Here is a 225,605-nt window from a genome sequence, read left to right as displayed (position 1 = left end):
GGAAAAGACCATTTAGAAGAGGAATGCATAAGTTAAATAAAGTGATTTACATCAAGATTACAATATGGACATAAAAGATAAGTCAAAATGTGATCAAGAAGACTGTTAAAGTCCTATCTTACTACAAGCTGTCATGCATTACAAACACCACTACAATTTTGAATACCTGGTCGGGGGAATACCCACACATAATTAATACTGCCAAAGAAAATTTCCGTTAAGTGTTAAATCATATTAATTCAGTCATCAGCAGTGCTAGACCTTCAGACACTTGAGCGAGCTATCTGAAAACGAGAAATGGGCTGGCAGTTACCAACATTCACATCGAGTATACTAAGATGTATTCAAACTCCATTCTATAATGGCCAATGCCCAGGAAAGGAAATCAGCGGATTCAAAACTACACTGGTACTAATAGGCTTAAACGACAAGGGGAGGGAGGACAAGCAAGCCTTTGCGTAAGGACTGAGGAGTCCTTGAAGTGAATACTTGGATTAAGAACCCGAAATTCGCGAAGGAAGGCCGTAGGGAAACTCTGCACTGTCATCTAGGGCGATTCGATTCAGGTTCATATTAAACCCACACGATGACAAGTTGTAAACAGAGAACCACTTCAGGCCAAAACACCCAGAGAGGAAGCAAACCTAGCTATCACAGGTGTCACACCACACCCACCCCACCTGGAAGCTCGGCACACCCAGGGGCCGGGTGCTGGGCTAGATACTGGAGTGGGTGGAGAAGCAGGGCGCGCACCCGCCCCGGCCCGCAGCCCCGCTCGGCTGGGCTCTGCACCGCGGCAACCGGGGAAAGGGCAGAGGGCTGGGGCCGCCTCGGCTCGGCGACTGAGCCGAGGACCCTCCGCGGGGATGGGGGTGGGAGGGAGCCTAGGTATTGGTGGGTGAGAGCGGGATAGAGCGTCTTCCAGAACAGCCAAAGCTCCAGGCCATTAGGGATTTCACCCCCAAAAAGACACGCGTTACACAACCTGTCAGGTGAGGGGCGGAGGGTCCAGGGCGCAGACCGCGGCGGTCCCCGGGTCGCTCTTCCCCGGCTTCTCCCGCCCCAGGACGCCGCGGCCCGGGGAGAGCAGAAGGGCACCGGGCGGGAAAGCCGCGGCCGACTGTCGGCCGGCCGGCCGGACGCGCGGACGGCGGCGGGGCGCTCACCGGCTTCGGAGAGGGAGCGAGCAGGGAGTGGGCAGAGCCGCACCCCGGGCTGGGCGCAGGCAGTGGCGGCGGCTGCGCTCTGGACGCACGGCGGATCCCTCGCCGCCCGCCGCCGGTGTTTTCATACAAACCCGGGTGGCTGGCGAGGCAGAGGCGGCGGCGGCGGCGGAGGAACCTTCCCGCATCCCGGGCAACGTCAGCGCGGCGCCCCGCCCACCGCACGCTCCAGCCAGCTCGCTCGCGCGCGGAGCGGGAGGGAGGACGACATAGCGCGCGTGAGCGCGGGCGAGGAAAGCACACACCGGGGAGAGGGCGGGGCGCGCGCGTGGGTGGGGGTAGGAAGCGCGCGTGGGCAAGGAGGGAGCGCGCGCGCCGGCGTTGGAGGGGTGGAGCGGGGAAGGCTGGGCCCGAAGGCTGTGGGGGGCGTTGCGCGCGTCTTGGGCCCTGGTCCCCTGCAGCTGCTGCCCATCTGAACCAGATGGGTTGCTCGACCACTTTCCGCAAGTCACCTTCCTGTACGCTCCCAGTTAGAGCCGCTGCCTTTTCCCGGAAATAAGCAGGCGCCCACCCCTACTACCATCAATCTCCAACTCTCTTAGGAGGCTTTCACTGGCATCCGACAAGCGGTTCTTAACTCTCCCCATGTGGTTGGTACCGGGTCACATCCGTCCCTGGGGGCCATGGTAACGCTTAGCCCTTTCCTGACCTCAAGGAGAATCCATAAGAAGCTAAAAGACTAGCTTCCCGAGCTGGGCTTCCGGAGCACAGGGAAATTGCACCTTGTGGTCGAACCTCAATAAATTACATGCCTATTGCAGCAGCGAACAAAATAGCACGCTGACTTATTTTTTGCTATTTTGTATTGTGCCTACATATAGTCAGGAAAATGGCAATGGTAAATTGGCTACTGAAAGCAAAGACGGAATGTTTTGTCTGAGCCAAAGTAATGTTCCAGGCAGATTAAATACTGATACAACCCCTTTTGTTTGACTGTAATGCATTTTTAGTAAATACACTTCCCTTTTTTTTCTCAAGAGCATGTTTGCTGCTGTTTTAGTCTCTGGTAAGGAATGTGACATGATTATGTACAACCAGTTAGGGCAGCGATTTTCAACTGGTGTGCTGCAAGGATTTTTAAAGCAAGCAATACCTGACTAGTTAGGAGAACGAACCTCTTTTCCCTTCGATTGTCAAATTAAAAAAAAAAAAAAAAAAAAGACAACAGCCAACACAATAATAGCCTTCCAGTGTGAATGAATCAAAATTATACCTACTTTTTTTTGTTAGATCGGCAAAAAATGTAACATTTTTTTGGTGTGCCGCAGAATTTCAGTAATTAGTTTATGTGTGCCATAAGATGAAAAAGGCTGAAAATCACTGCGATGGGGAAATAAATTGAGAGCGGTGAGGTTTTGTTTTGTTTTCTTATCATGTTTAAATGAGAGCAGGTGTAAAGGAGGTTCAAAAGTAAACCAAGGTGCACCATGAGAGCTCCTTGCAGCTTGCCCTTGGCAGTCTTTACTGGGATAAACAAGAGCCTACCATTTTATAAATGCCATAGTTTTTCCCATTGTGAGCACCAGAAAGTAGGTTATGGTATTTTAAATCATTTTAAAACAAACTACTCCAGACCACCCAGTCTGAAAGCATTATCTAAGAACACCTAATTAAGAATATTTAACATTTTATAGAAATTAAATATATGTAATATATATGAAACTTTATTCAAACAGCATCTTGCCCTTGCTGGTTTGCTCAGTGGTTAGAGCATAGGCCCTGCAGACCAAAGGGTCACAGGTTCAATTCCCAGTCAAGGGCACGTACCTGGGTTGCAGGTTCGATCTCTGGTCGGGGTCATGCGGGAGGCAGCCAATCAATGTGTCTCTCTCACATAGATGGTTCTCTCTCTCTCTCTCTTTCCCTCCTTCCCTTCCAATCTATCTAAAAAAAAGTCAGTGGAAAAATATCCTTGGGTGAGGATTAACAAAAAAAATTTTTTAATTAAAAATTTTTTAAATAGTGTCTTCCTAAATGCATCAACCAGCAATATAGAAAGATATAGATATAAATCTGAATGCCTATGTTTGTAAATTTTCAATTCCATTTTAGCAAAGCATTGTTAGTGTAGTTTGATGGCCAGAACACAGGCCCCATGGATTAACACACACGACTAGGTAAAAAGCAGAGCCAATCTCTCTTGGTCAGTCTTTTCCACTATTTTAACCAGCTTCCTCAACATACCTTATTATGCTATATATAAAACTAAACATAAATAATTGTGTAATGTAGGTCAGAGTCTATTCTTATAATAATATTCATTTAACTAGGATTCCTCAAAGAAATCTATTCAGTGCCTTGTAGGTATTCAATAACCACTTTATTATTTTTTCTTTTGCTGATTTCCTTATCTCCATACCTTTAATAGAATAACATACAAAATCCAAGAAACTTTATAACAAAATTCTATAGCCATCAGGTTTAGAACAGATAGACCTCTCAAAAGTCTAGAGCCATTTTCATCTAGAACAGTGGTTCTCAACATTCCTAATGCCACAACCCTTTAATACAGTTCCTCATGTTGTATGTGGGTGTATCTGCATGTGGGCGGATCGGTCTGGAGACGGATAGAGGAGCGGTGTCACCGTTCCTAAGACCATCAGAAATATTGTTTTCTGATGGTCTTAGGCGACCCCTGTGAAAGGGTCATTCGATCCCCAAAGGGGTCATGACCCTCAGGTTGAGAACCGCTGATCTAGAACCATAAATGTTAGGAGCACAAGTTTGATCATGAACTTTCTGAAACATAGCCAGTCCTCTGGAGGTGTAGGACTTTTAACTATTCAATGTCACTAAACAATCACCAATTTATTGAGCACCTCTTAATGTGCTAGACACAATACTCCTGAAATCTTCCAAGGAGTTAAGCAAATGATAACACTTAAGCAAACCACCTAACAGCTGTTCTGTGTCAAACTAAAAGGCTTATCACAAATAGACCATGGACTAGAAATATAGTAAGAACAATGTGAGCTGAATGTAAATGAATGCGACAAGGTTGGAAAGTGAAAGGCAGCAACTTCAGCATTTCACACAATGGAGTGAAAGCTTTTACAGTGGGGGCAGAAGCTTTTACAGTGACAGATGGTTTCCAGTCGTCATGTAGTAGTCTGGGAATGATATATGACTCAGGGTCAAAAAAGTGGAGTTTAGTGAACCTTATCTGTAAACTACTACACCCTCACTTTCTTTATTTGTGAAATGGAACTTAAATATTCTCACCAGATTTAAAAATTTTAAATTTGGAATACGCTTTGATCCACTTAAGGGATTTATCCTAAAGAAATAACCAGGGAAGTATGCAGAGATTTAGCTATAAGGATGTTTATCCTGGGTGGTATTATAAACTATCTTTAATGCTCAACCGAAGGCAGCTGGTTAAACACATTATTGTACATCCATAATATAGATCTCTAGGAAGGCATTATAAATGGCGTGACAGAGCAGGAGTCTTACCAGGGTTCCAGTGGTTTAATTCATGAACAGATGTGAATTTACCTTGAGGCTAATGAAGTGAGGAGCCAAGCAGGCTCTCTCAGCGCCTTATTTATGCAGGCCCTTGTGAGTACTATATTGCTAAAAGTTAAAGAATTTCCCAGATGCTAAGAGAAAGCCAGGTTGCAATCAGGAAGCATTTCTACATAAGTATTTTTGGTACATTTCCTGAATAGATCTCATTTTTAAAAAAGACCTAAATCTCCAAGTCCCTAGCAAGATATTGTGATTTCTCATTTTTAAATAAAATAATTTATATATATTTACATGTGATATTATTTTTTTTCCTTTATAGGGCCTGCCCACAGTGTGAGAAATAGGCAATTTCCCATTATTTTCAAGTCGGTTTCTCAATCCTGCAGTCTAAACAAGTGTTTTGTTTTGTTTTGTTTAAAGAAATAATTTTTTTCATACCAGCTAGCCATTAAGTTAGATTGAAATGTAGAAATGGAGAATCAAAATTAAATTCACTTTCTCACTTTTAAAAAGTACTGTTCAATGTCTAATATAGAATTATTAAGTAAGAACAAATTTTTGAATTGTATGGGTTGTATGGTCCCATTTGTATTTTTTAATCAATACTATAGAAAATATTATTCATTTAGAGTTTCATAAACAGAGTTCTGTAAGAGAAATATCATTCTGTTTATTAGAATTAGTTGGGGCCAGATCGGAGTAAGTGTTGCCACTCCCTATATTTTGCCTCGCTTAAATGTTTTAAAAGCTGAGAAAAAATTAAAGAGAGTCTCCAAAATTATATAAGCTTCAAATTGCACAAATCCTAAATCCTCCTCTGTTCAGCTTCACTGATAAATTTCAACTGTGTATTTGTAGCGTCTTCTCCTGGGGCTTAGGAAATGTAGCTTTATATATATTTTTTGTTTGTTTGTTTGTTTGTTTGTTTTGGTATGTGTCCCTAGCAGGAACCCAACCTGGGACTCTCTGGTCCACAGGCTGACGCTCCAACCACTGAGCCAAACCGACCAGGGCTATATGTATTTTTTTAAATATATTTTTACTGATTATTTAGATAGAACAGAGAGGAGGAAAGATATAAAAACATCAATGAGAGAAACATTGATTGGCTGCTTCCTGCATGCCCCGTAATGGGGATCGAGCCGGCAACCTGAGCATGTGCCCTGACCAGGAATCTAACCAGTGATCTCTCAGTGCATAGGATGACCCTCAATTCACTGAGCCACACCAGCGGGGCATTTTCATTCTATTTTAAAGAGGTCCTGATTCAAAAGGATTAAGATCATGGTTTAAAGGGAATACATAATGACATAAAAACATAACATGACATATATATAAATTAGCAGATTATATGCCCTGACCGGTTTGGCTCAGCTGTTAGAGCATCGGCCCATGGACCAGAGAGTCCTGGGTTCGGTTCCCGCTGAGGGCACATACCTCAGTTGTAGTTTGTCCCTGGCCCCAGTTGGGGTCATGTGGGTGGCAGGCGCTCGATGTGTCTCTCTCACATCGATGTTTCTCTCTCTCTCTTTCTCCCTCTCTCCCTCCCGCTCTATCTGAAAATAAATGCAAAAATGTCCTTGGTAAGAATAAAAATAAATAAATAAAATAAATAAATTAGCAGATTATATGCAACATGATTCAATTTTTACAAAAACATGTATTTATATGTTTTAAAACTAGAGTGAAAGAATGTACATTAAAGTTTTAACAATAATCATTTCATAGTGGGATTATAGAATACTTATAAATTATTATTCTTATTCCTCAATGTGTTAAAGTTTCTACAATAAAAGTATAATACTTTAACAAGAAAAAAGTTATATTACTTAAATTATCATAACTGGCCCTGGCCGGTTTGGCTCAGCGGTTAGAGCGTCGGCCTGCGGTACAGAGAGACCCGGGTTCGGTTCCCGCTAAGGGCACATACCTCGGTTGCGGTTTGTGCCCGGCCCTGGTTGGTCGTGCGGGTGGCAACCACTCGATGTGTCCCTTCACATCGATGTTTCTCTCTCTCTCTTTTCCTCTCTCTCCCTCCCGCTCTTTCTGAACAAGAAATGCAAAAATGTCCTCGGGTGAGGATGATAAAAAAAAAAAAAAAAAAATTATCATAACTGACTTTGAGGGTTGTAAAGTTATAATATATGTAAAAGCAGATTGTAAATCATAAGACACCTACAAAGGTTAATTATTATTTTTCAGGTTTTAAACCAGCCACATAACATGGGTACAAAAAGACTACACTATCCTGAAACCAAAAGTGAGCATTGGAAAGTCTCATTCATACATTAATCTCTTCTGTAACAATCAACCTCTTGAAACAAAACTTTGTGCAAATGCGAAGGATTTGGATTTCTTTTCATTACAAAAAAAAAAAAATGTCAAGCAGAATTATCTTAGTGTGTTCAGCTTCAGGTTTAAAAATAGGAAAGTAATGTGTATGAATTCTTGAAGAAATATTACTTCCTTTTTAGCTATGTAAAATTTGGAAATACATTCATCCTCTTAGGACTAGACCACATTGATTCTTCTTTTCACAATGAGGACAATAATCAATTAAATTAATGAAAGAGTTTATATATTTTCTATCTGTCATCAGTCCCCAGGTTCAAGATCCAGATCTTGGAAAAAGCACTGCAGTGACTCACTGGATGACAGAGAGGTCTCTGTAGTGTTGTGCTGACAAAACTTGCTGGAAATCTGGCTTCTGGAATTTACTGGAAATCCATCATCTAGGATGCTGGGGAAAGCTATTCAGGTGGAGGTATCTCATCAGAGACACTCCGCTGTGAAACTGCTTGAAGGGTGCCACCTACAGACCACTGGGTGCTGGTGGTCTGTGTGCTACAGAAGTCATATGCTGGAGTACCTGCCCAAGTGGACTTAATGTTGGTCTTTGCTGTTGGCAGATTAGGCACTCAGTAAAAGCGTTAGCTAAGTCAGCCTCAGTAAGCGTAAATCCACAGTACTGAGCCCAAGCATAACCTCCATCCCAGCCACTATAGCCACTTTATTCAGGGGGTCCATTGAACAAATACTGGGAATGCTGGAGAAAATAACTGACATGTCAGAGAGCATCATTTTGTCCACCTGATAAATAAGAGCCTTCTTTGCAGTAGATGCCTTTGGATAGGCTTTCATGTGTAGCATAAACACCTGCACAGTTTGTGTCCATTCAGAGAGGTCCATCCACATACCTCTTCCCCAAACTTCCCTGGCACCAATCTTGCAATCTTATTTTTTCCAAGTCCCTAACCCACCAAGCCAGCAATTAATAACTGCCCATAAAGCAGCACAGAGCCACACTTCTGGAGATCTCTCATTCTAGACAGAACAACCAAATCTATGGCTCAAAGTTCTGCCTAATGGAAGGATCTTTCTTCACCGTTGTCCTTCAAGATCACCCCGAAGTAGGGCTGTAATGCTGCCACTGTCCACTTTAGAAGGGCTGCTTCTTTCCTTTGGGAATTCATTTCTCTTGACCCCTGTGGTAGGCAAAGTAATACTTCCCCAAAGATGTCCCCATTCTAATCCCCAGAACCTATAAACATGTTACCTTGCATGGCAAAGAGACTCTGAAGATTTGACTAAATTAAGCACCTTGCAATAAGAAGATACTCTGGATTATTTACATTATTCTGAATTATCTGGGGCCAATGTAATCACGTGCAACCCTAAAAACAGAGAGCCTTTCCTGGCTGTGGTCCCAGAAAGAGGTAACTCCAAAAGATGGATCAGAGAGATGCAACATTGCTGGCTCTGAAGAAGGAGAAGGAGGTCATGAGCCAAGAAATGTGAGTGGCCTCCAGAAACTAAAAAGGAAAGGAAAGGGATTCTCCCCTATAACCTTCAGAAAGGAATGCAGCCCTATCAAAATCTTAATTTTAGCCCAATAAGACCTGTTGTCAGACTTCCAATCTACAGAACTACACTATAATAAATTTGTGTTATTTTAAGCCACTAAGGTTGTGGTAATGTGTTACAGCAGCAATAGAAAACCAATCCCATCTCCATGTTGGCTATACATAAATAAGAGAACTAGCATATCTACACCAACTTCCTAAACATGTTACCTACTCATCTCTAAATGCAATTGTGCTGGAATTTGTTTTTTCTTTTTAACTTCCTAGACAGAAAATCTAGATAGGTTCTTTACTTCTGAACTGGAGAAAGTATCATAATTATACAATTATCATCTTACCAATGCCCACTCTCCAAATCAAGATAATTCATTCTCTAAGTGAAAGTTCTCTTACAGAAATCTGCATACACTAGGGGCTTAGTTCATGTTTGCTGATGATGATGACAATATTAATGACCATAGATGAGATGTTTGTCTAGCCATAAAGAAGAATAAAGCAAGACAACAACAAAACAATTTTTGAAAAGATTCTAATGGATTAAAAATGTTTGAGCTCTACAACCATATATAAACCAGAAATCTTTCTTTTCTTTAATTGTTGAAAGTATTACAGATGTCCTTTTTTCTTCATTGATACCCCTCCTTCCTGCTCCCACCCCCCTCCTGCCTTCCCCAACCTAATGTCCCTGTTGATTGGTTGTACATATATGCATATAAGTTCTTTGGTTTATCTCTTCCCACCCCTCCACCTATCCCTATCCCTCAGATATCACCTCGCACCTGCCAGAATGGCGACCATCAACAAATCCTCAAACAAGAAGTTTTGGCGAGCATGTGGAGAAAAGGGGACTCTAGCACACTGCTGGTGGGAATGCGAACTGGTGCAAAAGTCTTTTCTTTAAGTTAGCTGTTACACTTTAGACATATGCTTGTATATGCTCAGAATATCTCTGAAAAATAAGCAAGAAACTGATAACAATGGTTGCATCTGGAAAGAACTGGTAAGCTGTATGAGGGAGACTTAGGTTTATTGAATATCATATTGTGCTTTTAAATTGTACTGTATGCATATAGTGCCTACTAAAATAACTACTTGACTTTTTTTTAATTTGAAACTTTTACATTAGCTTTTATTTAGAATTTTATCTAGAGAAGAGGCCTTTCTTGTATAGATCCACTCACACCCATGTATCACAGATGGGACTATGATGAGAACCAGTCAAGTGGCATTACATTGCAAACTCAAGCTTTAAAACTCCTCTTTAAGACAAAGTTAAGTGTATGTGGGTGAATCTATGTGTTTGTATAAAGAACTAAAACATACCCCATAAGTAAGAGAAGTGATGTTCATTTTCTTCTTCTTGCTTTTATTAGAGACATCAGGGTCACTTTCATAATTAGAAGAGTAGCCATTTTATTTTTATTATAATTAAAAAGATACGTTTTTATTAATTTTAGAGAGAGAGATGGGGAGAGAAAGAGAGAAATATCAGTTGGTTGCCTCACATACATGCCCTGACCAGGGATCGAACCCACACCCACAATCTAGGTATGTGCTCTGACCAGAAATCCAACCCACAACCTTTGGTGTAAGGACAATGCTCCAACCAACCAAGCCACCCGACCAGGACAAAGGAGCCATTTTAAAAGACAGAAACTCCCCATGACCTGAGCCCAGCTCACATGATTGACTCATTCTCCAGTTTCCAGGAGCAAAGAGAACGTTACCCAGTTGCTTCATGTAAGGAAAGCTATCAGAAAGGAGGCCTGCTTACCACCCTGATCAAAATCTCAGAGAGGCACCTCCTCACCAACGGGTCTGGACTTCAACATGGCTACTCAAGAAATTCGAATTTTCAGTCAGTACATCCCAGCTTTATCAGTGGATAGGAAACTAACAGAGGTGAACAAACTCACCAGTAACTGAATTATATCTGGAATAATAATTTGTTGACAGTAAGGGATATGCTTTTCTGGCAAACAAAGAGCTCTGGCCTACTATTTTCAAAAGTTATTTTAGTAGTGGTATGCTTTCTCCAAGCAACTGTTCTGTTTGGTATTTCTGTGGACGACCAATACGTAAAACAGAAAATGAAGCGCCTCTGGCTGCAGGCAGACAAACGACCTACTCAGGCTCATGTGATCCTCTCCTGCCTTCCCCAGATGTCCCTTGAGAAGACTCTTTAGAATCCCTAGGACTTCAAGAAATATCATTTACACAAATTCATCTGCTGGTACCAAACAAATAAGCAACAGGTTGTTTACTGAGCATAGACCTGAAGCAAGGGGAATTGGAGGAATACTAAATCCAGGTTCTGGGAAATGTTTGATGAACTTTTCCAGATCCACAACAACACATACCTCTCCAAGGGATGGGAATGTATATCTTCCTGACAGATAGAATCTCTTTGCCTTCCATAGCACTAGTCAGTAGTGGATTGGTAAACCTCAAAACAAAACAAAACAAAAAGCTGTGGTCTATAGCAATTGCCAATTTCCATGGTATAAAGACTCCCACTGTTTGCCCAGCTGGTGTGGCTCAGTGGTTGAGCGCCGACCCATGCACCAAGAGGTCACTGGTTTGATTCCCAGCCAGGGCACATGCCCAGGTTGTGGGCCTGATCCGCAGTGGGGGGCATGCAGGAGGTGGCCAATCAATGTTCTTTTTCATTGATGTTTCTATCTCTCTCTCCCTCTCCCTTCTTCTCTCTCTAAAATCAATAAAGACAAAAGAATCAAAGACTCCCACTGTGACTGATTTCAAACTATCAACAGAATTTCACAACAGCTTGCAAAATTCCTGATTATTTAGCAGTTAGTTCTAAACCTGTACTGCTGACTCCAACTAAACACTGGGGGGTGTGTGTGTGTGTGTGTGTGTGTGTGTGTGTGTGTGTTGCATGCAGAACACGACCGGCTGTTTCTTTATTTGCTCACATGTTTAGGTTACAATATAATTTATTAAGTTATAGCCTTCTCTGCTAAAGTTCCTATCTTGATATATCTAGATAACTTTTATAAAATTTAAAGGTTTCTTGAATCTCTAACAATCACATAACAACAAACCATCTCTGGGTGGTTTCTATAAAGGAAAAACTACTTGTCATTTGTTAACCATTACTGGTTTTGTTCAGAAGGCAACCAAATTCCCACTCTCTATTGATGTCAGTGATTCTGACAAATTGGAGTCTTCTCTTTGGCCTGGTGATGATTTCATACCTTACAGGCCCTTTCTGCCATTATGAATCACGCTATTGTTCATTCCTAGAAATGAGATGGACAATTTTTAATAAATGCAGTGTTAAGATGGCTATAGAATAGTAGAACCTGAACAAATAATTGCATTAGTCCCTTTCTACTGTTTATTATCCATATGTTCTAGTTTCATATTCAGGACTTGGATGACCAGTTCTGCCTTCCATGATAAAGAAGTTCCTTGGTTCAGCTTTTCACACAATCATGTAAGAGAACCGTCTTGTGCAGAATCACAAACATCGTAAAGTATTTCTATTCATTTCCTTGGCAATGTTAGCTAGCATTCGTGATTGATGTGAAGCAAGAAAACTTAAAATAACTTTCTATCAAAGTATCTATCAAAATATCCATATATCAAAATATCCAACAACAGGTACATCAAGTTACCTGAAATTCTCAGCCTAGGAGTCACTCATTTGAGAAAATTATAATTCTCCAGAGGAACTTGTAGCTATGAAATATTTAACCTATGTGGGAGATAGCAGTGAGAAACACAATTTTTAGATATTTATGAACTTCATGAAAAGGAAATGGGCCACAAGAGAGAGATTATCACGAAGGGGTGGGAGGAAGGTCCAGAGCTTGAAGAACGCTGGGCGTGGGCTCCGGGCAGAGAGGCACAGGGAGCTTTGAAAGTGACTAGAAACCCACAGTAATAGCAGGCAAGGGAGAGGAAGACAGACTTTAATTCTATGGCTTTTATTTTTTCCTATTGCTGGCTTTGGTTCTAGCACATACATGATTCTGGAAATCAAAACACAGTGTTCGCTTTCCTAACTAAAGAGCTTTAAATTCCATTGGCACTGCAGCTGACACTGAAAAGTGTATAAGAACCCTCTGAAGACACGGCGGCCCAGTACACAGCCCTTTCCTCTATGAATTAGCAGCAATCGTAAGTCTTAGTCAACAGATTACTCCTGGAAGGGCGCCACTGTGTAACGGGATCGGGTATCACTAACAATTACGGGAAGGTGAAAGGAGACAGCAGCTAAAAGGAGACTTTGAGCTGGGCATACATCCTGGAGCAACTGGAAAGCCAAATCATAATGTGTGCAAAATCAATCCTTCCAGTCACTCTCTGGAAGACTCCCTTACTGCCAAGAAGGGTTTAATTCAATTAGCAAAGATCTGTGGAGGAAAAAAGCCTTGTGCAACCTTGAGCCTGGATGGATATTCTTAGCTCTAAAGCAAAGTTATTTTGGGAGAATCATCATAATTCACTTGCTTCAGCACCTAAGCGCATCCTGGATAAGCTTCGTGAAACTAAAAAAACAAAAACAAAAAAAACCTCTGTCTCACATCCTGTGTTTCTGCACGTAACATTCCATGAATTTTCCGGCTGCTCCCTCTACCCACCCCTCCCTTTACCCCCCCGCTCCCTGGTTTCACTGCCTCTCTGCTAGATATCCTTTTTCCATAGGCACGATCTAGTCTGTCTTCTATGTCTTCCCATAAGCATCCCTCTTCCTGAAATGCCTGACCATATGTCTCTCCCAAAAAGTCTGAAATTATATCCTCCATTATTTCATCAGCCCCTGGGAGAGCATCCCCCACCAACACCCTACATGAGTGCTTGAGACCCCTCACAGTGTGTCAGCATTGCGGGTAAGCTCCTGGAAATTTTTAATTTTATTTATGAAGAAACTGAAACTCAGAGAGGGTAAGTAACTTACTCATGGTCACACAGCTAAAAAGAACGCAGCCATCATAGCTATTATCTATTAAATATTTATCATATGCTGAAATTGGACTGAGCAATTTACATACATTCTCTTAGATGGCTAGGGCTCAGCTCTGGCTTTGGTGCTCTTTGCATTATATAAAAACTATATTTATAATTAACATGAAAAGTTCTATAGTACAAGTCAAAGTAAAATGCTGTGGAGGTGCATAGCAGCTCTATTCCTAATAGCCAGAAAACTGGAAACACCCAAATGTCCATTGACAGGTGAATGGTTAAATTGTGGTTTATCCACAAATTTGGATGTTACTCAGTCACAAAAGGAAAAAACTACTGATGCAGACAACACAGGCAAATCTCAAGAATACCACCCTGAGCAAAAGAAGCCATAGACAAGAGAGTACATATTATTTTATTCCACTTATATGAAATTCTGGAAAACACTAATCTATAGTGACAGAATTGATCAGTGATTGCTTAGGGCTGGGTTGGGAGTCTGGGGAACAATTTTCTAACAAGAGTATGTTGGAACTTGTGGGGTGATAGAAATGTTCTATATATTGGAGTGGCAGTGGATACATAGGTATATACATTTGTTTTTTAAAAAGCATTGAGCTTCCCTGGCCGGTTCGGCTCAGCAGTTAGAGTGTTGGCCTGCGGACCAATGAGTTGTGGGTTCGATTCCGGCCAAGGGCATGTACTTCGGTTGCGATTCATCCCTGGCCCTGGTTGGGGTCATGCAGGAGGCAGCCACTCAATGTGTCCCTTTTAGGTTGATGTTTCTCTCTCTCTTTCTCTTTCTCTCTCTCCCTCCTACTCTATCTGAACAAAACAAATTGGAAAAATGTCCTTGGGTGAGGATTAAAAAAAAAGGCATTGAGCTGTACACTAAAAATGGGTGCATTTCATTGTACATAAATCTGATTAAAGCTGGCTTTAAAAATAAAAAATGAAGCAATAGTAAAAGAAGAGGAAATGAATAAAAGAAGAGGAAGTGACTAGTTGCCCAGGGTGGCTAAGGAAAGTTAGACAAAGGAGGTAAAGAATGAATAGAGATCAGGTAAAGGGCTTTGAAAGGATGATTAGAAACCACCAAGAGTGGAGGAAGAAATGGAAGTGGAAAGTGGGATGATGGTCTTTGCAGACATAAACAAAAGACGAGGAAGTTGGGGACCCTGGACTGAGAGCACTGTGAAAGGACCTCACAGTGATGAAGAGGAGCCATCTCTAAATGTCAGCGGGAGAAACTCCAATTCAGTATGTGCCCTTGGGTAAGTCATGATACCTCTCTGGACCTCAGTTCTCTCTTTTCTAAAACTGAAGGGCTGGAAAATAAACAAATGGAAGGGTTGGGCTAAACCATCTCTAAGGTAATAAACGCCAAGCACGGGTGTTAAGTAACATTAAAGAGACAGGAACAGCCTAAGGGCAAGCTGATAGTCATCTGGTTGTCCCTGTGTGGCCCCTCCAGCATGTAGAGGTATCAGATCCCTCAACCCTTAGGGCAGCTAGAGCCCCTGGGTTGGCCACTTGCACCTACAAACCTCCTATTTTTCTTGGTATACAGTATATATACCAATTTTTAGCATATTGAGTTAATTCCCTAAAATCCTCCAAAGAAGATCAGTGGTATTTTGTTGTTGTTGTTAATGTCATTATGAACTCATGGATTTTTAAACTTACTGGAAGTATTTTAATACCTTATAATTATTATCTATATTATTGCTCAGATTTCTTCATCTTCAGCCAGTGGAAATCTACTCAAGTTCTTTTGACACAACACAAGTCATTTTTGACAGCTTTCTTCTTGTCTGATATTATAAGATGTTCCAGCTTCATCTTTTAGTTTTTCTGTCCCAAAACTGGAAGCAGCTATTTCTCCAAGGAGTCTTAGCACTCTATCCTACTCAGTTGAAATATCTGGAAACAATGACCAATTGAATAGCAGTGGGGACCTGTTGTTGCCTGATGATGGTCTCAAAGTAGCATTTTTTCAGTAGATCATTGTTTCCAGGTCTTTTAAATAGTGCTAGGAAAGTGTGGTAAATTGCAAAAATGTGCATAAACCCCTCCTCTTCTGTATGCAACATATCTCTTTGCAATGTGACTTTGACACTCTTCCCATCAAAAGACGAAATCTATTTCTCTAACCCTAGAATCTGGGCTTGGCCAGGCAACTTGCCTTGGTTAATGAACAACAGCAAAGGTAACAAAAGCAGAGACTTACAAAGCACATGTGCAGTAGGGGCTGGCTCATTGCACTGCTGGGAACAAGCCTGGGTTAGCTTCCTCAAGGATGAAAGACCACATAAAGAGAGGCCCGTCATCCTGGCTGTCCCAGCTCATGCCCCAGACGTGTGAATTATGCTATCCTACACAATCCATCCCTGAACTAGCCAGCCCAAACCGGAAAAACCATCCAGCTGAACCACAGAATCATGAGAAATAGAAATGATTATTGTGCCCTGGCCGGTTTGGCTCAGCGGTTAGAGCATCCACCTGCGGTCCGGAGAGACCCAGGTTCGGTTCCTGCTGGGGGCATGTACCTCGGTCGCGGTTTGTCCCCAGCCCTGGTTGGTCGTGCGGGTGGCAGCCACTCGATGTGTCCCTTTCACATCGATGTTTCCCTCTCTCTCTCCCGCTCTCTCCCTCCCACTCTATCTGTGCAAAAAATGGAAAAATGTCCTCAGGTGAGGATTAAAAAAAAAAAAAATGATTATTGTAAGCCACTAAAATTTGAGGTGTTTTGATAAGCAGCAAAAGCTGATTGATACAAAAAAATATATTTTAAAGATAAAATGTATCACGTGTTTGCACTAATTAAATTAAATCCAAATTTATTTAAGGGTTTTTACTTAAGCCTTGATCTTCCACTGAAACTTCTTTCACCTCCTTCAAAAATTCTGATTTTAAACATGAAAATAATTATTCATTTGTTTTATCTCAAAGTATACATAGTAAGGTCTCAGAATAATAGTACTAATACTACCTCTGTCATAGGATACGGAGTTTAGGGGGAGGAAGCAGAACTTGGCAGAAGCCAGATCGATGTAATACAGTGTGTTAAGGTCCTTCAAAACTTCGGCCCACCCAGCAGGGAACACCAGAATGAATAGTGTGTGTCACTGATGCTACATGTTGGGCCGAAATGGCCAAACCTTTACATTCCTGTCCTATTTGGTCCCCAGATGTGGGCTGCACCAGGAAAGGCATGCATCCAGCAGGGTGGCTGTGAACTTGAGGTCAACCCTGAAGGAGCTGATAGACCCAGGCTGTCCACTGACCACTCTTCCCTCTCTGAGAGGGAATCTGATAGCACTCCTCCATGTCTACCACAGCCTCCACCAATATGATTACTGAAAACAGTTTAGGATTATTTTCATAGTTCTTTTTGTCCTTAGGGTCTATACCTTTAGATGTAATCAAATTACTGCATTTTAAAGACATTTGAAATAATGTTTCTCTGTCTGAAGATATGCCATAAATTGGATCTGTTTTTAAGTTTATTTGTTTATATTTTAATTTTACATTCAATGTTATATAATAATTATTGAAAACATTTACATGATTTCAAAATCAAATATATGAACAAAATATATTTGAAGAAATCTAACTTCTGTCTCCATTCTACAGGTCACCTATTATTTTTCAATTTAATGCTTTGTCCTTCCATATTATTGTTCATTTTAAATCATCTAATTAATTTTAAATAAAATAAATCATTATGCTTGATAATTAGAGAAATGTTAAGTTTACCTTTGCTTAGATCTTCATAGTTTAGAGAAGTCTTCTCTGGTTCATGACTGCATTGTGTCAGGGGCTTCCAGAGGGAAATGTATCATTAAATCTCTTTATGAACCTATTCTCCAGTGGGATGTGATTCTCTCCCTTGAAAATTACAAAGACGAGTAACTTGTCATTTTCACATCCAAGCCATCACATAGAGGTGTGCATACCAGTATACTGGAGTGAGCCTTTTGGGAGATGAAGGAAGTGCCATAGGTTATCTAAGCTTTTTTCTAACTGTTATGTGGCTCAGGCCCCTCTACTTTTTCTTGGTTCCACTCCAATCGCTAAAGTAAATGAATACGAATTTGTTATTCACTTCCACAATGCAGCACATATGATTTGGAACATGATAGCTAGGTGCTGGGGGGATACAACAAAAGACAAGATCCAATGCATAACTACAGAAGGTAGGAATCAAGTGGATTTTTAAAACGTGATTTCAACAAATTCCAAGCATTTTTGTTCATTGAAAACAGTCCTACTTTGCATAGAATTTATATTTTTGGGGAAGCTTCATCAAATGTAAGGCTTTCACAGAGTTTGCAAACAAATTAAAATGCTTCTGCTTCTTTGTCTTCAGATTAATTGCTGAAAAACAGCCTTCTGACTTTAGGATCATCTCGATGGTTCTGTAAAACTGTACCCATGCTTCCTCTTCATTGCTGTGCAGGATGATAGCAAGAAGGTAATATACAACGGCTCTCTCCAACACAGACTGTTCCCACTGTGAACAGAGCTTAGGGGAAAACAAGGTAAACATGCTGTCAGAAAGATTTACGTAATATTTCCACATAGCAACAGCTGTTTTCTCTCTAAGGTTTTAAACTAAAATCTCCAGAGAATCTTCTCTAACTAAAACAAAGCTGGTTGAAAGAGTTTCATGAGGATCTATTAAAAAAAAAAAAACAACACCGCACAAAATAATTTTTTATTTCATATCTTATTTCTAAAACCTCATAATTAGGAAAGAAACTAAAGAAGCAAATTTTTTTTCTCAATATTGTCAACCCTTTAGAATGTTAAGGATGCAAAGATCTGTCATTGTAAAATTTGGGATCTGTGGATACAAAGGCATTCTTTTGGTTTTTTTTAAATTATTTTTTCTTTACTGTTTTTGGAGAGAGAGGAAGGGAGAGGGAGAGAGAAACATTGATGAGAAGGAACATTGATTGGCCGCCTCCTGTATGCCCCCTACTGGGGATCAGGCCCACAACCTGGGCATGTGCCCTGACCAGGAATCAAACTGGCAACCTCTTGGTGCATGGGTCAATGCTCAACCATTGAGCCACGCCGGCTGGGTTCCTTTGGTGTTTTTAAGGCAAGTATACAATTGAAATTATAAATCCAAATTACATATCTTATAAACATTAACTTTGTAGCTGCTACAAATATAAGGAAATAGATGGTAATATTAATACTATACAATACTACTAAATACCTTTTGAATATAGTGAATACCTTGTACTAGATCAGGGGGCAGTAAACTATGCCCTGTAGGCTAAATCCAGGCACTGTCTACATTTAGGACCTTAAAAATGCCATCCTCATTACTATTCCAATTTCTTCATAATCTGCTCATTTATTTTTCTTTTTTGACAATTTAAAGAACTCAATGTTCTGGCTAGCTAACTTCAATGTATGAAAGTATATGTCCATGGGATCTAGAGTAAGCTTCAGATTCTGCCTAAGAATGGTTAGAATCCACACAGATGGCTAAGAAAGGTGGGATCTGTGGAGCACATATACTGCTCACTACAGTGGACTGATTAGGAAGTTAAGCTCTTTAAATTAAACACACACAACAACAACAAACTGTGAAGAGAGTGAAATTCATCAGGTCCTCAAATAACATAATTTGGTTCCACATTGTTCCATTATAACATTAAGACACCATAGGAATTTAACTCTTGTTTATATCAATTAGCCTATGGTAAAATTGGTTTTGTTCATTATATGTCATCTTGCATTTAAGTCACAAATACCTATCTTTGATGTTAAATGAGGACTTACTATAGTAATGAAGATATTATTTTACCAACAGATATTATTTTTTGGACAGTTTCAGATTACATAAAAATTGACCCTAGAGTACAGAGATAGTACCAATACATTAACCAGCCCCCCATTTCTGCTCACAGTTGCCCTATTAGTGCCATTTTATGTTAGTTGGTACATTTATTATGGTTAATGAGCCATTATCAATGCATTATTATTATCTAAAGTCAATGCTTCATTCAGATTTCCTCAGTATTGCCCTAATGTCCATTTTCTGTCCCAGAATCTCATCCAGGATATCACTTTACATTTAGTTGTCATGCCTCCTTAGGCTCCTCTTAGCTGTGACAGTTTCTCAGACTTCCCTTGTTTTTTACTTTGACAATTTTGAGGAGTACTGGCAAAGTGTTTTGTAGAATGTCCCTCAATGTGAATTTTCCTGATGTTTAATTGTTGATAAATAGGAGACTTGGGGGAGGGCAACTTCAAAGTAGTATCATTTTCATCACATGATTTGTAATGTTGATGACCATCCCTGGCTGAGTAGTACTTGTTGTTTCTCCACTGTACAATTATATTCTTTCTCCCCTTTTCTATACTGTACTATTTGGAAGGAAGTCACACACAGCCCACATTTGAAGAGTGAGGAGTCACGTCTTCCTCCTTTAGGATGGAGTAGCTACATAAATTATTTGAAATTTTCATCATAGGATAAAAATTGTTAATTTATTCAATCATGTATTTATATCAGTATGGACTCATGGCTATGTATTTTATACTTTGGGTCATAATCCAATACTATGTTATTTTCTTGCTCACATTTTTTCAGCTTTGGCTATTGAGAGATCTTTTAGATGACTCCTATGTCCTGATGAAATACTCTCATGATTGCTTTTGGTTTTTTTGTGGTTGTTGTTGCTGTTAACGTTCTTAATTTGTGTTGCTACAAATGTGCAAGGCTCATCTTGTATATTATCCTGCCCCAGTCCTAGAATCAGCCATTGCTCCGAAAGCCCTGTTTCCTTTTACTGGATAATGGTATTAGAAACCAAGGCCTGCGCCCTGGCCAGTTTGGCTCAGCAGTTAGAGCGTCGGCCTGCGGTCCGGAGAGACCCGGGTTCGGTTCCCGCTAAGGGCACGTACTTCGGTTGCAGTTTGTCCCTGGCCCTGGTTGGTCGTGTGCAGGTGGCGGCCACTCGATGTGTCCCTTCACATCGATGTTTCTCTCTCTCTCCCTTCCTCTCTCTCCCTCCCACTCTATCTGTACAAAAAATGGAAAAATATCCTCGGGTGAGGATAAAAAAAAAAAAAAAGAAACCAAGGCCTGGGCAATGCTATACGTGTTGCTAACAGGGTGTTGTTTCTCTTAGGCCTTCTTAACTGACAGAGGAAAAAAATACGTGTGTGTACACTGATCTGTGTGTATAGGCCAAAAACACCCCCCCCCCCAAGTAGCCCCCAGGGATCTACCTCAAATTCCTGGAACCCATGAATGTATATTATTTGGGGAAATAGTTAAGGATCTTGAGATGAGGAGGTAATCTTGGATTATCTGGATGGGCCCTAAACACCATCACATGTATCCTCATTAAAGAGACACAAAGAGTCCAGCCGGTGTGGTTCAGTGGTTGAGCATCGACCCATGCACCAAGAGGTCACCAGTTCTATTCCCGGTCAGGGCACATGCCCAGGTTGTGGGCCAAATCCCCAGTGCAGGGGGTGGGGAGCATGCAGGAGGCAGCCAATCGATGTTCTCTCTTATTGATGTTTTTATCTCTCTCTCTCCCTTCCTCTCTCTTAAAATTAATAAAGAAAAAAAAATTTTTTAAAGAGACACAAAGAGGAGAGACATACAAAGAGAAGGTGAGGTGACCATGGAGGCAGAGATTGGAGTGATGCGACCACAAGCCAAGGAATGCCTGAAACCACCAGAAGCTGGAAGAGGCCAACAAACAAACAAAAAACCCAGACTCTCCCCTAGAGCCTCCAGACAGAGTGCCACCCAACCAAAATACTGATTTTAGACTTCTGGCCCCCAAAACTGATTTTAGACTTAGGGCTCCAGAATTTCATTTGTGTTAAGCAACCCAGTTGTGGCCATTTGTTATGCAGCCACAGCAAACTAAGACACCTATGTATATACATACATGTGTAAATATTTTTATAAGTAATCATCTGTGTTCACATTAAGTTAAATGTGAGGTCTGACCAGTCTCCAACATGGTCATTCTAGCCTCTTATCCTTGCTGATCCTTAAAATTCCCACTTCAACAGTGAAAACCTGGCTCCCACATGTCATCAATTTACTTTGCTGTTCAAGTCCAGTACACATACATGGCAGTATCAAAATTCCCATTCCTCCAAAAGCAACAATTTTATCATCTAGAATATAGTACTTTGTGCATTTTTTTTTTGCCTTTTGTCTTACAGACTGCATTCATTTCCAAAGTTATTTAGGTCAACGACTGCCCTCCCACCCTACTCCCTTCAATAAGGTTGTTTCACACATTTGTAATAGTTAGATTCTCGTCAGTGCCTGCATATTTTCCCTGGTATCCACTGACCTTCTAAATTGGTTTTTAAATTTGCATACATTACAATTCACTCTTCATGTTGTAGGTTCTCTAGGTTTGAACAAATGCACGATGTTTTGTATTTGCCATCGCAGTATCATAAGAATAGCTTCGCTGTTCTAAAAATCCCGTGTTCCACCTAATCTTACCCCCTCCCCAAACCTCTGGAAACAACCAACCTGTCTCTATAGTTTTGTCTTTTCCAGAATGTCATACGGTTGGAATCACACAATTTGTAGCCTTTTCAGACTGGATTTTTCACTTACTAATCTGCATTTCTTATTGTACTTCGGCAGTTTATTTCTTTTTTATTGCTGAATTATATTTTATTGTATACCTAGCATAGATGTTTTTGTGCGACTTAAATGGGTAAACACCTAGTGTGATTGTTGGATCATATAGTAAGACTGTTTAGTTTGAGGATATCATTTTTATGAATATTCTTTTTCTAGAAAACAAAAATATGTTCTGATAGCCTTACTCTTTTAGGTAAGAGAATCTAGTTACTACGTTTTAGCATCTGATTGTCTTCTCTGTGTTTTTATTTTTCTCCATGTCATTTTATTGCATTAGCAGTAAAACCTTATCCATTGGGAAGATCAATTTGAAATAAGAAAAATTCTGAATTAGATCACTTAAAAAATAATTTTATATCTTTTATATATGTAGTTAGGAAATTAATGGCCAAGTTTGCACTGACTAATAAAGTTCTCATTGACTTACAAAGGAATTACTTTTATCTAACAGATAAGAATGATCAAATGTAGGACAACATATGTAACTGAATTTGAACACTGTATGAAGGCAATTTGTTTACTAATATATGCCTAACATTCTTTGTAGTTTTATTAGGATTACAAGCTTGCCTTTTCTTTCCCCCACCACTGACGGGGGAACCTATATGCCTACAAACTGCTCCCATTATGTATCTGTTATGCATAACTAATGTTATATATCTCCTCCTAATCTCCTTGGAGGTAGGGACTATAATCTTTTCAATTCTACTGCTTAGCCCAATGTCTGACATATATTGGCCACTCAATAACTAATAAGTTAATTAGGAGGATGGATGGATAATCTTGAAGTTAGAAAGAACTCTAGGTTGATGTTAGGGCATCTTGCAGGTAAATAACCATCATCCCAGACTTTGTCTGGACTATCACATATTCTAAATCAGTAGAGTCTGAATTGATTTAAAAAAATAAAAAAAACTGTTGAAGAATTTGGGACTCCACACTGGGTTCTTTCAGATTTGACTTCCATCTAGTATTTATTGTCTATTATAAACTCAGCAATGTACAAACATAGCCTGTACAATGTATCCCCCAACCACAAGAAGGCCAGCTCTACACCTTTGGTAATTGACTAATTGAATGTCAGATGCCTGGGCTAATGGGATTCCTCAAAGACCAAGCAAGCCAGAAAATTTCTGGGAAAATGGACGAATTATTAAAAAGCCAGAGAAACATGAGATTAGTGAAGAGAGAGATATGGGAAATCCTGAAAGGCCTTGCAGCCAGGACAAGGAAAACCACAGTAGAGCAGAGAAGATAAGGCTAGAGATCCGATGGAGGCAAGCTTTCATCTCCGCTGAGGTGAACCACATTGGTGGGCTCCACTATCTAGGAGGCAGACTGGTTGTCAACATGCAGCAGATTCAGGAGTTGACCTTGACAGTGCATGCAAAAGGGAGGGAGACACAAATATTGTATTTCAGGATTTCTCAAATTTTAATGTGCGGACAAATCACCGGGGAATCTTGTTAAACTGCTGATTCTCATTCAGGGAATATGGATGAGATCTTCATTCTGAATCAGTACATCTGGCGTAGGGCAAAGAGTCTGCATTTCTAAAAAACAATCAGATGATCTATGTTGCTGGTCCACTGACTAGCAAGGCTGAGTTGGACTGACTTTCAACTGAAATTCTTAAGAAATCTCTACACTCAGCTGAGTTTATCTGGAAGGGTTTAGATTAAATTTTCTGATATCAGGCAGAAACAGGGACTTGAAATAGAAATTAAGTTCATTTGTAGGAAAATAAAAATGTTACATTTTTATACACCTCATTTTATTGTTTGAGAATTCAAGCTTACCATTACTATTGTCCTTCAGTGTCCAGATCAAATTCACCCTCCTCCAACAAGTCTTTCCAGATATTTCCCTGGTAGAAAGGAACTATGTTTGAGAATCCATCTCTCATGTGTCCCCCATTAAATCTGTATGTTAAAATCTAATCACCAAAGTGATGGTACTGGAGGTGGGGGCCTCTGGGAAATAATTAGGTTAAGAGGTGGAGCCCTCAGGAACAGAATTAGAGACCTTATAGAAGAGGCCAGAGAGTTAGCTTGCCTCTTTCTCAGCCGTGTGAGGATACGATAAGAAGTCAGCCATCTGCAGCCCAGAACACAGCCCTCACTGGCATCTGTCCATGCCTTCACCTACATCTGGGACTTCACACCACCAGAAGTAGGAGAAATAAATGTCAGTGGTTGATAAACCACACAGTTTATGGTATTTTGTTATAGCAGCCTGAGCTGACTGAGACATTGTGTTACTTTTTAGTATATAGTCCATGTGTTTTATGCATTACAGTTCTTTACTATAAATGCAGAGATGTGGTTTTCTCTCTTTTTCTCTAAGCACAGCAACTCAGAAAAAGACTTGGTGATTGCTCCTTGAATTGAAAATACTGGTTTAAAATCGATTAGTGATAGAATGAGAATAATATCTCAAAAGTTGAATGCATTATAAAATCGAGTAGTTAATTCAAAAGCATTTGAAAAAAAAACAAAAATGAAAACAGTGACTCTTGGCTAGAAGAGCAGAAGAAGATATTCTCACACTTTGGGGGATAAAGATGATTCAGCCGAAAAAAGTCCAGAGCTCTTTAGATAATTAAGTGTTTAACTTTTAAGATAGCTAAAAGACTTTATTTTCTGTAAATCTAAAATTATGTTGTAAAGACAATAAAGCTAATAATATCTATAACATGCAAAATTAAAAATATTATCAAAGTTTATTTTTACCTCTCAGAAAGCTGCCAACCATCAGTATTCTTTTGGTAATGGTACTTTAAAAAATAGGGACAGTATAATTGTTTCATTCGTGGAAGCTAGGTTCTAATATAAAATCACATAATTGAGTTTAGTTAAAAGTCTTCTTTAAGACCCTTTAGGACCTTAATTAAATATTTTATATATATAGTACTCCTTCCTTATCCCTTGTCAGTGGGGGATATGTTTCAAGATCCCCAGTGGATGCCTGAAACCACAGATAGTACAGAACCCTGCATATACTATGTTTTTTCCTGTACATAAACACCTATGATAAAGTCTAACTTATAAATTAGGCACAGTAAGAGATTAACAATAATAACTAATAATAAAAAGAACAATTATTATATTGTAATAAAAGTTATGTGGATGTGGCATTATCAAATAAAATAAGGATTACTCGAACACAAGCATTGTGATACCATGAGAGTCAATCTGATAACCGGGACTGCTAAACCAAAAGGTTTTCATTAACAGAGAGGAATGTTAATTGTGCATTACCTGATTACAAGCAATCTATGATGGAAAAAACAAAAAACCAAGCAAATCCCCATGGACACATATTTGAAAAGAGAGACTGCTCCTCAAGAAGAGCCTGAGGCAGGTCCTTCAGGAGTGTTTCAGAAGACATTGTGTTATGGAGATGACAGCTCCGTTTTATTGGCCCTGAAGACCTTCTACTGGGACAAGATGTGGAGGTGGAAGATATTGATATTGATATGATATTGATGATCTTGACCTTTGTAGGCTTAGGCTATGATATGTGTTTGTGCCTTAGTTTTAAACACACAAGTTTAAAAAGTTAACAACAACAACAACAAAAAACAGAAACAAAGGAAAAAATGAACACACAGAACTACATCAAACTTAAAAGTTTCTGCACAGAAAAAGAAACAATCATCAAAATGGAAAAGGAACCCACTGTATGGGAGAGCATAATTGCCAATGATATATCAGATAAGGGGTTAATTTCCAAAATATATAGAGTACTCATACAACTCAACAAAAGGAAGACAAAGAACCCAATTTAAAAAATGGGCGGAGGAACTAAATAGACACCTCTTCAAACAGGACATACAAATGGCCAAGAGACATATGAAGAAATGCTCAACATCACTAATCATCAGAGAGATGCAAATTAAAACAACAATGAGGTATCACCTCACACCAGCCAGAATGGCCACCATCAACAAATCATCAAACAACAAGTGCTGGTGAGGGTGTGGAGAAAAGGGGATTCTAGTACACCACTGGTGGGAATACAGACTGGTACAGTCACTATGGAAAACAATATGGTGTTACCTCAAAATTAAGAATTGAACTGCCATTTGACCCAGTGATCCACTTCTAGGAATATACCCTAAGAAGCCTGAAACACCAATCAGAAAGAACATATGTACCCCTACGTTCATAGCAGCACTATTTACAATCTCTAAGATCTGGAAACAGCCCAAGTGTCCATCAGTAGATGAGTGGATAAAAAAGCTGTGGTACATATACACAATGGAGTACTCTGCAGCTGTAAGAAAGAAAGATCTGTTACCCTTTGTGATGACATAGAGGGACCTAGAAAGTATTATCCTAAGTAAAACAAGCCAATCAGAGAAAGACAAATATCACATGATCTCACTTATTTGTGGAATATAATGAACAAAACAAGCTGATGAATAAAATAGACCCAGAGACATAGAAGTAGGGTACAGACTGACAAACCTCAGAAGAGGGTTGGGGGGAGGGAAGAGATAAACCACAGAACTTATATGCATGTATGTGTAACCATAGACATAGACAACAATGCTGGGGCGGGGGATCGGGAGGAGGGTGTCAGTGGGGGGAAAAGGAGAAACATCTGTAACAAAAATAAATTAATGAAAAAAATTGTTTATGTTAGTTCATGGCCTAGGATATAGTCTATCTTGATATATGTTCTATGGACACTTGAAAATAACATGTATTCTGTTTGATGAAGTATTCTATAAATGTATTTAGATCCTGATGTGTTGGTATAGATTTTGTTAGGTTTATTCTGTTTGAGATTCACTCAGATTCTTGAATCAGTTGGCTTATATGCCTTGTCAGATTTGGGGTGTTTCCAGTCATTATTTCTTTGAATACTTTTTCAGGCCCACCCTTCCTCCCCTTCCAAGACTCCAGTGACACAAAAGTTAGATCTTTAGTTATAGTCTCACAAGTTCTTGACTAACAGAGTGGTAATACAGTTCTTTTTTATTTGTAATCCTCACCCGAGAATTTTTTTTTTTTTTTAATCCTCACCCGAGGACATTTTGCCATTTTTTTTGTTCAGGTAGAGTGGGAGGGAGAGAGAGGAACAGAGAGAGAGAGAGAAATATCGATGTGAAGGGACACATCGAGTGGTTGCCACCCACACAACCGACCAGGGCCGGGGACAAACTGCAACCGAGGTACATGCCCTTAGCGGGAACCGAACCTGGGTCTCTCAGGACCGCAGGCCGACGCTCTAACCGCTGAGCCAAACCGGCCAGGGCGTCACCCGAGAATTTTTACATTAATCTTCAGATAGAGCTGGAGGGAGAGAGGGAGGAAGAGAGAGAAACATCACACGAGAGAGACTCATCGACTGGTTGCTACCCGCACAACCCCAACCAGGGCCAGGAATGAACTGTAACCAAGATATGAGCCCCTGATTGGAATCGAACCTGGGACTCTGGTCTGCAGGCAACGCTCTTACCTCGAGCCATACCAGCCAGGGATGGTAATATAGTTCTTGAATTCTAAAAAGAGGGCTGAGGTGAATAGGATACACTTGTTCCGTAGACGTGATGCGAGGGGAAAAGATTATCTTTTCTTTTGGATGCCTGTGGTGGAAAATCTACCAGAGGTGAAGGACACCCAGGTACTTTCTAAGTAGGAATCAAACCTAATTTTAACAAATGGTAAAACATAAGCCAGTGACTCTATATGTTGTTGATCATTAACTAATGGATTTAGTAAAGAGAAGCTGAAACTAATGAATAAACTAAGGAATGGTGCATTGATTTCATTAATGTGCACTATCCCTATTTTTGGTCATGATCATACAAGAGCTAGTTATATAATATGGACAACAATATTTGAGGTGTTTTAAAGACAAAGAAATGCCCAGCTGGTATGGCTCAGTGGTTGAGCGTCAACCCTAGCTCCAAGATACTGCCGGTTTGATTCCTGATCAGGGCACATGCCCAGGTTGTGAGCTAAATCCCCAGTTGGGGGCTTGCAGGAGGTGGCCAATCGATGTTCTCTCTCATCAATGTTTCTATCTCTCTCCCTCTCCCTTCCTCTCTCTCCAAAATCAATAAAGAAAAATAAATAAATAAATAAATAAATAAATAAATAAATAAATAAATAAATAAAAATACTTTTGACCACCTAATCTATCATATATACTAAAATTTACAATGCATGCTAAAAAGAGAAACTGTTAGATGAATTACTGAAAATAAAACACTGATTTTACCGTGGCATGGTTTCAATGTTCTTAGACATACACATTTGTCTCAGTCTTGTGGATTGCTCTTTCAAAGATAGGAAGATTCAAGAGAGGAGAATTTCATTTAGAGTAAGATGAGTATATAACTTCTGTTGACTAAGAATGAAAATTGCCTCGCATTAAGGCAACTCTCATTCAAGTCACATATTTTCTGTCTAGTCTCCCTATCTTTGGATAGCATATAAATTTCTAAGACAGAGACAGGGAGCATGCTGGATTTGCATGCAAATAATAATATTTTTTCCAAATTTAGCTATCCATTGCAAGGAAGCTATTTCAGGAGCGGACAAAACATATTTGAATAATGAAATTTGGGGTTATAAAGACCATATATCTGATGCTTGCATTGCAATCTATAAATAATTGCAAGTTAATTATTTTTGAAAATTAATATTTTAATACAAATATTTCAATGAAACACTGAGACTCATTTAGCGTATGTATTAATTTAGCCGACTATCCCTTTGACACTTCATAATTAATCAATTTGTTGAACAGATTCAATATGTGACTGGCAGGCACTGCTTTAGGCATTGGGGATATAGTAGTGAACAATATGGTACAGTCCTTCTCCTTGGGGAGATTCCATTCTTGGAAAGAGGCAACAAGTAACTAAGCAAATGAATGAACAAAATAATTTCAAATAGTGATAAGGCAATGGGACAGGATACTATAACAGAGACTAATGTAAGAGTGCAATATGAGCTGGTTAGACAAGGCCTTGGAGGAGGTTTTTGATCTGAGACAGACATGATGCAAGGGAAGCAGTCATGTGCATAATAATCTTCATTCACTGCAATATGAATAATGTAAATAAAGTAATACTGCAGCACTAGCATAATGCCTTATTCCTTATAGGTGGCTGGTGCTTGAAATCATGCTTTTCTGAAAAACTGTCACGTTTACAATAAAATACTTGTAATTATAGATGTTATTTTGTCATGCAAATTATAGACACGTTTAGCTTCTGCTTTAAGGTGCTAGATAGTCTGATGTCTGGATCCTGAATCAGGAATCCCTGAGAACTAAAGGAAGAAGTAAGGCTCTGGCCGGTTTGGCTCAGTGGTTACAGTGTCAGCCTGCAGATCAGAGAAACCCATGTTCGGTTCCCACTAGGGGCACATACCTCAGTTGCAGTTTGTCCCGGCCCTGGCTGGGATTGTGTGGGTGGCAACCAGTTGATGTGTCTCTCTCATGTCGATGTTTCTCTCTCTTTCTCCTCTCTCCCTCTCTGTCTTCCTTCCTGCTCTATCTGAAGATGAATGCAAAAATGTCCTCGGGTGAGGATGAAATTAATTAATTAATTAGTAATAAATAGGAAGAAGTAGGAATTGCTAATGATTCATGATAATTCTTCCTCTATCACCTCTTCCTCAACCCCAGAAGGGATTAGAGGAGCAAGTGTGCTGACACTGACATTCACTACACTGTATTATATCCTAATACATCTCAGTGCAACTCCTGATCCTGTCTCCCAGTGTGTTCCCCTGGTGTTGTGGCAGGATAGTAAGAAGCTAGGAAAATTCCCAGCAAGTGAAATAGGGAAACCGAGACAAGAAAATTAAACAAGGCCAAACAATTTGAACAACTTATAGCCAAGACTTTATCTTCCCTGACCGAGGACACTTGAGAGCAAACAGTTTATACCTCTCCTCCCTAACCAGAGAATATATAGCTTAAACCACCCTGGTCGAAGAGATAGAGAACAGAGTCCCAATTAATGCCATTTGTGCCAGCCAAACCCAAGGACAGACTAAGTCAGGGGAACAAACAAAAACCCAACCAAAGCGAGCAGATCCAAGATAAAAGTAAAACAGTAAAACAGACCCAAGAATAATCCCAAACTCCCCTATACGCTAATTTTGATGTATCACCATATAAAAATGCACCTGGAAAGCTGATGAATATTCTTCTGAAACCCTCCCTTAAGATTCTCACCCACAGAAAAAAAAAAAGATAAAAAACCCTCAAGAAGGTGATCCATTGTGAGCTCCCTCTAGAGCACGCCCATACCCCTTCAGGGGCAAGAACTTTTTACTTTCTCCTAAACTCTACTGGAGCAGTGGGCAAGGACAGCTCGACCTGGGCTTACCCCTGCTCCTGTCTCGGAGGCCCCCTTTTCTGAGCTAACAGCAGCCCTGCCTTGGCTCACTTCTTTCCTATGTGTTTGCAGGGAGCCAAAGCCGAGCATCGCCTAGGCTCTCCTGTTGCTTCTTCTCCACTAAGCCCTTCCTTTGTTTCACTGTCCCAGCTTCAATAAACATACTCTCAACACTACCTGGACCTTTTCTACATGGAATGAAGATCCCGCACACTGCAGGATGGCCTAAAGCACACCCGCTCCAGGCCTGTCCCCATTACCTGTCAGGGCAGATGTCTCTTGAGTTAGACCTGCAGTGACCAGTTCAGTCTCCCCAACACACTTTTAAAATATTAACTTCTGATGTCATTTCAATGGTTCTAAACCATCTGTACCTGTAATGAAATCTTTCCTGTTATTTTTACTGTAAAATAGCCAAGGTAATTTTTTCCTCATTGAAATCTTCAAACTTCAATTCAATTTGTGAATTTATTTGTGGGAGGATGGGGGTGAGAGTAGTATATTTATTTTCTTGGTAATTTTAATGTTTATATACCCTTTAAATTGAAGAGATATTCTAACAATATTGCAAAGAACACATGCAATCCTTTAACCAAATTCACCAAGTGCTTACATTTGCTTTACAGTTTTCTATATATATATTACACATACACACACATTTTTTTCTCTGAATCATTGAAGAATGAATTGCAGATATCATGCTTCATTATTCCTAAATAGTTCAGTATTTATGTCTTATGAACAAGTATATTCTCTTAAATAATTACAATAAAATATTCAAAATCAGCCCAGCTGGTGTGGCTCAGTGAATTGAGCATCATCCCATGGACTGAGAAGTCCCGGTTTAATTCCTGGTCAGGGCACATGCCTGGGTTTCAGGCTCGATCCCCAGTAAGGGGTGTGCAGAAGGCAGCCAATAGATGTTTCTCACAACGATCTTTCTATCTCTTTCTCCCTTCCTTTCTAAAAATATCAATAAAAACATATTTTAAAAATACATATATATATTCAAAATTAGCAAAATTTTCATTGCTGCAATAATATTATTTAATCCAAGTCCATATTCAACTTGACAGTTGTCCTAATCATGTCCTTTGTAGCAATCATACTGCCCACCCCCTCCCCCAGATTCAATCAAAGATGACACTTAGTATCTATGTCTTCTTTAGTCTGGAACAATTCCTCAGTCTTACTTTGTTTTTCATTATTTTGATATCTTTGAAGAGTATAGACCAGTTATTTTTGGTAAATGTACCTCAGTTTGGGCTTATCTAATGTTTTCTTGTTATTAAATTTAAGTTATGCATTTCTGGCAAGAATATCAGAGCAATGATATTATATTTTTTTTGGTGCATATCAGAAAGCACATAATATTGGCTTGTTCTGTATCAGTGTGGTTAATTTTGATCTATTAGTTAAAGTCATCCTGTATCTTGAATTTAGAGGACAAAAATCTTTGGCTTTGAAGGAAAAGCTTCAAAAATGTCACTATTTATTGGAAATTATTTTAAACTTGCTTTAACTGACATAAGTTGCATACTTATGAAATCCAAAATGATTGGTATGATTACCATCATGAATTTTCTCTTGATATTCTAAGCAAGCCTTTTAATTGTGCTCAATTATATTAGATAAACATTTAAATTCTAAGTCATTAAACAGAGGACTCCTGCATTTCTACAGCCCAACATTTTATCCTCTACCATCTTCCAATCTCTAGGAGAACTCTCTGCATTGGCCATTTTCAATGCTTCAAACATGTCCCTGTCGTAACTTTTTATGCAGCTGTTACACATAGACCTCAGAATTACTACAAACTCTTGTCCATCTGTCTGTTCACTTCATATATCCTCATTCACTCGCAACCCACTAATTCCATCTTATCTGGCATGTTTCTTGATTCCATCTTTTGTGTCGTGGGATTTGTACTGCCAGAATCCAGACCTTCATTGCAAGCTTGTTTGCTGAGGGGAGCGTGGGAGGCAGAGGGCTAGGGAATGAAACAACAGTCATTTCTTCATTCAACAAGTAACTTGCCCAAGGATACTTGGCTAATAAGTGCCAGACTCAAAACCAGTCCCCTTAACACTATCTACCTTGAGGTCCAGCCTTGAGACACAGGCAAGAACAGAGTGCTCCATAGTTTCTTCCCTATACCCACCAGCTGCATGAAAGCTCAAGCTGGGTGAGCATCATACCATTTTTAGTTAGAAACAGAGTCAATTCTCTCCAGCTTCAAAACATGGCCAACCTGAACATCTGCTCCCCCTATTTGGTCCCAAAAGTTTGTTCCCATCCAACATTTCAAAAGATAGTAGAAGAATAAGGCTGGGGACCCAGGGAGGATGATAATTTATTAGTTTGTTTTTCTCTCCTTTCCTAGTTTCTTGCAGCTAAGAGATCTTTCTGGAGGCTCTAGGAAGTAGTCAAGGAGAAAATGGATCTTTGCTTATACAAAAAGTAGTATTACATCTCTGAATAAAATTTTTTCACACAAGGCATATTCCAAAATGAAATGCTGGGATCCCATGTTAGCCCCACTCTAACATAATTTTCACTAAACCGGTTCACCTCCCATCAAGTTTGATTCTGAGAGGTCTCTCTCTATGTGCTTCCTTCTGGGTTTTCCTCTCTAGGCACAGAGGTAAGAAGAGTAGGCTCCGGCAGATTCATCAGCCCAGGAGGGATTTTTATCATGGAGGTAGCTGCTTTTGTAGATTTCTTGTACAAAAGATATACAGGTCACTCATTAACCAAACAGGGTCTGTTTGGGACCCCGAAATCCATTAGGAATCCCTCTCTCCATGGAATAATAATTTTAAAATATTTCTATTATCCAGGCCCATAAGTTGATGTCTTCTGGATTTACTGAAGGAAAAATGGTGGCAGAGATAAGGCTTAGCCAGTCATGCCATTGTCACTCAACATGACATTTAATGTCTGAGCTTTTGTGATTATATAATTATAACATGTTTCTTCCGAACTTCATTCATCTCCCCAGTGAATGGAAATGGTATGTCTCAGTATTTTTATTCCTTCTGTCAAAGTGCATACAGATTTTTTAGACATCAGATCTTGATTTGAGTCTTCTAAACTGTATATTTTATAGGAGGAAGCCGGGTATGTATAATAACAACTGCATGAGATGTCAGAATGCCTGGTTTAAAATTCCTCCTCTCACTTTGGGGCCTGTTACTTAATCTCTATAAAATGGAGATAATAACACCTGATTTATAAACCTGTAAATCTTAAATATATGTAAAGTGCCTGGCCTTCAACGAACTTTAGTTTATTGAAACGTTTCCACTCCTAAACTCAAATGTACACTTGCTTTGATGAAGCAATTGCCAAAACTGCACCCACAAAACTTCTAAATGATGAGAAGTATTTCCTTAGGAGTCATCTTCAGGTGAACGATGAATCACTGAGGAAATCTCCTGGCCAAGCCATTCACATTGACTCCATAGTCGTCTCAATCAACCACCCTATTTCGTTGTTCACTATATAGCACAATTCCTCTAAGAACTGTCTTTATTCATTGCCTCCTACTTTTCCTTGGGGTCTTTCATCAGTTTTGGAACATTCTTGGCCATGATCTAGTTAAATGTTCCTCCATCTGGACCGCATGTAAGTGCTTCTGGTCTGTCTTTCACCTGCCCTGTGCTTCTTCATGCCTTCCTTCTTTTCCCTTGTGTGCTCTTCAGAAATCCAGGTAGGAATCAACTGATGTTTTGGTCATTGGCATGAGACACTGAGAGAGCCCACAGATGGGAATCTGAAACTATTTTCTCCGCCTAATGAGCTGGAAGAGAGGGGAGATTAGCTTATGTGGATTTGTATCAGTAAAGCTCCCAGGAAGCAGAGTAAGCTTTACCAGCATAAAGCTTCACAAAGATAGGCATCAGCCTCGCCTGGAAGGCTTGTGAAACCAGGGATTGCTGAGCTCCACCCCCACAGTTTTTAATTGAGTACGTCTGAGGTGGGGCTTGAGAACTTGTGTTTCCAACAAGTTATCAGGTGAGGCTAAAGCTGCCGGTAAAGGGAACACGTTTTGGGAACCACTGACTATACAATGTCATAGATAATAAATAGAGCCTTGGGTTGGGGAGCTGGAGGGAACTTACTGATATTTAGCGCAATGGATTTTCTTCTGGGTTTGTGCAAAATAAGTTTTGCCCTTTTCTCCTGACAGCTTTCCCCCAGCCCAATAAACCTATTTCTGGTTCCTACTTCAAAAGGTTATCAGACTTCAGCTGACTCTGCCTTACTCTGAAAAGAATTAAGCTGCTAAAAGAGTACCTTTCAGCCCTGGCCGGTTTGGTTCAGCGGTTAGAGCATCGGCTCGTGGACCAGAGAGTGCTAGGTTCGGTTCCCGCACGTACCTCAGTTGCAGTTTGTCCCCAGCTCTGGTTGGGGTCATGTGGGTGGTAACCACTCGATGTGTCTCTCTCACTTTGATGTTTCTCTCTCTCTTCTTCCCTCTCTCCCTCCTGCTCTATCTGAAGATAAATGCAAAAATGTACTCGGGTGAGGAAAATAATAAATAAATAAATAAATAAATAAATAAATAAATAAATAAATAAATAAATAAATAAATAAATAAATAAATAAATAAATAAATAAGTGAGTGGGTTTCATTTCCACATAGTAGGAGTTTGAGAAAAGTGAGAGTTCAGAAAGAAGCTTCTTTATATTTAAAAATTAGATTTTAGCAATTAGAGTCAAAGAGGTAAATTCCAATATAAAAGAAGTGGATTATGTAGGGAGGGAGAAAACTAATACAAAACTTTAAGAAACAATGGGGCTTGGAAGTTGTGAAGATTCTTAAATAGCCCTAATGTTTTCAGTAAAATCGAATATTTAAAACTATGGGAAACTAGCATAACCAATGGACATGGACAACAAAACCAGGGACGGGGTGGGGAGGGATGGGGAGGAGGGTGCCAATGGGGTAAAAAAAAAAGAAACAAAAATAAAATAAAATAATAATAATAAATATATAAATAAATAAAACTATGGGAAACTCAGTAATATTGAAATTAAGTAACTTTCTCTAGGCCAGAGAGAGAGAGAACTCCATTCATGTCCTGCCTGTAATTTTTTTTCTCCTTTCAAATGATTTAAGTGCTTGGGAAGAAAACAGATAATTGGTTGTAACAGCTCTTGAATCCATTACTATTAAATGATTTAGAAACATATAGTTATGGGAGTCAATAACATGGCAATTTGTGAATTTCTCATTCCTTCTCCTCAGTTGCCAAGGAACTATGCTATAGACAACCAGACCACTGTCCCAGAGTCTCCTAATGACTATTCCTGGGTTCTCTTTTGTGCTTTCTGAAGAAGCAGCAGATGGGGTTTCTTATGATCAAACACCGTGATTGTTAATTATGTGTCAACTTGGCCACAGGGTACCCAGGCATTTGGTCAAACATTATTTTGGGTGTGTCTGTGAGTGTTTCTGGATGAGATTAACACTGAATTGGTAGACTCAGTAAAGCAGATTGCCTCCTGAATTGGGGGGCTTATCCAATTACTTGAAGGTCTGAATAGAATGAAAAGGCTTATCCCCATTCCCACCCACCATGGGTAAAGGGAGAAACCCTCCTGCCTTCGAATGTGGAACATCAGTAGTTTTCCAGCCTTTAGACTCCAACTCAAACATTGGCTCTTCCTGAGTCTCGAGCCCGCCGTAACTACAGCATTGCCTCTCCTAGTTTTCCAGCTTGCCAGCTGCAGATTTGGGGACTTAGCTCCCATGATCACATGAGCCACAAATTCTTTAAAATAAACACACACACATTCTATATCCAATTGGCTCTATTTCTCTGGAGAATCTTGTTTAATAAAACCATAGATGATCCCAACCACAGCACAGCTTGGCTACAGAAGTCTTCTCAGCAGGCACTTGATAAGGAGACTAATAAGAGGAAGATTCTTTGAGCCCATTGATTCCTCAGGGTGGACTGAGCTTGGAACAAAACCTGAGCCTTGTCTTCAGTATATTAATATTTCTTCAGCATAATCCTTACTTTAGGCTAAACCTAGGCTAGATCAGCTAAACTCATAGTAGGGAATCAATGGTTTGGTCTCCCCAGTTTATACTTTTGTCAATTTTTTTTCTAGAGCAGTGGTTCTCAAATTTGTTTACACATTAGAATCACCTGGAGTGTTTCTAGAAAAATTTTATTACCCTAACCATACCAAAGACCAAGTAAAACAGAATCTCTGGAGGGGAGGCGTGGCCATCAATATTTAAAGCCCCCTGGGTGATTCCAATGTGCAGCCAAGGTTGAACCTCTGAATCTAGAACATCCCAAATTTGCTAGAAAACAAATATCCGAATTACAGTTGTGAATCCCAATAATACTTTGGTTGTAGTGTATAAATCTACTTGACAAACTGGGTTCAGAAGAGCAGTAAGTATTTAATAACCGATTCTTCCTCATGATTCAAGGCTATGTCATTTTGTAGATTAAAGTTTATAAACATCTTGATGATACCTCATTTAATTCTTAATCCAAACCTAAAATATGGGTGGTGTTATGACTACTTCCAAAAAAGGAAAATTGAATCTTGAGGAAGTTGTGACTTGCAAAGTTCATACAGCTAGTAAATGGTGAAGCCAGAATTAGATCTCAGGTGTTAGTAGATCCAAATTCATAGTCCTCTCTACTCTACCTATAAACATAGTAAAATATTCCTCTGTGACCTGAGAAATCACTTTGCACTAAACACTGGATGCCTACTGGGAGGCATGTAATAATAGATTTTGTAAAATATGACATTTCTCAGAACAAATGGGTTATTGGCAAGTTAGTAAACTAAACCTCAATGTAAAGTAACTTAAATAAAATTTCTTCATGAAATAGACATATTCAAAATACTCAGTGAACTACTACAGTCATAAAACAATTAATTACTCAATTGCTGCTGGGTTTGTTTGTTTTTTCAGACATTTTCTCTTTGAGAATTTGTCATGGAAATGTCACATCTTATTTAAGCAGAGATTGCCTTCCCTATTTGGATAACCTATATTTTCAATGTGCTTGGTTCCTGATTATCAGCAAATACAAAACTCATCCTCACATAAGTGTTTGGCATCATTTGTATCATCAGATCTTTCTGTCCTTTCCCTCCTGTTCTGTAGCCTTTCCTGGGAGTGGTAAAGAGTATCTCACTTATTCCTGTAGCTTCAGAAGGATAGAAAAGATTATCTCATTTCATATTAAACCTAAAAGACAGATGATGAACTTGAGGTTTTGCCAGGAAAAGTCGCTTTAATACTTAGATATTTAGATAGTAAATGGCAGAGCAAGAACTGAAGCCCAGGTTCATGTAGTCCTAATGGCTGCAATGTCTACCACTTACGCTTGGACCTCCCCAACTTATACTTTCATGATTTTCCCCTGGAGATCTATTACCTTAAGAACTTTCCCCTAGCACAACCAGATTGATAACCTAATGGGCTGTCCTAGAATGTAACCCTTTGAGTTAATTTCTCCATCAATGGTTTTTTGTTTTCTATTGCCAACCACAGTACCAATTTTAGAGAAAGTAGCATGAAGTGGACCACATTAGTGTGGTTCCCAGTGGGTGGTAGTTCTTAGCCTTGCTTGTAGGTGCTACTTGGAGGGTTTGGTGAGACCCTTCTGGATATAGTTGTTGTGAATACCACATTGGATGGCTAAGCTATAATGACCAGTGTTGCAAATTTGACCAGAAACTAGATACTTGTTTTTACCTTATAAGAATCCTGTGTGCCTGACTGGGAGAAACCAGATAATTAGATGAGGCTCTCCCACCACTGTCCAAGGCCCAACATGCCTATCTCTGGGTCATGGTCTAGTTCTTCCGGATTGGTGGCTAGTTATATAAATAGGTTCTGGCCTGCACGAGGAGAAATGGGGAGGGAGTAGAGGCAGTGACGAGGTACAACTCTACTTCTCTGTCTTAAAACTATGAACTTTGATTTCTGGAGCTGTGTAGATGAACACCTTCCTCAACTTATTTGACCTGCAGAATTCTCTGGTGCGGGGGGGGGGGGGGGGGGGGGCGGGGGGGGGGGGGGTATTAGGCCATTTCACCCACCAGGAACCAATCCAGTGACCTTACACAACTACTGTCCCAAGAACAACTCCAGTGTAAGAAGTCACCACAATGATTATGCTCTGCTGGGAAGCCCAATATACATAGAGTTCTGTGCTCCAGAGGCTGAGGTGGGTCTATAAAGAAATGCTCAGCTTCACAAGTCACCCATTCTTTGCTAACTAACCAACTGAAAATCAACATATGCCTAGTTAACTGGAATTTGTGAAATATTATTGACTACAGCAATGCCTCTGGGCCTTGTGGGTGACCACAAATCTCTCCAGTGATCCCAGGCTGGCCACAAAATAATTAGCTCACAGGGAGCATTCAGGGAGCATGACTTCTGGTTCAGGGAGCATGACTGGTCCAGGAATTTGAGTTCTGACAAAGAATATTTTTTGTCTATCTGAGCTGGTATCCCAAGTCCCCTGACACTTTACTTTTGACAATGTTATATTAATGTATAATTTATATACCACAAATTTCACTCGTTTTAAGGGGGTATACTTCAATTGTTTTTAGTAAACTTAGTTATAAAACCATCACCATAATCCAATTTTAGGACATTTTCATCATCCTCATGACCATTTGCAGTCACTCTCCATTCCCACTCCAACTATCCCAGATGCTTTTTTAAAAAACCAGCTTTGGCGTCGGCCTGCGGTCCGGAGAGACCCGGGTTCGGTTCCCGCTAAGGGCACGTACTTCGGTTGCAGTTTGTCCCCGGCCCTGGTTGGTCGTGAGGGTGGCAGCCACTCGGTGTGTCCCTTCACGTCGATGTTTCTCTCTCTCTCTCCCTTCCTCTCTCTCCCTCCCACTCTATCTGTACAAAAAATGGAAAAATATCCTCGGGTGAGGATAAAAAAAAAAAAACCAGCTTTGGCCCTGGCCAGTTTGGCTCAGCGGTTAGAGCGTCGGCCTGCGGTCCGGAGAGACCCGGGTTCGGTTCCCGCTAAGGGCACGTACTTCGGTTGCAGTTTGTCCCCGGCCCTGGTTGGTCGTGAGGGTGGCAGCCACTCGATGTGTCCCTTCACGTCGATGTTTCTCTCTCTCTCTCCCTTCCTCTCTCTCCCTCCCACTCTATTTGTACAAAAAATGGAAAAATGTCCTCGGGTGAGGATAAAAATAAAATAAAATAAAAAACCAGCTTTGTTGAACTATAACTCATATACCATACAATTCACTCATTTAAAGTATACAATTCAATGGCATTTTACTATATTCAGAGTGATCATCACCACAATAAATTTTAGAACATTTTCATTACCTACAAAAAATAAAAATGAAAACTGTACCTCTTAGCAATCACCCCTCCAACTCTTTCTCTCCCCTAGTCCTATCCAACTACTAACCTACTTTCTGTCTTTATAAATCTGCCTATTCTGGATATTTCATCTATACTGAATCATATAATATGTCATCTTTTGTGACTGACTTATCACACTTAAGCTGATGTTTTCTTCTTTAAAATTTTTTATTGAACTTATTGGGGTTACATTGGTTAATAAAATCATATGGGTTTCAAGTATATAATTCTATAATACATTATCTGTATATTACATTGTGTGTTCACCATACTGTTGTCTGTGTCTATGAGTTGTTACTGTTTTTGCTTAATCCCTTGACCTATTTCACCAAGCCCCTCTCACCCCCTTTGACAGCTGTCAGTCTGTTCTCTGTATCTGTGAGTCTGTTTCTATTTTGTTTGTCAGTTTATTTTGTTCATTATATTCCACATATAAGTGAAATCATATGGTATTTGTCTTTATGTGACAGGCTTAATTCACTTAGCATAATACTCTCCAGGTCCAACCATGCTGTTGCAAAAGGTAAGATTTCTTTCTTTTTTATGGCTGAGTAGTATTCCACTGTGTAGATGTACCACAGCTTTTTTATCCGCTCATCTACTGATGGGCATTTGGGCTGCTTCCAGATCTTGGCTCTTTTAAATAATGCTGCAATGAACATGGGGGTACATATATTCTTTCAAATTAGTGTTTCAGGTTTCTTCAGATATATTTACAGAAATGGAATCGCTGGATCATACATAAGGCAGTTCCATTTTTAATTTTTTGAGGATACTATTTTCCACAATCTGCATTCCCATCAACAGTAAACGAGAGTTTCCTTTTCTCCACATCCTTGTCAACAATTGTTTGTTGATTTGTTGATGATAGCCATTCTGAAAGGTGTAAGTTAATATGTCATTGTGGTTTTAATATGCATTTCTCTGATGATTAATGTCATTGAGAATCTTTTCATATATCTATTGGCCATCTGTATGTATGTCCTCTTGGAGAAGTATCTATTCAGATCCTTTGCCTATTTTTAATTGGATTTGGGGGCGGGGCTTGGTGTTGAGTTGTATAAGTTCTTTATAAATTTTGGATATTAACCACTTATCAGATATATGATTTGCAAATATGTTCTCCGACTCATTGGGTTATCTTTTCATTTCGTTGATGGTTTCCTTTGCTGTGCAAAACCTTTTTAGTTTGATGTTGTCCCATTTGTTTCTTTTATTTCACCCTGCCCAAAAAGATATATCAGAAAAAATATTGCTATGAGAAATGTCCAAGATTTTATTGCCTATGTTTTCTTCAAGGAGTTTTATGGTTTTCAGTCTAACATTTAAATCTCTAATCCATTTTGAGTTTTTGTGTGTGTGTGTGATGTAAGAAGGTAGTCTAGTTTCATTTCTTGCATAAATCAGTTCAATTTTCCCAACAGCATTTATCGAATAGACTGTCTTTAGCCTACTGTATGGTCTTGCCTCCTTTGTCAAATATTAATTGACCATTGAGGTGTGGGTTTATTTCTGGGCTCTCTATTCTGTTCCATTGATCTATATGTCTGTTTTTATTTCAGTACTGTGCTATTTTGCTTACTATGGCCTTGTAGTATAGTTTGATATCAGGTTGTGTGACTTCTTCAACTTTGTTCTTCTTCCTCAAGATTGCTGTGACTATTCAGGGTCTTTTGTGGTTCCATATAAATTTTTGGAATATTTGTTCTAGTTCTGTGAAATATGCCATTGGTATCTTGACAGGAATTGTGTTGAATCTATAGATTGCTTTGGGTAGTATGGACATTTTAATGATGTTAATTCTTCCTATCTATGAACAGGGTATATGCTATCTTTTATTTGTATCTTCTTCAGTTTCTTTCTTCAGTGTCTTATAATTTTCCAAATACAGCTCTTTTACATCCTTGGTTAAATTTATTCCTAGGTATTTTACTTTTTTGATGCAATTATAAATGGGATTGTTTTCTTAGTTTCCCTTTCTGATAGTTTGTTATTGGTGTATAAAAATGTAACTGATTTCTGAAGATTAACTATGTAATCACTACTTACTGAATTCATTTATCAGTTCTAGTAGTTTTTTGGTGGAATATTTAGGGTTCTCAATTATACAGTATCATGTCATTTGCAAATAATTACAGTTTTACTTCTTCCTTTTCAATTTGGATCATAAGGCAGTTCCTTTTATTCCTTCTTCTTGTCTGATTGCTGTGGCTAGGACTTCCAGTACTATGTTGAATAAGAGTGGTGAAAGCAGACATCACATGTCTTGTTCTTGATCTTAAGTGAAACGCTTTTAGTTTTGCCAGTATTGTTTGATATTGACTGTGAGTTTGTCACATATGGCCTTAATTATGTTGAGGTATGATTCCTCTATTGCCACTTTGCTGAGAGTTTTTATCATAAATGGCTCCTAGATTTTATAAAATGCTTTTTCTGCATTTATTGATATGATTATGTGGTTTTTATCCTTCATTTTGTTTATGTGGTATGTCACATAATTTGTGGATATTGTACCAACCTTGGATCCCTGAAATAATTCTCACTTGATCATAGTGTATGATCTTTTTAATGTATTTCTGAATCTGGTTTGCTAATATTTTGTTGAGGATTTTAGTATCTATGTTCATCATGAATATTGTCCTATAATTTTCTTTCTTTGTAGTGTCTTTATCTGGTTTTGGAATTAAAATAATGCTGGCCTCATAAAATGAGCTTGGGGGGGGGGTCTTCCCTCCTCTTGCATTTTTTGAAATAATTTGGAAAGGACAGGTGTTAGTTCTTCTTTGAATGTTTGACAAAATTCATCTGTAAAGCCATACTGTCCAAGGCTTTTGTTTGTTGGGAGTTGTTTTTGTTTGTTTGTTTGTTTACTGCTTCAATTTTACTTGTAAAATTGACAGTTAGTTGTAATCTTATTGTCCAGATTCTCGGACTCTTTCTGATTCAGTTTGGGAAGATTGCATGTTTCTAGGAATTGATTGATTTTGTCCAGATTGTCCAATTTGTTGGCATATAGTTGTTTGTAATGTTTTCTTACCATCTTTTGAATTTCTATGCTGTCAGTTATTATTTCACCTTTTTCATTTCTAATTTTATTTATTTGGGCCGTCTTTTTTTGTTTGCTTTTTTCTTGATAAGTCTGGTTAAAGGTTTGTTGATCCGATTTTTCTTTTCAAAGAAACAGCTCTTGGTTTCATTGATCTTTTTGTATTGTTTTTTTAGACTCCATTTTATTTCTGCTCTGATCTTTATTATGTTCTTCTACTCACTTTGGGCTATGTTGTTCTTTTTCTAGTTCTTTTTAGTGTAAAATTAGATAGTTTTATATCTTTTCTTGTTTCTTGAGGTACGCCTGTAATGTTATGAATTTCCCTCTTAGGACTGCTTGCACTGTGTCCTATAAAGTTTGTGTTGTTGTGCTTCATTTGTTTAAAGGTATCTTTTGATTTCTTTCTTGATCTCATTGTTAACCCATTCATTGTTTAATAACATGTTATTTAGCTTCCATGTCTTCGTATGTTTATTGGTTTTTTCTTATGATTGATTTCTAGTTTCATACCGTTATGGTCAGAGATCTTGATATGATTTCAATCCTCCTATATTTATTGAGACTTGTTTTGCATCCTAACATGTAGTCTATTTTAGAAAATGTTCAGATAGTTGTTTGTTTGTTTTATTTTATTTTATTTTTTATTTATTTTTTATCCTCACCTGAGGACACTTTTCCATTTTTTGTTCAGGTAGAGTGGGAGGGGGAGAGAGGAAGAGAGAGAGAAACATCGATGTGAAAGGGACACATCGAGTGGCTGCCACCCGCACGACCAACCAGGGCTGGTGACAAACTGCAACCGAGGTACATGCCCTTAGCGGGAACCGAACCCCGGTCTCTCGAGACCGCAGGCCGACGCTCTAACCGCTGAGCCAAACCGGCCAGGGCTGTTTGTTTGTTTTATTAAAAATTAATTCAGGACTGATCTGACCTACCAGATTTCAGAATATGTATTAAAATCATATATATGTCACTGACAACTTAGGTCATGTATCATATTTTTTTCTTTAAGTCTTTTAAAGAAATGTTACCTAAACATCTGGCTTGCTCAGTGTTTAATTGCAAATTTTCATTCTTAGATTTTGGAAACGGGATTAAATGTTAGTATTTATGGGAATCTAAGTACAATTCCATTTTTACAACTCTGCTATACCTAACCTTCGGATTTAGAAGTGAAAATAAAGTACCTCTGACTTTCTGTTACAGACTTGATTGTCTCTGTCACTGAAAAGTTTTAGTATTAATTAATCTTTTTCTAATAAAGATATTGACTCTGAAAAAAAATTAACACTTCTATTCAGTCTGTTTTCAGTTGGTTATTCAGGTCAGCAAGCCTGAAATTATAGGAGGATTTAGGGGTATAAGGAGCATTTCTTCTAAACCCTAGTAGAGATTAGTTATTCGTAAGTATGGGATATGTGAACTTGTGTCTGGAATCTCATCCAAATATCAATTTCAAGAAACAGTGAACCTTTGAATGTTATAAACTATCAAAATGATGGTCATGAAGATTATGCAGTTGCATGGGCACATATTTATAAGTGGAAAACGGGACCTGATATGTTAAGTAGTTCCCCCGAAACACACACATACCCCATAGAGAGAAACAACAACAAAAATTCTAGCAGAGGGGAAAAAATAACTGGAAACAAGGAGATCAAAATGCTAACAATAATTATGTCTGAGCGGAATTACTTTTTCCTGCTTTTCTTTCTTCTGAATCACCTCCAATTTGCTTAGATTAATTTTTATAACAAAACACCACAATAACTCAACTTCTGAAATTTTGATTTCTGTGACAACAGGAATTGTGTTTGTGTTGTATACTAAGATATTGCCACTGCACAGAAGAGTACCTGGTTTAAAAAAATGTGCTTAATAAATATTGTTGAGTTATATAAGTAATGAATTAAGAAGTTTGAGAGCTGAAAAATAAGTAGGGTTTAGAATGCAGTGATGGACTTGACAATAAACGAGACAATTTTTTCTTCTTTAAAGTTTTCTCAAATGGAGTGAAAAGAGGACAACACCATGTGAAGATTCAAGGAATACTATAGTTTTCAGGTCTATGTTGCAGAGAAAGATTTCACACGATGAATGCAGCCTATTGTTAGCGGAACAAAAAAGGATGTAGAGAAATGTAAGTTTGTTACAAAAAATTTTAATAAATAGGCCTTTCATACTTGTCCTAGTCTAATTTCCAGAAAGGGTGAACAATAATGAAAGAAGACCAGTGCTGCAAATACACTACTGACATCTTTTCAGTTGTCTGTTTCATTGTGATTTGTGTGTGTAAAAGGATGTGTCTCATAGCTTAGATTCTTGTAGAACCTAGAAGTGATGATGCTTCTTCAAATTGTTTAGTATAGCTCCAAATATTCCAACACTCATATGCTGACATTATGTTATATATTAGTATATCTGCAGCAATCCTAGTTCTTGAATGTTCCTAAGGAGAAAAAGGACAGAGAAGTACTGGAAATGTTACTAAGAATAGTTTGTAACACGTGGTGTTTTTTCCCCCTGTGCACTTGCCAGTATATTTTATCTGGATTAATTTCAAATTATTTTAGTAATTATTTTGTGAGAAAGATTTTTTGAGTAGGTTTCATTTCAGATTCTTTTTTAGCTATCACATTCCAGTTTTGAATAAACCATATTCTTAGTCTTAACTTCATGCTATGTTTCCATTTAATAATACCCATAAACATAAATCTTGCTTTGTTTGTACTCAGGCATATTTTAAGAATAACTGGCACTGAATCATGAAAATAAGCCATTCTATAAATAAAAACATTCTTTTAGTGATTTTTTACAATTGCTTGAGTTTTCCAGACTTTTCTTTCTTAATCTTGACAGAGTTCTCCAAGAACATAAGATAGTCAGAGACTATGCAAGTTAAACAGCATTTCATATTTTTTAATAAAAGGTAAACATGATCATTTATAGCTTTTTATAAAAGTCATGTCTAAAGGATAAAAAGAGAAATCTGTATTTTTTATTCAATTTAGCTTAGAATAAGAGTGGTTTTACGTTTTGTCTTAGGACTGACAATCATAGAGACTTAATATAAATCTTCAAGCATCTAAAAGGCCTCTTTTTAGGCAACTGAAATGATTTTTTTTTCATCTCCATTGAATCCTTGTACAGAAGCTGAAGCATAAGTACCTTTATATTTTTATAAGCTCAAGTCACTGAAATAGATTTTTGAAGACATGGGAATATAAAATAAAGACCCTTTTCCTCAATGATATTTTAAAAATGGGATTAACAAGCCATGAATCAGAGTGTGACAAAGTGAAGAACTGGAACTTCACTTTCGGTGCTAGATAAACAGACTTCCAGACAATGTAGTCAAGTGGTACTGAATAACCAAGACATCAAAAAATTGGTAAAAAGAGCTACATTATATAATTTTACAATTCACCAAACTCTCTGATTTTCATAACCCTGTAAGTGATAAGTCATTACTTTATAAATGAGGACACTGGGATTTAGCATATTTGGGAGACTTGCTCGAGATCCCTTCACTAGACTGTTAAATATGGAGGCCTGAACAAAGATATAACGTCCACAAAATGAGAGTGTAAAGGCACACACTCACAATGACAAAAGGAATGGATGAAGAACAAACAAATAATATATCTGAAGACATGAAGCAGATGTATGGGGACACTGACTTGGCAGAGCCAAGAAGTTGGATCAAAAGTCAGTTGTCGGCAAAGCCAAAAGGCCACCCATTTTGTGCCACAGAAACACCCAGAAGACCCAGGAACTAATGAAACCAGATGCCTCCAGAGGTGGAGGCTAGTGTGAAGCTAAGAACAAGGGAGTGTATTTAAAAAGCACCAGGACATGACATCGCCCCAATTCCATGTGGCTGTAACTGCCTTTCTTCAATGCCTGTAGAAGACTGGAAAGAGTGAAAGAGAGAATCTCTGGCAAGGAGGGGCTAGCGTGGGGTAGGGAAGGGAGACTAGAACAGAGGAGAGAGGGGAGTACTTTACGAAAAACAGACATAATGAAAACGCTATAAAGAATGTTGTGCTTCTCCCTCCTCTACCTCCCAGCCTTCTTCTTCCCTCCAAATGGCTAACAGATTTTTGGATCAGAGTTGCTAAACTGCACAGCTCTGGGGAACCTTTCATTCACATTGTTCATGTGAATGACACCAATGAAGCTGTACAATGCCCAGCTTTCACAGCCCGAAGGCTCTAGATCAGAAGCACTTTCTCTGAAAAATCAAACCAGCCTAAGACCCAAGACTCAAACTTAATGATGTCAGAGACTCACCAACTGAATGGTCCAGCTAAGTCTTCTAATAGTAAAGGCAATATTTGACAAGTCCCTACTAGTAACACAGAGCCTTAGATCTACTCTTTGAAACCCCAGGCTTCAGGATGAACTTCTAGCCAAGAATCACCAGACTGAGAAAATTCTAACATGAAAAACAGAGACGGAAAAATTAGGGGAAAAAAAACTTAGAGGTAATAAAGTTTGCAGAGAGAAGAGAAAATATCATTAATGTTATCAGGGATAGGAGAAGATAAGGCATATGTGGAAAATAAACCATATTTTATTATGGTAAGGAACATCCATAGAATAAAAAAGACCTCTCGGAAATTAAAAAAATGTAATAACAAAAATGAAAACTTGATAGAAAATTTAGGAGATAAAGCTGAAAAATTCTCCCAGTCAACAAAGCAAAAACAATTTTTAAAAATAATATTTTTTAAAATAAAGAATATATTTTAATTAAGGGACCAATTCAAGACATCTGACACCTGAGTAGTAATATTATTAGAACTTGATGACAAAAGAAAAAGGGGGAGGATACAATAAAATACAATTTAAGGAAATTCCTGAGAACTGAAAGATATGTATTTTCACATTTATATTTTTAAATACTTTTTTTCTTTATTGATTTTAGAGAGAGAGGAAGGGAGAGGGAGAGAGAGATAGAAACATCAATGAGAGAGAACATCAATTGGCCACCTCCTGCATGCCCCCCACTGAGGATTTGGCCCACAACCTGGGCATGTGCCCTGACTGGGAATCGAACCCACAACCTCCTGGTGCATGGGTCAATGCTCAACCACTGAGCCACACTGGCCAGGCTGTATTTTCACATTTAAAGGCTCTACTTAATGCCCAGAAAAATGATGGAAATAAAGAAAATAGATTTATACTTTAGTACATCATCACAAAACTTCAGTATGTTAGTATCCTATTTTATTACTAATCAATAAAGATAAAAATACATAAATAGGTGACTCTTCAAAATGTTAAACAAAAAAATAAGATCAAGGAGGAATTTTAAAAAGATGAAATCATGGAATCAATGGAAATAGGAAATGTTATAAACAAAACCTATAAAAGAAAACTTTATCATCTCAAATGTCCTCATTATTAAATACAAACAATGAAAATTAAAAGAATTAACTACTCATGAAATCAGGAAAGGTCTACTAAAAGAGTCTCAGAAGGCAGTAATAAGAATACAATTTTTATAATAATTAATTGGAAAACATACAAAAAGAACAAAAAAATAAAAAGCTAGTTTTGAGGAAAAAATACAAATGAAAATAACTGTATGAGCCAGATAAACCTTTCACAAGCCCAATAAGGTAAAAAGTTGACAAGATTAGAAAGCACAAAGGAGAAATAACTCTAAATGTGAGATTTTTAAAAGTTCTGAGTGAAAAAATACTTGTGTGCCTGAGTGTTTTACAATTTTTTACCAATGAGAAATATATTCATAATCCATTTTGAAGTGAAAAATAGAATATAAGCCCTGGCCAGTTTGGCTCAGCGGTTAGAGCATTGGCCTATGGTCCGGAGAGACCTGGGTTCGGTTCCCGCTAAGGGCATGTGCCTCGGTTGCAGTTTGTCCCCGGCCCTGGTTGGTCGTGCGGGTGGCAGCCACTCGATGTGTCCCTTTCACATCGATGTTTCTCTCTCTCTCTCTTCCTCTCTCTCCCTCCCACTCTATCTATACAAAAAATAGAAAAATGTCCTCGGGTGAGGATAAAAATATATATATATATATATATATATATATATATATATATATTATAAAATAAGTACAATGAGAACCCACTTTTAATAAGACAAAATAAAAGCATATGTGTACATTCATGAAAAAATGAATAAAAGTCTTGAACACACTTGAATAAAAGTCTTCTTTCAGCCTAGAATTATGGGTGATTTTTATATTTAGGCTAACAAGCATGGGTAATTTTTCATATTTGTTTTGTAACAAATATACCTGAAGGTTATTGTAGTAAAAATTTAATAAACATTAAAAATGAATTTAGGTCACAACAATAACTATTTAGTATAACATTTAAGGGAAGACAATTTTAAATTTCCCAATTTACTTTGCAGTTTCCACACTAAAATGTTTTATTTTGTAGCAACATACTTCTTGCAATGTTTCACATTACTCATCTTGCTGGGACTATGGTAATATAGCATAGTGAAGACCATTTTCTCTTTCAATGAGATAAAGCCATTAGGGACAGACATTTGGCTATTAATTTCGTTCTTAAAGAAAACTTTTATTATGGAAAAATTAAACACATACAAAAATAGAATAGTATAATGAACTCTTATATCCATCACCATCTTTCACAATTATCAACAAATCTTATCCCCTCTATACATTTACCTCCAATTCCACTGGATGATTTTGAAGCAAATACTAGGCATCATATCTTTTCCCTTATAAATATTTCCGCATGGATCTCATAAACAAATAAAGAGTTTTTTAAAAAGATTACTACAATACTTTTATATTACCAAAAAAATTTAATATTTTACTAGCAAATATCCAGTCAGTGTTTAAATTTACTAAATAGTTTCAAATTGTTTACAGTGTATTTCAATTAGGATCTAAACTTTATCTCATTTATAAGGTTGCTTTTCAGTATTTCTTTATTCTTTCCATTTCTTTTCTAATTCATTAATTTCATATTTTATCTGCAATTGGTTGCTATGTCTGCTATGCTCACTTCCTTTTTGATAGAAGTTTAAGAGCTTCAATATCTATGCATTAGACAATTCATCAATGAAATATTAAAAATCTACATACATAGTTATTCTTTTCTTAGTTAAAAAAGTTCACTTGACACGTACCAGGAAACTGCTTGAAAATCACTCATAAAAAAGAATTTTGAAAAGATTAAAAAATGTTATAAGTTACATTATGTTGTGTGTTGTTATTAAAAGGATAATTGGGAGTTAGAGTCAGTGAACCACTCACCTGTATTTTTCTCCTCATTCAGTCCTTTTTCACTGGGTCCTCTTCGTCCACCTGATCTTTAAATGTTGGGGTTCCTCAAGCCTCAAGTTTGAGTCCATTTCCCTCTTGACACCATCTTCTCATGAGATCTCAATATCCATAGTTCCAAATGACAAAATCAAAGTAAAAAAATAAACACAAATAATACACCAGCTAATAAAAATGCAAATGAAATCACAAAGAATTAATATATAGATTCTTAAAAGTGAAAAAGAACCCTGGCCAGTTTGGCTCAGCAGTTAGAGCATTGGCCTGCAGACCAGAGAGTCCCATGTTCGGTTCCTGCTAAGGGTATGTACCTCAGTTGCAGTTTGTCCCCAGCTCTGGTTGGGTCGTGTGGGTGGCAACTACTCGATGTGTCTCTCTCACCTGGATGTTTCTCTCTTTCTCTTCCTTCCTCTCTCCCTTCCACTCTATCTGAAGATAAATGCAAAAATGTCCTCAGGTGAGGGTAAAAAAAAATTTTTTTTAAAAGAAAATAACCGTTTTGGCTGGTTTGGCTCAACGGTTAGATCGTCAGCCTGTGGTCGAGAGAGACTCGGGTTCGGTGTCCGCAAAGGGTGCATTGGTTGTGGTTTGTCCCTGGCCCAGTTGGGGTCGCGTGGGTGGCAACCACTCGATGTGTCTCTCTCGCATCAATATTTCTCTCTCTCTCTTCCTCCCTCTCTCCCTCTCTCCCTCTCGCTCTATCTGAAGATGAAAGCAAAAAGTGTCCTTAGGTGAGGATAAAAAAAAAAAATAACCAATAATCCTATAAAAATGGGCTAGAGATAAGAGCAGACATGCCACAGAAAAAGATGCAAATGATCCTTTAAGAAACAGATTTTCTACCTCACTCATGATAAGAGAATGCAAATTAAAACTACACTGAGATATCATTTAACAGTTGGGCAAAATTCCAAAACTTCAACCACATTATTGATGAGGCTATGAGAAAATGAGCATTCTCATGTCTCTGGTGGAAATATGAAAAAGGAACAAACCTGATACAGGGGAATTTGGCAATAGCAAGATTATATATGCATGTATACTTAGACAAAGTTACATATATATGTGTACCCAAATTCTGCTTAGAGGAATTTAACGCAAAGATCACAGACAAAACTATTAAAAGGTGTATGCACACAGGTATTTATGGTAGCACTATTTATAATAGTAAAACCCTAAAAACAACGTAAATGTCCCTCAACAGAGAATAGGTCAATAAATTATGGTATATTCACTCAGTGAAGTATGGTGACTAACTTTTTAGTCAATCCAGAACACAGCCATACAAGGAAAAAAAGATATATAATAAATATACACATATGTGTTATTACTTTAACATAAAATTATAAAAAATAGATTTTTTGAAATTATGTATTCTGTATTTAATTTTCTGTTACTTAAATGTACTTATTTAAACAAAACAATAGAACTAGTTAACAGTGGCAATTAGTAGTAATTGATAGTAAAACAACTAATTAAAAATATGTGTGAGAAAAATATAACTATATTTATAATGTTGTCACATTATAAACATGATACAGAACGTAATTATACATTGTCCCCTAGTACAGAATTTTAACTTTTTAATAACTTTATGGGATTACTGTGTATTCTTAAAATAGATGAATGTAAATTTTTTTAAGTTTGTTTATTTATTTATTTATTTTTTAATCCTCACCCGAGGACATTTTTGCATTTATCTTCAGATACAACAGGAGGGAGAGAGGAGGGAAGAGAGAGGAAGAAACATCAATGCAAGAAAGACACATCGATTTGTTGCCACCCACATGATCCCAACTGGGGCCGAGGATGAACTGCAACCGAGGTATATGCCCTTAGCGGGAACTGAACCGTCTCTGGTCCATGGGCCGACGCTCTAACCACTGAGAAACCGGCCAGGGCAGATTTTTTTAAAAAGAGCAGGTAAACACAATAGAACTAACTAAACTGATATTACCTACACTTAATAAAAAAAAAAAAATGTTTCTTTCTGTCACATGATACAGTAGGATATTTTAATTCTTTCTCTTTCCTTTTCTGAAAGCATTTCTCCAAACTGACTGCAGCCTTTAGGATACCTTTACTTTTTTTATATAGTGGTAAAACTGAATACAGTCAAATGTAAAATTTGTAAAAGCAGCTCTGCTTTTATCTAACCCATGTTACACTGATTCCTGGTATCAGTCAACATGATGACATCAAGCTAAATCGACTCTCAACACAAGTGTTTAAGCATGGAATACTTAGGATTTTACAAGTTAAGATTTAGACTCATAAGAATTCATTTCCAGCTCTCCAAAAATGCCCATCAACTCTGTATCTATAGGCTTATTTATGTAGACCAATTGTTTGTTAATCAGTTCCTTTTCATTTATTTATTCATCATGTAGTCTATCTAATGTCTAAAATGCCCATCATTTTTCAACACTATAAAGTATGTAGAATGATGGTAAGTTAAATGATGATAAATTAGCCCAGTCGGTGTGGCTCAGTGGTTGAGCATTGACCCATGCACCAAGAGGTTGCTGGTTCAATTCCCAGTCAGGGCACGTGCCCAGCTTGTGGGCCCCCAGTGCATTTAGTGAATGCCTACTATATGCCAACCACTGCCCTAAATGCTGATACAGGTTTAATCAAAATAGTTAAAGCTCCAGCCCTTAGGAAACATATTATCCTGTAAGAGACATAAAGATGTGTTCTTGCCCCGGCTGGTTTGTCTCAGAGGTTAGAGCATCAGCCCACAGACCGGAGGGTCTTGGGTTCAATTTCCGGGCAAGGGCATGTGCCTGGATTGCAGGTTGCCTGGTCAGGGTCCTGCAGGAGTCAGTCAACATGTGTCTCTCTCAAATAGATATTTTGTTTTTTTTTCTCTCTCTCCCTCCCTCCCACTCTATCTTAAAAAAAAAAAAAAATTAATGGAAAAATATTCTCAGGTGAGGATTAATAGAACATCCAGATCACCTAGCCCTATTCCATTTAATCATTTCTTGACACTCCTCTGGCCACAATAGTCATTGTTCTGTTTTCTATCACTGTAGTTTAGATTTGTCTTTTTATAGTTTCATATAAATGGAATCATATTCTTTTGCTCACACTGTGATTTTCTTTGCTCAACATAATTTATTTTGAGATTCATGTTTTTCCATGTCAAATAGTTCACTCCTGTTTGTTAATAATTACTATTAATTACGTAGCATGGCTATACCCCAAGTTCTTTGTGCATTCACCAGTTGATGAACATTTGTGTTTTTTTTTTCCAGTTTTTGATCATTAAAAATAAACCTATGAAAATTAATGTACAAACACATATTTTTATTCCTAAGTAAACACCTAGGAGTGGAATTGTTGGATCATATAAGTGCATGATTAACTTTATAGTAAAAGACAAACTTTACCAAAATAATTGTAACCATTTTGCATTCCCATCAGCAAATGAGGGGTCCAGTTGCTCCACGTCCTAGTCAACATTTGGTATTCTCTTTTACGGTTTAATGGGTATGTAGTGGTAAAGCACCAGGCTACTTCCTTAACCCCACTTCAAAACTGATTTTATGAAATTTTTTTGCAAGAGTTTGAAAGAAACTGGCTGGCTTGACCCTGCAGATATTTTGTTTCTCTTTTCCTTCACAAAGCCCAAAGGCGCTCTGGAGAAATCATGAAACTGGTGTCGGGCAGCACTAACTCGCGAGAGCTCTGGGGGCCGGGCTCTTCATTCAAGACCGCAACCGTAGGGTCTACTTGCCCTTCCACGGTTTCCTTGAGCCTTCACGTCACCTTTCTAAGAATTTCCCAGGGAGCCGCGCGGGGCGGGGCGGGCGCGGCGGCCCCAGGCTCCGCCCCTCACCGGGACCTGCCCCCTACCCAGGGACTCCGTCCGAGGCTGAAGAAGGAAGGTGTCCTCCGGTCTCGCGATTGGCTCTACTTCCGCGAGAGGAAAAGACGGCCGCCTTCGGCCGAACGGTGGCAGTGGCGAGGGAAGGGGTGTGGCCCGGGAGCGTGAGTCCTCAAGAGTGAGGGAGAGGGGGCGGGGTCGCGCGCACTGGGCGTACGCATGCGCGCACGCAGCCGGTCGAGCCGAGCTGAGAGGAGAGGAGAGGGGAGGGGGGCCGGCGGCGGCAGAAGAGTCGTCGTTATTTCCGCGGTCTGAGCCGTGTGCCGGCGCGGGTGGCCGCTGGAGTAGTAGATAGGGATCGCTCGTGCGGAGCCATTGAGACTTCCTTCCTCCCGTGTCTGAGTGCTTCAGACCTCGCTCGTGTGGCAGACCCTGGGGACGCCAGGTCACCCTGCGGCCCCAGCCCTCCCGCCGCGCTTCAGGTAGGAGCTGCGGGTTCCCGGGTGCCCGCCGCCCGCCAAGGCCCCGGCCTGGACGGTGTTACCGGGGGAAGACCCGGTACGAGGCGTGCCCACAGTCCCGCGCGACAATAGCCCTGTCCTTGCTTTCGCGCCCTGGGTGGCCGGGGCCAGGACCGAGGCGGGAGGACCCGGATAGGGGTGGTGCGTGTCCCCGCCTGCGGTGGTCCTCGCCCTGGGCCTGGCGGGTGGGTCCCCACGGAGCGCTCCGCACGCGGTGCCCCGCGGCGGCACTGTCCGGCTCCTGCCGGCCCGGGAGAGGTTGGCTCGGCCAGCTCCTGGCAGGTGAGGGACCGCCTTGACTTGAAGAGTTGCGAGAGGGGACCCGAAGAATGTCTTGGTCATTTGCGGCCTGTGTTGAATGTTGGAAGCTCTGGAGCTGCTTCTGTTTGGGCCAGCGGTGGGATGGCGTGTTCTTTTTCTGCTTAAATAGTGAGAAGGCAAACTCTTTATGAGCTCTGGTAGGTGGTTGGCTAAGTAAATGAGCAGCAGTAGTGTTAATTGTCGTGAGATTTAATTGTATGAAGATATGTTTTTCCACTACCAGCCTTAAACTCAGAAGAGCTCTGCTTAAACAGTTTAGTAAGATTTTCATCCCATACTTTAACACCCATGACTTGCAAATACGCTGGCCCTCAAAGCTACATCCTCTCATTCACACCAATATTAATTTTGTAGGCATAATGGTTATGAAAGCTTCCGTAGAAGATGATGATTCAGGATGGGAGCTCAGTATACCAGAAAAGATGGAAAAAAGCAATACAAACTGGGTGGACATAACGCAACATTTTGAAGAAGCTTGTCGAGGTGAGTTTGAATTTTTGGGTTTAAAGTTCAAAACCCGGGTAAGGGTAAAATAGAACCTTGATCATGATTTCTGCATTGTCTCAATAAATCAAATCAGTAGGTAAGTGTGGCTTAAGTTTGTTAACCACACTTATTCTCTGTCCTCTAGTTTTAACTTCATGTAAAGCCAGTATGTATAATATAGCATTAAATACAGATGTTGAGGCAGTTTTTTCTATTAAAATTTTATAACTTTTTAAGTAAAGGTTAGAGAGTATATAGCAATAATTTTGAGCTGTTGACCTAAAGACAGTAGTATTATTACATATTTGAGGTTTGAAAAATGATCAGATTATGTCATTCCCTGCTTAAGATCACTCCAGTGGCTTATTGTTGCATATAGAATAAATTTCAATTTCTTCCCTATGGCCTCTATGATCTGGTGCCTGCCTACTACACAGATTTCTTTTCCTTTATTGATTTTACAGAGAGAGGAAGAGAGAGAGAGAGAAACATCAATGAGAGAGATCATCAATTGGCCACCTCCTGCATGCCCCCCACTGGGTATCAGGCCCACAACCTGGGCATGTGCCCTGACTGGGATCAAACCAGTTACCTCTTGGTGCATGGGTCAGTGCTCAACCACTGAGCCACACTGGCTGGGCTTCTTCTTCTTTTTTTTTATCCTCACCCGAGGATATTTTTCCATTTTTTGTACAGATAGAGTGGGAGGGAGAGAGAGGAAGGAGAGAGAGAGAGAAACATCGACGTGAAGGGACACATCGAGTGGCTGCCACCCGCACGACCAACCAGGGCCGGGACAAACTGCAACCGAAGTACATGCCCTTAGCGGGAACCAAACCCGAGTCTCTCCGGACCGCAGGCCGACGCTCTAACCGCTGAGCCAAACTGGCCAGGGCTTCTTTTTTTTTTTTAATCCCCACCTGAGGATATGTTTTTTATTGATTTTAGAGAGAGAAAGAGAAACATTGAACGGTTGCCTCCCATACTCACCCCAACTCGAGATTGCACCTGCAACCCAGGTATGTGCTCTAACTGAGAATTGAACCCACCACCTTTCACTGTACCGTGCACCAACCAGCTGAGCCACACTGGCAGGGCCAGATTTCACTTTTGTACCACTGCCCCACTAGGCTCATTATGTTAGCTGCAAGTCCTTCTTATATAATTAAACACTCTTGGGTGGTTCTCTCTTCCTTTGCATATTTTGTTTTCTATATCTTAAATTACTTTGCCTCTAGGTCTTCACATAGCTGGCTACTTCCTGACCACTTAAATGTTACCTCTCCAGTGAGGATTTGTCAAAATAACCAAACTAAGCAACTTTACCCCCTTCCTCATTCTCTTTTGTCCAGCTCAGTTGAATCACCCTGTTTTATTCTCTTCATAGCATTTATCTACTCTCAGAAATCATTTTTAGTTATTGTTTATTGTCAGTCTCACGCAGTGGATTGTAAGCTCTGTGAGTGCAGAGATCTTGTCAGTAACCCTAGCACACATAACATTCCCTAGCATATAGTAACTTCAATAAATGTTTAGGTATAAATGATTGGAGAAATGAACATGTTTGTTATTTGAGGGGAAAGAGCATTACTGAAGTGACAGATTGAAGATAAGAGAAAGGAACAAAGATAGAGTGAGAGCTTGAATTTTAAGAGGGGATTGGATCAAAAAGCATGGTAGAAAAATTAACTCGGGATGGGGGAAGAATAGGGACATACTGAGACAGGAGGAATTGAGGTTAGGATGGTGAAGATATAGGTATATTTCTAAGTGGATGGAAAGGAATGGTGGAGGGATTCACACCTTTATGGCTTCTATATTCTTAGTGAACAAGAAGGTTAGGTCTTTGGTGATGGTGAGGTGAGGTGTTTTTAGAACATTGCTCTTAAGGAAAGGAGTGAAGACTGGAGCAGCTGCAGGTGGAAAGGGAGCCAGTTGAGTATAAGCAGAATGATAATCATATGCCTACCCTTGGACTCTTAAAATACATGTCCAATTAAAATATGCCTAAGAGAGATAGTTGAAAGAACACTAGACTGGGAGTTGGGTGACTGCCCATCTATGTCTATCTAAGGGAGAGAGAAAGAAGTATAAGTTACAGTGTAGTTTTTGTGCTCAAATATCTTAGACTATTAAGTGGATTATACCTCTCATCTTGCACTGATTTTAAGTGATCTGTATTAGAGGGCTGTCATTATGAACCTAAATGGAAAAAGTTTTATGAAGTCCTTATGGCTTAAGTTGGGCCTTAAAGGAGTGGTTGAGTTTCTCTAAGTGAATGTAAGGGGATTATTCTAGATTAAGATGAACCATTAGAGCCATATATAGTTTTTATGTTTGAGGAACAGTGAATAATTCTGCTTCTTCATGGAAGGAACCTAGAGTAAGAGATACGGTTTAACCCCTGCTTCAGTGTGGATTGAGAAAGGGTGGTATGCCATTTTGTTGCCAACATCAAGCCATCCTTTTAACTCTTCTGTAATTGGCCCTGGGGTTGTTTAAAGTGGCACAAATGTGAGGTGTACTTCTTTTTTTTCCCCCTCACCCAAGGATATTCCTGCACCAGTTTTTTCAGATAGAGTGAGAAGGAGGGAGAGAGAGAGAAACATCGATATGAGAGAGACACATTAGCTGGTGGCCTCCTGCACAACCCCGAGCAAGGCTAGGGATTGAACCTGCACCCACAGTTTATGCCCTTGACCGGGAATCGAACCTGCGACTCTTCCATCTTTGGGCCAACACTAACCACTGAGCAAACAAGCTAGGGCTGAGGTGTACTTCTTAAAACTAAAATGTTGATATACAATTAATCTTCCTTTACATGTAGATTTAGGACTAAAGGCTGTTGGCTGGTCTTGAAGTTGTGTTATTAATAATTTGTTGTCCCTTCTTGACATAAACAAATTCATTGATTGAATTATAGTTTAGGCTTCTAGCAACTTTCTGAAAACTAAATTTAAAAGACATCACGCCCAGCTGGTGTAGCTCAGTGGTTGAGCATCAACTCATGCACCAAGAGGTCGCTGGTTCGATTCCCGGTAACAGCACATACCCAGGTTGTGGGCCCAGTCCCCAGTGGGGGGCACACAGGAGGCGGCCACTCGATGTTCTCACTCATGGTTGTTTCCATCTCTCCCTATCCCTTCCTCTCTCTCTAATATCAATAAAGGGTAAAAATTTAAAAATAATAATAATAAATAAAATAAAAAATAAATAAAACAGATATCACTACATCCTTTTCTTTAAGTATTGCAGTGGTTTCTGCTGTTTGGTGACAGTATGATGGTATTTGGCTAGACTTTGATGGATTTATTTTATTTGGTACAGTAAAATCTGCTTATGGATGATGATATTTTTCATGTACATTTCTACTTATCCTTTTAGTGTCTCTTCAGAGTTCTCTGGATCAAATTCTAACTTTTTAAAAAATACTGTTTTTGATATTTTAGAGGGAAGAAGGGAGAGGGAGAGACAGAAACATTGATGTGGAAGAGAAACATCGATTGGCTGCCTCCTGCACGCCCCCTACTGGGGATCAAACACCCAACCTGGACATGTGCCCTGAATTGAACTGGACCTCTAAATCGATGGGATGAACACTCAATCCACTGAGCCACACTCGCTGGGCTCAAATTCTAACTTTCATCAATTTTTTTTTTTTTTTTTTAATCCTCACCCGAGGACATTTTTCCATTTTTTGTTCAGATAGAGCGGGAGGGAGAGAGAGGAAGTGAAAGAGGGAGAAACATCGATGTGAAGGGACACACTGAGTGGCTGCCACCCGCACGACCAACCAGGGCCGGGGACAAACTGCAACCGAGGTACGTGCCCTTAGCGGGAACTGAACCTGGGTCTCTGTACCGCAGGCCGACGCTCTAACCGCTGAGCCAAACCGGCCAGGGCAACTTTCATCAATTCTTTTGTTATTAGGTAGATGGCACACATTCCCTCCACATTTCCTATAACCAACATTGAGACTTTGTCTTTTTCTTTCCAAATCATTTTGAATGTATGGTGCCATCACTGTAATTTTGCCTGATATGTATAAATTATTAATCTGAAGAGCACCTCTGTGCTTTGTTTCTCTAGGAAACCTTGCCTAATTAAAACCATTTCATTTTGTTACCGGTAAAGTAGTCTCTGTTCTATATTTAGATGCTTTCTGAATTACAAACCCACAGCTTACAAATTTCACTTAAACATAAATAATCATAAAGTATACACTTCTCCTTCTTCTGCCTACCAAGATTCCCTTCTTTCACATGCTCTCTGGATAGCCAATAACTTCTCCTAGGATAGTGTCTCAAAGCCATGGTGAGCTGTCACTAACTTCCATTCTTTTTAAGCTGTAGTCAAGGAGGATATGGACCCATCTCTATTCCCATTTTCTTCTCTCTTTGATAACTTAGTTTGTTCTTCCTTAGCCAGTCTTTATTACAGGTATCATTGTGTAAGATACTTTTTCATCGAGTGTCTTCAGTTCTGGCCCAGTACTTTTGGACAATTCCTTTTATTGTTTTCTCTTCCCTCTTTTACAATCTAGGTTGCTTAAGCTTCCTTTCTGTTTTGTCTTCTCTTACCCAGAACTTTTATAGGTGCTCACTATGTATTTGTTTTAAGAATAGATGAATATTCTAAGGTCATGTTTCTTCAAACTAGAAAAATATCTGGATCTTGGGCTTTAGACATTTGAGAATCACTGCATTACATTAAATGCTATCATTTTGGGTGACTGCTTAGAACCAGCATAATTATGAAACAAGCTCAGGCACTGAAATTGTAGCATATGGATGTTATCTGTAATTTTATTTTTTATTTATTTATTTATTTTTTATCCTCACCCGAGGACATTTTTCCATTTTTTGTTCAGGTAGAGTGGGAGGGAGAGAGGGGAACAGAGAGAGAGAAACATTGATGTGAAAGGAACACATTGAGTGGCTGCCACCCGCACGACCAACCAGGGCCGGGGACAAACTGCAACCGAAGTACATGCCCTTAGCGGGAACCGAACCCGGGTCTCTCCAGACCGCAGGCCGACGCTCTAACCGCTGAGCCAAACTGGCCAGGGCTGTTTCTGTAATTTTAAAAGATTGTCATTGAACTGATTACATAGCATTTAACAATTATAGAAGAAGTATAGATTATTGATAAAACTTTCATGGACTTTTGTTCCCCCATTCCCATCCATGAATCCAAGTTTGAGAATCGTTGTTCTAAGAATTTACTATTTGTTAGAACTTTATTGTAAGAGGAAAAAGATGGACAGAAATTTTCCTGGTAAAAGATCTAGGCAGCCTGTGAAGTATTTTTTAAGGGATTGATGTTTTAGAAATGAAAATTATGTTTTCCTCTTTCCGTTACTATAAGAATATTTTCAGTGGTGGGGCATAGGTTGAGTGGGCAGCTGGTAATTGTGGATCACTGGTGGTAATTGTGGATACACTGTTAATTGTGGATCACTTTAGATCATCGTTTCTCCACCAGGGTGATCTTACCCCTCAACGGACATTTGCCATTGTCTTGAGACAAGTTTGGTTGTCACAGTGGGGGTGGGGCAAGTTGCTATTGGTATCTAGTTGTTACACACCCTAAGGATGCTGTTAACTATTTGATGCACAGGATGGCCCCTCACTTTTAGAAGTAAGTAGTAAATCAAGTTGGTTTTTGGCTTTCTCTACTGCTTGGTTTATTTTGGGGGGTTTGCTAGGAAACGGCTTGTCTTTCTGTTTCCAAGTTTCCCAAGTGGTGTTGTATTATTTCTGCATTTATTTTACCTCTTCTTTTGAGTTAGTTTATACCCTTCTTTAAAAACAATTAATTCTAGTGGTTTTAATAAGATTTCAGGAGGGAATTAAAAGTAGTTTCATGTGTTCAGTTGGCCACCTTTACCCAAGGGTAAACTGAATGATCTGTTTAAATATCACTATTACAGTGGTATTGGATTTTGGCTATGTCGTGGATTCAATAGGGCCTTAATGGGGACCCTAGCTGGGAACTAACCATCATTTATAATGTTATGTGTAGAAATCTATCCAAAGATCTATAATACCACTTTACAAAAACCTCATTAATAACATGGCAAAATGATGTTTCTTCAGGGAAATGATGATATGCTTCAGGTGCTCAGCACTGCTGCATGCACAAACTCCAGCCACAAGTTATGATTCATTATTTATTTCCAAGGCAAAGGAAGTATGTTCTCAGCAAGATGTCATGAAATTCTGTAATTGAAAAATTAAGTCAAATTTTCTCTCACAACATTTCTATTCATGCCCTTTATGAGAGAGAGGATAAAATAGAAATGTGGTTTATTATCAAGATTGTGTAAAATTTTTTGAGTCATCAACTTTCCTTGTATCTATTATTTCCCTTTGCTCTGAGTTATATTGTACCTACTTAAGGCTTTAACTTAAAAGTAGAAGCAAATTTTTAAAAATAAATAACTGTGTTAACTTAATTCAGTGGTTTTGTGTTGTCCTTGATTTCTGGGATCCCTAAGACTGTTTCATGGGGTATGCTAGATCAAAACTATTTTCATGGTTGTAATAAGACATTAACTTACCTTTCGGACTCTCATTATCTTATTAGTGTCCAGTGGAATTTTCGAGACTGCATGATGTGTGATGAGGTCATTGCTGTGTCTGCTAATGATAAATGTAAAACATTATTCTTCTCACTAAGTTTTTGGAGAACTGCTGCCCAGTTGGATGAGACCCAGGTTACTTATGTCTATAGTGCTATACAAGATCATAAATTTATGTCCAGTTATTGGTCATGCAGTGAAAATACTGCTACTCCGCTTAGTGAGTACATTTTGAAGTTAACTGCCTTTGGTTTACTAGTGAGTGAGCTGATTACTGGAGTTCTGAGGGACCTTACAAGAGTCATCTGGTTCAGCCCCTTATTTTACAGATAAGGAAACCAAGTCCTAGAGTTATTGACTTGCTTCTAAGTCTGTGGAGTGTTTTTATTTTAAAGTTTGGTGAAACTATTTGGTACCCAAATATACTCTAAGTATATGATAGATTATTACAGCAGTTTTAGTTTGTTTTATTTATTTTTTGCCTCAGGACCCCATTATATTCTTAAAAATGACTCTCTTACACTCTTACTTATTGTTTATGTGTGTCCTATATAGATGCTTACTGCATTAGAATTTAAAACTGAAAAATTTTTTTAAAACTTATTTATTTGAAAATGATAGTAAACTCATTGCATATTAACGTAACATTTTTCTAATGAAAAAAAAAAAAAAATCAATGTATTTTCCAAAACAAAAAACAAGTTAGAAGAGGGGAGTTGTTTTATATTTTTGAAATTCTCTTAAATGTTGGCATAGTAGGGGGCACCTGAATTCCATATCTGCTCTGTATTCAGTTGGTTACTACAGGTTATTTTGGTTGAACTATATGAAGTAAATCTGACCTTACCAAATATGTAGTTGAAAGGTGGAATAAACTTTTTAGGTAATTGTGAATATTCTTTATAGGTGATAGTTTCTTAAAGATTAATTGTGCAGAATCTGAAGCCAGTGATTTTTCATGCTCTGGTACATTAAAATACATTGATTTGTCTTGAACTTTGAGTGGATCTTTTATATGCCTAATTTTGTAACATTCATTGCCATTTGCAAAATTTGGGTTGTGAGTGAAGCAGATCCTCTAAATGTTGGCACACTTCATTATACAATATTTTTTAAAAAGCACATTTGTTAATATCACCATCAATATAATCAGAAAAGTGTTTATAAGTATGGTAAAATATGGTCAAGTCAAGCCCTCAGTGTCAGCTTAAACGCTTTCCAAATGAAGTAAAAACGGTGTTCTGTGATAATTCCTTGAGACAGCCTCTTACACTGGTATGCACTGGAAGTGTTAATATACTTCCTCTTTATTCTGTCAAACAGAATAAAGATTGGATGTGTACTTAATGATTGAGTTGTAATACAATAAATCATAAATCAGGGCCAGCACTAGGGTGAACCAGGTAAGGCATCTGGCTGGAGTGCAAAGTTAAGAAGGCACTATGGAAAGCAAGTGCCTCGTTACATTTTGTACCATGGGTGCCTCACTTGTTGCATCCTGGTCCTGCCTCTGAGATTACTAATTTTTACTGTTTCATCAAAGACTTCTTGAGCAAATTAAAAAAAAATTTTTTTTTGTTTTTTAACTTCAAGTACATGGAGTTGAAAGATCCACTGTTTAGCTTGGGGGTCACTGTCTTGATTTGTGCTGAAGCTACAGCAATTTTTCCCAACATTGCTTTTTTTTTTTTTAATATCCTCACCCGAAGACATTTTTTGTTCAGATAGAGTGGGAGAGAGAGTGGGGGAGAGAGAGAGAGAGAGAGAGAGAGAGAGAGAGAGAGAGAGAGAGAAACATCGACGTGAAAGGGACACATCAAGTGGCTGCCACCTATACGACCCAACCAGGGCCTGGGACAAACTGCAACTGAGGTACATGCCCTTAGTGGAAACTGAACCTGGGTCTCTCTGGACCGCAGGCCGAAGCTCTAACTGCATAGCCAAACCGGCCAGGGCCCAACATTGCTTTTTTTATCCCCTCTTCACATTATTACTTTTGCACTATCTGCAAATGTCAACATAATGAAAAAGAGAATGTTTTAGTATTATTATGAAAATAATATTAACATCACTGACTTCTGGGTTTCTAGACCAATTTTGAGAACTGTTATATATTCTATTATATGCTTTGTTATAGTATTTTGATATATGCCTCTCCTTGATGTATCTGTTTTGGTACATGGAACTGTTAAAAATGATTGTTATTTAGCTTATGTTATCTAAGAGGATTGCTGTTATTTCAGTTTTGATTAGCTAGGAAGTTCTGAAAACTGCTTCTTTATACCTTCCACAGGATTTGACCATCAATATTTAAGCTACTTAAAATGTCACAGTAATGGTTCCCACCTTACCTGCTCATTGAAATCACCTGGAATACTTTAAAACCACTGCATAAGCCCCACCCCTAGTTGGTTTGGGGTGCTGCTTGGATTTTGACATTTTTCAGAAGCTCCCCAGTTGATATTAATATGCAGCCATGGTTGAGAACTGTTTTATAGGGGATGAACAGTGTTTTGATTAGCTATTTATGCAAGTGTTTTCTATATTTAAATAAAATGTAATTAAAAAAATAATTTTAACACTGTTCCTAGGACGAAAGGAGATTAGATTGCTACCAACTGGTTTAAAAACAACTTGAGAAATACCAGTCAGTTCTATGAAAGGGTTTTATTTAGGGGAAATTTTTTTAATGAGGTTGGAAACTAATCGGATTATTTGCCCTTTGATGGGTCGTTTGTTAATTCTTAAAAGTTTAGTTTGTGGTTCTAAATGTTCACTGTGTAGAAGGCATTGTGTTAGTGATTGAGTAGAAATAATACAGGCATATCTCAGAAAATGAGGTTTAAAGTACTACAAGCAGCCCAGCTGGTGTGGCTCAGTGGTTGAGCATCAACCCATGCACCAAGAGGTCACCGGTTCAATTCCTGATCAGGGCACATGCCCAGGTTGTGGGCCCAATCTCCAGTGAGGGGCATGCAGGAGGTGGCCAGTCGATGTTCTCTCTCATCGATGTTTCTATCTTTTTCTCTCCCTTTCTCTCTTTCTCTGATCAATAAAGAAAAAAAATTAAAAAAGAAAAAAGTAATGTTAGCACATTTTTTAGGTGCCAATATTTTGTCTAATTTTTTTTCTGAACACTTAAAGTTAAATATAAATATGGTGTTATACAAAGGATTTTTCTCTTTATTTCTTTTAGAATTAAAGTTGGGAGAACTGCTTCATGATAAACTGTAAGTCTTTGTGTCCTTTGTAATACTGTGGTGTGATATTTCCATTTGTTTTTTCTCATGTGCAGAAAAAGTACATTTCCCAAGTACTTGAATTCTGAGTAATTTTACATTCAAAGCTATAAAATAATAAAACTAATTATAAATATATTTTTAACCTTGGTGTGCTATTTTGGGGCAGCTGACCCTAGTGATATGAAATGTTTGTATAAGTGAAACTGTGACTTATGGTCCTTTCCTTGAGGATAAATGTACAGGATGTGGCATTTCTTAAAGAAAAGGTGTTGGTTGTATGTCATATGTGATGACCACAAATAAGTGACTAAATACCTGGGTGAAAGTAGACTTGGAATCCCTGGTGAGGTAAAGTGAAGGAAACTGCTGAATTATATTTATACTCTCATAGATAGCCTTAGTTCCCATACTGCTATATTCAGGCTCAATTTGTAAGATTAGGAATATGACATTTTAAATGAATAGGTGGGCAATACTGGGCATTTGGGGAGAGGGAGTAGAACCTGAAATTTAGTTCTTCTCAAACTTTAATGTGCATCACAGTCATCTGAAGGGCTTTTTAAAAAGCAGATTGATGGCCTCTACCCCCAGAGTTTCTTATTTAGTAGGTCTAATGTAGGATCCGAGAAGTTGCGATTTTAACACATTTCCTGGTGAGATTGATGCTGCTGATCCTGGGATAACACTTTGAGAATCACCGTAGGTCATTATTTTGATGTTGCAGGCACTTAGGGAAGGATATGATGAAACGAAATCGTAAGCTGATGTGGGAAAGCTATAGAACAAGATTTGAGAGAGCACAGCTAGAGGGACCTAGCCCTCTTTATTTTCCCAAGGCTTTAGGCTCAGCCCAGGAAATAGCAGCCTACCTTGACCATCTATTCAAGTTGTATCCTTCCAATTCATATCTTCTTTAGCTGTCTTTTCTTCCTAGCATGTACAGTCTTATAACATACTATGTAATTTACTTATCTTTATTGCTTATTGTCTGTTTCCTTACATTAGACTGTAAACTCCATGAGGCAGGCAAATTTGTTTTGCTCGCTGATGTCCCAAGTTCCTAGCACATAGAAGGGACTCAGTATTTGTTGAATGAATGAAATAACTAGAGTCAAATTTTCTTTTTGGCTTTTCTTCTTTCCTTGCCACTTCTTGAGGCCTGTCTCAGTTAATGAAATACTTATCAATCCATAGTGCATCAAAACTATCTGCTTTTATGGTTTATAAGCCACAAATACTAGATCGTCTGGATTTCTGGATTGCTTTTCATTTTATACTTGCTAAAACTTGTAGAGTTTAATGTCCAAATTATTGGACTTTCAAGATATAAAGAAAATGTAAAAACCTAAAAGTTATATTTGTTCATGATTATTCCAAGCATGACTTTCTAAATATTAAGTAGAGAAAATTATATAAAGAAGGCAAACTGACTTGAGTTGGTGAACTCACAGTACAATATACAGATGATGTATTACAGAATTATACAGCTGAAAACTTTATAATTTTATGAATTGATGTCACCCCAATAAATTAAATTAAAAATAAATAAACCTTTATACTCAGTGACAGGGACTGGGTCACCCAATTATTTTAAAATGTAATAAATTGCAAGAAAAATGATAATTCATTAGAGCAATAAAAATACTAAAATGGCTAATATAATCCTTAAATTAAACAACAAAGACTAAATGTTTAATACATGTATTGACCATCAAATAGAAATGTGGATGGGGTCCAGGTGGCCAGCGGTGGTGATGTCAATGAACTTGCATGGAAACTGATGGACTTTGGAAGTGGAGCTTCCTATGGTCAGGAAAGGATTGAGGAAGGATTAAGCCTTAAACCTGACCTTGAATGAAATGTATTTAACCAGTCTAGAAAAGGAAGCTCTAGCTCCAAAAATATCTGATACTCCTAGTTCTGGTAAGTACTACCCCCAGGGTCTGATAAGAATCAGATGACATACATGCCAACCACATTAAACCCTTTAAAACCAGAAATTTATCAGTTTAATGAGATAATTCAGTTTGCCTTGATGATACTTAAGAATATTTGAGAACCAAACCCCAAAGAATGTGTGTTTCCTATTGCCCTAATTTATGGTCAAATGCATCCTCTTAGGAACACTAATGATCTTTCTCCAAATCCTCTAGACATTCAGACAAATATATTCATCTACAGATGAGAATCATATATGGATTTAAAATACCTATCTAGATTATGAAGATAATGTCATAGAGGTGTCAAATGACTTTCAAAATGACAGTCAGAGTCAGAATCCAGATCTTTAGGATAAGGATGTTAAAGGTGTTAAGGGAGAAGGAGTGGGGTGTTCCAAAAGTAATTGATTTGAAAGTGCTGGATTAAACTAAGTAAAAAGAATTACCTTCCTTCAGGACTCCAAGATCTAATATGCTAATACACCTAGTGCCTCTCCAAGAAGAGGACATGGTATACAGTTTTCAAAATGCTACTGACCATGGAAACTTTATTTCATGGAATCCCCACAGGACTGATGTTATACAAAAAATACTTTGGCATGTTATCTCGATTACAAAGTCCCATATATTTGTTCAGTTTACATTCATATACCAAAAACAGCACAGGCTCTCTAGAGGCCATAGCTACTAGGGAAGATAAGTACTAAGTATTCTCAAGGACTCTCAATTGAGCACGTAAAATTGGTAAGGGTCTCCAGATTGCTATCCATAGGATTAAAGCTAAAACAGTTTCAGAAATAGACCAGTCTCACTAATTTATATATACAAAAGAGAATTTAAAAAATCCCAAAACCCTGCATCATACAGCTATTGTGCTGAAGTACAGTTCAGTAGAATAGAAGCAGAGAGATTTGAACTATACCTCCGTTCTTTGGAGTAAAAAGCAAGTTGACATCATGCTCCCTTCTTTTTCATGGGAGGTCTCCAACAAGGAGAAAGCTGGCAGAACAAGGACCTCCTGAGGGTGACTGTGTGCTCCTTTTTCCCCTGGCAAGTTCTAGCTTCTGCACCTTTGTACACTCTTTTCCCTTCACCTGTACTTTCCCTTGCCTCTGCTTAGCTAAATCTTTGTCCTACTTGCTTATTTGATGATTTCATATATGTATGTTTTTCTTTCCAAAAAAATGATTTTAAGGCCCTGATGACAATCATATACTTCTTCCTGACTTCCATAGTGCCTAGCTTAGGGCCAAGCCTTTATGAAATATTTGCTATAATTGTTATATCTAAATGACATGGCTGTAAGAGATTTTGCTTATCACTTATATTTGAACAAAATTCCAATTAGATATCTTGAGAAATTAGACTCTAATCTGAGGCTCCTGGTTCTGTCTTTTTTTATTTGTTTTCTTTTAAATATCAGCACAGGTTCTGACTCTTTAAGAGCTGCTTTCTTAAAACTTAAAAAAGCAGCAAGAAGAAGAAAAATTGGAGACCTAACAGAGACCTTAGGTGAAGTGCTGATGTTACTAGAAGCTAAGTTCTAGAGCTGTGTTATCCAGTAGCCACACACGGCTATCAGCTGACCCAAATTGAAATGTGGCGTAATATATGCTTTGATGTTCAAAAACTTAATATGGAAAAAGGAATGCAAAATATCTCACAAATAATTTTCTATACCGAGTACCTGTTAAAATAAAAATTTGGGGTATATTGGATTAAATAAGATATGTTATTAAAATCAATTGTATCTGTTTCTTTTTATGTTTTTGTGTAGCTACTAGAAAAGTTAGAATTATCTTTGTGGCTCATGTTATATTTCTGTTGGTCTGTGCTGCTCTAGTGTTTTAAGCACTGAAGACTAAAAAGTGGTCCAAATATTAAATGTGGCTACTAACTTATAAACCTAGTTTTGTTTTTTTCAAATTCATGATGCTAAAAACACGCACAAACAATAAAGTTGGGAGAAGAAAAAAAAGGCAAACTGGAATCTGTTATAGAGCAGTTGATGCTTTTTCCCCCCAAAATATTTCTAATGCGCAACCTGTTGAAAGAAGTGCAAAAACTATATTTTGTTTTCTCCTCCACAGTGCATGTAAAGGAATTTCAGTAACAAGTAAATGGAAGAATTTTTGTGTTAAAGGAAGGTTATTTAATTGAAGTAGAAGTGATAGCAAGTTGGAAAGACTTGTATATTAAGTACATAGAATACTGTAGTTATTTAAAGTACTATTATAATTTTACACCATTGTGGGAATCTGGGTAAGATCACTAGTTCAGAAACAATTTGTGGGGTCAATTTTTTTATTTGCAGATTTGGTCTATTTGAAGCCATGTCTGCCATTGAAATGATGGATCCCAAGATGGATGCTGGCATGATTGGAAACCAAGTTAATCGAAAAGTTCTCAATTTTGAACAAGCTATCAAGGTGGTCACCATTGTACTTTTTGTGTTTGCTTTTATTGTTATTTATATTTTAAAACATTTTGATTAATAATGGAAATGAAACAGTATATTAACTTAAAGTATAATTTTCTAAAAGTAGCTCAGATATATAAACAAGAATTAGTTATAACCTTTAGTTATCTATCTCTTTCTATTGAAATCTGAAATTTAAATTTTTTTTTAATCCTCACCTGAGGATATTTTTCCATTTATCTTCAGATAGAGTGGGAGAGTGAGGGAAACATCGATGTGAGAGGGACACATCAACTTGTTGCCTCCCGCATGACCCCGACCAGGGCCAGAGATGAACCACAACCAAGGCACATGCCCTTAACCAGAATCGAACCTGCGACTCATTGGTCCACAGGCCGATGCTCCTACCACTGAGCCAAACTGGCCAGGGTTGAAAATTAAATATTTAAGGTCTTCATTAAAAGTTTGCTCTGCATTTGTGTGTGTGCATTCTTATTTTTGTTTTTATTTTTTTATCCTCACCCGAGGACATTTTTTCATTTTTTGTTCAGATAGAGTGGGAGGGAGAGAGAGAGAAACGTCGACGTGAAAGGGACACATCGAGTGGTTGCCACTCGCACAACCCAACCAAGGCCAGGGACAAACTGCATCCGAAGCACATGCCCTTAGAGGGAACCGAACCCGGGTCTCTCTGGACCGCAGGCCAGTGCTCTAACCACTGAGCCAAAACAGCCAGGACTGTGTGTGCATTTTTTAAATTGATTTTTAAAAGCATGTGAGTATATATTTTAAACCATGGTAACTGGCTTAGGGATTACATTTTTTTTATATATATATATATATATATTTTTTTTTATCCTCACCTGAGGACATTTGTCCATTTTTTGTTCAGATAGAGTGGGAGGGAGAGAGAGAGAGAAACATCGATGTAAAAGGGACACATTGAGTGGTTGCCACCCGCACGACCAACCAGGGCCGGGGACAAACTGCAACCGAGGTACGTGCCCTTAGCGGGAACCAAACCTGGGTCTCTCTGGACCGCAGGCTCATGCTCTAACCACTGAGCAAAACTGTCCAGGGCAATATATATTTTTTTTTATTATAAATTTTTTAATCCTCATCCAAGGATATGTTTTCATTGATTTTTTTTTTTTAGAGGGAGGAAGGGAGAGAAAGAAATATCAGTGTGAGAGAGAAACATCGATTGGTTTCCTCCCTTATTCACTCCCACTGGGGATCAAAACCCATAACCTATCTATTAATATATTAAGTAAAGTGTGGTAGTGAATTTTAAATTTATTCATTGGGAATTGATTTAGAAATTCATTCATAGTTACCACAGTTTAATTTTACATATTTTATGAAAAAAGATTTGCTAAGTGAAGGGATATTGTAAACAAAATTTACAAGTAATATATAGTTAACCAACTTAAGAGAAATATTTTTATTAGTATTATTTTTTTAATCCTCACCAGAGGATATTTTTCCATTTATCTTCAGATAGAGTGGGAGAGGGGGAGAGAGAGAGAAACATCAGTGTGAAAGAGACACATTGATTGGTTGCCTCCTGTACAACCTCAACCAGGATCGGGGACCAAACCAAAACCAAGGTACAGGCCCTTGACCAGAATCAAGAACGAGACTGTTCCATGAGCCAGTGTTCTAACTGCTGAGCCAAACCTGCCAGCGCAGGGAAGTGTTTTTTAAAAATGTTTATATTCTTTGTAAGTTTTGATTATTATAATGATTCATATTAATGCTTGAAACTAATTTGAACTGCTTTGAAAATACTTGTTGGTTTGGCTTTTCATTTCTTTATAAAGGCCTTTATTCTGTTTCAAATGAAAGAGGCTTTGATTTTTCTTACCGAAGACTTGTTTTAGGCATATTATTTTTAAGACTACAGAGTTAATTTGGCATCAGTTTTATCAGATGATGAGATAGAGTTTTCTTAAAATTGCTATTTTTTGCTATTGCTAAATACTTAATTTTTGAAAGCCAAAATGCTGGATTTGATATAGCATTTGCAAAATGCTACTGTACATAAATTTTAAAAACTTGTGTTTATGTGTCACATTCCCTCTTTTTTAGGATGGCACCATTAAAATCAAAGACCTCACCTTGCCTGAATTGATAGGGATAATGGATACATGTTTTTGCTGTTTGGTAAGAGTTAAAATAACACTATTTGTTAATTTAAAAACTATGCCTTACCTGAATCTTTATCTTTAAAAGTATACACACCAATGTTGAGTATGAAATACATGTATTGCTTAGCCTAGTAAGGTATATATATATAAGATTAGCAGGCCAAGGTATGCTATAGGAAACAGTATTTTATCTTTTCATCCAGTGATTTTAGTTTCTCATTTTCTGTGCTAGGGGATATTTTCTTTCTAGTGAAAATGATAATGTAGCCATTACCCAAAGTACCCTTTTGTTCTCAAGGTACCCAGGGAACCAAATCTGTAATTGGAAAGTTTCATAAATAAGCATAGAATTGAAACGAAGACCTTTGGATTCACTTTGGAGAGGTATTTTCCTAATCTAGAGTGAGTTGTAGTGAACTGGCCATGTTTTTTGAAAACAACGAAAATGTTTTAGAGCTTTCTATATGCTGGATAAGTTGTCTTCCCTAAACAATGTTGGTTAATTGTGGTAAAATTCTTATTTGTACCTCTGTTTTCTTTTTTGCCTACTTTCTAACAATCCTTTTCTTTTTAAACTTTTAAATCATTTACCTTAGAAATATGTAAATTTTATTCATTTGGTCATTTACTAAGTATTGATTGCCAGTATGTGAAGAACTTCTACTAGGTGTCTTACATGGATATTTTTCTCTTAGGTCTTATTCAATATATGGTATCATCTTATTTGCCTAGGAGTACATTGCTAGGAAGGGGCATAACCAGAGTCCTGATTCTGATCCTTCTTCCCCAAAAGCTGCCTCTTTCCCTCAAAAATATCTTTCTTACCCTTTCGCACTTTACATCTCAGTGGAATAGGACAAATGGAGGCAAGAGAGAGGGGTTTTGCCAAAGTTGAGCAACCATTATTTGTATGAGACGCTTGGGACTGTATCTAAGAATTTGGCCTTTAATAGGCAGATGGATTTTAGTCTGGAAGGTTCTGTACACTGGTAATACAAAATACATACCTTAATTATAGTAATTTTCATGTGCCTTTCTCATTTTGTAATTGAGCACTATGTGTCTTTCTCTATTACAGAATTGTTGGACTTAGTGTAAAATATAATATATAAACTTGAGCAAAATCATTTACACTCTCACTGCGTTTTTTTATATGTAAAAGGAGAAAAATACGACCCTCCTCAAAGTGTTAGAAAAAATGAGATAAAATATATGAAAGTGCATAGTCAGCACTTGGGACATAATAGTTACTCAGTAGGTATTCCCAGCTTTGAGCACCTGCTACCTGGCCCATTGTAACTACTCAATAAAATATTGTTGAGTGATTATTTTTTGTGTTTTAAAAAGATTTCTCTGGTTGGGGATATTGAATTAGAGATGGAAGGCAGTAAGACCATTGTGTAGTTTCTTGCAGTAATCTAGGTGAGATGTGATGCTCTTGACTGGGAGAAGTATTAAACATGCAAAAGAAAAGTTGAATGAGTGACTAGGGTCCTCGTTAGTTCTAAAATTGTAAATTCCCTAGTTTGTGGATTTTTATTGACTACATGTGGAGTTGATTGCTTTTGGATGCTGTATTTGGAAGCACTCTAGTTTCATTGGTCTCCAAATATATCGCAAACTGAATTATACATAAGAATGCTTTCCGTATTTATATCTTTCAGCTAATCATATTTATGGTATGTGACTCTTGAAAGACTTTAGTCAAGGGAAATTCTAACTTTTGTCTTTCTTGACCTTCCCTTTAATCACCTTTTAAATCTTGTGATTAATATATTTGTTTGGGTCTGTGGCACTTTGGCCTTTGACTGTTGAATTAATTTAGACTTTGCAGACTCTGTGTCACCTTAAACATATACATTCTTTTATTTATTTTATAGATAACATGGTTAGAAGGCCACTCCTTGGCACAGACAGTATTTACGTGCCTTTACATTCATAATCCAGACTTTATAGAAGATCCTGCCATGAAAGCTTTTGCTCTGGGAATCTTGAAAATCTGTGACATTGCAAGGGAAAAAGTAAATAAAGCTGCTGTTTTTGAAGAGGTAAGATTTTGTAATAGAAGAATTCCTGAAGCTCATTGACGACCTTATTCACTGTGATGTATTTAAGTGATTATATGATACATATTTTTGTAACATGTGTAGTTAAAAACAATACATGGCATACATAAACTACTAAAATTCTGCAGCACACCAAAAAATATATAATTGTGTCTATATAATAAAATTTGTGTAATTTTGATTTATTCACACCAGACAGCTGTTGTGCTGGTGTTGTCATTTTTTTTTTTTTTTTTTTTTTTTAATTTAACAATCTAAAGTTAGAGGTCAGAGCCCCTGATTAAATAATCAGGTATTGCATGTTATAAAAATTCTTGCTGCACACTGGTTGAAAATCACTGTCTTAGGCTATAAATATTTCCCTCCAGTTAGTACTAAGCACCTCACCCTGAGGAAGTGTTCTGAGTTATAGACATAGATTTTTTTTCTCCTTATAGAAAATAAGGTTTTAGATGCTGATAATTTTAAGGGAAAATGTGATAGCATTTGTTGAAACTGGTAAGTTTCTTTTTAATGTTGTTGATCCAAAATAACTATCAGGCTCCTACAGTGGTCCAGTGTATATATAGTATGTAAAGCTTTTCAAAATTAATGTTATGCATGTGAGAATAATTAAATATATACCTAACATGATTGTCCACATGTAAATGTATGGTTTGTGAGTTGTTTACGAAATACTGTCTTACTTTTTATACACTCATTGGTTATTTAGCTATGTATTTGAATTGACATGGGTATCATTATGGAAAATTGAATCCACTGGGTGGAATTTTTTAAAGATTAGTTTAAGTTAATAAGTGAGAAGAGAAATACAAATTATTTTAAATAGTTACATTCTCAGAGTATATCCAAAGGACATCAGAAATCAGTGGGGCAGAGAAATGATTCATTTAACAAATTGTACTGGAAAAATTGATTATCACCCTTGAAAATTAACTTATCATTTTACATCTGCCTTAGTCCCCGTGGGCTACTATAACAGAATACCATAGACTAGTTGGCTTATAAACGAGAGAAATTTATTTCCCACTCTTCTGGAAGGTAAGTCATCTAGGATCAGTCTCTGGTGAGGGCCTGCTTTCTGTTTCATAGATAGCCAGCTTTACACTGTGCCCATGTGTGGTGGAAGGGGAGAGGGAACTGTCTGGGGTCCCTCTTACAATGACAGTAATCCCATTCATGAGGTCTCTGCCCTTGTTACCTAGACACCTCCCAAAGGCCCCTCATCCAAATATCATCATTCTGGGGTTTCAGACTTAATATATGAATTTGGGTAGAACTAGGGGAGGGTGGTTAACAACATCAAAATAAATTGCAAATAGATGAAATATTTTTAAGTGTTAAAAAGTTTTTTAAAAATCAGAAGATAGTTCTCAAAATAAAATGGCCTTTAAACATAAAATGTGTAACCTTAAGAGAAATGTAAATTAAAAGTGTGAGATACCATGTTTTTACCCATTATTGGCAAAGATGAAAAGTTTTTTTATAATACACCATGTTGATGAGGATGGGAAAACAGGCACTCACATGCTGTGTGTGTATGATATGATGGTCATTGTTTCCCTCTAAACTTTTCCGATTTTCCAGATAAAATAGAAAGTTTTATAATTAGAAAAAATTATAACTATCTAAGTTATATAATTAGAAAAACAATTGATTACTTAGTAAAAGCCCTTAAGAGATATGGTAATGAATAAATGAGAATGACTTATAATCATTTCTTTGTTTAAAATGGATGTTTCTGAAATTCCTAAGTGCTGGTGTATTTTGTTCTCAGATTATGTCTCTGCTTTGTTTTAGCTCCTGGACTGGATACATTTTCAGCTGCCTAAAAATGTTTCTTAATATCTTGTTCACACATGCAAAAAGGGAAACATAATTCTTCCCCCTTTTTCTTCCTGCATTCTGTACCTTGCAAAATGGTATCTAGAGTATCTTTGATTAATTTTTTTTAACCTTCTACATCCTGATTCTTTTATTTTTACCTTGCAAATATCTTGGACACTGTTTTTTCTTGTCTCTCATGGTACCTGTTTCAGTTCATGCCTTTGTCAGCTTTAGATTTAGGTAGAACTCTGTTTTTCTTTCCCAGTCTTTCCCTCTAGTTTATTCTCCACATGATCTCCTTAAAAACAGGTAATCTGGTCATGTTTAGTTTTGCTATTTAAAAATATTCCTTGGGGTGTTTTAATAAAAGTAATAATACTTGCACATAGTCAAATAGCCCGTAAGTCTTACAGTGAAAAATTGTGATTCTCTGCTCTTTCTTATCCATTCTGTAATAATAATAATAGATTCTTTTAACTTTTTTCTACTATTTATTTCCATATTTCTGGATAATAGTCTTATATTCTAATTTCTGGATTTAAAGACTTAACAGTTTTTGGCTATGGTGTATCAGCACATATTTAGCAGGTATTTAGTATTCATACATTACCCCCTACTGTACCCCAAATAGTAATTCAATTTTTGGTTAAATCATTACTTATTGCTGACATTGTTATGATTATATAAATATTAGTGACAGATAAGACAAACTGGTGTATGCCTACATTTTCTTTCTCATACAAAATTTTGTTTTTCTACCCCTGGTATATTATTGTTCAGCTGATCCTGATTATATTATTCTCTTCCATTATTTCATGTGTGCACAGGATGTTCCTTCTGTCTCTCATGCCTTTTTTCTCTCTCTTTTAGGTTTTAAAACTTTTTATTTCTATATTTTATAAATTGTGCATTGCCCTGGCCATTGTGGCTCAGTTGGTTGAATGTCATCTCATGCATCAAAAGGTTGCCAGTCAGGGCATATGCCTGGGTTTCAGGTTCAATCCTCAGTAGGGGGTGTGCAGGAGATAGCTGATTGATATTTCTCTCTCACACATCTCACATCGATGCGTGTCTCTCTCTTTCCCTCCCTCTCTCTCTGAAATAAAAACATTTTTAAAAATTGTGCATTCCAATAATTGAAATCAATTTAACAACAAAAAAATGGCACTCTGATTAAACTATGTTTTACAACCTGCAGGGCACCTTGGACCAGCTTGGTTTTTAAATAATTTTTCTTTATAGAATTTAGAGAGAGAAGAGAGATAAAGACATTGATGAGAGAGAACATCGATTGGCCACCTCCTGCATGCCCCCCACTGGGGATTGGGCCCACAGCCAGGGCTTGTGCCCTGCCCAGGAATTAAACTGGCAACCTCTTGGGTCATGGGTCGACGCTCAACCACTGAGCCACACTGGCCGTGCCCAGCTTGGTTTTTTACTCTACATTTAACTGTCATACCACCCAGCTTCTTCCTTCACCAATATGCAAGTTCTTTTCCTTACCTGCCAGCCAGACAGGCATATGGAAGAGTCAGTTGTGGCCTTCGTTGTCAGTAGTTCTCTGATGTGAAAAGGGGCAGCAGTCATTTAAACTGATACAACCTCTTTGCATCTTACAAAGTTAAACAGCTGAAAGAAGTAAAATTAAGAATGCTTATAAAATGTACAGTGCATATTGATGGTGTGTGCCTCATTACAGTTGCCTGCTTGCTTATCCTGTTCAGTCGTTCCTTTTGAAGGCAATCGATTTTTCTCTTGCATTTCTGTCTTTGATTTCAACCGATTGAGTTTCTCAATCTCAGCCATATTGGGTTTGTCAGAAGAGTTCTGGAAGTCAGAAGTCCCACACAGGTCTCACAGGGCCAAAATCAAGGTACTAGAGGGCTACGTTCCCTTCTGGAGGCTCTAGGGAATGGTCTGCTTTCTTGCCTTTTGCTACTTCTAGAAGTCTCCTGCATTCCTTGTCTTATGACTCCATCTTTAAAGCCAGCACCTCTGCAAATCTTTGAACCTTCCCGATAGTTACATTTCTCTCTGGTTCTCCTTATGCCTTTTCGCTTTTATTTACCTTTTTAGGGCAAAGTCCTACTTATCTTTAAACTTTGATCCCACTCTCCTCACTTGCCCAGACAGACTCTAGTTTTTTCTCTGCCCTTTCTTAGCACATTCTTCTGTTATAACTGGATCTGTACATAGTGGTTAGCACGAAACAGTCTACTTGACACCTTTTGTCCATGTGTGATCGTGAATAACATCCTCTTCTACTCTCAGTAGTAAACCAGTTTGAATAATAATGGTGTGGTTTACCCTTACTGATCTACTCACCTCCAAAAATCTTGATTCAAGAATACTACTCTTTGATTGCTACCACTTACTTTGTTGCTTATTTACTCAAATTCCCCTACTCTCACTATCCTTTTGTTTTTATTTTTGTTTTTGTTTTATCCTCACCCGAGGACATTTTTCCATTTTTTGTTCAGATAGAATAGGAGGGAGGGAGGAAGAGGGGGGGAGAGAGAGAGAGAGAGAGAGAGAGAGACATGGACATGAAAGGGACACATCGAGTGGCTGCCACCCACATGATCAACCAGGGCCGGGGACAAACTGCAACCGAGGTACGTGCCCTTAGCGAGAACCGAACCCGGGTCTCTCTGGACCGCAGACCGATGCTCTAACCGCTGAGCCAAACCGGCCAGGGCTATCCTTCACTTCTATAGAGACCTTCAATTTATGGATGCTCTTGCTTTATTTTTCTGTTATTCTCCTCGTGTCCTCATTTCCCCATTATAGTGCTGAAATCACTCTTAGCTCCCTTGCCCTTCCTATTTCATCATAATATGTCACTTATCTGGCTAAACCCCAACCATCTGCCCACTCACTGCTTGTACCAAAACAGCAGAAGGCTACTAGAGAATTCATATCTTGTGTCTGTTCTCACTTTAATTTTAGGTCTGCAAATCTCAGATGGGCACTCAACATTAGTGACAGTCCTACCCTATAACATTTCTATAGTGAACTTGCTTTTCCACTCTCCTAGGTGACTTTTCCACATCTTTTCTTCTCAAATCTCTAATGCCAACCCTTCTATCAGCTTGCTTTGCACCATAATGACATACTAGATGGAATTAGAAGTACCCCATCTTCTCACTATCACAAGTGGTAACCTATGTTGATATCCATATACTCTGCCATCTATCTTGTTAAAATTGAAAGTAGCTCTGTGACAGTCTAAGCTCAGCTCCTCCACTTGTGTTCTAGATTCTATCCCTCTTGCCTACTGCAGTTATTGAACCTTCTTTGTATTGCATTACTAGTGTTTCCTTCACTACTAGATTATTCCTATTGGCATATAACATGCTTTACCATTCACTCAATTTAAAACACAACACCAGCCCTGGCCAGGTGGCTCAGTTGGTTGGAACACTGTCCCATCACCAAAATGTTATAGGTTCAATTCCTGGTCAGGGCAAATACCTAGATTGTGGGTTCAATCCCCCGGTCAGGGCACGTTTAAGGGGCAACCAATCAATGTTTCTCACATCACTGTTTTTCTCTCTCCCATTCCTTTCTCTCTAAAATCAATAAAAACATGTCCTTGGGTGAGGATTTGAAAATAAATAAACAAATAAATAACGAAACACCAGTTCTTTTAATCCCATACCTCCTTATTTTACAATCTCATTTCTCTGCTACCCTATACAAAAAAATCCATGAATGAGCTGTTAATATTTACTTATTTTGCTTTCTCTTCCAGTCTCTTCTCACCTACTTGGACATTCTCCTACAGGACATTCTTTTCTACCACTACACAGAAATGGGTGTTAACAAGGTCCTTAATGATACCCATTTTGCTAAATCCATTTTTCTCACCCCTCCTCCTTCATGCTGCCAGCATCATTTGACCCAGTTGACCACTCTTTGACATACTTTCTTCTCATTTTCCTGATACAGCAGTATCTTGGATTTCTTTTGCCTTACTGGTTAGTTCATTTCCTGTGCTTGTTCCTCTATGCTGGAGTGTTCCTGCCTCTTCTCAATACCTTCTCCTTCAGCTGATTTCCTCCAGGTCTATGGCCTTTAATAACACTATGTGTTGATGAATCCCAATTGTATATCTCTAGTCCTGATTCCTTCCCTGACTTCCAGACTCAAGCCAAGTAGCTTCCTGAAATCTTCACTTGGTTGACCAAAGAAATTACAAACTTAATCCATATAACTGAAATTATACCCCATTTCTGTCTTTAATACTGCTGCTCCCCATCTCAGTAAATGGTACCATCATTTACCAGTTGCTTAGACCAGAAACGATTTTTGATTGTGCAGTTTTCCTCATAACTCATATTCATTTCCTTGGCACATCATGTTGGCTTTACCTTTTAGATATATATTGATTTCAGCCACTTCTCACACTTAGTTATAATCTCAATTCAAATCACCATAAGCTCCTGCTTGGGTTGCTCCGGCTTGGACTGTCGAATTGTGTCCAGTATCTGGTTTCATTTTGATCTCTGTCCTCCTTAAATCCACAAAGTTTTCAGAGTGATCTTCTTTTTGTTGTTGTTGTTCTTAATCCTCACCTGAGGATATTATTTTTCCATTGATTTCTTTAGATAGAATGGAAGGGGTGGGTGGGTGGGGTGAGAAACATCGATGTGAGAGATGTATGTCGATTGGTTGCCTCCCACACTACCCCAGCTGGGGCTGGGAATTGAACCTGCAACCCAGGTTCATGCCCTTGACCCGGAATTGAACCTTTGACCCTTGTTTGGTCCACGGGCAGATTCCCTAACTGCCGAGTCATACTGGCCAGGGCTCAGAGTGATCTTTTAATGGCAGCATCTGTTTACCCAACTCATCTTTAGCCCTCAATGACTTAGGTTAAGTTCTTGTTATTGAGCCTTCTTTTTATTATACAGGCCTGTGATAATTATCCCAGACAAATACTTTTCCTTAGACTCCTCTTGGCAAACTCACAGTTCACAGATAGGGCTTACAGGTTTTTTTGTTTTGTTTTGTGTTCACAATGTTAGCCTACTTAGCTTTTTAAAAATTGGTAAACATTTAAAAATTAGAAGATTTTACATTAAATTAGGTTTTTCTGAAAAATTAGGAGACCTTACCAGACTAGCTTTGCATTAATTCATGGCCACAGTAGGGTAATTAATGGCTGACTTCCTTTAGAAGTATATGTTCTCGCCTTTGCTGCTGTCCCTACCATTCCCCAGAGAATCTTGTAACCAGCTTGATGTGCTCAGGACAATTACCAGCTGTTTACATTTATGGCCCCTGCCCTACAGTAAGTCATCATTCATTCAATGAATATATTTTGAATAGTACTCTGAGCCAAGTCCTATTCTTAAGTCCTAGAATAAAGTAGCGAATAAAGCAAAGCCTGATCTCATGACTTATGCACTCTTTTGGGTAGTCATTGTGTATGTAAACAAATACAACATAATGTTATGTGATGATTAATTATATGAAAAGTAAAGCAGGACGAGGGGATAGAAAGTGGTAGATGGTGCTGTTTTAGAGAGAATGCACAGGGGAAACCTCTTTATGAGGAATTGGCATTGGAACAGAGGCTGGAACACGGAGTGGAACTTTGTAAATCTTTTGAAGACAGTCGTTTTGTGGAGAAGGTCAGTAAGTACAAAGGGTCCTGAGACAAGAATGTGTCTGATGTGTCTGAAAGACCCAAGAAGGCCTGTATGTGCAGTACAGTGAATGTGGAGAAGAGTGGTGGACAGGAAATGAGACACGAGAGGGAGACCAGAGCCACACACCAGAGGGCTTTAGAGGTCATGGTGGGCCTTTGGATTTTCTTGTAAGGAAAGAGACTAGGTTTTGAGTAGACATTGCTGTGAAATGGCTTATTTTAAAACAATCCTTTTGACTTCAGGTAGCAAAGAAGTTATAGCAGGGACAAGTGTGGGAAGGTGGAGGACCTGTCTGGAGACAGTTATAGGAGTGAGAGATGGTGCTGACTTGAACTAGAGACAGCTGTGAAAGGAACAAGACATGGTTAGATTAGAAATTGAAGGTAGTGCCCTGGCCAGTTTGGCTCAGCAGTTAGAGCGTTGGCCTGTGGTCCAGAGAGACCCGAGTTCGGTTCCTGCTAAGGGCACGTACCTCAGTTGCAGTTTGTCCCTGGCCCTGATTGGTTGTGTGGGTGGCAGCCACTCGATGTGTCCCTTTCATGTCGATGTTTCTCTCTCTCCCTCCCACTCTATCTGAACAAAAAAGGGAAAAATGTCCTCAAGTGAGGATAAAAAAAATTGTAAAAAAGGAAATTGAAGGTAGAACCTACAGGGTTTTCTGATGGATCTGAAATGGGCTGTGGGAAAATGAGAGGACTTGAAGTGCAGGTTTTTAGCCTGAGTAACTAGGTAGGTGGAGGCTCAGTGTGGTAAACACTAGGAGAGTTAACTTTTTTCAGATACGTAAAATTTAAGAATCCTATATAATATTCTAGTAGAAATTTTTAAAAGACCCAATCCTGTGAGTGAAGTAATAACACTAAGTTCTTTGAGACCAGGGATATAATGTATGTTAGTTTTTTTCTTTTTCTTTCTGTTTGTAAGATAGTAATACCTGACATGAATTGCATGGTCACTGATGTTTTTGTTAAGAATTCAGAAATTTTGCTATTGTTCTGGCCACTGCTATAAATACCTGTTAGTGCATTATATTAGGCTTTTATATACATTTTAATAAGAATTATAATGTGACAGATACATTCCTTAAATAGAGCTTCTGACTTTTTAAATAATCCAAATGATATTAAATTCATAGTCTTTAGTGTGAGTCAGTAAGCCACTTAATTTTTAATGTCTCAGTAGTGTTTTAAATGATTTTGTGGGTAGAAATCCATGTGTGAATAATTTTTCTTTAGAATGGGGCTAAAGTGGGAATGTGGTTTTGCTATCACTTGGAGTAATTCTGTTTGACAAGGTTTAACCTTTGTATCCTAACAGTGAAATAGGCATTTAATAATTTTTGAAATAAGAGTTTTGTTTAAATCTTGCAATCTTATAATCAAACAGTAATTACTATATATTTACTGTTCACCTGTGATTGTGAGACTACTTTGTAAATGGGAATTACTTTGATATTATCATAAATATTAGCCTTAATTTGCAAATGAACATATTAAATGCAAATATTTTTAAATTGCCTAAAGATAAGCAATTGAAATTAAGGATGTAGAGAACATTAGAGTATATTTTTTAAGGATACAACAATAAGGAAAGTGTGGATGTTTGATAGCAATATTTAGACAGGCAGGCTGACATTTCATTAGTGTTTTCTTATTAACAAAAAGTGATTTTGTAAGAGAAATATAATAAAAGGTTTTGCTACTACTCAAGGACCTAATTATTCCTTTTCTTTATAGGAAGATTTTCAGTCAATGACTTACGGATTTAAAATGGCTAACAGTGTGACAGATCTTCGAGTTACAGGTAATACCATTTATAAAGATAATTTACAAGTTTAACGTTTGGGTATGTTTCCTTTTTAACTTCATTGTCTTTCTTCTAGGCATGCTAAAAGATGTGGAGGATGACATGCAAAGAAGAGTAAAGGTATATATACATATATGTGGGTTTTTTTTCCCCCTCTTTGGTATAGGATTTTTTTTCTTCTTGTAATGTCAGATTACCTTTAAGTATAAATAACTAATGTAGGTAGGACCATCGGCATCCTTTATATATGCTATGCCTTTTGGTAATGAGTTTGAAGGCTGTTACAGGAACTTCTGATAAGTTAATGTCACTTTCATGTATTAAAAAATTAACCCTCTCAGTGTTTCAATTTGTTTTAGAATTTTTATATGCTCTTTTAAGAGTAGCATAGTACTGTAGAATTTTAAGTTCCTCCAACATAAGGACTATCTTCACCTATGTATCTTTAATAGCTAAGAGAGTGTCTACAACACAGTGGAAGAGTCAGTAAATGATGGTATCCCAAATCTGGTAAATGCCTCCTATGAATGACATCTTTCAGCCAGATGACCCTGATGATTTGGGTCTCATGGAGATAAAAAGGAAAAAAGTTAATATTTCTACTGTTTTTTTAACATTTGTATAACACAGCAAGCAATTTTACATTCTTTTTTTTTAAATCTTCACTCAAGGATATTTTTCTTTTTATCTTCAGATAGAATAGGAGGGAGGGAGAGAGAAAGAGAGAGGGAAACATTGATGTGAGAGAGACACATCAACTGGTTGCCTCCCACATGACCCCGACCAAGGCCTGGGATGAACCGAAACTGAGGTACATCCCCTTGAATGGAATAGAACCCAAGGCTCCTTCGTCTGCCAGCCAGTGCTGTAACCACTGAGCAAAACAGGCCACGGCATATTTGATATTTACAATTATTTGTTGAATTAGACAATAAAATGCACACCGTGCCCCACATTTAGATGAAGAAAATACAGCTCAGAGGAGTTAGTAACCTGTCTGAGTCTTATTCAAGGGCATGCCACTGAGTCAGTGGCAGCTCCAGTGCTAGAAACCTTAACTCTTCTGGGTCTTCCCAGAATTGTGTCAACCTACTCAACCATGTATTACTCATGTATGAACAAGATGTCTTGCACTTTAGTGCAGAACAGATCAGTATTTACTATAGGACTTCATGATGTGATTTTATAAAGGTTACTCTTTCTAGCAGGGTTAGTTTTGAAATCAGAAGTTTCAATGAATAGATCGTTTTAAAAGAAAGAAGTACCATGTGCTTTTATGCTATTTTACTGTTTTGCTTTTGCTGCTTTTAATACCTTATTTTGTGTATTCTTTGTAATTTATATCAAAATTAACTTCCGGTATGTAGTATTAATAGGAAAATAATAACTAAATATAGCTTCTTTTTCCTCTCAAATATTATTCTTAGAAATAGATTGTTACAGTAAATTAATTTAGTGCTTTACCTTGTATATTTGTAATTTAATGCTTCTACAGTTTTGTGTTTGTTTTAATTCACCTTTTTTAAAATTTTAGAGTACCCGAAGTCGACAAGGAGAAGAAAGAGATCCAGAAGTTGAACTAGAAGTAATTGAACTTATTTTCTGGTAGATAATATCAGAGAAGTCTACCTCTTAATGTTGTAGTTTTATGAACTGCATTATAATTTATGGAAACCCTTTCTAAGGTATTTCTTTAAAAAGTGGACATTGCAAGGGATTTTATGTCCCTTACATTTATTTTGATAGCATGATAATGCAGCTCTTTCAAATACATGATTTCAAAGCTGAATCTTCAGTATTCCTGTGAGGTAGGAAGAAAAAACTGACTGTTTACACATGACACATCAAAGCTTAGCAAAACTTGAGAACTTGCACAGCATCAACAGTTGCCAAGCCTTTGTTGAGATCCTAAATTTTCTGACTCTGCTTAAAGTGCTTTTTAAACAATCCTTGATTAATTCTGATTAAATCTGTTTTGAGATGATAGTATAACTTTTGTCTTAGGGAAAAAATCAGTCCTGCTGATATAGAAGCTTTATATTTTGTTTCAATAGAGTAGGCTTTGTTATGTTTTCTGCAGCTTCTAATTTTAGGCATGTAAAGACTGACTGAAGGTGTTTGTAATGTCGTAAGTTATTAGCACTGAGATTTAGGACTTAAAATACCAGGTTTTAAAGTGAAATTCTTTTGACAGACTTTACATCTTTTGACTTCCCGTTCTTTCTTATTTTTTTTTTTAGCACCAACAGTGTTTAGCAGTATTCAGCAGAGTGAAATTTACTCGAGTGTTACTGACAGTGCTTATAGCCTTTACTAAGAAAGAGGTAAGGGCGTTTACTGGACTCTGCCTATTTTAGTGGTGGTGTTTTGTTTTGTTCTCATAGAATGCTTTACTGAAGTAGTTTTGAGACTTTCCCTTTGAAATGCCCCTGGTTGCACATGTACAGCACTCAGCATTTGGTGTATTTACATCAGAGTAGCTCTGATTTTCTCACGTGAATTTTACAGCCTGCGCCATAACATATACATGTCTATTGATATAAAAATAGGGTAGTCATATTTTGTGAATTGAAAGGAGAAAGTAAAAGTGAGAATTTTAGGATGTCTTCTTTCATTCAGGAAATAATTAACTGTTAGATTTTTGTAGACCCCAAAGTAAGTCCTATATGGTGAATATTGTGAGCATGCGTGTGTGTGTGTGTGTGTGTGTGCGCGCGTGCGTGTATCTCGATTACAGACAAATTTGTGACTAGTTAGTAAGTGGTGAGTAAAGGGCCAACGTTTACCATTGTTCCAACTTTTTTTTTTTTTTTTTTTTATCCTCACCCAAGGACATTTTTCCATTTTTTGTTCAGATAGAGCGGGAGGGAGAGAGAGGAAGAGAGAGAGAGAGAAACATCGATGTGAAGGGACACATCGAGTGGCTGCCACCTGCACGACCAACCAGGGCCGGGGACAAACTGCAACCGAGGTACGTGCCCTTAGCGGGAACCGAACCCGGGTCTCTCTGTACCGCAGGCCGACGCTCCAACCGCTGAGCCAAACCGGCCAGGGCTGTTCCAACTTTTATAATACTATTTTTTTTTTAATTTCACCTTGATGAGTAACAAAGTAGAAATGTTGAAATTTTCCAATTGACTGAATCTTTCTTTTTTTAAACAAAAGATTAATAGAATAAACCAGAGATGTTTTCTATTGTTTTTTCATGGCTCCTACAAAATATAGATATGGGTAAAAAGAATAATATCTATCTTAACAGGATCTGAACATCCTGTATTAAGTGAATAGTTTGTGAAAACCGATGTCATTACAACAAGCATTTAATTTCATTATTGTTTATAGGATTTTCCTATTTAATGTATATCTTTCAGTGAAAGAATATGTAAGAATGTTTTTGGTGATTTATTTGCTAGACCAGTGCTGTTGCAGAAGCTCAAAAATTGATGGTTCAAGCAGCAGATCTTCTTTCTGCCATTCATAATTCATTGCATCATGGCATCCAGGCCCAGAATGATACTACAAAAGGAGGTAATTGTCTATTTTGCTCCTATTCTTTTTTCATTCTTTCTCATCCAGAGTGTATAGTGTTTGGTTTGTTGTAAAATTTTATTTAATTCAGACTATCTGGATCTTGGAATGTTTTGCTTCATAGAGTTATAAAGTATTTATACTCCCTTCTTTAAAAATATTTTCTAGAACAAAAAGTACTATATCTTAATGCTTGTGCTCCTCTGAGTATTTACCCTTTCTGGTGATCATGCTCTGGTGTCAGCAGTATACTCTTTTTCAGTCACCTCTCCCTTTTACTTCTTTAAGAGATCATTACCTTCATTGCAAAGTCTTCCCTAACTCTATCAGGCAGGCCTAAGTGTTCCCTCCTTGTACTCATACATGCTTCTGTTACATTTTTTGTGTATATCATATTGTGATTGTTTACCTATTTGTCTTTCCATGAGGTTTTGATACTTTAGGCCAGGGACTGTCTTATTTATATATCTCTGTTATGCTTGGCACATTGTTGACTCTCAGATTTTATTTATGAAATATGCCTTAAAATGAAAGAAATAGTGTACTCTTGTAAAAGTTGCAAGTAAGTTAACATTTTAGATAATGTGTGGCAATTTTGATTACCTTTAAAACTAATTAAAATGAGATGATATTTACGTTCTTTAAATTGGTTTTTCCCAATTGTTGGTCTTGTGACCAGGAAGGCCAATTTTTACTAACTCACACTGCTTTCCTTTTATACCCTCCTTTAAGGACAGCAGTTGTGGTGTTTCCCTTCCCACTAATTTTTTTCTTACTCAAATGTTAGGTAGTAGAGCAATACAAAGGTAATTTGGTTTAGAACATCAGTATTATTGTAATCTTTATCTAATAATGAATTTATTAATTCATTAACATTTTTTTTGTTTGTTTTATCCAGGAGGGAAATATGTATATGAGATGCCTAACTAGGTGGCATTCTGTAACCATGGGGACACACACACAAAAACAGCAGTTATGCGTAGCAAGCTATGTAGTACGTTTACAGAAAGTTTAACATATCTACAATTCTTCAATACTTTGAATACTAGTGCAAGAATACTTTAGTGAAAACCACTGATCATACTTTACTTCAAAGAAGTGTGTTTTTTGGGTAATATATCAAGAAGGTATTAATAATGCAAAATGAAAGTCTTCCTTATGAATGGATTCTGATACTCCTTTTTGCCATATCCTGGCTACTGTGGGCTGTTCTAGTCTATAACTCTGAGGATAATAATCGCCACAGGATCATTAGTTGTCTGTGTGGTTTGTGACATCCCTATATTTCAGACCAGTCAGTACTAAAACAAATATTGCTTGTGTGTATATTCTCCATCGTTTGCCTGGTTTGATAATCTATTCACATATAAGCTTCGGGAAGATGGTTTGCATAAAGTTGACTTGAATAAACTTTTTAAAACATGTAATCTTACGACTAAGCTAGTGAAGTTTTAAATTTAGGGAGTACTAACTCACTCTGCTTCATTTTCTGTTTAATACCTTTGGCTGGCTTAATTTAACTTTGTAATTGTCCCTTAAGCATAAAGCTAAACAATAAAATAAAAATGTGAATGCCTTCCTGGTGTCTGTTCTAAGAAGAATGATGATAAAACAGTAATGTAGATTAGTTTTCATCTCAGATTACTCATTTGCCTTCTTATTACTGTAACTCCAGCTGGTAACAAAATGGCTATGTAAAGCTTGAAATCACTGAGCATTTATTTTAGGTTCTCAATGAAAGGTATATAATCAGTAGGACTTGGAAACAGTGGTGTAAAGGGGGAAAGTGGGAAGAATCAAAGTTGGTCCAAGGATCACTTTACTGGTGGATTTACTCATGGTATAATGTTGTATAGATATAATGTTTTAAAGATTAAGATGCAGAAGGCAGAAGCAATTTGGGAACAGGCAGTGGATAAGGAGGGCAGCTCAGATAAAAGGAATGGGATTTTTTGATGTGCTCACATGGAGCTGTCCACTAGTACAGTAACTATTTGGCTCTGGAAAATGTATGGAAAGGCAAGTTTTGGAGTCATTTTCATATTAAGTGATAATTGAAGCAAATGTTGTTCTTTTTCTTTGTTTATACTGCCTTATTGTTCTTGAATTCTACGTTTATTTTTATATGTTTCTGGAATTCTAACCCATACCTTAAGGAAATGAGAAAAAGCAGTGCACATGTATAATAAAATATAGGACGTTATACAAAAAGAAAAAATATATATAATCTTTGAGATTCAAATGTAAGAGCAGAAACGATAGTTAATACGTGGTGAGTAAAGGGCCAACATTTATTTACCATTGTTCTAACTTTTGTAATGCTATTTTTAATAGAAATAAAAAACAATAGTAAGTAAATAAAAATAAATAGAAAACAGAACACAAAATTGAGGAAATCTTACAGAAAGTATAGTTTAAAAATGTAAAGATACAAAATAAGGGCCCACAACCATATCAAAGTTACAACTAAACTACAGAACAACCATCTTTCAAAACTGCCTGAAATCAAGCTGAATGGAAGTCCTATAACTACGAAATTAAAGAAGCAGTTACATTGAGACTGGTAGGAGGGTTGGAGGCATGACGGGCTGGTTCCTCACCCACGTGTAGCAGATAAAAATTAGGAGGATACCTCGGCTGGGAAGGTCCTCCCTGAGGACTGAAGGGTCCCCATCCCACACCAGGCTCCCAGCTCAGGGTTCCAGTGCCAGGAAGAGAAGTCCCCATAAATTCTGGCTGGAAAAACCAGCGGAAACTGAGGCTGAGGCCGCTGGAGCCCCAGGCAGCTCCTCTTAAAGAACCTGTGTGGACTTACTCGGACTAACACCCTCCAGGCTCCAGCATGGGGGAGGCAGCTTGAAAGGCACCAGAGACATATGGGGAAGAACTGAGTTGTTTGGCATTGGAGCGAGGGCTGGAGAGGCGGCTTTCTCCTGGACAGACAGCTTTCTCCTGGACAGACGTGCTATCAGAGGCCTTTGTTCCTTTGGTGAGCCCTTCCCTGGGACAGCAGACAGCCGCCATATCTGGGACTCCAGCAACTTGGCTCACACTGTTTGCCCCGCCCTGGTGACTCCCTGAGGCGCTGCCCCACCCAACTTTCAGGCCCACCCAAGCTGTTGCCAGTTGCTCTACCATAGGATTGGCTTGTCTTGGATCCTGCTTCAGGTTTTCCTAAGTTCTTTCAAACAAGCAGCATCTGGTCTCAGCTAGCCTCATACCTCTTGTTAAGTAATACATAGAAACAAACACAGGGAGGCAGCCAAAATGAGGAGACAAAGAATCAGGTTCCAAATGAAAGAACAGAACAAAACTCCAGGAAAAGAACTAAGCGAAGTGGACATAAGCAACCTAACAGATGCAGAGTTCAAAACACTGTTTATAAGGATGCTCAATGAACTTAGTGAGAACCTCAGCCAACTTGGTAAGGGCCTCAAGAGCATAAAAAAGGAGCAGTCAGAAATGAAGGAGGCACTAACTGAAATAAAGAATAATTTACACAGATTCAGTAGTAGAGTAGATAAAGCCAAGAAGCAAACCATTGATTTGGAATATAAGGAAGCAAAAACACCCAATCAGAACAGCGAAAAGAAAAAAGAATCCAAAAAAATGAGGAGAGTGTAAGGAGCCTCTGGGACAACTTAAAGCATACCAACATTCGCATGTTGGGGGTACCAGAAGGGGAAGAGAGAACAAGAAATCAAAAACCTATTTGAAACAGTAAAGGCAAAAAACTTCCCTAACTTGGTGAAGGAAACAGATATACAAGTCCAGGAAGCACAGAGTCCCAAACAAGATGAACCCCAAGAGGCCTACACCAAGACACATCATCATCAAAATGCAAAAGGTTCAAGACAAAGAGAGAATCTTTAAAAGCAGCAAGAGAAAAGCAGTTGGTTACCTACAAGGGAGTTCCCATAAGATTGTCGGCTGATTTCTCAAAAGAAACTTTGCAGGCCAGAAGGGAGTGGCAAGAAATATTCAGAGTGATCAAAAGCAAGAACCTACAACCACAGTTACTCTATCCTGCAAAGCTATCATTTAGAGTCGATGGCCATGTAAAGAGTTTCCCAGACAAGAAAAAGCTAAAGGAGTTCATCACCACCAAACCGTTATTATATGAAATGTTGAAGGGTCTTGAAGAAAAAGATAAAAAATATGAACTAACAAAATGGCAATGAATACATATCTATTGACAGTGGATCTACAAACAAAATGAACAGGCAGAACAGAAGCATTCTCATAGATACAGAGAACATTTTGTTGGTTGCCAGATGGGAGGGGGTTTGGGGGAATGGATGAAGGGATTAAGAAGTACAAATTGGTTGTTAGACTGACAGACATCAAAGGAAAGGGGGCTGGGGGGTGGGAAGAGATAAACCAAAGAACTTAAATGTATATATGCATAACCAATGGACACAGACAACAGTGTGGGGAAAGGCAGGAGGGGGGTGGTAGTGGGGAGGAGGGGGTCAATGGGAGGAAAATGAGGAACATCTGTAAAACATTCAACAATAAAGATAAACTTTTTAAGAAAGAAATAAAATGAGAATAAAGAGTATTATAGGATCAGTTCAGAAGGTCTATCTAATAAGAATAAATAATAAGTAAATAAGATAAATGAAGGGTAAACTGATAAAAGTTGTTACAGAAATACAGATCAGAAGGTAGAAGCAAAAAATAACAAAATAATTTAAGAAGCCCTGGCCGGTTTGGCTCAGCGGTTAAAAGAGTGTCAGCCTGTGGTCCAGAGAGACCCGGGTTCGGTTTCCGCTAAGGGCACATACCTCAGTTGCAGTTTGTCCCCGGCCCTGGTTAGGTCGTGCGGGTGGCAACTACTCGATGTGTCCCTTTCACATTGATGTTTCTCTCTCTCTCTCTCTCTCTCTCTCTCTCTCTCTCTCTCTTCCTCCCTCTCTATCTGAACAAAAAATGGAAAAATGTCCTCGGGTGAAGATTAAAATAATAATAATAATTTAAGAAATTTTTCCAGAATTGAATGATACAAATACTTAGATTTGAAAGGGTCAATAAAGAGCTGCCCAGCACAACCAGGATAAAAATAGGCTTCTATCAAAGCATATCATCATGAAATTTTTGATTGGTGGGTTAAAACACAAGGTCCTAAGAGATTTGAAAGAGACAAAATAAGTTACATAATCAAGACAGACTATCATTATACTTCTCAACAGCAGTAATGGAAACTAGAAATCAGTAGAGCAAAGAACAAAGTTGAAGGAGTCATACTTCCAGATTTCAAATTTTAGGACAAAGCTACAGTAACTAAGACAATGTGGGACTGGCATAAAGATATGCATGGATCTGTGGAATAGTGTTAATCCAAAAGTTAACCCTCACATTTGTGGTCATCTTGAAACCTATAAATGTTACTTTATTTCGGAAAAAGTTATTTGCAGATGCAACTAAGTAAGGATCTTTTGATGAGATAATCTTGGATTCTCTGGTTGGGCCCTAAATACCATCCTAAGTGTCTTTCTTAAAAGAGAGGCAGGGGGAGATTAGACACACAGAAGAGAAGTGATGTGAAGACAGGTATAATTGGCATGCTGCAGCTAGAGGCCAGGGAATTCCAACAGCCACAAAAAGCTGGAAGAGACAAGGAATAAGTTTCCCTCTAGAGGCTTCGGACAAAGTGCTCTCCTGTCTGTGCCTTGATTTCAGCCCAGTGAAACTGATGTTAAACTTCTGGCCTTCAGAACTGAGAGAACAAATGTGTGTTGTTTTAAAATACCCAATTTGTGTGTCCATATACATATGTATATTTTCTAGCTCTATCTAAAGGACCTGGGAGACCTGTCATCCAGATCTTGCTTCCATTGTCCACTAAAAGTAACCAGGGGTGAGACTTCACCAAGATGATGACATAGGAGGCTCCTGAACTCCCTTTCTCCCACAGACACAGTGAATGTACAGCTGCATACAGAGCAGTTCCTTCTGAAAGAGATCCAGAAACTAGCTGATCAGTTCCTACACAGTAGATGAATGAGAAAATATATCAAAACGGGTAGGAAAGGCTGAGACATACTCTTGTCATAAACCTCCACACCCGACATAGTGCCATACAGTCAGGGGAGTACCCCCAACTCCCAGCGTCTGCCTGAGGAGTGAACTGTTTGGACTCCACATCTAGCATCTCAACTTTTAAGACTCCTGGAGAGAAAGGCTCTCAGGACACCTAGCTCTGAAAGTCAACTGGGCTTGTGTCCACAAGACTCACAAGACTATAGCAAACAAAGAAGCAGTTTTTACTAGGCTCATGAGCACTTGCATGGCTATCCCTGCAGGGATCAGTGCAGAGGGAGCAGTCAGAATCGCTCATCTCCCAGTCTTTCCCTGAAGTAGGTTTATATGCATACTGTAAAAGCTGCTGCCTGAGTGTTGGGCTTCTAATTTAACAGGTGTATAGGGGCTGGATGAGATCTTCCTGAGACTGGGAAAATCAGCAGGCAGCTTTCCCATCTTCTCTCTCCAACTTGTTACAATAATACAACCCAGTTACCAGTATCTCCCAGGAAGGAGCTTGTACACACAGCTGGTGCTCAAGCTTTTGCAGCTGTCACCCAAGGCATGAGCCCCTGGATCACCTGGCTCTACTAACCAACAGGGCTTGCATTCAGGAGTCCCACAGGACTATAAAGCAAAGAAATAGTTGTTAGCAGGTGTGGGAGCACCTTTCCCCCATGGATATACATCCAGAAGGAATAGGCAAAAATGCCCCCATCTTCCAGTTTCTGCCTGGAAAGGGGCTTAACTATATACTTCCCCAGCTGCTATCTGAAGTTTTAGCTTCTAATTGACCTGCATGTAGGTGTTGACTTTGGGACACTGATGGGTCTTGGTGTAACCTCAGCTACTTCTGAGAACTAAGGAGGCAACTAGTAGCTTGGGCTGGGCTGAAAACAGAAGAGCATAAAACTGTTAAAGGTAAATATTTACAGCCGTTCCTCTGTATCAGCAAGGTATTGGTCCAGGATCCTTCACGGATGTACAAGTCCCGTATATAAAATAGCATAGAACAATGCATACAGTTTGCCTTCTGCATCTGCAGATTCCCAGTCATGGATTGAATACTGTTTTCTATCTATGGTTGATTGAATCCATGGATGCAAAACCTGTGGATACCGAGGGCAACTAGTTTAATTCAGAATGTGATTAATGTCGTGATGGTGGTTAGCAAACCACTTATAACTCTTGTATGAAGGTTAAAAGACAAAAGTATTTAAAATAACTATAATTAAAATAATTTGTTAATGGATATACAATGTAAAAAGATGCAAATTGAGACATCAAAAACATAAAATGTGACAGAGGGCGCTTTTATGTGTGTTTGAAGTTATCAGCTTAAAGTAGACTGTTACAAATGTATTTTATGCAAACCTCATGGTAACCACAAAGCAAAAGCCTATGGATATATAGACAAAATAAAGAAAAAGTAATCAAAGCATTACATTACAAAAAATCATCAAATAACAAAGGAAGAGAGCAAGAGAAGGAGGAAGGGGAGCAAAGGAATTGCAATAATTATACAACCAGAAAACAATTGACAGAATGACAATTGACAGTGGCAATTCCATTCCTATCAATAATTACTTTAAATGTAAACTAAATTCTCCCTTTGGCAGCCATAGGAGTGTAGCTAAAGGTTTGTCGATTTTGTTTATCTTTCTGGTAAACCAGAAGCTCTTAGTTTCATTGATCTTTTCTGTTGTCTTTCTGGTCTCTATTTCATTTATTTCCACTCTAATCATTACTCTTTCCTTCCTTCTGCTAACTTTGGGTTTAATTTTTTTTATAGTTCCTTAAGGTGTAAAGTTAGGTTATTTGAAATTGTTCTAATTTTTTAATGTTTGCATTTATTGCTGTAAACTTCAATCACAACTGCTTTTGCAGTACATAGGTTTTGGTATGTTGTGTTTCAATTTTCATTTGGTTTGAGATAATTTTTTATTTCCTTTTGATTTCTTTGACCCATTGGTTGTTCAAAACCATGTTTTTGATTAGTTTCCATATATTTGTAGATTTTCCATTTCTAATTTCATACCATTGTGGTCAGAAAAGGTAGTTGTTAATGAGGGAATATATTAACCTTATTTTATCCCATTTTTGGAGGTAGAAGCCCTTCTCTGTCACCACTACCAACAACATGTAGATAAGAAGTACAATTTTAGGTTTTTAAATATGCTCATCTACTTTTAAAATATAGATATATTTAATGGTAAATTATAAAATCTGGAGAGTATTGTGATTAGAATTTGTTAGGAGATGCTTTTGAAACTGGCCCTTTTTTACATTTAGTAGTATTTGAGTTTTAAAATTCCAAGAAACATTGAAAATCTTTTTTTTCTTTTTAGATCATCCAATTATGATGGGGTTTGAACCCCTTGTTAACCAGAGGCTACTTCCACCTACGTTCCCTCGATATGCAAAAATAATTAAAAGGGAAGAAATGGTCAACTATTTTGCAAGATTAATAGATAGAATAAAAACTGTCTGTGAAGTGGTCAATTTAACAAATTTACATTGTATCCTGGTAAGTACAAATCTTTATTCTGGAATATAACTTCATTTTAGAAATAAAGAAACTAAAGTCTAGAAAAGTTCGGTAATTTATCCAAATTTTTCAAATGGGAGTTTGAACCCTGGATTCTGTTTTCAGAAGTTTTTATATAATTATGCGCCTGTGTATATATACATAATGCATATGTATCAATATTTTTTCTTTTATTTTATTTTTTATTTTTTAATCCTCACTAGGGGACACTTTTTAATATTTTGTTGAGATAGAGTGGAAGGAAAAGAGAGAGAGAGAGAGAAACATCAATGTGAAAGGGACACATCGAGTGGCTGCCACCCACATGACCCAACCAAGGCTGGGGACAAACTGCAACTGAGGTACGTGCCCTTAGCGGGAACCGAACCCGGGTCTCTCCAGACCGCAGGCTGATGATCTAACCGCTGAGCCAAACCGGCCAGGGCTCAGTATTTTTTCATACAAAAATTGGATCATGGTGTTTGGAACTTTTTTTTCTTTATTAATCTCTATGTAGTGAACATCTTTCTTTTCATGTCAACAAATAACATATATTTCCATATTATTTTAATAGCTACATGGGATTCCACTGTAAACCTGTATCATTTTTTTTTTCAGTCAATTCATATTGAATTGTATTTAAGTCTTTTTTTTTTTTTTTTAATCCTCACCCAAGGACATTTTTCCAATTTTTGTACAGATAGAGTGAGAGGGGGAGAGAGAGAGAGAGAGAGAGAGAGAGAAACATCGACGTGAAAGGGACACATCGAGTGGCTGCCACCCGCACGACCAACCAGGGCCGGGGACAAACTGCAACCGAAGTACGTGCCCTTAGCGGGAACTGAACCCGGGTCTCTCCGGACCGCAGGCCAATGCTCTAACCGCTGAGCCAAACCAGCCAGGGCTGTATTTAAGTCTTTTTCAGTGTTTTACTATTATAAACAATAATATGGTGACTATCTTTATTTTATTGATGGAAGTATTACAGATGTCCCCCTTTTTTCCCCATTGATCCCCTCCTTCCTGCTCCTGTGCTCTTCCTGCCTTCCCCAGTATGGCGAATATCTTTAAAGCTAAATTTTTATATCAGGTGCTTTCTTCCCTTTTAAGATAAATTCCTAACAGTGAATTTGCTGGGTAAAGAGTATGTCTATTTTTAAGTTGGCATTTTTTTTATTACTCTTTTTTTATGGATTTAAATATAGAAAAAATATGCTTTTATTTGGGGAATATTAAAACATTCAGAGGTGGAGTTATAATTTAGTAAGGTTATAGTGATATTTATAAGGATAGTAGGAAGGTAGAAAATAGCAAAATAATACTATTGATATTTAGACATAAGTACACTAATTTATTTTGCATGACTATGCATAGATACGAATTTGACTATTGTTGCCCCTACATACTAGGGTACATAATTCCTAGCCTGATGTCATTTCCTCTGTAAAGTTTTCCTTGCTGGTTCCAGGTTTCTTCTGTACCTGTATTTCTTGAGATGACAAATTAATCAGTTTATATATCTAGAATTGAGCAGCTGCCTCTGGGATATAGTTGATGGTCAATAAGGATTTGTGCTTTTCTCCCTGGCTGGTTTGACTCACTGGTTAGAGTGTCGGCCCTCAGAACAAAGAGTTGGGTTGATTCCAGTCAAGGGCATGTACCTCCATTGCGGTTCAGTTCCCCTGCCCTGGTTGGGGTTGTGTGGGAGGCAACCCATTGATGTGTCTCTCTCACATTGATGTTTCCCTCTCTTTCTCTCTGTCTCCCTCACTCCCACTCTATCTGAAAATCAGTGGAAAAATATCCTCGGGTGAGAATTTAAAAAAAAGAAGATTATGCTTTTGTTTATGCTCTGACTTATGATAACTTTATTTTCTCTTCCACTGATTCTTTGTCATTAAAGCCCAGCTTAAGTCTTCATTAGTGAAACTTTCACTATTATGCCTTTATTCCTTTCTTTTGTATTTGTTTTCTTTTTTAGTAGTCTGTCCTTAAGAATCATGATTCTAAAGGTAGAAAAGATCACAGACCAGTTCATTTTGTAATTCATTGTACAGCTAAACAGGTTTAGAGGGATTGTAACTAAATTAGATTGCTTAGTGACATATCTGGACAATGAGTAGAGATTTTCTTACTCTTCTGTTGCATCTAATTTTCTGATACTTAATTGTTACACAAATACCTACTTGTGTTCGCTAAATTGTAGAGTTTTAGAAAAAGAGAAGATCAATGTGTATTGGAATAAGAAAGTACAACAGCTGGAATTTGTTTTCCAACAGAAGAGTATGGATTACCTTGTCAGAAGGATGAATGCATAATGACACACCATAACAGAAGGGAGCTGAGGGAGCTAGGCCTGGACTGCTGGCACTAGACATGAAAAGAGCCTAGCAGGAGAAGAGTCTGGATCCCTGGAAGACAGGGGACTGAGCAATAGGTAGTGGTATTGGGGGAGTGTGGCAGAGGCCAAGAGTAGAGGAAAAGATTAAAGTTAGGACAGATAAGGGACCGAATGGTCCAGTGGATCTGCATAAGAAACTGGTTACAGGATAAACTGCCAGATACAGAAAAATAAAGTTAAGTATCCAAATGAAAAATTAGAATAGGACATAAGCACATGTGTTTAAAAAGAAGTAAACAGTGAAAATGCTTCACCCTACTAATAAGAAAAGAAATCAATTTATAACAACTGGATTGAAAAATATAATAATATTTATTATTTAAAAAGGGAAATAGTCATTATCCTGTATTCCTGTGGTTACCTCTCTTTGGTCTTAAAAAATGTGTATACTTTTACCCAGAAAATGCCTAAAAACAGGAAGATGATAAGTAATTACTATAACTATACTACAGATGTTAACATTTCAGTATATTTTCTTATCTTTTTTTCCCTATCTGTGTATAAACCCATGTATAGTTTTCTGAGCATATCTTTTGGTCTTTCCCTGGATTTAGGATCAGTCAGTCGGTAATATGAATCCAGTTAGCCTGGTTACTTGGTATTTATTTATGTGAAGTAGGAGGTAAACCTCTGTCATTAGTTAGTAAATTATTATTGATACTGTTATTTTCATGGTGTACAAATTTAATATGAGTATCCACACAATATTATTATTAGTCAGTTTGCTTTAAAAAAATTGAGGCTCTAAAATTATCCAAAGTCTCATTGGTATAATTAGACAATTCCTGTAGAGAGTATTTTTAGTATTTGTCATATTCTAACTCTGGTAGGGTAATATTTCCAGTAAAAATTACACTTTCTATGCAAATGTTTTCTTCTTTTATTTAACCCATTATTGACATTACTTTTTTCTCTGTTTATCTCTTAGGATTTTTTCTGTGAGTTTAGTGAACAGTCACCTTGTGTTCTTTCAAGATCTCTATTACAAGTAAGTTCTCTTAGTATAGAAAATACTTTTTAAACATCAAATTATATCTCTGTTGACATTGTTTTATTGATTGATAGAACAAAAGGTAGATGCTTCTTTCTAAAGGATATGCCATAGTAAATGTTAACATTTTTTAATTAAATGCATTGACTTAGAGTGCTAAACATTCATCAAGATCATGTCTTGTGCCATGAAATAAACTCCAGTTTTAAAACAATTAAAATGATACAAAGTATGTGCTCTGACTATTTTGGAATTAAGTGAGCAATCAAAATTTTCCAATATATAGAAAATTTTCCAAATATTTGGCAATTTATACAAGTCTAAAGAACCCATGGATCAAAGAGACAGTCTTAAGTTAGAATGAAAATGAAAATATAGCAGGAAGGAGGGGGTCAATGGGGAAAAAAGGAGGGACATTTGTAATACTTTCAACAATTAAAAACAAAGAAAAGAAAATATAATTAATATGGTCGATTTTTGACCAAGCACGAAGCTAACTCAATAGAGAAATGGCAATCTTTTCAACAGGTGGTGCAAGAACAATTGGACAGGCATATAGGGAAAAAAATCAACTCAGAATACATCATAAACCTAAATGTAAAATGTGAAACTATAAAACTTTTAGAAGAAAGGATAGGAGAAAATCTTTGTGAATTTGGAGAATGCAGAGAATTCTTGGGTGTGACAATAAAAGAACAATCCCTAAATAGATAAATATAAATTTTAATTCTGTGGAAGACTCTTAAGAAAATGAAGAAACTCTCCCAGCTGGTGTGGCTTGGTGGTTGAGCATTGACCCATGCACCAAGAGGTCGCTGGTTCAATTCCCGGTCAGGGCACATGCCCAGGTTGTGGGCAGAATCCCCGGTGGAGGGCATGCAGGAGGTGGCCAATCAATGTTCTCTCTCTTCTATGTTTCTATCTCTCTCTCCCTCTCTCTCTAAAATCAGTAAAGAAAAAGAGAAAATGAAGAGACTATGGAATGGGAAACTATTTGCAAATCATGTCAGACAAAGGACTTGATTCTAAAACATATAAGGAACTCTGTAAATATAACAACAGACAACCCAGTTTTTAAAATGAGCAAAATTGTGAAATTTCAATATGAAAAGATATTTAATATAATTAGTATTACTGCAATGCAAATTAAAACCACAATGAAATACTATTATCCACCTTTCAGAATATCTTTTTAAAAAGAAAAGAAAGAAAAATAGAATATCAAGTGCTTACAAGGATGCAGTACTGATAGGAATGTGAAGTGCTACAAACACTTTGCAAAACAATTTGGCACATTCTCATAAAATGAAATGTACAAATCCCACTCATACTTGTATAGCTAGAGAAGTGGAATCTGATGTCTGGAAACCTGTATGCACATATTTATAGCTATTTGGTTCATGACCACCAAAAACTGGAAACAACCCAGATGTGTTAGGAAATCGAATAAGGTATAATATGGTAACTATTAAAGTGCACTGAGGTTAGGGGGATAAAATTAAATGCAAATTATTGAGTAATATTTTATTTTAAATTTAATAATGTACTTTTTAGTAATCTATTGTTTTTTCCAATTTTGGAAAGGTTTGTATGTATTCCAAAACATTCATTAGAGATAAAAATTATTGACTAGCTTAATATTTATAGCCATTTACTATTTCATAATTTATGAAGCCCTTTCTTACATATTAACTCATTTGACATATTTAGACTAGTTTATTTTAACCAGTTCACAATTACTACTCTTGACTTGGAAAGTTTTTTCCTGCACATTTTTTATTCTCTTGCATCAAAATACACCTTGAATAGAAATTAATAAGTAATACCCATCATGGAAGCAGTGATTTATAAAATTTTCCACCAACTTTTTATATTTATTTTCTTTTGTATTCTGTGGTATTTTTAAGAAGTATGTTCATGTGACAGTAATGGCAACTATACGTGCAGTATGTCTAGTTTGTGACATTATTACTAATATATAACATTTATTTTAAGACCACATTCCTGGTGGATAACAAAAAGGTCTTTGGAACTCACCTCATGCAAGACATGGTGAAAGATGCCCTTCGGTCTTTCGTCAGTCCTCCGGTGCTTTCCCCAAAGTAAGTATCGTAAGATGTTTATAGTGTATGTATTTCTTAAAAGCCAAATTCTCTGTCCTTCTCCTTTTTAACCAAGGCATACAAACTGTTGGAATCAAGTATCTCTATAAAACAACAAACTCGATCATGTTAAAATAAATTGATTTATGCCACATGTTGTTTAGATTTAAACTGAGATTTTTGTAAAGTTGACGTTAGGTTCAGTACGAGAAGAAAAACTTCCAAGCAGTTATCAGGGATTCAGTAAATTGTATTGATCCTTACTAAGAGCACAGCGCTGTGTTAGATAGGTACTTTAGGAAATAATTACAAAAAAAACAAGATAAGGTCTGTTTTCAATGAGCTGAGTCTAGATAGAGATATCTAGAATATGCAGCCCTGGCCAGTTTGGCTCAGCGGTTAGAGCGTCGGCCTGCGGTCCGGAGAGACCCGGGTTCGGTTCCCGCTAAGGGCACGTACTTCGGTTGCAGTTTGTCCCCGGCCCTGGTTGGTCGTGCGGGTGGCAGCCACTCGATGTGTCCCTTCACGTCGATGTTTCTCTCTCTCTCTCCCTCCCACTCTATCTGTACAAAAAATGGAAAAATATCCTCGGGTGAGGATAAAAAAAAAAAAAAAAAAATTAGAATATGCAGATACTTGGTTCTTAAATTATGTTCTGATAGAGTCACTTCCCCGAAAACATGCTGCTGGAAGAAGCTGGAGAGTATTTCAGGTGGAAAGAATCACCATTTGAGTTGGCATTTTGGAAAATAAGTAGAGCTTTCCATGTCGAGAGAAGAAAGGAATCTATTTCTTAAAGAAACCAGCATGTGTGAAGACTAGGTGTATGAGGTTATGTATTATAAGAACAGTACTGGTTCAGCATTAATTTTGTTGACTATATCATGCCACATCTCACTTAGAACTCTCTAGTAGCTTTCTTTCTTAGGTTGGGTTCCCCAGAAGCAGACCCTGAGACAAAGATTCATGTAAATGTAATTATAACATGTTTCCAGGAAAAACTAGTTAAGTTGTGGGCAGGTGGGACATGAAGAGGAAGAAAGCCACCACACAAAGGTGTGCTCCATGGAAAGTAACTGATCCAGTCCTGTAGGGGCGCTCTGGAGACAGTGTGGGTGACACCTCAGTTGTCTTAGTCAGGGGAAAGGGAGCTTGAGAATTTACCCAGACACCTCTCAAAGACTGCTGCTTAACTGAGAGAAAGTAGATTCCCAAGTATCCTCAGTGTTGGTTAATATTCACCATTTCATTCACAGTAAAAGCCAAAGTCTTTATAGTTGAGCCTTTGAGGCCTCATAATCTCTGATCTAGACCCCTGTGCTGGTGTCTCCCTGACCTCACCTCTTACTGCTCTCCCCACACATCCTGTCCTTCAGCCACACTGACTTCCTTGCTCTTCCTGGAATGAACACGCTCTCTCATGGCCTTTACACAGGGGTGGGTGTGGAGGACATTTTTCTAAAAAATTCCTGGGGATGCTCCCTCACTACCTTCAAGTTCATTCATGTCACCTCAGTGAGGGCTATTCTGCTCAATTTAAAAAGTGTCAACCTCCCTCCCTTGCCCCTCAAGGCCCAGCATTTCATTCTTCTCTCATTATTTTATGATCAGTCAGGAAATACTTCAAGTTTTAGGAAGAAATTGGCATACAGAGTATGAATTTTTTTTTTTTACTCCTCACCCAAGGATATTTTTTCATTGATTCTTAGAAAGAGTGGAAGGAAGGGAGAGAGAGAGAGAAACATCGATTGGTTGCCTCCTACACAACCCCAACTGGGACCAGAAGCTGCAACCCAGGTACTTGCTCTTGACCAGGAATTGAACCCAAGACTCTTTGGTCCAATGGCCAACATGCTAACCACTGAGCAAGGCCAGCCAGAGCTAGAGTATGTATTTTTTAATAAGAAGCAAACCAGTAGTGATAATGAAAGCAGAGTGTTTAGCTAGGCTGATTTGGTTGTACAGGTGAGAGACAAGAAAGAATTAAACTCTGGGAATATAAAGGAGAGGACAGATTTCAGTAGTAAAATTAATAGGAATAAATAAAATTAATAGGAATAATTTTGTTAGTAAAATTAGTAGGACATGACAGCTTATTCAGTAGGGGAAGGGAAAGGAAAAGCTGATTGTAGTAGTCTCCCCCCCCCCAACATCCATGCAGGATACATTCCAGGACCCCCAGTGGTTGCCCGAAACCCCAGATAGTACCAAACCCTATATATGCTAATTTTTTCTGTATTTTCATATCTTTTTACATAAAGGAAGCACTACAGCTTCTCTTTGGCATATCCAAATTGCCAGTATGGAGGTGGGGTAGAAAATTTTCCCTTTTCTCGCTTAGTTCTTCCTGGTCAAATCATGAAAATGACAGATTAATAGGAAAAAATAACCACATTTAATTGCATATGTATGTGCAGGGGTTCCATAAGAATATGCAACCCTAGGAAAAACTAGACAGTTAGGGCTCTATGCCATCTTGAGCTAAAGAGAAAGGGAGGGAGTGGTTTGGGACTTCACAGGGGAGGAAGGCAATTCACTTGAGATGGAAAAGCACGTTTGATAGCTGTTTGCTGGGCCATCTTGAACAATGGGACACAGAGAGGACTTTGATCAAACAGGCTTTGCTATGTTCCTCCCTGTCCTACCACACCTAGTTCATATTAAACTATAGTTATATATGATGATAGCTTCCTTCCTGGAGCAGGTCCTTTATCTAAGTTCTTTTAAACAGGAGAAAGGGCAAAGGTTCTTCCTGGATCTTGTCTTAAAAATAACATCTCAAAGAGGCATATTTTGGGGTGGCCAACTCTGTTTTGCCTCACCAGCATCACCAGTCTCCTGCTTTTGGGTCATTATTAAGTAAAATACAGTAGTCCCTCTCTTTTATCTGTGGCTTCACTTTTTGTAGTTTCAGTTTCCAAGGTCAAATGTGGTCTGAAAATATTTAACGGAAAATTCCAGGGATAAATAATCCATCAATTTTAAATTGTGCACCATTGTAAGTAGCATGATGAAATCTTAAACTGTCTTGCTCTGTCCAGCCTGGGATGTGAATCATTGCAATAAGATATTTTGAAAGAGAGACCACATTCACGTAAACTTATGACTTGTTTATTTCTGGAATTTTCCATTATGTATTTTTGGACCACTGTTAACTGTGGGTAACTGAAGCCACAAAAAGCAAAACTATGGATAAGAGGGAGAACAACTGTTATGTAAATAATATATGGTCACACTGGAAAATTTTTAAAATGTAGAAAAATTTGTGCAATGTAATAAAAATCACCTGAAATCTTACCTCTTAGATAAGTACATTTTGATGACCATCACTATATATATCCTTGTGTATAAAGATACACACACATATATGACTTAATAGAAATAGGACCACATTAACAGGATGTTTCTGTGAACTTCCTTTGTAATGTGATTATATTCTAAGGAGTGGGGTTACTGAGTGGAGGGGCATGTGTAGATTTAATTTTGATAGATATTGCCAGATTGCATTCTAAAAGATTTTAATGGTTCATATTTCTACTAGCAATATATGAGATTATATTTTTCCTGCATCCTGACTAGCAGTAGGTGTTATCATTCTTTTTCATTTTTTCCATTGTGTCGAGTAGGAAATGATATCTTATTGTTACTTTAATATGAGCACTAATATTTATTGGACATGAGTTTTTTTTAATGAATTGCTTATTTATATCTTTTGCTCATTGAGTTTTATTGTAGTTTACTTTTTTTGGAAAATTTGTAAGAACTCCCTGTATATTACGAGAAGTTAATCCTTTATCTGTGGTAGGCAATGTGGACTTTTTTCCTTAATCTTTATTTTGCCACATCATAATTTTTGCTTTCTATGTGATAGTTTTTGCTCTTTTCTTTTTTCCTGTTTAACTTTTAGCTTTCTTGTTAGAAGTAAGTAATTCTCCCCAGACCATAGGCTGTACCATTAAATCTTAAATCTACTAAAATCTTCGAAAGGTTTTTATGGTGTTATTCTATATCTTTAAATTTTTAATTCTTTTGAATTATTTTCCTGTAAGTGGTATCAAGATAAAAATTCAACTTTATTTTATTCTAGAAAGATAGCCAGTTGGATGAGCACCACGTACAGTATAAACCATCATTTCCCACTGGATTAAAAGACCATCTTTAAAACTTAAAAATGCCTCATGTATTGTGATTTATGTTGCTTCCAATGGTAATATATATGTTGATTTGTATTATTGAGGCTTTATCTTACGTTTTAACATCTGTTAATATATATCCTGCTGCATCATTCTTTTTCAGAATTTTCTTGGTTCTTCCCTGGTTAACCCTTTATCATATATGTGGTTTGCAAGTATTTCATCCCACCCCATTGCTTTTTCATTTTGTTGATTGTTTCCTTTGCTGAGCAGAGTCTTTTTAATTTGATGTGATCCCACTTCATTATTTTTGCTTTTGTCGACAAATCTAAAAAAATCATTGCCAAGACTGATATCAGGGGGTTTGCCCTCTTACATTTTCCTTTAGGAGTTTTACAGTTTCAGGTCTTATATTCAAATCTTTAATCCCTTTTGAAAAAGTTGATATTTGTGTATGGTATAAGAAAGGGTTCAGTTTCATTCTTTTCCAAGTAGCTGTCCAGTTTTCCCAGTACCATTTATTGAAGAGACTATCCTTTCTCCATTGTAGTATATTCTTGGCTCCTTTGTTGAAAATTAATTGGCCATATATGCATAGGGTTTTTTTTTTCCTGAGCTCTCCATTCTATCCATTAATCTATGTGCCTGTTTTTATGCCAGTAAATCATACTGTTTTGATTACTATAGTTTTATAGTAGAGTTTGAAATCAGGAGATGTGATACCTACAGCTTTATTCTTTCTCAAGATTACTTTGGCTATTCAGGGTCTTTTATGGTTCCATATAAATTTTAGGATTGTCTTTACTATTTCTGTGAAAAATGCTATTTGGATTTTGATAGGGATTGCATTGAATCTGTAACTCAGTTTGGGTAGTATGAACATTTTAATAATATTAGTTCTTCCAATCCACAAAATATCTGTTTATTTGTGTCTTCTTCAGTTTCTTTAGTCAGTGTCTTATAGTTTTCAGTGTATAAATTTTTCATTTCCTTCATTAAATTTATTCCTAAATATTTTATAATTTTTGATGCTATTATAAATGGAACTGTTTTCTTTTTTAAGGGGTTACACTGGTTAATAAAATTATATAGGTTTTAAGCGCACAATTCTATAATACATTACTTGTATATTGTATTGTGTGTTCATCATCCAAAGTCTGACCCTCTTCCGTCACTATTTAGCCCCTATTTACCTTCTTCTACCTGCTTGCACCCCCCTTTCCTTCTGGTAATCACCTTACTATTATTGTCTGTGTCTGTGAGTTGTTTGTTTTGCCTAATGGGGGCTGTTTCCTTAATTTCTCTGATAGTTTGTTGTTAGTATGTAGAAACAACAGATTTTTGTGTATTAATGTTGTATCCTACAACTTCACTGAATTTATTTATTCTAACAGTTTTTTTGTGGGATCTTTAGGGTCACTTGCAAAATAGAGACAATTAAAAATTATTTTAGCCCTGGCCAGTTTGGCTCAGCGGTTAGAGCGTCGGCCTGCAGTCCGGAGAGACCCGGGTTCGGTTCCCGCTAAGGGCGCATACTTTGGTTGCAAGTTTGCCCCCGGCCCTGGTTGGTCGTGCGGGTGGCAGCCACTCGATGTGTCTCTTCATGTCGATGTTTCTCTCTCTCTCTCCCTTTCTCTCTCTCCCTCCCACTCTATCTGTACAAAAAATGGGAAAATATCCTCGGGTGAGGATAAAAAAAAAAAAAAAAAATTATTTTAAAATTTTTATGATTACCCTGGCCGATTTGGTTCAGCAGTTAGAGCATCGGTCCACAGACTGAAGGGTCTCAGGTTCATTTCCGGTCAAGGGCTCATACCTGGGTTGTAGGTTCAATCCCTGGCCCAGATCAGGACACGTGTGGGAGGCAGCCTATCAGTGTATCTCTCTCATATTGATATTTCTTTCTTTCTCTCTTTCTCTCTCTCTCTCTTTCTTTTTCTTCTACTCTTTTCCTTCCCTCCCTCCCTCCCTCCCTCCCTCCTTTCCACTCTCTCTAAAAATCAATGGAAAAATATCCTCAGGTGAGGATTAACAACAACAAAAAATTATATGATTGACTATATCAAATATTCAGGTGTATAAACTGACAGACATCTGTACCACCATCCATTTTGAGCAACATTTTTATTATTTTGTTTTCATATATTCCTTTGCTGATAAGAGAATTGATTAAATTTTTTAAATTATGAATATTTATAAATTAATAAATTTTATTAATTCCTTTATTTTATAGATAGAATGAATTAGTACCTGCTACTGCCAGGAACCTTTCTAGATTCTAGGGAAAAGAAGGATACACCTTTTGACAAGGAGTTTACCTTTCTGTGGGAGAAACTAAACAGTAAACAAATACATAATGTCAGGTCATGATAAGTGCTCTATAGAAAGATGAAGTAGGAAAAAGGGACAGGTATTCTCTTAGATGTGGTAGTTGTGGAAGGAAGGCCTCTTGAAGTGGTGATGTATGTGAGTGAACTGAAGGAGTGCCGGGCGACAACTCACAGGTCCCAGAGGAAGGCTGAGTTAGTAGGAAGGAACAGCTAGTTTTAACAAATGTAATGATTAGAGATACATCTAAAGCAGCAGTTCTCAATCTTTTTTGACTTAGGGTCCCTTTACATTCTTAAAAATTATTAAAATTAGCCTTTGTTTATATAAGTCATATGTATTGATATTTACTGTTTTAGAAATTAAAATAATACTTTGAAATTATTTATTAACTCTTTAAAAAATAACAATAACCCATTACATGTTAACATAAATAACATTATTATGGAAAATAATACACGTTTTAAAAAAAAAAATTAGGAAAGTGACATTGTTTTATGTTTTTGCAAATCTCTTATGTCTGTCTTAATAGAAGGTAGCTGAGTTATTTTAACTTGCTTCTGTTTTCAGTCTGTTGTAATATTGCATGCCAATGTAGCCTCTGGAAATGCCCACTGTACACTTGTGAGAGAATAAGTACAAAAGGCAAATCATATGCTTAATGTTATGAAAATAATTTTTACTTTCTGTTCCCCCAAAAGCATCTCAAGGAGTCCTCTACCACCACCACCACCAGGGAGAACGCAAGCCACATTTTGAGAACTGCTGGCTGCAATTTCAAATCCTCTTCCCTACCCTTCTTTCCTTTCACTCCGGTCCTTGTAGTTTATGTGTACCACTCTTATGAACGCTTATACAATTTACCTACATATGTGTGTCCATAAACAATATGTCAGTTTATTTTATGTTTTTAAACTACACATAAATTTTTTCACAGTGTATACATCCCTTTTGTATCATGTTTTTCTCATTCATCTTTAGCTTTAGAATGACCAGTTTGATCTATGCAAACGTATTTCATTCATTAAAATCCACGCTTTGAAGACATTGCAGTTCATTTCGCCAGTTCTCCACAACTGATATTTAAATTATTTCTAATTTACTGTTATTGAAATCGGTGCTGTAGTGAACATCTTTGACTATGTCTCCTTGTGTACATAGGCTATATATACTTAGAATTCATTGCTGATCATAGGGCATGCACATCTTCAACTTTATTAGTTTTGCCAAATTGCTTTCTAAAATAGTTGAACCAATTTGTATGCCAGCCAGCAGTGTACAGGATTCCATTTTCCCCATAATCTAGGCTTTGTCATTATCAGACTTTTTAATTTTTGATAATGTGATATATGTGAAATAGGACTGTACTTCATTTGCATTTTGCCTTTTCAATTTAACAATCCTTCTTTAGCACTTAAGGTTATATGTTGTCAATTGTTATCCAGTAAGATTTAGCTACAGTCCATCTCATTATCTGTGGATTCCATATTTGCAAATTTGCTTACACACTAAACTGTTTGTAACCCTCAAGTTTAATATTCACTCTGCTCTCGACATCTTTGTGGACATGTGAAAGTTGCCTAACACTGAGGTTGAACAAGGCAACCTTCTCATTGCCTTCTTGTTTCAGCCCTTATACTATAAACCCTATTAGATGCTGGGTTTTTGTGCTTTTCATTGGTGATTTCATAGTTTAAAATGGCCTGTAAGGGTAGTGATGTGCTGTCCAGTGTTCCTTAGCACAAGAAGGCTGTCATGTGCTTTAAGAGAGAATGTATGGTTAGGTGAGCTTTGCTCAGGCTTGAGTTCAAAGTTAGTGTATCACCAATATATATTATATATGGTGTCTGGAAACAAATACATATAAACAAGGTTATGTTTTGATTAGTTGATAAAAAAAATATGACCAGAGGCTGGCAGAAACATAATCCTATATTCTACCCTAGCAATAATGTGTCAGTTTTGTCTTAGTGTCCATGGAAACTTTATAGAACAGAACTATCACAAATACTGAGAATCAACTGTGTATATAGCAAAATTCATTGCATAGTAGCCTGTAGATGGTGTTCCACTGTTTTTAATTTTCCAGGGTTACAAATAAGAAATCTGATGCTGATTTGATTCTTTTTATTTATTTTTTTTATGTAGTGATTGACACTTTCTTTGGGAGGACTATAGAATTTCTATTTTAGGAATTCAAGAGTTTTAACAGAATGTTCGTGTATGATTTTTAGCTAGTCCTATCTGGAACTAAGTTATTAAAGCTTCAAGTCTTTCAGTCAGATCATTTTTCCTATATTGTTATTTATTTAATTATTGCTTCACATCCATCTTTTTTTCTTTCTTATTTAGATCTCCACATATACTGTATTCTTCTAATCAGTATTCCTATTCTCAGTATTCCTTATGACACTTATCTCTTTGTTGTCTCTACTGATGTTTGAGAAAGTTCTTCCTCTTGATCTTAAAGACTACTTATTAATGAGCATCTTTCATGTATTGAATTTTTAAATTTCAGATCCAGAAAGTCTTTTTTTTTAAAGTGCTTTTTATTAGTCTACTTAAGTAATTTTCTTACTGTCAAGTAAAAGATATAATGGACCTTCCAGCACTTATATTTTGCCACCACCTGTTCCAGGTGCTTTGCCTTTTCATTCTCCCAGTTCCTTATGCACCGCCATTTCCCCTTGTATGATCAGGCTGTTTATCTTTGAGGCTCTGGTCAGATTGCTTAGTTGTGGCAGTCACTTGGGAGTAGTAAGTTGTCTGCTCCTCTCAGTGCACCAGGAATGCTTCCTCCCATTCCTTAGGTGCAAAGGCTACTGACCTCCTACCTCAAGGACGGAAAAAGACTGTCTTCCATCCATTCAGCCTCTATAGTTCCCCCAGAGCCAACAAAGGAGCAGATGCTTCCCGGCTGTTCAGGAAAGCCTTAGTCAGTAAGTGATGCTTTTGACTGAGAGAAGAAATGCCACAGAGAAAACTGAGGATAGGAGGTGAGGTGCCAGAGGGATGTATAGATGATGATTTTGGCCGGTGGTTGGAAATGTGGATACATCTGGGAGGAATTATGATTCTGTGTAGTACTTTTGTAATAACTATTATGAGCACAGTTCATGAGAATATGTGTTGTAGGAAAATAAATGACATTGGAGTAGGGTCTGGAAAAAATGGAGCTTTGAAATTTTCCTTCTTTCCTTGTTAATTTTATCTTATTCAGTCCAACTCTAATTGTCCCAATATAGAACTAAAGGAATTGACCCTGGCCAGTTTGGGTCAGTGGTTAGAGCATCGGCCCATGGACCAGTGAGACCCAGGTTCGATTCCAGTCAAGGGCACATTAACAACATAGTAATGGTGAAATATTTCTTCATCTAGAACCACCAGACTTCAGTTTAGCAATGTATTTTGTTCAATTTTCTCTTTTTTCCACCATCCCTATTTGTTAGTATCACCTACAGAAATCACTGCTTCTTTTTATATGCCAAATAGTTTGATTTTAATGATATGAATATTATCTTACAGGTGCTGCTTATACAATAACCACCAGGCTAAGGACTGTATTGATTCCTTTGTTACTCACTGTGTTCGGGTAAGAACTACAGTTTGGATCATTGTGATGGATACTTTAAAAACTGTGGGGTGTAGCCCTGGCCGGTTTGGCTCAGTGGTTAAACCGTTGGCCTGCGGTCTGGGGAGACCCAGGTTCGGTTCCCGCTAAGGGCACGTACCTCGGTTGCAGTTTGTTGGGTCATGTGGGTGGCAGCCACTCGATGTGTCCCTTTCATGTCGATGTTTCTCTCTCTCTCTCTTCCTCTCTCTCCCTCCCACTCTATCTGAACAAAAAACGAAAAAAATGTCCTCGGGTGAGGATAAAAATAAATACATACATACATAAATTAATAAATAAATATTGTGGAATGTAATTCCTTCAGTAGCACTAGTTTGTGCTATTTTTCCATCTAATATTTCTTACTCATTTTCACTGAATAGGAAGTCTCTGTCTCTTCTTATGCTTGAGTTGATAGCGTCATGCCTATTGCCTTCCTGGCTGGTTATCAGGTACAGAGGCACCTTTGGATGCCTTCTTACTACTACCCTCAGGAACCGCAGAAACAGGATGAATTATGGCCCCTGTCTGGGAAAACAGCAGTGCACAGTTTCTGTGTGTGTAAATGAACACAAAAACTTTATTTTTTACCTTATAAACTAGGAATATTTGTAATATCCCTGGCACATGTCCTTGTAGTTTCTTAATAGGATTATAGTAAATTTAAAATGATTAATTTAGATGAGGTCACAAAATTTTTTCAAATTTTAAGTAATTAGGAAAAAATAAAAACTTTGTGGTGGGTTAAGTTTATTATAAGTCATTTTTAGGCCCAAAGAGCTGTATAAAGCTCTTTGGGCCTAATTTCAGTTGTAAACATACCTATGTGCACACATGCGCCCACACACGAAGACAGCATGGTGTGGTCCAAGAGAATCAGTAAAAGACCACATCTTGCCTTTATCACTAACATTTTATCATTATCAGGCAGATTTCTTTACTTTTCTATAAATTTCTCAATCTTTAAAAAGTGAAATGTCAATACTACCTCTCTACCTCTTAAGAGGATAGACCTAGTTATTGATCAAATGAGATAATGTGTCAAGATATATAAAATTAAGACAGTATTATACTTGAATCTTATGATTCACTTCTTAAATCAGAGCATTCTACTGTTCATGGCTGTTGTCTGATAAGTGACATGTTATCGTATTTTATATGAGAATACTGTATAGATTCGGAATAGAACAACCTTAGTCAGAGTTGATAGGTATTAGGCATTCTGGTATATTTAAAACAGCACAGAAATGTCAGCCTTGAACACTGTCCTTTGGCTTAAAATAAACACAAAAGAAACTGTCCTCTTGAAATTGTAAGATGATATCTGAAGATAGAAGGAAGATATTTTTGTCATATAAAAACAAGTTTCATGAACAGCTACTTTCTTCTAGCTATTGAGAAAATCTGTTGAGTTCCTCAGAAAAGAAACACCTATGTAAAAATGCACATAGGCATGATTCTTACATATATACAGTATTTTTTTTTTCTTCTTAGACTGGATTTTTGAAAATTGTTAATTTTCTGTAGTATCAGGAACTTTCATACTGACGGTTAACATTTTATTTGTATTGCAGCCATTCTGTAGTCTTATTCAGATCCACGGACATAATAGGGCTCGACAGAGAGACAAGCTCGGTCATATCCTTGAGGAATTTGCTACCCTGCAGGATGAGGTAAGGCCAACCAGTAGTCCTCCCTTAAAATTAATTAATATGCCTTGACCAGATTTTTAAAAACATTTCTTTGGAACAATATTTTGACTATTTAACTTTTTTTTTTTTTTTTATCCTCACCGGAGGACATTTTTCCATTTTTTGTTCGTAGAGTGGGAGGGAGAGAGAGGAACAGAGAGAGAAAGAGAAACATCGATGTGAAAGGAACACATCGAGTGGCTGCCACCCGCACAACCGACCAGGGCTGGGGACAAACTGCAACCGAGGTACGCGCCCTTAGCGGGAACCGAACCCGGGTCTCTCAGGACCGCAGGCCGATGCTCTAACCGCTGAACCAAACCGGCCAGGGCGACTATTTAACTTTTCACTATGGTGAATTCTCTTTTCACTGACTGTGTACCAGTTTCATATACCAAAGTAAGAGTTTACAAAAAGAAACAGGACACTAATTCAAACTGAGAAGCATCTTAAATTATTTTTTTGATAATCATGATAAATTATAAAATATGTGTAGAATTATAATTTTACAGCAAGTTCACATTAATATAAAAACATTATTACATAGTAACCTTAGAGTAAATTTATGAGCAGCAGCAATATTGATAATATAACTAAAGACCTGAAGTCAGTTATTTTTATTTTTGACCTATAAATTGGATGTCTTTTTAGTTTAAGGACTGTTTAGCTAAATGTTATTCATTGTGAAATGACAAATTTGGATATGAACTTAACCTAACTGCTTTTGTAAGTATGAGTTCTTTCAGCATCAAGATTTACATTTTCTGCTCATGCTATTTTCAGATGTTTATTTTAAATTCTCTCATTACCTGAAAAGAAAGTAAAGTTACCATATTTTATTCTGATAGGCAGAGAAGGTTGATGCAGCTCTTCACACTATGCTGCTGAAACAGGAACCCCAAAGGCAACATTTGGCCTGTTTAGGAACCTGGGTCCTTTACCATAACCTTAGAATTATGATACAGTATCTTCTCAGTGGCTTTGAATTGGAACTCTACAGCATGCACGAGTACTACTACATATATTGGTAAGAGAACACTTTGAGTTAAAATTGGTGGTGGGTGGGATAGAAAAGATCTGAGAGAGCATCTGTAGAATATAATTTCAGGGTACTTCTTCATTTAATGTATTTTAACTTTGGTTGTGGGACAATTGGGAGAGCTCTTACCTATTTGTGTGGGGGGGGGGGTGGATTTAATATATATCTTGCCCTAACTTCAGTGATGCTAGGTACTAGTTATATAATGTACTTCAGTGATTTAAAGTTCAAAATTTAAACCAGATCTTTCTTCTTAGAAGAAATCAAAGCTAAGATACCATTGGGAGCATAATTATTGCAAACTGTGGCCCTGAGGATTTGTTTCAGGAGTTATGAAGAAGATAAGAGATGGTTCTAAGCAGAGTAGTGCTTTGCTTTCACTTGGTGATGAGATAAAGAAACCCAGTAAGAGGATGCTTGAGAATATTTAGGCATGGAATGCTGTCATAGAAAGAAAATAAAGACTATCAGCCAGGAACAGAGTAACTCCTTATTTTATCTCAGCTTGGTTTTTGGTCTGTGCCTGTGCCTAGTTCATGCCCTGGACACAAGGGGCGGGGGGGGGGGGGGGGGGGGGCGTATTGTAAGCTAATGAATTCAGTCATTTTGAATCTTTTTGTTATTCTGGCAAAGTGTGGTAGTAATTTTAAAACAGTAATAAGCAGTGCCTGGCCGGTGTGGCTCAGTGGATTGAGCATTATCCCATGGACTGAGAGGTCCAGTTTGATTTCCGGTCAGGGCACAAGCCTGGGTTGTGGGCTCGATCCCCAGTAGGGGGCATGGAGGAGGCAGTCAGTTGATGTTTCTCTCTCACATCGATGTTTCTATCTCTTCCTTCCTCTCTTTCTAAAAAATCAATAAAAACATACTTTTTATAAAATAGTAATAACATATTATTGCTTATCACAAACAACCAAGTTTAGTATATCACATCTAAATATAGTTCATCTGTTTTACTCATTTAAATTATGTATATTAGTAATTGAGATACTGTATGTAATTCCCTGGAGTAACTGCTATGAATGAATGAAAATAATTCTCTTCCATGCTGTTGACATGGTTTTGTTATGGCTGCTAGGGTTCTTGAACAGAAAACTCCTGGCTATGAAAGCTGAATTTAAGCATCAACTATAATGATATGAGAAAAATATTATTTAGTATATTCTCCAGCATTTCCGTAGATAACAACTATTACCGACAGGTTTTAAGATAGATACTTGGTATACATTTTGTTAACTCACAGTAGACAAAGAAGACAGTTTATAGGGGAAAATGCTCAAGTCCTTTCTTTGTGGTTTGAGGCAGCTGATTGGAAGCTTTGTGCTGTTGGTTTGGATTTATTTGCTTTCTTTTTTAATTAACAGGAAAATAAAATATCTACTTAATAGGTTGAGGTGAACTGTATCCTGGGCATTCGTTCAGTTTATATATACACATCATTATCAAGAAATCTTTCGTAAAGTTGTAAAATGCATGTCGTTGTAGGAAACAAATTTTTCAGTATTGTATGGCAACATAGATGGCTGCAAGAAAGGGGTAGTTAATCACTTGTAATGCTCATTTCTTACAAGATCCAATTTATCAGTTACCTAATTGGATAATCTATTTTTTAGAAACGTTATAGCATTATGAAAAATATCTTTATTAGTACCAATACATGTGTTGATAAAGTTGTCTCATTTAGACATCTACTGTTAACTGATGCTTTTTATTTTGTAAGGTATCTCTCTGAATTCCTTTATGCATGGTTGATGTCGACACTGAGTCGTGCCGATGGCTCTCAAATGGCAGAGGAAAGGATAATGGAAGAGCAGCAGAAGGGCCGTAGCAGTAAAAAGACAAAGAAAAAGAAGAAAGGTGCTGTGGATTGTTTTAAAATTGAAATGTATAAATACCAGTGTAGACACTTTAATTTCTCTAAATAAATAGATGGCATGCTACTTGTCCCTTGTAATGGGTGAATTAGTCATAATACTTTAATTTTCATCTTCTCTTCAGAAAATATAAGGTAGAAACTGAGTCCCAGTATTAGTGATACAGCCTTTTTGGTTCCTTTCTTTGTGATTCCATGTGTCAGAGGAGCTTAGGACAAGAAGTAGCACCCATAGTATGCAAGCAAGGTAGGTTCGGGAACAAGACAGCAGACCTCTGATCTTTTGACAGAGGCTGACAAAAGATCAGAGGGGAAGTAGATCTGGAGCTGAGCTGTTCGAGTCAGCACAGAAGGAGCCTACATAGCGCCTTGGCACTCCTCCCAAGACCATAAGGAGAGGACATGTTTCAAAGGGACTGCCCTATTGGTCACTTATGGAGGGGTATAGATATTGCTACAATCGTTACAAAATATTACTTTGTATTTCCTTAGGATTTCAACAGTTTAGGTGGGCTATTAAATGATCTTTCATGGGTTTCCTATTTAAGAAGTTGTCTCTGAATTAGGTATGGTGCCAGGTGGGTGCTGGAAATAAGGGGAGAACTCTGTGAAGTGTATGATTGTTTAACCACCATGCTGTACGCCTGAAACTAATACAAAATAATTTGAATGCAACCTGTAATTGAAAAATAAAAATTTTAAAAAAGAAACAGCATCTATCACAGCCATTTGGGATTAAACATACGAAATTGCATATAGAAAAAAAAAACATTGTCTATTATGATGAACTCAGAAGTTAAAATTACTTCATACTAGAATTTTATGGTGTTAGCCATTTGGGGAACATGATTTTTGTTTAGCCTTAAAATAAAATGTAGCCTGAAGGAACAAAGTGTTCAAAATTTTAATTTAGTAAACAAGGTGGAGGTTTTTATTTGTTTTGTTATTGTTGTTCTTTTTTAAGGTGGGGTTTTTTGGTTTGTTTATTTATTTTTGTGGTACATGCCCCTAGCAGGAACCGAACCCGGGACTCTCTGGTCCGTAGGCCAATGCTCAACTGCTAAGCCAAACTGGCCAGGGCAAGGTGGGGGTTTTTAAAAGTTAGGTTTTCACCCTGGTCGATTTGGCTCAGCAGTTGGAGCGTCAGCCTGTGGACCAGAGAGACCCGGGTTCAGTTCCCGCTAGGGGCACATACCAAAAAAATAAATACATAAATAAAAGTTAGGTTTTCTCCTGCAGTAATGCAAGAGAAGGGGTGAGAGTATAGATGATTTTTCTTTCTAATTACAGTTCGCCCTTTGAGCCGAGAAATCACAATGAGCCAGGCCTACCAGAACATGTGTGCTGGCATGTTTAAGGTAAGTTGTTGAAAATAAAGTTCTTTTTGCTTTTTAACTACATTGCTATTAATTTAATTAAAATGGACTTACTACATCATTTTTTTCTGGGTTCTATTTTCACCTTTGTTATACTTTTTGTCCGAAGTCTAGTTGTTTTCATTGAATTTCTTACCAAGTATTTGAGTCCATGTTGTGTACAGATACCTTGGACTGGGTGCACTGCAGAATGCCTAGTCTAATCAGATGTGATCCTTGTCTCAAGTGCCTAATTAATGACAGGCCAGGTGATGTGTGTGACATAGGTAATCAGAGAAGGAAGAGTTTACTTCTGATTGATGATCAATAAAGGTTTCTTGGAATAGATATGGTTTGGATTTTTTAGGAGTGTGTTAGGAAAGGGGTGGGCCCCCCAGCGAATGGCTTCCACAAAGCAGGCATTGTCAAGGAGGTAGAGTGCGTGCTGAGTCTTAACTTGGGCTTGGCAATAACAAGAAGTTTGAAGCAACTTACATTAAAATACATAGAACATGGACTCCTGTTTGAAAAACAGGATCTGTGGTTTTCTTATAAAAATTTATATACTACTTATTTCTTCAGAGACTTTTACTTGAAGGTTTCAAAGCTATTGTAAGCATGAAACATAGAAAAATAATGTGTGGTATAATTTCACTGTGAAAAATAGGTCTTGAAAACTCTTCATATAAAAGATGGCACATGACATAAAAATGAACACTAAAGCCAGTTTTTTTTTCTTCTGTTTCTGATTTCTGAGCCTTAAGTTGTTTTAGCTATCTGTAAATAGCTGTTCTTGTCTGTTCTGAATTAATGAGGATGTCCACTTTTTCGTATTGATGTCTTTTTTTTCCCCTTTAGACCATGGTGGCATTTGACATGGATGGCAAAGTACGAAAACCCAAGTTTGAGCTTGACAGCGAGCAGGTTCGGTATGAGCACAGATTCGCCCCATTCAACAGTGTCATGACTCCACCCCCCGTGCACTATCTGCAGTTCAAGGTGAACCTGCTCATTCAAGTCACTGAAACACTGAGTCTTAGGTCTTCATAGAGATGTTTGTACCTAGCCATGGTGTTAACATAGACAGTCAGATCACACAGTTTTTGGCCCAATGGGACAAGGTGAGAAAATAGCAATTTTAGTGTAAAAATTATTTGGGTTTTTTGGGACTGTACTCATGTTAATAGTTATTTAAGTATGAGAATAATATGAGGTAGTATACAAAGGTTGAGAATTTAATATTATGTAGTAAAAAATAAAGATATGCTGAGTATTTGCTTCACTGTCTACATAGGAATGGATAGTCAGTGTAGAATTCTTTAATTTAAAAAGGTGTTTTAAAGTTGTTCATATTAAACATGTTTTGAACAATAGTATTCTCCCCTTAGGAAATGTCTGACCTCAGTAAATACAGCCCTCCTCCCCAGTCTCCAGAACTGTACGTGGCGGCTAGTAAGCACTTCCAGCAGGCCAAGATGATCCTGGAGAACATCCCAAACCCAGACCTCGAGGTAAGGCTGCAGTCACAGCAGTCTTAGAGGGACAGGCTGGTGGAAGGACCTCTCTCACCACTGGAGAACAGGGAACTCTATGGTATTAATAAATGAAGCTTGTCACGTTCTGCCAAGGATTTCAAATGGCTTTACTAACCTAACCTTGTCAGACTTGAAATTATTTGATGAGAGAAGTGATGTAAATTATCTCCTGTGGATAAACTTAGAAATCAATTCAAGGAGAAATTAAGACTTATAACCGTGAAGAAGAACAAAAATAAGATCCAGCCAGATTGACCCACAGCTTAGAAATGTTAATGTTTAAAATATTTTATTTTATTTTATTTATTTATTTTTTTATCCTCACCCGAGGATATTTTTCCATTTTTTGTACAGATGGAGTGGGAGGGAGAGAGAGGAAGGGAGAGAGAGAGAGAGAAACATCGATGTGAAAGGGACACATCGAGTGGCTGCCACCCGCACGACCAACCAGGGCCGGGGACAAACTGCAACCGAAGTACGTGCCCTTAGCGGGAACCGAACCCGGGTCTCTCCGGACCGCAGGCCGACGCTTTAACCGCTGAGCCAAATTGGCCAGGGCTAAAATATTTTATTTTCATCTCTAGTTTACTGTATTCAAATGTAGTTATATAAATCTTAAATCTGAAAAATGATCTGATCAGTTATCACAGGAAGTAAAAGCCACCTTATCCACTTGACCATATAAAATAAAGCCTATTGTTTTTGATGATTTTATTTTAAGATACCATTTTACAGAGCTTAGAACTTGCAAATACTGTTTCAGGCTTTCATTATTTTCACAGTTTGCTGTATACCTAATTTTATTGAAATGCATTTATTCTGTACAGTTACCTGTAACACATACACCATTTGGGGGGAGTATATCTTGGAACAACCTCAATGTAGTTAGCAGTGTCAGAAGTCACAAATGCTTAGGCAGTTCTGCTTCTTAGGGTCTTAGAGATACATGTGCACCTGCGGGAAGTAAGGGTAGAGATGAATATACTAGAGTATTCATCACAACAGTATTTCTAATAGCAAGTAAATGAAGGAACTTTAGTATTCTTCAACAGGAGACTGTTAAATTATGATACATCATATCATGAAATACTATACAGATTTTAAAAGAACAAGGGAGACCTTTATGTACTGTAATGAACGTTCTTTAGAATACAATAAGTATAAAAAGTAAGGTAGTAAACTGTACTGTGCTGCCATTTCAATCAAAAGGGGCAAGTGTTTTCTTATAAAACATATTTCTGGAAAGATACATGAGAATAACAGTGTGTGCTTCTTGGGAACAGAGCTGAGTATCTTAGGGAACAGAGATGGAGAGATGACTTTTTTTTTTATCATATACAACTATGTAATAAAAATTAAAGGAGGAAGTATAAAAATTAGAGGATGGTACCTATAATAAATGGCATATTTCTTTTAGAGGACTTCATTTATTCAACAAATATTTCTTTAGTACCTCCTAAGCCTCCAGCAGTGATAAAAAGAAATCCCAGCCCTCCTCGGGGTTGGGGAGAGCGGGGGGTTGCAGGCAGTAAGTAAATAAGTGAATAAATGAAAAGATAAATAAGTAAAAGTAAAATAGTTTATTAGAAGATCATAAGTATTATGAAGAAAAATCAAGCTGGGAATGGAACAGGAGATAGGAGGTAGAGGGGATGCAACATTTTTCTAATAAGGTGGCCTTGGAGCAAATACTGGGAGATGGAGAAGCAAGTCACGTGGCCTTCTAGAGAGGGAGCCTTCTAGGCAGTGGGCTCTGCAGTGTAAAGGTGTTGAGGCAGGACTGTGCCTGGAGTCTCTGAAGAACAGCCAAAGACTAGTTGTGCTGGGGTAGGGCAAACAAGGGGCGAGCTGTTAGCGGGTTTTGAGCAGAAGAGCGACCAGATCTATGATCCTGAAAGGTCATTGTGGCCACTGTGCTAAAAGTAGACAGCAGTGTGGCCAGCGGTGGAAGCAGGAGAGCCAGTTAATAGGCCACAGCAGTGTCCCAAGTGAGATTTAGTGGTGACAGTGGAGGTGATCAGAGTGATTGTGTTCCTGTTATTTTAAGGTCAAGCCAGCAGGGTTGGTTGGTGGATTGAATGTTGAGTGAAAGAGTCAAGGATGACTCCAGGGTTTTTGGCCTGAGCACCTGGATGGATTGAGTCATGTGAGGAAGGTGCAGGTGGAGCCAGAGCAGGCGGGGAGGCAGGCTAGGAAGGCCAGGAGCTGTTTTGGACATACCTATTGGATGCCCCCCCAGTGGAGCTGTCATCAGGCAGGTGGATGTGTGATCTGGAGCCGAGGAGGAGTGGTTCTTGAGGTTACGGTGAAGTGTTTCCTGAGAGGTCAGCAAGAGGACAACAGTAGGAACTCTTTCCTTCAAGTTGCACATTCTCCCCTCATTTTAGACAGTGATAGTCAGAAATAGTTAACAGTTAACACTTAAAGGATACTTATTACCTGCCAGGCCTGGTTCTCAGTTCCTGGTGTATGTATGAACTTAATTTAATCTTCACAACAAATCCTTGTGGGATAGGTAAAATTATTATCCCCATTTCTACAGGTGAAGAAACTGAGGAACAGAGAGATTAGAGAACTTGCTAGAGGTTTCATAGCTAGTAAGGGGCAAAGCTAGAATTTGCACGCAGACAGCCGAACTCCGGAGTCCATGCCCCACTCCATGGTGCTGCCTTTGCAGCCTACTGTTCTTCTGTTTTCATGAGAGCAAACTACAGGAGCCCTTTCAAGTTTTCAAAAGTGATGAAAATAGGGTTCTGTGTTACTGAAAGAAATACATTTTTAAATTGCCCTTACTTAATATCAACACATATTGTGCAAAGTTCCTACTAGTATCTATAAAATAAAGACGTTTTGACTGAATTTTATGTTTTGATAGCTTACTGTTTCTCATTATTTAGGTCAGTAGAATTTTAAAGGTTGCCAAACCCAACTTTGTGGTTATGAAGTTATTGGCAGGAGGACACAAAAAGGAATCTAAGGTAAGTACACTGGGGAAAATAAATGGTTCTAAGTTATTGTAAAACTTCGTTTTTCAGTAAGATGTATAAATATTATTCCAAAAACATTAAGCACTCAAAAATCATCCTAAAAGAGATTCAGCAGCAGGAAACAGAAAGTAAACTAGAGCTTGCCATTTTGACTTGAGACATAGATTTTGTTAACTTAAAATTTCAAAAGTGAGTCCTTTTGTTCCCCTCCCTTCCCCGGTGTAAATTACTGAAAGACTTGGGGTAAAAACAAAAATGTGTAGAAATACTTTATGGGGAAGGTCTTTAAAAAGTCAATCTGCCTTTAGAAAAGTGGATGTTTCATTAAGGTATTTATAATGGTTCAGGAGATGGAAGATTTCATAAGCTTCCTAGGTAATATTTATCATCAGTGCTTATTATATAAACATTCAACACAGAGGTTCTGCATCTTGTTGGAAGCCAAGCACTGAGGTAGTTTTGGTGGCATCTGCCCGGTATACGTACCTGTTTGTTTATTCCTCTGGCCCTGCTACCAGTGACTCATTCATCACTCCACACTGTCAGAGACTCCAGAACTAAGACCTTTGCAGACCCATGACTTCTGTAATTTAAGTCCTTTTCCTTTGTTAACTTTTCTCTAAAGATAGAAAACTGATGTCATCTTCTTTTCTAGTGACCTTCATAAACCCAGGTTAATTCCTAACTTAATGTTTTTGTCATTTAACCAGCTTTTTAAAATCTCTCTTGTGCTGCCTTGTCTAAAAATACAAGAAACTCTAAAAACAATCTTTATGTTGTTTACTGTGTGAATGTCTGTTAGATACGTTGACTTTCTGATTTTCTTTACAGGTTCCTCCTGAATTTGATTTCTCTGCTCACAAATATTTTCCTGTTGTGAAACTTGTTTGAGACATAAAGGTGACCATAAAGGGGTAAAATCTACTTTCAGATTCTACTCTTAGAGGATCCATCCACCAGTCTTACCATGTAACATGAAGTGAAATGGATTTCTTGGATAACCACCCATCATAAGGAATTCTTTTAATTTGACAGCGTTATATGACGTGAATGAAAACTGCTGTTTTAAAGTGGTTTATTATGTCCATGGATGAAAGTGGTCTTGTTGAATGCACTGATGAACGTTATATGGTTTTATTGTAGACTTAATCATAAATCATTTTTTATTAATGATTAAGATAGTCTTTGTAAAGGTTAATAAATTTCTTGACAAAAATGTATTACTGAAAATGAAAAACAATAGCACTTTGTTGATATATGTTAAGAACTGAAGGTGTTTACTCTTTAAACATTTGAATAATTCAAGCAAATCAAGGGATTTATTAAACACCTGATGGGATTCTGGCAAAATACTTTTGAAAGGGATTTGAGGAGGGACCGCTAAGCTACCTAGGGAGGCTAAATTACATGGGGATTGTGATTTTATGTCATGACATCATAAACTATATACTGTAAGAATGTTTTTTAAAATGTCCTTAACTGTTACTTTGGTACTTGTAAAAGATTAAAGTTTAGACCAAGCCCCTTAAAAGTCCTTAGCACTTTTAGTTGCAATTTAAATAGTTGTTTCTACCATCCCAACTGTAGTATAAACTTGAGAAAGGGAACATCTTTCCAGAACCTGCTCCTTCAATTAATGGAATGTGAATTTTTTTAATGTGTAAAAGACATTCTGACGCATTGAGCCATCCAGGAGTAAACTGAGTAGAGAAGGTCAAGAGAAACAAGGCCGCTAGGCAGCAGGCTTTGTTAGTAGGAGAAATGCTTTGTGGTGGGCACACAGAACGGCCGAAAGTGCAGAGGAATTTGGAGGCAGCAAGTTAGGGTCTGGTGCTTTGCCCTTGAACAGTTTGCAGCTGATGAAATTGGCTCATTTGTCTGATATTTGCAAATCAGTCCAAGCACAAGTTGTTACATCAAAACACCTCCAAATCTTAAGGGGAGTAGGGAACCAGCACTGGTTGCTTTTGCAATAAGGAGCCATAAAATAAAACTTGAGATGACTAAATATTTTTGTCATCCTACAAGCTGCTCAAGGTGTTTTACAGTTTTGATTTTGAAGAGATGAAATGACGTGTCTGAGATACTGAACCAGTCCTCTGTGCATTCATTTGCATTATAAGGTTCCCCCCCCCCCCGTAGTCCTCTGCTAATAATGCCTTCCATTTCTTCCATTTAAAAAGAGAATGTATCTTCTTTTGAAAAATTATGTAACATTATTATGCAACTCTGAATTTCTAAAATCCTGCAAAGATAACAGATGGAACTTTCCGTCTACAATTCAAACATTAAGCCAAGCTTAAAGGAAGGTGGTGTACCTTATTTTTTGTCACAGATATGTCACTTGTTGGGTTCTAGAATAATTTTTGAATGAGTGCACCTCAAAAAAAACAACAACAAGATTGTCCTTTACAGGGGGGCGGGGGACAAAAAACCTGGCAGTTGTAGGCTGTTGGTTGAGGTTGCAGAACTACTCTTTTAAATGATACATAGATGTTAGATGCTGATAATGTAGCAGCTTTTTTGGAGAGTGAGTTAAAACATTTAGGTGACTATTTAAATGTGAACAGATGAGTTCTGGATATGGACAGATGTGGTATATCACCTGGGAGGTTCATTACTGTCATTCACTACAGCTCAGATACAAGTGAGTAGGCAGCAGGCTGACATCAGGAACTCTTTCACAAAGCCTCTGCCTTACCTCTTACAGCTACAGGGTTTTCATGCAGAAAGCATTTGTTCATTTAAATGTTTATGAAGGTTCTGCCCTGGCCGGTTTTGCTCAGCGGTTAGAGCGTCGGCCTGTGGCCCAGAGAGACCCAGGTTCGGTTTCCGCTAAGATCATGTACTTCGGTTGCAGTTTGTCCTGGGCCCTGGCTGGGTCGTGCAAGAGGCAGCCACTCAATGTGTCCCTTTCATGTTGATGTTTCTCTCTTCCTCTCTCTCCCTCCCACTCTTATCTGAGCAAAAAATGGAAAAATGTCCTTGGATGAGGATTAAAAAAATAATAATAATAAATGTTTACGAAGGTTCTAAAGGTAGACTTCAGTTATATGGAAAAGTAGGTTATCTAAGACCACATCTCTGATCAATCACAATTAATTTATTTGGACTTAACAATCAAGTATTTACCAAGCACCCAACATAGTACTAGAATCTCTGTAGGGGTATAAGTTATATTAGCAACTTACGTTCTATGTCACTCAACTCAGGACAAGGTAGAGCGCTATTCTAAGGAGTAAGGATAAAAAACAACCATTTGTCTCAACTGGTTTAGGGCTTGGTTTGTAAAACTCATTATCTGAAGTGTATATATATATATTTTTTTTTAAAGGTGAGAATATTGAAAGTCATTCAACTTTCCCAGAGATGGGCACCAACAAAAACAAAAAGCTTTTCAGTTTTGTTTTTTGAGTGCATGGGAAGATACCTACTTAGAGTAATCAATCCTTCAGTGTATACATTATCAGAATTTTACAAACCAGTGTTTACGGAACAGTGGCTTAGTACACTTTAAAAAGTGTTGCTCTCTGAGCTGAGAAATAGCATACAAATGCACAAACATTTAAATACAAATGAAATAAACTTCCAACTTTCTAACAATAATGAACATTTTCAGGGTCTAAGATAATGTGAAAAAAGTTAGTATAACCCAGTTAATGGAACCTCTATTTTAAATTTATCTTTTTTTAAAAAAAATTCATTTCAAAGACAAGTATTGTTCAGTGTCCTATAAACTATCATTATTTATAATTAATAATCCTTTAGGCTAAAACATAAAGGAAGTAAGACTGAACCACTGGAGCATGAATCCACTGGACCGTGCATGGATTCATAATTCTCGTCACCATTCCAGGTTCTATGACTGGATACCCAGCTATTACCAATTAAAACAATCATACCTAGTTATCAGTCTAGTTATTTAATGACAACATACTGACTTAAGAAGGAATGGTTTATTTCTCAAGTTTCATCACACAAAAGTACATACATTAGGTATGTGCCATGGTTAGATTACTCAGGAAGTCTAATCTAATCCAAGGTTGCTTAGGAAATCTCTCGAATCTGCAGGAGAAAAGAGAAAATGATTCATCATTCCTGTCCATACACAGTTTGAGAGAGGATGGTGTGGAGTGAGTTAATGCCTATTAAAAATTGGCACAGCTGCGGATTTAACTTTGGATGATACCAAAAGACCTAAGTCAGCAGTTAGATATCTACATGGTGCTTACTACACAGGTTCTCGTTTTGTTCTTTAAACAGCCATGATACCTCTACATCGTTACCTTGGGATAGTGCCTGTGATCCCACAGGAAGCCAGTGGCAATAAAGCATGACTGTCTGGACAAACACCTGAACAAATGGCTTGACGCCTGTGAATGAGGATGAAATCATCATGGGTTACTTTTTATTTATGTTGACATCCCATCTCAACAATTAAAAGGCTGGTGCTTTAGAGATCAAATAGGGGATAAAGGGAAAACAAAGCAGTTTTAAAAGCTGAACTAACAGTATTTCATTTCTCAGCAACTCTGCACACTGATTAAGCCTGACATGAATAGAGGCTTTATTAATTATTTGAGAAAGCAAGTGAGAAATCAACCCTAAGACTAAGGGAAGTTGGACAAGGACTTAGATAAAAATCTTATAAAGCTACTTTTATACTCTTCTTCAGTTGCCTTTTCTGGGTGGGAAAGTTTAATCTTAGTGATGAGGTAAAAGGATACTATACATGAAGAACATTCCGTTGGAGAGCTTAACCTGAACACACAGCAGGTCCTGCCTTCAGTGACTGCCAGGGGCACAGCGAGCCCACGCAGGCGCGAGGCCGCGCTCTGCTCCCTGGCTCCTCTGGGCCGTGTCCTCTGATCCAAGGAGGCTGTCTCAATCCTGTAACTCCAAATATATCTAAGTAAGGTCCTCACCTGGCTGCCCTTCAGAGCGCCCCACAGAGAGCCGTTAGTGTGGCTCTGCCAGTCATTCACAGGTGGCAAAAGCCTATTTACTGACGTGTTAAGGACCAACTCAAGCTCCACTTACTACTGCTATTATCAATGTAAATTATGATTAGTCATTTTTAAATGAACATTAACTTGATTTTTAAATCAGTTTTGATAGGCATTTACTACAAGCTAAATTTGAAAACTATGAAACACTTGCCATTTCTGTTGCCTTTCTAAACCTGCCCAATTTGTGACACAGTATCAGCTCTTCAATATCAACTTTCTCTTCTTTTCCTTCCAGTGAAGTAGGCAGTTTGCCCACAACAAGCCCAGCCCGCAGTGCTGTGCCACCCTCACTGCTCCGCGCGGGCACAGGTCCCCCTGCTCTGGCCCACTGTCAGAAGTCCAATCCACTCACAGCTTTTCTTGGTGATTTACAGAAGATTCTGCTTTGCCCACACATACTAGCAAAGTAAGTACAGATCACATTTTCACATTACAAGCCACTTAACATTAATGACAAACAAGGGCTATTATATAAGTAGTCTTTTTAAAAATCTCCACAAAATACCTTGGTACTTAAACTTGTTTACACAGCTGTTAGTGGTATTTGTGTTAACAGTGCTGTAGGCCACGGAGTGTCAGAACCAGAAATGAGCACAGGAGGGCACACCCATAACCCAGTGCCGACCAGGGGGATCAGAGGGCCGGGCTGGTACCCTCCCTCAGCACAGCATTTGGCGAAGAGGAGAACTCCAGAAGGAACCGAGAAAAAGGAGTTCTCTGAGTGCGCAGGCCTCTCCTCCGCATCCGAAGATGGACTCTTCCACGGGCTTGATTTTGAACAAAGGCAGATTCCAGAATAAGAAGGGCCACTGTCGCTACCCTTGGAGAACTTGCGTTCTGTTTTTGGTGTTGATCTTCTCATGAAATACCTATTAGCCAACACATTTTAACATCTTTGACAAAGATGCTTGAAGAGTAACCCCCCAAAACCATCAAAAACACAATCTCATTTTCCTACATAAAGTACATACTAAAATTCCACAATAATCATCTTTAGATGAATGTTTTACTTAGTACATTTCACAGTATTCAATCCCTTGGGGAAATTTTGTAGTGATCGCTGTTCAGTCCTGACACGAAGCATATGATTCCAGTTTGTGTCATTCCTCTTCCCCCGCTGATCAAGTAAATTTATCGTCTCTTTTCTGATTTTCGGCATTAAGAACTAAAAAGGGAAAAACATAATATTCTAGTATTAAACATTTTGAGAAAGCAGCCCCGGAAGGTCTTTGACATAAGCATCTAGAAACTGTCATAAGAAGACTAGCTCCCACAGCAACACTGTAATGGGGACCTGCACGCCTACCAAGGACAAGAGAGCCAATGAAACCACATGTATGGCCAACAAGGTGCCATGAACCAAAGCTAAAACATCTGAAAATGCCATGCTGTTTGCCATAGTAAAATAATGCCCAGGGTATAAAATGGGTAGTGTAAAATGTACTCTCAGAAAATGCCTGATGCTCTCCCACCCCTCAAGTGCTGTGAATCCCTGTCGGCGCACCTGCGACAGGGAGCGCCCCTCCTGAGAGCCCCTGCAGCTGCGGCCAGCTCGCTGTGCCAAAGCGCTTCCGCTACAGAGCAGAAGTTGCCTGTGGCTTCCACCATCCTTCCTCTATCCTTGGACACAGACCACATAAAAGGACACGTCACAAATAAGTGTATAACCAATTATCTGATTTACAACTATTGCACACTGAATTGTTAATGATGTTATTAAATTAAATGACTGCCTAAATGGCTACTTTCAGTTCTCTAATAAAGTTGGAGCTAATGCTTCTTCTATTGTCCCTAGAGCAAGCAGGGCCTTCAACTATTTCAATGACATAATCTTTAAATTATATTGATGACATTTCTTCAATTTGGAATTCTTTCCTAAAGGAGCTGACAGAGCATTCATCCTACCTTGCCTACCTCCTCACTTTTTATAAAGCCTTACACAAGGTCAAATCTTAGAAGTACGCCTGGGTGGAGGGATGAAAGATCACGAGCCTTCACGGCAAAGCTGAGCATTCAGGAAGACACCAGGCTCATTTAAAGGTATGATGAAGAGATGTAACAGTAACCACGCTCAGCTGGTGTGGCTCCGTGGTTGAGCATCATCCCAGGGACCAAGAGGTCGCTGGTTCGATTCCCAGGCAGGGCACATGCCCGGGTTGCAGGCTCGATCCCCAGTAGGGGGTATGCAGGAGGCGGCCGACCAATGAATGTTTCTCCCTCACATCAATGTTTCTCTCTCTTCCTCTCCCTTCTCTCTCTAAAAAGCAATAAAACAAACAAAAAACAAAACAGTAACCACATCAGAAAACATGCTATTCAAGAACTGAAGTACTACACGAATGAGTGAAGTTGATAAAGAACAGAAAGATGGAAAGACCTTGTATTTGCTTAAGATTCTGACAATAATGTGTTAATCTGCACTTTAAAAATGTTATAAAGAGCCTAGGAAAATAATCTAAAAATCAAGTTAGGACTTTCATTTCTAGAAACCCCCAACAACTGCCCAATGTAGAAGTTACATGCTGGATAAAATATGAAAGGTGTATTTTAAGAACACTGTTGAATTAAACCAAATTGAGGGACTTTCTACCAAATAAATGTTCTAAGCCAGAACACATCAAAAATAGCCATGTCCTAAATGATGCAGACAAATGGCTCTGGGTTCCAGGACACTGAAAGCATGACGTGGAAGTAGTGCACGGTCCCGGACTGGCTCCCAGACCAGACGGGCAATGCTGGACAATCACTACATTTGAATAATGTCTACAGATACAACACCACTGTATCAATATAAATGTCTTCATTTTGATCACTGTACTGTGGTCACGTAAGATGTTCACGTTTGGGGAACCTGGGTGAAGGGTATGTGGAAATTCCTTTCATTATTTTAATCTAAATTATTTGAAAATGAAGTTTAAAAATGTTAAAACATTAAGAAAAACGCATTGCCTGTACTGGAAGAAGGAATCTGCGAGGCCAGAGGAGTGGAAGCAGCGACGCCTGAGGCGGGTGACCTCGAAGCAGCTTCCCCAAGACTGCTGAAGCTGAACGCACTGGGCTCCTCCAGTTCCCCGAGGTGCAGGGGGACAACACCTAAAGCCTCAGGCTCCACTCGAGGTGGGGAGTCAAGAAGAGGACCCCTAAATAAAGCTGAAACCCCAAAGGTTCATATCCTTGGTTTAAAGGTAATGGGAAATAAATCTGCAATGAAAAGGACAGCAAGACAGCCGAGTGCGGATTATGGGGAATCCTTAACCACACGAGATGACCGTGCAAGTATATAATTTCAACCCATTTTCTGTGTGAACCAAAAAGAGCCTGAAGAAGGGAATCCACTTTGTTAAAGAGGCGGGTTTGTGGTGCCCGCCTTGAGACTGGCAGAGCAAACTACCTTCTCTGGTAGAATGCACCTGCAACTCAGTCCTCAGAGACTTCCCACAGATCAAGTTCCCAGGAAACTAGAAACTCACAGCTGAGAAGTACAAAACACTAAGGGAAATCATTGGACGACACAGAATATAAAATAACTCTGTGATATATTCAAAGCCCTTGGACTGGAGGGTCACAGGTTCAATCCCTGGTCAAGGGACATATCTGGATTGTGGATTTGATCCCCAGCCCCAGTTGGGGTCATGCAGGAGGCAACTGATCCATGTCTCTCACATCCATGTTTTTTTCTCTCTCCCTTCCACTCTAAAAATTAATGGAAAATAAAATATCCTCAGGTGATGCCCTGGCCGGTTTGGCTCAGCAGTTAGAGCGTCGGCCTGTGGTCCAGAGAGACCCAGGTTCAGTTCCCACTAAGGGCACGTACCTCGGTTGCAGTTTGTCTCCGGCCCTGGTTGGTCGTGCGGGTGGCAGCCACCCGGTGTGTCCCTTTCGCATCGATGTTTCTCTCTCTCCCTCCCACTCTACCTGAACAAAAAATGGAAAAATGTCCTCGGGTGAGGATAAAAAAAATATATATCCTCAGGTGAGAATTACCAAAAAAAATAAAAATAAAAAGGTCAAGTAGAAAGTCTAGAAATAAAAAAATTACAATTAAAAACACAGTGTGAATTAAAGAACAGGAAAGGCATACCTGAAGGAAAAATTTGTGTGCTAGAAGACATATCTGAGGAAATTGTGCATGCAGACCACAGAAAAATGGGAAATGTGAAAAGGTAAGAACATGAATAGAATGAGAAGGTCTAACACACTTCTCAGTGCAAGAGGAATCAAACAGGAAGAAGCATTATTCAAAGAGATGTTCTTCAACATGTCCTTGCCAGATCCAAAGAAAAAGCTGTTAGAACAGTGTGGTACCATGTGAATCAACAGGGAAACCACTGGAACCGAAACAGAAAACCCCCAAATAAGACCCAAACACACATGGAAATTTAGTATTTGATGAAGGTAACATCTCAAATCACTGGCTTTGAGACGGCCACTGGAAGTGGTGGTGAGTCAACTGGGCAGCCCTGGAGAGAAAACTGGACTCGTCCCATACCCTGGAATGCATCTGAATCAAGAGACCGAATGTATAATATGAAAGCAGAGAGGATTCTGAAAAGATGGTGGCAACTGTGGCATCGTTTCTGAATCTCTCAGAGTCCCTAGATAAAGCAACTTAATTACTCAAAAACTATGGACATTACAGGAAGACTAGATGGCAAGAAATCCTGTAGATCCCATACAAGCATTTAAAGACAAACTACAGACAGCTCCCTGTGTGACAAAAGCTGGAAAGAAAATAGGGAGGCAATGGAGCATCTGATGGACCTGAGAACAGAGCCCCAACCAGCCAACAGATTTGCACTAGGAAGTACCTGGGCCCCTGGAGAACTGCAGCGGGAAGTGGGGTTCCTGCTACTCCCAGGGCAGGTGACCACAGTGGCCTTGCTGAGAACTGAGGGGCTGGTGGAGGTGAGCCCCATGGGCCTCTGCAACTGATTGCAGGGCTGCTAACAGAGCCCTTTCCCAGGTAGAGCCCCACAGACAGAAAAGGGGGGAACTCGAAGAGCTGAGTGTGGGGTGAAGCAGTATCCGAGCGGACAGGAAAGAGACAAAGGAACCTGAGGGTGCGAACGGGGGCGGAGGCCCACTGGCCACAGATGGGGTCACTTCCAAAGGACAATACATGCAATTGGGTGAAACCCATCCAACATGTTTAAATCTCTAAGTTTATAAAATCTTTGTAATTGCCATCTTCAGAGTCTGACAAACAATTTGTGAGAATTGGTAAATAAAGAGAAGCAAGCATTTGTTCTGCTTATACTAAATGAAGAAAACCACTAACTTATTTACAAAAATATTTCTATTAACAAATGGAATAGATGGCTGGCTTAGAATAACCCCAGTGAATGAATAAAGGCGCCAAGCATCAACTGGCACTTATATCCCAGAGAGAAAGACGCCAGACATGGCGCCCTCCTGGTGAAAGGACAGACCGCTGTCCACCACCTCGCCAAGGGCCTGAGCCTGAACCCGATTCTTATCAAGCCTCTGGACATCAGATGCTGGTCTGCAGGAGGTAGAGAGACAAGAACATAGTAAACTGCACATGAATATATAATCAGCACAATCTAGACTGAGGGGAGACTCCAAGTCCACTGGCTTTGGCTCGTTTAACGGACTACAAAGGAAAAAAAAAGGAACAGAGCCCCGTGGACCTAATGCCTAAAGGACATATCGAATATAGGAAAATAGGCAAGACTAAACTATGGGCAATAAAAACCCAGAAAGAAATGCAAGACAATGCCTAGTAGAATGGTCAGGAGAGGGGTCACTGTAAGGAGAGGGAAGGGGCTGAGACGGGACACAGGGAGGGGCCTCTGGAGGGCCCGCCACATTCTACTTCTTGACTGGGGTTGGGGCTCAGTTAGGGGTGTTCACCTTCTAAAACCTCATTTGCTTTGTGTGTTTTTTTCTGTATCTGCGCTTTTCTTCATAACAGAGGAAAATTTTGTAAGCATACTCAATGAAAACTCAGGTGAATTCCTTCCAACTCTAGGTAGGAAACATTTCTAACTATGACTCAATATCCAGAGGTGATAAAAGATACAAAAGTTTTTGAAACTTGTGCATGGCAAAATACACCAGAGGCAAAAAATAAGACAAACTGGGAGAAGGTATGTGCAACTTCACAGATAAGGAGCAATCTCTCTAGCACATAAAGAGCTCTTAAAAACAGAATTAAAACATCAAAAATCTGAGAGAAAAAACAAAATCTTAAGAGGGAAATCATAAGTTCAGAGCAATACTAAAACAAGCCAGTATGTACATATGTGAGTGAATGAGTGTGTATTGGGGTAGGGAGGGCCTTTACATCGATGTTTCTCTTTCCCTCTCTCTAAAATAAGACAAAAAACAAACAAACAGATCATGTGGTATTTGTCTTTCTCTGATTGGCTTATTTCACTTAGCATAATGATGAACAAAATAGACCCAGAGACATAGAAAGGAGTATAGTACCGACTGACAGACCTCAGAGGAGGGGCTCGGGGGAAAGGGATGAGATAAACCAAAGAACTAAACCACAGGTTTGTGTAACCAGTGGACACAGATGACAATGCTGGGGGAGGAGGATGTCTGGGGGCAGGGAGAGAAACATCTGTAACAAAAATAAATGAATAAAAATGGGGAAAAAATGTTAATACCAAAAAAAAAACACCCCAGAATGGCAGCTAAAACGTGTGAAGGGTGACAGGATCAGAAAAGCCACACCTGGACCAGGTCTCCAGTGGATGGTAAAGCCACACCAGTTCAGAGCAGCCCCCACGGGGATGGCATATGCGCCGTGGTGGCTGTGGTCAGCAGCAGGGCCTGATGATACATACGAAAAAATATACTGAATTCCTCTGAGATGCTGGATGTGAACTAGCTGTGGCCATCACTGCACGATATACATAAGAGAATCACTGAACAGTTCTGGAGGTCAATTCTATCCCATTCTAAATGAATATTAATTACACAAGAAGATGGGCTTTTGCCAGGGAGAGACCAGGGGCACCGCCTCACCAAGATGTCAACCTGCCGTCACGTGCCTCTTGGTGTGACCCAAGAGGAACCCACGGGAGCTGCAAACACACCCAACCTGAATCCAGTCACAGCACAGCCAACACATCCAGAACCTGACACACCCCTGGCCTGGACGCCTCAAAAATTCAAAATCCTAACCATACCAAGAGCACAGGATTGGGGCCCTCTGATTGGTGCCGCAGACCACGTGGAGACCCGGCCATTTCGCTGGGAACGGACTCCGAGGGCTGGAGCCCCACTGAGCACGCTCCCTAACCCCGCATCTCCCTCCACTGCTCCTACATTCAAAGGCTTCTGAAGAAAAGAGAGTCTTCAAATGGTGGCTCACTTACAGTAGCATTGTTGGGGTTCCTTGCCTCTGTGGTGGAGGACCACAGAGTTGGTCGTTACACTGCACTAGAACGAAGCGCCCCGCCGCCCAGGAGTTATTACCGTTCACGTTTCTGTCATTCCCTGCAAGGGCGGCCTCCTTGTCGGTCTCGGACTCCGCCTCATTTTCATCCATGTTATAGTCGTCATCTCCTCCCATGGTTTGCTGGTTTCTCCCTGTAAAGTGGGCACAGACACATAAGACAAACTACATCATTTCTCTTTCAATGCCATAGACACACCAGAGCCAGACACCGGGGTCATCCCAACCACGGTTTCACGGTCAGATCTTTCTGCCACACCTCAGGAACTGACAGGGCCTCGTGCTGGCTCCCGTGCAGACACCGTGCAGGACCTCTGCTCGCTAAGTCCACTTCAACTCCGAGCCTACATAAATGGGGTAACTAGCTAGCTGAACCCAAATCCCAGTTCTTTAAAGAGACAATCAACTCAAAGTTAGAGAAGACACCAATGTTTTGGGAAACGAAAGGTTTCTAGTTAATGACGGCATCTCCTTAGTATAGCTCATTGCTCCGAAAGAAGGAAGTTGAGTTGGGGGCCAAAGGGTAAAATTTCCCATCACACATACAGAATTCGATCCTTCACCACCACACCCATCCCTGGAGAGAACAGCCACTGGAAGAGAAGATCAGGACAAAATGCACTCCACAGACACAGTCTAGGGTTTCTTGCAAACACGTTATATATGTCCATAGGTAAGTAAACGAAATCTTGTTTTAAAGTACGCCTGGGAAAGTCCGCTCTTGTCAGGTGTCTTCTATTTAAGTGCTCCTGGCTCAGCTGGGGTTGACATTTTTCAGCTTTACTACATCCCAGAATATTTTCTGTTGATCTCAGTTTCCCACACTTTACTTTAAACAAAAAGAAAAGTCACCAAACCAAAAAGGTAGGATTCACGAGTCCCTTTCCTGAAAAGTAATTTCCTTCCCTCCTTCCCTCCGTCCCTCCTCCCACCACCTCACTGGACACTAACAGGTGACTCTGCACGTGGAAGTGGGGCGACAAGGACAAGGCACCTGGTTTGCCTGCCAGGAGGCCTGCTCTTTCTGACGCTAAGAACCCACCACGGTCTCCATCTGAAAAGCTGCCTGGCTCCCTGTGAATACTGTTTCTGAAAACTCACGAGCCAGGGAGTGCATTGCCCTTCCCTCCTGTCTCCTACTGGATAACAGACACCGAACAAACAAAATGACCACCAGAACGTGGCTGCTGTTTGGTCCACTTCACGGGGACCCTGTCGGCAAGGAGACTGGGAAGGCAGTCAGCAGGCGGTCCACCACCCACCTTCCTCGTCAGCATCCTGCTCCTCCTGCCCATCCTGGACCACAAGCTCGTCCCGCTCGGGCTCCTCCACCTCCTGATTTTCCTGGCTCATCAACAGGGTGGCAGGCACCTGTGGGGTTTGGCCAAGGTCTCTAGCATCTCCCACTCCTCTTCTGCCCGCATGTCTGTCTGCCTCCACAATCTGCTGTTGGGCTGGCTCCTGCGGCAGCCCCAGGCGGTCCTTCTGAAGCTCCTCCTCGCTGACAACCTGGATGTCATTGGTTTCCTCTGTGCACAGAACATTGTTAGGTGTAGCATCACTGGCATTTAATTTCATCAAAACAAAAACCCTCATACCACTCAACTCCCAGAGCCCTCCCAAGGACTTTGGATGGAGTAGGCTGTGGACGGGTGGGGAAGCTGGGTAATTTATGTAGGGACCTCGGCAGAAGACTCCAGTCCTCCCTATGCCTGCAGCTCACTTCAGAGCCATGAGGAAGAGGAAAATGGTTCAGAAACTATCTTACTTACAGTGACAGCTTACACGTGGAGGAAGATGCCATGCTGAGGTTACTTGATCGTCACATGTTGGAGACAAGTACTTGAGAGCCACTGACAGGTGCCTAGGACTCAGCTACCCTTCCAGGATCCCACAGTCCCACCAACATCCTCAATAAAGTCCTGACCTAGACCTTGCTTTACACAGCTGCCACAAAACAAGGCAGAGCCCAACAGACAGAGAAAAAGCCCTGCAGCCCCATTCCAGGTGCCCAGAGAGACACCTGCCAGGTGCAGCCCCACGATCAAGCCTGCCGCCGCCTCCAGCAACACACTGTGCCCTCAGAGTGTTCGTTCGGAGTGGGGGGCTCGAGCTGCCACTATGTTTTTTATTTGAATAGGGCTCTGAATAGGGTTTACACATGTAATTACCAAGCTTCACTTACCTTTCTCACCCTCTCTCCTCAAGTCCAAAGCTGCCTCAGAACTGGGGGCTGGTGTCTGGGGCTCACTGTTGCTGGGTATGTTTTCTTCCATTTGTGGCACCTCTGCCTGGGACAGGCCTGCTTCCTGCAACCTAGGCTGAGGCTCACTGGGAGCTCGGAGCTGAAACACGAGCACAGGATGGCTAGAGTGGGGACTCTGTGACTACAAACCTCATAACACCCCCAAGCAATGTGATGAACCACCCCATCTTTCTGACTAATGAGAACACTGAGACCCTGAGAAATGCCATGATCTACCCCACCAACAGGCATAAATCAGAAGATCTGAGGTGGAGTCAAGATCTCCCAGAAAGTACTTTCGGTGATGGGTTAACAAGTGGGCAGAAGATCAACAAGGAAAAAGAAACTAGACAGACTAGACATTGATAGAACCCTCAACCCAACAAGAGCAGAATACACGTTCTTCTCACGTGTACAATGGATAGTCTCCAGGACAGACAGATGCTAGGCCACAAAACAAGCCTCAGCAAATTTAAAATGACTGAAATCACATAAAATATGTTTTCCAATCACAGTGGAATCTAATTATTAATCATAACAGAATAAAATTTGAGAAATTCACAAATATGTGAAAATTAGGCAACATATTCCTAAATAACCAATGGATCAAAGAAACACAAGGCAAGTTGGAAAGTACTTGAAAAAAATTAAAAGAAAAAAACACAACATACCAAACATTGGGAAGCAGCTAAAGCAGTGCTTAGAGGAAAATTTATAGCCCTACATTAAGAAAAAAGAAAGATCTCGAAATCAATAACAAACTTTCACTGTAAGATAATGGTGAAACAGGAGCAAACTGAAGCTACTCGAAGAAGGACATCATAAAGATTAAAGAAATTAATTAAATAAGGAACAGAAAAACAATAGAGAAAAATCAATGAAACCAACTTAATTTTTTGAAAATATGAACAAAGTTGACAACCCTCTAGCCAGATTAACTGCGGAAAAAAAGAGAGTAGACTCAAGTTACTAAAATCAAAAATGAAAGGGGACAATACTACTAATTGTACATAAATACAAAGGTATTATTATTTATAAGGGAATACTATGAACAACTGTTTGTCAACAAGACTGATAACTTATGTGAAATAGCCATGTTCCTAGAAAAACACAAACTACTAAAACTGACTCAAAAAGTAGAAAATCTGCCCTGACCAGTTTGGCTTCATGGTTAGAGTGTTGGCCCATGGACCGAAGGATCATGGGTTTGATCCCAGTCAGGAGCATGTACCTGGATTGCAGGTTCGATCCCCAACCCCAGCATTACAAAAAACTACAGACCAATATCCCTTATATAGACATCAAAATCATCAACAAAATATTAGCAAATCAGCCCTGGCCGGTTTGGCTCAGCAGTTAGAGCATCAGCCTGCAGACTAACGAGTCCCAGGTTTGGATCCAGTCAAGGGCTTGTACCTCAGTTGCAGTTTGTCCCCGGCCCTGGTCAGGTGCGGGAGGCAACCAGTCAATGTGGCTCTAACACATTGATGTTTCTCTCTGTCTCTCTCTCTCCCTCCCTCCCATTCTATCTAATAATAACTAGAAAAATATCCTCAGGTGAGAAATAATAAATAAATAATAAGTATGCCCTGGCAGGTTTGGCTCAGCGGTTAGAGCGTCGGCCTGCGGTCCGGAGAGACCCGGGTTCGGTTCCCGCTAAGGGCATGTACCTCGGTTGCAGTTTGTCCCCGGCCCTGGTCGGTTGTGCGGGTGGCAGCCACTCGATGTGTTCCTTTCACATCGATGTTTCTCTCTCTCTCTCTGTTCCTCTCTCTCCCTCCCACTCTACCTGAACAAAAAATGGAAAAATGTCCTCGGGTGAGGATAAAAAAAAAAAAAAATAAGGAAAAAAAAAAAAAAAAATAGCAAATCAAATCCAGCAACACATAAAAGAATTATATACCATGGCCAAGTGTGATTTATCTCAGGAATGCAAGGTTAGTTTAACATTTAAAAATCAATTACTGTAATACCATATCAATAAGCATGAAAGACAAAAAATACAATATCATTTCAATGATGCAGAAAAATATTTGGCAAAATCCAACACTTCTTTATAAAAAATAGTCAACAAATTTCGAGGGGAACTTCCTCAACTTGACAAAATATATCTATGAAAAACATACAGCTAATATCAAACTTAATGGTAAAAGAGTTAATGGTTTCCCTCTGTGATCAAAAACATTGTACTGGAGGTTCTAGCCAGAGCAATTAGGCAAGAAAAAGAAAAGGCATCCAGATTGGAAAGAAACATGTAAAACTACCTCAACTTTTATATGACATAATCTTGTATATAAAAAATTCAAAGGAATCACAAAACAAACAAAAAATCAGATTAAACAAGTTTAGCAAGTTTGCTAGATATAGGATCAATAAAAAAATATCTGCATATCTATACACTGGCAATAGATTTTTTTTTTTTTATCTTCACCGGAGGACATTTTTCCATTCTTTGTTCAGATAGAGTGGGAGGGAAAGAGAGGAACAGAAACATCGACGTGAAAGGGACACATCGAGTGGTTGCCACCTGCGTGACCCAACCAGGGCCGGGGACAAACTGCAACCAAGGTACATGCCCTTAGCGGGAACTGAACCCGGGTCTCTCCAGACCACAGGCCAACGCTATAACCACTGAGCCAAACTGACTAGGGCGGCAATAGATCATTTAAAAATAAAATTAAGAAAACAATTCCAGCCCTGGCTGGTTTGGCTGAGCAATCAGAGCGTCAGCCTGCGGTCCAGAGAGGCCCAGGTTCAGTTCCCGCTAAGGGCATGTACCTTGGTTGCAGTTTGTCCCCAGCCCTGATTGGGTCACGCAGGCAGCAACCACTCAGTGTGTCCCTTTGACATTGATGTTCCTCTCTCTCTCCCCTCCTCTTTTCCCCTCCCACTCTGTCTGAACAAAAAATGGAAAAATGTCCTCGGGTGAGGATTAAAAAAAAAAAATTCCATTTATAATATCACCAAAAACTGCTTAGAAATAAATTGAACAAAAGAAGTGCAAGACTTCTGAAAACCATTAAACATTGTTAAAAGATATTTTTAAAGGACTTAAGTGGAAGATATCCCATTTTATACATTAAAAAAAAAAAAGACTTAATGTTGCTAAAATGGCAATGCTCCTCAAACTACAGATTCAATGTAATCTCTCAAAATCCCACTTGGCTTTGTTAAAGAAATTGATAAACTGATCCTAAAATTCATATGGAAAGCCAATGGATACAGAATAGCCAAAATGATCTTAGGGGGGAAAAAAGAACAAAGTGGGAGGAAGCACTCTTCCTGATTTCAGAGCTTACTATTAAGCTACAGTAATCGAGACTGTGTGTAAGGTACTGACATAGGACAGACAATGAAATAAAAGTGAGAGTCCAGAAATAAACTCTCATGTTGATAGCAAACTGATTTTTGAAAGGGTGCCAAGATAATTCATTGTGGGAAAGAATAGGATTTTTTTCCACAATAAATAGTGCTGAGACAACTGGATATCCAATGCAAAAGAATGAAGTTGAATCCCTACCCTCACAGCATATACAAAATTTAAATTCACTCAAAATGGATCATAGGACTAAATGTAAGAACTAAACATGAAGAACTACAAAACTCTGAGAAGAAAATGGAGGAGTAAATCTTCATGACCTTGGGTGAGGCAACGTATTTTTAGATATGACATCAAAAGAATAAGCAACACAAGATATAAATAAATATAACCTCATCAAAATTTAAAACTTTTTGCTTTGCCCTGGCTGGTTTGGCTCAGCGGTTAGAGCGTCGGCCTGCGGTCCCGAGAGACCCGGGTTCGGTTCCCGCTAAGGGCTTGTACCTCGGTTGCAGTTTGTCCCCGGCTCTGGTTGGTCATGCGGGTGGCAGCCACTCGATGTGTCCCTTTCACATCGATGTTTCTCTCTCTCTCTCTGTGTTCCTCTCTCTCCCTCCCACTCTACTTGAACAACAACAACAACAAAAATGGAAAAATGTCCTCGGGTGAGGATAAAAAATAAAATTAAAAAAAAAAAAACTTTTTGCTTCAATGAACACCAACAAGAAAGTGAAAAATAACTCACAGAATGAGAAAAAAATCTGCAAATCATATATCCAATAGCTGTATATATGTATGGATACATGAAGAACTCTTACAACTCAGTAAAAAATAACGTTAAAAATGGACAAAGGGTCTGACATACAAATGGTCAATAAGCACACGAGACGATATTCAACACTTTTAGTTATTAGGAAAACGCAACTCCAAACCACAATGAAATGCCACTCCACACTCACTAAAATGGCTGAAATGTAAAAGACAGATAATAACAGGAACCGACAAGGATGTGGAGAAACTCAAACCCTTATAACTGCTGCTGAAAATGTAAAATGGTTATGATCACTTTCCAAAAACAGACTGGCAGTTTCTCAATACATTAAACAGTAACCATGACCCAGCAATAAAAACTTATGTCTACACAAAAATGTATACATGAATGTCCATAGCAACATTACTCATTAACGTCAAAAAACAGAAATAACCCAAACAACTATCAACTGACAAATGAACAAAGAGAAGTGGTACATCATACAATGGAATATTATTCAGCCATAAAAAAATAAAGCTACAACGTGGATGAACCTTGAATACATTAATGAAAGAAGTCAGACAAAACATCACATACTGTATGATTTCACTGATACAAAACGTCCAGACCAGGCAACTCTACAGACACAGAAAATGGCCTGTGGTTGTCTAGGGTTCGAGGGGAAGTGTTGGGGGGGGGGGCTAATGAGTATGGGGTTTCTTTGGGGGTAATAAAATGTTCTCAAATCGATTGTGATGATTTCACAACTTTGTGAATATACTAAAAACCAACAAATTACAAATATACAGGTGAACTGTATGGTATATTAATTATACTTCAACAAAGCTGTTACATTTTAAAATAAAAACAAAGATCTTGCCCTGGCCGGTTTGGCTCAGCGGTTAGAGCGTCCTCCTGCGGTCCGGAGAGACTCGGGTTCGGTTCTGCTAAGGGCACGTACCTCGGTTGCAGTTTGTCCCCGGCCCTAGTTGGTCGTGCGGGTGGCAACCACTCGATGTGTCCCTTTCACATCGATGTTTCCCTCTCTCTCTCTTCCTCTCTCTCCCTCCCACTCTGTACAAAAAATGGAAAAATGTCCTCGGATGAGGATAAAAAAAAAACAACAACAAAAAAAAACCCAAAGATCTTGCGGAAGCAATTCCATGGGCTGTGCTTGCACGGGAGGCATCCTACAGCACGGGCTCTGATGGTGTAACCTTGGCCACAGTATTTAACCATCATCGTGGGTCCCAGCACCTTCAAAACAGGAAAATAACAGCCACTGCCTCCCAAGCTGGCTGTGAGCTGTAAGGGAAGTGCCCCTGGCAGAGCCCAGAGCGCGGGGCTGGGACCCGAGGCCAGCCTACCCGGAGTCCCGCCCTCCCAGGCCCAGGCTGTGGTGTCTCACAGAAGCAAACCCACTAGGGAGAGGAGAACAGAGCCAACCAGACAGCAGACAAGGGAACCAAATGCCTGAAGAGGGCTGGGAATACCTTCTGGAAATCACTGGCAGAAAAAGCCGGAATTACCTGCAGGCTTTGTTCCTTTTTGTCACTCGGGTCTCTGGAAGCCACGGCTTCATTGCCCTTCTTGGTGACTTCTTCTATCTGCTCCTCACACTGCTCCTTCACCTCCTGCATCTGACTGATGCACTGGCTCCTTTGGTGACAGAAGGAAAGGACAGACAGCTACCGGTGTGCCGAGCGTGTCCCTGCCGGGACTGTGAAATCTACTCTGTCAAAGCCACAGCTCACCCTTTTGCTGCTCCAGACGCTTTATCTAAAGATGATACGTAAGGCAACTGCTAAATGATGAGAAAACTGTAGTGGATTGAAACTCACTAATATGTCACCTTGTTCTAAAACAGACAGACTTTATAGGTTAGAACAAAACAATTTTTAAAACATAATCTGTGATATAATTTAAAAAAACAAAAATTCGGTCTTTGTCCCTGGCTACCTGCACAGACCTCCTAATGCCCTTGGCATTCCCTGAGTAATAGGAGTGGCTTCCGTTAGTCATATTGAGGCCCAGGACCATACCTGAGTTTATGCTAATGAGCTGGCGCATGGAGAGGACCCTAAGCTTCAGGAGGGGCCGGTGGCCAGAGGAACCATCCTGTGACTAAGGGGCTAGGACTTTCAGCCCCACCCCCATCCTCCAGGGGGAGGGGAGGGCCTGGAGATTGGGTTCGGTCATGTGACCGATGACTTAATCGATCACGTCTAAGTAATAAAACCTCAGACGGACACTCTGGACCACGTCGCTCCTCGAGCTTCCCAGCTGGAGAACGTACGTGTGTACCAGAAAGGTGGCACCCCAACTCCCACAGAAGCTCCTGCCTACCCCACCTCACCCCAGACGTTGCCTGTGGGACTCTACCATCTTTTAGCTGTTCCTGTGTTGTATCCTTTATAATCAGACTGTAACTGTAAGTAAGGAACTTTCTTGAGTTCTCTAAGTTGTTCTAAAGAACCATACCCGAGGGGCTCGTGGGAAGCCCTGAATTCGCAGGCAGGCAGACAAAAGTACAGGTGGCTTGGGAACACCCAGAACTTTCGGCTGGGGTGTGAAGTAGGGGCAGTCTTATGGGCCTGAGCCCCTTAATCTGTGAGGTTTGTGCTAATTCTGAGCAGTGTCAAAATTGAATTGAATTTTGACTTCCAAGATGGAATAGAGGTATTTTTCCCTATTCCTCCATTAAGCACAACTAGAAACCCTGGACACTATATTTAAAACAAACATAAGAAGACTCAGAAAGGTGAAGAGAAAAAGGCAAACCAGCTAGGGACTTTGGACCTAAAGAACCCAGTGGGGTCACTGGAGAGTACATGGGAAGCCAGCCTTTCTACCCCTGACTGGCAGTAATGAGGTCCCACATCGCCCCATGAGGATGTCAATGAAGAGTCAGGGCTTTCGCCACTGCCCCAGAGGCTTCCATCAAAAATCACTCATCACATCAAGAACCAGGAAGATCTCAAACTGACTGAAAAGAGAATCAACAGATATCAATATCGACATGACAGAGAAGTTAAATGATCTGACAGATTATAAGGCAGGTACCAGAAAAATATTTCCATCAGCATTTAAAACATATGCTTGAAGCAAATGAAAAAATAGTCTCAGTAAAGAAACAGAAAATCTTAGAAATGAAATAGAAGATTTAAGGAGGAATCAAATGGAATTTTTAGAACTTAAAAATCCAATAACCAAAATCAAAAACCCAGTGGAGAAAAGGCTCAGTGAACTGAAAGATAGCACAATAGATATCACCCCATCTGAACACAGGTAAAAACTGACTGGGGAAATTAAAAACAAAAACATAGTTTCAGTGACTAGGTGACTGCAATTGAAGACCTAAGATTCACGTCATCAGAATCTAGGAAGGAGACTTCGAGCAAGGCCCACACAACTAATCATTTTATGCCCACCCCCGAGATACTGCTTTTTCACTCATGCCCTGACAATATGATACGATGGGCCTTGCCCAGACAGACCACCCTGAGCTCCCCAGTTCTCTCTCTCTTCTAGAACAAGTCCTAATCTCCCTCTTATTCCCCATTCTTCAGGACCCAATTCTAAATGGCTTTTCCTAAGAAGTATTTTTGGTGGTTTATATGAGCACTCATGAAAATGATCTAGTTTGATTAAGAAACAATAGCTACTCAGGCCAGTGTGGCTCAGTGGTTGAGCGCTGACCCATGCACCAAGAGGTCGCCGGTTTGATTCCTGGTCAGGACACATGCCCAGGTTGTGGGCCCCATCCTCAGTGGGGGGCAGGCAGGAGGCGGCCAGTCGATGTTCTCTCATTGACATTTCTCTCTCTCTCTCTTTCTTCCTCTCTAAAATCAATTTTTAAAAAATGTTTTTAAAAATAAAGTGATTGAGAGAATTACCCTTGTACAAATAAGGAAGATAAGAGGTGACTGGACGGACACCATCCAGGGTTGCAGAGAGAGAAGGCGTGAGGTTGAAACAGAAGCCCCTTTCCCCAGCTGCCGGTAAGGTAAGGTGCTGTCCGTCCGAGGAAGCGGAGGAAGCGAAGGCCGCGGTGGGGTGAGGCCCTCACTTCATCCAGACTAGTACCGCTGCCGGCAGCGCTCGCCCAGCCCTCGGCCACGCCATGGCCCGTCTCAGAGCTCGCCGACATCTACTCGGCCCTTACTCTGCACGATGATGAGGTGACGGGACGGAGGATAAGATCAATGCCCTCATTCCTCATTAAAGCAGCAGGTGTAAATGTTGAACCCTTCTGGCCAGGCTTATTTGCAAAGGCTCTGGCCGATGTCAACACTGGGAGCCTCATTTGCAGTGTAGGGGCTGGTGGACCTGCCCCAGCAGCTAGTGCTGCCCCCTCCACGGCTGCTGCACCAGCTGAGGAGAAGAAAGTGGAAGCGAAGAAAGAAGAGTCTGAGGAGTCTGATGCTGACATGGGCTTTGGTCTTTTTGACTAAATCTTTTGTAACACATTCAATAAAAAGCTGAACTCTGTTAATAGAAAGAAAAAGAAAGAGAGAAAGAAAGAAAGAGAGAAAGAAAGAAAGAGAGAAAGAAAGAAAGAGAGAAAGAAAGAAAGAAAGAAAGAAAGAAAGAAAGAAAGAAAGAAAGAAAGAAAGAAAGAAAGAAAAGAAAAAGAAGCCAGACTGTGGTTTCCTGAGTGTGCATTGCTCTACCACACACCGCCTCTTCTGGTCACATGCATTTCACAGCCAAGTATAAACACACTCAACCCCTAACTCCTGCAATGCACCCATCAGTGCACCCAGCAGGGCTCAGTGGATCTCAGCATACCACACACACAGAAGGACATCAGGTACTTTAGAAATAACGGAAGACAGAGTTCCTGACCCTGCACAGTTTATAGATCAAGAGATTTGGTGAAAATTCATTTATATAACATTCACACACACGCAAGCCACAGGTGGTAGACTAGTAACCCAATAGCTTAGCACAGTGAACAAAAAGACATCGGTATACTGAAAAAACTAGATGTGTCCAATTCACTGTTATCCAACAATTTCACAGAAGCTCGGGACTAGCAAAGGGGCAGGTGCAGGGCCATTCCTGAACCTTTCAACCTACAAAAGGAAATAATGTCTTTGCCTGCTCTCAACCTTGCCAAAATCAAGAACAAAGGGCCTTACAGATCAGATTAAGGTCAGATTTCCATACTCCAACTCGACAACAGTAAAAGGAACAACCTCAGAAGGAAGCTCAAATTCTGAGACACAGGTTAGACAGATCGTGACAGTGTTACATCCTGGAGGTCTCAGGCTGGCTTTTTCTTACACCTATATGGTAAGTGTTCAGGCATTAACTGGAGCTAAAATGTAGAGACATAACACTGGGGCCCCCGAGATGATCCCAACTGGTGCAGCTGACGTCTGGAAGACTATGAAGCAATGTGCTCAGAATGGATAATCAGAACGTCCTAATTATCCCGGGTGCTGACGTCAGAGTGTTACTAATTATATTCCACCAACTCCAACTCTACTTCCTCATGGCCCTGGCATCTCATCTCACACACCAACTCCAGGTGCTTTGGGGAGAGAATGGAAGGCTGTGTTTGGACCAGGTACAGTAATGGCTTAGTGATGTCTGCCACGGGGTAGCAGTAAGAAATGGGGATGTGTGCTGACTCTGACATCTGCAGAACACTGACTTGTTCATCAGGAAACCTGGCATTTCTGCCAGGTGCTTCATTCTCAGCACCACCTTATATAAAATGTTGAGACCAGAGGGGTTTTTTGTTTTTTTTTAATCCTTACCCGAGGACACTTTCCCATTTTTTGTACAGATAGAGTAGGAGGGGGAGAGAGGAGAGAAAGAGAGAGAAACATCGATGTGAACAGGACACATCAAGTGGCTGCCACCCGCACGACCAAACCAGGGCCGGGGACAAACTGCAACTGAGGTACGTGCCCTTAGCGGGAACCGAACCTGGGTCCCTCTGGACCGCAGGCTAATACCCTAACCGCTGAGCCAAACAGGCCAGGGCCAGAGGGGGTGTTTTAACGGACGATGAGCAAGTTTATAAATGGACATATATTCAAAGCTGTGCCTTCAATTTGTGGGATCCTGACAAACAACCTTGTGTATATGTCCACTTACAAATTTGCTAACGAGGTGTTCATACCTTTCATTAGATCCTCACTAAGGGTCTATAATCTAAAGAAAGTTAAGAACAACGAACATTTTCCAGCTTTCAACATTCCGTGAACATCATGCCTGGTAAGCATCTTGCATCTAGTTCAGGGCTTTGGACACAACTAATGAAATAAATGTGCTCAGCCAGAGTTTTCAATCCTCCTGAGAGAAAAACAGTGTGTCCTGCACACACAGCCAACCCAGGTGAGAACATTCTGCTCAATGCGTGTCTGAATGCTCCTGTTTGGCAAGCAGAGCTGACCCATCACCGGGCCCTGGTTGATGTCTAGCTAAAATCTTCTGGGTCAAATATATCAAGTGAGGCCATTAATGGCTTATTGCATGGCAGTCAATGGAAGGGAAATGTGTGCATTTAGGTGTCTTCCAAGGATGAGTAATAATAAGACTGGAGCACTTCATTTTTGTCTGACAGTTATTGTTGACTACCAGCCTCACTCAGGGTTTCTCAACTCGGCACTATGGGTTTTTTGGGGCAAGCAAAACTTTGTTGTGGGAGGAGCCCTGTCTTTGTAGAAAGCTTAGCAGCTTTCTACCCGCTAAATGCCAGTAGCACCCTCTTCCGTGTTGTGACAACCATAACTGTCTGCCAAAAGTCTCCTTGGGCAAAACACCACCCACTGAGAACCACTTGCCTAGCTGAGTAAGATTCTATATGCATATTTTCTTATGTTTCCTATGTACTGACTACACATGTCCTTTGCATATTTATGTATTTGGGGGTTCCTGGTTTGAGTTGTATTTAGTTTTAAGTGATCAGGAAGAAGCTGGTCGGTGCGGCTCAGTGGGTTGAGAGTCGTCCCATGGACTGAGAGGTCCTGGTTCAATTCCCAGTCAGGGCACATGCCTGGGTTGCGAGCCCGATCTCCAGTAGGGGGCGTGCAGGAGGCAGCCGATAGATGTTTCTCTCTCCCCCTTCCTTCCTCTCTAAAAAAAAAATCAATAGAAATATATTTCTAAAGTGACCAGGAAGATATGTGGTGAGTGGACAATCTTTTGGAAGACATCAGAATCCCTACAAGGGCAACAGGTGTGAGGAAACTTAGTCTCGTCACCATGCAGATGCCCAAAATCTTTTCAGAAGGCAGTCTGGCCATTTACACCAAATGACACACTAAGCCTGGAGTTGAGTACTTTTTAGAAGGAACTAATCCAAAATGATAATTTTGAAAAGTTACAGGTATTACTATCAGGCCAGTTAGAATAACCAAAACTTAAAAGTCACCTAAATATCCAACAAACAGAAAAATGGTGAATTAAATTTGATACCTCCATAGTATTGAATATTAACAACCCATTTTTAACAGTGAAACATTTCAGAACAAAACCAATTTTTATATATACATAATGCAAGTAAGTAAAAAAATGATTTAAAAAGTTTAATGGTGAGCCCTGGTTGGTGTGGCTCAGTTTGTGGAGCATTATCCCGTGTTCCAAGGGGTAGCTGGTTCGGTTCCCAATCAGGGCACATGCCCAGGTAGCAGGTTCGGTCCTGGGTCAGAGTATATTTGGGAGGCAACCAATCGATGTTTCTCTCACATGGTTCTTTCTCCCTCTCCCTCTCCCTTCTTCTCTCTCTAAAATGAAAAACATATTTAAAAAAAATATTAATGGTGAGTACAATTTGTAAAGAATTTGTGTGAACTTGGGCAGAGACCAGATGAGTAGTACGTCAGAGAAAATAGTCTGGGGTCATGGGTGGCTGGACATCCCCAAATCCCAAACTTTCTGTACCTGAGTTATACTGTTTTTATGAGGAAAAAAAAAATACACCAACTACAATTTCATTCTCTATCCTCTAAATTGGTTTTTTACTATCTTACTTGGTTTTGCTAACTTTTTTAAAGTTTTTTGTTTTATTTTGATTATAAAAGTACTCCAATGAGTAAATGTGTAGTTTTTATATGTGACTGAAGTTATTATTAGCTTAAAACAGATGTCAGCTATAAGCCAGAGGTCTAATGTACAGCATGGTGACTAAGTTAATAATAATGTATTGCATACCTGGAATTTACTAAGAGAACAGCTTAAGTGTTCTCACCAGGCACAAAAAAAAGCAAGTACGTGAGATTATGGATGGTTAATTAGCTTGGTCAGGGGCAGCATTTCACAATGTATATCATAACATCATGTTTTACACCTTAAATATACACATCTGTCGATCATACCTCAATAAAGCTGGGAAAATTAAAGTACTCCATTCTCACTGTAGAAATCTGGACACTTAAAAGCCTCAAGAAAACAAAGGCAATATAGCATACTGGTACTACGCCAACAAGCCTCTTGGTCAGGGAGCTGGACTTAGGTCACATCTGAGCACTTCTAGAACACACTTTTTTTTTCAGTTAAATCTTTATTGTTGAGAGAGTATTATAGATGTCCCCCCATCCTCCCTTATGGTCCCCCCTTCTTCCGGTTCCCATCCTGCCCCAAGCCTTCACCACCCTAATGTCTGTGTCCATAGGTTAGTAGTGAACACACTTTTAAAGGTTTAGATTTACTGACCTAACCAGTTTGCCTGCGCTTCACAGAGTGTTAAGTTATATTAAGCTTTAAAGTATATTGAGTAAGTCATTTCCCGCTAAGGAGAACTGCCCTCTCATTTATCTTGTAGTCCGAGCCCACTGGCTAACATTTTGCCATGGCTCTCTGAAGCACTGCTCACACTCACACTATAAAGTGCATTCTTTCTGAAGGACCCGACTCCTCACAGGGACCAGAACCGTCCCACAGAGCCCTGCATGTGCTGTAATGGGGAGGGCGAGTGGAGATTATGCTGGACCCGCCTGCTGCCCTCAGCCTAGAATTCAGCAGCCCCCGAGTGCGTGCGCTTGATGCGGAGAAACACTTACAAGTCATAGGAGAACTTCCTCTCCAGGTTGGTCTGGTTCTTCTGAAACTGGAGGACATCCTGCTGCAGTTTTCCATAATTCTTCTGCAGGGCCTTTAATTGGTCTAAGCCAAGAGAAAGACAGGAGATCACACAGGTCACAGGAGGGCCGGCGGAACAACAGCAGACACACCAAGGCCCACAACCGGAACCCAATGGGCAGTGGCACACCAGAGAATAAGGAGGGAAAGAGGAAGGGATGAGAACATGGCCCCTCCCAGCACTCAAGACTCGCCAACCAGGAAAGGCTGCGAGATGCGGTCTGACAGGAACCTTCACTTTGCCTTTTTTTTTTTTGTATCCTCACTCGAGGGCATTTTTGCATTTATCTTCAGATAGAGGGGGAGAGAGGGAGTGAGGAAGAGGGAGAGAGAAACATCGATGTGAGAGAGACACATCAACCAGCTGCCACCCACATGACCCCAATCGGGGCCAGGGACAAACCGCAACCACGGTATGTGCCCTTAGCAGGAACCAAACCTGGGACTCTGGTCTGCGGGTTGACGCTCTAACCGCTGAGCCAAACTGGCCAGGGCCCCCACCTTGCTTTTTTTCTAAACATCTCTTCTTTCTTAAATCTCTTTTTTGACCTCCAACCCTTAAAATGCCTCTTTCTTTTCAAGACATCATAAAATCTGAGCTGTCCCACAAGGTCACAAATGCTACTATGTACTCCACTGATTGCGACACCTGGTCCAATTAAGTAGCCCCCTCCTGCCAAACCCCCATTCTTGGCTGCCAGGCCACTGCAGTGTCCTGCTGTTGTCTAACCACGGCCAGCCGCTCTCTGAGGCCCCCAGGTCCAGCTGATCACCAGCCCCTCTTCTCTGGGAAAGTGCAGCTTTCTTTGAGGAAGTGCATTAGCCCCAGCCCTGCTGCCCTGACCACTTGGCTCATAAAACAGAAACTAAGTAGGTATTTATAAGTCTAATGAGAACTGCAAAAGAGAAAGGATGGGATGCTACAGAAACACAAAAATAATCTTGTCAAAGCTCTATAGAAAAAAGTAGCAGCTCACCCGGCCAGTGTGGCTCAGTGGTTGAGCATCGACCCATGCACCAAGAAGTCGCTGGTTCGATTCCTGGTCAGTACACATGCCCGGGTTGTAGGCCGGATCCTCAGTGGGAGGCATGCAGGAGGCGACCAATCAATGTTCTCTCTCATCGATGTTTCTTTCTCTCCCTCCCTCTCCTTCCCCCCCCCCCTCTCTAATATCAGTAAAGGAAAAAGCAGCAGCTGACAAAGCACCAAGCTGGGGGTGGAAGGACAAACTGCCACAGCGGTGACACCAGAATGGACAGACCGCAGCATCTGGGCTGGGGACTCGGCCCTGGGCAGACACTCAAGCTCCCCAAGGCTTGTCCTTGCAACTCTAGAACTACCAGGCTCTCTGGGGGAAAGTAATGAAAGCGAAGGAGTCGCTGAACTTCGGACCCATACTGTAACACGGATCCCTCCCAAAAACATGTATGTAATGTCCTTGAAAAGGCAAAACCGGGGTGGGCTGGGCTGGAAAACTTCTCAGGGGTTGCCTGAGGCTGAGGTGGGAGCTGGGGGGAGCCTCCTGGAGTGATGGACATGAGCTGTGTCTTTACTGTGCCTGTGGGGGCCTAGGAAACTATGCCTTTGTCCAAACGTAGAGAGAGGCACACTGCAGAGGGCAAATTTCATTGTGTGTGAAGCACAGTTCAGTAACCCTAACCCTTAAAACAACGATTCCACAATCACACTGAGCTCGGGCCATGAAAAGGAATGAACCATGCCATCCGCAACAGCATGGATGGATTGCAAAGTATGCTGAGTGACAGAAACCAGACAAGAAAGCATATACCCTGTCTGATTCCGTGTGTATAAAACTGTAAAAAATGCAAACTGGTCTACGGAGGCAGAGAGCATGTCGGGCTGCCTGGGGAGGACCCCCAAGGGGCACAGAGAACCTCTGGGGGTGATGGATATGTGTGCTGTGTTGATTTGGGTGGTTTCCTGACACGCACACGTTTCAAAACTTGTCAAATTGTGCACTTTAAACTGGTGTCGTTTATTATATGTCAACCGCACCTGATTAAAGTTGTTTACAAAGAATAAGCACAGTCACGTTCTGCATCACGATATTTTGGTCAGTGACAGACCACTTCTGTGACAGCGGTTACCCCAGGGCCCAAGTGTGCAGTAGGCTACACCATCTAGGTTTGGGTAAGGACACGTGATGTTGTTTGCACAATGACAAAATTACCTAATGACACATTTCTCCACACACCTCTGTGACAGCACAGGACGGCAGGGGAAGGCTGCAGACCGTGTTCCCCTCCTGAGGGCTGAGCAGGGACATCAGCTGCTCACAAGCTCTGAGAAGCCCTGGGAACCGAGGAGCCCGTTTAACTTGGGGTGACCCTGCATTTCCACGATAGTGCTCTCAGAACTCCAGATCGGCACTGTCCAGTGAACTCCAGGGTGGGGCAAGGAGGTTTGCAGTTGTTAGCACACGAAACCGAGTTTATTCTTATTCTTAGTTATTAATGACTGTATTATTTTCCATACAAACAACTGTAAAGCTACTTTTGCCCAACCCTGTACAGGTATCATATATCCATAACACAGATCACATACACATCACAGATATGTATGTGGGCATAAATATATATTTTTTTCAACATATCATAAAATGAGAGTGTGACTTCTCTGTACAGAACAGCTTGCAATGTATTCAGTAACATTTTTAAAAGAAAAGCTCTTTAAGGAAATACAGTTAGGCAAAAAGAATAAATTGAAGATGACTCAATCGCTCATAACAGCACCATCATGAGGTCGGAATAAGAAAGCTGGAGAAGGACGAGAGGAAAGGTGCCCCCAGGCCTGCCGTCAGGTGCGAAGGAGGGGGGAGCTCACCTTGCAGGGATCTGATGAGCCTCTCGCCGGTGGTGATGTTATTCACCAACACTGCCTGCAAGAGAGACAAATGCAGAATGAAACACCCAGAACCTAACAACTCAGAAGAGCCCTGGTAAGACGAACAGGTGGGGAAAAAAGGAGGGGTGCAGCCCCTCCCCCACCCAAAGCAGAGGCCAGGAGGAGGGTCCCGGGGCGGGCAGCCCTCTGCTGGACTATCTGATGTTCACAACCGGGAAAGGAACTCCCACGCGGAGAGCCTGCTGGTCACACACCAGCCCGTACCCGGAGCAAGGGGTAACCAGGTCCCGAGCCCCATCTGAGCTCCAGAACGGGCTCCCCCTGCAGGCAAGGCCCCTCTGGCCTTTCCCTGGGGAAGCCTGCGCTCAGTCCCATCCTCAGTCAGAAGTCCACCTCTGAACTCCAGGCCAGCTAACAGCGCAAAGAGCAGGAAACTTGGTGACCACCCCACCAGCACGGGGTCCTGAGTCATTTAACCTCTGGCCCCCTCCTTCTGTCCACAGTCTACAACTTGGGGAGTGGAGGGTTCACGCCCAGTTAGTTACACAAAGTCGGGAATGTTGCCGACAGAAAAGGGAAAAAGCAACCCAGGACTCAGGATAACAATGTAAGAAAAGGAAAAAGTAAGAAAAGTGAGTGTGCAGGTAAGCGTGACCAGCAGCGGCATGTGCTGTGACCACTGCACAGCCGGGGCTCCGGGGAGCACCCCTCTACCAGCTCACTCTTCACACCAGCTACGTGAGGCTGGCAGAATGTTATTCACCTTAGGGGGTAGGAAACTGAGGCACAGACGGCCTGGGGCACTTGAGGTCACGTGGCTCTCTCAACAGCAAGCAGGCAAAGCCAAACCTGAGCCCAGCCGGCCCCAGGGAGTGAGCTCTCCATCACCACGTGCCAAACTGGGTCTAAATCCTGAGGAGGACACCAATCTGGTGGACTGCACCCAGTGCTAAAAGCAAACAAAAACCTGAAACAGACAGGGCGGGAACATTACACATCAGCACAGCACACTAAGGGTTGTTTTGTGAACACACACACTGTGTCCTGGGCCACAATGGGAAAGTTTCTTACTTTGTCACAATCAACAAAGTTTAGAAAATGCCACACACTGGACACGCAGCCCATCCCTGGGAGACGCATTTCCGTCCCAGTGCTGGTTACTGGTGACGATGACAGCCACACCACCTCCCCTTTCTGTGCCTCTGGTTTCCTCCTGGACCCCTCCGTCCAGCCCTTGATCTCTCTTTGGCCTGGACAGTTTTCTGGAGTCCGGGAGTTTATGAATAGAGGGGTGTGCTCTCAGAAATGAAATCCAGCCAGACTAATCTGTTTATTTTGGGAGATTTGAACAAAGGAACATTTCCTGGTACAAAAGGAAAGAAGTCACAGTGACAATATCCTGAATGATTAATGTCTCAGGGAGAGGCCATCAAGAGGGGTGCTTACAGATCCTCCAGGCCAACTGAAAAGAAAAAGATCTATACATACACCGCCGCAGAGAGAAGAGAACCTGCCGGGACAGGAGGATTCACCCAGCAGGGAATCAGATCAGCACAGCTTATAGCTACTGCTACTCTTGGAAAAGGCTTGCACACTTTCCGTTAAAAAGACAGAAGATGACCACCTAATCCAGCACTCTCACTTCTGGGTGTACATGTGAAGGAACTCAAAGCAAGACCTGGACAAGCCATCTGCATCCCAGTGCTTGGTAGCAGCACTATTCACAAGAGCCAAGAGCTGACATTTCCCTCCATGGATAAGGAAAATGTGCATACAGAATATTATGCAGCCTTTAGCCCTGGCCGGTTTGGCTCAGCGGTTAGAGCGTCGGCCTGCGGTCCCGAGAGACCCGGGTTCGGTTCCCGCTAAGGGCGCGTACCTCGGTTGCAGTTTGTCCCCGGCCCTGGTTGGTCGTGCGGGTGGCAGCCACTCGATGTGTCCCTTTCACGTCGATGTTTCTCTCTCTCTCTCTCTCTTCCTCTCTCTCCCTCCCTCTCTATCTGAACAAAAAATGTCCTCGGGTGAGGATAAAAAAAAAAAAAAAGGAGTGACAGGCCCTGGCAGGGTGGCTCAGTTGGTTGGAGCATCATCCCACGCACCAAAAGGTTGTGGGTTCGATTCCCAGTCAGGGCACATACTAAGGTTGTGGGTTCAATCCCTGGTCAGGGTGCGTACAGGAGGCAGCTGATCGATGTTTCTCTTTCTCTCCCTCCCTTCTCTCTCTAAAATCAGTAAAATCATATCCTCAGTTGAGGGTAAAAAAATAAAAATAAAAAAGAGTGACACATGCTACAACATGGATGAACACTGAGGACGTAATGCTAAGCAAAACAACCCAGTCAGAAAAGGACAAACACCGTATGATTGCACTCACACAAAGTCATCTAAAGCAGTCAAAACCATAGAAACAGAAAGTAGAAAGGTGGACAGCTGCCAAGAGCTGGGGGAGGGAGGAGGGGAATTAGGGTTGAATGAGCACAGGGTCTCACTGTTGTGAGATAAAAGATTTCTGGAAACCTTTTGCACAACAACATGAATACATTTAACACTACCAAACTGTACACTTCAACTTCCACCTCGCCTAGGCATCAAAACCTCCTTCCCTCTACACATCAGAGCTGAAAAGAAAAGGAACACTGATTATATCTCAAAAACGGTCATCTCCTGGGTAAATCATTTCTAAATTATGGCAACATAAAAATAGGGCAATTTTACTTGTCCCTTCTCTACTCGTTCCCGTTAGCCCCACCCCTGAAAAAAATCCATACGGGAATTTGCAAATATCTGGGGGATTAAGAAGGTTCAGAAATTGCTGCATTTCTGAAATATCTGAAGATATTTCAGTCTCCCATGTGCTTTTATTCTGCCCAAGGAAATATATGTTAGTTATCTTCCTCCACCGACTTACTTGTGCAGGGAAAAACAGTCTCCACTCCAGTAAATCAGAAAAGGATCATAAAATGCTATCAAGCTTTTATATGTAGTTTTATTATTTATTGTAAATCTTGTTGAATCATTTTCATGAAAATGCTTATAACTTTTTGGGACGTTCAACCAAAAGAAAAAAACACCTGCATTAAACAAAATTATTTTTAAATGAATGATACTTGAAACACCTCGGTTGTTTTTCACATGTTGGTGCACAGTGACTCTGAGGGGCACTGCACTTCCTGGTGAGAGAGACTGTCCCCGGGGACACTCAGCAGTAGACGAGGAGGCACAGTAAGTACCATGGGGATGTAACAGGAAACTGGACTCAGAAGACCTCAAGATGAATCTTTCATGCACAAATGCATCATAACCCTTCTATTCTGGGAAACAAGCATATGTGATCAAACTATTTCTGCTTTAGATTTCTAGAAAAATAAGCTCAACATTTCACAGTAAATTTTCAAAGCAGTAAATCTGCAATAAATTATATTCTGTAAACTCAGTAAGATGTAAATAACTGAAGTTTAAAAATACCAACTTTTGTCCCGCCAGTGTGGCTCAGTGGTTGAGTATTGACCCATGCACCAAGAGGTCACCGGTTCGAATCCAGGTCAGGACATATGCCCAGGTTGTGGGCCCAATCCCCAGTGTGGGGCATGCAGGGGGCGGCCAATTGATGTTCTCTCTCATTGATGTTTTTCTCTCTCTCTCACTCTCACGTCCTCTCTCTCTCTAAAATCAATAAAGGAAGGGAGGGAGGGCGGGAGGAAATTAAATAAATAATAAAAAACACTAACTTTTGCCTGGCCCGTGTGGCTCAGTTGGTTGGGTGCCATCCTGTGCACCAAGAGGCTGCAGGTTCAATTCCTGGTCAGAGCACATGCCTGGGTTATGAACTCAATCCCCAGCAGGGGGCATGCAGGAGGGAGCAGATGGATGTTTCTCTCCCTCTCCCTACCTCTCTCTCTAAAAAAAATTCAATAAAACCATATTTTAAAAAATAAAAAGACTAACTTTTGAAAAGCTCACTGAAGTGTGATGCTGACTGCATTATGAAAGAGCAGTGAGTTTTACCGCTGTATTTGTTTGGCTCATTAAAATAATCAAACTGCCTTGAAGGTGAGGATCCACCCTAATGTAATCCTTAGTAAAGAGGACCCTCGAACTATCTGAGCCTTGCAAACCCATTGCAAACTCAGGTGCCTGGATAACGTCTCTGTAATGACATTCTTGCTAGTGCCTCAGAGAGATGAACCTTAAAATGAAAATCTCAATCTTAGTGATCTGGGCCTGATATTAAGCATGAAGGGAAAATATGAAGCATTCATTAGTGTCGTCTTCTTTTTTTTATCCTCACCTGAGGACATTTTTCCATTTTTTTGTTCAGATAGAGTGGGAGGGAGAGAGAGAAAGGGGGAGAGAGAGAGAAACATCAACGTGAAAGGGACACATTGAGTGGCTGCCTCCTGCACAACCCAACCAGGGCCAGGGACAAACTGCAACCGAGGTACGTGCCCTTAGTGGGAACCGAACCCGGGTCTCTCCAGACCGCAGGCCGACGCTCTAACCGCTGAGCCAAACCGGCCAGAGCAGTGTCTTCTTTTTATGCCTCAGCAACTTCAAAATCTCCCAGAGCAGTACCATCCAAGAGAAGTATGTCAGTCACACATGGGAAATTTAAATTCTCTAGTAGTGACATTAAATTAAGTGAGAAAGAAATGGGTTGGAAGGGAGGACATCTGTAATACTTTCAACAATAAAGATAAATATATAAAATTGTTTAAAAAACAGAAATTGGTTGGGCAAAAGATCTGCAGACATTTCTTCAAAGGAGATGCATAAATGGGGGGTGTGAGTGGAGAGGAGGAAGTTAATGGGGGAAAAGGGAGGAAACATCTGTAATACTTTCAACAATAAAGATTTAAAAAAAGAAGATACACAAATGGCAGATAAGTACATGAAAAATGCTCATCATAAGTCAGTAGAGAAATCAAACCAAAAGATAAGATGCCACTTCACATACAGTAGGATGGCTACAGTTTAAGGGGGGGGGGGGGGATAAGTATTATTGGAACCCTAATCACAGCTGATGAGAATTTAAAACGGTACCCTCACTGTGGAAAACAGGTCCTCAAGAAGTTGACAGAGTTACCACGTGGCCCAGTAATTCCACTCCTGGGTATGTACCCAAGAGAACTGAAAACAAACATCCCCAAAAAACTTGTCCAAAGAACAGCCCCAAAGTGGAAACAACTCCAATGTCCATCAACAGATGAATGGATAAACAGAAAGCCCATACAATCCCAATGTCCATACAATGGGATACTATTCAGCCATAAGAAGGAATGAATTACTGACACAGGCCACATGGATGAACCCTGGAAACAGTGCTAAGTGAAAGAAGCCAAGCACAATAGGCGACCAAATGGATGATCCTGTTATATGACTAGAACAGACTAATCTAGAGAGACAAAGCAAACTAGCAGTGGCCAGGGGCTGGGGGAGAGAGAAACAGGGAGGGACTACCTAATGGGTACACATTTAGATAGTGGTGATGGTTGTGAATATTCCAAAAATACTGAATGATACACTTTAAAATGGTTAAAATAGTGAGTTGTATATTATGTGACTTTTATCCCAATTAACAAAAAGAAACAAGTTCAATAAAATATTAGTATTTAATTCATCTAATATAGCCAAATTATCATTTCAAGATGTAATCAACATAAACAGTATTAATGAGATATTTTACTTTTTTGTTGTTGTTGTTAATCTTCACCCAAGGATATTTTTCCATTGATTTTTAGAGAGTGGAAGGGAGGGAGGGAAAGAAGGAGGTGGGGAGAGAGAGAGAGAAACATGGATGTGAGAGAGACACATCGACTGGCTGCCTCCCGCATAACCCCAACTGGGGTGGGGATCGAACATGCAACCCACATACATGCCCTTGAAGGTGAATCAAATCCACAACTTTTCAGTCTGGCCGACACACTAACCACTAAGCCAAACTGGCCAGGGTGAGTTATTTTACTTTTTAATTCATACAAAGCCTTTAACATCTAGCATATTTTCTGTACATCCAAATTGGGACATTTTCAGTGCTCAATAGCCACTGCTGGTAGGGACAGCACAGTCCCTGAAGAATGAGAAGGGTGGACAGAGAGAGAAATGCCAATTATTTATTTATAGCATCCACTAAGTTTACACATGCAGATACTCACTGGACGAAAGTCCGTGTGCCCGACACTTCAAAAGACCAAACCTCAAAACGTCAGAGTCTGGGGTAAGGAAAGGCACAGTGATTGAGGAGGTGACAACATGAAGATAAAGTCCTAGTGGTGCCTCAAACCCATCTTAAGACAGTACAGAGTTCGGGCTTCTTTTATGTCAAGGGAAGGGGAACGGGAGGGCAGGAGGCAGCTGATGACCTCAGCCATCTGAGGCCAGCAGGGTCTTTGTTCTTAGCGTGTTGACCCCCACTGATATAAGTCCAATCAGGAGGTTCCTGCAAATCTTTGATTATCCATCATTATTTGTTCACCTACTTCCCTTATCCCCTCAGGAAAGGCACCTTCTGGAAAGGGGCTGTTGATGCGAAACTCCAGCAGCAAGCAGATTCCTCCCAGGACCAGCATGTCTGTCCCCTGAAGGTCACAGGAACAGAGCAGGCCCGGACAACACGGAGCTGGGGCGTTTCGCTGTCACAACACAGGCACCCTTCACACCAACAGCACAGGCACTGCCACCCCGTGGCCACAGCCTGGCTCACTGGTGTGTGCTCAGAGGAGCCACCACGCGAAGTGGTGGGGTAATGACACAGTCCGTGAAATCCTACCGCTGCTGTAGGCGCCTCTGGGACTCAAAAGATACAGACATGGACATGTGAACACTGACTGAAGGTTGGATGGTGAGGATTTACTGGAGTGCGGGGTATGATGATGGCGTTGCGGTTACGGGAGAGATACACACTGAAATATCGATGACTGAACAAGTATGAATTACAACCCATGAAGCCTGGGTTGTCATTCTGTCTACTTTTTCATGTTTAAAATGTTCCACAATTAGTCTACAGACCCAGGCCCACACACCTCATCCTGTCATGTTCGCTAACAACTAAAACTGCACAGCAAAGCTAAGAATGAATTCTCTTTTTAATCTTAACTTGAAGGTTTTCCTTAAATGAAAAAGAAAGGTCAGTTAGAAGGTGTTAAAAAACGTTTGTTCTCTAAAGGGAAGCTTGGATAGATTCAAGACCTCAAGAGGTAGAGAGCTCGCCAGTGTGTTACATGCACCTGCAATTTCACAGCAGAGAGGAGGTGTGGGTATTTTCCTGAAGAAGAAAAAAATGAAAGGACTTGAGGGGTAGGAAAGAAAGGAGGCAGGAGCGTCTGTAGATTCTAGTTTGGAGTCTGCTACTAATTTGGTCCTTGACTTTAGACATCACTCAGCTTTTCCTCACCCCATTTTCCTGTAACCTAAAGGGTTGGCCTGCAGTGTTTCAACAGGGACACATTATGGGCACTGCAGGTGGGACACACTGTCCCCCGCATGACAGCATATTTACAGCCCTGCTCCCCTTATCCCCTCTAAAAGCCACTGTCACCCTTGTCCATGTGTCACCAAGAACAACAACAAAAGCCCCTCCCATCCCTACATGTCCAAATGGCCCCTGGAGGGAGGCTGGAGGTTTCATCCGTCAACAGCTGTCTACGTAACAGGAATGAGAGCCTGGCGCCTGGCCTCTCTACCATGCCCTCCTGGGCTGAAAACCACTGGTCTTCACAAGCACAAGCGTCCCTTCAAGCCCCCAAATGCCTGTGATCGTAAGCCCCCCGGAGAGCCAGCACCAGCTATTTCCCTGTGAGGGGCCAGGAGCACATTCACCTGGCTCAGTTGGGGCGGGGGCACTGAAGAGCACAGCTGTCCTCTGGCCAAGGACCCACGTGGAGAATTCCAGAACTCAGCAAGCCCGCCTAGCGTGTGCATCATGCGTCCACTGTGAGCCAGGGCCTGGAGGCACAGAGAGGACAGTCCACAGCGCTGCCCTGGGCCCACTGGTGGGGAGATGGCCAGCAGGGCCCTCAACCAAGGGTGACAGGAGCCCAGCCCGTGTGGCTCAGCATCACCCATGGTCTGAGAGGTCCCAGTTCGATTCCCGGTCAGGGCACATGCCTGGGTTGCGGGCTCGATCCCCAGTGGGGGTTGTGAGGAGGTAGTCGATGGATGTTTCTCTCTCACATCAATGTTTCTATTTTTCTCTCCCTTCCTCTCTCTCTCTAAAAAAATCAATGAAAACATATTTAAAAACAAACCAAAGGTGACAGGAGTGAAGAGGTGCACAGGGGCAGATGACGACCAGAACCTCACAGCTCTGAGGAGCAGAAGGAGGCTGCGTCCTGACCACCGAGGAGGTGCTCAGCGAGAAAAGACTGGGCCTACGTGCCAACGGAAGACCTGCTACGGGGGTGAAAGAAACCCAGGGGCCCTGGCCGGTTTGGCTCAGCGGTTAGACCGTCGGCCTGCGGTCCTGAGAGACCCGGGTTCGGTTCCCGCTAAGGGCACGTACCTCGGTTGCAGTTTGTCCCCGGCCCTGGTTGGGTTGTGTGGGTGGCAACCACTCGATGTGTCGCTTTCACGTCGATGTTTCTCTCTCCCTCTCACTCTATCTGAACAAAATATCGAAAAATGTCCTCGGGTGAGGATAAAAAAAAAAATACCCCCAAACACACGACAAAGTGTGGGGTGAGTGAATCGGTGTGTGAGGGTGTGGATGGGGGTGAGCCAGGCCTGGTGTGAGAATGTGAGTGTGAGTGCGGACAGGAGACGAGTGTGTGCCAGTGCCCGGCAGACACGGTCAGGCAGGGAGCAGTCACACCCCCGTCAGAGGGCCAAGGTGCCTGAGGGGCAGGAGCTGTCGGAAGGGCAGGAAGCAGGTCTGGGCTGAGTGCAGGAAAACAAGCTCCAGTCATGGAGTCTTAATGGAAGGTGGGGGGGGAGATGAAGCAGAACTCTACGGAGCTTTTAACAAGGAAATACCATCTATCCAGGAAACCACACACGCACTTTCTCTACACACCCAGAACAGCTCCTGCCAGAAGGTCCTTGTGTCGTCACACAACACGGACAGCACCAGCGATCTGGAACATTCCGGGCTGTCTTTAACCAGCCAGGAAATGCCACCTGACAGTGTGGGGCTGGTGCTCACAGCAGCGGACTCCGCCCTCACCCCACCCCACACAACGACGTGGGAGAAGCCCGGCTGAGCCCTTCTGTGACTTTAGTTCTTTCCTTCCCAAATGGGGCCCTAGCAAAGCCTCCACCCTCGGCTGTGGGATGGTCACATCCTGACTTCCTGCACACAGGTGTACACAGACACTGGGGACTAAAGAGAAAACAAAAACTGAACGAAGTGTACAGGTCATAAGGCCACAGCCAGTGCTCCTAGCAGGTCCTACACATGGTTCTTCTACAGGAAAATCGAAGAGAAAAGAAACGAAAGGCGGCAAGGCGGAATTTCCTCTCTGTACTTCAATCCAGCACGCGCCCTGGGGGCAGGCGGCGGCACAGCCGTGAACAGAGGGCAGGAACTCCGAGTGAGGAGCGCAGAGACAGCAGCGAAGGAGCTGCCAGTAACACCTCGGTGTGCAAGAAACACGGAAAGGCTCCTTCTAGGAAGGAAGATGCCAAGTTCAAGAGCAAGTGCCTCTGCAGGGTTTGTTCCTGTCCCCGAGAACGAGAAAGCAATGCACAGAGCACACCGCACGTCGGCTCCCCTGCCAGCCCGTGGGCAGTTCTCACTGCAAGGGAACCCCGTCCAGTGGAACTAGCCCAAGGTGTATCACAAGATCAAATCAGCCTTGAATCACGCAAGCTTTCCCCAGGTTTCCTCCTGAGGTCCAGCGCCGGACCCCGGGCCCCTTCCCCTGGAGAGGACGCACAGGGCCAGGGAGGGACAGAGAACAGCCCGCTGCAATTCGGGGACAGGGCAGAGAAGGGCATTTGTATGAATGTGATGTGTTTTGCCATTTTTCCTAAAAAAACTTTTTTCAGATGTGAAAGGTAAGTTGCTTGAGTTTAATTACAAAGTTGCCTTTGAAGGCTACATCCAAGGGCAAATTAGAGAATTTACCATCTGAAAAGACCGAAAGTCTTCTGAAACTTTGTTCAGGGAAAAAGATTTTTTGAAGGGTTTATGTCACCTGCTCTCCACTGTCTGCCTTTACGTAGACTCTCCCTCACCTCTTCATGGGCACCCGTCACCCGGGCCCGTCCTCTTGCTGGCTGCCTCTCTAATCTGCTCCCTCCACAGAACTCATTCTACTCCTACCTCAGTTCAGCATGTAATTTTTGCTTCAAATATTTCAAGAGCCGCCTGATGGATCTGCCTCCTCTCTGCCCTGCTCCCCACCCCAAGGACACTCCCAGGGGCCAGGGCCAGGCCTGATCTGATCAACTTGATCCAGGGCATAAACCCTGTGGAGGGTCCCCTGTCCTCCAACTCAAGCCCAAACCCCTTAGGTGGCTTAAAAGACCCTTGGCGGAAGGGCCCCTGCGTTGCTCTATACTCCCTACATAGCCAACCCCAGCCTCACACCCAGCCCCAGGTGCAGTTCCTGTCTCCTGACACCCTGGAGGGACCGTCACCTGGCTTCCTGTACCTCACTGAGCACTCAGACACCCCACCCTCCTCCGCATGAGGCCCACAACTCCCACTGTGCCTTCCTGAAGAGGCTCGAAAGCTGAAGAACATTTTCCAGACTCATCCCAGCAGGAATTAGATCCAAGCATGTGCACTCACTGGGGACTGGAGTGCTGACCAGGGTTAGGGGTGGAGGTGCAGAATGGAGCAAGGAGTGTGGGGGCCCCACCTCTGAGCTGAGGCTGCAGCGGGGCCTCCTGCTTCAGCCTCTGCGCTGGGTCGGGGATGGGGGGCCTGACACGGAGCCATCCAGCAAGACTGCTGCTCCAGGCCTTCGCACCGCTCCACTAGCACCTACTGCCATACCAAATCCTGTCTGCTCCCAACGCTGGAGGACTTCCGTCTGTGACAGACCCCAGCAGACCCATGTGCTCCTCTTTCCAGCACTCACTGGGAAACGCACAGACCACAGACACAGCCTGGTCCAGCCCTGGTCCAACTAGGCACCAGCCCAGCGCCTGGCAGAACACCGAACAGACAGACAGAACTGAAAACAGATAAGTAATGGGGACAAAAACAGAAAAGCTTTTCTAGAACCCTCGATTCTTCAATCAGTCACAGGGATAAGAGGTGATAAAAATCAAAGAAACTACATGGATCTGCACAAGTCCATTCTGGTCCTCCAAAAAAACACCTCTCCAGAAGAAAACCACCTCGTTCGCAGGTGCACAAGAAAAGCTGAGCCAGAGGGAAAAACTGGAACACCCTGAGAACTGTGTCCTGCCACATGGGAATTCAGTGGTGGAGCCAGCAGTCTGGGCCCGCCCCTGCCGGCCACTCTGCAGGTCCCTGCAGCCAGCCAGTGTGGCCTCTCGGGGTGCAGTCTTCCCCTCCATCTCAAAGGTAATACCGTCTCCCAGTTGGGCACTTTGAGAAATTAAATGCATTCATAGATGTGAAAGCACTCTAAAATAGGGCCAATGACCGAACTTCTTAATGTCACTCATTTCCTTTCTAAGAGGCAGAACCTTAGTGAGAAGTCACTCACAGAAATAAACGCTGCTGCAGCTGAAGGGAGCAGGCCCCCGCCCAGGCCCAAAGCTACACAAGAACCCATGACACAAACCGTCTCAGCTCGCCTTGCTTTCTTTGCCAGCCCTGGAAATGCCACTAACACGCCATTTACAACAGGAGAGCCCTCTGCATCATGGCATTCTCATGCCACACACCTCGAATGGCTTGACAGAGTCTCCTCATGTCTCGCGATACCAGGCAAGAGAGGAGAAACCTAGACGCTCGCTGAAGCCACCTCAAAGTAGGCGCAGGTCACACAGGTGAGTGACAAAGGAGAGGCTCAGGCAAGGTGAATGGCAGCCTGTCTTCCCACCTTCCCGGCTGCCTCTGTGTGTAAGCTTTTCTCTTCTGGACACAAACCGGTTAGCCTGTTGCCAACATCCCCCCTTCTTTTCTTCCACTCTGTGATCTTTCTTTTTTTGGTCAGTTGCTTCCTTCAGGAAGGACGCTGGAACTGTATTTCCATTACAGATGAAATGTTACGCAGATCATTTTCTTTGCACTACTGCATTAATTTACATATTTTAACAATAAATGAGAAGTCTACATTTCAACATCAGATAAATGGCTGCAAGAAACCAGCCTAGCAACAATGTCACAAACAAAAATATAGAAAAAGAAGCTACTTCCCACTCCAACTTGTGGCAAACAAAAAGGAACACCATATCAGGGAACAGCACATTCCTGGATGAAGTGCTACTAAGTAATTTGGAATCTTCTGACTCTTTCCCCAAGTATGTCAGGTATTAGGCAATTTGTCCCTCACCTATGAAGCAGCCATAAGAGCACCCAAGATCTTGGTGAGTCTTCAGACCCAAAAAGATTTTAATTTTCTTTTTTGCCTTTTCAAAACTGTCTACAATATTTTGATAATTAAAAAAGACAATGTTTTTTAAAGTTAATTAAAGTTGACTTATACACAATCATTTCTGTATAGCCCTTCCTTTTTTTTAGAGAGAGAGAGGAAGGGTCAGGGAGAAAGAGATAGAAACATTGATGAGAGAACATCCACTGGCTGCCTCCTGCATGCCCCCTACTGGGGATTTAGTCCACAACCTGGGCATGTGTCCTGACCAGGAATCGAACTGGCGACCTCTTGGTGCATGGGTCGACGCTCAACCACTGAGCCACACCAGCCAGGCTCCGTATATCCCTTCTTATATACAACTCAGGAAATTTATACAAGGGATTCCACCAAGTTGTAGCAATACACATGAACTTACGTAATTGCATTTATGTGGTCAAATCATCATAAACATACCTAAGTCTGCAACAGATAAGGAGGCAAAAAAGAAAAGAAAAATCGACTAACAGTTCAATCCCCGAGAATCAGCTGAAGTCTCGCTTGAGGTATCTACCATCAAATAACCAGATGTTCTTTAAACTTCAAACCCAGCATTCTTGAGTCCCCTACTCTCTTTGTTAGTACTTACTTAGAGGTTGGCAACCCTTCCTATCCATGAGCCATAACGAGGGCACAAATGTTACTCTTCTTTGAGACACAAACATCCAGCACAGGCCCAGCAGAGTAGGGACTTAACACGTTTGTAGACAGTAAGAAAAAAGCCAACAGGAGGATGAATCTGACGCTTAGAGAGTTCTTTTTATTGCTCTCATTTATCACCATTGCAAAGGGTTTACAAGGAGCCCACCCAAGGACTAACCGGCAGATGGAGGGAGGTACCCGAAGCTTCATCAAGAGGCTGATTCATCTCACTGTATAAACATACACACAGGTATCCACTATCCTCCCACCGAGAAAAACTGGACGGCGTAAAAACTGGGGTTTAGAAGAGTAAGAGGAACACAAAGCAGGCCTTGCCTTTTCATCCTGGTGTAACTTGTTGACGCTCTCCATCTGGAAGTTGTGGCTGGACTGGATCTTGTCGAGCTGCTCCCGTTGCTTCTCCAGCTCTCCCTGGAACTCGTTCTTTTTCAGCTCCACCGCGCCTCTCTCGGCGGCCGCCCTGCGGACCCTGCCTTCCAGCTCCATGATCCTCGTCTACAAGGACACCACAGTGTAAGGGCAAATGTCAGGTCATCCCTGGACCACCTGAGCAAAGAGAGTCCAGAGCCCAAAGCCAGCGGCAAGCCTACACACACGGTGTGTGCCCAAAGCTCAATCTTCAGTCAACTATAAAAGCCACAGCAGGTGTTTCTAGAGAAACGGTCTAGAAGCAATGGAATTCACTTCTATGAGCTACCTGCCTCCACTGCATGTCTCCATGGAGACATCACCACGCCCTCCACAGGGATTTTGTGAGGTTTAAATAAGCACACAAAATCTCTCTTGCTTTACCTGGTGTGAGCTGGTGCTCAAAAATTTGATTCCCTTTCTCCACTAACAGGGCACTTAACCACTCCCTATCAGACAAAATTTCTAAAGACAGATTCAGCTCTCCAGCTCTGGACACCACAACCGCATGTGCGCAGAGAACAGCTCAGACAAAAGCAGTGCCCCGGGTGGGTGAGCACGAGAGGACACACACGCAGGTGCAATGTTGTTCCAGGGCTCGGAGCCCACGCTCTGGTGTCAGACAGGCTGGGCTGGAATCCCAGCTCCCGGGTAACTTCCCCCTGTCTGTGTCTCAGTGTGCTCACCTATGAAACAGGGAAAACGAAGTCCCAACCTCGTAGAGTTGTTTACAAAAGATGAGGATGTAGCCCTGGTCGGTTTTGCTCAGTGGTTAGAGCGTTGGCCCACGGACCAGAGAGGCCTGGGTTCAGTTCCCATGTACCATGGTTGCAATTTGTCCCCGGCCCCAGTTGGGGTCATGGGGGTGGCAACCACTCGATGTGTCTCTCTTACATGGATGTTTCTCTCCCTCTCTCCCTCCCACTCTACCTGAGGATAAATGCAAAAATGTCCTAGGATGAGAATAAAAGGAAAAAAAATGATGATGATGATGATGTATATAATGCTCTGTTAAAGAAAACCCATTCTGGCCCTGGCCAGTTTGGCTCAGCGGTTAGAGCGTCGGCCTGCGGTCCCGAGAGACCCGGGTTCGGTTCCCGCTAAGGGCACGTACCTCGGTTGCAGTTTGTCCCCGGCCCTGGTTGGTCGTGCGGGTGGCAGCCACTCGATGTGTCCCTTTCACATCGATGTTTCTCTCTCTCTTCCTCTCTCTCCCTCTCACTCTACCGGAACAAAAAATAGAAAAATGTCCTCAGGTGAGGATAAAAAAAAAAAAGAAAACCCATTCTGATGCTTGTTAAAATAGCACATAAAACTTTATTGGAGATGACCCAACAGGGGCCGTGGCTACAGCAGGAGGGCAGAGAAGCTGCTCCTCTAAACACAGCGGAGGATTTACAGCCAGAGAGCAGACTGAGGGGGTCAATATGCGGGAAAGTGTTAGCAGGAAACACCGAGAGTAAGGGGATCCTTGCTTCACTGGACTAACAGGGTTCTCGCTGAAGGCAGACTGAGGGCTTAAAGAATGAGGGATGAGGAGCCGGCTCAGATATGGGGGTGGGGTTACTTAGCAGGCCACAAGCGGAGGGGAGAGTGGGGCACACGGAGGCCCAGCTGAAAAGGGGGCCACATCACTGCTGAGCCCTGCCTGACCCACGGTGGGAAATAATAGATGGGAAAGTTAACATGGCTATCGTTACAGTGATGATAAAGACTGGTACCTTTAAAAACCCATTTCTCACACCCATTACTGACTTTATTTCCGTCACTATGTTTGGAATCTAGCATGACTGGAGGACAAGAATGGGCATGGGTCAGTATACTTCATGGAGTGGTCTTCTCAGAACCAGCCCAAACGGCTCAACTAAAAGTTCTGAACTTGAAGAAAAAGTGGAGAGAGGTGTCCTGGCAAAAATCCCGTCACAAGAGGGTCCTCTCCCACCCAAGAGCAGGGCTGGTGTGGACGGCCAGGGCCAAGGCTGGCTGGGGGTACATGCAGAGCCTGAACTCAGAGTACAACGAGCACACACCACTGAGCAACACCTCAGGTGGCAACCAATACAAACCTCTCAGACCCCACCACCCAGCAATGTTAAATACTTCACGACTGCCACACAAACAAAACAAATAGGCAAAACACCTGGAGATCCACGCTCCGGGAGCTCGCGATCCAGTAGTTGAAGCCCAGGACAATGATACAGGCCACCAGGGCAGCCAGCACGAAGGGCGGTGACTTCATGGTCCGACGCCCGTTTCCCAGTCCCATCATCTCATAGGCCAGGCTGAGAATCTGGCGGATAAACACAAATATATGAGCATCAATATCGGTAGTCCATGCCCGAAGCAGGCCACGTCCACTGTCACAGCCAAAAGGAAGGCGTCCTGCCCCAAAGCATGTCTTTGGTCTTCTCCTTGAAATATGAAGCTGTCATAGGAGAACAGGTAAGGAGCACCCACAGTGGGCAGTACAGCTGGCTCCCCAGGACACAACACTCAGAGATCTCGGGCAGGTAACAAATTCTCTTATGCTTGTTTCCTCATCCGTAAAATGGGAACAGAATTACTAATGGCACCCAGCTAAAGCATTTCTTGAGCTGAGCAGGAAAGCACCCTGGAGGAGTATGAATTGGCACTGTGTTCGTCACGGAGCAGACAGGGCCTGGGGGCAGAAATGGGGCTGGCACCCTGATTCCACTCATGTCTCTCCCTTCAGAGACCTCATCTGTGCGGCCTCGGCATGTCCAGGTAACCAAGACTTCGAGAGCTGCAGAGAGCTCCAAGTTCTTTAAAGAAAAACACAGTTTATAAGAAAGGTGCCAACAACTTGGCTCATGGGCTTCAACTCAACACCAGGTCTCGCTGGATGCCAGCACTGGGCACCCAGGACAAGGAAAGTTGACTTTGCCAAAAGGCCTTTGCTGAGACAGATAATACAGGACCTTATCAGAGGGAGGGTAACAAGCAATAACCACTTTCATGCCAGGTGAGACCAACAATGGAGGAGGAGGGGGAGGAGGAAAAGGGGGAGCGGTAAAAAGGGGGTAGAGAGGGAAAAAGACCACCAGGGTCTCACCTTGGAGGTCCAGTTCTTGTAAGTGAGAATACAGGAAAGCTGACAGAGCCCACTCTTACCCTATGGCAGTTCTAAGTGTGTGGCTGGGAGAGATCCTCTTTCTTTTTTTTAATATTTTTTCTTTGTTAATTTTAGAGAGAGAGGGAGGGAGGGAGAGAGAGAAACATCAATGAGAAAGAACATCAACTGGCCACCTCCTGCATGCCCCCCGCTGGGGGATGGGCCCACAACTGGGGCATGTGCCCTGATCGGAAATCCAACCAGAGACCTCTTGGTGTATGGGTCGACGCTCAACCACTGAGCCACACCAGCCAGGCTGTCCTCTTCCTTAATACAGGCATACCTTGTTTTGTTGCTCTTCAGTACACCAGCAAAAAGATTACACCTCGGTTTTTTTGTTTTGTGCCCCTAGCAGGAACCGAAGCCGGGAGCCTCTCTGGTCCACAGGCCAACGCTCCAATTGCTGAGCCAAACCGGCCAGGGCTCGCCTCGGTTTCTTACAAGACTCACTCTTCTGCGGTGGCCAGGAACTGAACCCACGGTATCTGTGAGGCGTGCCCATGCCAAGACCGAGGCCCCACTCCTCCGCTTCTAATTCTGAACGAACTTAGTCAGGGCCCTGGTGTTGGTGTTTTAATCTCCCAGGTTATTCTAACGTGCAGCCACGTTTCAAGAAGTACTTCTCGACGCCTCTTAGTGTGTTTACAAGCAAACAAGGTCCTGTGCACCGTTCTGTACATGTTGTGAACCACTTAGTAATGCACTTGTCACCCTCTTCCTGCTAGCTCCTTTCTTCCTAGAGGGCTGACTAGGCACCACTGTGCACCAGGAAGCACTTAGCCAATCTCCATCGGCATTCTCTAGGCTGATTTCCAACAAGGCTGCCGCAATCACTCTTCTACATCCACATCCATGTTTGCAATCCCTTATGCAAAATTCTGAAATAAAAAATGCTCTAGAAATGCAAAGGGATTTTAATCACTCAGCCAGCAACACAACCTGACCTGAAATCAAGATCAAATATGACCAGAACTCACCTAAAGCTACTAAAACTAGTCTTGACCTTCCTCCCTTCATGGGAATAGTCACACATCTTGCTGCAGAAAGATCAGTGTTTGACTATGAGATGCTGCTGCAGATCCTCCGGGGGTTATCACATAGTATGTAATAAAATACAACTTACGATCTTCTATCGGGGGTGGGGAACCTTTTTTCTGCCAAAGGCCATTTGACCATTTATAACATAATTTGAGGGCCATACAAAATTTTCAGCTTAAAATTTAGCCTGCTGCATTTGGTCAGGCTAATTTGGTGAGATATGTGATGTTAACTGTTTAAATAAAATTCTGAAAACATTCTGAATTGCAAACACATTTGGCAGGGGTTCTGGGAAGGGAGGTAAACCAGCAGGGGGTTACTGTGTGCGAAGTAATGACCAGGTGCTTCCAATATGGGGTTCCGTGACTTCTCCAATCAGTGTAAGGGGGCATTTTCACCCCCATACTGCAGCGGATGAAATATCAGACAGCTGTGGATGAATTTTGGCAAGTGGAATTGCTGTGCCAAAATATATGTGTTTAACATTGACAGTTCTTATCTCCTCTAAAATATTTAGCACATTACAAAGGGAAAGCAATACCTTCACAGTGGAGAATCCTAGCGGACACCACCTTAGCCCTGTGGTCAAGGTTACCATCACCAGTAATGAGACATATCAGCATCACAGACCACCTGATATGATGCACTGGGAGAAAAATTCTGAGGAACTCAATTGAGGGATATTCTATAAAACATCTGGCCCTGGCCGGTTTGGCTCAGCGGTTAGAGGGTCAGCCTGCGGTCCAGAGACACCCGGGTTCGGTTCCCGCTAAGGGCATGTACCTCGGTTGCAGTTTGTCCCCGGCCCTGGTTGGGTTGTGAGGGTGGCAACCAGTCGATGTGTCCCTTTCACGTTGATGTTTCTCTCTCTCTCTCTCTCTCTCCCCCACTCTATCTGAACAAAATATCAAAAAAAAAAAAATCTGACCAGCACTTTTCAAAACTGTCAAGATCATGAAAAAATAAGAAAAAAATGAGGAACTATCACAGACTAACACCTACAGAAGCATGATAACTCAATGCAAGATGGAATGCTGCACTGGATCCTGAAACACAAGACGACCATCATGGGGGAAACTGGTGAAATTCAAGTAAGTTAAGCACTTTGGTTAATAAGATAGTGCCAAGGTTAATTTCTTAATTCTGATAAACTCTCTGAGTATATAAGATGATAACGTAAGGGGAAGCTGGATGAAGGATGTATGGGAACTATCTGTACTATTTTTGCAACTCTTTCATAAATTTCTAACAGTGTTTTGATACATCTTACCACGTTGGCCTTCAAATCATTTCCAGTAATTTACCCTCCCACCAGGTGTATGAGAATATATCTGTTTTCTCAAACAACACACACACTTTTTAATGTCTGGTGATCTCATTTGTAGTGATATTTACAAAACATTTCTCTAGTTATGAGCATAAATGAACATCTTTTCATTCACTGGCCATTTGTATGTTCATTTTGGTGAAGTAACTTTTCATAGTTTCTGCCCATTTTAAACTGGGGTGTTCTTTTTACTGATTTGTAAGAGCTTTATTGTACGTTACAGATAAACTAATCTTTGACCTTAGATAATTTTTTTTTCTCAATTTTTCATTTGTTCTTTGACTTGTGAAATTTTCTGCCCACTGTTTTTGGTTGTTGGTGTTTTTAAAATAAACTGATCTTGTCAGTCTTTTATTACTCCTGGATTTTGTTTAGCTTTAGAAAGTACTCTGAGTTTTGAAATACATTTACTCATATCCCATATCTCCTCTCAACATATTTATGTTTTCAAACTTATATTTACATCTTTCATCCACTTAGAATTCCTTTTTAATGTAAAGAGTACAAAAATACAAAAAATAAGACCTTTTTTTTTTTTTTTTTTGTAATAGCTAGCCAGTTTTCAGTACCCCTTACGGAATAATCTGTTTTTATCTAGTGCCTTGAAAGCCTGTCTTGGCCATACACCCAACTCCCTAACAATATAAATTTAGATGGGACCCTTCAATGACCTGTTCTTATTCCAGCAGATGTAAGTCAGTGAGTGCGTGGACTTTAAGTCTGACAACAGAGTCTGAACTTGTTTTCACATCAAGAGAAGTGCATAGGTCACTATTTAACATTCTCCTTCCTTTAGCCAGTTATAAAAAAAGTACTGAGCACTACCGTGACTCGGATGCTGTGCTGGCACCAGGCAGCTCAGGTGGAGTGAAGAGAACAGACACGACCCCCAGCAACGGCCGGCGTGGGATCCTGGTTCCACCGCTTGGGAGCCAGAGGGTCTGCCTGTGCCGCACTGTCCTCCTCCTCGGCTTTTAAGATAAGAGAACTGCTCAGAACCACACCTGGCACACAGGAACTGCTCAATAAATGTCGACTATTATTATTATTTAAGGTGGAAAGATGAGTAACAAGTTATTTCTAGATCTAGTCTTTTCCCCTAAGGAATGTTTTCTTCCCTCAATCATTCTGCTTAATAGAAGCCAGCTACCTGCATTCCTTGTGACTCTTCTGTCCACGGCAGCAGCAACTGCCATCGCCTGGAGCTGACTCGCAGGTGCCACAGCAGCAGTGGACAGCCCAGACCAAGCCCCGTGCGGTGACCCAGTGTGCGGCTGCCCAGAGCACACGGTTAGGAGAGCCTGGGCACAGGGCTGCCCAGGTAAGAAGGTGACCATGAGGAAGGAAGGGCCAACACTCATCCTTCAGGCTCCACCACTGACTTCTGGGACTATAGCAACTACTGCTGCTAAATATAAAGGGACAGAGATACAGGCGAGAAATGACAAAGACTGATGAAGACTTCGGGCAGCCATTCAGAGCCAGAGTTTACAGCTGTCAAACACTATAAGCACTCTCTCTCCCCCACCTTAAATGTAACTTGCGTGCACTGAGGGGGTGATGAAAATGGGTGGAAGATATACTTCGTCAAATATATTAATATTCATCTAATTTAGGCTTCAGATTGTGTTTTTATCTCGTATTGGATTATAGGTATCAAAACAAATGATTAACCTAAATCAGCCAAGCTCTGCAACCCCAGGCTTCCCGGCAGTGGAAGTAGTGTGCTTATGTGTTAAAAGTCTCTTGGTAGCCCTGGCTGGTTTGGCTCAGCGGTCAGAGCGTCTGACCTGCGGTCCAAAAAGACCCGGATTCGGTTCCTGCTAAGGGTGCGTATCTCGGTTGCAGTTTGTCCCCGGCCCTGGTTGGGTCGTGCGGGTGGCGACCACTCAGTGTCCCTTTCACGTCGATGTTTCTCTCTCTTTCTCTCTCTCCCTCCCGCTCTGTCTGAACAAAAAAATGGAAAAATGTCCTCTGGTGAGGATAAAAAAAAAGTCTCTTGGTAGCCTGGCTGGTGTGGTTCAGTGGTTGAGCATTGACCCATGCACCAAGAAGTCACTGGTTCAATTCCTAGTCAGGGCACATGCCCAGGTTGTGAGCCCAATCCCCAGTGGGGGGCATGCAGGAGGTCGCCAATCGATATTCTCTCTCATCGATGTTTCTCTCTCTTTCCCCCTCTCCCTTCCTCTCTCTCTCAAATCAATAAAGGAAAAAAAATAAAAAAAATTTGACCTACTGGTTAAAATTACTGTTGGCTTAAAGACAAAACATTTTTATAAGAGAACAGAGACCTCTAATTACTTTTTTTTTTTTTTTTTTTTAAAAAGAGCATATGAAAATGGGCAACCTGCCAAATGCAACAGCCCCTTGAGCCTCCTAAGTGAAATACTTTTCTTTTCATTTTCTTATTTTCACATATGGGTTTTTAATCATATGGGCAAATACAAATGAGTAATCAAATCAGATTAGCTTGTTTGACCCAAGTCACCACTACATGACAAGGCAGCTTCTCCAAGCAGTGGGGAGCTGCACCCTTATTCCTTCTCAGGAAGTGGCCTCACCTGGATATGGGAGAGCCCCGAGCCCTGGGAGCAGAGCAGGAAGTTCAGAAGTCACTGCCTGAGCAAACAGACCTGAGAATACTCCAGCCCAGCACTGGAGGCTGTGCAGGACTTAGTCGCCGACATTTTTTTGAGGGTTTAAAAATATTCTACCCCATCCCAAGAATGTCTCCAAGTCAGGTCGGCAAACCGAGGCCCACGGGCCATACTTGGCCTGTTCTGTAAATCCAGTTTTACCAAACACAGTCATGCCCATTCCTTAAGTATTGCTCACAGCTGCTTTCTGGCTGCAAGGGAGAGTTGAACAGTTGAAACAGAAATCTCAGGGTTATTATGAGCATTAAACCAGTTAAGATATTTATTATCTGGACTTTACGGAAAGTGTGTCAACTCCTGCTCCAAGCCATTAGGGTTAAACAACCAAGATCATGTGTTCTCCTTAAACTGTTTTCAAAATTTACTAGGAAGTACCCAGAATCATCTCCTCTCATGTCCCCAGTCTGCAGTTATATTATAAATATCATGTTTTTCCCAATTCTGGAAGCTAATAGTTTATAAAGAAAAGACTTTAACAGCATGGTGATTATAGTTAATAATATTGTAACGCATGTTTGAAAGTTGCTAAGAGAGATCATATAAGTTCTCATCACAGCAAAAAAATTATATTACTACGTATGGTGATGGATGTTATATGGATTTATCATGATCATTTCACAATATATACAACTAGTGAATCATTACACCGGAAACTAATGTTAGATGTATTGTATGTCAATAAAACATTTTTTTAACTTTAAAAAGTGTTATGCATATTTAGTGTTATATGGTGGAAATACCAAAATAAGATGGATGAGTGAAAATGAACGAGAGAAACCAAATTCTACCCTGTTTTCTCCGGCACTTGGAAGTTTCTAAAGAAAGGACACCTCCCACATGTACCCCAAAACTGCCTCTCGACAGGAGCGCCCAGATTGTCCTCTAGTTCGGGAGATGGCAACTGCAGCCCAAGGACAGAAGGCTGCCGGCCAAATGCTTCTGTATGCAGCCCGTAAGCTTCGTTTTTAAACGGTTGAAAAAAAATCAAGAGTAGCCCTGGCCGGTTTGGCTCAGCGGTTAGAGTGTTGGCCTGCGGTCCTGAGAGACCCGGGTTCGGTTCCCGCTAAGGGCACGTGCCTCGGTTGCAGTTTGTCCCCGGCTCTGGTCAGTCATGCGGGTGGCAGCCACTCGATGTGTTCCTTTTACATCGCTGTTTCTCTCTCTCTCTCTGTTCCTCTCTCCCCCTCCTACTCTACCTGAACAAAACCTGGGAAAATGTCCTCGGGTGAGGATAATTAAAAAAAAAAAAAAAATCAAGAGTAATACTTCTTGACGTGTAAGAAGTACAGGAAGTTAAAAGTTTGGTGTCCCTGAATAAAGTTTTATTGTAACACAATCGTGCCCATTCATTTCTTTATTGACTGTGGCTGTCAGGCCTCAAGAACGGAGTGGCTGTGACAGTGTGCATGGCCTGCAGAACCTAAAATACACCATCTGGGCCTTTACAGAAAAGGGCTGCCAGCCTTTGCTGTCTGCAGTTCCCTGGTTCTCAAAGGGTGGTCCATGGATGGGCATCAGCATCACCTGAGAATGTTAGAAATGCATACTTTCTGGTAACAGACTTGGGGTGGGGCCCAGACATCTGGGTCTAAAAGCCCTCACGGTGATTCTGATGCAGGGCAAGTTGAAAGCCACTGTCCTCTCTCAAGCACCCTCCACAAGTCTGACAGTGAAATTTTGTTCTAGCTGCATTCATTTCTTTTCTTTTTTTTTTAAATCCTTGCCCAAGGATATGTTTTTATTGATTTGAGAGAGAGAAAGAGAAACAGAGTGAGCAAAACATCAGTTGCCTCCCATAACATACATGCCCTGACCAGAGATTGAACCCAACAACCTGGGTTTGTGCCCTGACTGGGAATCAAACCCACAACCATTTGGTGTATGTATGGAATGATGCTCCAACCAACTGAGCCACCAGGCCAGGGCTGAGCTCAGTTTATTTTGAAGAAGCAGAAAGGCATGTCGGAGGGTTGTTTCATCTTTGGAGAAATGTTTGTATTTCCCTATTGTTAAAGGGTTGTTTAGTATGTTATGCACCACCCTCCTCCCCACCCGACCACACATACACACCCATTTGGCATTTAGTTTTATTCTTCTATTGTCTCCTACCTTCCATCTGTGCCACGACCATTTTTCACAAACCTTATCTACTACTCTCTGCCCCAGAGAAATAAAGTTTCCATTTACTTGTCTACAAAGTAAAAAGAAATCTACAATGTACTCCATTTGAAGTAGATTCTTAGCCTGAGGTTCTCTTCTACCTTTGGGCATCTCAAAGTCACTGTATGTGTGTGGACAAAGGTATTTGTTCTTTAATCAGGATGAAATGTCACTTAAGTCCAGAGCAACACAGCTTTCACAGGACCCTCCCTCACTGATACAGAAAAATAAAACAGGGGAAGAGAAGGAATAATCCATCAGCTATAACGAACAGAGACCAAGATGTGGTGGGCTAGACCTTTCAGTTCCCAGAGCACTGAAATCAAAGAACTATAATTATTATTTTTTCCTAAATCACTTATTAGTATATCATTTTGTCTCTTCTAAAAATTTGTCAAGGCAAAACCTTTTAAAAACTGATAATAGCCAATGGGTCATCTTGAACTTCCAGCCCAAATGAGCCTCAAAAGACTGCTGCCCTGGCCACTATCACCTGCAGCCGAAGAACCATTCACTGAGCCCAGGCAACCACAGACGCAAGCAGCAATAATAAAATGACAGTTCCAAGTTTGGAGGTGATTTGCTAGAGAGCAACAGATAATCAAAATACAAACTGTTGAGTGAAAAAAGTTCTAAAATATTATCACACAATCCCATCTTTGCTGGAAAAAAAATGTGAAACATCTTCAATAAATGAACATATTTTTCTATCCATAGAAAACATATAGCAAATGTTTATGAGGAAAGAGACATTCAAGCCATGGTGAGAGTAGAGTGTAGAGAGGAGAGGAGAAGACATGAAGCTTTCATTTTTTACTTTATACAGTCTTTTCTCCTCAATGAGCATATTTTTAATACAAAAGTCAAACACTAACAATTAAAAAATTAAGATGTAAGGAAGATGTACATTAGTAGTATTAGCAAGTTTTGAAGCTGTATTTTTGGCATTCCCAGATGAAATCGTGGCATTTTACCGCTTCCCCTAAAACAAAATGATCATACCACAGGTATGTTCATGAAGCAGAGAAAAAACCTGAACTCACTCACTCAGACTCCAAGGTGCTCTTCTGCGCTGGAAAGAAAGATCTCTGTCCTCAAAGGACACAAAGAAGACCCAGGTCTCCATCTTGAGCCTTGGGCAGGTAATTGAGAGGAGATGGAGTACCCTGTGAGGACCCGTTTTTCCCTGGGTGTCCGACAGTCACTCACCTTCTCCCAGCCCTCTGGAACTGTCTGTAAAGGAGTAATCTTGGTGTCTGTCTCCTAAGGTTGGTGTGAAAATTACATGGGAGCATTTACATGCTACCAAGTAAATACTTAACTGAAAGGGACTGTTGTGGTATTACTTGTCCTTTGTTAGTCTCAGCTTACTGATTTTAAAAAGGGGAGAGATCAATTGGACCCGTCTTCATGGGGTTATTCTGATGAGCAAATGAAAGAATTGCCGGAGGCTAAAATAAAAAACCAGCTGTCTACAGCAGAGCTCATGCATCCCAGAGGGTGCAAAACATGCTCCACAGAGCTGGGGAAGGGTATTCCAGAAGTTACATTTATTTTTATCCAAAAAGTAGGACAGCAACTATATTTCAGTAACGCAAGTATTATGTATAATAACTTAAAGATATATTATGCATATACTAATTATGCTAAATGTTTTATACTATGTTATATTATACCAATTTATTATACTACCACAAAAGACTAACCATGCTAATAAAAGTAGAAATTGACTCTGCATCCTCACTGAGTCAGTCTCTCTGGCCAGGGTCATAAGGTCACTAGCCCTCCAAAGTGCCGGAGGCGTTCCTTTGCCTTCAGGACTTGCACAGTGAGGTGGACTGCACATTATAACTAAACAACATTACAGAGGAGGTGAAGCTTTCCGATTCCTATAAAAAGCACAGATTAATTAAACTAATAAATGAAGCGCAGGCAAACACAAGCCAAGCCTTGGAGGTGCATGCTCTCGCCCTGAGCCAGCTTTGCACGAGCCACATTATGAAGTAAAAAACTGTGATCTGACCAGAACAGGCCAGAAATACTCAAAATTCAAGAAGCAATATTTGAAATAGGGTTTTACCTTCAGGGTTATTAACAATGAATCCAGCCTTAAGGTATATTGGGCCTTTTTAGATACAAGATAACAACAAAAGCATGGGTATGTGTATGGGGAAAGCTAAAAAGTTACTTCACTGAGATATAATTGACATAACATCATGTTAGTTTTAGGTGTTAAAAATTTTTTACTAATGAGAATGATCAAAAAAATTTGGAAACCACAGAAAAATGCAAAATATATCACTGTAATCATACAGTAAAACTACAAAATACACCACTGTAATCATACAGTACTTTTACCTCTATTTTCTTCCTGTCAAGTACTAATTAATCTTCAAAAATCTTAGCTGGGGGAGGTATCATGAATACAGCCCTGAGGGTTTTAAAGAAAAATAAGATCAAAATGTAAAAAATCTGAGAGGGTAAGTACTTTTTTTTTTTCTCTGCAAGTATAGGAAATTTCTGTGTGAAGCAGAGTAGACTCTCTGGGAATTTAGGAAACACTTCCTTAACTCCAAGCCAACTCTCTCTTAATATAATTTCATCAGTAACTTGAAAATGTAGGGAAAAAAGTACACCCAAAGAACGCTTTTTGGGGGGCAAGTGAAATATACTACTCACACTTTCCTAAGGTGAGAGCAAACTCATATCAAAACCATTCCTCTACTTTTGCAAATTTTTTTTTTTTTTAACTTTTTTTAAAGTTTTCTGTTTTGGGGGAGAAGGGAGTTGTTTACAAAAAAAAAAAAAAGTATATATTTTTTCTTACCCCAATTATGGATATTATTTCCTATGTTAGGTCACTGAAAAAGAATGAACCTTTTCCTAGGGCAACTTACTTTTTCCTAAAGATAAACATACTAACAAGTTCTGGCTGGTTTGGCTCAGCAGTTAGAGCATTGGCCTGAAGGGTCGCAGGTTCAATTCCCAGTCGAGAGCATGTACCTGGATTGCAGGTTCAATTCCCAGTCCAGAGCATGTACCTGGTTGCAGGTTCCATCCCAGCCCGGGATTGGGGTTGTGCTGGAGGCAGCCAGCTGATGTCTCTCTCTCACAGAAATGTTTCTCTTCCTTCCTCTCTTTCTTTTCCTCTCCCTCTCCCTCTCTCCTTCCCTTCCCACTCTATCTAAAGATCAATGGAAAAATATCCTCTAGTGAGGATTAACACAAACCAAACCAAAACAAAAAAAACCCCATAACAATATCAATACAAATGAATTAAAGCCCAGGTCACAGGGGCTCTCATTCCTCATCCTAGTCTCCCCCTCTCCCTCCTGGTCACCCTAGGCAGTTTTAGAAGGGGGAGATAGCCTTCAGGGACCACGGTGCCTTCAAGCTCCCTTTCACTAAAGTGCCTGTCAAGGAGCCTTACTTCCCTGTTCATCACAGCCTGCTTGTCGACACTCCACTCTTCCAACTCTCCCTTGTGAGGCAGTTTCTCCAGGCTCTGCCCAGCTACCCTGTTTGCTTCAGATGCAGAAACCCAGCCTGCACACTCACAGCATTATCAGTAAGGTCAGCAGTGCCCTCCCTGCAGGGTGCCTAGGGGACCTGACCTGGTCAACCATCAACACTGCTGTTCCTGCCCCGCCTCTGAAAAAACATGTAAATGCGGAATCTTTGCATCCCCCATCAATAACTGGACCAGCAGTTAGAAAGCAGATGGCATCCTTAGCTCCCAATAACAATGCGATTGCAATCCGAACCCTCGCTCACCCCCTCCCCAGCACTCCCTCCTCTCATTCTGGGTCTTTCATTTTTGAGCAAAACTGATGAAGACAATGTGATCACTTCTCCATAAGAGAACAAAATATGTCTTAAAGAGCTAACCTCTCCCTTTAAACATCTTAAGAATTCAATGTCTTTTTTCACACTGACGCCTTAAAATCTGAGTTCTGGCCTAAGAAGAGTAAGTGTTAGCAAGTTACTGATTTCTAGTTATAAATAAAGTAAAATTATTCTTCCCAATAGCATGAACTTAGTGTTATCTATATTTTATAACATAAGGAGGAGCCAGAACACCCTAGGAGCCCACAAAGACCTCCACCAGATTACACTGCTCCCCAGATCTCATGTGCCAAAATAATTCAGAAATACTGTAACCACCTAAATTTGAGTCAATCTGACGGCCATAAGCCAAACACAGAGTCACTCTAGGGCTGTTAACTATTTCATCAGGCTGCTGGACATCTTAGTAAACCGCCCCTAGGAATGTCCCTCAACATTTGCATAATTTCAGGCTGTAGGCCTTGGAGACCCCAACCAGACAAAGGAAATCTCAAGATGATGAAAGCCACACAAGTTTGCTAAGGCAAATTTAGAAATGAGACATCTGAAAATGGCTAGCATCATCATGGTATTCCGATTATAATAATGATTCTTAGCTTCTGCTAAAATTAATATTCATCAAAATAGGTATTTTTCCCATTTTGCTTTACCAAAACAAACAAAAAACACCATTATAAATATTAAACGGGGTATGAAATCTTAAGAGTATATAAACCCAGAAGACTTTTTCACAGCAGAGCAAAAGTTTTGTGGATCATTCCCACTGCCCAAAGTGGGAAATACTGGAGAGGACCTGGAGCATCCCTAAAACGGACTCCACCTGGGCTCCGGCGGCGCGGTCCGAGGAGCCGGCGCCCAGTTCCCGGTCACCTGCCAGGACACGACCGCTGCCAACGTGGGCACCCGTGGCGGCTCGAGCGCGCCGGGGGTGGCGAGGCGGAGGGAGGACGAGGAGAGGTGAGCGGCGCGGCCAGCCCTCCCTCTGCCCTCGTGCCCATCACGGCCACCGGACTGGCACCAGTGCGACTTTGGTGGACGCACGCTTTTGGCTTTGGATACCAAGGCCCGTGACCAAGCTAAGAACAAAAAGAAGGCCCCGCATCGTCCCAGACTGGCCTCCGCAGGGGCAGGGAATCCTCGCATGGCCCCTCGGCGCCAGGGGACGGAGCCCAACGGGTCCGCACGGCCCCGAAGCGACGGCTCCGGCGCGGAGAGGTGCGGAGCCGAGCCGACTCCGGGAGAAGGCTGCACCGGGCATAAGCCGGGCGGTGCCTCCCGGGAGCGGCACGGAGCCCCTCGGAGCGAGCCCCGGACTCAACAGGGACGAAGAGAGTGAAGGCAGCCAGGGCGCAGGGCGGCAACCGTGCGCGCCGGGGAGGGCGCGCCACTCACTCACCTCCTGCCGCGGCTCCGGCGGCCGCTCGGCGCTGCAAGCCCGGCTGCCAGGCCACCCCGCTCTCCTGCCGCCGGCGGCCTCGCGTTCCCGCCTGTCCGCGCCGTGCGCCCAGCGCCGCCGCGTCTCCGGCCTCCGCAGCGGCGAGTCCCCGCCCCCCGGCAGCGCCGGCGGCGCGGGGAGAGGGCGGCGCCGCGAGCGCCCCGAGGCGAGGCCGGTGCTGCCGGGACCGCGCCCGAACGCCGGCCCCACGGTGCACGCGCCCGACCCGCGGCCGCCCCTCGGCGGGAGCCGGAAGACCGGCGCTGCGGCCCTTTCCGTGCTGCCCGGTCGCCCGCTTCTCTCCCAAGGCCACCTGGCGCTCCTTCCGGACGCGGCTCGGACGGCGGACATTGAGCGGTCCCCATGCTTAAGGAGGCGCGTAGGTGGGAAGCGGCGGCGGAGCAAAGGGAGCTAGAACCCCCCCCCCGCCCCTGCGCCCGCCTTCCCTCCTGCCCGCCTGCCGCCACCACCAAGGAATTTTCCGGAAAGCAGAACCAAATACGCCCAGCGCCGCACGCCTGGCCACACTCAGGTCTTCCTGAGTGGTCCAGGCCCAAAGTGCCCAGGGTAGAGGAGCCAGTGAAAAACATATTTGAGAGGTGGAGGTGTCTATACTCACAAAATTGTTTTTAAAATTCCACATCCCTGCCCAGTTGGCCATAATCTCCCCTGGACTGGTACCTCTCAAACCTAATTTTTGGAGCTGCGGCACTCCGACTACTTGCGTAGATAAAATGCAGATTCCTGGGCGCACGGGAGTTTGGAAAGCACTGTTAGGTCGTATTTCCCTGCGTGGATGCCACAAAGCTAATGTCCTACAGGGTTCCCACGCTAGAAAATTCCAAAGCAACGGCTCTTAACCCTGACTGCGCTGCCGGAGGTCACCCGAGAGCTTTTAGAGTATTCAGGTGCCAGGGTGCCACCTCTGGAGTTCTGAGCCCGAACATTGGTATTTTTGTTTGTCTTATAGCTTCCGGGATAACTCTAACATATAGCCAGCACTGAGAAAAGTTCTCCTAGAATTCTCTCCTTTGGAACTTACCTAGTTCTAGTGTCTGGGAAAGTAACACCTTCCTGTCACTCCTCTCAAATCCCAACAACAAAAACAAGGAAATACGCAAACTCCTAAGGGAATGCTTACAGCCAAAATTGTTTTCAATCTGAACAAACACTCACCTTGAAAAAGGTGACCATGACACCTTACTACCTCCTGACCATGGATCTCCTTAACTGCCAGAAAAATACCTTTATGAGCCAAAACCTCCTAACTGAATTATGAGCTGACAATAATGACCCCTTTAGAGTCACATTCTACCAGATTCAAAGTGTTATTTTCATTACCTACTGTTAGACTGCCACCTGGCCAGAACAAATGTTCCAAAGCCAAGGATGTATTGGGCATCAGCTCTGGCTTTTCCATTGACTTGATTTGTATCACTTTGCTCTGACCCTCTAGTGACCTTAAGTGACCACATCCTGGTGTGTAGACAGGCACAGTAAATTTCTGTTATTGCTTCTTTCGGCTCTCCTGGTTATGTTTTGCCTTCTTAGATTGGTAGACTATGTAACTTCCATCTCATTGCCTCTAGGTCTCCATTAGTGCCTCTCATTTATCAGCAACTAATTAGTGAGCAGTGACTAAGCCAGTGATTCTTTTTATGGAACAGGTCCATGTGTCTAAGTACTAGGGCAGCTGGCTGAATTAACTACATCTTTACTAAGGAGGAATCTCCTTTTCAAGTTTCATGAGAACCTTTATGACAATTTGGAATGTTTAAGATGTGTATATATATAGATATATATATAGAGAGAGAGACATATATATCATATAACTTATACAGTATATATTTGCACACACAAATAATTGGATTTACATTCTTTATAACGTTTTCTATTTCCTCAAGGCTTCTTACCCAACTGATTTTAGCCTAATCAGTTGCTGGCCCTAAAAATTCACTTGGACAAATTTCGATTAAATGATGTATAAGGGGCTGTGGTGGTTGGTGGCAGTGGGCAGCCATGTTTTGCCTGTTCAGTATCCTTTCCCTCACTTGCTGATAGCACCTGCTTTTCAAACAGGAACCTCCCCGCTACTTTCCAAGGATGCAGCCTTGATAAAACTGTTGATCAAAGCCATGTCCTCTCCAGCTCAAGGGAGTGAGGCACCTTGTATTAGTTTTCTATTTGCTGCCCTAACAGTTTATCACAAACCTAATGAGTTAAAAACAACACCGTTTTATATGTCAGAAAACTCACTGGGCTGCATTCCTTTCTGGAATCTCTAAGGAAGACCCATTTCCTTGTCTTTTCCAACCTCTAGAGGCTGCCTGCATTTCTCAGCTGTGACCTCTTTCCTGCATCTCCCAAATCAGTAACATCTGTAACATCTTTCTAATCTTACTTCTATAACATCTCTCATGTTGAGAAAGGTTCTCCACTTCTAAGGATCCTTGTGATAATATTGGTCCCACCCAAATAATCCAAGACAAACTCCCCACCTCAAGGTTCTTAATTTAATCACATCTGTAAAGGCCCTTTTGCCATGTAAGGTCACATTCACAGGTTCCAGGGATTAAGGCATGGAGGCCATTTTTCAGCCTACCACAGACCCCTAACCTAGGCTGGTCCGTTGTACTCTATTCCTGGAACGAACAAAGTGATGACCAAGGACTGAAAAGTATTGATGTACACCTACCTTGGTGATGGCTTCCTAGACCTGTAGGGCTGGCTCCTACCTGACACTTCAGTTTATGCTTCAATTCTGAGAGTTTCCCCATAGCCTAGAACTTGCTAGAATTAAATGTGAGACAGCATAAAGCAGCATCAGTGCGGTATCAGGATGCTTGGTTGCAGACAACAGAAAAAGCCTCTCTCAATCCTAAGGAAAAGGGGAATTTATTAGACAGATTTCAGTGTCTCGCAGAATCGTTGGTGAGAATCAGTGTAATCACACTGATTGATTTCCAATCAATTTGGAAAACTAGGAAGCAGAAATCACTGCAAAAGTGATACAGCAGAAAGAGCGAGCGTAGTGTAGCTGCCATACTCTGCTGCAGCTTTAAGAAACAGGACCTTCAACTGATCCTTTGTAAGGCTGGCTCAAGTGTCAGGAAGGAGCTTCTAAGGGAGGAATTTGGTTCCTCCCTCAGGCGAGCAGGGACAAGCCCTCTGGTTTCTCTAGTGGGACATGGCCTCTAATTTTCATCAAGGCTAGCACCATGGGACATTTCCCCCGAGGCTGGATGCTGGCAGATGAAAAACTAGTACATGTCCCCCACAAATAGCCTAAGAGAAATTCAAAGAGCTGTGGGGGAGACAGAAGCCATGTCTACTTAGGAAAATTGAGAAAGCCTCTCTGGAAAGTGGGTGTAGAACAGGGCTGTCATATGAAATAGAGTTCAAGCCATAAATGAAATTCAAAATTTCTAGTTAGCCACATTAAAAAGTAAAACGAGCCCTGGCCAGTTTGGCTCAGCGGTTAGAGCGTCGACCTGCGGTCCGGAGAGACCCGGTTCGGTTCCCGCTAAGGGCACATACTTCGGTTGCAGTTTGTCCCCGGCCCTGGTTGGTCGTGCGGGTGGCAGCCACTCGATGTGTTCCTTTCACATCGATGTTTCTCTCTCTCTCTCCCTTCCTCTCTCTCCCTCCCACTCTATCTGTACAAAAAATGGAAAAATATCCTCGGGTGAGGATAAAAAAAATAAATTAAAAAAAAAAAGTAAAACGAAACAAGTGGAAATAATTTTAATATATTTAACCCACTACATCCTGTATATTGTCATTTCAACTTGTAATTAATATAATAAAATGTTAGAGATATTTTGTATATAATAAAATAATAGAAAAATTTACAGATTCAGTATTTTAATTTAAATTAAATAAAAAATTTAATCCTAGCCAGTGTGGCTCAGTTGGTTGGACATTGTTTCATGCACCAAAAGGTTGCCAGTTCAATTCCTGGTCAGAGCACATGCCCGGGTTGCAGGCTTGATCCAAGGTAGGAGCGTGCCGGAGGCAGCCGATTGATGTTTCGATCTCACATAGACGTTTCTCTCTCTCCTTCTCCCTTCCTCTCTCTTTAAAAAAAAAATTAATTTAAAAAAATAATTAATTTAAGAAATAAATCTTTATGGTTTTTGTTTTAATTTAGTTTCTCCTTGGCACCAGCCACATTTCAAGTGCTCAGGGACTAGTAGCTACCATATTGGATAAGGCAGGTCTAGAAAGGTGTATTAGTTTGGGTGCAGTCGGGAGAGAGAAACCACAGTAACCTGAACAGAGAAAGTTTAATGTAAAGAATCATTAACTCGCCCTGGCTGGTTTGGCTCAGCAGTTAGAGCGTCGGCCTGCGGTCCAGAGAGACCTGGGTTCAGTTCCCTCTAGGGGCACGTATCTCGGTTGCAGTTTGTCCCCGGCCATGGTTGGGTCGTGTGGGTGGCAGCCACTGGCTGTGTCCCTTTCACGTCGATGTTTCTCTCTCTCTCCCGCCCACTCTATCTGAACAAAAAATGAAAAAATGTCCTCAGGTGAGGATAAAAAATAATAATAATAATTAACTATAGCAGGGTTTGCACTAATGAGAGCCTATCTAACAAGACGCACAGAGAACTTGAAAGGATACAGGAATGGCAGAAATACAGAGCAGCTGCCACGTCTTAGGCTGAGACAGCCTCTGAGGAAGAGACTCCCATCTACCCACCCAGACCCAGGAATGAAATCGAAACCTTGCTGGAAAGAGTGTAGCTCCCTGAATATCAGAAGTTGCTGTGGTGCCCGTCAGACTTGCTGGAAACCTGGCCCCTGAAACTTTCCTCCCAAGGTGCCGGGAAAGCTGTTCACAGGTGGGTTTCTCGTTGGAAATGTTCTGCTACAGAACTGTCCACATGCCAGGGAAGTGGCCATTCGTTGCTACTGCCTGTCGCACACTGAGGAGACTGGACACTGGGGAAGCCTCGGGTACCACAGTAGCCAGACACAAGCCTAAATGGGTGGCTACTTTAATAAAGGAGAAATACTCCACCATGACAGGTGGAGGACAAAAGCCTAAAGCAGAAAGCGTGGGGACGAGGTTGGACTGGGGAACCACTGTAGACAGGAGGTAAGATAGAAGTGCTGTAAGATCGAAAGGTGCACTCAAGGGTTCCTGGGTTCTCCTCAGACTCAGCTAACATTCTGTGCAGCATTATGATCATCCCCAGGTACCAATCTGGGCACATTGCCCCTCTTTAATAACTTGTAGTGGGGGTTTTTTCTTGCCTATATAGTATCTTAGCTTAGCTATTTGTCTAAATGTTCTCCCTCCATGCCAGGGTTCCCCACCAGGCTTTTGCTCTGCTATTCTGCTGCCAGGGACCTCTTCCCCCTTCCATTTCTCACAGTCCAGTCCAACATCCCCCGTCAGAACCAGCTCTCGTAACACCCACCGCATTTCTGCCCCACCTTGAAGACTGCAGAGTTCCCAAGGAAGGGCCTCTCCTCTGTTAGCTTGGTATCTTCCCGGCACTCGACATAGTAGGTGCTGGATAACTACGTCAGACTGGACTGCAAGCCCTTGTGGGCAGCACCGTGCCCAGCACGTTGGAGGCGCCCTCCAGATACTAAGTACGTGAGATCATGGAATGGAATACAATAGAAAGTCTTGTCACAAACATGTTGTTATGTTTGCTTCCCAGCTTCCGTTTTTCCCTTTCCCAGGTACTAGCATCACCCTTTTTAAAGAACTCTTTCTCACTGACTTTTCTTTCTTTCTTCAATATGTTTTTAATGATTCTTTTTTAGAGAGAGAGAGAGAAACGTCCATGTGAGAAAGATGCATCAATTGGCTGCCTCCTGCGTGCCCCCCACTGGAGATCCAGTCTCCGACCCGGGCGTGTGCCCTGACAGAGAATCGAACCGGGGCCTCTCAGTCCACGGGAGGATGTTCAATCCACTGAGCCACACTGGCCAGGCTCTCACTGACTTTTCAATCCTAAATATCTGTAGTGAGTTGAAAAGTGACCCCTCTGCCAAAAAAAGATATTTCACATGCTAATCCCCAGAATCAGTGAATATTACCTTCTAAGGCAAAAGATTAAGTTAAGGATTTTGAGAGGAGGAGCTTATTCTGGGTTATCCAGGTGGGCCTGAAATACAATGTGTCCTTATAACAGAAAGGAAGAGTGACTTTTGAGACAGAGAGAGGAGGAAGCTATGTAGCCACAGAGGCAGAGATTCTAGCTCCAAGCTGAGGACCACCTGGGACCACCGGAAGCTGGACGAAGCAAGAAATGGAGTCTCCCCGAGAGCCTTTACCATGAGAGAAGAACGCTTCTGTTGTTTTAAGCCATCCAGTTTTGGTAATTTGTTATGACAGCCACAATGCAATACAATGTCCAGTTCCAACATCAGTCATGATTGGTTCACAAATAGACACATGACCTGGTTATCCAATGAGAATTTATTGTGGGACATTCACTGGAGCTACTGCGAAAGAGCAGCTGTTTCTGTTAAGGCAGCCCATACTGGGAGAAGATAAGCCTAGAGCTGCTTAGGGCCACCATGTGGAGACATTGGCCTAAGATGTTGAAAAAGACAGAGACAAATACCTAGTGCTGACGAAGTCATTTGATCTTCTGGATTCAGCCCTATCTGAAGCCAGTCTCATCCTTGGACTTTTCAGTTATATCATACAACTTATTCCCTATTTTTATTTAAGCCAATATGAGCTGGGTTTTTGTCACAAACAGCTCAGACTTCTGACTTATGGAGTCATTTTGATACCTGGATAGTATTGTCATTATATACTAACTTCAGATTAAAAAAACAATTAGTATAAATGTAGCTCAAATGTTGCATGGGTCTCCTGGCCGGTTGAGCGTTGACCCATGCACCAAGAGGTCGCCGGTTTAATTCCCAGTCAGGGCACATGCCCAGGTTGTGGACCAAATCCCCAGTGGGAGGCATGCAGGAGGTGGCCAATCAATGTTCTCTCTCATCAATGTTTGTCTCTCTCTCCCTCTCCCTTCCTCTCTCTCTGAAATAAAAAAAAAAAAAAATTGCAAAATATATATTGCATGGGTCAGATACCAAAAAAATTTTTTGTTGTTTATCTGAATTTTAAATTTAACTGGGCATCCTGGTTTTTTGGTTTTGAGGTATTTGTCTTTTGGTAAATCTGGCAGTGCTATGATGGAAGGTCATTTGAAACCTTTGAAAGGTCAGGTTATTCTAGTACAAAGGGAGGTAGGAATATTTCTTATTCTAGGGTAGATGCCTCTTGTAATTTCAGGCATTCAAATAACTATCATCCATGTCCTGCACTGACTGGGGTTGTGATTATAGCCTCACAGTGTCATGAATCCTAATGTGATTTGAAGTTGAGAAGGAAATATCGGAAGTTAAAGCCTTCAAGCACTGAGCAAAGCAGTAAAAAGGTGTGTCTGTGCGTTATGAGACCTACAACATCCTCTAAAAATGATGCTGTTTCAGAGCCGCTTTCAGAGTTTCTCTGCTTCGTGTGATGTACATGCGAGAGGGTGGTCCCAAAGCAAAGGACTATGGAGGGACCAGCTGCAGGGGCAGGTGGGGGGCCTCATGCAATGCCTGTCAGCTTCCTTGAGCAGGTGAGAAGAAACATGGCTAAGCTGAGGGTATTCTAAGATCTGGGAACCAGCCTGGAAAAGTATGATTTAAGAAACCCATGAGAAGAAACTACCAAACTGTTCCCCAGAATGGTTATACTGTTTTTCATTCCTGCCAGGCATGCTTTTGTAAAACGTGTGCAAGTTAAGATTTTAATCTGAGATATGAAACAGAAAATAGATCTGTTTTGTATTATTTGTGACACAGTGTTTCCTTCTCCAACCTAAGATGTTCTCCTACACTTTCTTCTAGTTTATTTATTCATTCATATATTCAGTATTCTCATCACCTGTCTGAGTACCTGATAAATAGCAGAATTTTGTTGTTGTTGTTGTAATATAGGAAAGGCTTTCTTAAGACCGTGGTAAACTCAAAGCCATAAAGCAAAAGATTTTCAGATTTGACGGCATAAAAATTTTAAAACGATTTTTGCATTTAACAAAAGCTAAAAGCAAAATGAAAACACAAGAGTAGCCCTGGCCGGTTTGGCTCAGCGGTTAGAGTGTCGGCCTGCGGTCCTGAGAGACCGGTGTTCGGTTCCCGCTAAGGGCGCGTACCTCGGTTGCAGTTTGTCCCTGGCCCTGGTCGGTTGTGCGGGTGGCAGCCACTCGATGTGTCCCTTTCACGTCGATGTTTCTCTCTCTCTCTCTGTTCCTCTCTCTCTCCCTGAACAAAAAATGGAAAAATGTCCTCGGGTGAGGATAAAAAAAAAAAAAGAAAGAAAACACAAGAGTAAATATGAGAAAACTATTTGGCCAGTCACCGCAATACATTCAATAAAAGAGAAAAAAAAAGCCATATCTGACATTCAAAGGATTAATTTAAATGACTCTTATAATCAGTAAGAGTAACACAAACCATCAGAGGGAAAAATTGACCAAGACTATGAATAGGCAATTCACAGAAAAACAAATACAGGGATATGCAAATTAAAATGAGTTTTCTTTTTATCTGTAAGATAAGGTGAAGATTATTTCTAAAAATTGATAATATTCAGTGATTTTCAGGATGTGGGAAAACACACAAACGCAAGAACTTCTGATGGGCGTTTACATCGGTAGAACCTTTCTGAGGCTTTTCCCTCACTTTTCCACCTGGAGGAGTCCAGATCACAGCAATACCACGTCGAAGATTATTTGGTTATTTTAATAAATGGCCACTGTCACAATGGTGAACAATTGATCACAGTCTGAATGTTCGTCAGCAGAAGAAAGAATGGAATGAATAACAGTAATTACAGTAAATTATATTAATCACAGTACGTCGCAACTGCAAATAATCAGTTATCACCGTAGGTATGGACTCGGAAAGAAGTTAAGGACATGATGTACTGTAGAGTATATTTTCATAAAAACTAAGCCTTAGCCCTGGCCAGTTTGGCTCAGCGGTTAAAGCATCAGCCTGCTGATCAGAGAGTCCGGGGTTCGGTTCCCAGTAAGGGCACGTACCTTGGTTGCAGTTTGTCCTCGGACCCCGTGTGGGTGGCAACCAGTTGATGTGTCTCTCTCACATTGATGTTTTTCTCTCTCTCTTCCTCCCTCTCTTCCTCCTGCTCTGTCTGAAGATAAATGCAAAAAATTTCCTCGGGTGATGATAAAAACAAACAAACAAACAAACAAAAACTAAACCTTATATATGTGCATGATACATATACAGAAATGTTCGTGCCCAGAAAACAAATGGAAGTTTATAGACCAACTTGAACTGTGGTGACCCCCGGGAAGAGGGTGGGATTGAGAAAGAGGGGAATAAAGGGAGACTTCATGTGATTTTTCTTTTATGTTTCTATAGTTTGAATTTTTCACAATGAGATTATATGAGGTTAAGTCATATAAAATTGCCAATATTCAATTACCGTGACCTACAAAAATAGCAATTTTGTATGGTTCTACCAAAATGCAGGCTGAAGTTTTCAGAATGAGGATGTATGAGTATATTGTGCTAATAACACATAACAATATGTTAAATGGATATACAAAGGACTACTACCAGAACAAGAAACCATTCTGTAATTCAAAATGGGACCTAAGAATTCAGAGTCCATAGAAACTACATTTGAAATGAACTTATTGTTCATTTCTTTCTTCCTTCAACAAACACTGACTGAGCACCTCCTATACACCAGGCACTGTTTTAAGTCCTCAGCATACATCAGGGCCTCAATTTGGGACAATTCTGAAGGGACTTCCCAATTTCAACTTTAGAAGTTCCCATGGTCAGCTGAGACCTCTGTTGTGACTACCCTTATTTCAACTTCTCCCCCTGCCTAATTCTCCTTCCCTCACACCATTACAGCTGATACTTCTCAGAACACTTTTCAAAAAATCACCTACATGCAAATCCTTTTCAAAATCCACTTTATGGGGGAACCTAGCCTATAACACCCACAAACACCCACATGATTATATGGCAGATACAATTTTTCGACTGTATTTTATTACTCAATATACTGTGACTCTTTCCACCTCACTTTTTATGTTGGCATGTTATTCCATTATACCACAATTTATTTATCGGTCTCCCGTTACTGAGCAGTTAAATTGTTTCCAACTTTCTGATTTTGTAAATAGCACGATAGAAAACGATATAACATTTTTCTTTGCAACTCCCCTTAAAGTTTCCTTGAAAAACATTCCCAGAGGTGAAATTTCTGGAACAACCAGATTTTTTATTCTTTTGTATTTTAAGATGTTTCATTTGGAAGTAAGTTCAAACTCGCAGAAGGGTTGCAAGAATCAGAATAAATGTCAGGCGGTGGGGGAACTGGATAGAGGAAGGTGAAGGAATTAGCTAAAGAATGTATGTGCATCAGTCTTCTTAGGGTATATTCCCAGAAGTGGGATCACTGGGTCAAATGGAAGTTCAATTTTTAATTTTCTGAGGTAACACCATATTGTTTTCCATAGTGGCTGCACCAGTCTGCATTCCCCCCAGCAGTGTACTAGAGTCCCCTTTTCTCCACACCCTCGCCAACACTTGTTGTTTGATGATTTGTTGATGGCGGCCATTCTGACAGGTGTGAGGTGATACCTCATTGTTGTTTTAATTTGCATCTCTCTGATGATAGTGATGTTGAGCATTTCTTCATATGTCTCTTAGCCATTTGTATGTCCTGTTTGGAGAGGTGTCTATTCAGCTCCTCTGCCCATTTTTTAATTGGGTTCTTTGTCTTCCTTTTGTTGAGTTGTATGAGCACTCTATATATATTGGAAATTAACCCCTTATCTGATATATCATTGGCAATTATGCTCTCCCGTACAGTGGGTTGCCTTTCCATTTTGATGATTGTATCTTTTGCTGTGCAGAAGCTTTTTAGTGTGATGTAGTCCCATGTGTTCATTGTCTCCTTTGTTTCTGTTGCCTTAGGTGATGTATCAGTGAAAATTCTGCTGCGTATGATGTCTGAAATTTTGTTGCCTACATTTTCTTCTAGGATTTTTATGAATTCATGAGTCACATTTAAGTCCAAAGAATATATGTACCCCCATGTTCATAGCAGCACTATTTACAATAGCTAAGATCTGGAAACAGCCCAAATGTCCATCAGTAAACAAATGAATAAAAAAGCTGTGGTACATATACAGTGATACCTCGGTTCTCGAACATAATTCGTTCCAGGAGGACGGTCGAGAACCGAATTGTTCGAGAACCGAAGCAATGAAACCCAATAGGAAAGCGTGACTCCACAAAGCGTGACTCTCTCTCTGCACTCACACTGATGACGCAAGCAAGGCGTGCTGGGCCGAATGAACGCCATTCGGCTCAACTCGGCTCATCTCGGAAGTTCGAGTTCCAAATATTTGTTCGGATTCCGAGACAAAAGTTTCTCAAATCTCCATTTGGTCGAAAACTGAGGCGTTCGAGAACCGAGGTATCACTGTACACAATGGAGCACTATGCAGCTGTAAAAAAGAAAGATCTCTGATCCTTTGAAACGAAATGGAGGGACCTGGAAAGTATTATCCTAAGCGAAACAAGCCAAACAGAGAAAGACAGGTATGATATGATCTCACTTATTTGTGGAATATAATGAACATAACAGTCTGAGGAATGGGGTAGTCCCAGAGACGTGGAAGTGGGGTACAGACTGACAATCCCATAAAAGGGAGTGGTGGGGGAGAGATAAACCACAGAACTTATATGCATGTGTTCATGAATAATGGACATGGACAACAAAGCTGGGGACAGGGTGGGGAGGGAGGAATCGGGGGAGGGGGGAAGGAGAAACATCTGTAACAAAAATAAATTAATTAATTAAAAATAAATAAATAAACAAAGGCAGGTTTCTGTCTGCAAAAAAAAAAGAATGTATGTGCATAGCCCATGGACACAGACAATAGTGTGGGGAGGGCCAAGGGAGTGGGGGCAGGGGCTGGGTGGAGGTGAGCAAAGGGGGAGTAAATGAGGAACATCTATCGTAGATCAACAATTTTAAAAATTTAAATTTAAAAAATGTAAAAGTATAGTACAAAAAACACGTTTACACCCTTTACTCAGATTCACCCGTTTTTAACATTTTATTCCTAAACACTGCAATGTATATTTTCTAAGAACAGGGATATTCTGTTACATAAGCACAGTACAGTTATCAACTTCTATAAATTTATTTCTGATATGATACTTTCACTTAATCTATTGTCCATATTCTAATCTTCCATGTTGACTCACTAATGTCTATAATGTTTCTGTAGCATTTTCTCCAGTCCAGGATCCAGGTTAGGATCACTCATTATACTTGGTTGTCATATCTCTTTAGTCTCTTCTAATCTGGAACATTTCTACAGCCTTTCTGTGTTGTTATGATATTAACATTGTAAAAGAATAGAGGGTCCCCCAACTCTTTGAGGAAACAGAATGTTCCTCATGGCACATGTTTGGTGTTTCTTCATGATTAGATTCCAGTCATGCATCCTCAGCATAACCAGCTGTTGTGTGCTTTTCAGGGTATCACATCTGGAGGCACATGGTGTTCATCTGTCCTTCACTGTGATGTTAATTTTGATCATCTAGTATTGTCTGATTTCTTCATGTATTTCTGATGCTTTCTCTTGGAGCTCCCAAGCAACCTGTGGAGGAATAGTCGAATATATACCTCCTCATCAAAGTGTATCTATAGATTTAGCATTAATGGATTCTTACCTAAACCAATCTTTATAACAATGGCCACAAAATGATGATTTGCCAACTCTAGCACTATGTCCACATTTATCAGTTGGCACTCAGCCTTGTAATGTAAGCAAGAACTCCCTTCTCTCTCATTTATTAATAATGGGTATGGATTCATGGATTTCATTTCCCAATGGTTTGTAATTCATTATTATACTCAGTTACCTTCATGCTCAAGTTGTCCCAGTCTTGACTAATGGAAGACCCCTTGAGCTGGCTGCCTCTACTATTTTTCTGAGCACTTCCCTACTAAGATATTCCAGGCTCATCTTGTACCCATCCTGCACCCTCCCTGGAATCAGCCACTTTACCAAGGAGCCCTGGTTCTTTTTAGTGGGGAATGGTACTGGAGACCAATGTCTGAATGCTAGGTGTGTTCATTGCTTCTAGGATGTTTTTGCTGCTGGGCCCTTTCAGCAGTCAGAACTAGGAAATATATGAATGTACAGTGTATATACCTAAAACAAATGTACATGCAAATATACTCACCTACATGCCAAATACATGTGCAAATAAGCATATACATATAGTCAGTTCTCCTTGTTTGCAGTAGTTATGTTCTATAAAGTTGCCACAAACACTGAATTAGAACATACTGGAGCTTTGCTAAGAGCACACAGACAGGATTAGGTTTCTGCAAGTCTCTGATCACATTGTATGTGTTTAGAGACACCTTATTTAGTATATGTTGTTGATTCATTAACATTGAATTCATGGCCAACAGCGCTATATTTCATGCCTGAACAAAGTTTACCACGTTTTTTCTCCATAAGTCACATCACAGCCTTCTTGGGCTTAGGAATACTGGACAGCACTTTAGCACTGCACTTGGGGACTATTTTAAACAGCAAAATCACCAATGAAAAGCATAAAAATGGGGAAAATGTGGCACTAAATAGACTGTGAAGAGGATACTTGTTTACAGAATGAGAGCTGAAGCCAGAACATGTGACCACAAAACTGGTGCAAGTGTTGATTTGGGGGTTACAACATTTTTTTAAGCAAGTAGAGGAATCTTTCCATCATGAGGATTACCTACATATTTTAGAAATCATAAGTTCACACTGATACCTCCAATTCCAAACCACCCCCTAGAGTTCTTTCTTGCCTCTCCCCAATCCATATTTGTGAGACTCCAGGCTTCCAAATATCCAAACATTTACTTTTTGTTCAATCCTATTATACATCTAAAAATTATTTCAGAATTGCTTTGCCCACTGACTGTACAAACAAATCTACTAAAAAGAGTTTAGCATATTTGTAGTTCTGCCAAATAACACAGGTCCTTGAATGATGTCGTTTTGTCCAACGTTGTTTTGTTGTAACATTGGTGAGATGCCGTAGGAACTTAACTCTTGTTTGCATCAACTAGCCTACAGTAGAACTAGTGTCTTTATACTTCATTTTGCTTAAAGACGCAGAACCTGTAGACGACGTTCAGTCTCACTGTACCCTGTTTATGTTATCTGGATTAGTTCTTTCTCTTTTTCTCCTTCAATGTAGTTCTGGTATTCACTGGATATACAATTGAGTTCATTTTCTTTTCCATTTGCTTTCAGTTTCATACATTTTCCCCATCTTTGTTAATTTTATTACATCAATACATAGAAAATTACATGTTTCCAAAAGTCAGAACTATATAAAAAGGTGCGCTCGGAGTAATGTCCCTTTGTTTCATGTCCCTCCACTCCACCCCTCCTTATCTCCTGTATACAGTTGGTTTCATTGTCTTCTGGTTGATTCTTTCATGCTTTCCTTTTTTAATCCTCACCCAAGGATATTTCCCATTTATTTTCAGATAGCGTGTGTGTGTGTGTGTGTGTGTGTGTGTGTGTGTGTGTGAGAGAGAGAGAGAGAGAGAGAGAGAGAGAGAGAGAGAGAGAGAGAAAGAGAATCATGGATGCGAGAGGGACACATAGACTGGTTGCCTTTCACACACTCCGACTAGGGCTGGGGACAAACCTCAACTGAGGTACGTGCCCTTGACTGGAATCAAACCCGTGACTCTTTGGTCTGTGGGCCAATGATCTAAACACTGATTCAAACTGGCCAGGGCTCATGCTTTCTTTTTTAGGATAAGCAGATATGTATTTATATTTTGTAATCTTCCTCCTTATGCAAAATGTAGCTTAACACTTCTGCTCTTTTGCTTTTTCATTTAAGCATCTTCCCGAAATCACTCCACATTACTACATAGATATCTTCCACATTTTTTCTCCTAACTTCTCAGTTTCACATGTGTATGTAAATTTAACCAAACTCCTGTGCTTACAGGTGTACTGTTGGAGAGAGACCTTCAGAGCATGTACACTCTAAGAGATTTGAGATTTTTATACTTAGAGCAAGTTGCCCTCCAGAAAGCTGTATTAATAATTCCACTTCTAGTGTTTTAGACCATATCATCAAAAAATAAAATAAAAATAGACTTATTGACTTTAATGGAATATTTAGTAACGTAGAATATAAATTTCTTCCTTTCTTTCTAAGGTGAGAGCATCTGTCAGCTGCTTCTCTAAGCCAAAAATTCTGTTTAGAGCCGAGTCTTTTTATTTTCATTTTTGTTCTGGGAATAAGTCACTCGGTAGTAGCGGTCCTCTCTTAGTTGCAGTGAGTGGGAAAATATAAGTGAATAAAATACTGTGTCCATCCCTAGTGTATTTATTTATTTATTTATTTATTTATTTATTTATTTTTTAAAGTTAATAAATTTTTATTTAAGGAATTCCACATGTTCTGGGTCTTTCCACACACTGACTTAGTTTCTCCAGAGTTTGACTCCTTAATCCCTTTTTTGGCTCAATCCAGTTGTCATTTCAGTCAGTCCACAGTTCTTTCAGTTGATCTTCTTTTAGCTACACTTGAATATGGACATACTTCAACAATTCCCCACCTGTGTCTTTGGGACCCTATTTCTTCATGCAATTTACTTTAGTACCACAGTTAGGGTCAGAGTAGATGGATCGGCCTGGCTTCTCAATTTCACACACCCTCTAAACATGAGTAAGTTCAAATCATATTCACTCCTACAGATAAAAACACCAAATAAAATATTGAAGAGTGTGTGATAAAAAAACTAAAACCTATACAGAGCTATATTCAGCAAAGCTGTCTTTTGGGTTTTTTGTTTTGTTTTGCTTTGATACGTGCCTCTAGCGGGAACCGAACCCGGGACTCTGGTCCGCAGGCCCATGCTCCAACCGCTGAGCCAAACCTGCCAGGGCAAAGCTGTCTTTTTTTTTTTTTTTATCCTCACCCGAGGACATTTTTCCATTTTTTGGACAGATAGAGTGGGAGGGAGAGAGAGGAAGAGAGAGAGAGAGAAACATCGACGTGAAAGGGGGACACATCGAGTGGCTGCCACCCGCACGACCAACCAGGGCCGAGGACAAACTGCCACCGAGGTACATGCCCTTAGCGGAACCGAACCTGGGTCTCTCCGGACCGCAGGCCGACGCTCTAACCGCTGAGCCAAACCGGCCAGGGCCAAAGCTGGCTTAATATAGTATCTCAAGTGCGATAAGTTGAGCTTATCAGGTAAACTTATCTAAACTCTAAACAAATACTCATCATCACTACTGCTCTGAGCCCATCAAGGCACATCAAAAAGACCAGCCGCAGCGGCCTGGGAGCTGGAGCTGGGACGCGGGCTCCGGGCCGCTTCCAGTTCTCTCCACAAGCGGCTGGGTCGCCACGTGCAGCAGCCGCAGCGTCTTGGCTTCGGCCCCAGCCGCGGCGCCAGGGAGTTCGTGGAACCGGAGGTGGCCGGCTTCGCCCGACAGAGCCCAGGGTCCTACTATCCGCGCCCCCGCGGCCGAATCCCTTCACGGGGCTGCGCGAGGAGAGCAGTCCCTGCAAGGCGGTGGAGGGATCACGACGCTGGTGCAGAAGCCAGCAAACCAGTCGGGCTTGGACACAGTCCCCCTCCGCAGGCCCTTCCCCACGGACAGCCCTAGCGCCCAGGGCCAGCGGCACCCCTTCACCAATAAACCGACAACGTGGGGCGGACTGCGCCCCCGAGAGGTCCGGGATCCTGCCCCAGCCCAGGTGCAAGCGCACTGAAGGGTTGCTCCCACTCCAACCCCAATGAAGGTGGTTCTTCCTATTTTGATTCAGGGGATTACAAGTCCAGGCAGACAGATGGAGCCCTTGGAAAGGGAAGTTGATGCCAAAACTTTTGCTTGGGATAAAGAAGAGCTGCCTATTTTGGGTGCCCTCTGTGAAGGGCGTTGACTTTGTCTCTTAATTCTCATCCAGTTGACATTCCTGAAACCTGAGTCTTCTAGGATCTTACCAGGTCCTCCTTTCTGAAATCCAAATTGATACCAGTGAACTCAAAGGAAGGGTTTGAAGTGTTTCAAAGCTGGCTTCTCAAGAATCCCTGATGTCCTTTTTCTTGTTCTTTTTCCTATGTTTTTATTGATTTTACAGAGTGGGGAGAGAGAGAGAAACACCCATTTGCTGTCTACTGCAGGCCCCCGATTGGGGATAAACCTGAAACCCAGGCGTGTGCCTCTCCCTGGGATGGAACCAGCGACCTCTTGGTGCATGGAATGACGCTTAGCCATCTGACCCATACCTGCCAGGGCCCTGTTGTCCTGTTTCTGCAACCACTGAGCTAGAGAGAGCCAACACCTTTGCTGTGAGCCTGTCATTGGGCTAGATTGTGTGAATGTGTACAAATTAGAAAACTGAGGTTAAAAAACTTGCTCGCAGTCATAAAAACAAACAAACAAACAAAAAGGCATGCTTCAGATAGAGATCAATAAGAGCCTGGTCATGGGCAGGGGGAATCTATATAAAAGTTACCACCTCATAAGTGTAAAGCCCAACGTATAAGGTGGTTCTGTGTTTTTAAAGCCTCCAGGCTTAGTTCAGCACATAGGTTGGTGCTGTCTTCCTGTTTTCCTTTCTGCTTTGATCCATGTGTATTCCAAATTCTCTTAGTGTCACCAAAAGGTCTGGTTTATTATAACCCTGTGCCTCCGGTGACATGATAAAGAATTCTCTTTCTCAAGATCACAATGTCTCTTTCTGTTTTCAGACATGACAATAACTGGATCCCTTGTTTTGTTTTTGGACCTGGTAAGAGACCCTAGCAGATGCTTTTTAATTGGCCCATTTCCCCTTAACAATCATTTCTTAATAGGAAGCCACACAAATTCAAAACTTAGTATGCTTCTTATCCTCATATGATTATCATTCAAGCATTAATTTTTCCATGGTAATTTTTCAGATTATTCCATTTTGATTATCCCATAATCCTGATTATGTTACATACTCTTTTAATGAAACCCCATGTGTATCTGCAGTCCCTAATCTTATTTTTAAAATACAATTTAGGTTGAAACAGATGCAAATTAGAGGAAAATTAGAAGCAAAATTGGCACAACCGATTCTCAATTTCATGATGCATTAAATTTGAAGGCAATTTATTGTAAGTGGGAAAAGTTCAAGTGGTGGCAATGGTCAAGAGCCCTTGAAGAAATACAATCTTATCTTAAGGTCTAGAACAAAGGAAACTCATCTGTTACTACCCTGAATAAAATTGAATTCATGGGGCCCATTTTCAATAGTCAAGCATGTAGACTAATCAGGGATTGATTTAAAAATTTTTACTTTCCAAAATAATTCAACACATGAGTCATTGTGTCTGCCATGACGGGGTTAGTAGCCACATTTGGAACTCTCTGGGGGCACTCGAATAGCTGCAGAAATTGTATCTTCTCTGGCAAATTTCTGGGAACATGATTGTGAGGAGAGACAATGTGCTGTTTAGTGAGGAGAAAAGGTAAAGTTCCACAGAGATGCTCTCATTCATTCAATTAGTATCTAGGATTATTTTATTCATTCATCTATTCATGTCCCAAATAACCATTGAGAATTTATTGTGTCAAGAACTGTTCTGCAAAATTAACAAACAGACGCATAGACATAGAGAATGGACTGGTGGTTGCCAGAGGGCAGAAGGGTCGGGGGCTGGGTGAAAAAGGTGAAGTTCAAATCGCACCCTGGCCAGTGTGGCTCAGTTGATTGGAGCATTGTCCTGTTACACCAAAATCAGCAAAATGTCTTGGGTTCAATTCCTGCTCAGGGCATGTACCGGAGGCAACCAATTAATGTGTCTCTTTTTCTCTCTCTCTCCCTTCCCTTCTCTCTAAAATCAGTAAACGTGTCCTCAGTAAGGAGTGACAAGCAAACAAACAAGAAAGATGAAGTTCAAATCTGTAGTTACAGAATAGTCAAAGGGATGTAACACAGCACAAGAAATATAGTTAATGACATTGTAATAACTATGTATAGTGCCAGGTGGGTACTAGAACTATCGGGGGAAAACTTTGCAATTGTCTAATCACTATGCTGTACACCTGAAACTAATACAAAATAATATTGAATGTAAACTATAATTGAAAAAAAGAATACTTAACTCCAAAAAAAAGGAAAGACAGATCAATAGATATTAGCGAACAACAACAAAAGAATCAGATAAAATTTTGTTAAGCATATAGTTGCATGTACAATTTGTATGTCCAATCATGTAAATACTAAGCAGAGAATTAAAGTGAGATGGTGTGGGACAGCGTGAGGGCGTAGCCCCTGGGAGCAGCCGGCCAAGGAGTCCTCTCAGAGACAGAGGGTTAGAATCTGGGATCGGGGGCCGGGGGGAAGCAGCCAGGTGAGATTCAGGTGGAACACCTTCTGGGGACAGGAGCCCTCAGTGCCAACATCCAAAGCAGGAACAAGCTTAGTGAGTCGAAAGGACCAAAAGAAGGCAGAGTGGCTGGATGGCCATAGCTACGGAGCACTGGGCATGAGATGAGGTCACAGGATATGGAGGGATCAGAAAATTAGGATTTTGTAGACTTTTGCTTACACCCCTTGTTGTTGACACTGCCAGGTGCCTACCCTGTAACCATGCATGCCCATTTGTTCCTTTTCTCACAGAACTACAATTTTGTTTGAGGTTGCATTTCATTCAATTAATAAAACAAACAAACAAACAAAAACCCCTTAATTACCCAGAATTCCTTGTGGCTGGGGGAAGGGTCTCATTTCATGGTTCTGGTTACTAGAGTGTATCCAGAATTCTGATGGGAAGAGCTTCTCTTCCAGAATTAAAAAGGGAAACTTCTAGAAGATGGCTTTTCATTCGTTCCCATTCTTCCTGCTTGGACCACTGAGGAATGCCTGTGGGTATAGCAGCCATCTTGAAACTATTTGAATAGAAATCACAAATAAAGACTAAGATAAGAGAAACCGGAGTCCAAGAGACAGTTGCCATCCCAGTTCTGAGAACTTCTGCATGTCTTGTTTGGTGCAATGAGCAAACCTTGGTGCTGGCATCCAGCCATCCTCTTCCTTGTAACCAAACACAATCCTAAATCAGACATCACAGAACAGGAAAAAAAAATGTCTTGGGAACTGGGGGAAATATTGGTGAAAACATATTCAACGATAATGGTACCCCCCCAAAAGAAAAAGCAAGTCTTGCACAGGTGCTATATGTCATCCTGAAATTCGTTCTCAAATATTATAGACGCCAAAACCAAGAGGAAATTTCTCAATACAAAAACTACTAACTAGCATTTCCTATTAACAGAGTGGAGATCCACACTATTAGCACAGTTATCTCACGTGTATTACCATGTGCCGAGAACTCTTCTAAACACTTTACATGTATCAGATATTTAATCCTCAGAATGGTGTTTACGATTATTGTGTGTATTTCACAGATGAAGATATTGAGACACAGAGAGCGTGAGTGGCTTGTATAGGGTCAGAGAACCAGAATTTCGACTCAGACTATCTGACTGAAAGGCCTGCATATTAACCAAATTTTATGAAATTCTCATAAAATTCTCTGCTGTGTTACCTTTTCTGTCTTTGGTATAGATCTGCTCAAATCTTTTGCCTATTTTTAAAAATTGGCTTCTCATCTTAATATTGAGTGTCTATGGGCTCTCAAAGTTGAAACAATAAAACCAACATTTAAATACCCCAAATTAACAAAGTAGAAGGAAATAAATGGAATGGCATCTTCAAAGAACAGAAAGAAAATAACTTTTAGCCTAAAACTCTATATACAGGGAAAATATCTTTTAAATATGAAAGTGAAATACAGACTTTTTTGGACAAACAAAAAAAGAAAAGTCATTGCCAGGACAACCCACTTCAAAAAAAATACTAAAGATTGTCCTCCAGGCAGAAGTGAAATTAACCAGATGGAGGAAGGGAATGAAGAATAATAGAAAAGGTGACTATGTAGGTAAATCTAAATGAATATTAACTGTATAAGACTTTATAAAATTATGTCTTGGGGGTACATACACACACATGCATATATACATACATACATATGCACATATTCACATATACATATGTATATGTATGTGTGTGTAGTCACTAAGCTTAGACCTGGGTCATGTGCAGCCTTCCCTGTGCCCTGAACTCTGGTCTTCTTTGCCCATGTCCTGTCCCATAAGGTGAGGAATCTATGGGGCCAAGGGGACAGGCCCACCTGGAGCTGATGTCACCTCATCTGGAGCACAGTTTGGATACCTGGAACCTCAGAATTTCTTACTCAGATGGATCTGATCATAATCCCAGGCCTGGGTGGGCCCTTCCCCTGGCTTCAACCTCTTGAAGGCAGACCATGCTGCCAGGGTTCACCTTGGGACTTAGGGGTGACAATTATGTCTTCGGGATGAATAAAACTTTTACCATTAATAAGTAATCCTCTATCTCTAAAGATGTCTCTTATCTTAAAGTTGGCTTTGTCTGATAGTAGTATAGCTATACTAACTTTTAGTTCATGTTTAGAAGATACATCTTTTTCCATCTTCACATCTTCCACTTTTTTACACTATTATATTTGGCTTATGTCTCTTGTAGGCAGTGTGTCATTAAAAACATTTTAAAAAATATGTTTTATTGACTTTTAGAGAGTTAGGGAGAGGGAGCGAGACATAGAAACATCAGTGAGAGAGAAATATAGATTGGCTGCCTCCTGCACGACCCTCACTGGGGACCGGTGCCCACAACTCAGGCATGTGCCCTGACTGGGAATCGAACTGGTGACCCCTCAGTTCATGGGTTGAGGCTCAACCACTGAGCCACACTGGCCAGGCTCATTGAAATTTTTTATACAGAGTGACAATCTTTGGCTTTAATTGAAATATTTATTCCATTCAGATTTAAATTAATTATTGATATAGCAATATCTAGTATCTTATATTTGCTCTGCTTTTCCCACCTGAACTATATTGCTTTTTCTTGACTTTCTTGTCTACATTTGAATTGATTAAATATTTTTCATTATTCTTTTTCCCTCCTCTATTTGCTTGTTTCATTGCACGTTATCTTCCTATTCTTTTAGTGGATAGCCTAGATATTACAACAAGCATCCTTAACTTATTAAAAACCATGTATATTAGTTCTTTTACCACATCTCAGACACACTATCTTAGGACTCTCTAACTCCCTTTACCTTCATCCAACTTATGAGCTATTGTTTTCATGTACTTTAATTCTAGATAGAGAGACCCACCCACTAGCATTTTTAGGACTCAAAGAGGGATTCAAATGGAGGCCCATACATTGTATATCTAAACAGTTTAAGTATAAATCAAGCCATTAAATAACATGTGTGCTCTTTTCCTATATTTACCAATAATCCTTCATGACAATTTGGAAGGCCAAATTCAAATTTATAATTCTAAATTAAAATTTAGAACTGTTCTGCCGATGACTTGAAATGCTTGTCAATAGCAGGATAAATAAATCAGCTTATATTCATATAATTGAATACTAAACAGAAATGAAGATAAATATCTACATATAGAACATTAATAAATCTCACTAACATAATGCAGACAGAAGCCAGATCAAAAGAATCCATGTTGTATGTGCATGTTTGTATAAACGAATGCAAAAACAGACCAAATTAACCTATGAAAAACTGGTGACCAGAGGGTAAAAATGAGGACAGTTTCAGGGAGGGTCATGCTGGCTGTGCTCTATTTCATGACCTGGGTGTGGGTCCATGGGTATGTTCAGCTTGTTAGAGGTCATCAAGCTTGTGGTTTTCTGTACGATGTTACATTTTTTTAAAAAGTTTTCTAAGCCCGGGTGGTGTAGCTCAGTGGTTGAACATCAACCCCTCCACCAAGAGGTTATCGGTTAGATTGCTGGTCAGGGCACATGCCCAGATGTGGGTCCAATCCCCAGTGAGGGGCGTGCAGGAGGCAGCCAATTGATGTTCTCTCTCATCGATGTTTCCGTCTCTCTCTTCCTCTCCCTGTCTCTCTCTCTAAAATCAATAGAGAAAAATTATTTTTAAGAAAGTTTACTAAAAACTTTGAGAGACCTAAGAACCAAATGCAGTCCTTAACCTTGCCTGGATTCCTATAAAAACAAACCAATTGGAAAAAGACAGTTTTGAGACAATAAGGGGACTTCAAATACGGATCTGCAGATGGGAATAAGGAATTGTCATTGTTCCTGGTATAACGATGGCAGTGTGTCTATGAGAGAGGATGTCCATATTTTTCTGAGATGCATACCAAAGTATGTAAGGAGAGAAGCTTAGACCTTCAGCCTAAGATTTGCTTTAAGATAGTTCAGCATCCACAGCAAACACAACAGGAATAGATGAACTGAGTGTGGTACAATCTTAAGTGTTGAATCTAGTTTAAACATTTTCATAATATGATAGGAAGAAAAGCTGTCAGGACTGTATGATTTTATAGCTGAGTTCTAGCTAGATTTTAAAGATCTAGCTTTCAAATATTTCTGATATTATTTAAATAGCTATGGCTTCAAAAAATTAAAAAAAAAAGAAAACTCCAGGTAGCATAACTTGCAAAACATTTTTTTGTGAAGTGTAACATGCATGATAAAGCTTACAGTTGTTAAATGTATACCTTGAGGAATTTTTGCATGCTGAACAACTTGAGTACACATATTTTAAATACCCAGAATAGCCTGGTTGGTATGGCTCAGTGGATTAAGCGTTGTCCATGGACGGAGAGGTCCAGGTTCGATTCCTGGTCAAGGCACATACCCAAGTTGTGGACTCCATCCCCAATGAGGGGCAAACAGGAGGCAGCCAATTGATGTTTCTCTCTCTCTCACATCAATGTTTCTCTCTCTTTCTCCCTTCCTCTCTCTCTAAAAGAATCAATAAAAATACATTAATAAACAAATATAAAATAAAAAAAACCTAGAATATTATGAGAACCCAAAAAACCTCCCTCAGGCCCATTTCTAGGCAGTATCCACTATGCAGAAGCCAAAATCTGATTTTTAAAAAGAGCGCAAAACATGAAAACTACAAAATAATTCCACCTATAGAGGCAAATTTTTAAGATAAAATATTAGGAAATAGAATCTAGAAATATATTTTAATATCGACACAACCACAGTCATATGTTACTTAGGAACTGAATTGCTCACCCGTTTCTTGCACACCCTCGGGGTTCTTGCTGAAGTACATATTTGCTAGTAGTTTTTCCAGTAAGGGGTAGTAAACATTTTTGACTCTTCCATGTTTTAAAATGTATTTATTTTAGTCTTACTTTTTAAAGGGGGTTAGGCTGGCAGTGAGTTCCAGATTGACAGTTGTTCCCCCTCAGCGTTTTGAGTGTGACACCATCACCTGACAGCAGCTGTTAGAGTCCCACCGTCTCCTAGCCGTTCGTTTCTGTCATCCATCTTCTCTTTTTTGTAGATTATAGTTTCTTTTTCTTTTTGCTTAATTCTCTGCAGTTCTGCTACAGTCCTCCCAGGTATAGACTTATGTTCTTGCTAATCACCCAGTGAGAGTTTTCAATTCAAGCCTTCATGTGTTTCTTCATTTCTGGAAAGGTATCAGTCATTTTATTTTCAAGCATCACCTTTTCCCCACGCTCTTCATTTCTTTCTGCAACGTCCACTGCAGATTCCTGAACTTCTCATTCAACACCCTGCCCCCCATAACCCTTAACTTCTTTCATCATTTTCTCCTTGATCTTACTGTGTTGTGATCTGGAAGCTTCTTTCTCAATGCTGTCTTCCAACTCTTGAATCCCTTCTCTCTTCAGATATATCCACTATACCACTGAGGTAATTTATTGAGGGTCATTATTAACATTTTATTTTCAATGACATTTTTTTACTTCCAAGATTTCTAATTTCTTCTTTTTTAAATCTTCCTGTTCTTGCTGCAGAGTCGCTACTTCCTTCCTCATGTCTTTGCACAGTTAACATATTATATTTAAGTTTTCAGGTTGAACCCTATACCCTCAGGTGTTAATTCTTTCATCTGTTGAATTTATCAACTATTTTTATGGCCGTAGACTTTCTCATGTGCTTACATTTTTAGAGAGCTATTCTTGCTTGTGTGTTCTCCTGCATACACACCATAGCAAGTCAACTTGGATCTCTTACTCCATGTTAGTGGTTTCACCTTAGACCTTATGTGCATATGGTTCCATGTTCCACGGTGCCTCTGCTTCTTTCCTTTTTGTGCATAAATTCAATGTTCTCAAAAGCAAAACCTACATCCAAAATGGTTTCAGAAACTGCATATTTCATTTAAGAAAAAGAAAGTACATTCTGTTCATTATCAATTTGAGAACACACAATCAAAGACCTACGAACCAGAGGAGGGAAAATAACATCAGGCATCTCCTGACTCTCTACAAATCTCTTCTCACTGTTGTACTGTATGTTTGTATATGAAGCCGAAGTTTTGCGTGCCCACTTTGTGATCCCCTTGTAATATTTCCATTCCAGATCCCTTAGATCCATGAATTGTTTTTCTGAAAAGAATCACATGTTCAAAGAATCACATGGTGGTGTCATTTAACCCTCAGTGATTCAGAGGTATTTCATGACAGAGTAAACCTTTGATGAATTTGAGCCTCCTCCCTTCTGGTAGAAAGCGTTTTCTGAATCTTTATAAACTAAGGGGAACCTACGGTGTCCACCTCATTGAAAACCCTCCTCCATGTAGAATTGTGAGTGGGTCTGGCTAACTGGGCTGGAAAGGACCCTGCAGGGGCCATGGCAGGTGGGGAAAGTTTCTCATTTGGTGCTTGGAAACTAAGAATGTGCAAATTGGAGAGACCTGCAGAGCACTGAGGTCAACGGGAGAAGAAAAATGATTCTAATGAGGCGTGAAAACAAGGAGGAAGATTTATCAGCAGTGTATACATGGCTAGTGTCATTTCTTCCAAGAGGCTGGTGTAAACCCTGAGTATAAAAGGACAGTGGCTTAGCTAGAATTTGGCTGCTTTCCCTACTCTTTCAGGACCTGCCAATGTGGAGTCATTAGTAGTTACATTTTCTTCAAGAAGCCAATGAACTACAGCCAAGAGACACTGCACAGTCCCCTACTCAGCACCTTTTCCCTTTCCTTTCCCTTCGATTCTTTTCATGACTCAATAAATAGTAAACCTGAAAAAAAGAAAAGAAAAAGAAAGCCCAAGGCAGGGGCTTGAATGTAAAACCTGAGACCAAAGAGCCAAAAGGAGTGTAAGGAGAATAATGGGTACAGCAAACAAGCAGGTCCATTTCTCATGGATGATTTTATCGCCCTCTGTTTGGTGATATTTGAGCAGGTCACCTATGGCCCAAATACTGCCCCTGCCCCAATCAAGCCTCCATTTTTGGGAAGGACCTGGGTTTGCCAGGGTCTGCCTAGTAGAAAGTGTATATATTCTGTTCATGCCTGAAGTAGGAAACTGAGGCCAGGGACTCTTCCTTGAGTTCACACCTGGCCATGTTGTTCCACAGCCTGTCCCTAAATGTCAGTTACCAAGTTTCAGAGGGTTTGACAAGATCTTGGCAGGCTCTGTATAGCAAGAAATGATGAGAGAAAAAAGGAAAGGAAAGAAATATTTGGTGTAAGAAGGCCATAGAGTTGATGATTTCCATTACTAAAGAGCTGTATGTTGTGATCCATGGTAGACACTACAGGTTAGCTCACTCCATGCCAATACCACCCCCTTCTGCCTCCCTCCAGTATGGAGGATAGAAAGCTCAGAACTCTCTTCACCGGGCTTCCTTGCAGTAAGGGTTACTATTGGACTCAATTCCAGACAATGAAATGTAAGGAGAAGTCACCTTAGGAGGTGTGTTCTGAGGAGCTTTGCCTCCTACTCAAAGAGGACCAAACTAGCCAATGTGGCCCTTTTTCCTATCCCCCTCTTCCTGTATGGGATGTGGCCATAGTGCCTGAAAGGGAAGGAAACATCTTTTGGCCGTGAAGACATAAGCCGTTCAGAAAGAGATGGTGGAGCCTGATCTACGACATCAAAACATTGCTCCAGCCCTTGTCTGCCCACCTCCAGACTTCTAATTATATAGGAAAAATAACCCCTATTTGGTTTTTCCATTACTTTTGGCCAAACACATTCTTAACCTACATGGTCCTACAGGATTTAACCTGAGCAAGAGTTGCTCATAAGGTAGAAAAAGAAAAATGGCAGCACCCACCTCCTTTTCCTCCTCTCGTGCTTGGTGCTAGTAAAGATGTGTTCTATACTATTCTTTGGTATGCCAGAAGTCCCAAAGTTTTCCCAGACTGAGAAAACTTCAGGGACTAGCTGGCTAATGAAATGATAGTCATATTGGGCAATATAGGACAGCAAAAGATGAAATATTATAATATCAATTAAACCTAAGGAATTATTGGATATTTCTCATATGGATACCTACCTGGCTTCATACATATTCCTTGAATAGACAGGATATGTCCCAGAAATTCTATCTCCAGGATCTCAAAAAATGAGGTCATGGAGGCAGAGAAGAGACTGAGTGAGAGTCTGGGGGGGCACCCAGAGGCTCCCAGGGGTTAGGTAGACAGCAGGCAATCCATGCATTAGGAAGGACGGGCGATTTGGCCCCTATAGGTGGCAAAGCCATAAATATTCAAGCCCTATCAAACATCCAAAGCCTTCAGCACTTCTTCAGTAGGCTTTTTGACAGTTCTTATGGATCCTCAAACACTTTCCTTGCTTTTTCCTCTTTGGTCCCAGACTTTCCCCGTGCCCTTTTGTGGATTATGTAGGCCATTCCACAACTGCCTTAATTTCCACTTCTGTCTGAGCTCCAAACACATAAAGTATGATTCTATCAAAGGAATTTTAAACCTGCATTGGGTTGTGTCATGACATGGATGTAGGAAGTTAGAGCAAACGTTTTTCCGGCATCTTGGACCATATACATATGATCAGAGTGATTGATCTGTTCCTTTAAATTTGTTCCTGTTTCTCCCATTACTTGTGATGTCATAATATTTGCTGTGCAAATAGTTTTATCTTGGGTCAAGAACCTACTTCAGAAAGACTCAAATGTTTTATGTCATTAATTTAATCTATTTTTTATAGCTACACAGAATGACAAAATATTATTTCCCTCAAATTACATAAGAAAATGAAGACCTTAGGAATAGTCCATCATGTGTTTTTTATATTTTTAACTTTCTCTATAAGGTCTTTGGACTTTTATGGGTACCTTCTTTATTAAAGAATCAGAACTAGAGAGTTTTCTCCTCTTCGTAGAGATGTAACAATAGGAAAGAGTAAAGGTTTATTATTTAAAATCTTTAAAAACCCTCAATTAAAGAGAAATCAAGATATTTAAGAAAGATAAATTATTATTTACTAAATACTTGACTAACTTCATGGAACAAGAAACAAATAGTTATGAGTGTTTTAGAGCCCTAATTTAACCGGCTCGTTTCATAAAAGCAAGTGTAAGTGCGATGTCTAAATAATACATCTTTTGGGGAATGAGTCTGAGATTTGACCCTGAAGTGTCGGATTCTCTGTCCTCCATTTCCCATTGCCATTATGTGTATTAAGAGCACCAGAACAACGACATTCCTGTGGATCAATATTTGACTCTTTCAACTCTGGAAATCTAGGTAAATTTTCCAGTAAGATTTCCACTCTTTTTCTCTCACGTGGCCTTATCTGTTTAGAGTACCTGGTTCAACTAATAAGTATTCAGAAATCTTATCTTCAAATAAAAACTTGTCTGGCTTGGAGCGGGAAAAGCTCGGCTTGGATGATCTTCTGAAATTTTGAATCCTCTTCCGTGTCGTGGCCCAAAAATTGGAGTTCTCGATTAGAATCTCATAAGGAAAGGTGTGCAAGGGAGGAGGGATGCCGTGCTGAGCGAGTCTCTGCTGGGACTTGGCGAGTCTGTCGAGTTCTGAGTGCAAGGTGGTCAGTAGGCTGCGGTGCAGGAGTTCAGTCAGTGATGCTGGCCTCTCCTCCTCTTTTCTAACCACCTTGCACGTGAGCACAGATTGGGGATCTTCTCTCAAATCAGTCCCGCTGGTGAATGACATGGCATTCAGGTTTTGACTAAGTATTTTCTGTGCTTCGCTTGGTGACATGCCATGAGTTTTTAGGCGACTTGATTTCTTGCTCTTCTTATTAAAATTCTCAGCAAGTGCATATAATTCTGGCAGCTATGGGGGAGGGGGGGAGAAGTGGGAAGTTGTGAGACTGATGAATGATAATCATCTTGCAGATCCACAAACTCTAAAACAAATAAAATAACAAGTAACCATGCACACAGAAGCGTCTATCTTTGGGTGATATTGTTGCCTAACTAAGCCCTGTCAGTTATAGCAGTGTGGAACAGAGACCACATGTTCAAGGCTCAGATTCTTCCCCAAAAGAGGTATTGTTTAGACATGTCACTGAAAGCCTGCATTGTAAAATGAGCCATCAGACTTGGATTCTAAAGTCTTTAAGACCTTTCCAACTCTAAGATTCTGAGAGTTCCCATGGAGAGAGACCACTCTGGGGGTATGCAACGTGTTTCAGGTAAGGTTACATCTCTTTTAAGAAAGCAAGGGAGCCAGATCATCTGGATATAACAGCTTCGTCCTGGTGTCCAAGGGGCTTGGAACGTTTAGGAACACAGTGCACAAGAAGCTGTGATCATCTTATTAACTGGAATATTTTATCAAAGCAAATGGTTACATTTGTAGAGTTTGGGAATAATTGTTAGCAGAAAAGACAATACGTGTTCCCTTGGAGTCCCCCTTCTCTATCTAAAATCCTGTATTAAAAGAATGACATTTTATTTTCTAGAGCATTCTGCCTGCGAATCCCATTATTCCTAAGAGGTTTCTTAGGTCATTAAACGGGAAGGCCATAGGGGCCAAAGTGAGAGCCCAAACTTGGGTCGCTCAGCCCAGTGCAGTTTCCCTGCAGTTCTAGTCAAGGCAACAAACAGGACCTGGGCGGAGTTGGTAAAAGGCTCTTTCGAAGGCATTTCATTGTCGAGTTGGTAAAAGGCTCTTTCGAAGGCATTTCATTGTCGTGCAAACAAGTCAGCAGGCAGGCCCCCAGCCCACGGAAGAGCTGCATTTTGCTGTGCCAAAGGAGGGCAGGTGGCTGAAGAGAAATGTTTGTGTTCCCTGTGGTCCCCCAGGCATGCCACTCAGTGCTTACTAGTTTGAATGCTTATAATTCTGGAATGCAGTTTCCTGTGGACAACGTTACAGAAGTGTAAGTACATACGGAGCACGCAGGAAACTCGGTCTCCTCATCGTCTTTACTTGAATCGGCATCTCTGCTGAGGAACATCGTGCTGGCATTTTATTCTCTAATTTCTAAAAAAAATCAATTTAAGGGAAGAAGAAATGAAAACTCAAAAGTCAGAGAAAATACAAAGGGGAGGGTAAGACTTTTTAAGTCATTTGAACTTTGTAAGTGGGACACTTTTTAAATTTTATACCATTACAGTTTTTCTTTTGTTTCTCCTTACTCTAGGTCTGCCAATTTCAATGAAATATTTTCTCTGAAACACCTCAAATTCTTATGTAACATGCATGTTCAGACATTTAATACTAGTTCAGAGAATCCCATATGGATTTTTTGTGTGTGTTACATATTTTATTTTTCAGGTTATCTAAAGAAAAACTTACCTACCTCCTCACCCAGGAAAAGCATTTTTTTTTTTCAATCAGAAGAAAAAGGCTAATAACAACAGCAATAATTAACACTTTAAAATTATTTGCTTTGGGCCACATATGATTATATACATTTTACAGATGGAATTTTGTCTAATCCTGTTTGAGGGATTAAAAATGGCCATAGAATTTATACAATTGGTCTCATCAGTAAGTGGCAGCTAAGTCCTCTCCCACATTTGACTCTAGGCTGGCATTATGCTTGCCTTTGACTCACAGCATAAGATGTGAGTGACGTTTTGTGAGGGCCAGAGCCTAAGCATTAAAAAGTTTTGCAGTCCCTGACCAGGTAGCCCAGTTGGTTAGAGCATCATCTTGAGATGCCAAGGTTTTGGGTTCAATCCCAGGTCAGGGCACATACAAGAATTAACCAACGAATGTATAAATAAGTGGAACAACATATTGATGTCTCTCTCTCTCTCTCTCTCTCTCTCTGTTCTTGTCTGTCTCTAAAAAAAAAAAAAAAGGAAACTTTGCAATTCCACTCTTGGAAGCCTTCTGGAGAGATCATGTAGAGTTGATAGCCAGCACCAAGCACTAGACCTGTGAGTGAAGCCATCTTGAATCACCCAGCCCCACCTGAGCCTCCAGAAGACAGGAGCAACCCAGATGATTGCAAATAGAGAAAAAGAACCACCCAGCTGACCCAGCTAACTCCAAAATTATGGCAAGTGATGGATTACAGTTGTTTCAAGACACTAAGTTTTGACTGGATTGTTATATAGCAATAAATAACAGATAAAGCCCACGGTATTTTGCATTCTGGGTCTAACTTATGCCAGTGAGAGCTCTGTTGGCAGGTAGGGGAAGGAATGAGGGAGACATCTTCCTGAGCACCCATGTATCCTGGCCGGGAGCTCTGGGAACTGGAGTGAGTGCCAGAGATTAACTAAAAACACTCATTTGGTGCTTGGAGTGAAGCAAAAACAATTAGGTTCTTCCTCCTCCTAAGCAAAGTAGAAAACCCAGAATAAATATCTATCTAGCTATACATTTGAATATATATATTTCTTGTGGGACATCTATGTATTATTTGATATACATATATATCCAAATATAGTATTGTCACTACCGAGTCCACTATGTCAATATATAGGACATGCCCACCCCCTTTCCTACATCTGGGCAGTGGTTTCACAGATAGATGTCTCCGACCAGTTAGAATTAGACTTGATTGTGCTTCTCCTTCAATAGTCCCTTCCTGTAAAAGAAAATATTTCTCTCACCTATTTCATCGAAACCCTCAGGGTCTCTGGTCAGCCATCCCTGCCGTCTTCCAGTGTCGGCCACCGTGAGAGGGCTGCCTTCACCACGGCCACCAGACAACGTATCTTTCTGTCTTCCCCTCCCTTTAGAAGAGGGGTGCATTTACACTCCCCCCCACACACGCAAACTTCAGTCAGTGCTGTCGACCCAGATGAGTGCTTTCCAACTTCAGCGGCCCGGCTCGCAGGTTATATACATGTGTTCAAAGTCATCTGTAAGAAATCTGTACTCGGTTCATGACGGGAAGCTTCCACCCCAGGAAGCTTCTGTTCTTGCCGAATTCCCTGTGCGGGAACTGCTGTTGAGCAGGGCTCAGAATGCTAGTGCAGACCGGCAGTCAAAGAGGCTTTTATCCACCTGAGTGCCGACCTCACTAACGTCCTTTCACCTTCGGCCCTTCGCTCGAGCCAAGCCAGTGCTAACCCTAGATTAGCCTTTAATCCAGCCTCTCGTGGAGAGCAGTCCCGAGGAAGTCATGAAAATACAGCTGACGGGCCTGTTACGGATTTATGCAACCCGAGTTCTTTATCACTTCTATTCATCTTTTGTTATTCCCAGAAATTCCCACATTAAATTCTGATTTTACTGAGAAGAGCAAGGGCATCTCATAGGGACTCCTTGGATGGCCTCCCCTTCTCCATTCATCCATACCCAAGTTCTCTCTGCTCATCTAATGGTCGGCCTCTCTCTCTCTCCCGCGCAGGATGGTATATTTTATCCTACTCATAATTCTTATGGAATATTTCCCCCGCCTCCTTTCCCTCTTTGGAGATACAACTTCTCTTCTTCCATTACTCTCTTATCTTCAATCTCATGTTCACCAATGCAGCTTCCTTTCTTCACAAACACCCCTTCCATTGGGGGGAAATGCAATTCCTCCTGACTGTCTTACCAGGGACTCTCTATCTTTATCCCTCCTCTACCTCGGTGCTTGCTATTTTTATATTCTCATGATCTAATCTTCAGTGTAATGACATTGAGCTTCTACCCTGACTGATGAACCAAAATTGAAGTCTTGAAGACAATTGTGAGTTCTTTTTTTTTTTAAACAATTTTCTTTTATTGATTTTAGAGAGAGAGGAAGGGAGAAAGGAAGAGTGATAGAAACATCAAAGAGAGGAAACATTGATTGGCCGCCTCCTGCATGCCCCCACTGGGGATCGGGCCTACAACCTGGGCATGTGCCCTGACCAGGAATTGAACCAGCAACTTCTTGATGCATGGGTCGACGCTCAACCACTGAGCCACACCGGCCGGACTATTATTGTTGTTGTTATTATTATTATTATTAGTAGTAGTAGCAGTAGTAGAAATCTATCCTAAATCACCTCTTATTTTATTTTTTTATCCTCACCCAACGACATTTTTGCATTTATCTTCAGATAGAGTAGGAGGGAGGGAGAGAGGAAGAGAGAGAGAAACATTGACGTGAGAAAGACACATCGACTGGTTGCCACCCACACAACCCCAGCCGGGGCCAGGGACAAACTGCAACCAAGGTGCGTGCCCTTAGTGGGAACCGAACTCAGGACCGCAGGCCGATGCTCTAACCGCTGAGCCAAACTGGCCAGGGCCTAAATCAGCTCTTTATCTAGCTATTCATTCTTCAAACTTGGTTCCTTACTACTTTTAGTAAACTTCTTGATCAGACTTACAAAGACTATCCACAATCTGCTTCTAAACATTCCACACATTTAAAAATCATATTTCTATGTCACCACAAGGCCAGCTAGAGCAATTTGTTTTGTCTGCAATAATCTTCTCTGCTTTTGTGCATTCTTGCTTGCGCCTGTGCTTACCCTGAATCCCATTTAATCAAGCAGAATGTTTATGTCAATCTAAATAAGAACATAATGGAACTGAGGATAAAATAGAAAGAAGCATAATGTTGATTAGCTATTGCGGCAAACAAAAGCAAAATTTGGAACAGAAAATAGAAATAAAGAAAGTTAAAATTTATTTAGAGAGGATCCAGTTATGGTCAGCTGATTTTTACAAGATGGCTAAGACAATTCAATGGGAAAAAGAATCATCTTTTAAATAAATGGTGTTGGGACAATAGGATATCCATGTGTAGAAAAGTGAAGTTGGACTCCTACCCTAATTCATACACTGATTAACTTAAAATGTACCCTACACCTAAATAGAAGAGCTAAAACTAAAAAAATCCTAGAAGAAAACACAGGAGTAAACTTTCATGACCTGGCTTAGGCAAGGGTTTCTTGGATACAACACCAAAAACAGAAGCAAAAAGAATGAAGAAATAGATAAATTTGGCTTCATCAAATTAAACTTCTGTGATTTAAAGGACACCGTGAAGAAGATGAAAATGATAATGCACAGAATGGGAGAAAATATTTGCAAATCATACATCTGATAAGGGATTCGTATTCAAAATATACAAAGAATACTTACAACTCAACAATAAAAAGACAAATAACAATTTTAAAATGGTCGAAGGATTTGAATAGAGATTTCTCCAAATAAGATACACAAATGGGCAATAAAGCATGAAAACACGCTCAACATCATTAGCTATCAAGAAAATGCAAATTTAAGCAACAGTAGGGTATCATTATACTCTCCCTAGGATGGCTATAATAATACTAATAAAAAACTAATAATGATTGTTGGCGAGGATTTAGAGAAATTGATACCATCATACATTATTGATGGAAATAAAATACAGTGCAGTCACTTTGAAAAACAGTTCGGCAGTTCCTCAAAATGACAAACATAGAGCTGCTCTATAACCCAGAAAATTAACTCCTAAGTGTATATCTAAGACAAACTCATGTCCGCACAAAAACTTATACATGAATGTTCATGGGCAGCACTATTTAAAATAGCCAAAAAGTGAAAACAACCCTAATGCCCATCACGGGATGAATGGATAAACAAAATATTTGCAAACATGTATCTGATAAGGAATTTGTATTCAAAATATACAAAGAATACTTACAACTCAACAATAAAAAGACAACTAATAGAATACTATTCAGTAATAAAAAGAAACAAAGTCCGCTGCAACATGATAAATCTTGAAAATTTATATTAAGTAAAAGACATCATCCACAAAAGACCACATATTATATGATTCCATTTATGTGAATAGATAGGATTGGCAAGTCAATAGAGACAGAGAGTAGATTAGTGGTTGCCTGGCTCGGGGGGCACACAGGAATGGGGAATGCTAATCCTATGGGTTTTCTTTTGAGAGTGATACCAATGTCCTAAAATTGATTGTGATGATGGTTACACAACTCTGTGAATATACTTAAAACTATTAAACAGTATACTTTGAATGGGTGTTTCATGGTATGTAAATTATTTCTCAATAAAAATGTTTAAAATGATTTAGAGAGAAAATGATAGATATAGAAGTTGGGTTAAGGAGATACAACATATTTAATTGGATATCCCAAAGAGAGGGGGAATAAAATCATGGGGAAAAAATTATTTAAAATTTAAATTCAAGAAGATTTTTCTGGAATTAAAGATTTTAATCTATATATTGAGAGATCACACTATTTGCCAAGGAAAATTTTTACCAAGAATGGCTAGCATAAAGACATATTCTAGTAAAGTAATTGGGCTTCAGGAAAAAAAAAATTCTCAGTTTTATCTATAGTAATAGACAGAGAGAAAAAGAGTAAGGCAATGATTTTTCTATTTATTTCAGATATTCTCAAAAGAATAAAAACTAAAGAAAAATTTTTTATTTTGTAGGAACCTAGGGAATATTGTTCCCATGAGTCCTTCTAGGGAGAACTATCAGTACATGAGCTTCAAGCAGCCAAGAGATACATGGACTTCAGAGATAAAAAAAGAATTCTTCTACTTCCACCACCACCACCACCACCACCACCCACACCATCACTCATACCACCACCGCCACCACCACCACCCACACCATCACTCATACCACCACCACCACCACCACCACCACCCACACCACACCACCACCACCACCACCACCCACACCACCACCCACACCACCACCACCCACACCATCACCCACACCACCCACACCACCACAACCCACACCACTACCACCACCCATACCACCACCACCACCCACACTACCTCCCACGCTACCACCCATACCACCCACACCATCACCACCACCACCCATACCACCACCCACACCACCACCAACCACACCACCATCACCATCCACACCACCACCCACACCACCACCACCACCACCACCCCCCACACTACCTCCCACACCACCCACACTACCTCCCACACCACCCACACTACCTTTCACACCACCACCATCACTACTTCAAGGTAAAAAAAAAAAAAGAAAGATTCCTTTGGTACTAGGTCAAAAAGACGAAGTTGCAAGGGAAAATAACAAATGTGCACACTCTCTGAACCTAGAATTTCCACTTCTGAATATTATATATTTTTACATTTGAAAAATATATTTTCACATATGAAAATGGAATATAAATGAGGTTATTCACTGCAGCACTGTTGTTTTTTATCCGCACCCAAGGACATTTTTACATTTATCTTCAGATAGAGCAGGAGGGAGAAAGGGGGGAAGAGAGAGAGAGAAACATCAGTATGAGAGAGACATATCGAGTGGTTGCTACCCACACGACCCGAACCGGGACCAGGTATGCGCAACCGAGGTATGTGCCCTTAGTGGAAACGCAACCGAGGTACGTGCCCTTAGTGGAAACCGAACCCAGGACTCTCTGGTCTGCGGGCTGACTAACTGCTGAGCCAAATCGGCCGGGGCAGCAGCACTGTTTTTAACAGCGACAGACTGAAAACAACCTGAGGGTCCTACAAGAATGGGAGCCCCAAGCAACCTCAATGCCCATCCACAGTATAAAAATAAGTTGTGGTTTATCCATACAACACAACCATGTTCAGCAAAAGATTCTGCACTTCATGTTCCCCTGTATAAAACATTCAAATACGAGCAGACCTTGTGTCTAAGTTGAGGAGTCAGGACCAGTGCTCACTTGGAGCCTGAGAATCCCATAGTCCTGGCACTGTTCTCTTTACTTGATCTGAATGCCAGCTGTGTGTAACCTACAGAAACTCACTGAGCTATGTCTTTATAACTTGCGCACATTTTTGCATGTATATTAGACATTAACATAAACTTTACCTAAGGGGGAGAGAAACAGCAGGGAAAAAGGGGGGAAAGCCCAGAAAAATCCATTCACATTGCTCTTGGGCAACCAAGGAGTCTGGATATACTGTCAATACTGAGTGACTAATGACAACAGAAAGGATCAGCTCTGTAATCCAAGGTGTGCCTGCTGTCGCCCTGGCAGCCACACCCCAGGCCCTCCTGACTGCACTGCACCACCAGGTGATGCTCACTGAAAGTTTGATAATTCCTGTAACTTTTTCTTTCTCCCCCCACTATCCCTCACCTCCTCTGTCTGAGATCATGTGTGAACAGACATTCAGAGACTGTTTATTTATAAAGCAATAGCTGTTTTGGTTGCTCTTCTCCAGGTATTCCTTCAGTATGGACACCTGGGCATCTCCGTCAGTCCACAGCCCACTGCCTACAACGGCTTCTCGGTTCAAAGCCCACCTCAGGAGCTGTTCCTGTGATGTTCTCTGCTCCCAGGGTGTTTGTCTCCCGCTTCTCTGGGCGCCCCGGCACTGCCCTGTGTCTCTTGCATCGCACTGACGTCTTCCTTCCTGTTGAGCTGTACTCATCTTCCCGGGTGAGCACAGCAGACCAGAGCACAGGCTCTGGAATGAAAGCCTGTCCTGATCATCTTTGACCTCGGTGTTCAGTGTACACATGCGACACGTGGGGTGACGGGCGTGGCCTCGAATAGCTCAGCTGCGTGAGGAGTCAGCGAGCATCCTGCAGGGTTCGCAACTCGGCCCGGCTCCTGGGGAGAGCTCTCAGAAGCCTTAGCTGTCACCCTCACGACTGCTGACGGCTACTAGTCCCCTTATCCACAGTTTCACTCTCCGTGGTTAGTTATCCGTGGTCAACCGTGGTCCAAAATATTAGGTGGAAAACTCCAGAAATAAAACAATTCATGTGTTAAATTTCATGCTGTTCTGAGTAGTATGAGACACGCTGTCTGTCCTGCCTGTCCCCCTGCGCCGGTTCTGGGAAAGGGGAGAGGAAGCTACCATTCTTCCATCTCCTCTCGTTCAGACTGTCATCTCGCCAAGGCTGCACTCTCATGGCTGGATGTGGGACAGGGAAGGGGAGGAGACCAGGCATGGTGACAGCAGAGCCAAGCCAGGGCCATGCATCCCTGGGGATGCGCTGCGAAAGGCAGGCAGGCAGATTGTACGGGCTGTCATGATCCGCTGGGTCCAGCTGCCCGTGACGGGCCAGGAGACGGCAGTCTCCCAGCCACCATCTCGTCTCTGGGCTCTGGCCTTTCCTGTCTCTCCCTCCACGGCCCACTTCACCCCCTCTCCTTGCCAAGCCCACACTGACTTCATTTTCACATTTGTACTCATTATACCCATGATCCGTTGCTGCACTTACCACTTGCTTAACAATCACCTATGTGGCCATCTCTTTCATGAACCTGTGTGCCCGGGGCCAAGGGCTGGGTCCCATTCATCAGGTAGCCCCATGGCCTAGGTGGGCACCTGACACATGCTAATGCTTAGTTAAGTGTTGAGTAAATGAGTGCTTGTCCATTGTGACATATGGACACCCTCCAAGTCACATATACAGCTATGTGACGCTAAGGGTCAGGGGACTCTCTTCCTGCATGAGGGTGATGGGTAGAGAGGTTGGAGGAAAGAAAGGTATTTTTTAAAAAGTGAACGTGGCCTTAGCCGGTTTGGCTCAGCATTTAGAGCGTCGGACCAGAGAGACCTGGGTTCGGTTCCCACTAAGGGCATGTACCTCGGTTGCAGTTTGTCCCTGGCCCCAGTTGGGGTTGTGTGGGTGACAACCAGTCGATGTGTCTGTCTCACATCGACTATTTCTCTCTCTTCCTCCCTGTCTCCCTCCCACTCTATCTGAAGATAAATGCAAAAATGTCCTCAGGTGAGGATAAAAAGGTAAAAAGGTGAACATGAAATAGCTGACTTGTGAACATAATTTCTAATCAGGTAGGTAGGTGTTCCTTCTATAGCTAAGGGCAAGGTGCAGAGGAGAACCCAAGGACTGATCGTCTCTGGTCACCTGTGAGCCTGAGGGTGAGTGGGGAGCAGGTGCTCAGGAGATGCCTGAAGTGAACTGCTAAGAACCTTTTTGGAGGTGAACGTAAAACCTGGATGACAGATTTGACAAAGCATTCCAGGAGGGAATGACGACACATGAGAATGTAAGAACTCTGTGTGGGAGGCTTGAGAAGCAGCTGAAATGAAATGGATGATCCTGAAAGTGAGACTGAAAGACAGGCTGATAAAAGGGAGCGATGAGGACTCTGGAGATGCTTGTGTCAAGGGCTGCGCGGAGAACGCAGCCACTGAAACCCCGAATGCAACAGAATCAGGTGGAGAAAATCTGGCAGTGGGGAGACTATTTAGAAAAGTAAGGCGCCCTGGCCAGTTTGGTTCAGCGGTTAGAGCGTCGGCCTGCGGTCCGGAGAGACCCGGGTTTGGTTCCCGCTAAGGGCACGTACTTCGGTTGCAGTTTGTCCCCGGCCCTGGTTGGTCGTGCGGGTGGCAGCCACTCGATGTGTCCCTTCACGTCGATGTTTCTCTCTCTCTCTCCCTCCCACTCTATCTGTACAAAAAATGGAAAAATATCCTCGGGTGAGGATTAAAAAAAAAAAAAAAAAAGTAAGGCAATTATTTATAAGTTGCTATAACAGCTACCATTCCCCAACCCTTCCTCCTTAAAAAGAAAAGGCAATTTCATGATCACAAAGAGGCCACATTTTTTATTGACAACTCAATCACTACACACATTCAGTATTGCACAAATTATAAGTGGGATGACAATTATATTAAAACAAACTCATGGGCACAAAGCTATTGCTTTAGGCTTTGGTGCACTTTGTGACAGGTATCGTAGTAAATATGACAAACATCAAGAACTCAGCTACTTCAGTTCATAAGAATCAGCTTTCAAAAAAGCATATGGCAACTCATAAAACACTTAATATGTCAAAGCCAGGAAAGTCAGTAATTAAATTACAATAGGAACACTGTTAAAACGGAAAATTGGTGATAAAAATATTAGGTTAAAATATTAGATGTAAAAATTTTAGCAACTGGACTTAGGATCCAGAAAGTGTGTGCACGTGGATAATTTCAGAAGACCGCGTTCTGCTTTACGATCACTACCACACTCCAAACCGCTGTTTCTGGGTTGCTACAATGTCTTCCCTGCTGGTAAAAACCACTGCTTCCTACTTCTAAAGAAGCAACAAGGCCATTCACATAAAGGGGTTTAAAAGTAAAATTCTTCTCCCTCGAAATAAAGATATGATCTCCATCAAATTATACAGAAATCTTATCACAATGTCGATCAAATGGACAGACAGACTGTCTGTCCATTTACCTTCACTGCTGCCTTAGAGTGCCGGGCTGGCGTGTCACCTACACAGGAGGGGAGATGGGAGTAGTCCCCACTCTGCAGTGTGCGGGTGGACACAAGCCTTTCTCCTTCCCCGGGCTTTTGCTTCCTCAGATACAGAATTGAGGGGGTGGGTCAGATGCCTTGTAAGAGATCTTTCAATAAAAGGATCTAAGTCCAGTTGAGATCCCACCTTGGGCAGATGTTCAGAGTGGCAAAAGAAATAGATGAAAAATGGTGGTGAAGTATTTCTTACCTTTTGATGCCATCGCTCAAAACCATTCTGCAGGGAAGTTCATGGAAATCTTTGACACTTTCATCTAATGGCTGATGCCGCTAAAGGCTGAGCAAATGAGGCACCTGACAATGAATTTTGGATAAAAATGTAGAAAGGCTGCCCTGGCCAGTTTGCTCAGTGGTTAGAGCATTGGCCTGCGAACCAGGGAATGCCGGGTTCAATTCTGGCCAAGGGCACGGACCTCGGTTGCGGTTCGTCCCTGGCCCTGGTCAGGGTCATGCAGGAGGCAACCAGTCAATGAGTCTCTTTTACATCGATGTCTCTCCCTCCCTTCCTCCCACTCTGTCTGAAGATAAATGCAAAAATATCCTCAGGTGAGGATTAAAAAAAAAAAAAGTAGAAAAGCCATGCCAAGCTTGTATAGAAAAACAGTGCAGCCACCACATCAACCCAGCAGGACTTCTGCCTCTGAATTTTAAGAACCATTGATCTGGCCTGGAGAAGCACATTCAAACTGTTCAACAGAGAACTAGAGAGTGCACACCTATTAAGAATGTGCTTCCCGAAATCCTCCCAGTTAGGCACCTTCCGTACAACTGTTTCTAACAGAAAGGATGCAAAAGAATTAAGTGCAGGGTAGGATTTTATTTCTTTACAGATCTGAAAAATGACCCAAAGACAGTGATGGCTTCTCACCTTCTGTCCCCTAAAAAGAATACAAATATCACTTCTGAAATCTAACACACTGGCTTCATTTCCACAATGTATCAGTTTATTTTCCTCCTGAGGCAGCCATGCATTATCAGCCTTAAGCCCGTGACAGTCACACGATTTCTTCAGTGAGCCGGGGCTCCCACCGCTTTCCTGGAGCTCCCGCCACAGCAGTCCTGAGGCGTCAAATATTAAAGCTTTCTCCACAGCCACATGTTCCTTTGATGTTTGGGTTGTTGAACACAAACTCACTGGATAACTTGTCCTCCACATAGTCCATTTCTGTTCCTAAAAGTGTTAGCTGTGCTTTCTTTTCGATGAACACTCTGACTCCTTGGGGAGAAGAAAACACGTCATACAAAGCCTGCATAACAACAGAACCTGCTGATTCAAAGCACAGGTAAACTTTAAACAGTAATCACTAACAAAATCCAAACAGGAAGCTTTTGAATCTGTCTCATTATTTCCTGTCCCCTCTTTCTACACCATGATCTATGTAAAAAACAATTATATTAGATCTGTAATACTTCCAACAATAAAGATAAACTTAAAAAAATACACACAATCATATTAGGTCAGAAAGTTGTACACAAGCAAATTCCATGTAAAACGAGAATTCGCCTTTCACTGTATTTCACCCATTTGCCCAATTTGCAACATAAAGAAAATGTGTATATTCTCAATGAGAGTTTTGTAAAAATGGAGCCAATGCATTTATGAAATCCCTGCAGTGCCACTGTATACATGACACACTGCCACACCTAGCGACACACGAAGGACTGTGGTACAGTGGCTGGTTTACGAAGACGCAACAGTTTTGTTCTTCTGCGTACGGGCTGGAAAACTGTAATAACATAACCCATAGTAATTATGTAGGCAGAAGTCAGCATTTTCATCAGTACTGTCAGTTTAAGAAAGCTTTCTTCCTTATAAGAAACTGAGTTATTACTTAAATATAAACAATACATATTTATTAGATATCCTCAAGATAAAAATTTAAGATTTAAATTTATGTATTGATTAAAAAAATAAGATATTAACGAATATCTTTCTTGGTTGGTAACTTAAATTTAGTAAAATAAACTTACACTACGAATCCAGGAAAACTAGCCAATAGCACACCTCCAATGCACAAACCAACCACTGCAAAACCCGTGTACACTGAAGTTCCCCCAAAGTTGTAGCACTGTTTATTTTGTTTTAAATAGGTTTAATCAGATTATTGCATAGGGCAGGCAGTGGGAGAAAATGTAATTAAGAACTGAAAATTTTAATTTGGAAATTAAAATTGCAACTATAGAGCCTCAAAAGCATGAGATGACATTGCTCATTTGACATATATGTAAAACTGCTATTTCACACAAAAGTAGTTGGTTTATTTTAAAGTTTTATCATCTTAAAAACTTTATGTAGCGCCTGGCTGGTGTGACTCAGTGGCTGAGCGTCAACCTGTGCACCAAGAGGTCACAGGTTCGCCCTGGCCGGTTTGGCTCAGCGGTTAGAGCGTCGGCCTGCGGTCCGGAGAGACCCGGGTTCGGTTCCCGCTAAGGGCATGTACATCGGTTGCAGTTTATCCCTGGCCCTGGTCGGTTGTGCGGGTGGCAGCCACTCGATGTGTTCCTTTCACGTCGATGTTTCTCTCTCTCTCTCTGTTTCTCTCTCTTCCTCCCACTCTATCTGAACAAAAAATGGAAAAATGTCCTCTGGTGAGGATAAAAAAAAAAAGAGGTCACAGGTTCAAGGCAACGCCTGAATTGCGGGCTCAATCCCCAATAGGGGGTGTGCAGGAGGTAGCCTGATCAATGTTTCTCTTTCATTGATGTTTCTATCTATCTCTCCCTTTCCCTTCCTCTCTCTCTCTAAAGGAAAAAAAAAAAAAATCAAATGTAAACACTAAAACCAATATAATACCATTAAAAACTTAATGCGCACAATGATAACCTTTCATAATTGAAATAAACAAGTTTATCCAATAATCTACCAGAGCACAGATTCTGGAGTAACTCTGATTGGGCTCAAATGTTCACTAGGCCACTTACTAGCTCTGAGACCTTATGCAAATTATTTACCCTCTCCATGCCCCAGTTTCTCTTATCAGCAAAGCAGAGACAATATGGCACCCTTCTCATTGGCTGCTGTGGATAAATCAGTTAATGTACAGAAGTCCCTAAAACCATGCCCACCTCACACTGAGCACTATATATACTGTTCCTACTATTATTACTCTTCATGCTGTGTAAGACTAAACATTTTAAGCAAAACAAAGTGCCCAGAAAATGTTTGTTTAATACTCACCATCCTGAACAACTTCTTCATCAGAATCTCCTTTTGTCTTCGTATATTCAAGAGTGTAAGAAAGACCATTACAACCCCTGGTTCGGACACCAACTTTCACACCTACCTGAAAAATAATTGTAAATATAAACTTAGTTTTAAAATGGTACAGATTAAACAATCATATTGATAAAAGTCCTGGCTATATCATGTCACTCATCTCTTCATAAGCTATAAGATATATATATTCAATTCCTGGCTGTAAAATAGCCCTTTAGGAAATATAAGTAGAATGGGAAGCAAGCATTTAAAAAATTTACCTACTGTACAGACATCATTATGTCACTGGGGGTGACTCAAAAGGAATAAAAATCAATTATATACAAAGAAAACAATGCGGGGGGGGGGGGGGGTAAGGCTCACCCAAACTGCAGTCATTATCACCCTGAAAACATAGCTTATATGTTTTTTCCTATTTTCTTCCAGCCTCATATATATAATCTAAACATAGTTTTTATTACAGGAGAAAAAAATTTTTTCTCTGCTTTGTTTTTTTCACTTAAGACACTATCTTTCCATGTAATTGCAAGTGACACCTACATAATATTCCATTATACCAATGCATATTTATTACTTAACCAAATACTAGCTATTTAGGGTAGGAGTAACATTAAGGAAAGAGTTTTAGTTCAAAAACTGAATAACTACTTCAAAAAAAACACACAAAAAGTTTATGATGGTAGAGATGACAACCTATAAAAATGAACT

General features: G+C 40.6%; 5 protein-coding genes, 1 long non-coding RNA gene and 1 pseudogene across 8 annotated transcripts in view; 3 read left to right on the top strand and 4 right to left on the bottom strand.

Moving 5' to 3' along the window:
- The first annotated feature begins 45,084 nt into the window (after nt 1-45,084).
- Nucleotides 45,085-122,383, top strand: NAA35 (N-alpha-acetyltransferase 35, NatC auxiliary subunit). 2 transcript variants are annotated; one of them, XM_036260657.1, is made up of 23 exons: nt 45,085-45,099; nt 55,279-55,407; nt 65,190-65,223; nt 69,490-69,604; nt 71,686-71,760; nt 73,625-73,792; nt 83,031-83,097; nt 83,177-83,220; nt 84,635-84,685; nt 85,341-85,424; nt 86,514-86,628; nt 95,001-95,179; nt 98,509-98,568; nt 100,567-100,673; nt 110,660-110,726; nt 112,319-112,417; nt 113,284-113,462; nt 115,195-115,331; nt 116,638-116,705; nt 117,561-117,701; nt 118,091-118,213; nt 121,135-121,215; nt 122,056-122,383. In XM_036260657.1, the coding sequence occupies exons 2-23, from the start codon at nt 55,284-55,286 to the stop codon at nt 122,113-122,115; spliced, it is 2,178 nt and encodes a 725-aa protein (XP_036116550.1). In that variant the 5' UTR covers nt 45,085-45,099; nt 55,279-55,283; the 3' UTR covers nt 122,116-122,383. The 2 variants fall into 2 exon arrangements, with proteins under 2 accessions (XP_036116550.1, XP_036116551.1); XM_036260658.1 differs by lacking the exon at nt 45,085-45,099 and adding an exon at nt 54,355-54,564 and having other exon boundaries at nt 122,056-122,206.
- LOC118630366 lies at nt 113,914-114,027 on the top strand (annotated as a pseudogene).
- On the bottom strand, nt 119,075-121,820 carry LOC118629458. The gene is made up of 4 exons (XR_004959483.1): nt 121,711-121,820; nt 120,677-120,788; nt 120,458-120,554; nt 119,075-119,191 (listed from the first exon to the last, which is right to left on the bottom strand). It is a non-coding gene; the product is annotated as an uncharacterized LOC118629458 (long non-coding RNA).
- Nucleotides 122,384-126,075: 3,692 nt separating the features above from the next.
- On the bottom strand, nt 126,076-181,109 carry GOLM1 (golgi membrane protein 1). Its single transcript, XM_036260659.1, has 10 exons — nt 181,059-181,109; nt 167,642-167,791; nt 165,409-165,588; nt 151,922-151,976; nt 148,998-149,100; nt 141,510-141,639; nt 135,851-136,010; nt 134,928-135,194; nt 133,686-133,799; nt 126,076-127,398 (listed from the first exon to the last, which is right to left on the bottom strand). The coding sequence occupies exons 2-10, from the start codon at nt 167,768-167,770 to the stop codon at nt 127,355-127,357; spliced, it is 1,182 nt and encodes a 393-aa protein (XP_036116552.1). The 5' UTR covers nt 167,771-167,791; nt 181,059-181,109; the 3' UTR covers nt 126,076-127,354.
- LOC118629939 (60S acidic ribosomal protein P1-like) lies at nt 143,000-144,465 on the top strand. Its single transcript, XM_036261651.1, has 3 exons — nt 143,000-143,039; nt 144,079-144,166; nt 144,248-144,465. The coding sequence occupies exons 1-3, from the start codon at nt 143,000-143,002 to the stop codon at nt 144,432-144,434; spliced, it is 315 nt and encodes a 104-aa protein (XP_036117544.1). The 3' UTR covers nt 144,435-144,465.
- A 25,344-nt stretch (nt 181,110-206,453) lies between the features above and the next one.
- On the bottom strand, nt 206,454-211,499 carry CUNH9orf153 (chromosome unknown C9orf153 homolog). Its single transcript, XM_036262054.1, has 3 exons — nt 211,406-211,499; nt 209,853-210,342; nt 206,454-206,680 (listed from the first exon to the last, which is right to left on the bottom strand). The coding sequence occupies exons 1-3, from the start codon at nt 211,469-211,471 to the stop codon at nt 206,454-206,456; spliced, it is 783 nt and encodes a 260-aa protein (XP_036117947.1). The 5' UTR covers nt 211,472-211,499.
- A 10,681-nt stretch (nt 211,500-222,180) lies between these two features.
- ISCA1 (iron-sulfur cluster assembly 1) overlaps nt 222,181-225,605 on the bottom strand; it is a 13,317-nt gene continuing 9,892 nt past the window's right edge. Inside the window, exons 3-4 of one of the 2 annotated variants that reach the window (XM_036261435.1) lie at nt 224,859-224,964; nt 222,181-222,896 (exon numbers count right to left, since the gene is read on the bottom strand). In XM_036261435.1, coding sequence (XP_036117328.1) covers nt 222,748-222,896; nt 224,859-224,964 — 255 coding nt within the window. In that variant the 3' untranslated portion in view covers nt 222,181-222,747. Of the gene's footprint in view, nt 222,897-223,174; nt 223,408-224,858; nt 224,965-225,605 lie in introns of those variants that run through there. The other variant, XM_036261436.1, reaches the window with a different exon arrangement.

This window comes from Molossus molossus, unplaced genomic scaffold, assembly GCF_014108415.1.
Source record: "Molossus molossus isolate mMolMol1 unplaced genomic scaffold, mMolMol1.p scaffold_m16_p_14, whole genome shotgun sequence".
Classification (NCBI taxonomy): Eukaryota; Metazoa; Chordata; class Mammalia; order Chiroptera; family Molossidae; genus Molossus; species Molossus molossus.
The sequence above is the reverse complement of the archived record's forward strand: the minus strand, read 5'-3'. Positions and strand labels throughout refer to the sequence as shown.

What these genes read in the sequence shown, in the direction of transcription:
- NAA35 (XM_036260657.1), top strand. Translation starts at nt 55,284, where the DNA reads ATGGTTATGAAAGCTTCCGTAGAAGATGATGATTCAGGATGGGAGCTC. An exon ending in GAGTACTACTACATATATTG is followed by an intron (nt 113,463 to 115,194) that starts GTAAGAGAACAC and finishes TTATTTTGTAAG; the next exon opens with GTATCTCTCTGAATTCCTTT. An exon ending in GACAAAGAAAAAGAAGAAAG is followed by an intron (nt 115,332 to 116,637) that starts GTGCTGTGGATT and finishes TTCTAATTACAG; the next exon opens with TTCGCCCTTTGAGCCGAGAA.
- LOC118629939 (XM_036261651.1), top strand. Translation starts at nt 143,000, where the DNA reads ATGACAGAGAAGTTAAATGATCTGACAGATTATAAGGCAG. An exon ending in TCTGACAGATTATAAGGCAG is followed by an intron (nt 143,040 to 144,078) that starts GTACCAGAAAAA and finishes CGCTGCCGGCAG; the next exon opens with CGCTCGCCCAGCCCTCGGCC. An exon ending in CTGCACGATGATGAGGTGAC is followed by an intron (nt 144,167 to 144,247) that starts GGGACGGAGGAT and finishes GCCAGGCTTATT; the next exon opens with TGCAAAGGCTCTGGCCGATG.
- GOLM1 (XM_036260659.1), bottom strand. Translation starts at nt 167,770, where the DNA reads ATGATGGGACTGGGAAACGGGCGTCGGACCATGAAGTCACCGCCCTTC. An exon ending in GCAGGATGCTGACGAGGAAG is followed by an intron (nt 133,800 to 134,927) that starts GTGGGTGGTGGA and finishes CCCACTTTACAG; the next exon opens with GGAGAAACCAGCAAACCATG. An exon ending in GAATGACAGAAACGTGAACG is followed by an intron (nt 127,399 to 133,685) that starts GTAATAACTCCT and finishes TTCCCTTTTTAG; the next exon opens with TTCTTAATGCCGAAAATCAG.
- CUNH9orf153 (XM_036262054.1), bottom strand. Translation starts at nt 211,471, where the DNA reads ATGTTCCTCAGCAGAGATGCCGATTCAAGTAAAGACGATGAGGAGACC. An exon ending in CCGAGTTTCCTGCGTGCTCC is followed by an intron (nt 210,343 to 211,405) that starts GTATGTACTTAC and finishes CCTCCCCCATAG; the next exon opens with CTGCCAGAATTATATGCACT. An exon ending in ATACTTATTAGTTGAACCAG is followed by an intron (nt 206,681 to 209,852) that starts GTACTCTAAACA and finishes GATTCTTTTCAG; the next exon opens with AAAAACAATTCATGGATCTA.